Raw genomic sequence first — 232,938 nt, forward strand, 5'->3', positions numbered from 1 at the left:
TTCTCTGCGTTTTGTGTGTGTGTGTGTGTGTGTGTGTGTGTGTGTGTGTGTGTGTGTGTGTGTGTGTGTGTGTGTAGAGCAGCAAAGACAAGTGTCACCTGAATGCCCCAGGACTCTTCTAACACCTTTATTCATCAAAGTGTGTGTGTATCAGGTGCTTGGCCATGGGTTTCGCTGAGGGATACAAATGTTTGCCTTGCAGCAGCTTTTGATCTATCTATCAAGCTATATCTATCTATCTATGAAGAAAAATCTTAATGCTACAAACAAAGCTTTAACGTATATATATATATATATATATATATATATATACTATACATACATATACTGGTTGTCACCGCTTTAATGTCAGAATAAAATGTCCTCTTTATCTTCTGCTCTAAATCAGTAATGTTAGTCAGTTTAACATTTTTAGACCACAAATATCTCAGCAAGTTTCGGATATGTGACTATGAAATTCTGTAGAGACATTCGTGATCCCCAGAGGATAAAACCCTCTGAGATTCAGGATATTTTTGACTTTTTCTCTAGTGCCACCAGCGGGTCAAAGTTCTCCTGTAAAATATGTCACCACTTACCGACTGGATTTGCAGATTTTTTTTGGTGTTCCCAGACATCAAACTCTGGCGATCATCTGACTTTATCCTCTATAGTGCCACCATGAGGTTTATGGTTTTAATTGAAATCTCTCCACAAGTATTTAATGGGCTGCCCTTTAGAGATACAGACATTCATGACTTTCTCAGGATGAACTATACTGTAGTGATCCCCTTTCTTTAATTGTGATACCATTATCTGGTTACAGCTTGAAATCTGGGCATGTTAGCACTGGCGCTGAGAAATTGTTAACGCATTGACGATAGCATTTAGTTGAACTGTTGAACCTACGTACCGCCTGACAGAGCTACTTGTGTGTCCGCAGACTGTGACTCTTGTTTTCAGATCAGATCCCCTGAGGGAAATTTGGACATGGACACATCATAGCTGCTGTTGTACTGTATATATGCATGGAAATTAGAGGAGAACAGAAATAGAAAATCATAAGTAGTAAGCCTGTGCATTATGCTACAATATATACCAGCATTGTCAATGACTGTCAATACTGTAAAAACCAAAAATAGCCTATGAAATGTTAAAATTCTGTTAATAATACACATATAATAATATTGTGTAAATTATCTTCTCTCTTTCCAGTTTTGCGTTACGTCATTCCCCCAGTGGTTGCCTTTTCATTATCCTTTCAGTGCTTTTTTAAATGTTTTTTATGCAGTTACAGACTCTTTTTGAATGTAATTTTGTTTGCCAAAAAACACACAATAAACAAAGTTTTATATATATCACACTGAAATGCTAATCCTGAACTCTTTCAGCCATGACAATCTTGTATTTAAAATCTGACAAAATGCATATGCTTGCCCTAAGATATATAAGAAGTGAGTAAAAATATGTGCATAGTACTATCAAGAATACAATATGTAAGAAAAGACAGAGTATTGCACAGTTGATTTACTACACACATCATGTACAGTTTATTCAGTATTGCACAGTTAAAAGTAAAACTACATAAATTATAGATAAATAAATAAATAGAGAATGAGGCTTGAAAACATACATTAACTAAACAAAAGTAGATAGTAGAGGAAAGTCTGAAAAAGAAAACCTCTTGCAACACCCTTTTGAGGGTCTAGGACATGATTAGCTTCCAACAGTTGTGCCAACAGTCTGGGGAGGCCCACTTCCTGTTTTAACAAAACATTTCCCTCGTGCTGAAAATGAGGTCAGTAAATAAACAGTTTTCCCAATTGGATGTGATGAACCTGACTGGCCTGCACTGAGCCTTAATGTCAGCTCTATCCAACACCTTTAGGATGAGCTGGCCAGCACCCAAAATCAGCGACTAACCTGACTGATGCTCCTGTGGCTGAATGTTGAGAAGCTGTTCAGTGTCCCCAATGATCTCTCATTTTTCCCTGCAGGTTTGTCATGGGGGAATTACTAAGAACAGTGAGCCTACAACCAGACTCTGATGGGCAGACCAGTTTTGGGGGGCGAAAGGTAACAGTAACGCTTGGGAAAACACCATAACGATGCCATATCACTCACACAGCATACTTCCTCTTATTTTTTTCTTTACCGTGGCTTTCCCTAACCGCAACACCACCCATCTACCAAGTTGTTCCTTTTTCCAAAGTAACAAATTGTAGTTTCAGGTCCGTAGGCAGTTTTTTTTTTTTTTTTTTTTTTTTTTTGCTGCCAGTCTAATATATGAAAATATACACTTTGTGAAAACTGATTTTTCAGGTTCATGTATCTGAGGTTTTGAGACAAACCCCTTATCCTAAGCATGATAATTATGCGGGAAAAAAAAACAACCGTGACAACAAATGGGTCTAAAATCTACTCACAATCCCCAGTTTGTTTTTGATCATATAAAGAGAATTTCAAAATTAAACCAATAAACTGAACTGTTACCCTGTCATCACTGTTGAAAATGGTAAGAGAGGGTGACAAATTAAAGGAAAAACTAGCAATGTCCCAATCAACAGCCCAAAAGTGTTGTAATAAACAAAATAAATAACTCTCAGACAAATAATGAGCTTAACTAATCAAAATATGTTCCAATTCTATTTCACTGCATTGAATTTCTTATTAAAAAGCTTTATGATACTGTGTTCTTTGTGCCCCCTTGTATAACTGTGCAGTAATCTGTGCAACTGCTGATTAATTGTATAATTGTAGTTTCAGTCTTTGAGTGTAGGCGTGTGGTTCTCAAGCCAAGAGACTAATTTAGTGTGAAGATGTTGCCTTCAGTGGCTCCTCGTAAACTCCAAAATCCCAAAGTTGTATAACAAGGCATAGCTCAAACTTAAGTTAAAAATGTATATGTGAGAACCAGAAAATGAGCTCTGATGAGAGGGAAATAATCCATGATTATTCTGATTATGTATGACAACCTCAGACTAGGCTATTTATGTTTATACATTTATTGTATAACAGAAAAGTTGTCTCCAAGTGAGAGGTTATAAAATCATAACCCAGTTTGTAGCCTGAATACTTTTTTTTTTTTACCACTGGCTTTTAAAACTGCTGTGAAGACTTCAAACCCCATTTTGCCTGGATTTCCCTGCATATAAGTTTAAAAAATTAGCATGACTACATTTTTTTGTGTGTGTATATTGTCAAATATAGAAAGAGTCAAAAATATCATCTTTGCTCTGTCATCTCACGTATTTGGGCATTTTCCTCGTAATATAAAATACTAATAATAATGATAGTATCCTGGATATACCAATGAAAGTACTACTCCAATGATTATGTACCTCACAATGAATTTTGCACACGAACACACACACACACACACACACACACACACACACACATACATGCATACATACACATACATGACCACATGGGTAAAAAAGCAAGACTTTATAATTAATTATAGCACTAATGTAAGTACTCATTAAAACCGGTAACTGAGGAAACACTGCCATAAGTGAGAAAACACCAGAGGCAGGATAAAACCTATAATGTGTATTTGTGTGCTATGTTATTATACTTTAGCTGCATTACCCTCTGTACAATGTCTTTGAGTTCCTTTAAAAGCGCTTCATGAATAATGTGTTATATTATTATTATTATTATTATAAATACAAAGATAACATAAATATATATATTATTAATAAGTTAAATGAATGAAGTACTATAAAATGTAGAGTAAATAAAAGGATAATAGCACAAATAATAATAGATAAAAGTATTAAAAAATAATATACCATCTAGTTAAACGGTCTAAAATGTATGAATCAACAGTCAATAGATAAATAGGTAAAGTTTAGTCAAAAGCCAAACTAAAAAGGTAGATTTTAAGTCTTCTTTTAAAAATTTCTCTTGAGAACAGCACTTGAGTAAATGCTCTTAGTGATACTGTAACACTGGTCACGTATTATTTCACTGTTGATATTTGGATCACTTACACAATCAGCATTTTTTCGGTTGGTGTGTGGGAGACGGTGACATTTCCGCTGGCCCCTGAACGCAGCATCAGTATGGTGGGAGAGGCTGGTTTGTTGACTGACTCGGGGCTTCGGCTCGAGCTGCCACTGGCACACAAGCCGCCGTGTCCGAGTTAAAGCCGTTCAGATGTCAATAAATGTAACTGTCGCTGTACAGCTGAAGCCACCGTTTCTGGCACAAGACGATGATTGACTGCAGATGAATCCCGTGTCACCGGACCAGTAACTGACGCGGTTTCAGCTAGCTTTAGCTTAAGTTGTAAGATTGACAAGATAGACGGCTGAAGTTCCTCCGGAGTGAGATGGGTAACGTCGGGCTAACGAGAGGGAGTTTATGTAGCAGGTTAGCCAGCTGAGCTCGACATGGAAGGGTGATTGTTTCCAGATGGAGCGCTGCCATAAAATAATTTGTTTATTTTGGGCTGTAGTCTGATTTTAAAGAGCTGAAGCAGCAGGGTCTGGTCATAGGTGTCAAACTCTCGTCCTGGCTGCAGCGCTGGCCTAGAAGCTAGCAGCAAGCTAGCCAGCTGCACGCCTGGCTCTTCTACCAAAGTAAGTGTTTACACTCTTTAATAAGTCAACGACAGTTTTATCTGGTTTATTTAAGCGCACTAAGATGGACCTGAAACGCTGGGTGGTTAAGTTGCTGAAAATGTGCATAATGTTTGTTGGTAGCTAACTCACACAGAGGTGGCTCTAGCGTTAAGTTAATCTATTGAAGCTATAACGTTAGCTAACATAGCACGCAGTGGCCTTAATGAGTTTGTTTTGCAGCTAAGTTTCTGATATTTGACTGAATATGTCTATTTTTGCCGTAGATGTATAATGTGCTACTTAAATAGCAATCCTTAGGTAAACACTGAACTTGCTATAACAACAAACATCGTCCAGAAACTGTTGCGTGTTTTTTTTTTTAAATTTTTTGATGTGACACTTATTCACAGTCTTGTAAATGCCCTGGTTTGAAACAGTATTATGCACCTATTTGTGCTCCTGAAAGTCTAAAGAAAATGCATTGTAAACGTAATTGGAGACATTTATTGTAAAATGACATAAGGCATATTGTCAGACACCCTTTGTTTGTTTTGTAGAAGTTGGGAGAATATACCAATTCCACTTATGTCAAAGGGGCCATACCCTTTTTCTCCGTCGTTGTGGGAAATGTCATCAAACAGATGGCTGCATATTTAAGTGTAATATTTCTCTGATCACCAGTGCACCTGTAAGTTCTGAAACACTACTATTATTGACAGAAAATTGACAACCATTTTGATGATCAGTTTTATAGTTTCAGTCACTTAACAAGCTGACCTTTCAGTATTTTCATTTACTTAAAATGTGAAAATTGCAGCTTTTCTTTGTTTTATTTTGTTGTCAATTGAATCTCTTTTTTGCATCTTTTGGAAGCTGTGATTAGTGTTTGTTAAATTTGTCCTGACATTTTAGAGACTGCACAATTAATGAAATGATCAAATTGAAATCAGAATAATCATATTCACTCTTGGCACTTGTGTTTACATGTTTTACAAGTTGGAATTAAGGTGGATGGTATTCATAAATGTCAAAAGGAAAACAAATCTGCAAATAGAGAGAAATTTAGTCATGAATATGAAATGGAGTTCAGTTAATGGCATGAGTATTTATCATCCACTCATGTAAATATTTGGAGAAGGTACCTTTCACAATGATTATGGCCACAGCTTTGCACATCAGGGTGCAGCAATTTCTTTTTTTTACCTTTCTGCCTTAAAGGTGCAATTGGTGAAGCAATTATTTTTATTTGCACAGTGTCTCCCATATCAGCCATTGAAACATGTACTTCTTCAGAGTCCCTCACAGTGTTTACAATTAATCAATTTTGAGGACAGCTTGCTTTATGCAGATTTATTGTTGTGCTGTATTTTTATGTGACTTACTTATGTATATACTAATTGCTTTGGAAAATTTTCTTTTATTTCTCTCTTAATTTATACTCTTCAGTAACCTTGTCAGAGTCATGCTCCTTTTTCTACATTATGTTTTTTTTTTCATTTGCAGTAGAATTTTTTCTGTTCAAACAAGCCTAATTTTACCAACTTTGATTCACTGATGCAACATGAAAAAATTGAGCAAAGATGGTTTTCTTCTACAGCATAATATATGAAAGTTTTTTTAAATGTTGTGTTATTTTTTTTATGCAAAAAAGTTAGTTGCATATAAAAATGAGGATGGGACCCCAGCAGTAATGTAGCCGATGTGTTTAAGATGTGAGAGAAATACAACAGCCACAATTCAACCCTTAGTTGGATATAATACTGTCTTTTAGAGAAGGGAAATAGCAGTGTCTAAATAGCAGCTGTTTGGACAAGCCGATTTAAATTACTCTGCTTTGCCTCTGTTGAGTAGAAAATGTTTATATCTCCCTGAAAGACTTGTATGCAGATCCATGTCCATTTAAACCTTTGTTAGGAACGACAAAGTTAAACATTTGAAACTTGATAAGCTGCATTCCTAAATGTGATGCAACAGGGCTAAATTCTTAATACTCAATTTACAGTAAAACATCTCTGGTTATATTTTATAACTCTTAGAGTTGCCCTATTTCCGAATTAGATTTACAGATTTTATAACCCTTTTGCAGACAATGGTTCCTTTGCAATGCAGCTTTATGTAATGATGGAATTCGATAACAGTTTATGCAACAGTGGACACCATGTAACTTCACTGATCACGATGTTAAATTCATAACACTTTTCCCCAAAAAGAGGCCAGTGTTCCTTCTGCTGACATTTTGCATTTATCTTATTAAAGGTTGCATGTTGTCGATGGCCTCCTTTACAGCCATGGACACTGTGACTGAGACATGCCCTGCGGTGCACCAAAATGGGACCGCCCATCGGGGATCTGCAGACACAAGGCCGGCTGCTGCTGCTGTCCTGAAGCTTCATTTCTACCACAGTAGCCAAGGGACGGCCGACTGCAGCTTCCTCAGCTACCCTCCTGGAGAATATGTGGCTGAGGAGCTGTGTATAGATGCAGCCAAGGCGTGCAGTGAGTACTCCAACCGTGCAAGTCTGCATAATGCATCCCCATTCACGTGTTTTGCTATAACTCGGGGCATAGGTCCCGAGATAAGGTTATCAAGAGGCCACAGTTAAACCTATCAGCAGAAAAATCGTTGGCCTGTTCAGTATTCTCAATGCCTTATTTACAACTTGTGTATCTTCATTTATTCTCTTTAAGGATAGAAATATAGTAGCTTTGCTTGGTGGTTTTTTTTTTTTTTTGTTTGTTTTTTCCAGAGGTAAAATTTTAGAGTCAAAAAGTATGATGCAACTAATAGGCAGAGCAGGGCCGTGCAGGGGGAGGCCAGACGAACCTGCATGTTGTTGGAATCGCATGTGTTTGATGATAAACCAAACACAACTGACATTTTAGTCAATCTTTATTGACCTTTCAGTCACCTGTGTTTGTAATGGAAACAGATAGTTGTCAAGTGTGTGTCCTAAAGTAGGCTATAATCTGTAATGTACTCCTCTTGAGTTTACCCTAAATTTACAGTTTTTACTGTAAACTGTTGTCCATAATATCTGTTGTCAATACATATTGATTCTGAGTATTTGGAACTTTTTTTCACTATCAATTCACCAGTACCAGCTGCCTTTTTATCATTTTTATGATTGCTATTCTATTGTTCTCTGCTCTTAACCAAGAAAAGAAAAGCAGTTGTTGTCAAGTTATAGCCTTACTATATTTATCATTTAATACAAATGATTATGCCATCAATGTCAATTTTCCCCTTGGTATCAAAAACTGTATTGAATATTAATATTTTTGAGGTATTTTATTAAAGTTAGAAATGCCAGTATTGTGACAACATTAAGTTATACTTAGTTTATATAAATGAACACAAAGCAATAGTTTGGATTAAGCTAAAAACACAGGATGGCTAACCTGTGCTGTTTTACAGAACATGTTATGTGTGAGTTAGTGCACGTTTACAGAACATAATGTGTTTTCTCATTCTCGGCTTTAGGTATATCACCTTTGTACTGCAACCTCTTTGGTCTCTTTCGAGAACGCGACCGCCTGTGGTTTTCACCCAACCACATCTTCCAGCTTGACGAAGTTGCTTCTGAAGATGTGTTTTTCAGAATAAGGTTGCTTCTGCATTGCCTCTTTAAATCTTTTCCAGATTGCAATTTAAATATCCTCACTTCTTGACTCACTTATTCTTCTTTGTTACCGTTGACCACAGGTACTACTTCCCTGGCTGGTACAGTGGTGGGGCATCTCGTGCATATCGATATGGGGTTGCCAAGGGGTCAGAAAGCCCGGTCCTTGATGACTTTGTAATGTCTTACCTCTTCTCTCAGGTGAGCACTTCAGCATGCAGCGACCATCTTTATTACATAAACTGGTTTGAAATGATACTTTTTAAATGTACTTTGGGTTATCAAAGATATTTCAGAGTCTGTTTTAATTATCCGGTATTGCAGATGAGACATTAGAGGACAATCAGCCCATATCCTCAACAAGTGGATTGACATAAGTTTTGTTTTAGTTTGGTCACTTCTTCAGATTTCTTCTTTTTTTAAAAAAATATTTATTACTGATAAAGATGGAGAAGTAAACTATGAAACAGGTTCTTTATGTGTGTTTGCTCATGACTGAAACATTTCAGTCAGTTTGAGACACTGTAGTCTGTGCTGTCAAAACAAAGGCTGCCAGCGCAAAGAAGTGGCACCAACATTTGAGCAGACTATACAGTTAAAACAGTCATGTGAGAGTTTTTGTCCTTGTCTGAAACATTTAAGGCAGCCACAGAAAAAGGGGGTTAATACATATTAAAAGGTTAAAGTCAGGCTGCCTCTAAGGATTGATCACTTATGTTACAAATCAGAAAGCTGCTCCAGAGCCTCATGAGTTTGGCAATTCTCAGGTCTAGTGTCATAATTTGATCCAACTGTCATTTTTGGGAGGAATACCCCAACCAAGAATATGTTTGTCTGTTCTGTCTGCCTTCCTTAAGCCCATTATCTCCTACAGAAGAGGTAAAATTAAAAATTAAAAATCGGCCACATTTTGTCCTGCCTTTTTTTTTTTATAATGACAAAAGTAATTTCTTAAAATAGCTGGGCATCGTAAGCAGATCTGTATGATACATATATTTTTTAATTGTCATTGCAATGTCCACTTGTGTGAGAAAGATGTTGCAAAAGACTACGTTATTGCATTAGGGTAATAATTTGCAAGAGAATATCAGAAGAAAGTTGCACTTTAAAATCTTTTTTCCACTTTATAAAATTCAACAAGCAATTTGTTGTATGTTTTATGATTATACTGAAAGCAGCAGAAAGGCAGAACTGAGTGCACTTAACATATTATTTATCATAATATTGTTACTGTGAATTTTTTAGTCATGGCTAGAGATGTGACTATTTACTGGGTTCACAATACGATTTTCTCACGATTATTTTTTACATACAAAATGAGATTACAGATAAAATAATGACTGAAAAATATGTTATTAATTATTTTGAACAAAAAATATACAGAATACTTTTCTATATCAAATTAAAGAATCCCTTAATATTTCTGAGGTAGGGTATAAATACAAAACAAAAACTATGCAATGAATGCATTTCTGGACATTCACAATGTCCCCCAAAAAAAAAAAACCTTTCACTTTGGACCCTCAGTCAAGACAGGATTTGTACAAACCACACTGAAATAGCAAGGAGGTGTGTATACTGTAGGTGAATCCAGGTAACTGGAGCCAGTATTGTGAGTGGAGCTGAACCCTGAGTGAACTAAAGGATTATGTGGAATTATGCTTGTGGAAATCTGCCCTGGTGGCACGGGACAAGCCTGAAAGAGAGAAGGGAAGCACAGCTACGGCGGGTCATCTGAGGGTGTCGCATGCTGTGTGTATGCAGCCATTAAGCCATGAGACATACTTATATTAACTCTGGACAGATGTTGTGTTTTGCTGTGTGAAGGATATGTTGAATTCCTCACAGTCTAATCTACAGCTATGTTTGTGATAAAGTGAGGCTGTTATGACTTCAGAGGGGAAACGTGTCTCAACAGTAAAACAAACTACTCTCTGTGTGCAGTGGAGGAACGACTTTGTCAACGGCTTTGTGAAGATCCCTGACTCCCATGAGACTCAAGAAGAGTGCCTCGGTATGGCTGTGCTCGATATGACAAGAACAGCCAAAGAGAGACAGACGTCACCGCTGGACATCTACCACACGATAAGGTACAAGTGAAAAACAAAAGCTGCTTTTGATTCTTGGGGAGTTCTATGAAATAATCAACAACTAAGCACTAATTGATTTGTTGGTGCAACTGGTGCCAAAACAAAATCTAATTTTCATCACTGTTAACAAGAAATTGCTTTTTAGACAGCTTACTTTGAGGAAAATTTGGGCTTACCCCTGATAGATTCGAATCATCAGTCGTAGAACCGTTAGTCGACAGGGATTCGTCAACTTAGGCGTTTGTTTTTTGTTTGATTTGGGTCAGTGATTGTGCAGGTTTCTTTTTCCTGGATTTAGCTGCAGAGTGAGCGTTACTTGCTTTCACACTGTTCTCCGGCAGCTGCTGATACAGGGTAAGGAGTAAGTCCAGGAGGAAGAAAAGCTTCGCCCGCTCAGGCCTCGAGATAACATTGTTTTTTGTTTTCTGCCTAGAAGTGGTGAATTCACAGTTCACACTAACTCAGTACGACACAGGTTCTGGCTTTTGTTTGATATGTAGTGATGGCAAAAAATGTTGCTGCTCATTTGTGATCCATAGTTAGCTCACGTTAGCTCAGAGGGCTACCTTGGCTGGTTTACTATATTGCATGACCATCACTGTCAGCCAGAACATCCCGTTAACCCTGCTCAGACTCCCAAATTTTGTATAGAAAAAAAGGAACAAAAAGTCGAATATTGGGATTATACCGCCAAATCCGGTTTGACTGACATAATTCTTAGTTGGAATTAATTCCAGCATAGTGATTTCAAAATTTCTTTACAAACAGTAACCGACAATTCCTGCAAAATGTTCCTTTAATATTATAATAATTACATATTTCAAAGAAAAATCACTGTCTCCAGCCAAAATACGAAGTGCATGAGTGATACAAAAATTTAAAACAATAGAATTTATGCTGATACATAAAAAATTTGATTTACCGGTCGATCTTCGTTCCTACCCTCACCTATGATCACGAGCTTTGGGTAGTGACCGAAAAAACCCTCACCCTTCTCACCCTTAGAGATAGGGTGAGAAGCTCGGTCATCCGGGAGGAGCTCGGAGTAGAGCCGCTGCTCCTCCGTGTTGAGAAGAGCCAGATTAGTTGGCTTCCCTGGTGAGGTGTTCAGGGCACGTCCCAATGGTAAGAGGCCCCGGGGAAGACCCAGGACACGCTGGAGAGACTATGTCTCTCAGCTGGCCTGGAAACGCCTCGGGATCCCCCGGGAATAGCAGGACGAAGTGGCCGGGGAGAGGGAAGTCTGGGCTTCCCTGCTTAGTCTGCTGCCCCCGCGACCCGACTCCAGATAAGTGGAAGAAAATGGATGGATGTATGGACTTAAAAAAATAATGTTTTCCTCTTGCTTACTTCTAGCTACAAGTCCTTCTTGCCAAAGGACATGAGAGCTCAGATACAGGACTGCAACTTCTTGACACGCAAGCGAATCCGCTTCCGCTTCAAGCACTTCATCCAGCAGTTCAGTCAGTGTCGGACCACAGCGCGCGACCTCAAGCTCAAGTACCTCATCAGCATGGAGTCCCTGGAGAGGGCTTTCTACACAGAGACCTTCCAGGTCAGAGAACCATCCAGCGGACAGCTCGTCATCCTGGTGGCAGCGGACAGCGGCATCCAGTGGTGTCGAGAGAAACTAAAAGATTCTGATCAGGTTGGTTTCATGAGTGCTTAATTTTTCTTTTGTCGTGATGTGTATTACATATTGGACATTTAGCTGACTTTCACAGATAGCCTTTGATTTCCAAATTACCAACACAAAAAACAGCAAAGGAACATCAGTGCAAAGGTCATAATGTCTGGAAACCCAAAAATGGCCCTCAAAATTATTTGATTTTAAAATAATCTACACAAACTGTGTTTATTTTAATACAGGAATATGTCCCCTAACTGAATTTTTCGTCTATGTGTGTCTTAAAAAGCGACAATACTTGTTACTGGGATAAATTCATTGCTGGTTTCTTCCCTTTGGAGGCATTACTTATAATATAATCTTTTTTTAATTCTGCTGTTCTCCAAGAAGCTGCAGACCTTGTGTGACTTCCCTGATGTCACTGACATCAGCATCAAACAGGCCAGCAAGGAGGTGGCTGCGGAGAGCCGGGTGGTCACCATCAACAAACAAGATGGCAAAAATCTGGTAATTTCACTTGTTGGACATCTGGTTCTACATTGTTGAAATCAGGCAGATAAACCATTCTTTTGATCACCGTATGAATAAGTACCATATGTAAAAGTAGAAAAACTTGGCGGACATAAGCAAAATTTAGAGTTACATTGATTCCTACCCTACTTTCAAAGCAACGAGAAATATAGCACACAGTTTGGAGGTAGATGGAAAATGGTGGAAGTTTCCGCATCATGTCTGAAAGTGCTCTTTGTGTATCACAGGAGGTGGAGTTCCCCAGCCTGTCCGAGGCTCTCTCCTTTGTGTCTCTTATCGATGGCTACTATCGGCTGACTACAGACGCACATCACTACCTCTGCAAAGAAGTAGCTCCTCCTCGGCTCGTGGAGGCCATCACTTCACATTGCCACGGTCCCATCTCGTAAGTTAACACTAACAAAGCTTCCCCTATATTTTAGCAACAGCTTTAATAAGGGTGGTAAATTTTAATTAATTTAAAGGCAGACAATCAAACTACAGTACATGATAGGAATTACTTGTTTTGCTGATTTTTGTTGCTTGTACTGCCTCAGATTTGTAAACACAAATCAACAGTCCCTCGTGATTAGCCAGACCAAAAAAAAAAGTTTAAATTGGCACAGTAGCAAATTTGCAGTATATTGTACATCATTTATGTGTTTCAAAATTGCTGCCAAAATTTATCAGCATTCCTCAGGTGGTTTGTATCCGTGACATGTCCTAAGAGATATGGCTGTATTCGTCTGCAGAGATGCAGATAAATAACCTGCTGTGACTGTTTTTCATTTTGTTTTTGCAGAATGGAGTTTGCCATCAACCGGCTTCAGAGGTGTGGAAACAAACGAGGACTGTACATTTTGAGATGTAGCCCCAAAGACTTCAACAAATATTTTCTTACTTTCCCTGTTGAGGTAGGTAACTCTCACCTGTGGTAGCATATTTCTATCTTAGAGGAGAGTAGAAACTGAAACACGGTAAAAAAAAAATTTCCTGTTGTGTGTCATCCAAATCCATTATAAAGGCATTTGGCCTGGACTTTTTATTTTATCAGCTGTGTGTGTCTTTGTTCTGTTGAGCTCTTGGTATGTGGGACTTAGACTGGGTATTGTTGGAAATGTGTACTTATTGGTGCCAGTACAGTTCCTCAGTTTCAGAAGCAACACCAAAACATTTTTCAGGACCTCACTTTGTTGTTTTTGCTAATTTAAACACTTTTTTCTTTTTTTTTCTCCCCAAAATCGAACCAAGTTTCTCTTACATCATTGTGACTTATTATTGTTGTGACACACAGAAGAACTTGGCCTAACTAAAATAAAAACAGTCAAAATTATCATTTAAATCATAGAATATCTGATCTAAGAATAAGTAAACAAGACTACAGCCATGCTCAGACTGATAATATCACTGTTCCCAAAAACACAGCCTCCTCATTTAACTGACACCGACAGCCAGCCAAGACAAAAAAAGTCAGCTTTTTGCAACACATATCACCGCTGATTCCCCACCCCGTGTGTTTTCATTACAGAGCCAAATCCACCTGGACTAGTGTCACACTCAGAATCTTACTTGTTGTCATCTAAATGTTGATTCCATGACTGAAACTTATTGTGTGCATCCTCTCTGTGTCTGCTGCTTCAGGTGTATAACGCTGTAGAATACAAACACTGTCAGATCACCAGGTCTGCCAGCGGGGAGTTCAACCTCAGTGGAACCAAAAGAAACTTCAGCAGCTTGCAGGAGCTTCTCAGCTGTTACCAAAAGGAAACTGTGCGCTCTGACAGCGTCATTTTCCAGTTCAGCAAGTGCTGTCCACCGAAATCCAAAGGTAAAACTAGCAGACTGGATTCATTATATTTTAAAAGATCAGTAAACATCAGCAAAGACTGTATGTGCTACTGTCTAATGTGAAATGTAAAAATCAAACTCGTTATGTACTGATAGGTATTAAAATTAAAGTAGGCAATATGTATTAATATAGACAAGTTTCCCAGAGATTACTTTTTGAGGTGTACACACAGATGTGGCAGCAAACAATATTGCAGGTATAGAAGAGTAGAAGACATGATGGATGGAAAATGTTCAGTATTCATAATAAGAAAACACCCCTCATTATCACTGTTTATCCTGTCATTTATAAGCACACAAGTTGTTAGTTTAGCTGACTGGACATCTTTATCACATCTATGCTGAATCACTCAAAAGTGTCTCAGTCCTTCTTTGAAATCAAACCAGAACTTGTCTGAGCTGGAAATGAAATAGTGTCATTTTTCACAGAAATTGTTGATGAAGAAATGCAGAGTTTCAACATGTCACACACTCCATCTCTGACTCACATAATTGTTTCTCAAGTTTTTCTGTCATTTGGTCTTGTAAGTTTTGATCTCTTTCAGTTTAGGAAACTATAAATGTTTTTCTACAACATTTTGTCTTTTCTCCCCACTAACAGAAAAGTCCTGCCTCCTCGTGTGCAGGAACAACAAGGGCTCCGAAGTGCCTCTGTCTCCGTCTCTACATCGACATAACATCAGTCAGATGGTGTTTCACAAGATCAGGAAAGAAGATCTGGAATTTGTAAGCTTAGTTTGCATTTTAGGGACTATCATATATCTGCATTTGCTCATCTAACCAATAATTCTGTGCATGAAATGTATTGAAATTCCCTATTTCTGTTGTGTTACTAAATTACTAAACCACAGTCGTGGATTTTATCTTAATGCTCTCAATTAAATTTAAAAAAAACAATCACTTGTTAAGGGTTAGCACCTAATGTTTGCAATAATGTTCTTCCTGTCAGATGGAGAGTTTAGGTCAAGGAACTTTTACAAAGATCTTCAAAGGGGTCCGAAAGGAGCTGGGAGATTATGGACTCCACCAAACTGAAGTTGTCATGAAAGTCCTGGACCAGGCCCACAGGAACTACTCTGAGGTCTGTGGCTTTTAAAGATGTGCACATCCTTTTGTTCTGTTAATAAAACACAAATAATTTGTTTTTCTATCTTCTCTTGTCCTGCAGTCTTTCTTTGAAGCTGCCAGCATGATGAGCCAGCTGTCCCATAAACATCTGATCCTAAACTATGGCGTTTGTGTCTGTGGAGAAGAGAGTAAGTCAGCTTTGGATATGCGCTCTCAACTTGTTGTGCTATAGGCAACACTGTGTGTCCTCGTTTGTCCTTACAGTGAGAAGGAACAAGAGAGAGCTCTAGTACCCATTCGTGTGACGAACATTGTGAGCTTATGTCGTTACGATCTAATAAGTCAAGAGTCCAGCACACTTTGCTATAATCTTGACTGAAGTCTATGAGCTCGAGGCTCAGAGTAGTGCTTAAACCAAAGGCATGGTGGGCTATTCTTAGGGGGATTACAATACTCTGCCCCAGAAACTTTTAACGGGCTCTGCTCTCTCTTCAACTCAGAGGACCCCTGCTGCTACTCTAGGTGTCTTTTTAGGTTCTCATTCACATGCCTGTGTTGCATTCTGTTTTTATTATCAGAATTAACATTAATTCACTGGAATTTCCAGTATGATTTGTAAAGAAATGACAAATCTCAAAACTTTGAAAAAATGGCCACTTAGAAATGGCCTTGCACCTGTAGAGTTATACACAATTTCCAGTCTAATTACAACAGAGCATTTTACAGCTGTCTGAAACCCCAAGAATACCCCCCCAGTGTTTGTTTTACAGTAAGAAATCTTTCGTAGAGTTTTCAGAGGTGCCACTCTTGAAAATATAATCAACTGAACCGGGTCTGAAATAAACACAGACCAAGCGCCAAATGCGGGTATATTTTCAGTTTGGCAAGTAAATTTTGGAAGGCGTTCTGCCACACTGGTATGTTTTTACCAAAATAGTCACATTGTCAAAAACTGCTGAGAGTCTCTACTGCATTTGGTTTTATTTACAGGTGCAATGCTCCAGTCTTCTGCTATCTGTGTCAAGAGTTTGACATGCACGCGCACACACACACACACACACACACTACCTGATGTGTTTTTATTCAAGTCTAAACAAAGCCATGAAGCTGATCGTCTCTAGCTCTCCTACTTTACATATGTGACATCAGCTACTCTATTAAACTATCCGTTGCCAAAGGTCTGACTCTATCAGGTGCAAAGAAGGGAGTGATTTAGGTAGAGAGTGAGGAGTCTGAGGAGGAGCTTTAAGTTGAATTAAATGATTAAGCATCAGATGACTTTACAAAACATGCAAATTTACTTTTATCTTTGATCCTTAGTTACATTTAATAGCAAATACTTAAGTAGAATTTAGAGATTGTTGAGTTGTATTCAGACTTTAACTGATTAACTGTTGATGAATAAATTAAAATAGTTTTTCTTTTATCTCAATTAAGTGCACTGAAGCAGGGCTAGGGTTAGTGTGACACAGAAAGGTAATTCATTATTTTGGCTGGTGAATTTCCATCTACCTGTCCCCTTTGCCTATGAATCAAAAAATTAACTTCAGATAATGTTACCAAGCATACTACAACATTTTTCTCCCTTCACTCGTTTTCTTAACTAAGTGAAAAATACTAAAAACAAGTATGGAATAATGTTGCAATACGTTACCAAAACAAAGTCACCAATATGAATGACAATGGGTGCGCCAAATAGAAGTATAAATACACAAAGTGATGCCTCACATCAGTGGTAGATGATGTGAATGATATTGTCAGATTCTCAGCTGTCCTTGAGAAAGCCCTTTAATTCCTGCTCTCTGTGAATTTGGTTAACACCATTTTCAAAGTGGATCTTAACGGTAATAACATTATGTAGAGTTAAATGGATATGTTTAAGAATTGGGCTCTAACTGCAAAGCCCTGTAATGATTTTTAATCTCAGTTGAAAGAAACTGTTTCTTTTAGACATCATGGTGCAGGAGTATGTGAAGTTTGGTTCGCTGGACATCTACCTGAAGAAGAACAAGAACTCGATAAACATCCTGTGGAAGCTGGAGGTGGCTAAGCAGCTGGCCTGGGCTATGAACTTCCTGGTAGGAGTCTGTGTGTGTCACTAGATTTAAAGCCAAGTTATTGCTCACATCTAATTTGGTGTTCATATCATTGTAAAATAAACTAACAGCAAATCGTGAAAAGAAACTGTAGATGATGTTCTCCGTGTTGGTAAAAAACTGATTAATCTCTCATTTTCTGCCCCTGCAGGAAGAAAAGCATCTTGTCCACGGGAATATCTGTGCTAAAAATGTTCTTCTGATCAGAGAGGAAGACCGGCGGGCTGGAAACCCCCCCTTCATCAAACTGAGTGACCCTGGCATCAGCATCACCGTCCTGCCCAAAGAAAGTGAGTTTATGTCCATCCTCAGCTTAATTGTAATATACCTCTTTAATCAGCAGGGGGCAACTGTCTGACACGGTTGTGATGGTACCTTCTTAAATCCACATTGCATATGGTTGCTTAATTTTGGTGCTTACTTTATTACAGAGAATACAGGTCAAATAAGGTAAGACACTAGCTGCTAAAATAAAGAAAACAATTTGTAATGCAGGAATGGTTTCTGCAATGTATTTAATCATTGCATAAAATCAAACAGAATCAACTGAAGTTTTGCCTGAAAATGTCAGTAAACCCTTCCTTTACTATTAAAGCACTAACAGTCTGTGTCTTAAATGTACTTGTGTGTGATCAGTCCTGATCGAGAGGATCCCCTGGGTGCCCCCTGAGTGCGTTGAGGACCCTGCCAACCTGAGCCTGGCTGCAGACAAGTGGAGTTTTGGCACCACACTGTGGGAGATCTGCAGCGGTGGGGAGAAACCTTTAGCAACACTGGACAACTCTAAGGTAGGGCTGGCTGCTGTGAACTGAAATATAGACTCTTTCTAAGTATGTCACGGTATGTGATTTTCTTTTCTTTTTTTCCACCTGTCAGTAATTTCAGTTTCAATAAACAGTGCATTCAGACTAAATGCAAGAAGCATTCAGACAAACTTGCTTCTGTCATTAAATTTCGCAGAACAAGTTCAATTGTCTGCATTTTTTTGCATCCTTAATAAGCTTTTAAAGAGAGTTTGGATCAAGAAACAGTGAAGAAAATACAGAAAGACCTGCAGGACACATACTGTATATCTGCAACAAGAGAGCAATGGAGCACACAGTATCACTTCAGAACTCAGATAGCTCACTTTCAGCAGTTCAGACAGTAATATTCAGGTGGATGATGATGACGAGGAGGAGGATGTGACAGGATGAAGATCGAACGCAGACAGAGAGAGCGACAGTGTGGAGGCAAATGAGAGACATAGGGAGACAAAAGAGAGACACACGGAGACAGTGAGAGCCAGGGAGGTAACTCCAGTGGAGACAAGTAAGGCAGTAAAAGTGTCTGCATATTGCAAGTATTTACAATGACAAAAACTATACAATGCATTGGACTCTGTGTGCCAGGTGTCTGTATGACAGGGCTTTTTTCAATGGACTCAGTGTGCAAAGGCCTTTAGTCTGGACAGGCAGAAAATGATAAAACAGGCATTCATGTGTGTGTGATGATTTGGTCTCATTCAGCACAATGTGTAAAGCCAAAATGTTACTGATACTTGTGTTTGTTTCTGCAACAGGTATGCGCATGCGTGTAAAGTGTAAAAAGTACATTTAAACAAATGCAACTCCAAAATCATTACAAAATCATTAAAAAATAATCAAAATATAATGGTTATGTGATTTGCATTCTCAGGCGTGTTTGAATGGATGGAGATTATTTCTGAAACAGATAACTAGATTGTGTACGGAGACTGTTCACGACTGTTTTACTGAATTTCTCCATCTGGGATTAATAAAGGTTCATCTTTAACGCCATTTCAAAAAAGGACAACAAATAAGAGATAGCCCAAAATGCAGTAGGTGGTAGTACTAGTAGTCAGTTTCTAAGCGTCAAACATTTCTGTGCACTGAAGCCCTGATTTTTTTGTACCAAAAATAGACTGTATTGTATTTAGACTTTATATCATGACCCAACTCTACATGCTAACTCTTAATGTCGTCTGACAGAAAACCCTGTTCTACGAAGACCACCACCAACTTCCTGCACCAAAGTGGACTGAGCTGGCTAATCTGATAACCAGCTGCATGGACTACGAGCCCACGTTCAGGCCCTCATTTCGTGCTGTTATCCGTGACCTCCACAGCCTCTTCACACCAGGTTGGTCTATATGCAGCTAATGGCATCAATGAGGCATCAAATCTAGGTGACACCAGTGAGGAATCTCATATTTATCATCGTGTATTCAGAAGCATGTCTGTTGGGATGGTGTTCAAGGAAATCTTCAGCATTTAGGGAATGTTTTCCTACTGAAAGTTAGATGAGAAAATCAGTATCAATTTAATTTCTGTGATTATTGCAGATATTGGTCCAAAACACTATTAGCTTAGCTTGTAGATGTTGATTAACTTGATTTCTGTCCATTTATCTGTTGAATGTACCTGATTTTTGTCTTTTTGTCCTCAGACTATGAGCTGATCGTGGACAGTGACATCCTGCCAAACAGGACGGTGGGCTCTGGATGGTCGACAGGCGGTTTTGAGAGCCAGGAGCCAGCTCAGTTTGAAGAAAGACACCTCATATTCCTACAGCAGCTTGGCAAGGTATGAAGAAGTGTGGAAACTGTGCTTTTTGTGAGGAAATCAATGCATATTAATATGCTCCAACTTGTGGCCCCTTTTCCTCTTGCAGTAAGTTTTTGTTTGACATATGTTTTCATGACTTGTACTCTTGAATCAGACCTACATGGTCCTGGAAGAGCTAAAAAATACTTTGTTTTGACACTTTGAAGTGAGATTTTCTAACAGAAACACATTGCAGTATATAACTTGCCATGAAATGTAGTGTTTTTCAAAATGTCACTTCCATTGCAAGATGCTTTATATCAGAAATTCTTGAGTTTAATATATTTTTAACATGCAATTTTGGGAATGAACCCTAAACCCAGGCTGAGTTTGTGCCAGATTGTGATGATGTATCTTTTAAGGTCAATCCGATTTCAGTGAAGTCAGGTTGATCATTTTCTTTATTAAAGTGGTATTATGGTTTCTTTACTTATATATTTTGAGTGGATTATCATATTTTATAGTGCACAGTGTAGATTTTTGTCTCTCTTTTGTGTCTAATGTTATGTCATTTTATTGCTAGTAATGTAGCAGTTTGTCAGCCTTTTACAAATTTGCAGATATAGTAACTTTAGTCCATCAAAAGACAAAGCACTCTTCTCCTCTTCTCCTCTACACCATGCTTTGTTCACCAGACATTTTCGGCTGATACACTGGAAAAGAGTTGTGTGATGCGCTTTAATTTTGATTAACTTGCATTGAAGCTCACACTGGTCTTTACCTCGCTGTTTGTTCTCTCTTAAAGTAAGAAACAAAGTATAAAATCAAACTATAAGTAAAAAAATGACATCTTATTTATGTTGGTCTTCTTTTCAAGGGAAATTTTGGCAGCGTGGAGATGTGTCGATATGACCCTCTTCAAGACAACACCGGAGAAGTCGTGGCTGTGAAGAAACTCCAGCACAGCACCGCAGAGCACATACGAGACTTTGAGCGAGAGATAGAGATCCTGAAATCTCTACAGCATGAAAACATCGTCAAGTACAAAGGCGTTTGCTACAGTGCAGGTACAGCTGACCTTCGTTCTTCTGATGATCCAGAACTGAAAACGTTTCCTGATTTGGGAGGAGAAAATTAAGAATTTACAAACAAAAAAAAACTTGCACATGTCCCCCTTCAACTACATTACGATGTCTGTATACTGTAAGATACTGCATGTTTATTTGTATTTTTTTACCACTTCTCGTAACAAGCAGAACAAGACTTTGGTTTTTGGTGCATTTAGTGTAGCTATACTTACTATAAAGGGGAAGTATTGAACATAAAAATCCATGCCTATTTAATGATAAACAAGCTACATATATCAAGTATAATTTTATAATTTCTTTAGGACGACGAAATCTCCGCCTCATCATGGAATATCTGCCCTTTGGAAGTCTGCGAGATTACCTCATGAAAAACAAGGAGAGGATCGACCACAAGAAGCTCGTGCATTACACTTCTCAGATCTGCAAGGTACCTCTGTTTGTCCAGGTTCGTCACCGCTGATCACCGGTGCCACAGATCCAAAAGTATGTTGTTTTTCGTACGTGTGTTTACAGGGAATGGAGTACCTATCTAGTAAGCGGTATATCCACAGAGACCTGGCAACACGGAATATCCTCGTGGAGAGTGAGCTGAGGGTCAAGATCGGAGATTTCGGCCTCACGAAAGTTTTGCCTCAGGACAAAGAGTACTACATGGTCAAAGAGCCAGGAGAGAGTCCCATATTCTGGTCAGACTTAACACTGTTATTTTTTATCCTTTTTGGTAATTTTGTTTCTTCCTTAGCAGAGGTCTCCTCACGAGGCTCCTGCTAAACAGGTGTGATTTTATTTAAGAAATCAATTTTTAAGGTTTGATACATTTCCCGTTGTAGCTAAAGTAATCAAAATGAGGAATACTTGTACTATTATTCTCATTTTGAATTGTTTATCCCGTGATACTTTCTTTCCTCAGAGGAGCACAACAGGACAGACAGTCACAGTATGTGCTATTTTGTAGGTACGCTCCTGAGTCGTTGACGGAGAGTAAATTCTCAGTGGCGTCAGATGTCTGGAGTTTTGGGGTGGTGCTCTATGAACTCTTCACCCACAGTGACAAGAACTCCAGCCCTCCTGCAGTAAGTGATAACACTCACAAGAAGTCCAGTGTGATTTGTGCACAGTGATAACAACGAAACATCATTTCATTTTGAGAGATCTTTAACTGTTTATGCTACACCTGACAAAGTAGATCCTCTGACTCAGTTAATAAGGTCGTACTGTAGGTTGCCGTGTTGACACTAATAACATTTCCCTGCTCAGTTTGCTCCACATTTGTAACATTTATTGCCCAAGTTGTTCAGACATCATGTGCTGTACATTTATCTGTTCACATTTGGAGGAATCTATATTATATTGTCCTTCTCCTTATTTTCTGTAAATCAAATGGATTTCAAATCTGTTTTTGTCTTGGCTGTGACTATTTTCAGGTTTTTATGTCCATGATGGGGAATGACAAACAGGGACAGCTGATTGTTTATCACCTCATCGAGCTCCTCAAATCAGGCAGCAGGCTGCCTCAACCTCTCGGGTGTCCCGCTGAGGTAGGAGCATACACTGCTGTTTCCTCTCTGACTGACTGGATCCTCTTGTCTCATATACGTATATACACTTACACACTGTATACATGATATACTTACACACACAAACACACACCTGATCATGTTCAATACATAGACACATGCACATGCAATCTATTTTATCTGTTCTGTTTTATTTAACTGTTTAGTTGTTTTATGAAGAGAAAGTAATGCCCGCGCACTTATTTAATGCCACAAAAGTTGAATATGGGCCACATTTCGATAGGATTGTAGGATCGAAACATTGTGTTTATTAAACTTTTGTGGCATGGAGATAATTTGTAGGTTTTATTTTGTCTTCATGAACACTGTTTTTTTTTTTTTGTTGTTTTTTTTAAGCTTTGCACCTATGTGATATTTATAAAATTACTTTTCTTCACCCTTTATGTTTGTTGTTTTATAACCTAAATTTCCTAAACCTAAAAAGTCTTAACAGGGACAGGGGGCTAAATAAGCTTAAGTTACATACCCTGTTTACATGATATTTGTTGCATTACTCCCTATGTAAAACATGATGTGCATGGTCGCTGATAAATAACCTGACACCTAATTAAATATAAATTAGTAGGCTAAGTTTTTACAGTATTTTATTAGCCAACATAGGGCCTCGACCGATGACATTGTGTTGCAGCACACACTGAACCACTTCAATCGGGTTGAACTTTTCTGCCAGCTAATGTTCTATTTGTTGCAAAATTTCCCAAAACAAGACAAAATGGAAAGACGTGTTTGCTTCTTTGCGTCTCTCCCTGGCTGTCAGCACTCTCCGCTCCTTCCTTGCATTTGGCACAGTAGCTACCTGAGTTGTTAAATAATACTGTGTGGCTATTAAACTGCACTCTGCTGTAGGTCTCACCATTGCTGTTGTGTATCTTTGTTAACGTTACCTTCTCTATGTCATGGAACATTGCTCCCGTATATTTCCACTTTTTTTTTTTTTTTTGCATTACTACATTTTCTTTGCTGCTTCTTAGTGAAATAACTCTCTAAACATTTTGGACAAAAAAAGAAGACTGGGTTGCAATTCAAGCAACTGCAGCTCAACCTGTTTGACAATTATTTTGCAAGAAATTCTCAGACTGTCTGCCCCAGTAGACAAATGGTTAAGGCAATAACTGCAAAAAAAACAGGGTTTTCACTCCCAATAAGGGGGCACTTGTTGCATGTCATTCCTTCTTTGTCCCATGTTTTGTATGTTTTTTAAAAAAAGACTTCTATTTTCTGTTGCCTCCTGCTCTTTCTCTCAGATACACGAGATCATGGAGGAGTGCTGGGACAACGACCCCGGCTTGCGTCCGTCTTTCAAGGAACTCTCCCTGCGCATTGACCTGTTCAGGGACAGTAAGGAATTTTAGACAGAAAAAAATAACCCAAAGTGCCCTGCTCCTCTGCAACGGAGTCGCTCTTAACATTGTTGCCCCGTTTGCGGTAAAGGCCAAAACGAGGTCCTGCTCCTGCTGAGTGCCAGCGTGTGGTGAAGCAGCGTGTGATTGGAATAGTGGTGGGTCCAAACTAGGACCAGCTCAGAAACTACTGCCAAGGTGCCTTTAAGCAAGGCATTTGTATGGTGGAGCAGAATAGCAGCCGAGTGGAAGTGAAGACTTGGATGCAAAGACCTGTTAATGGTGATGCTGGTTTGGTCAAACATCCTGGATAAAGTTTTAAAAGAAGAGTTCAGGAGTTTGTGGAGACTGTGAGTAGAATATTGCCAGGCCTAAAGCTAGAGACGCTTGTGTCAAACAAGTTGTGTGTGTGTGTGTGTGTGTGTGTGTGTGTGTGTGTGTGTGTGTGTGTGTGTGTGTGTGTGTGCGCGCGCGCGCGTGCGTGCGTGCGCGCGCGCGCGAGAGAGAGAGAGAGCGAGAGAGAGTGAGAGAGAGTGTGTGTTGTGTCCATACAAACAGCTAGCAGGACTAGCCTTTGCCATTAACCTCACCTGAAGAGAAATGGTCTAATAGAGGCGAGTGTTTTCTATGTATGTGTGTATATACCTACAGTATATTTGTGTACATATGTCCAGAAAAATTTTATAATTTTTTAAAATGAAAATATAGTAAATACTATATTTCAACTGCCAGCAAGATGTCAGTATAAATGAAGTACATACAAAGGTGATTTAAAAATCTGTTATTGTATTATGTTTTCATTGTGAGAGGTGGTGTGAAAATTAAAGAACAGTTTAATTCAGTTTTTAGCTCTAAGAAAACTTGTTTTTGCTTTGAAACTCATATCCACATTGTAAATTAAAGTGCTATTAAAACAGCACATTGTGACACCAAAACCAGCTATAAGGCTTGAAAAGAAAATAGCAGAAAGGACAAAGTAATCAAAAAGATCACAATATAAAGAATTTACTAAATTTGAAACATATTTTTAAAAGTTTCTCAATTCACATTAAAATAAAAAGCATATTGCACATTTACATTTTGCTGACTTAGATAGGAGAAGGTAGTCGAGTGTTAAAACCGCTTCTTACAAAGGTCAAGGAAGTTGATCATTAAGATGATACATTGACCTAACCAACTCAAGGTTGAACACACGCTTGTTAACATCCACCCTTCTTAAATGTCTTTACTCATTTCAAACATGTTGTCTAGTAAGTTGAGTCTGGTGTCCTTGCAATCAGCACAACTTCAGGCCATTGCCAAAATATTCAAGCATTTAAGCCATAGTCCACATACCACTGTAGTTCAGGGGAAAGTATTTTAAATATATTCAAGGACTGAAAGTGGAATATGAAGTGATCTAGACCTTATTGGGACAATTTGTTTCAAAGACACTTTAAAAGTCAATTGCCTAAAATTATGATTTAAAGTATGTAGAATAAATAGCAATGACTACTAAAAATATTATCTGTAACCAGCAAAAGTGGTGCATTGTAAATACCAGCCCACTAAGTTAGAGCTACAATGATTGATTTTTTTTTTCTAGTAAATTAGTTGGCTACTAATTTAATACTCAGTCAGATTGAGTAATAATTGAAGGGAAAATAATTCAAAATTCTCTCATTTAAGATTTTTAAACGTGAATATTATCTGGTTTATTAACTCCTCTATCTTTGGGTTATTGACAAAGCAGGACATTTGATGACGTCTCTGTCTTTACGAAACCCTTTCTATTGACATTTTTCACAGTTTTCAGACCGAAAAACTAATCAATTACTAGAGAAAATAATAAACAGATTAATTGACAATAAAAGTAATCAATATTTGCGGCCCTTTATTTTTTTGAGTACAAAATAGAATCTCTTGGTACTTGTACTTTATTTAATGTTACTTTGTATTTCCACTCCACTGTTTTTGTGCAATTCATTTTATTTTTACAGTCTGAGAGGCCTTTATCCACCAAAGAAAATAAAAGTAACTATGTAAGTAAGTAACAAATCAGTTAAAAAAAATACTGTGAAAACAAAATGATGTGATATGTCCAAGTTTTCATTTTCTAAATAAAAATTGTCAGATAGTAAATCAGTAAAAAAAATTATACAATCTAATTTGTATGATTTGTAGTAAGTCACAATTAAGACGTTTCGAATGTTTTCTTACTTTTTTTATTTTGTTTTGTTTTTTTCGCTTTAAAAAATATATGTATTATATATTTTTTTAACCTAGTACAAATGGGCTTCCCAAAGCTTTGCAAAGTCAAGCTACCAAAAACATTCAGTCAAACTTTTATGAAGTTATTGTCATTCTTAATTATGGGGACCTTTTATGAGCTATATACACCATCATTTTGGACACTGACCAACTGTTTTGTTTTTTTAATTATTTTAAAACACTCGGTAACTAGAAACAACATCGAGTTAGATACTTTATTTTGAAATCCGGATGTTGCATACGCTGCGGACGTGCTGCAGCTTCGTACCGGACGTTTCGCCCGTGCACGTCGGGTCTAATTATGGTGTTATTGTTCTCTGCTGTGACTTTTGTTTGTCCGTCGTGGGGAAAAAAGGGTTTAAATATTGTCGCAGACGGTATGAATTATATTATAGATGCAAATATTTTTACAGCGTTTTTTGTTTTTAATTGCGTTACCTTAAACTTCTGAGTGAGCGCGCACTGTAATTTTACACCCAGGCGTTGTTGAGGACTTCACTGCAGCGCTGAAGGAAACGTCTGAAGTAGCACATATGTCGAGGACGCCGGGAGGTGGGTGGTAGCTGGAAGAAACGTAAGCTTGACATTTCATATTTCTTATTTGAAAAGAGATTGATGTATTTGTTTGTTGTATAGTTGTGTTTGCTAATTATATTTTTAATTTCAGAAAAACCGTTGTACATTTAAAGCCTTGTATAGAAAGTGACCAGAAATATCAGTAATGCAATCTAGGATGTCACACCTTATCGCCTATTAATCTAAAGAAGCCCTTAACTGGTATTAAGAAATCATATAAAAATAATGTCTTAAAGTCTTTAAAAAGCTCGGATACTTTTCTGATCTTGCATTTTAAATTTACAAATCAGTAACATCTTATTTTATTAGTAGTATTTTTAAAATACTTAAAATTTGCCAAATTCCTCATTCAGGAAAGTCAAGAAAAAAAGCAATGTTTTATATTACAATTAATATTTTGGCAAGTGTTAAGGTTTTTTGGTTTTTTTTTAGTTATTTTGCTTATGATACAAAGAATGTAGGATTTTAAATCTCGGACGTTTACTGAAAAAGCTATACAAATGAAATCATTTATCTAAAGTCAACAGAAGTTGTTAAACACGATGATGTTCACCAGATCCAGTATTCTCACAGCTGCTGTTTCATGTGTTTGTGTGTTTTGCACGCTCATTTTTGTGAACTCTGCCTGCTCTGCTTAAGCTTTATCAGTTTGTTCATTCTGTGGCGATCTCACAGCACAGGCAGGAGAGCAGCCAGCGGAGGAGCGGTGGACATGAAGTCCAGGAGACCTCCTGATGGGGGTTACGGCTGGGTGGTGGTCACGTCAGCGTTTTTCGTCATGGGCCTCACTGGTGCCGTCCTCAAGAACTTCGGTCTTTTCTTCAAGGACATCCAGAGTCACTATGGAGTCTTGACCAGCACCACCTCGTTGGTCACCTCCACCACCATCGCCTTGTTTCACCTTGGAGGTAATGATGTTCAAGTTGTTTTAATTCCAATTTTTTTTTTTTTTTTTTTTTATAAGTTTGTTTTCATTTTCTTCTCAGCTCCAGTGGCCAGCGTGCTGACCCTACAGTTTTCTCAGAGAGTGGTCATCATAGTCGGCGGTCTGCTGTCTGCCTCGGGGATGTTGTTGGCGTCTCTGGACCTCAGTCTGCCATGTCTCTATTTCAGCATGGGCATCCTGCAAGGTAGCACACTCAGGACATTTTGTGAACACCAGGAAAAATTGCAGTTTTTTTCTTTTTTTACTTCACATACTTTGTTTGGTCAGTTTTAGCGCGAAGAAAATTAATTTTACCACCTATTAAGACACTTGTTAGACCATCTGATCATGTTTCTCTTTATTCTGACTTTTATGTCAGACCTCTTAACAGTTATTCAAATAAGTAGTCTGAGGAGTGTAGAGGAGATTGCAAGCAGACACTGCTGTTTCATATCTTATTACATTTGGACATCAAGTGTTTTCCATATATACAAAAATACAAAACAACAAATACGAAATAGCATTTTATCCAACAAAAACATACCACAAACGCTAAAACTGGATGCAAGGCTACAAATTAACCCTTTGAAACCTGAGCAAATTGTTTTGATGTCTTTAAAAAACATGGGAAGAAGTTAACAACTTAACAACAAATAATTCAAAAAATAGCAAGAAAGTTACAAGAAAATTATCTAGAAATGAGCACAAAAAGAGAAAGGAAGAAAGGGAAAAAAAGAAAACAAGAAATGACTTGAGAAAAGTGCTTAAAAATTCTAATAATTTGGTTACACAATATAACATATATAATAATAATTATAGCTTTCTGGACATTTTTCCCTTGCCATGTTTTAAAATCTAAGTCTCCTAATTCCTAGCAATTTGCCAAAAAAATCTTGCAAAGTGGCTTATTGCCCTGCTTTTTCAAAAGAAAGCAACCAGTTTGCTCAGGTTTCAGAGGGTTAAATACTTTGAAAGGCGTCTGAATGCAGCACAAAAGTGACATCAACACAGGTTTCATAGGGTTAATGATTCCTACTCAATGCAGTGTACTACTCAGATACTTTGACAATACTTGGATACTCAGATTTTGACAGACATCAGATATTTTAAGGAGCATTTTTTGACCCATATAGCACAAAAATATCTTGGCAGGTGGGTGATCTAAAGGTTACTACTTTGTTTGATTAAAACAAAGTCAAAAAATGCATACTTCTCCTCTCAGCGGGTGCTGTTCATTAATCTATAATGTTTTGATGTGAATTGCTGAGTGGTGGAGATATCATTCGTAGAGATGTCTTTCTTCTCCTGAATATAATGGAACTAGATGGTTCTCGACTTGTGGAGCTTAAAGCACCAAAGAAAACATTTGAAAAACTCAACAGTGACAGTGTTTCCCTTACCATTATATTAACTTATTAAACAAACTAAATAGCCTTATGTTATTTAACTTATTTACACGGCAGCATGTCATTTCTGTCTCTACATGGTCACACATTTACAGTTCTTCTCTGCTCTCTGTATCACGCATGGTGGAGTTACGCCAGACACGTGGAGGACACAGGTGAGCCCCCCCCCACAAAACTATAAACCTAGGGGAAACACAGTAATATCTCTCTCCAGATATCATGACCTCTCTACTCAAGATAACATACAGACCTTGCTGTGAGCTTTTCCACGTAGGATCTATTCTCTTCTGAACTACCTCCGTCAGCTTTATCACCGTGCAGAATGAAGTGTGCATCTACTCATGAAAAAGAGGATCGAGCTCATGTCAGCACAAGATGTAAACATTAACGGTGTGCTCCTCGGCTGAGCTGTAGTGTAAGCCAGCTCAGTGGTGCTCGGTGAGGTAGATTCACGGTTGGCAGATGTAGTTTACAACGAGGTCTGTGGATTATCTTTAGAAACCGGGTCATGATTTCTGGAAAGACACGTTGTTGAGTTTTTTTTCCAAAACAGAAGAAAAATTGCACCGTGCCATATATTTCCATTATATAAGAGAAAACGCCACAGCTGATATCTCCAACGCCAAAACAGTCGACACTGATAAATAGCACTACAGGTGAGAGGAAAATATATGATTTCGATTTTGGGATGAACTGTCTGTTTGACAGAGGACCTCTGTCTTCCAAAAAGAAATGACAAGGTTAAAGTTTTCCCATCTTCTGTTTCCAGGAATGGGCATGTGCTTCTCGTGGATCCCTGCCAACAGCATGGTGAGCCACTACTTTGTCCGCTTGCGTCCCATCGCCTACGCCATCGCCAGCTCCGGGGAGTGTGTCTTCGCCTTCTTGTTCAGTCCCTTCTTCCAGTGGCTGATTGAGAGCTACAGCTGGCAGGGTTCCCTGCTCATCATCGGAGGCCTTCAGCTCAACCTGTGTGTCTGCGGCGCTCTCATGAGACCTCTGCCTGCAGCCCAGAGCCCGATACAGGAAACCAGAGATGATCTAGAAGTCGATGCCGCTGTGCTCCCACCAAAGAGGAAGACTATCTTCCAGTTCTCCCTGATGAGAAAACCTGAACTACTCCTCTACATCCTGTTTGCCATCTTTGCAGCAGCAGGGTTTTTCATCCCACCTCTCTTTCTCGTGCCTTTCGCTACCAGTTTGGGGATGAATGAATACTGGCCAGCCTTCATCCTCTCTGTTCTGGCATTTGCAGACCTGACGGGAAGGCTGATCTGCGGGTGGATCGCCAACATGAGGCTGCTGAGGAACCTGCAGCTGCTCACCATCGTGGCCACTCTGCTCGGGGTGGTTCTTCTGCTGCTGCCCATCAGCCACAACTTCTGGGTCATCCTGGTCTTTGTGTCACTCTATGGCTTCCTGTTCGGCTGCGTGGTGGCCATTCACGTCACCTCCATCATTGACATTGTAACCCTGGAGGGATTCGACAGCGGACTGGGGCTGTTTATGCTTTTCAGGAGCACTGGCGGTTTCATCGGTCCACCTGCTGCAGGTGAGCAGTCTGTTTAGATTGTCAAAATGTACCAGATTTTAAACAAAAGTTTATTCATATAGCAGCTTTAAAGCCTCTGCTAACCAAAATTACTTTATTAATATGTAATTTAGGGTCTTACATGCATAATAAAAAGCATCAAAAATTCTCAGACATTAACCTCAATCCAAATTTGAAATGCTGTCATCTTAGTTTTTCCTGAAGCTGGGTTGATTTGGGCGTGGTTATCCCTGATCCATATCACATATTATGGATAAAGCCAAACAACAATTCAAAGTCAGGCGTAAGTTGCAGGTTTTTCGGCCCTGCTTGTGGTGTGAAACCATGCTGGGCGGTGTCGTCCTGTCGGCCCAGACTGGAACATCTCAAGAACTACTGGACGGGTTGTCATTGAATTTCATACGCACATTCACGCCCCACTCAGAATGAACTGTAGTAACCTTGGTGGTTATTTAAAGGCTACTTGTTATAAGCTTGCTGACTGGCTCTGACCTTGGCTTTATAACACAGAAAAACTTTTGATCGGCGAGAGTTGTTGTGTTTTTTTTAATAATTTTTTAAATATGTATCCAGTCCTGGGGGGACAATCTGAGTTCTTAGCAACACACTATGATTTTGCAAAGATTTCTCAGGGTCACTATTTGCAAAACTACAACTTACTTCTCTTTAAGATAATTCCCCATCATGCTCCTGGTGAAAAATATTACACCAAACTCCCTCTCAGAAGTCTGACTTATTAACTATCACTTACATGCTAGCAAAGACATGCAAGTCTAGAAAACACAAGATAAAAGGCATCGTATGTTGACAGTATTTGGATTTTGATTTTGTCACCTCAACTCATTACCGGTCTCCACTGCTCTATTTTAGTGGGAGAAAACTGTAGGACGCTAAAAATTTAAAAAAGTTAAGTTTTCTCACACAAAGGTGATGATTGGTTTTTGTCATTCATATCATATATCCCTCAATTTTCGTTTTTAAGTATATCAGAATCTCTTTTATGTTATGGATTTATTCTTTTTTTTCCACAAACATAAACAGTGCATAAAAATCCACATTAGTAAAACATAAGAAATGTCTCAAGAGAGGTCAAGAAGCAAGAGGCTAATAAAAAAGGGACCTGTCCTATAAAAACAACTATGTTGACATTATGCAGAAAAATTCTACAAAAGAAAAATGGCAAAAACATCATCAAACATCATAAATTAAATGTACTTCTACCTTTTAAAATTTTAACAAGGTCTTGATAACGTGTGCTATCTATCTTTGTTTTCAATCAATGAAATTGATCACAGCTTATTGTGTTCCAAAAAGAAACAGTTACCACTTATAAAAGTGATTTCTGGTTTTATAAATGACTGCAGCACAACATAAAGGCATCCCATGTGCTAGAGTAATGGGCCACTTATAACAGACTCAGATTTCTTCTTATAAAAATATGATAATGTATATTGGTGTGTGTTTTTACAGGTAACACTAAGTTGGCACAAACTGTAAGTCTTCACTCTCCTGAGGGAATATTTACGTGTTTATTTCTTGTCAGCACTGGCACACTGTCATTATTATGTGACTGTTTCTTCTGTATTTCTTGTGCAGGCTGGCTGGTGGACCACACAAACGACTACAGCTCTGCCTTCTACCTCTCAGGCCTTTGCCTCGTCTCGTCAGCGGTGTTTGTCGTTGTGGTCGACCGTCTCATTCAAAGGAGAAACCAGCAGAGGCTGAAGTTCATTAGACGAGAGGAGACGTGAGGATTTTTTTTTTTTATCTGATCTTTAGCCGGAGGTGCCTGAAAAACTTGTTCATGGTTTGAACAACTGCTGTATGCTGAGTGGTTTGATCTAATTTGTTTTGGGATGCAGGTTTAGGTCTTTAACCCTTTCAGGGTCTTGCGACTGAAAGGGTGCAGGCAGATTTTTTTCATCTCTGCCTGACATTTTTTAAAATTGTACTGTTTTTATTGGCAGCCAATAGAATTTTAACAAAAAAAAAGAAAAGAAAAAGGTTTTAACCAAAAAATTAATCTAGTGAGAATTAATTTCTTGTCTATCACGTAAAATATAACACGCCCAGTTTTTTTAATGCCCTGGGTTAACCTTTCGAATACCTCTTGCCTGACTCATTGACTGTCAAACTCTGTTCTCTCCAGTTTTGGTTTTTTTTTGACATCTTTAACAACATATCTGTAAAAGAGACACTCCAAGGACAAACAGAAATGGGATCCTGCACAGTTTCTAAAGCACGTATTTATACATTTTATTCTGGAATTGTGATCATAACTATGTCAGTGACAGATGCAAGCTGTTAACAGTTAGCAGGATCCAAGTGCTCCTTTTAGGCCTGGAGGCCCACAGCGCCTGAGCAAATACACAGGCTGAAAGCTGTACTTATGTAATACAGACAGGCTCCGACTCATATTACAGTTGTGTCCTTAAAAGACACTCCAAAGCATACATATTTTTCTTCTTAGCTGTAGTGCTAAGAAGTGTATTCAAGAAGTGAAGTGTATGTATCGACATAGATTGCTTTGTTGTGAGTTGCTGAGTGTCGGAGATATCAGACGTAGAGATGTCTGCCTTCTCTCCAATATAATGGAACTAGATGGCTCTCGGCTTGTGATTCCTGAAGTGCAAAAAATTGTATTTGAAAAACTTAACAGCAATGTCTCTTTCCAGAAAACATGACCTCGTTACTCAAGGTAATCTGCACACCTTGCTGTTAGCAGTTTTATGTTGGACCTATTTTCTTTCTTCATAACTGCACCCACCAATAATATCACCACTCAGTAGAAACTTTTATCCACTCATGGACAATGTGAATAATTTTTTAAGAATTTTAATAATTTTATTTTTGCATGTTGAGCTCCATCTAGTTCCATTATATTGAAAGGAAGGCAGATTTTGGGTGAACTGTCTTTAAATAGCACATGTGCAGCAGGTTCTCATGTTTGGCACCGATCATCACATTCTTTCTATGTAAAAATAAACAGCAGAGAAACACTGACAGTAATCGCTGTATTACAAGAAAAAAAAGGCAGATATTTATATTTAATTGACAGTAAGACAGTAAAATCCATGATAAAAAAACAAAAAACCTCTGCCATCCCCTCTCTGTATGTTATGGTACTTTAACAGGTGGAAATAGAGCACTCTTTGAGACTTTTTTCATGTGCTGAAATAATTTGCTTGTGAGTATTTATGGCAGCAGGAAAATGTTTTTGGGATAGCTTTAAAGTGGACCTCAATGTCTAAAGTAATGGCAGAGCGATCTTAGCTGATGTAACAGGGTGGCTCATTTATGTCTTAATATTTTTAGGGGAAAACAGTGGAGCTTTATGGCACAGAAAAACAAGATATCAGGTAATGCTTGTTATGTTATTGTTGATTCTGGTCTTTTCATGGGACTTTGAAGATAAACACAGAATATTACCAGAATTTCCTTCAACAGTTTGAACAGTATCAGAAACAGATACGTTGTGAAAGAATTGTTGAGGGATATTAACCTTTTTGCTCTGTAAATAGAGCCTCCTGACTTTCTGATAAGTTTGCCTTATAGCATATTTATTTAAAAAAAGATCATTTTTTTTAAAGAAAAAGCAAAAGTATTATTGTTAGGTTTCTTTGAAGCTATAAGGTTCCAGTATCTCATCAGAGCAGTAAACCAACTGTAAGTCAGGCTGCAGTGGGGAGCCTTGGTAACTCTTAAGCTGTAAATAACTCTGGTGTGACTGGTTTTCTGTGGTACTGGTATGTTGGGAGTATGAATGGCTCAGGGACTGGCTGGGACATATTTTGCCTTCACGGGTCATAGTAAAGATTTTATGTCTTTTTAAATACAAATTTTGTCCAATTAAATCAGATGTTCCTATGCAATAGAATCTAAAGATGAGTTTTTAAAAGGAAATAAAGTTTTGTAACTTTAAACCACCTAAATGATTTTTTAAGATAACTTGAAATCCACATAACTGTAGTTGTCACTACAAGTAAAACTATAGGCTACTTGGGGTGATTATGTGCCTTTTTTATGTTTTAAGCAAGTTAGTTTCTTCAAATTTTGTCCCAGTACATGTAATCCTTTTCACGTTACAAGTTGTTGTTGTTGCAGTCATAAATGCAACATTTTTAGAAATAAATCACTGTACTTATTCAAGGCATGCCTCGCATATCTTGACTTTGTTCTGATCTATATTGTGTATCTTATCTGCTTTTAACTCTACCATAACTAAATGCAGATCTCAACCAGCCAGGTCAAACTTTCAGGTGCTGTCGACCACAAATACGAAACTGATACCAGGATGAGGATATTTGTAGTGTATTTGAGGAATCTGAGATATGTGCTTTACAAATAGATCAGTGATTAAAGAACAGTTTTGCAACCTAATCATATCAATTCAGCCCTCACTGAGCTTGAGGGGTCATTGTAAAGTATGTAAAAGAAAGTCAAAGACAAATATTTCAAATATATCTTTAAAAAAAGTATGTTAAAAGATTGTCAGGGTAGTACGTTAAAAAGTGTCAGTAAAAAAAGTCAAGGTATATTATGTGAAAAAGTCATAGTATGGTATGTTAAAAAAGGGAGGTAATATAATATGTTTTGGGGTTTTTTAAAAGTCAGAAAGGTTTGTCAGATTTTTTCTTTTTAACTGCATCCAACTGCAAGGTCGCAGCACAAGAGGGTCAATGGCATTTAATCTGATGTCCTGTTTTCCTCGCCGGGTGTGTTGTATAAAATAGCATAAAAATGTTATACCATAGTTTGTCATCCAAAATAGCATAAAAAAGTCATATTATAGTATTTAATGAATATATAAAAAAGTCATACTATGTCGCCCAAAATAGCATTCAAAATTCTCACTATATTATGTCAGAAAATGCCATAAAAATGTTATACTATAGTATGTCATCCAAAATCCCATAAAAATGTCATTCTCTAGTATGTCGTCCAAAATAGTATGAAAAAGTCATACTATACTATGTTGTCCAAAATACCATAATAAAGTCATAATTCAGTATATTGTCCAAAATAATATTAAAAAGTCAAAATATAGTATATCATCTAAATAAGCATTAAAAACACATGCTACACTATGTCATCCAAAATAGCATAAAAATGTCATGCAAAAGTATCCATCCATTGATTCATTTTCGTTCGCTTATCCAAGGCCGGGTTACGAGGCAACAGGCTAAGCAGAGCACTCCAGACGTCCCTCTCCCCAGCAACGCTTTCCATTTCCTCCTGGGGGACTCCAAGGTGTTCGAGATATGTAATCCCTCCAGCGTGTTCTGGGTCTGCCCCGGGGCCTCCTACCAATAGGGCGTGCTCCAGCAGGAGGCATCCTGATCAGATGCCCGAACCACCTCAACTGGCCACTTTCAACGCAAAGGAGCAGCGGCTCTACTCCAAGCTCCTCCCAGATGTCTGAGATCCTCACTCTGTCTCTAAGTCTGAGCCCAGCCACCCTCCGGAGGAAGCTCATTTCGGCCGCTTGTATCCGCAAACTCATTCTTTCGGTCACTACCCAGAGCTCATGACCATCGGTGAGGGTTGGATCATAGATGCACTGGTAAATGGAGAGCTTTGCGTCCGATGCAACTCCACCACGTCTGTCCATCTCACGCCCTGTTCTACCCTCACTCGTGGACAAGACTCCGAGATACTTGAACTTCTTTGCTTATGGCAGCACCTCACTCCCCACCCAGAGCGAACAGTCCACCGTTTTCTGGCAGAGAACCATGGCCTCTGATTTGGAGGTGCTGACTCTCATCGCGACCACTTCACACTTGGCTTCAAACCGCTCCGGTGCATGCTGGAGGTCACTGTGTGATGAGACCAAAAGAACCACATCATCTGCAAAAAGCAGCGATGCAATTCTGAGGTCCCCAAACCGGACCCCTTCCTCCCCCCGGGAGGCCAACACCAACTGGGAACATGTTTGACTTTAGGCGGAGTATGGGGACAGAGCTCTCAATTCGCTTATAGGGACCGGATGGTTTGCACTATTGACCCCGGCACCCCCTATTCCTGCAGAACCACCCACAGGACTCCCCGAGGGAAGCGGTCCTAGCCCTTCTCCAAGTCCACAAAACACATGTAGACCGGATGAGCTAACTCCGGTGACCCCTCCAGCAGCCTCGCTAGGGTAAAGACTTGATCCACTGTTCCACGGTTAATCCAGAACCTGCACTGTTTCTCCTGAGTCAGAGGTTCAGCAATCGATCCTCCTTTCCATACAACAGTATGTCATCAAAAAAAGCATGTCGTCCAAAATGGCATAAAAATGTTGTTCCATAGCATGTTGTACAAAATAACCTAAAAATGTCATCCTATAACGTGGAAGAAGTAGTAGTTCTAGTTTATCTTCTCAGCAAATGAAATACATTGAGGGATTAAAGGGATTAAAAGGTGTAGGCTGAAGCTCAGGCTCACGGTGCCTGCTCTTTTTACAGAACAAATTCAGCTCAGAAACTCTCCAACTACATGGTTCAGGTCACATTGTAACACTTCAAACAAACAAACTTTGTACAATTTACAGAAATAAAACAAAAAGTTTAATAACCGTAATCCATGCAAATACAACCAGTTTCAATGTTTTCATAATTACTGCTCTTATTTTGAAGCATTTTTTTAAAGGAGGAGAGTGAACACGTTTTTAATTTATTGTCACAGCTGTTACAAAATTTAACCCTCTGACAGAAACTCATCTCTGCTTCGAATTTGTCCTTGTTTTAGTTCTTTTGAATAAACCTATTTCCGTCAGATCATACAGACTCTCTCTAATGTCAAACTTATTTCAGATTTTTTTTCAGACCTATAAAAACCCCAACAGGAAGTCTCTTATAATCTATTGCAGTAGATATCTCCTTCACCAGTTACATCACTGCGATCGAGATGGACCTGTTCTGAAGCCATACTGACAATCCCTCAATATAGTGTTAAATAGCTATAAATTGATCATTTATGGACAAAAATAATTTTCGTAAGATTTTTGAGAACTGAGGAAGCAGTGATATTGGTCTGTAGTTGGTGAATAGATGTCACTCCACTTTTTTTTAATATATATTTTTTGGGCTTTTTAATGCTTTTATTTGATAGGACAGATATAGTGTGAAAGGGGGAGAGAGAGAAGGGATGACATGCAGCAAAGGGCCGAAGCTGGACTCGATCCCGCAGCTGCTGTGGCGAGGACACTGCTTCTGTACGTGGGGCGCCCACTTTACCAACTGAGCCACAATGCGCCATGTCTCTCCTTTTATAGACAGGAATAACTTTTACTGTTTTAATTTTTTTAAGGAAATATACTAGTTTGAACAGATAGGTTGCAGATGTATGTAACAGGTTTCATAATGTAATCTTTTATGTTTTTTTACAAATATGTCAAGAACAATCAGTGGACTTTTTATTCTTAAATGTTGTCCAAAATAGCATGAAAAAGTCGAAATAACCATAAAGTGTCATACTATAGTATGTCATTCAAAATATCATAAAATAGTCATCCTAAAATATTTTGTCCAAAATGGCATGAAAAAGTATTGCTCTTGTCTTTCGTCCAATATTTATGATCTTTTTGGCCATTTTTTCAACATGCTATACTATGACGTGTCTCCACTTATATGTTGTTTTCAGCCCTTTTTTTGACATGTTACATTTGACATTTTTCAACATACTACACCATGTCGTTTGTGGACTTTTTTTTCGATGTGCTTTATAACAATGTTTTTGGCCATTATTTCAACATGCTATCACGTGTCTTGACATGCTCTGTTGTTTTTCAGCCCTTTTTTTGACATGTCATATTTTGACATTTTTCAACGTACTATACTATGTCATTTTGAGATGTAATTTTGATGTGCTTTATAATGATGTTTTCTTCAAGGTAGATAGATTGATAGGTAGATAGATAGATCTTTATTTCAACATGTCAATTGAAATCAGACAACAAATGAAAGTAAAATAAAAAAAACGTGCCATAAAAAAATCTACATAAGTAGCTCACAATACATATTCATTAAACAAATATGAGTATTTCACATGGTATTTCATGTCCGAAAGGAGGAAGAGGAAGTAAATACTGAACAAGTCCTACCCCCTTTTTTTCCCAATTTTTATACATACATATATAAATATATACATATACATATAGAAACATATGCATTCATATACACATAAAGATATGTATATACAAAAACACATACATACATACACTTGCATGCTCACATGCACCATACACACCTTGATCAAATCAAACAGGAATAAATTCAAAAAGAAAAACAAATCAATATGGACAAATACACAAACACACACATCACAGGACAAACAACATTGAATAGAAAAAAACAACATGCACAGCGTGCTGGACAATGACGTGACTCTACATGCTATTTTATATTTTTTTCAATACTTTTTTTGACATTTTTCTGTCATATTGTACTATGTCATTTTTGGCATTTTTCCCTAAATGCTTTAGCATGATGTTTTTGACTGATTTTTTCAACATGCTATACAATAACATTTCTCGACATGCTATTCTGTGTCGTTTTTCAGCCATTTTTTACAAACGTCATATTTTGACATTTTTCTCCATACTAGTGTGGCATTTTCAGGTCGTTTTTCGGGCATGCTATATTGTGTTGGTTTTGGCCATTTTTGCAACATTCTATGTTATGGCAAGTCTTGGCACGCCATTTGATGCTGTTTTCAGCTGTTTTTGGGACATGTCATTTTCTGACATTTTTTGCCAATCTATAGTATTGTTTTTTGGGTCATTTCTTCAACATGTCATACTATGATGGTTTCAGCAGTTTTACAACATACCGTGCCATGGTGTGTGTTGGCACGCTATTTTATTCAGTTTTCAGCTGTTTTAGGGACGTCAAATTTTTGAAATTTATTGCCATGCTATAGTATCGTTTTTGGAACATTTTTGCGACATGCCATGTTATGGTGTTTTGGCGTTTTATTACATGGGTTTTGGGTCCATTTTTGGATATGTTTTCAACATTGTATACTATAACATGCCTCTACATCCTACATAAAGTGGTTTTCATCAGATTTTTGGACATGTAAGATTGTGACATTATCGACATACTAAACCCTTGTTTTTCGTCATTATTTCTACATGGTATATTATGGCTTTTTAGGTCGTTTTTTGATATATTTTTTTTTTAAACACTGAATACAAGAACCAGCCTCCATGTTATGCCTCCAAGTAATTTCAACTATTTTTAGGATATGTCAAATGTTGACATTTTTGCCTTACTATAGCCTTGCTTTTCGGTCATTTTTTCAACATGCTATTTTGTGACTTTTTAGGCCGTTTTTGGATGTTTTTTCAAATCTTTATGCTGTAACACGCCTCTACGTGCTATACTAAGTGGTTTTCAGCTGTTTTTAGGATATGTCAAATTTTGACATGTTTGCCTTACTATAGCCTTGCTTTTTTTTTTGTCATTTTTCCAACGTGTTGTTTTGTGGCTTTTTAGTCTGTTTTTGGATGTTCTTTCAACTTTATACGCTATAACACGCCTCTACGTGCTATACTATTGCTATACTATTGCTATTGCCTTGCTTTTTTTTTCGTCATTCTTCCAACGTGTTGTTTTGTGGCTTTTTAGGCCGTTTTTGGATGTTCTTTCAACACTGTATGCTATAACACGCCTCTACATGCTATACTAAGTGGTTTTCAGCTGCTTTTAGGATATGTCAAATTTTGACATTTTTGCCTTACTATAGCCTTGCTTTTTTTTTTTTGTCATTTTTCTAACGTGTTGTTTTATGGCTTTTTAGACCGTTTTTGGATGTTCTTTCAACATTATACACTATAACACGCCTCTACGTGCTATACTAAGTGGTTTTCAGCTGTTTTTAGGATATGTCAAATTTTGACATTTTTGCCTTACTATAGCCTTGCTTTTTTTTTTCGTCATTCTTCCAACGTGTTGTTTTGTGGCTTTTTAGTCTGTTTTTGGATGTTCTTTCAACACTGTATGCTATAACATGCCTCTACGTGCTATACTAAGTGGTATTCAGCTGTTTTTCGGATATGTCAAATTTTGACATTTTTGGCTTTTTGACTTACTATAGCCTTGCTTTTTTTCGTCATTTTTCCAACGTGTTGTTTTGTGGCTTTTTACACCGTTTTCTGATGTTCTTTCAACACTGTACGCTATGACTTGCCCCTACGTGCTATACTAAGTTGTTTTCAGCTGTTTTTAGGATATGTCAAATTTTGACATTTTTGCCTTACTATAGCCTTGCTTTTTCCAACATGTTGTTTTGTCGGTTTTTAGACCGTTTTTGGATGTTTTTTCAACACTATACGCTATAACACACCTCTACGTGCTATACTAAGAGGTTTTCAGCTCTTTTTAGGACATGTCAAATTTTGAAATTTTTTGCAGTTTTTGCAACATTGCCATGCCATTGTCATGCTATTTCATGCAGTTTTCAGCGTTGTTTGGGACATGTCAAATTTTGACATTTTTCGCCATACTAATGTGCTTTTTGGGTAATTTTTTCCACCTTCCATGTGATGGTATTTTTGGTCGTTTTTTTTAAGATACTATGCCATGGAATGTGTTGGCGCATTATTTTATGTAGTTTTCAGCTGTTTTTGTCCTTTTTTGACAGTATTCGCCATACTATAGTCTTACTCTTTGGGTTATTATTTCAACATGCCATATTATGGTATTTTTGGACGTTTTGCCATGGCGTGTCTCAGCACTCTATTTTATGCAGTCTTCAGCAGTTTTATGGACATTTTTGTTTTTGTTTTTGTGTTTTAAAATTTTTTGCCATACTATAGTATTGCTTTTTGGGTCTTTTTTTTTTTTACATACTATTTTATGGTGTTTTTGGTCATTTTTGCAACATGCTATGCTATGGCATGTCTCAGCAGGCTATTTTATGTGGTTTTCAGCTGTGTTTTGGATATGCCATAATTTGACATAGAAAAGAATGTTGCAAAAACAGTGCGTAACAGCATAGAACAGCATCTAAAAAAAACTATACTATTTTACTATAGTAAAATCTAATGACATGTCCAGATTACACCTGAAAACCACACAAAATAGCATGCAGAGACATGCCATAGCATAGGCTGTTGCAAAAATGGCCAAAAACACCATAATATAGCATATCCAAAAAACGATCAAAAATGCCATTCTATATAGTATGGCGAAAAATGTCAAAAATATGACATGTCCAAATAACAGCTGAAAATCACATAAACTTGCATGCAGAGACAGGCAACAGCACAGGATGTTGTAAAAATGGCCAAAAACAACATTATATAGCACATTGCCAAAACAATCAAAAACACCAAAATATGACATTTCCAGAAAACAGCTGAAAACTACATTAAATAGCATGCAGAGTCTCGCCATAGCATTGAATGATGCAAAAAATACCATACTAAAGCATGTCGAAAAAATGATCGAAAATGCCATACTATAGTATGGTAGAAAAATGTCAAAATATGATATGTGACATTTCCATAGTCTCGACAAACTATTCTCACAAAATTTGGAATATAAGATTTCAAGAAGCTTTGCCACCACCAGGTCACAGTGTTTACTCATGAAAAACTTCACCTCAAAATGTTTCTATAGTGAATCTAACACCCACACCAAGTTGAAGAGAAATACACTGAAATTTTCCTTTGGGTTTAATACATACATTTCTTTTCTACAGAAAAAACAGTTAAGATTAGAAAATAATTAATTTAAAATTAAGACTATCCTTATCTACCTGATCAAACATGTCACAGAACACATTAAACCATTTTCGTACAAGAGATGCATATTAACAAAAGCCTACAATAAACTACTCCTACGTTTGTCATAGTATTTGGGAAAAAGGGAGAGTCATAGCAACTATTTTACACAACAGTATTGAGGCACCAGGGGCATTTTTGTGGGAGTCTAGAAATTATCTGCACTCAACTTAAAATACAGTTTTCAGAGGTGTGTTATAAAGCGGCCTCAGTTTAGAAGGGTGCACCTATTTGTGACCTGGAAAAGGAAATGTTGCACCTTTGGTCCATTGGAACAGTTCGAGTAGGGGACAACCCCGTGACCCCCGTAAGGGTGAGATCAGAGACAAAGCCCAATCCTAATGTCCACCTCACAGACTTGACACTCATTCGTAATAAGTTGGCTGTGAAATTGACGAGTGCTCAGAAGCTCTCTTACAGACTTTTGGAGCCCCAACCTAACACATTTCTTTCCCTGCTACAGTCTCTGCGTGAGGGAATAAAACAATCTATAAGTTTGACAGTCTTTGATGCTATTGTTTTCCTCCAGCTCTATCTATTTTGTGGAGGTTGTATGGAGAGCCTGACAGTATTGATTTACCTTAACCCAATCTGATCAGACATGCTGTGATAAACCCTCCATTTCTCATATTTTTCACTAAGTAAACTTGTGTTAAAAGTCTGTGAGGTTTAAGAGCTCAAGCTGGACATTGTGACTGGACCACAGGAAGAACCTATGAGGAGGCTCTCTTCTCCTCATATGGAGACTCGTATGCCTCCATAGGTGGGCAGGTGCACACAAGGTTCTGGTCACCGTAGATGTCATCGATCCTGGAGATGCTCGGCCAGAATTTTGTCTCTGGCCTAATGAAGGGCTGAAAGACAAGAGGATAAATGTCAAAATTAAGTGTCTTTATGCTTTTTATGAGCTTGTGCTTATTACGCCACACAGACATAATAAAGTAATTTGCAGTAAGACTCTAAAATAGGATATCAGAAGTGACCAAATCCAAAACTGTTCATTTTTTTTTAATAGAGCCTGTTATCACAAATCATAATTTGCCTCAGAGGGCTTTACAGCATATGACATCCCTCTGTCCTTAGAGTCTTTTATATAAAGTAAGACTTTTTCATGTTATTTTGGACAACATAATAAAGTATGAATTTTAATGCTATTTTGGACATTTTACTACAGTATGGCTTTTTAATGCTTTTTCAGACAACACGCTTTAGTATGACTTTTGTACAGGTTCGTTTGAGCCTACCCACCTCTGTGCAGAACCGATCCAAGAGCAATGCATGCTGGTTAGATTTGTGTCCGGCTCTAGCCCGACTTGCTCTGACATCATGCAAAAGTGGACAGCGGTAATCTCGCGATTTCGAGGTGGCCACAGATTTTAGAATCAGGCGATGCAGTTGCTCTCCGCCGACTGCTAACGCCTGGCTCTCAGCTGATCGAACAGCTTATTGGTCAGATAAACTTTTTATTTTTTTTCAGTTTCAAATATTTTGAATTTATTTGTCTTATTTGAAGGATTTTCTGTTTACAGATTACATGCTGTGACTGATTGTGATGTTTTGCAGTCACAATGATTGAATACATTCATAATTAATTATACAGTCTATTGTATAGTATTTTAACTATTTTGAAGAAGGAATTAAGGATTAAACAGCACAACTTGTGGTCAGTTGTCTATGATGACTATGATTTTTTATCCTATCTTGGAAGTCAGAGTGCACAAGACTTTTTTATTTTATTTTGAATAACATACTATCGAATGTATATAAAACATTTAAATATTCTAAAAAAAAAAAAAAAAAGTTAAAATTACATGTACAGATCATGTACAGATGATCCATTGGGTGGTTAACTGTTCCTTTAATACTGACGGGTCTGATTCGTCGTCTGTCTCTAATTTGAATATATTACTATAGGCTATAAGGAATTAGAAAGGACATTTTTTTAATGATTTTCATAAAAACAAGCTGATAATAATCATTAGTTGCAGCTTTAACAACTTTTAATAAGTGATGTGAGGCCCACAAACAAATCTATTTACCACGACTGTAGTGACATGGAGGCAGAAATGTGATGGATATCTCAAAGCTTGTACAAAAAAATCAAGTGTCTACGCTGCAGTTTAGTGTGAAAATATTTTTCACAGTTTTCAAAATGGTTTTAGTGTAGATGGAACCGATGCAGCTATATGGACTAAATTATGTTAAAGGCATTTCCTCTTCCTCCAGAGAAATTAATATCAATTCTAATTTTTGACCACTAGAGGGCGAAACAAACAACAAATTTCTTATTTTCAGCACATTTACCACTACTAAAAACTTGTTAGGTAGTGTGTAATGAAGTCGGAAAGATGTCGACACTTACCAGGGGGAAAGCGGCGTGCTCCCTGGAGTAGGGTCTGTCCCAGTTGGAGGATGCGATGCAGGCCAGAGAGTGAGGAGCCATCTGCAAAGAAACACGAGAGAAGCTTCTTCAGCATCATTTCACCTCATACAAATCAGACAGATATAGCCAGTATAGCCAACCTTGAGTGGGTTGATGCGGGAGTCCATCCTTCCCTCTTCAATGTCTGCGATCTCCTGTCGGATACCAAGCAGGGCGTCGCAGAACCGATCCATCTCGGCCTTGTCCTCCGACTCTGTGGGCTCGATCATGAGGGTGCCAGCCACTGGCCATGACATGGTGGGAGCATGGAAACCTGCACACCAGCACAAAGAAAAAGAATCAGAAAACAACTTCTACTAGTTACAATAAACCATTTGCCGTTGCCAGGCAGCCAGCTTTGCATGTGTATGTATGAAATGTACATTTTATTGATGGCCCGCCTGTGTATAGTGCATGCAAACATATTGTAAGACTAGCACATTTACATAAATGTTAAATAATGTCTGTTGTCGTTATGAATGAAATAAAATGAAAAAAAGGTTAGATTTCTCTTTCTTTTGGTTTTGAACTGCTTTGTATTAGTTTTTTACAAAGACGTATTATTCTGTACATTTAATAGCCATATTTTCACTAGAGTACAAATTTTAAGCAAACTTTTGAATTGTTGCAAAAAAAATTTGCAAATTAGATGCTTTCTGTCAACTGGTTTGGAGCGAATAAATGATCCATAAAGTGTAGTTTGGTCAAAAGTCTGCAGTAAAGGCTATTATTTATGTGTAGCTGTAGTCTGCCAGTAAAAATAATAGAGTAGAGCAGCAAAACGTCAACAAAACAAGTCACCTCATCTCACTTATCTACAAAAGAAACACTGAGGTTTTCAGAGATCTGTTTCAACTGGAACTGAAGATGCCTCTTTGTGAGGTGCTCTGAATAAATAAGTACAGGTGCAACTTGTGAGTCTGAAACCCTCCTAAAAGAGCTTTTTTATGCAAAATGATATATAATTATATTATAGTATCTATAAGTTTTATTACATTTTGCTATTTCAATATAACTTTTCTAATGTAATACATAAAAAATATGTGTAATAATGGCAACATGGCTTAAGTCTAGAACAAGGCCCCAAAGCGCTTTAACCAAAATACAGCAGCAACTACAGCATTTTTTGTATAACAGTTAAGGAGTAATGTGTATAATGATTTGGCCAACCGTAATCTTGCAGCCTCTTAGCCACATCCACAGCCTCAATGTTAGCTGTCTTCTTGAATGGCCTCACATCCAGAATAAACTCGTGGGCTACAAAACCTGTTCAGACCAACACAATAACATCAACATCTTTGAAACATCAAGTAAGCTTTTTTTTTTAACATTGATAGAATATAAAGCTTTCACTGCGGTTACCTTTCGTGCCTCTGAAGAGGACCTTATAGTGACCTTCCAGCCTCTTGGCCATGTAATTGGCGTTGAGAATGGCGACCTCTGTAGCGTGAACCAGTCCTTTGGATCCCATCATCTAACCAGAAAACAAGAATGATGATAGAAAGAAAAATGGCAGGAAATTCCACAAGATATATTGATAGAAATTATAATTATTTATTTACGGAAAATTTAGAATTAACTTGCATTCAGGTCAAATAATATCAAAAAATTTTAAAAATCTGAATTTGACCATTTTAGTCTTGAAAACTAGTTGTGACAATGAGAAAAGGCCAGCTGCTCTGCTTCTCTTTGCAAGAAGTTAAAAATGTGCACATTGATAAACACCTGGTAAAATGTCATGACAACACTTGAGCTATGGGCATCACCATCCTCGCATCGCTTCTCAGGGAGTTTGTAACATTCAGACATTATTTCATGTGACTCTGACATGAAACTCACATGACAGCCAGCTGACTTTAACAAAACGTATAGTTTCATAGCAACAGGTGAAGAAATAGAGGTTTAAATGTCAAAATCGTCTCACCAGTTACACTAGATAAATAGTGTTTTTAAAACCACCTATCTGGCCCAACAATGATAAAAAAAAGTCCCCTTGTAGTTATTCTTAAGGGAATTTTAGAGTTTCCAGGGAAATTATACCAAATGTTGATGGCTTATTGCTCTCGGGGTTGTATACTAATCCTGCATCCAAATAAATAATTTTCAAAATGTTTAAATTGTTATGGCTCTCCACCATGACCATAAATTCTGCTAGTTAACACAACCCACAAACTAGCTTGCAGTATTGGATTGGAGTCGTGTTTTTTGTTGTGCCAACACCTGGGGTAACTACTGATAATGCAGCACCAACCTGTGGTGAAGGGATTACGTTGTTAGCCGCCGGCATTTTAACTAAGCCACCTCCACATATGCACGTAATTTCAGACTGGCTACTGCTCCTCTATTGGATACCGCAACAAGTTCTTCCCTATTTTCCTGTTTTTACAGGAACCATGTTAATATGAGGAATCACATAGCACCGTGCAAGCAGTCATGGAAATAAGATAGAGAGGAGTTGCCATCAACTCAGTGCATTTATAGAATAAACTGTTTCAAAAATATTTTTACAAATTGGCATGGGTTACTTAGTTACAAATAATATTTCTCCACCCTGCTGTCAGTGGTTTTTTTTTCTTCAAACATTTGCTACCGCATGCTTCAGGTGCTTTTCATTATACTAATAAAACATGTCTTTTTGCTCGTGTCTCTTTCCTTGCTTAAAAATAAACATAGTCATGTTCGGATAAAACATCAACACAACAAGAACATCACTGATTTTCTGTGCTGACCTTGATGTAAGCCCAGGAGATTGGCAGGATGGCGCTGGAGCCCCAGGGGGCGGCGCTGATGGTGCCCAGCGAGCTGCTGGTGTTGACTGAATGCATGGGGACGACCGGGTGGCTCGGCAGGAAGGGGGCGAGGTGGGCCTTCCTGATGAAGAGCACATTGATGTCATCAGAACAATGTGATTTTTTAAAAAAAGTGTTGCTGGTTAACTGTGATTATCTGCTTACACACTAGTATCAACATGCAGGCGTGTGCACACACTCTAAACTGATACTGTCACCTTCAGGGTTACATTCAGATATTTAGCCGACAGGCATCATATTTCCAGTGAATCCAGTGAGTCTACATGAATATATGATCTGTCTTACACTCCAATTGGCCCCATGCCAGGTCCTCCTCCACCATGAGGGATGCAGAAGGTTTTGTGCAGGTTGAGATGAGACACATCAGAGCCGTAATCTCCAGGACGACACAGACCCACCTGGAAAACAGCACAATATAGACTGATCATTTGGAGTACAGAATACCTAACCTTAAATTTAAAGCTGTCTTCTAATGAAGTTCACCATATTTCACAAGAATTTACAGTGACGCACAAAAAAACCCCCAATAAATCAGGGCCAGGGCGTCTATGACCCAGCTCTCATTCACTGTTTGTAAAGTGCCAGCATGGCGGCTAGGTCACAACGAGCAGTGACTGACATGATTGACGGCTGCATTAGAGACTCCGAGGCTCTGGTGGTTGTGATCGTTCTCGCGCGGCAGATTCTTGCAAATTCTATCAGAGGCACCGTGAGGAGGCAGAGGACCATGATGTTTTTTTAACAGTTTATCTGTCTCGCACCACAGTCAGGCTGTAATAAGTGTTTCAGCAAATATGACAATAATGTATTTTTTTAAAAAGTTACCAACTAAGGCTTCAAGTTCTTGCAGGAAAATGAGTACAATAATCTAATAATTTTATCAAGATTAGGGCTTTACTTAGTTTAAGGTCTCTGACATGAAAGCTGGTTGGAATTATTTTAGTTGTAATTCTACTAAACAGTTAGACATTTTAATTAACACTTATTTGCATGTATAGCATCCCTGTTAAGTGCCAATATCTTGCACAACTTATTGTTCTGGCCCTTGAGAAGTAATAACACATTTGCAAAAATCTTAATATTGTTGAAAATAATTTGAATATCTGAATACATATATAAAGTAATTATAATAAGCTTTCATTGTAGAAGTCAGAGTGGGCAGGGTGTGTATGTCTGTCAAGGATTGGTGGTGATATTGGCGTTAAAACCGCCACCTGCATATTACAGAGACCAAAGGTTATCCATTTACAGCATGATAACACACATCTATAGACCTTTATCCTATTATCACAAGTAAAAGTTTACTTTCTTTTTCTTACATCACAGAGCAGAAACATTGAGTTGTCACGTTATGCTGCTGTTTCTTCTCCCACCTGTGCGTTCATGTTGGCGCCGTCCAGGTACACCTGTCCTCCATTTTCGTGAATAAGATCACATACGTCTCCGATCTGCTCCTCAAACACACCAAAGGTGGAAGGATAGGTGATCATCATGGCTGCTAGACTCGCCTTGTGCTTGTCGACCTGGAGGAGAGGACAGGATTTAGGACATCAGCATCAGCATCATTATTAAAACTGTACTTATCAAGTCCCAACACCCCATAATATAAGTAACATCACATCAGTACCTCCTAATAAATGTATTATTTTTAATTCAATTTAAAGCTGCCATGGTCTTTTATAAACTTTATTAAGTCTTAATGATCTGCAGATGTAGTGAGCAGTCCATCACTAATGACTGAGTAATTATAACAATGGATTTAAAATTTTGGCCAGATACCACCAAGTGTGACAAGTGAGCCTTACTGCTTTACAAAAAAAGTTCAGATTTCATGACTTTCATCACTATTCCTGAGGCAGTATTCCAGAAATTTTGCCCTACACTATTAAAGTTACAGCCAGCCTGAGCTTTTCGGAAAGGCGTAGGTGTCATCACTGCCACAAGTTTAGCAACTGTCAGTCTGTCGGTCACAAACTATCATAACAAATACAGAAAAGCATGTTTTGGGAGCAGATCGGCCAGACGCTCAGTGTAACTGGTGAGTGTTGTGCTTTTATCACTGTGCGTGTTGTAAACCTTTTGACTGTGCAGTAAACTCCTTTTAATCTAAAGTTACATCAGCTGACTAACCAAATATCGTTATAAAAAACAATAACAACATGCTAACATGACAGTAAAAACAATGCATTTTTATGAAGCAATCGCAAGCCACTATGTTTCTGCCAAACAAAACACTGTGAGTACACAATGCCCTTATACAGCTGCTCTCTCTTCTTGAAACCTGCCTATTCTGATGTGCAAATCCTCATGCGTAAACCCAGTGGAATGCAAACAATCCGGCTCTCACCAGTGCCTTGAGGTGTGCCAGGTCGATGTTGCCATCCTTATCCACCTCCACCACCTGAACCTTCATGCCAGCCATCTGAGCGCTGGCTGGGTTGGTGCCGTGGGCTGACTTAGGGATCAGACAGACCTGGAGGTGAAAGGAAAAAGCTATGAATGCAGCAGGACAGAGTGTTGTAGCCTGGATAAAAATTATGCTTTTATTCAGTGTGTGAAAAACAACTTTTTGACTACTGTTGTCCCTATGATATTCAAGAATCCCTTCAGGCTATTACTGCAGAATAAACGATCATTATCCAAGAGCAGCAGAGAAAACAAAAACAGAATCCAGCTCACTGCCAAGACGGTTTTCACATACAAGGAATTAGCTTTGAATGAGTATCAATCTAAAAATGCCGCTTTGTACAAAAAGTACACCTAACGAAAATCATGCACATTTTTTTTAAAGCCAAAATATATTAAGCTAAAGGTCATGGACAGTAAACATGTAGTGCCTTGGGCCTTTATATTATCAATAAAACTAGAATTACTGCCACATGGTTGTATGCCCCCAGGCACCAATGGTGGTCCAAGGTGGTTCTTGAGGGTTCTTGAATTATGGCCAAAAGCATGTGGTATGAGGTCATCAGGACCCTTGACCTTTGACCACCAGATTAAAATCAGTTCATTCTTGAGTCCAAATGGATGTTTGTGCCAAATTTGAGAAAACTCACTCATGGCCATCCTAAGATATTGCATTCACGAAAATGAGACGGATGCATGTCACTGTGACCTTGAGCTTTTAACACCAAATTCGAAACTCATGAAGAAATTCCATCACAGTGGTCTTAAGATATCATTTCCAAAAGAATGAGACAGATGAGGTCAAAGGCCAAGGTGGTTTTGACCTATGAGTACCAAAATCTAATCAGCTTATCATTGAGTCCAAGTGAATGTTGAAGACATTCACTAGAGGCAATGGTCAAATATCGTGTTGAAGAACGCGCCAGACAAACCCAAAAACATAACACCTCTGGCCGGTGCAGAGACATAAAAATGGCTGTACTGTAGAATAGATATTAAATATAAATTCTTTCCATTCTTTATACAACCAGAGCAGTGCTACTGAGGGTTTAGTCTGTGAGAGGAAATGCTGAAATTTTGTTCTTGGCCAACACCCACCACTGGCACTAATGTGTAACCTGCCTTCAGATCATTAATTGATTTTATTCCTTATTAGGGAGAGGCAGTTTTTTTTTTTACACGGCAACTTGTGCAAGGACACTGGGCCGCTTAGACCTGTGGGTTGGGTAACATTTACAAATGACTGACTGGGAAAACACTGCAGAGTGTCACACCACTGACTTGCAGATCTCAAAGTCTTAAAACCTCCAAATATGGAATCTTGGAAGCAGGTGGCCTATAGTTGGATTGCAGTGTTTTCAGCCCCTTTGTTTGCACAAACGGTTGTTAGTTTGGACCTTGACTGTTTCAAGAGATCAGGCCACTATCTAAGATATACGTATGAGGGAGCCATTAAAAAACAAAGGCCGATTTAAAGTACAGGAAAAATACTTTAGTCAGCCAGTCTTTAATCTGAGGGGGCGTCTTATCTTGTGCTGTCCTCGAGCTGCTGCCAATCAGCATGTCAGGATACTGAAGGAATTTTTAACCAGAATCGCTTAAACATGTTAATCTGCGGTGTCAAAGTGACCTGTTGTAACCCAGGAACAATAAAAGTGTCAGGACATCTAAGGCTGATAGGGCTCACACACTGTGTGTACTCATGCTCTTTATTGACCTCAGTCAGCATAATGAAAGGAAATACTGGCTATAAATCATTCTTAGATATCAACGCTATAACTGTGCTCATAATGATGGAACATACGTCTTCCAATAGCAATGTCATCATTGCTTTATTGCTATTAAATGTACTTTGATCTTCTAGAAAAACATGCAAGTTTTTTATTTTGACTTTAACTTTTTTAGTTTAATCTGCACAAAAAAACAACGGCAGGTTGTTGTTTTTACGGCGGGTTATGAGTGAGGTCTGACCTGCTGCTTGCTGTATTTCATAATTAATGTACATATAAAAGTGCTATCTATTTCTCAACCTTTGGCACGAAAGCAAATAAATGTATTAGTCTCTAAATTGCTGTGGGGCTCTGAATATGGATCTTATTGTAAATTCCTTTGTATCTTTGGCTTGTAGTGCATATAAAGAAATACCTAATCCACAAAGTTTTCATTTGCATATCAATTACTCAGCTCCTGTTATGTTAAAATTCATGAAGAAAACTTAGTTTTTCTCATATGGCTATACAGTGAGCAAAGAAAGATCCATGAATTTAAGTTTCAGGTGTCCATGTTTAACAATAGCAAAACTATATCAAGAAATCATTAACCGTGACACAACTTGTATAGTTCGATCCCCATCTAGTTAATCCCGTCTGTGCTCAGTTCTTTCAAAACACATCTATTTTCACAAAAATGTGAATAAAGGACATCTGCATAGGATTGGCACACAAGGAGTTCACAGAGTCCAAACGCATGCGTTCACTAAGACACGCTACTTGTTCGTGCATGAGATTAATGCAGAAGTGTTTTTATTATTGCAGTTTTGGTGAAACGAATGTTTGGGAAGTTTTGAGCGTAAGACTGAATAAATGAGACTTTTCTCAGTTTTTGAATTCTTTGTTCACTGTTAAGGCATGCGGAAATAGGGTTTTTTCACAAAATTTTACTGAGTAAGTGACATAACGTATTCACTTAAGTGTCATTAAATCCTATTAAGTGCCACATAACACTAATTCACACTGACTTTCAGTATGACTGCAGTCCAATTAGACAGCACACTTACACTTCTGGAGCTCTCTCCCTTTGAGTTCAGGTACGCTTTTATGGCAGCCAGGCCAGCGTATTCTCCCTGAGCACCACTGGAAGACAAGGAAAATACACAATGGTCATGCACCACGTACACACGCATGCATACACGCACGCACGCCCCATTACCGAAGGACAGTTCAAAGACCAGTCTGCAGACATTACCAAAAGGGGAGAGACAGATGGGATGAAAGCGAGCTGCATGATAACTCTCCAGGCCAATGTAGCATGGTTTGGCATTCATAAACCCTCTGCTGCTGATAAAGTGGTGATAGACAGCAGAGGTTGCCGTGTGCTTTATCAGCTGAAACCTGAATTACTGAAGCAAGCAGCTCCTAACATTTGACTACTGCATACTGATTGAAGTCTGAAACTAACTACAAAGTCCCAGACAACAAAGGGAAACTCCTGGTTTATCACTTCACATATAAAGGTCTCATTTCCACTTTTTCATTTCCAGTCAGTTCAATTAACTGCTCAAGATTATAACGCATGCATAATTATAGACAGTAAGATCATTTTATTATCAAGGAATGATATTAGGATGTTAAAATATTGACTTAATGGTGAAAAATGTGTAAATCCTTGTAATCTAACACAGGTTATTCAACCAGAGTTTTTGACTGAATCCATTAAAAACAGTTATTTTTATCAGAGGTTAAAATCATATACGGAAGAGGGAAATTTACATTTTTAACGCAACATTTTTGGCAGGAAATGCCTTAAATTTGTTAACTTTTGGACTGCCAATAAGGGTTCAATTCAAAATAAGCATTGCTTAAATTTTTGTGGGCTATCAAAGAATTAGGCATCAAGGACTAATGCTTGATGAGCTGGTGTTGGTGGAGATTTGTGCTTCCACTAAAAGATGGGTGTTACCTGTTTGGCTGGAAGGAGATGCTGTCATAGCCCGTCACCTCACAGAGGTCCTTCTCCAGCTGTCTGAAGAGCTTCTGGTACCCGTCGGCCTGATCCAGAGGCACGAAGGGGTGGATGTTGGCAAATTCCCTCCAGGTGATTGGCTGAGGAAGAGAGAGGGTTCAGATTGAAGATTCCCTCTTGAGCATAAAAAAAGTGGCCATCCTCAGTGGGAGGAGTTTCTCAGATGTTGTGGAGATCATTTTGTTGTTTACATAACAACAAATAGACTATCTTCATCACAACTGAGCAGCTCCATCCACAGAGGAAGGCCATGACATGTTGTTTAGGCTACATTCAGACTGCAGGTTAACTAGATGTCTTTCTCAAATCAGATCTTCAGGACAAACTGTCTGAAATATTTTTTGCAAGCGATCAAATCGGATTTGCTTGTCCTGACAGCACCAACCGATCTGCATGGGTTGCTGTGGTAACAATGTAGGCGTCAGTGCCTATGTAACTAAGCTGGTGAAACGACTTTCCAATGTAAAAGCATGGGAAATGGAGGCTAATGACAGCGACTGTTTTCAACATGTAAAAATGGATAAACAATTTCAGAAGACATTCAGTGTCAGATTAATCATTATGAATTAATTTTACAAAGTCTCCAAAAAGACACAGCAGTTCAGGACCAGATCACAAAGCCTCTGAAAAGGAATACCATCGCACCGGAGCCCTCTTCAGAGCGGTGCGATGGTTAACACCTGGGCAAAAAACACCAACTCTCTCACATGCAGCATTCCAGAGATATTTAGCGTTAATGTCTTATTTGACATCATCAACCCCAGAGTTAACTTCTACAGTGTCCGGTATGTCAGTTTTTGTCCATCAGTCTTGTTCAACATCTGGTGGTGATACAAATTTGTGCGCGCAGCTCAGTAAAAGACAATCTGATTTGAGCATTTCTAATTTCTAATCGGATTTCTACAGATACACCTTATTATGGAGGCTCAGGACTGAGATCCATCTGGAGAAATGTAGTTCAAGATGCCTTTCAAACCACCTCCAAATATGGAGGTTTGGATCTGCTTTGCAAAAATCACATTTTGCGTGTTTTTGTTTTTTTGTAAAGTAAAAGTACCTTGCAATGAGAATGTCCAGACAAACTACCTCAGATGCAGCTTGAATTACTCACCATGAGCTCTGAAGAGCTGTTGAGCTTCATGGTGCAGGAGCCCTAAAGAGGAGAACAACATTTTGCCATCATATATGTCATGATATGTATTTAAATCGTCTGTAGATCTGAGTAACTAGTTTGTCGTCATGTAGCACTAACCAGTGGAATCATGCTGTGCACCAGGGAGATGTCCTTGTTTTCCAGGCGCTTCATGTATCGCACAATGTTGGTCTCAGAGTGATAACTGAGGGTTAACCAGAAAAGCAAACATAGCATGAGCCGAGGGCAAATTGCTGCTAATAGCGTGCTTCAAAATTATTAAGCAGTTTGCCTACTCGGTGCATTAGCAGGAAGTCTGACCAAGCATTTTTTTCAAGTGTCACAATCATTTCATCAGAGAGTAAACAGAGGACTTAAGACATTCAAAGCACTGATACCAGACTGTCTCTATGGCACTAATAAAGATAATATGCTCCACTTTTAGCCACCAAAAGAGATGCCTGTGTTGCGACTGAGGCTCTCACTGTCCAAACCCATGTCCACTGCAGAATTAACGTGTTAAATTCTTGCTTACACTTAACTATATGACTTTTGGCTGAAAATTAACATATTTTTGGATTGTTGCAGTCATACTGAAAAAAACAAAACATTTAACACAAGTAGCAGGTGCAGCAGGCCTTCATATCAGAAAATTGGTACTGAAAAGTCACCACATTTTCATCTGTCATGTAATGTGGTGATTTAACATCAGTGGCCAGTGCAGCTGTATTTATTACCACACAATCAATACGGAAAATCTGAGTCTAGCCTAACGTGTCATAAAGACATAAAAGTGTTTGTGCAGTTTGTTATCATTTGTTTTCTGCTACAGTGTGTACTACAGGGCTGCAGTTTAACCGAGAGTACCAACCTGTTAAAGACCTGGTGTGTGAGGTACTTGCTCGTCCTCTTGAAGGGACTTCCCATGATCCCCTTCACCCGCTCACCCATCTTCTCAGCGATCAGCTCCTGAAAATTTAGCATTTCAAAAGTAAAGCAGGTGGCGTTTTAAGTCAAAGCAACTCAGATAAAATAACAATCAGTATGCAACCCTGCAGCAAATACACACATTAAACTGAAATGTTAATGACAACAGATGAAACATAAATGAGTAAATAACAATCACGTACAGCTGAAGATTCACAGCCAAAGACCCAGAGCAAGTCGTCCAAGTCCCTCTCAGTCACCGTCTCATCCAGGGAGACTCCCAACTGTTGGCGGAGGGAAGGAGAGATGAACACAATTTTAAAAACGTTTTGACGAACAGCACACCTCTGATATTCAAGCCTCTGTCTTAAATTGTATGTTAATCTGGCAGTGTGCATAATTTCCGACTGAGAGAAGTAAAACATCAAAACAAAATTTTGTTTCGACAGCTTGGAGATGTGTAAGTGTAGAGAAACGGGTTTGACTACTCATGGATTATTAACGGTAGGCTTGTTGAATGTTAGGATTTTTTTTTTTTTTTAAGTTACCAAACAGATGACAGCTCAAGTTTCTGGTAGAAATGAATGGACTAACATTTTTAAAAATGAGGACCATACCAATTATTTCTGCTACTTTTTGTCATTTATCTGGAACTCATGGACGTAACAACTATTTGTTAAAAAAACAAGAGATTATTTTGGCAATGTGGGAGATTGAGCCGTTTCCTGGTTAGCAATGTACCACTTGTTTATTTCACTGTACTCTGTGTTTGCTGGGGTTGGTGATTCACTGTGTAACGCTGCTGTTTTGGAAGTTGGTAATTTTCTGGCGATTTTGATCGTGTCATCATGTAGTACTTGGCTGTGGCGTTTCATTTAGTTGCATTACTTTATGGCTGTGTGGTGTTACAGGTATGGCAAAGCATTGCCTCGAAAAAGAAAAAGCTCCACCCCGGTCATTGTACACCTGTCAACTGTACACTCAACATTTGAAAAAAAATCAATGCGGTGCTTTCCAAAAATCTGATAGTCTCACCACTCCCTCTGTGTAGACTCTCAGGTTTATCTGCCTCTGCGCAGCTCTCTCAAAGATGTCTTTGGCTGCAACGCTGCAGTTGATCTTTAGAGTGTCAAAGAACATCTCACTGTGCAGCCGATGTCCCGCTCGCTTCAGACCTGAAACACAGTGTGCAAAGTTGTGTGTGCAAACAGTTGTATTCAGTGCATGCTTTAGATATATTTAAGATATATTTTAAAAAAACAAACAGAATAAATGTGTTTCTTTTCATGGAGGATGGAATTGAATGAGAAAATGGGAAGAATGTATTAGGTTGTTTTTTTTTGCGTTTTCCCCATTTTGCATAAGGTAGCAATGATGACATATCAGTTTCTGTCCAGTTTTTAAATGGATTATCAATCCTCAATGTGCCAGATGCACTCATTGAAGTCTGACAAGACTTAAAATGACAAAAATCATGCATGTGTTACAAATGAATGTCTCAAATTGTAAGGTTACTACATCCGTAAAATAATAGCGATGCTGCATAAATAAAAGCTAAATTCAAGCTCAAAATACAACAAATATACCTTCAGCAAGGATCAGGGCAGCATTGTGTGTCCTCTCAGCGATGTGTTTAAGTCCCTGGGGACCATGATACAGTGCGTACATAGCAGCCATGTTGGCCAGCAGAGCCTATGAGTCAGATGTTGAACAACAGGCATGAAAATGCAAAGAAAATAATACATAGTTAACATCAAGACAAAAAAGAAAGTTCATTACAAAAATTAAAAAACATTCTTCCACTTCAGCTAATTGATTGACAGTAACTAACAATAATAACAACACAGATTTTTTCATAATGGTTGTTCCAAATTATGTTACTTCTTATTTCACTTTATTTATTTATATGTGAAAATGATAAAAAAAATACAATGTGACCCTTGTCGTACCTGTGCGGTGCAGATGTTGCTGGTTGCTTTGTCTCTGCGAATGTGCTGCTCTCTGGTCTGCAAAGCAAGCCGATACACCTCCTTACCAGCCGCGTCCCTGAAATATAAATGTGTGTTTTTTGTAAACTGTTCCAAAATAAAGCTTTTGAATTTCATCCTTTGGTTTGAATGCAAAGCACTGTCATTTACATAAAGCGTACACCAAACTTCCTTCCAAGTTTTCCTGACCGATGAGTGTCGTGTCTCACCTGGTGACTCCAACCATTCTGCCAGGCATCATCCGGATCAGGTTGTCTTTAACAGCGAAGAAAGCAGCGTGGGGACCACCATAGCAGAGAGGGACCCCAAACCTCTGGGAGCTACCTAATGCGATATCAACGCCAAACTCCCCAGGAGGACGCAACACACAGAGGGCTAAAAGGTCTGTGGCACAGCAAGCCAGGGCCTGGACAGGGAAAGAACCAAGTCAATGGACATAACTCCTCTTAATTATGAAAGGTCACATATTCTGGCCAATCTGTAGCTGTTGGTTTGCAGTTATGCCACATGCATGCATGAGATGAGCACTTCCTGTAACAGAATGGTTGAACCAAATTTTGATAGTGGTTTATGCACATCCCATCCCGAAATCAAAGCATCATTGGGCACAAATCTTACAATAAACTTTGAGCATATCTTAATTCAAATGGACTGAGAGAACACTACACTTCTGCAGCTCCTCTTGGCTCTGTTTTCACGCTTCAGAAAATCTAGCCTGTGACAGGAGACTTTGGCCAATCAAAGGTCATTTCAGAAAGAGGATGCTACTATTAGTTATTCTACAAATGCAGATGTGCATGCACGTTCCTTCAGTAGGTGAAAGTCGGATTTATTGGCAGAGAATCCTGCAGGGAAAGTTGCTACTCAAGCATTGGCAACAACTGCCTACACTGTAAAGCAACCTAAAACACAGAAGACGGACTTTTCTAAATGAGAGTCTAAAAGAGAGCTGACAAAAAATGAAATAAAACGTGGTGGCTGAATTTGAGCCACTACAGCTGCTGTACAAAGTTTTGGAGCTGCTGTCCACTGTCCTTCTTGCAAAGAAGTCCACAGCAGCATGAGTGAGGTAGAGGCATAGTGGGATGCGCTTGTTAGTAAATTCTTGTCTCATTTTTGGTCTGATAAACAGAGAGAGAGAGAGTGGGGCAAGGAGGGGCTGAGCGAACGCGCTGCATGCAACTCTACAATGAAATAGTATTAGATATATGAATGTACAGGAAACACTAGATTATTGTATTTGCATTTGCTCGTGGTCGTCTGGTGGAAGGGGGAGAGTGTATTTTTCCCCTTTTCCAGATTTTTGCCTACCCCAGATATAAAGATGTAAAAAAAAAAAAAAAAAAACAGGTCTTAAATATACTACAGTGTCATCAGCATAAAACTTTAGGTCAATCCAGACAGAGGGAAAACTGCAGTAGCAAATCTAAGATTTTGTGTTGTGTCTTCCTTTGATATAAAGTAATCGACAACTTGCAGAATAATCTCCAAGTAGATCTTTTTCTTGTTTTTGTGGCTGAAGCTCTCTTACCCCTCCCTTGTGCGCCCGGTCAACGAGGGCTGTGAAGTCTTCCACCCTGCCATCAGTGTCTGGGTACTGAAACAGCACACCGCTCACATCCTTCCCACTGAAGTCCATCTCATGAGGCAGCTTCAGCACGGTTTTCACCCCGATGTAGCTGCAACACGACAGGGAAAACTTAGAGGTAGCTTATATTATGTTATGTAAATAATGCAATAAAAAAAATTATATTTCCTTTTCTTTTCTTCATGCAGAGTTCATACACTAATTTTGCACATGTAATACATACTTGGCTCTGGTCTGCACTACAGCGATGGTCTGCGGATGGCAGCGTGGGTCAATGTAGAAGGTTCTTCTTTTGTTTTGTCTGTGAGGAGTTAACACAAATAATTTCTCAGATATACCCATTCATGTATCAAGGCTGTATGTATTTGCTTCGTTTCTTCCTCTGTATTTTGCTAAGTGTTTCATCCTATGTAGCAACTTGTTCCCAAAGTGTAACAGTAATTTTCTTCTTAAATACCTGTGGCAGAGCTGCATGGCCTCAGCAGCAGCCGTGCCCTCATCAAGCAGCGAGGCGTTGGCCATTGGCATGCCTGTAATGTCACAGATCATGGTCTGGTAATTGAGGAGCGACTCCAGGCGACCTTGAGAGACCTCAGGCTGGTAGGGCGTGTACTGAGTCACCCTGAGACCAACATGGACACAATGAAACAACAGAGCGAGTTCAGACATGAGCACAAAAGCAAAAACTGGTGGTATTCAAGGAAGCGAGACGGGACAGTGGAGTGCATTGTTTGTCTCCCCCGATCCTGGGATTTTGAAGAAAACGTGGGCAAGGATGGCTGATTTGGATTTGGGTGAAAGAAAATCTTGCTCAGCAGAAAGTAGGACAGAAGCACATCATCAGATCTCATGAGTCACAAGGCTTACTATCAGAGTCACATTACTCTGCAGCAGAGCAATTTAACTTTAAATGAGTAACCCTACCTTAGGGATAAACATCATTCATTATCTGTAAGTGGAAACAAACTCCTTCCTCTTTCAAAAAGGGAGGGCCACTTGAGGAGACTCACCAGCCTGAATTCTCCAGGAGATTACGCTGGATGGGCGGTGGTACGGAGCAGTTGTAGTAGCCCATGCCGATGTAAGACCTCCACACTTTGTTCTTTGATGCAATCTTCTGTAAGGTGTCCAGAACTTCATTCTCACCTGAAAAATATTTAATTTGTGATCAGAACTTGATCTCTTGGTCAAAAACTCCCCAGAATCCAATCTGATTGGGCATCCATCGGACATGCCAATGAGCCCAGAAAATTGTATTCAAGACAGCCCTACAATCAAGACATGCCAAAAGATCTAATGAACAGCATCTCGTCTCATGTGAGGAACTGACTGTATTACTAATAAGACCAGTTAGAGCCGCCACATGCAGCTATCAAACCTCCTTCCTACCCACAAAATTGAGTATATACTGTAAACAAAATATCACAAGAAACAAAACTTATTTTTGAACAAAAAGAAAAACAATGCATGTACAAGATATTTCTGTCCATATCACAAGTAAACATCAAGAGACGGACTACAGCCATGGTTTCTTGCAGTTATTTAGCCTCATTCCCCGGCGCTGTAAGGAAGCTCTGCCAGTGCACAACCAGCCTCTGAGATTCCTCTGGCCTTCCTGGCTGCCTAGCAACTCCAAGGAATGGACAATACCGCCCGTCTGAACCGAGAGCCCTAACTAGAAAAAGACACCTCTGAGTCTTTGGTGGTGAGAGGGACTGTAGCCAGTATACAAGTGGTTATTTACAGCTTCTTGTAAAGGCTAAACGGTGCACATTCACAGTCTGGAGGTGGTGAATCGGCCAAATTCAGCTCAGAAAATAAAAATGCAGCGATTATCAACAGGTTCAGGGTGAGTTGTTAGTGTGTATTTTTGTGTGTGAGTTTGTTTCAGTAGGGAGGACTGCTTTCCCATGGTCCCGGAGTTCTACAGGGCAGCAAAAAAGCCTGATTCAGAACCATCCAGGAGGTCTATTGTTGAAGAGAGAATCCCTCACTGGCTTTGCAAACTGAAGCCCTCTAAAGCTGAACAAGCAGAAAACCAGCACTGCCTCCAGTTTGTTCCTTCAGCATGGCTTGTTGCATTATGAAACCTGACAGAGTCACAGGAGGGGCTGACACAAGGGTGGATCAGAGAGACTAGGTAGCGATATAGTACCTGATGATTTTTAACTCCTGTGTTTTTAACAACAATCTTCTCTATATGTTGGATTTTCCAGAGGACCTCTGGTGTTAAAGCTGACTGTCTCCGGTGAATGATCTCTGTTGAATCAATGACTCGAGTTTATGGTTGCACAATCATACAAAAGAGTCATGCCAGCATTTATTTATCATCACAGCAAGTCTCGGCACAGCTCACAAACAGAATACATAAAGGGCCGATCGCACCAAGACGCATCGCTAGAAAAGAGTCGTCAGCAAAACCATTGTTTCCCTCTGATAAAGCGCACTTGTTGGGTTTGCTGCTGCTTGATGTTGCTTGTGGCTGGTGCATGATGGGTTTTTCTGGCCATTTTTGGGTGCACATGGGTGCAATATTTTCAACTTTTGGGCTCATGGTGTGGAGTTGTACAACTTGTCAGTGTCACTTTTGGCCAAATGCACGCTTCACAGGTGCTCCCAGCTGTTTTTCCAGATGCTCTTCCAATGAGTGTTAATAATACACATACAAATAATTAATTTACCAATCTGACTCATAGCATTATAATTTTAAATGTTCTATAATTGGCGCAATAATGTTGTAATTGTGAACTCTTTTGGCCTCAATAATCATGGAGTGAAAATCTGATGTCATGGCAGCCCTGAATACAATCATAGTTTATCGACATTCAGAGGTATCATATTGTGACATGATAATATAGACCCGAGATGTTCATTTGTCCATAATAATAAAATTAACTATCATTTATTACTATTTTGGGCTTTAAAAAATTGTGCCAGGCATTTTTCATTGTTTTCCTACATTTTGATTAAGTAATAATGAAAATAATGGTTAGTTGCAACACTAATTATTATGCTGTCTTGAATAATTCTGCCAAATTAAATCAAACTGTCATTACAACTCAATAAACATACTTATTAAAGGCTTTGTTTTCTATATTTGTAGTGATGCCAGAAATGATAATATTATTCAGATGTTTATTTCATCCATTGTGTAACTAACGATTATTATCGATGCCGATTAATCTGTTGATTACTTTCTTGATTAATCAATTAGTTGTTTGCTCTATAAAATGACAGAAAATAGCTGAACATATTGATCAGTATTTCCCAAAGCCCAAAACAATATCCTCAGATGAAGATATTCAGTTTGTTGTACTAGATGAGTCAGTAAAGCAGAAAAAAATCACATTTAAGAAACTGGAATCAGAACATTTTTTAAAAATTACGCACATGATTAATTGATTTCCAAAATAGTATGCAATTAATTTAATAGTTGAAAACTACTCACTTAATAATAGCAGCTCTAGTTTACTATTTTCATTTTGCACATATAACAACAGCCCCAGATTAACAAATTAACAGAAGCCACTCTCTAAGCAGAAGCCTTTTTGGCTTTGGAAACACAAATTGTTCATGTAGTCAGTTATCATTTTTTATCTTTTACTTGGGCTTACCGCTGACAGAGACGCACCTGCTCTTACAGAGGGGTTTCATCTGCTGCTCAAGCCAATTCACTGAATTCACTGCCTGAATTCAATGATCATAATCTCAACATTATTTACAGGAAACACCTTCTGATAAAACCGCATCATTTCTCCGCCTCCGGCTTGTGAAAAAAAAAAGCTAAAACAAACTCGATTAACGGGAAGACTGTGTATCTGGGGCTGACACATATTGCATCGGAGAAAAACACACATCCAGTCAAATCCCCATGCAAAAGTCACCTTATTAGGAACCCCCTCGGCTGTGATGTAATGTGAACGCTGTAACCAGATTGAACTGGACTTGGGACCGGAGCTCAAGGCTAAACTTTACACTCCAGTTGCCATCCTATGAGCATCGGCGGCTTCCCAACAGGAGATTGGTGCCGCTCGCCGAGTTTCGCAAAAACAACTCCAAATATGTTCAAAGGAAGACTTAACAGGGGAGAGCGCTCCACGGCACACAATAGAGGTGCAACCTACATTCCAGCCACTCACTTGGCTTCATTTAACTGCCCGTTTAATGTGGGAAAAACCTCACCGTGCAAAATAGATGGAGACGACTGACATAAACACACTGTTTTTACGTGCATTTTGATGATTTTGAGCATTTTAAATCAGGTTTGGCACAATGGCATCGATGCAGAATTTCGCCATGAGGATGTCACATGAAGATGTTATTGTATCAATCATAAATATACTCAAATGAAGGTAAACTTACAGATTGGATCATCCATTTTCATACTCCGCTGCATACGGATGGAGGCTGGAACTGTGTTTTCGATCAACTGGTCGATCGACTGCGAGAAAAAAAAGAATTTTAATCAATAAAAGCACTCAAATCATGGGTGTGAACATTGAGTAATATCAATATGCTGCTCGAACACTTGTTTCTTTGGTGAAATTTGGTTTAATCAGAAAGAAAGGATGTTTTGCGCCCAATTTTGGTGGGGGGGATGAGTAACAAATCTTACCTCGAGTCCCAGAGCATCCAGCATTTCTCTCTTCTCCCTCTCACCTGGACCAATGTGCCTCTCTGCAAAATCATCATGTTTGGGTAATATTCTCTCTATCTGTCTGGAGGAGACGGCTGCAGAGGTCCTCAGACCCCGGGCTGCTGTCGGCAGGGATGCCCCGCTATTTCGGATCCTGCACTGAAGTTTCCAAACCACGCGGCTCTTGTCACTCAGACGCCTGCACGGTGCGCTGGGATTCACCGACTTGGCCAAGAAGATCCCCCAGGACTTGGCGCAGCTCTGCATCTCTAAATCACTTTGCAAGACAAGTCCGCAGAAACTGGTAAAGCCTTTTTCCTCCCCTCGCGCGGCAGAGTTTCCCCCCACTGAGAGTGATGCGATCCCTGCAGGAGACTCTGCCAACTCCTTCAAACTGCAGAGTTTATACAACTGCACAGTTGCACAAGAGCGGGCCAATCAGCGAGGAGACGCTCTGTGACGCAGCGACGAGCCCCGGTCAAACAGCTGCTTAACTTTCTCACGTGCCCACCGTGCACTGACCAGGAGGAGGGAAAAAAGAAATAAGTATCACTGCAGGGAAATTTCAGGAGCATGCAACTATTTCAAAGTCCAATCAGGGCGCCTTGGTGTGCTCAGTGATCTTGTGTGAGGGCGAGAGGGTAATATGGTACAGTAGGCAACACTTAGACCTTCTTGCATTTAACCAACAAAGTGGTATAGATAGATTGATTTATAGAGCTTATTCATTCCTATTTTACAAATCAAACTGTGATGGGTCAGATGAAAACATTACATCTAGGACTGTGTATTGGCAAGAATCTAGCCATACGATGCGTATCGCGATACAGGGGTTACGATTCTATATATTGCAATTTACGTAATTTCAGTTTAGGGAAAACTGTCATGGTGTAAAGAACACGCCACCATATGATTTTTTTTTTTAAAAAAGTTTTCTTTTGCTACACTTTATGTAATCTAAGCAAGTAAATTCACATTTGCTGATATCAGTAAAAAAATAAATAAATAAACAGTGATTTGGGGATTCTTTAGGTCAGGGGTCAGCAACCTCAGGTCTAAATGAGGAGTCATCATTATGTTTTGTCACAAAGTGGTTACTCTGCAGGTAGGTTATTTAATGTGACTTTTTTTTTTTGTCAAAGCCACAAGGAGCCACTGACCAAGGGTTAAGGGCCACATGTGGCTCCAGAGCCACAGATTGCCTACCCCCTGCTTTTGGTAAACAAATAAAATAAAATATAATGTCACCATTAGGCCAAACTACACAAAAAGTACTTGCTAGCGAGTCACCCAAACTAGTTTTTAACACTTTTTTCCATCCTTAATTTCCATTTTGAAACATGCAGTGCTATGAATTGTGTTTAATTGGTTCATAAGTGTGTATAAAGGGAAACAGTCCTCCAAAAAGCCCTAAAACTCCTGCTTTCATAGGGGACCAGCCCCTAATATATTTACCTATAAGCCTACCCAAACATATTTAGTCTAATATCATAAAGAAACAAAAAGACATTCTCATCTATGGAACTTTTTATTCCTCCTTTTTAAATTGCTAACGCTGATTAATCAATTATCAAATTAGTTGGTTATTAATTTAATCGTTAATAAAAAAATCGATTCATCATTGTAAATTTATTTCACATATGACTAAACACCACAGTGGTGTTTAATCCATCTAATAAACTTAAAAAGTCTGCTGTTAACGTCCAGCTGTATTATAAATTAAGAAATGATGCAGTGTTAGTGTCTAATCACTGATTAAAGAACGCTGAATGACTCAAAGGCACAAAACCAAACAGGTGAGCTGAGACAAAGAAAGTCGTTATATTGTTGACACCCTCTTTCGTCTAAGAATTAGATGCAGCGAATTTTCGGACGTAAACGACTCATTCTGACCCACAGTTGGTGATTATTGTGTTGCAGCAATACTAAAACATGAGTCAGACAGTAGGACTGGAGCCAAGCATTTTACAGGAACATCAGACACGCTTTAGTGAGTCACAGTGCGTGTGCACACGCGCACACAAAAACACACACACACACACACACACACACACAAAACACACTTTTACTCCTTTTTTGACTTATGTGAAATCACTTGTTCTATAATGCGTTTTCCAAAAAATATCAGGTTTATGCAGCACTTCTCACAACAAAGTAACACATGTAAAACAGGTCAGACCTGCTTACATCTGGCATTTCCCTTTAATTAGGACATCTCACACCATCCAACCGCGCCCTATATAAACATCACAAAACTGTCAACAGCAGTCTTGCTTTGACGCAACAGACAACATTGTTCAGCTTGAGATACAATTGCAGGTTAGTATGAAAGTGCTTCCTCAAGAGCTTTTTAAATCTTCAACGTTTTTCAAGGTTAGATTAAACGAGGTCAGAGATTCAGCAGAGCACGCGTATAATTTAGCTACAGACAGTTTTACACTAGAAAATATGTTTTACTGTAAATATTCGGCAGCAGACTGTTTAGGAAGTTGTGATGTTATCAAGTAAAAGAAGTAGATATAAAGCAGAAATAAATTATATAAACTGGTATATATTTCTAAAACTTTCTAAAAAAAAACTTTTTCCTTAATTCTTCTTCACCAACAAAAAATAAATAAATTCTCTTTTTTGGTAATCTGGAATTACCAAAATTATATTTTTATTATTAATCAATTACATTACTAATCCAATCTTTTTTTAAAGTTTGCCATCACTTTTATGTTGCCATATTATTTTCTGTATATCAAGTTATGTGTTATTTATAAAGATGTGAAATTTTAACGTTTTTTAGGTGTAGGCTTCAATAAGGCCACTCGTTTTTCTTCCTCCCCCCTTAATTGTATATTATTTGTTATCCATTGTCATCATTATTCATTGTTGAAGAGCCTAAGATTCAAGACTTGTCAACGACTGCTTCTGTAATAATTGTGCATATGATAATAAAGGACTTGAAACTAAGTATTGCCTCACAAAGCTGCTAGTATGACTGAAGACGTGCAGTCATTTTTACAAGATTTACAAGATTTATCTCATACATGACAAACCAGCACAGCGGTGTTAAAGCCATCTGATTAATTTAAAAAGTCTGCTGTCTAACTTCTATTATTATTACGCTGAAATATAAGATAAGAAATTCTGCCAGTCAATTGGGTCAGTTCTGGGTCAGTTTGTAAGAAATTTTAACCAAAAGCAAACTGAGTGAAAACAGACTTCCTGAGTTGCTATTTGTTTGATTTGGGGAAATCTTATAGACACCTTTTAGTCGCTACAGTTGCTTAAATATGAAATAATAAAAATCTTCTGTAATCCACAATACTGATAATGCTAAAGAAAATGAGTAACTATTATCAGTACTGCGTGATAACGGTGAACAAAAAGGATTGCTTTAATGCAGGTCACAGGTGGAATGGCAAACACAGTCAGTCCAGGTAAAATAAGTATTTCACCTCTTTGAGAGGACAATCAACAGAAACGTCTATCAGCATCGTCGTTCTTCTGTCAGCGACACTCAGACTCAGATATGGGTTTGATGAACTGGTTTTGGGAACGCCATCAGTTTTTATTGCACCAGTGTTTTTCACTTCCATTCGCATTTTTATTTTATTTTCTTGCTAAACGGGGATATCTGTCCTTGACGTACAGGTGTGTAATGACAAATCCATAGATTTTTATTTTATACTAAACTAAGCGATATTCAGTGTAACTACAGAGCACTATTACTACAGGAGCCTTAAATTGATATATTTTTACTGAAGCCATATATAATTTCTATTTAGATTCAAATTTTATTAGCTTCAGTAGGTTTGATTTGTAAATCAAATATATGGTAGAAAAAAATCAGTCCAACTGAAACATAGGACAGTAGCAGAATCATTATGTATGAACGTATGTATACTGTTTTTTATACTTATTTGTTAGTATTTTATTTCTCTAACTGTATTTTAATCTTCTCTGTTAAAGCAATTTGGTAAATATTTGTTTTTTTAATGTATTCATTAAATGAATTGACTAGATAAATCTTTAACAAGTCAGCACCAAACTAAGTTGTCAATTTCTGTGCAACTAAGTTATTTTAAATTCAAGAGGTTGTTCTTTTATTGGTATTCAATCTATTATATATGACATCATCTCCTTTATTAGTCTTATCTGCTTACATATATTGTTATTTCTTTTACTCTTAATTTAATCTGCTTATATGAGCTTAATTCTCTTCTCCACATTTTACTTACTTATCTGTGAAATTGTATTTTTGAGCTTGCACCCTCACGTGTTCTTGTATGCGCTGCTGTTTTATCATTTGTGCTTTATTGTCATTAATGTTCTTAATTTTGGTTATGTCATAACGGGGGGACTACATGGGTTTCTGACATCGTATTTTCTTCTCTAGACTGTTTTATCTGGGAAGCACTTGAAAAGTGTTACATAAATAGATTATTATCATCATCATTATTATTATTGTTACTACTGTCAATTAATTTGCACATAATTTCTAATTGTTTGGCCTATGAAATGTCAAATAGTAAAATAATAATAATAATAATAGTGAAAAATGTCTTGTCATCATAAAGTGTATTGTTTTGTCAGACCAACAGTCCAGAACCAAAGGATTTGTATGTATTATGTATGCATTATGCATCATTCTCTGTTTTATGAATTACTATTTCATAAAACAGAGGGGAAAAACAGGAAATCGTACTACTGGAGAAGCTGCAGCCAGAGATTTTTTTTTTACTTAAATAACATCCTAAATGTTAAAATAGAAGCTGATTAATTTGCCAGTCGACAGACTAATCACCTGATTGTTGCAGCTCTATTTGTGAACATGAATCTCTATCTTCAGGTACCTGTTTCTTTCTCTTGGAGGATGCTTCCTGGCAGTCGTCACGATGGGCATCTACAGCTTGCTTCTGTTCACCTCCACTTTTGTCTTTGTCCTGATTGTGTGCTCTGTGGATCCCAGCAGTGTCCACGTCTGGGTGTTCGGTATCCAGATGTTTTGGCAAACCCTCTGGCACCTGCTTATACAGTACAGGGAATACTACATGCATGAGCCAGTCAACATCAGGTACTGAGCTTAAAACACTTCATCTGATGTAAACTGACACCTTGATGCTTTTTCAGAGCATCCGATATAAATAAAATTAATAATCAAGTCAGCTGTTAGGGTAATGCATTCAAAGAGTAAGCCTGGTGACGTTCTATATTTTGATTTTTGTCAACTAATCCCACAAAAAGACCAAAATCCGCAATTTATTCTATTAGAACAATTAAAAGCAAGTGGACCCACACCAGGTGGTATTTTCCTGTGTTGTAATGAACATGGGCATTGTAGTTTATTTTCATCAATCACTGCAAACATCATCCTGATGCTATAAATACCCAGCAATGTACCAAACCTGCATTATACCTCCTCCTTTTTGGGTAACGTTTATTATAAATTTTTGGCATATATTCAAAAAATGAAGTCGTCAGAGTACACAGACAAGCTCAGGGAGTCTAGGTTGTGTTGGTTTGGGACTTTTTCCTGGGATTTGTCAATAATAACAAACAGAATACCTTCTGACTTTTTCTTTAAAATGTCTATCGTAAAAAGTCTTAGTATATTTGTCTTATTAATATACTTGATGAGTGGAGGTCCTAAAAGATGGATACTCATCTTCCAGACAGCCACGACACTGAATATAACATGAACACAGAATGTTAAAAAATAAATAGATAAAAACAACATTATCAATTATTTGAAGTCCAGTGCACACCAAAAATAACAATTTCTATGGATATAATCCAGAGCAAAAACATTCACTGAACTTCGTTTTCAAGCAAATGGAAAACAGCTTTTGAATTTAACAAAATAATATCCCCTCAAGGTCCACAGTGGCTGTTCTGGAGCTTTTGACCACATCACACTGTCCTCATCGGCAGAGTACGTTTGCTTATTAAACAGAGTTGTAGATGTTTTGTTATTCCAAGCACCTCTGAGACTTCTGCTCCATGTCGGCTCTTTGTCAGATATTTTCAGCCGATATTTCCAAGGATCAGCTTTGTGTGATATTATCTACAGAACAGCTACTGAATGGACTACAGGTATGATCTTTACAGAAGATCGTACATGGCAGCAGACATCACTGCAGAGCGAGAGCTGAGCTTATAGGCAACCTATCTAAACACTGATGGTGTCATTATTCCACAGCCATTACATTGTGCAACCAGCATTTACTGAAAAATGATGAGGTTAAGCAAAAGCAAGTGTTTTGTCAAGAGCTGTTTCCACAAGCATAACAACATCCAACCCAAATTGTTGGATGTTGTTATGCTCTGGATAAAAACATAAAATGCATACAGATATTTAAACATTTATTCCTCTCCTCTTTTTTATTTTTAAAAAAGCTCTTCTGTATAATCTTGCACTTTCAGGTTGTTTTCGGCAGTTTCCTCTTTGATGCTGCTCACTCAGAGAATCACCTCGGTGTCCATGGACCTCCAGGAGAAACGAGCTACTTTAACATTTGACGCTTCATCCAAAAAGAAGACTTGTGTGATGCTTCTCCCTCTTATCAGCTACATCCTAAATTTCACCACACTGCTCGGTGGGCCTTTGTGCTCCTACAGCCGATTTGTGTCCTCAGTGAAGAGAATCAGCCTCAACCCTCCACCTAATCCTCTGGGTGTCGTCTTCTTCAAGTTGATGCAGGTGTTATTGCTGGAGCTGGTGAGGTATTGTCTTGTCCATTTTCTGAAACATAACACCCATGATCTCTCCGATTCCACCATTCTCTATGGTATCCTGTGGGTTTGGGGTCTGGCGGTGGTTTTGAGGATCCAGTATTATTCTCATTGGAGGATCAGTGAATGCTTCAATAATGCAGCTGGGTTTGGCTTTTGGGAAAATTCACCAGGAGATACCCCAGACTGGAGCAGACTATCCGACGGAGACATCTGGACCACAGAGGCGTCGAGCCGTATGTCAGAGTTTGCTCGTCGATGGAACGCCACGACAGCATCATGGCTGCGTAGGCTGGTTTACATACGGTGCAAAGTTTTCCCGTTGTTCATGACTTTTAGTTTTTCTGCGTGGTGGCACGGCTGGCATTTAGGTCACTGTGTGGGAATGTTGACCTGGGCAGCAACAGTGAAGGCAGATTATCACATACACAAGCACCTGTGCCCAAAACTGTCATCAGCCTGGAAGAAAATGTACACTTGTTTCAGCTGGATAAACACTCAAATGATTGTTGCTTGTGTTGTTATAGTGGTAGAATTGAGAAATATATCTGGTTTGAGGCTTTTGTCTGTGACATACATAGGTCTGTTTCCACTTTTAAATATAATTCTGCTTTTAATCTTATTAAAATTTAACACAGTTCATTAATATAATCATCTGAACACACAGACCAATACTTAAATATTTGTAATATAAAGGGTCCCCTCCAGTGTGACAGGATATTAAGAAAGGACTTTATTACTCTCAACTTGGGCTGGACAATACACTTACACTATAATGATATCTTGATATGTGACTAGACATCGTCTTAGATTTTAGATATGAGAATAATGTAAGAGTGAGCGTCTTTTCCTGGTTTTAAAGGCTGCATTAGACTAAAATTATGGCGTTTTCTTAACTTATCAGACTGTTATTGCTGTTCTATTGTTTGCCTTTACCTACTTAGCCATTATGTCCATATTACTGATGATTATTTATCAGAAATCACATTGTGTAAATATTTTGTCAAAGCATCCATTTTTAACCCTGAAATTTAATTGCAGTTTCATGATTTTCAACATATGTGGTCAAAAATGTCAGCTGGTGTTTGTAGAGTTAATACTACAGTTACAGTTAATAGTACAGTTCTTGAATTCATACAAAATTAATCTAAACAAGTCTTAGAAGAAGATAGCTAGAGATGCACCATACTGGATTTTTTGCCGATATGCCGATATATAAAAACCAATTTGGCTGATACTGGCTACCAATATCAATATATCCACTGTTTTCCCCCATCTAATATTAGTCACAATCAAGTATCTTCTGTAGTAGAATTAACATCATATTATGCATACTCTTAACACGATGGCCTATGAGCAGATGGAGACATGAAATATAATGCTTTTCACTGTATGTAATATTTATTCATCGTGAAAAAACAAGAAAAAGCACTTTGGCTGATTCCAAAAGTCCATTTTAAAGCCGCTACTGACAACTTGCTGATATCATAGTCCAGCTAAAATGTATATTTTATTTCCATGTTTCAGCCACTACTAATAAATGAACTGGACTTCAGGGGTAAAAGCTAAAATATTTCTATAATATTATTTTAAGTGTTCAAACTTTAAAATATTAAATTTAATGCATTCAAGGTCATTTTTTCCAGTGGTATCTAAAGTAATATCAAATATAGTTATTTTTCAAATTCCAGTACAACACAACTTCAAACTAAAATAACACCAGGATCACATTCAATCTTAAAACAGTCGGAAATGTTTTGCTATGGTTTCCTCAGACAGTGTGAAACAATGTGCAACAGGCTTTGAGGTATGTTTTCTCCCGTTTGGTGGGTGTCAGAGGAGTATTCAATCAGCAGCATCATGTATATTCACCAATTTCTTCTAGATCTTGTCACTTATTTTACATACATTTTGTTTTTATTTCACTCTTGTTTTGGAAATGTAGAGTTTTCCACACCAATAAAAGCCCTTTTAATTAAACTGAATTAAATTAATCACATCAGGTTAGTTGTGAAACCTGCTCATATCCTATATTGTTGGGTGTGACTACTTCCACGCAGACAATAATAAGCTGTCAAGAAAAAAGATAATAAGGACATTGATTGATATCATCTCGTATCAATCACTGCCCCCTAAATAGAATTGAAATTGTATTGTATAGACTTGGGATATCAGCAAATATCTCACTGTTATCAGAGGAATCAATATAATATTGTATTGTGATAAAACTTGATTTACATTCCTATTGAATGTCTGATAAAATTTTAACATCCACTTGCCATTTGGCTGGTGAACATAGAGAGTTTATTTCGCACCCTGTGTGTAGTGTTGTATCAGTGGAAATGTAGAGTTTTGAATTAAACTGAATGAACCCCACAGAATTAAAAAGCAGGGTGTTCAAATGCACCACTGTTTCTGTTTAAAGAAAACGTTTTGTTAAATGTTGTCAGGGCCGAGTGCAGCCCAGGTCATAAAAGCTGTCAGCGCCAAATTTCGAAATACCACAGAACTCTGCCCATCTCTTCAGTTCTTAATCTCTTTCATCACATCAGGTTAGTTGCGAAATCTGATCATATGCTATATCGTTGGGTGTGACTACTCCCACAAAAATGTCTTACATAAAGCAAGTCACAGCACTCTCTCTCAAACAAGCTTAGGCACGGTGAGTCCGATTACTGCCTCTCATGAAAAAGTTGGATACAAAAAGAGAGCTGAAGAAAAAACAGTGACTCATGTAGAAAGTGAAGCTAAAGACCCACTTCTTTTTCTCAACAGCTGGTGGAAAAAAATGAACTAAATACCCGGTAAATACGTTCAGTGGTGCCCATTGTTTGTCTGCTCCCTAGTGATAAAAACTGCTCAGTGCAGCTTTAAGGTGTATTTAGCAAGAATAACAACATGTTACAATTTCCCAAATTATGCTTTTTTATTGTGACTAATTTCATGTGTATGTAGGCAGCAACTAGAGGTCCACTTAGCAGTACTTGAAAACAGAAGTAAATTATATTTATATGTACCAGAAGGAATTTATTTATCAGTTTACAACACCACTGAAAAGTATTTTTTTAAATAAGCATCTGCAAAATACTTTTTTTAAGTAAAGAAATGCACTTAATAATTGCATAGTGTGTGTTAAAACCACCCATCTTATAATATACCTTTCTGCTCTTTCACTGAGCTTTGATTTGAATGAAAATCCCAAAAGATTCTGTTTAACCATGGTACAAAATCAGCATAATCCCCTAACCAAATGCTAATAAACTATGCAAGTGGCTGGTCGATTTGCTTCACTCACCAGCCAAAAAAACAATGGTAATCCTTTGAGCAGCAGGGGTGTAACGATACATTGATCTGGATTATCAATTCAGTGATTAAAAATGCAATATCATTGATGCTAAGTGAAAACATTAATACTTATCACCATCTTCAAGATACACCTTTATTTTTAAATTCTATTGCACTTTGGTGTCACTATTTCCATCCAAGCAAACCTCTTTTCTTATGCCACGCAGACAATAATAAGCTGTCAAGAAAAAAGATAATAAGGACATTGATTGATATCATCTCGTATCAATCACTGGCCCCTAAATAGAATTGAAATTGTATTGTATAGACTTGGGATATCAGCAAATATCTCACTGTTATCAGAGGAATCAATATAATATTGCATTGTGATAAAACCTGATTTACATTCCTATTGAATGTCTGATAAAATTTTTAACATCCACTAGCCATTTGGCTAGTGAATATAAAGAGTTAATTTTGCACCGTGTGTGCAGTGTTGTATCAGTGATGTACTGTGGATATAATAAATAAAAATGTTTGTTCTGAGAATCTCACTTATCTGACTTCTTCCTCACTCTGAAGTAAAGTCTCTCTTCTTTCCTTCCACAAATTGCCGGCAACGATGCCTAAAAATAACAGCAGTCCAAGGTTTCTGTTGGAGACAAATTTCTTCCAGCAGTCCTCCGGTCTGTTAATGTCCAATGTGTAAATCTAAAAGAGCGGAGAGTAAATATCATGCTTGAGATAAAGGTTTGGTTAAAATAATAACTAAGAAGATCTGTTACTAACCTGAAAGATAAAAGGTGTTAGTTTACATATTTGCAGCACCAATTCACTTAGTTGCATTTTATCTTACTTCAAACTGAAACTCTGAACTGTAACAATTAACTCTTTGGCAGCAAGTATTCAGACTACACTGCACCTACAGCTTAACAAAAATAGGATTTAATACTTCTAAAGACTTTTTAATGCCACTCAGGATGAAATTTAAGACGATTTTTACAAAAAAACAAAATAAAACAAAACAAAATAAATAAATAAATAAAATGAACAATGAACATTTTTTACAAAGTTATGGAAAATTGTGCCCAAAGGTTTACTGTATCATAAAATATTATTTTTGGTCCAGTGAAAAGCCAGATCTGTTAGAACTGGGAAACACCTAACATTTACTTGTGAGTTTTATTATCGATTTTGTGTTTCTCACTCTGCATGTGGGATTCCACTGATTTAATTCCCATTATGAAGACTGTAAGAAGAGGGATTCTGTAAATTATGTGGAAAAAAAATAAATAAAAATTACCAATTATTTTGAGATTTTAAAATGCAATGTCAGAAAAAAGAAAAAAAAGTAACTTGTCACTGCATTTTTAAGACTTCTGAAAGGTTGATTTAAGACATTTTAATACAAATTAAGGCCTTATTTTTAGATTAATGAATTCAATGCCTTTTAAGATTCATGGGAACCCTGCACTGTGCAACACCATGTTCCTCACCTGGTGCATTAGGTGAATGGCCACTGTGGACAGCACAGCATAGTACGGGAGAGTCTGTTCAGCGTTGACTCCGGCTACGACCAGTCCTGACATCATGGCCACTGTGAAGCCACTCAGCCACGGTTTGGTTTGCTCCTGGAACCTCAGTGCAGTCGATTTGACTCCTACCTTGACGTCGTCATCTTTATCCTAGTTATCAAAGAAAGAGCAGAGAGAGCCCAGTATCAATCATATCGCCCTATTTTAAAATGTGAGGCGTTAAAACGTATGTCCCTCTCCACAGAGACCATGATAAATATGAGTGAACCTACTGTTTAACTATTTCTTTACTGAATATGAGCGTCTGAGAATGTTCATGTCAGTGTTAAGTGCTATAATGGGAACCTAAATATAAACTGTGGAGTCCCCTACACCACCTGATGGGCATATATAGTGTCATATATCAGCGTCCACATCACTCCTGAGAAATACAGTGGGAGGCACACGGACCAATCACAGGAGCCCTTTACAGCGGCCCAGCCGAGCAGCGCTCCCCAGTTGAAAGTGAGGCCTAAAAAGATGGAAAGGAAGGAACATGAGCCTGACTCTAGCTTTGCTAACGGGAAGAAGTATTAATTTAAGATGTTTAACAAACGGGAAATCTTACACGGTACGTACCAAGCACAAACTGTGGCCAATAAGTGATCCTCTTCATCAGTGGGTACGTGATGACAAGGGATAATGAGGCTGCACCCAAGGCAATGCTGAGAGAAGCATTAAGAGTCAAACAGTCTCAAGACAATATATATACACAACTTTGCATTTGGGAATTTCTTTTGTCTGTATTCTAACACACATTCCTGGCTTTTCTATATGAAAACATTGCAAGTAACACATGTATAAAAGGAAACTGGTGAACAGTTTTACCCAGTGTTTGTTTAAAGCATAGGCTCACAATTTTTCGTCTGTTTTAAGACAATAGTGAGATGCAAACATAAACATGAGTTCTGAGAGAGGTTTTGCTTGCTGTTTATACTAGACATTTTATGTGCTTACAATGTGAATGATGTGGGACAAAATCCACAATCCCTTGTTTATTTCAGGTTAGAGTTAGGCTTCATCAGTCTGAATTAGTCTGAGAGTGTCAAACAAAGTTACAGTCTTTTAAATACAATATTTTGTGCACTAAAAAGACTGAAACTTAAGAAGATGTTCTTACCTGATTTGTGATACTAATACTAGCTCCAGATTAAACACAAAAAATGAAGCCCAAAGACAGTGGCTTTTGTCTGACCTACACACTAATTCATTTGCTCACTGTCCTCTATTTTTTATTATGAATTATTATTGTTTTTAACACTATACAAATCTTTTGAAAATATGAGAATAACTGGGTACCTGTAATAGTTGAGACACAAGAGAACCCCTAGTGCCAGAGATAGCTGCCCTCCAAGAAAGACAAGTGCTTGCATCCGAGAAACCTCTCCTGATGCGATGGGTCGAGTGGCCGTCCTGGACACCTGCACAAAAACATCACTTTCAATCACTGAGTACAGAAATCAGATCAAAAATATAAATACTTCTTGTTGTAATATAGCAGTAAGGAGGATGTTTTTGCCTGTGAATATGTGAGTGATGGTGATGCAGGTGTGAATAAGACACAGCAACACGCCATTAACAACATTTTATTGGGTGTATTTGCTTTGTAAATAGTGTATATTCTTACAGTCATCAATGATCAGAAATAATTTCTACAAAACAGAAATCATTATTAAAATTGGCAGGAAACTTGATTCTTATGGAAATATCTAGCTGATTAAAAATTGAGCTGACAGAGCAAAGCATCAAATAAGAGCTTAGCTGTGTGGGAGTTATCATATTAGACATATGATGAGCCGCCTGTTACTCTCAGCTAATGAGTGAATGACAAATAATTAGTTTCATATACCTTTTTGTCAAAGTCTTTATCCCACATGTCATTGATGGTGCAGCCCGCTCCTCTCATCAGCAGAGCACCTGTACCGAACAGGGTTAGCATGCCTAGATGCGGGAGGCATCCGGGGTCGGCAGCCAGAGCAATGCTCCACGTACACGGGAGGTAAAGCAGCCATGTCCCTACAACACATAGACACAAAATCACTTAAGTGATCTACACGAGATTAGCACCTTAAAGTCTAAGTGGGAAAACCACTTACTGACTTATGTTGAGGATCCATTAAACAAAGCAATTTACTCACTGCAACGTGCATGCCAAAACAGACAGCGTGTGTCTGCGAGTCTCAGTGAGCATGTCTATGTGACTGGGAAGCAGCTCGCGTTTTGAAAGAGTATGTGAGCTCTTCTGTCTTTCTAAAAACATTTATATTCAAACCCAACAACTAACTTTCCTGTTTTCTTGGAGAATCTCTCGCTATCACGTTCATTAATGCACATGCTTTGTGTTCAAGCTTTTAATAATACTAGCAGTACTATTCTAAATAAAGAGTGGACACTTGTGGTTGTTGTATTCTTGACTTTTTTTTAGAGTTACCTAGACCAAGGGCGTCCAAAATTTTTAGGATGGGGGCCAGATCAGATCATGTGAAAAAACTTGAGGGCCAGCTGCTTCTTGCATTACATGGGTTACTTAAAAAAAACAATTAAACAAAACATACAAATTAAACAAAATACAAAAGTTTCATCTTCAGTTGAAAAAGTATTAAACGATCCATCGCCCCTGACAGCAATGACTCTCTCTGTCTATGCTGTTACTCTTCTTTCTTTATTTGTTTGCTTGTTTATTAAACTTTCAAAATTCTTAGTCTTGCTTAATTAAACAATATAATGCAGCAAGCTACATATTGCATATTTTAAAAGACAAGACACAGGCCTTTAAAATCTGTCCAAGGGCCATGGTTGACCCCCAGGTCAATCTTTGGACATGCCAGACTTTTTGTTTTCAATTCAAAGCTGCAGACACTGAGAGTGATGCACAGGACATTATATATTATATATTATTTTATATTTTCTATATTAAGGTCATTGCATACTTCCAATACACCATCATATTCTTCTAAGTTTGTTCATTGCACAACTATATGAATAACTTTTTAAAAATCCTGAAAATGCTACAATATTTCAACATCTGCGCTTAAAATAATATTGAGCCACACCCAGTAACGCTTGAAAAAAATAATGTTTATATTAAGTCCATACATAGTTTCAGTCTCTCTATAAAATACTTTCATAAACATACGCAGAAAGAAGTCATTTGCATTAAAAATGAACGTATTTACCGATAGGTTTGTCCAGCCTCATCAGTCGGAGGTATGGCTGGACAGACGCTGGTGCTGAGTTCACAATCGTTGCAGCAGATAAACTAAATGATCTTCTCCCACCCTGCTGTGTTTCACGCAGTCTGACTGATGGGCGGATTGCACTCTGGCTGTAAAACACTCTTCTCAACACGCTGGAGTCGGAGTGAAGACTCACATCTCTTAACCTCTTTCCATCTGTGTGAAGGAAGCCGTTACTCGGGGAGCACAGACAGAAGTAAGCTGCTCCATGGGGAATCCGCCTCGGGACATTCAGAGTTAACAGGCTGGTCAGCTTAGCTGGGAGCATGGTGCTGCTCAGGTCAGACCCACATTCTCCCTTTCCCCTTTGAAAAGGTCACCTCTCTGAACGCACAAATAAAACACACACACACACACACACACACACACACACAAAGGTTTGTCAATGGCGTTTTCACAGAGGACGACACAGTTGCTGCAACAGGCAATCCTTTTGTGTTAGAGTGAATCAGCTGCACAAAGACTGAGGTCTTCCTGTGTCAAACATTTGTGTCCATTTTAGCTGATAGTGTGCGTGTAGCTGCAGCATTAACTATTACAAAAATAATTATACCGTAAGAGCTGTTGCTGAATGAAAGTATGCATAAAAGTAAACTAAATATTATAAAAACGGCACACATAAATAGTATTGTATTGTCTAAAGAATACTACACTAGTTAAAATGACTGCTAGCCAAAACTGCACTCTGATGCTAACTCTAGCTAAAGTTAGCGTTTTCGAGCGATTTATCAACGTAAACTTTTCGTAACACGGATAACGTTAGCGTTATAATGTGAGATGACGGTAAAACAAACTTACACTGTGGGTTATAGTCGATAAAATGTTAATCTAGCCACTTCAAAGGTGGTTATCAGGTCACGCTGCTGAAGCTCTGAACAGTTGTGGCGCTTTCCTGTTATGGTCCGCCCGATATTGTTCCGGAGGAAACAAGGCCAGTGATCGGAACCAACGACTGCTGAAAAAAACCGCAAACGTTTTTCATTTTCAGACAGCGTGACCGCAAGAGAAAAACACAATAAACACGGCCACGATGATAAATAGCTGGTAATGTATTTTACAATTAAAAAAAAATACACATACGTACAGAGGCACAAGCTGTGCAAAATGAAATGGTTGTCACAAGATCTAATGCATCAATGTCTTTATTCAGTTTTCTTGCATTGTTAGGCTGCTGAAAACAGTACTGTCCCGACTCTATTTAAGGTTTAAGGCACTACTGATATTTTGGCAGATCTAAAACAAACAAAAGACAGTGTTTTTAACCCCTTGGGTAGCTCGAGAGAAATCATAACATTGTCAATAACTGGGCAACGGGCTGCAACAGAAACGAGGATAAAATACATTTTTAATTTTCTTGGAAGTTTGTCTGGGCTATCTAAAATTTCTCAAACAAAGGTGCCGCATATTTGCCACTAGGGGTGTTGTAATCAGTCTCAAAGTAGCATGAAAGAAAGGATATTGGATCTATTTATGAGTTCTTAATCAATACATTGTGTCGTCTGTAGGAATGTGAAACACAATCAGACATCTCACAACTGAAGACGATTTTAAGACGATTTTTTTAAGGTTATGGTGTTGCTTTAAACTAGCAAATTAGCAACAAAGCAAAATCTAAGTACTTCCGGTCAGAGCTGTCTGTGATTTTAAAAATAAAGCACGAGTGCTTGGTGGGTTTTTTCCCCAAATACCTAATATAAAATAAAAAATATGAGATGCCTGGTGAAAATCAATTAAATTTTTTTTAGTATTTCTTTTAGTAATATAGAGGATACCTGTGCCCTGGATTTGTCCTTTGTGCTTTCTATGCAAATATAAAAAAAAACAAATACATCAAAAATGCATTATGGAGTTTGTCATTTGATACTTTTGATTATAATTACACACAAAAAAATGCATGGTTGGATGATGTTTTGTGTTTTAATGGAAAGGAATTTCGACTTTTTGCTCTGCAAAAAAATTTGTGTTCACCAAGTTCATATTTCTTTTTCTTCTTTGACTTATAATAATTCTAATATTCATCATTATTATTAGTAGTAGTATTAATAATAACAAGATTTCGAAATTAAAAATATACAGAACAATTATGAAAACATTCACATCAATGAAGTGCAGGGAAGTACAAAGACAATGCCATAACAATCAGTATTATATTATTAAAAAAGAAAAGGTGCAAACATCTTAGAATACATGAGGGAAATTATACTTTCATCTTTTTGTTTTGCCATAAGAGCCCGACAGAGCTGTGGATGATGAAACACTATCCGGAGGCTAATATGTAGACGAATAAATTCATAGGACGTAAATTAATTTATGTTTCATTATTCATTTGCGTTTTTCAAGGGCATTCAATAAAATGGGGCGTCTTTTTTGTGCACAGCTCTGATTATTAATTTTATTTTACAGGTCACGGGAAGTGAAGTAAAATCCATTGATGTGTTTGTTGCTGGAGCGGAAGCACAAGCCAGAGAGAGTTGTACTCGCGGGAAAAATGGCGGAAACTTGTGTCCTCCTCACGTTATCAATATCAGCGCTTCAAAACACGGCATCATAAGCCTCATTCCTAGTTTTGTCGACATACGTGAGTATATCATTTGCATGCATTGTGTATTTTAGTAAGTTGCGTTTATCGACTTTATCGCTCGATCGTGTTTTTGGTAGACTTCGCGTTAGTTTTGTCTCCAGAGGGGCTGCACTCGATTTACGACTCCTTCCTGTTGAACATACCGATGTCCTAAGTTGTTTCTACTGCTATTGTTGTAATGCCGATCAATTGATTTTCCTTTTCGTGCTTTAGAAGCGCAGTGTACCTTGTACGCTGTTTTTAAAATTCCCGTTGAAATCCTCGGTAATGCACTAAACTTTCACGATGATAAAGTAGTGATCAAATACATGTTGTTGGTTTTGCACAATATACAATGCAGTAATAAATACTCTCCATCCTCTAGATTTATTACTGCTGTGTCATCAAATGTAAAGCTCTGGATTTAGAGAGGGATGCAAGATGCAAGAAGGTATTTATTACAGTTGATTTTCTAAAAATATATTGCATGAATTTAAAATAAGTATTTGAAATTATTCTTTTTTTACTCCCTCAGATTCAATGAGCCTTTCCACCTCTGGCCCCATTACACAGAGTCAAGTTATTACAAAAGAATCACCAGTCAAGTCTTTACAGTGTAGCTGCTGTGCACTGCTTTTCAAATCCAAGGTCTACCTTTTTGAACACCTCAACAAGGTGCATGACTTTGATGTAGACGCTGCTCTCAGAGAAGCTGGTTTAAAATGCACTGGCACTTTCAGAGCCAACACTGACAACCACAGCAACAACGCAGATGATTATGAATGCAAGCACTGCAATTTTAAAGCTTGTGGTCCGGACGATTTAAGCATCCATGAGAAACAATGTCAGAAAAAATCAGAAGATCAGAGCGTATTAGGAAAAATAATCACTGCTGAAAACCCGGACAATAACACTCCTGTCATTTCAACAGAGCAGCACAGTGAAGCTGCTGGAGCAAAAGAGATTCCCATCGTTATTTCAGTTACACCTACCTCAAAGACTAAGTGCACACCTAATTCATCTAAGGATCTGAAGACATACAAGAGGCCATTGCAAACCATTACCAAGTACTTTGTGGCATCATCTGGATCAAATAGCAAACCCCCAGTGAAGTTAGCTGATAGCCAAAAGCTCCTAGATAGCACCAAAGGGACCTTATTTTTGCAAGAATCTCCCTCAAGCTCCCACCCAAACAGCAGTGGCGTGTTTAAAGTTACTGCGAAGTCCATGATTGATATCACCAGTGTTTCTCATAAGTTTTTGCTAAATGATCACATTTTAAATACCGACTCAAGAACACCAAAGCCCAAGGAACTATTCAGAGAAACAGTTTCTGACAACGGTGGCAAGAGGACCAACACTGAAAGCTCAAATGGCCCTCCAGTTAAAAAAGCAAAGTCGGACAAAGAAGAGACAAAGCTACCAGAGATGACAAATGAAAGTAAACAACAATTGTCATCAAGCAATTCACAGTTTGCATTTGAAGTTAGTGAGGATGAAGGAGAAAAGAAGCTGCATCTTGTCAATGGAGACATGGAAAGCTCAAAGGTGTATTTTTGTAAGCACTGTGACTACAGTGATTTAGGCATCAGGCGTGTGTCTACTCATTATGAGCACGACCACCCTTACATACGATATAATGCTGCTTACATTCAGGATCCAAATGATGTAAGTGCTACCTTTCGCTGCCTACACTGTCCAATTGAGTTTATAGGTGTAGCTGGTGTCAAGAGACATTATGCTGAGAATCATCCAGAGGCCCCAAATATATTCACGAAGCAATCGAGTGAACTGCATTTGGTTTACAAGTGTTTTGTATGTCAATTTACTACCAACGTACTGAAGGCTTTGGAAAACCATTACAAGGAAAACCACCCAAAACATAAAATGGATAATGCCTTGATGTACTGCAGATATATGACAACTGGAAGCCAGGAGGGATCAGAAAGACAAATTGAGATTTCTGCTGAGAGTGGCTGCACACCACGTAAGGATGTCAAAAATGCACCCTTGGCCCAACATCCCACCTCCACGGGAGCAGACGCATCCTTGTATCATTGCAACAGTTGCAAGTTTAGTCATAAGTCAGTTGTTGTTATGCATGTCCACTACCAAAAAAGCCACCCAGGTGAGGCAGTCACAATAGACAAAATCAAACAGTCAGTTTGTGTCACATCACATACAGCATCACAGATGACACCACATAAGTCTTTAAACTCTGTGACTATAACGGAAAAATCTGCACTTGAAAGCAAAATCTCAGATTCTTCCAAGAAAACAAAAGACAAAGCTGAGCTGTCAAAGCATACGTGCACATCAGAAGCTTCTGAGACACATTCAGAGTTTCCCAAAACTAAGAAAGCGGAATCTGCAGAGGACAGAAATGAAGGGACAAAGCCACCGACCAAACATAGTAGGGAAACACCCGTTGGAAAGTACAGTATATCGAGCAGTTCACCAGATAAATTGTTTTACTGCCAATTTTGCAGTTATTCAAGTACCAACATTAGAAGCGTTATTGGTCATCATAACGCAAAACATTCTCTGCATGCACTAACAGGTACTGAAGAGATCCTTTTGTACAGTGCCAAAGTGCAAAAAAAGAAACTTCAACGTGAAGCTAAGGCCTTAGCAAATTCTACATCGTCTGCTTCTCAAACAAGTAATAAAGTTGAGGTATCTAGTGAAAAAGGACATGAAGAGGATGAAGCAGCAGATTCTTCGCTGAAGGAATTGAATGCTTACGCACGTCCAGAATGCTTGTTTTACTGCCAAAAGTGCAACTTTGCAAATCCATCTGCAAAAGGAGTAGCGAACCATCAAAACAAAGTTCACCCAGGCCTTCATTCCAGCAAGGAATCTATTATTGCACATACAGCTTTGGTGCATGATGAAATTGAAAAATCCAAATCTCAAGTGAAGGAGTTATCCTTTTCTACGCGTCTTCCTCTCCCTCTTATGAATAAGGGCGATGACAATAAGTTTTTCTGCCACTTTTGCAACTATAGACATGGTTCTTTGGAATTGGTTATGAAGCATTACATCAAAAAGCATCGTGGATTTGGGGTTACGGTTGAACAAGTCCACCTGTATACCTCTATTGTTCTTGAAAAGACGCAGAAATGCTGGGAAAAAACTGCAAACCAAGAAGCCAATCATACACCCCGAGAGAGAAAAGAAAAGAAAAAGAAAAAGAAAAAAACAAAGAAGCTTGGTAAATCCCTCTTTGTCTCAGCTCCACCTTCAGTGACAGCCTCAGAAACACAGAGGACCCTTAAGTGCTCTAGATGTTCATACAGCACTCAACATGTGTATCTTTTGAGGAGGCATCTATGGAAAGTCCACGAAGAAAGTCACTCAGTCGCAGATGTTTTAAGAATATGTTTCAAACAAGGAAGTTTACAGACAGGGTACCACTGTGACATGTGCGTTTTCTCTCACAAAAAAGCAGCAGCAGTCTATAAACATTACCAGGAACAGCACCAAGGACGTACACCAAGCCTGGACTACGTGAATACTCGGTTGTATGTTGGTCCGGAAATTCATCTCCCTAAAAAGAAGAAACCCAAAATAAAGCAAAATGATGATAATAGTGGTAGTGATGGCACTGATGGCAGCTTACTATCTAAAAGACCCGGACAAATTGAAATCAAGACATATTCATGCAGAGCATGTTCATTTAAAGGTAGCTCAAGGTCAGGCCTCACACGCCACTACCGTGCTGTTCATCCGTGGTCTGTGAAAGAAGACGGCTCAGTCCTGGATGTGGTCACCAGCAAGAGATCAACTGCAAATCGGCAGCTGGAAGAATACAGTGACATACCTGGGTCTTTCGAATCCTACCAAGTGCCTCTTGATTTTGAGTCACTTGATTCACCTCCTGAAGAAACAGCATCTTCCACATATATCTGGTGCCCTTACTGCCCTGCAAGTTTTAATAGTCTCCGCGGTCTCAGTACTCACTGTGGAATGAAACATCGTGAAGCTGTAACTGAAAATTCAGATAAACCGCAAGAGCATATTGGATCACGCATGCATGTCTTTAAATGTCCACATTGTACTTATGTGAATACCAGTTATCAAGGAGTTCTCACTCACTGCCAGATGAAGCATCCTGACCTCGCATCCAGGGCGGACAGTCATTTCGTGGATAAAGGAAAGTCATACTACTGGGGTAGCTGTGTGAAAAGTAAAGGTTCTGGTGTCACTTTGAGATTGCGTGGTTACATGTGTAAAACCTGCCCAAAAATGTGTGCAACGATAGAGAAGCTGAACAGGCACAGCAAGAGGGAGCATTTTACAACTGTTGGAAAAACAGTTCGAAGCACAGTGAAAGCGGAGCCTGAACCATCGGCTGTGAGTAAAATAACACAATTTAAGACCCAAAGCAATCGGGGATCAGTACCGCAAGCTTCCTTTTTAAAGAAGAAAATATATGCGGTGGTGAAATGCCAGCTCTGCACTTATCAGTGCAGCACAAAAATTGGGCTCGATCGCCATGTGCGTGTCCACCACAAGAATGCACCTGATTCAATGGTTAAGGATTGTGTATACACGTGCAGCTTATGTCCCGCTTCCTATTTCACCAAAATACGACTAGGAAGCCATTATATTAAGAAACACGGAAGGGACAGCTTCTTAAAGCACTATGCACCAGTGTACAAGCAGGCCCATGAGAAGCCAGCACCAGCATCTCCTGACCCCCCTTCAACTCAGCATCCAGAAAACACACACGGGGCTTGTGAATCTAGCACAACAACAGATGCAAACAAAAAATTAGTCTTCAGGTGTCCACGTTGTCCCTATGTGAATGCAAGCTACCATGGCACGCTTACTCACTGCCAAATGAGGCATCCAGAAGTCATCGCCAGAGCAGATGAACTTCAAACACAGGAAATACTTGTGGCCAACATGGTGAGATGTTCAATTGGAAAAGGTTCTAATGAAAGAGGATACATGTGTAAAATTTGTCCTCTCATTTATGCATCCATGAAAAAGCTGAAAATCCACTATGAGAGGGACCACAATCAGGCTTACGTATCAGCCTCTGAACATTCAGCTGACCATGAAACTGAAAAACAGCCTGATCAAGACTCTCAGGGCTCTGCATTGGAGGCAGTGAGTAGCACGGAAACCAGCATCAGTCACCAGATGGGAGCTTCTGAAACACATCAGTCCAACACACTGTCAGTACAGAACAAGACGACTGTATACAAGTGCCACTTGTGTATCTACAAAGGATTCTTCAGAAGATACCTGCATAGTCATTACAAAAAGTCTCACAAATTGGATCCACCTACCATCCACAACCTGCTCGAGAAGTACAATAAACGCAGGATCAGAAAACTGACAGAAGCTGAATCTAAGGAAAGTGACATGAAATGTAAGAAGTGTCCAGAGTTGACGTTTAACTCATCTCAGCTGCTTGTTGCCCACTACAGTACGTTTCATAGCTCAGATTGCATATTGGACTTCACTGTAATATCACAAGGAAAGAAAAAGGGTAGTACAGGTCTTTACAGGTGCATCCACTGCAGCAAACAAATGAATGGGATTAGAAAGCTGTGGTATCACCTGGATTGCCACAGAGAGAGGGCGAAGGCTGCGAAAACAACAGCTTCACTTGACACGACAACACCAGAGCCCAAATCCATCGAAGTAAGTTGACTCTGCCAATATGGTCATTTAAACTCGTGATCCATTAGCTACACTGACTGTTGATGTGTTTAATTTTCAGTTCAAGCAAGATGAAGTTCTCACCGTAGAAACTGTGCAGGACTCGGGCCAGAGGAATGTGCCACCAGCAGAGACCTTCACTTTCCCACCAAGTCCTCTGCCATCACCCTCAGCACCCACCGACCGGGAGCAACCAGAGCTGGAACCAAGCAGAGAGAATCACACTTGCAAGCAGTGTAAGCGGACTTTCATGTCGCTGAAAGGTTTGCGTTCACATGAGCGCAGCCATGCAGCCATGGCGGCCATCAAGAAGACGCGGGACATTCTGCCTACCTCAGCAAAAGGACGCAAGTAAGAAGCAACATTTGTGATTTGGAGTTAGGTATTGGGGCCAAAATAAAGAATGACGAGTCAGTCAGCATATATTGATGTAAAAATCCCTCTAAATCATCACTTATGACCCACTAGAAATGTGCGGCAATTAATTTTTCCTGCAGAGACTCACCCCTCTGCCCAAGTTTTCTTATTTTCTGTGTTAAGGAGGTTTCTGGGCATGCACCCCCACAGTGCTCAGGTGAGTTTGCTTTGTAAAAAGGTAGCACCAAGTAACAGACCATAAGTAACAGGCATCTGAGGGATGGCACAGATAAAAAGAAATGCAAAAATAGCAAGACAAAACTCCATCAAGTGTAAATCTGGGGTTGGTTTTTACTTTCACTTTTGCTGGTGATTGTGTTTACAAACCATAATCGACAATCCCGCGTAGTATACCTTTAATTCTGTCCTTTACAATACAAGCCATTCAAAACAAAAGCCACAGATTTAAAGTTTATACTTTCTGTGGCCGTACACTTACATATATGAAATAATGATTTAGACTATCAAAGTTTCTTTTAAATCACATACATATTCAGGTCTTAAATGAAACCTACATTAATTTGATATTCTTTTTTGTCCAGAAACCTTAACATGAATTTAGTTATAGATGAGCTAACTGTGATAATAATAAAAACTGATTTTTTTCTTAATCTCAACAGCATCAAAAACTTTGTCATTTTCAAAAGTGGAACTTTAAAGCCCTTCCTGTGTAGTTTGTGTTCCTATCGGACGACCGTCATGGGCCTCTGGAGGAGTCATTTTATGAAATCACATAAGGGTGAGTAGCCTGTATAACGCAGCAATGTTGGCATACGTGATGTTTTTAAAATAAGCTCTAACAGGTGTCTTAAATACACTCTCCACAATATTTCTATCAATGATGGTAGACTAAATAGTATAAACACTTCACCTTACAATCAAAAACACCACAAACTATATCCTCCAAAATGACCACGCAATAAAAACAGATTTCTTTACAAACTTTAAGTTTAAGTGATTTGACTATGTTTTAGTGCCAATTTAAGATTTTTATGCATATTTTTATTATGATCATGATAATGTTGTGAACTGTGATTATTTTAGCCAGAATTAACCTCACACTAAATGTTCATATCATTCAGTGCCTTATCTGGATGGTTTACAAACAGTGACATCCAGCCAAATATTGTTAACTATGGGCTGTCAGGCATATTTTTTAATAGCCACTTCTGTCAAGCTAACTAGTCCCAATCTGATTGGTTTTTTTAATTTGGTAAAAATGCCAGTGCACAAGATAAAAAGGAGACGTTTTTTGGTACTATAAATTCTCTGGTCAAAAAATGATACCATCAATTTTGCACCTAAATCTTTTTCATTTACCAAATAGTGCAGCCCATGTGCTCATAATCACCTTTACTACAGATTGTATAGCATTGAAATTGTGATATTGCAAATTTATCTGTCTTTCATTTTTTCATTTTCAAAATTTTTTTTCATTTTTCATCATGTTTGTACCGCTGCTGAATACCCAGATGAGATTACGGATTATGCTGAGACTGACCAGCAAGATGAGAGCATTCAGACAGCCGACGAGGAGTCCTATCATTCATCAGAGGAATCGACAAATTGGACTGAACTTGATGAAGAACCTGAAATTACGGAAAGCAAGTTATCCCTCTTTTGCTTCTTATATCATATCTCTCAATATATATATATATATATATATATATATATATATATATATATATATATATAATAAAAAAAGACATGTTCTTTTGCATTAGTTGCTATACAGTGTCTGTGATTTATTTTGTTTGACAGATTCGCTGTACTCGGAGCCCCCGAATGTGCAGAGGCAGCTGAGCCACTATAACTTAATGGCACAGGCTGACGCCACATCTAAAACAAATGGGCAAGACTCAAAGTTTCCTGATGACATTCTTCTTCACTGTGAGTTCTGCAATTTCAACACTGAGCATCTGTCTAGTATACGAAGACACTACCTAAATCGGCATGGAAAGAAGTTCCTCAAGTGTAAGGACTGCGAATTTTTCACTGCTTCAAGGTAAGTCACAACCACCATTAGTATTTTTTTAATTGAAAAGGAGCTGTTTTCGACAACTACTGTAATGTATTTTGTTTAATGTACTTGTCACTTTTTTCTCTTGCTTTTTTAGGAAAACCCTGGAAATGCACATAGAGAGGGGTCACTCTACTTGCCAGTCAGAACCTACTCATCATAAAGATCTCCGCTGCCCTTTCTGCCTCTACCAGACCAAGAACAAGAATAACTTGATCGATCACATCGTCTTGCATCGCGGTAGGTCAAATGTTGGATAGAATTTGATGGTCCCACCTACTTATATCTTCATCTGTCACAATCCGCAATTGTTTTTGTTTCTTTTGTTTTCAGAGGAACGTGTTGTGCCAATAGAAGTGCGTCGTTCGAAGCTGTCACGATACCTTCGAGGCATTGTCTTCCGCTGTCACAAGTGCACCTTCACTTGCGGAAGTGATGAAAACCTACGTTTGCACATGAGGAAGCACGATGACATCAAACCCTACAAGTGTCGGCTTTGCTACTTCGACTGCACTCAGCTGAGCGATTTGGAGGCACACCTGAGTGATAAGCATCAGGTGAGGATTTGTTGCAAAACCTCTCAATGCATCACTGGAATTCCTTCGTGTCTGAAGGAATTATACACTAACTGCATTCAGTGCATTGGAAAGAAAAGTAAAAGGAATCAGAGACCCTTTTTTGTTTCTCATTTTCACAAACCTGTGTGATAATGCATTACAGTAAAATAAAATTATTCCCTGAATACTTCAGCCTTGTTTCCACCGAGCAGTCCGGTTTAGTTCAGTTCAGTTCGTTTTACATTTGAGCTATTATTTTTGCATTGTCAAAAGTTGTGGATGGTACCAACAGAACCACTCCATCAGTCCAGCTTTTTTATTACCCCCGTGTTGAAGCACCTCACACACTGATCCAATACCAAAACGTGGCGCTAGAGACACTAGAGTCTGTTCAGTGATCAAGAGAGAATCATCAATCTTGCTGACAAGAACTCAATACACAAACTATCTGTTAAACCACTGAACTGCTACTTTAAAATATTCCATGGAGTGCAACAGGCTGTAAACAGTCCAGGCTGCTAGTTTCTAAAGAGCCAGCGTGCAACCCTGTTACATGAGCAGAAAGTGAGGTGCAGATGTTCCTTTGCGAGAGCTCGACAGAGCTGTGACGCAGCTATTAGTGGTAACAACCCTGCCCACATACGAGTATTGACTGCGGTGAAAACACTTAACAGATTGAAGGATAAGGTACACATCTATGTGGGTTACGTTTCAGTTCTACGGGAACTATACTGAAAGCGCTTGGTGGAAATGTGGCTTTTAAGGATCTGGTGGGTTTATTGGGAACACTGGAACTTTCTTTGACTCATTTTTTATTTTTGCAAGTACGGACGTTAACAACATAAAATAACTTTGCGTTTAATTCCAATAACACCGACATCAACATTCTAATATCTGATGGTTTCAATGAGCTACAGTCAGCTCTGCAAATTTCCCCCAAAAGTTTCTGGTTCATTGGGAAAGTGCTACCATCAGGGCAGGGGAGTGGTACACTGGGAACTATGGGCAAGAAACTGAATTTAAACTTTGGTTTCTCCAATTGAAACACATATTTTTTGTTTTGTTTGCAGGTTGTGAGGAATCATGAGCTTGTGGGTCAGGTCAGCCTTGATCAGCTTCAAGCGAAGGTTGATAAGATGCCTGAAGAGGAAGAGGAACCTTCGTCTAACTTGGGGCACCAAAACAATGACAGTGAGGATGCAGAAACAGAGGACTCTGTTACTGACTGTTATGAAGTTCATGAGACACAAACTAAGAACCTGGTAGAAAATAGCACGAGGGAAAAAATTACACTTCAGACTGAGGAAGAATGTCAGGAGCAAGAGCTGGAGGGCAAAGATGAAGAGAGCCCTGCCAGGAGCTCTGTGTTAGACCTTCAGTTTCATGATGCAAAACCAAACACTGATGTTCAAGAGAACCGTGAGCAAGATCCACAAGAACAAGCAGTTGTGTTTTCGCCAGCCGAACCCAAACGCAGAGGTAGTGAGGACGGCAGCACAACGTTCACAGAACAAGAAGAGGAAACAACAGAAAAATCACAGGTCCATAAGATGCATAATAAGGTGCTTCAGCAAAGAACGTTGGACATTGAGGCTAAGGTAGAAGACAATATACTGCGCCATATCCTGCTGCTGGATGAGGATGGCAGCATCAGCAAGACACACAAGAAGGATGATAGAACGGTTAGAACAGAAAAGAACATTAAGACTGAGGTTGGAGATAATGTTCAAAATGAGATGATGTTGCTGGATGCAAAAGGCAGCATCCCTTTGGCCCACAAACCAAAAAATCAAACTAATACAGAGGCAATCTCGGCCCTTGAAAAGAAAAATCAGGTGCAGGCAAATAACAGAATGGCTCAGTTAAGTGTAACGGTTCAAAGGCCTTTGCTTTCTCCTCCGCTGAAGTGTGCAGAACTGAAGATAAGCCATGAGGAAAGTTTTTCAGTAACAAACTGCAAAATGGAACAGGACCAATACAGTGAGGAGGTAAGAGACCCTTATGGAGAAATGCCAGTACTTGAGAATGAATATCTCAAAGAAGAAATGCAGCCTCTTGATCGCTGCAAAGAAGATGAGAACGATCCTGTTGAGCAAAATCAGGACAAAGAAGATGAGGTGATTACTGAAGACGATGAGAACCGATACACAAATCAGAAACATGAGGAGAGTGACGAGATTAAGGAAGTTGATAATCCACATGTGCCCAAAGGTGAGAAACTAAATTGATCACAGTGAAGACTAACACATCAAACTATGTCTTGACACAAGTCTGCGTTGATACAATCTTAAATTCCACTGGCTATTATCTAGCTATGATAAAGCCTCTGGGGGCACGAGCCAGTATTTCAGAAGAGCCGGTGTAGCCAGAGGATATCTGGACGAAGACCTCCTCTTGCTTGCACCTCTCATTGTATATGGTTCAATTAGCAACTTGAAACAAGTCCAGACAACATTTCAGCCAATCTGTTCAAATATATCTGCAAATGAATGCAGATAAATCAGGAAAAAAGCTTGTAAAAGCACAGTCTTTGCCAGGCGATAGCCCATGGTTTCCAAGATTGCTGATACTGTTTCCTCCAGATTCTGCATGCACGTACAGATATCTGTTAACAGAGTTTAGCATTGATTTAAATTATGTCAATATTTTACAGCATCAACAATAGGGCTCCAAATAACAATTATTTTAACTGTTGATTTATTAATCAATCTAATATGTTCTCAACTACTCATGAACAAACAAAATGTAAAAATAAAATTTAAAAAAAGCAAAATGAAGAAATCATAATTTCAAGATGGCTTCTTCAAAAATTTCTGAATGCTGGATTTTTAAAATAGAGCAGATTATTTTTTGTGTCACTTGACTAATCTTCACCTGCTCAAAGCAGTATGCTTCAGCAAGCATCAACTGCCCACAAACGCAGCAATTTTACCACATTTGCTCCCTTCATCACCCTGGCTACCATGTTATTAACTGACGTGTTATGAAACTGATCTTGTGTGGTATTTATCCTTTTTATAATGTGTCCAGACATAATAAACAGTAGACTGCATTCCTACATAAGGGTACGAGCCAAATGCATTGACAGTCAAAGTATTAATAATTTCATAAAGTGGACACCCTCTGGCCATGACTTTAGGGAATACAAGTCCTTCAAATTCTTAAAAACGGATACCGTCTAAGGGATTTGGCTATTAACTTCTAACGTCAGCTAATTGGATTTTACTGGAATCTACACAACTAAAATATGTCGAAAGTATGAAGTACAGTATGGGTGAACAAACTTGATCTCGAAACCCTTTTTTGGTCATTTTTAAAATAAGTCATTCAAGCTTCTAAGCAAAAAAATTAAACATTTGCAAGGTCCAGTGTTTTCAAATGTTGAGATTTTCTGCTTTAATCTGTTTGGGGATTTTGCAATTAAACACCAACAACAAGCAGTTTGAAGATGTCATCACAGCGTCCTGTAAATTGTAATGGGGATTTTTCACTGTTTTGACATTTTATAGATTAATGATTAATTGCTGAGATTGTAGCCCTAGTTAGGTTTGGGGAAACTGCAGCTGACACCAGCTTAAGTTCTTTTGTCTTTGTATTCCAGGTACACTCACAGTCACAGTCACAGATGGCGCTGCTGAAGTCCTCTGTGAAGCACCTGCGGAGGAGAAACCATTTACCTGTGAGTTGTGTGGACGAAGTCTCCTGAACAGCTTTGAACTGAAGCGTCACATCATGAGACATGGAATATAACGATTATTCTGTGTTATAGACGGAGGCAAAGGATCCCACTGTTCTTTTTTTATGTGTATCTAGATTTTGTTTTTATAAACCGTCCTTTATTCTCTTGCCGTACAGTGTATTTCTGAGAAAACTGGTTACAAATTAATTTTTTATGTTTTGTACATTTTAAACCTTTTCTAATAAAAACGTTTTTATGGTACAACTACGTGTAGGATTTCATTTGTGCAATTCAGTATAAAACACAGAGCCAAGAGGCTGGCTGTAAAGATGTTATTTAGATTTTTTTTTTTGTAAATTACACTAATAGCGTGTTCAGTTTATGTGAAGAGAGATATTAATCGCCAGTACTGTAAAATATGAAAAAATCACTGTGAACTATAATTATTACATGTAAACTTGTTTCATAACATCTGTTTTCAATACCAGAACAAACCTCAGTACCACAGGTTGTGTAAATGCTTCTGCTGCATATAAGTGTTGTTGGGTATCTGAACACATGTTGGGTACCTTGCCAGTGAGCCACTGAGTCATTTTTAACGGTACTAAAATGACAGTATTTTGTTTTTGGTATTCCATGTAAAAAAAAATTCTGTTTACTTTCTAACTGCTTTGTCACACGATATAATGTACTTTTGTTGTTAATAAACTGAATGTGTTATGGCCGTACCTGATGTGTCTTTTGCTGTGTCACGGTCATCGGATGCCACCAAGGGTTAACACAAGCGCTGGCTCCACCTGGCAACAAAATAATGACATTACTGTCTCTAAGAGGCTGTGGCGTGCTCATTACAAACCTATACCAAAAGTATTTGTATCTTCTGAAACTTGACAACCTAAGGCATCCATGTGTACAAACCATGTCAGCAGAGCTTGTCTGAGAGGGGGCTAAATAATCCTCCGGATTTAGGCACAATTTTGGCAAGAGACTGGCATGGATTTTAAGAGGGGTACCTTGAACTCTGAAACTCAGTGTTTTTCATTTGTTTGTTTGTTTGTTTGTTTTTTAACAGACCCCATAGTTTTTTTTTTTAACATAAGCCTCTAACAAACAGTTAAGGTGAATGTTCATGGTAATGGTAAAACTGGAAAAATATTAAAATTATCATAATTTACTGTTATAATGCTTGTAATATGTTAGTATACCAACATATATCAATTTGTTACTTGTACTAGTATTATTTCCATGTTTGTATTCTATATGTTTACCATTACAGTGCTTTGAATGCATCTCAGAAATGGTTAAAAAAAAAAATCAATAAATTCAATTTTTAAATTCAATATTTAATGAAATGACATTAAATATATATTAGCAACAGTGAATATTGAACTTTTTTTATTTTATAAAGATTCTCTGTGTGTGTATGTAAATATATAAAATGGATAAAATGTATCATTTCACAACAATGAATGATCATAAGTTAATTTATTATAACTTAATTTATAGTTCATTTACAAATTCTATAAAGACATTGATGAAAAAGAAACAATAAAAAGGAGAAAAAAGAAAATACTTTTTATAATTACCAACATTTTGATAAATAACTCATTTAATTATATATGTTTTTCTCAGTAACTGTAACTGATGCGAATTACATTTATTTTGTGATTTAATAACTAACTAGTTACATGTCTCTGGTCACTCCCCAAACGGTTGAGTAGGACGTTAAAGGGTTTTTAATTGGCTTTTTCAAAATATTCCCACTATTATGATGTTGATAAAACTAATATTTTTGCTATTTAATTACTATTTCAGGGTAAGGTCGTTAAATGAATGTGAGCTCGTAACATTGGGTTAACTAAAAGTTACCCTTGATTTGATCACATTCCTAACATTTGGTTTTAAAAAATCAGTTTTACCTGTTCTCTGTTGTTAGGTTGTATATTTAAATATATTTTTTTTTATGATTTTACAGATATCTGTCATCTACCCGAAACGTTAAAAGGACTTCTTGTGGCGACATCAGTGTTTGTATTTAATATTTCCGCAGGCTAACGGGCTAATGTTAATTTAGCACAGCTGCATAGTATTTGGAGTTGCGTTCGTGTTCGCAACGGGGAAATAATTAACAGTTCTGTACAGATTACAGATATGGGAACACAAAATACATTTAAAGGGGGGAAAAACATTCATTCCTGGTGTGGAAAGGCAGTGCTTTTTGCGGTCAAACTGACTCAAAGCTGAGGTCACAAATGGGGGCAATAAACCCAGAAAGAGTGTGGAGCCAACGTGAAGACCGCGGAAATACGAGCTTTGAGGAAGCATTTGAAGGCAGCACCGTGGTCTATGGTTACGACACATTCCTGTCATCCAAATGTAAGAGGACACCGCTTCCTGGTGTGGACTTATAATAATGGACCGATGAGTGAGACAGGAGGTAGACCTGCGTAAGACGGGTAAGTTTTCTATGTGATCGGTTGTGATTCATGCTGCGAGTCTGTAAACGGTGTTAAAAAAGGTATCTTCGCTTGGTTAGATACAGTGTAAAAGAGGAGGTGATGCTGATATAGATATACTGGTCAGTCTCATTGGATCGATACCATACAGCCCCTTTTTATAAATGTGATTTATTATTTAATATAGCGACAGTTTTTGGTCTAATAACAGTCAAACATGTTTGCATGTCAGAGCGATAAATTGAGGATTTCATATTGACTGGTCAAGCATTTACAGTTTTGTTTCCTTCTTCCTCCTTCAGTTTTTTTTCTGTCTTTCCTGATGACTTATTGTAAAAACTATGTGTAAGACGTTGTTAAAGGAGAGCGTAGTTGATTGCAGCTTCACTGGCCTACCTTTGTAAACATCTAATCTATTTGATTACATAAAACATGTGCTAATATCAATAACTTTCATTTTTTGTGCTCTGACACACATGGGATTTAACTACTCACGCTGTTAGTGTTTTTAATCTACTGATTATTAATTCTCTGTATTAATGTTTTACTTTTTTTTGTGTGTGTGTTTAATGTTTAGTTAAAAGAGACACAACATACTAATTAACATCAGTATAAAATACAAATGTAAATATGCCAGAATTAGCAGGACTGTATATATACATCTGTAGTCCTTTGGCAGCTAATAGATAATGGAAAGAAAGAAAAAAAACAATACATCATTTCATAAAGAGGACAAAAGTGCATTAACAGTAGCAATGTAAACTGTATTATGACATAAAGTGCTTTATCTATGTGCATCATGTATGTTGGTTGCACACGTATATCATGGATCACTGGACAAAAGAAAATGAGCTATATTGGAGATCCAGGTCTCTAGTTTTCTAGAGAGTAAATAACATGTAGCCTCACTGTAAAATATAGGAAGTTTCATTTGAAAAGTTATAAAATGTGGTACTAGTTACAGAGAAAATTGAGACATGTTATAGTTGAGACACTTCCAGTTGATTCCAAATAGTTAGAAGTATAATTTGCGGTGTGTAGCAAGCCGATGAACTTGCACACATGTCAAAATCTGTCTACAACCCAGCATGAAATTCAACACGGAGAATAATTTCCAATAATAAGTTAAAGGAGGGCGAGTTGGAATTTAGGATTGGTTTTTGAGGAAATGTACAAATACTAGCTAGACTCTAATATCTGTCTGAATTCTCTGTAACTGGTTCCAAATAACATTTTTCTTAACAGGATCTCTCAAGGAAAAATTAACGAGACAGTTCAGTCTGAAATCAATAATACATATTTTCCTCTCACCTGTAGTGCTATTTATCAGTCTAGTTTGTTTAGGTGTAAGTTGCTGAGTGTTTGTGATATCGGCCGTAGAGATGTCTGCCTTCTCTCTAATATAATGGAACTAGATGGCACTCAAAGTGCCAAGAAAACAAACAAAAGTTTTGACAAACTCAACAGCAATGTCTCTTTCCAGAAATCATGACTTGGTTACTCAAGATAATCCACAGACCTTGTTGTCAGCAGTTTCACGTAGGAACTTTTTTCTTTCCACCGGATTACACCCGCAGCTTATATTGCTTTGAGCAGAACATGAAAAGTGCCATGTTGTTCCACTGTATTGGAGGGAAGGCAGACATCTCTGCGGCCGATATCCCCAACACTCGACAACTCACACCAAAACAAACTAGATTAATGAATAGCACAGTAGGTAAGAGGAAAAAATATGTATTTTTGATTTTGGGGTGAACTGTCCCTTTAAGCTGTTTGTTATAACTGTGGTGCTTCTCAAATTGTTTACTTGTACCTGTCTTCTTCTAATATACACTGTTATGTGTTTTTACTCACCAACAGGAACAGAAGAGGCATCGTATACAGTCGGAGGAATGTCAGACGTAAACAAATCTGCAGAGGATGGAGGCTCCTTCTCGTCCAAGGTCATCAACATTGTGTTTATCACTCTGCTGTTGGACCTGCTGGGATTTACACTGATTCTGCCTCTGCTGCCTTCGATTTTGGACCATTATGCACAAACAGGGGTTAGTTTTGTTTATAAATACATCTTTAAAAGAAAGATGGTTCAAATAGCCTTATTTCCACATATAAGTTACACTTGTTTGCCTGTAAAATTAAGAGAAATATTTACCACTCATCACAATATTTTTACCAGTTTGTATCACCAGACTGGTTTGGAAAATACTGCTTTCAGACTTGAGCTCCGTTACCTCAACAATTTGCCAGTGGAACCAGTGTTTATGGTCTCTAACTGCAGAAACCAGTTTTACTGTGGTTAGAAAAAGGATTTTAATTGGTATGTTTTGGTCAGACGATGTGCAGGTTCTGATGCCCTGTTGTACAAAGGAGGCTTTGTGTGAAGAATATGTCCCATAAAGACCATAACTAACTCTGCGGTCATGAGCTGTGACTGTGTGTGTGTGTGTGTGTGTGTGTGTGTGTGTGCTGACTCACGCTGAGTGGTCCTCCTCTCTCACTAGTGCTTGTATTTCCTCTGTCTGATGTTTCTGCGTTTCGTCTCGTTGGACAGGATGGCGTGTATCAGTCTCTGCAGAGTGTTGTGGACTGGTTCAGGGAAGTCGTCGGGATCCCCATGGAAAAGAAATACAACAGCGTCCTGTTTGGAGGTAAATTGGATTGATTTCAGATTCAGTGTAGTTTATGTGGAGCTCTACATTTCATAACACTATGAATGATTAAGATTTTAAACATGCAAAGAAATTGCATTCAGTTTTGTGCTCCTTGACTTGCCTTTTAGGTCTGATCGGGTCGCTGTTTTCTCTGCTGCAGTTCCTGTCATCACCTGTCACCGGCGCTCTGTCAGACCGCCATGGCAGACGACCCTTGCTCATTCTTACTACAGTGAGTAAAATGCCACACTTCTTCGTCATATAACTTTACAATATAAACCTCAGAATGCGTTCACATTGGGAGCCAATTGAGTCATTCGCTTGGGACAGTTTGTACTCCACTTGTGTAACAAACCATGCAGCTTTGACCATCAGCACTGATTCATTCTGGTCTGATTGGCTGCCTTGTGTTCCAGTTAGGGCTGATGTCCTCCTATGCGGTCTGGGCTGTTTCCCGGAGCTTCAGCACGTTCCTTTTGTTTCGAGTAATTGGGGGCATTTGCAAGGGCAACGTCAGCCTCTGCACTGCTATTGTGGCGGACTTGCCTTGCCCGAAAGCACGGAACCGAGGGATGGTAGGTAGAGACTTTCTTTGACAATTCATGTCATGTCGAGGGCAATACATTCATGACAGGGAACGTATTGTTGAGCTATAGCATCTAAAAGCACCATAATGTGATTGGATCCATGCTTCATCTTTTGCTAGAGGTTCATATGTGAAATCGGGCTCGACTAGATTTTTTATTTTATTTTTTTATCAAAGCTCAGACCGTCACGTTTCTTTGTTGCACATGTTGCTGATTAACCTTGAGAAACCTGGATCAACATCACTTTTCTTGTACTGCTTTCAGATGCCTTTCACAAGTATTTAATTAATTTGATTTCTTTCAAATACTTACTTAATAATTGTTTAAAAAAGGCAATTAGCAACTTGGTAAGACATGTATTATAAATAACAAGAAATTAGTAGATATAGATTTTTTTTAAAAAGCAAGGGAAAATGTCTAGAGAAAGAAACTTATTGTATTAAAAAATATTGTAACTTTATTTATAATTACCATAACGGCATATTCTAAATTATGTTACAGAAAATTATAATTTTCAAGCACTTTTATTTTCAGGTAATTTCCTTGTTTGTCTGCTTGTTTTACTTTCTTTTTCTTGATTCTTTAAAAAAAGTTTTTTGTATTATTATTATTATTTTTTTTTTTTTTTTTTTTTACAAATTTCTGGTTAATTTTGGGTTAATTTCTTAAGTTGCTTATTGCCATCTTCCCATATTAAAAAATGTTGAGGCTTCAAAGGGTTAACCAGTGAATGCATTTTGTAAGACCTTCAGGTAAATGTCCCAAATATAACGAAATCTCACTTTAATTTTATCACTGCCAGGCTATGATCGGCGTCGCCTTCTCCTTGGGCTTCACTGTGGGCCCTCTGATGGGCGCCTACTTTGCCCTCAGCTCCAGAACAGCAGGAAATGTCTTTTACCAAACTCCAGCTCTGCTCGCTTTGGCCTTCAGTGTCGCTGATCTGCTCTTCATTTGGGTCATGCTGCCAGAGACGCTCACAAAGGATGTCAAGGTTGGTTATGGAAACATTCACTCTGCCGACTGAGTCACAAACCGCTCAAAGACCCAGTGAGACCAAACCCACATCAAAGAACTTGTGGTGACGAACGCTGACGGATGTGTTGCCTTTCGGCACGTGTCTTGGTCAAAAGTTGCACTCGAACCACCGCAAAGACTACAGCCATCTAGCAAATATGCTTTGCGCCACTCTATAGCAGCAGGCGGTGGGAGTTTATATTTTTCACTAAAAAAGAGAAACCAAAAGACCGACAGGACAAATACAAGATTTTACTCAGCTAGTTAGCACATTTGAAAACACAACTAGGTGTCAAAAGGGATATTTACCGTACGTTGACTGACAGCTGCCCGTCAGCTTGGTGTGTCAGGGCCCCTACTCAAGGTGCAGATGTTTTCGTGCAGCATGTCGTGCGATTAAGATGAAGTGAAATGATACCACCATCATGTCTGTGTGGTAAATGTAAAGAAACAGACAGTTAGCTTAGCATAAAGAGCGGACACAAAGCAGCTTGTCTGGCTCTGTCCTTAAGTAACACAATCCACCTGTAGGCAACTCTAAAGCTCCCTAATTAACATATTGTTTCATTCAACACTGTGTTTAAAACAACACGTTAATGTTGGGTAATGTGCCAGTGTGCTTCTTAGCCAAGAGCAGAAACTTCCTCACAAGACTCCAGGAAGTAATTATTAGTAAATAGACCTCCTGTCGGGCTTAAGCTGGGTGGAGCTATGCCGAGAATTACCTGAGGTCGCTAAACTCTTTGAGCTCAGAACAATAACAGCGTACTTTGTCCTGCACTAACAAGTGCTATTAGGCTAAGAGAAGAGTGAGGAAGCTGTCAATCAAGTGTGGTCTATACACACGGCACAGAAGAAGTCTTACCAGGTAACATATGTGAAAATACCTGTGTGGGTGGATTACAGGCGTGTAGGGGCTTTAAAACATAAAACACAATTATTTATTTAAAAAAAAAGTCTCTCTAGGTACACATATTAGTAACTGTATGCATTGTCCTAGTCTATTTAATTTTATTCTCCTCTAATATATTTTTTGTTTATGCTCTTGAGACCCAGCAGACAAAAAGCTTAATATTTTAATATTTTACACAATAAATTAGGATGAAACATATCACAAAGATTTTTTCTCAAACAGTGCTAATCGGTAATGTTGTATAATCTGACCCTGGTCGTGGACATCGGGTCACTCTTTTTTGCAAAATGCACATTTACATCATATAATAAATTCAGTTTCAAGCAATGTAATATTAAAGGTACTGTGCAGGCATTTAACTGGTTATACATGGTGAGTGTGAGTATGTGTGTGTGTAACAGACGAATAATCTCTGTTGACTATGGATGTTAAAAATTAACTGACAATCTATTAATCGATCGTTAGGAATTTAATCGAACGTGAAATTTAATTAATTTATCTATAGGCTTTTACTAGGCTGTTATTGTGAGCTTTGACTGAGGAAAAAAATGCATTTGGCATTGATATAAGCAAAGCCTTTATGGGTTGTTTTTTTTTTTCAAATAACGATAATTTCATTTCTTACTTTACTGTTAAATCAATAAATGAAAGTGCTAACAGTTTTCAACCCTGCATCTCACCCTTCCTTGAATGTGTCAAATAATGAAAACTTCAGAAATTATGAAAAAATGAACCTTGAAACTTCGTAAAACACATCCAAAAATCCAGCATGCAAGCTCATATAAAATAAAAGTCACATCAAGTCATCAATCAAACAGTGATGAATGATTAAAACATCTCTCCCACTAACCGGTAAAATAAGACCCATCATGGTTATGGTTCTAACATAAGTGGCAAAGTTAATTGGTTTTTCTTACTGGCTGATAACTTTTTTCTGATTGCGCTGTTACTCTATTTGACATATCATGATAATGTTTCTTGTGTTATCCTAGGCCTCATCTTCAGGTTTTGGGGACTCCAGGGATCTCCTGAACCCGCTATCATTGTTCCATTTTTCAGCTGTTACCAGGACAAAAGATCCACCTCCAAAGGAGAGTGAGTACTGCACATACTGGATTCCTCTGTGAGGCAGAAGCTTACACCCATTTGACCTATTTATAAAGCAGCAATAAACTTCGGCACACTGATAGACCGAAGGTGGAAATGTCTTAACAGGAATGCAGAAGCTTCAGGCGTTGGGTTTGGTTTATTTCTGCTACCTCTTCCTGTTCTCTGGTCTGGAGTTCACGCTGAGTTTCCTGACTCACCAACGATTCCACTTCACAAGGTGTGAACTCAAAGAAAAACTGTGTACAGGACATGAGCTGCAACCATGTGATTTTTACAAGCATTTTTTTTCTCTCACTAGTATGCAGCAGGGAAAGATGTTCTTCTTCATTGGTGTGATAATGGCGTTGATCCAGGGCGGCTACGCTCGCAGGATCAAACCTGGGCAGCACGTCATGGCTGTTCAAGTGGTAGGAGCACCTTCAGTTTACGTGACTAATAGCTTCATAATAAAATACTCTTTATACTGTTGAAAAGACACGATGCACCACTCAACACTTACTTACTTACTGAACTATGTTTCTTTTTGTTTTAGGCAATCATAACTTTAATCCCAGCGTTCATTGTCATCGGACTCTCGTGGAATATACCGATGCTTTACGTCGGCTTGGCGTTATACTCATTCGGTGAGTTCATTTTATATTGTATGTTAAGTTAAGACACCCTAAATTGTTCCCAGAAGTGTGCAGAATTATTTCTAAAAGTATTATGGATAAACAATGACTTAATGCATATAGGTCCAGATAGGAAATATTGATTAAAAAGAGTTAAAATTATACTGATTACAGTTTGTGTGCAGCAGGAGCATATCAACAGACAATGCATGGCATGAAAACATCTACATCTTAAGGATTAACATTTTCTGTTTTTTTTTTTTTTATTTCTTTTTTTTAAATTCTTGTATTTATTTTTATTTATTTTACCTTTTTAATTAATGTTTTAACAGTTTTATGTCATTTTATTTCTGGTTTGATTGCTTTTATTGTTTCTGTTGTTGTTTTGGGTCTATTTCTTTGTATTATTTTATATTAAAATTATGCGTCTGCATCTTGTATTATTTGTCCTCTGGTTTTAATGTTATCTCAGCTCAGCCAAAGTTTCTTCTCACTTGAGTTCAACAGGACTGTTTGGCTTTCTGTTTTTGTATCGCTGTCTATGTATCCCATTTCTGCTTTGCTTTGTTTGTTAAAGCACTTTGTGAACTCTGATTTTAAAGGTGCTCTATAATTTAAGTTATTATTATTATTCATTTATTTGTTGGTGTTCAATGCAATGTATCGTGTGGTAACATTTTATGTATTTTTTGTTACAGCGGCTGCAGTAGTAGTTCCTTGCCTGTCGACGCTTGTTTCTGACCACGGTGAGCCTCTTTATGAATTCATGTTTATCGAAACTATTTAGTTTTTTTCTATAATGTGCACGCTGTTGCTGATTATCTGCCGTGAATGTTACCCCAGGCTCAGCCAATCAGAAGGGCACAGTGATGGGGATCCTGCGTAGTCTGGGCGCTCTGGCCAGAGCACTGGGACCAGTTGTTTCATCCTCTGGTAAGGAAGACAGACAGCAGTGAAGCGTCTAAATACTGCTGAAATTTGTCTACAATTTTTTATTCTATTTTATTCTGTTCTGAACATGCATGAGCATGTAAACTGGGCATGCTGACTTATATTATAAAATGTGTACAAATAATTTTTCATGTAAAAAAATGCTCTTCGCAGTGTTCTCATTTAAAGGGTTGTGTTTTCTTCACAGTTTACTGGATAGCTGGAGCTCAGATCTGTTTTCTCCTCACATCAGCGTCTTTCGTTATCCCTCTGATTCTCCTGAGAACAGCGAGGAGGATAAAGGAGGAGTAGGGCCTCAAATACTTGACAGAGACTCTGATTGCAGAGAAATTTTGTAGCGTAAATGAATGTTATGATGTTTACATCTGCGGGGAAGACAAGCATTGACGTCTGTCTTTGACACGAACAAATATAATGAGATGTGTACTTTCTGCACTGTTTGCCAAGGATCAACACGTGAGACAGAATAATGCAAGAGGACGATGCACACGCCAAAACTGAGGGATGTTATAATACATGAGTGGATATAATGCTTTTTAACGTGCACGTGTAGACCTGTACATACTGTGAAATGTATGGGTTACAAGTAACATTTATGCTCAGTCATTATTTTATAATGCAGTATTTTCAGTCACTCAGATTTTATATTTTAAACAGAAGCATTTTATTTTAGCTGACTTAAAAAAGGGGATATTCTATTTTCTTGTTATTAAAAAAAACAATAAACAAGTAAGTCAACATCTGTCTCTGGATAGTAATTATTTCATCTTACATAAAGATTGTGCAAAATGTTTTCAATAACCTGTTTCACAGGGGTGGAAAATAACCATGTACAACTACTGAAATACAACTTTGAGGTACTTTCATTTTGTATTTCCATTTGATGCTACTTTATACTGTCAGCACAAATCAATTATTCCACAACATGTATCTGACTGCTGAAGTTGGTTTTTGCAGATTAAGATTAAGCACATACAATTTGATCCAACTATAAAATACGGTGCATTTTTAAGGATTATTTCACTGAATAGTATAAAAATGAGTTTAAAAAATTGCTCCACCTCAATCAGCTGCAACATAAAAATACAGCGTTCATGGAATATGCCAAAAATATCAATATGCAATACTCTGAAAGGGCATATTCTGCACAGAGGATATTTTGCTTGACACTTTGAATGTAATTTGGTTATAATGTTTCTCCTTTTACTTTGAGTAAAAACCTGAATGTAAAATTTTTACTAGTAACACAGAATTTTAAAAACTTAAAGCTAGATTTATTTAGAAATATCCATCAAGGATGCACAAAATCTAAAATACATAACTGAAGGTATTCTATCCACTCAACAAGACATGGCCGCCACATAAAGTCAATCATACAAACAATAATACATTGAAATTGTGCATCAAATGTTCAAATTTAGGGACTGTTCAGGATTTATGAGAGGGGATACTTGGAACATAACCACATGGGAGGAAGTTTTGTTTTTTTATTTTAATTAGTGGAGGAACATTCAACTTTAAATTATCACATTTTGTATTTATTACAATACCTTCTGAACCCTCAAAGCCACAAGTGAGTTTGAAAGGCATGATTTCTTCAAAAATCTCCAAAATCATACTATTTAACACTTTAAAATTCCTTTTAAATATTTATAAAAACTTATTTTTTATGAGGAATCAACTAAATGTTGTGTAATCATAAATATGATAATTAAATACTTAATTATCATTATTATGAACACAAGTTTTTAAGTTGATTACAAAACCCACAGCAGATAATTACAAGTTAATTTGTTCCAACCAAATTTCCCACATTATCTAAAAGACACTCTTAAGTGTTATATTCCTTATCTTATTTTACATGCAGGTTCTGTTATGTCCTTATTTCTTCGAAGTCTTTTCATTTGAAGCACTTGGTGAATGTAATTTCTTTGTTGTAAAGCACGTTGGGCTGCATTTCTTGAATGAAAGGTGCTATACAAATAAATTATTATATTATTATTATTTTATTTATTATTATTATTATTATTATTATTATACACTTAATTACCATATTTATGAACACACGTTTTAAGTTACTTACTCATAAAATAAGGAATTTTTAAGTGTTTTAATGTTTTGTGGTAGGCCAAAAGATGTCGCTGTAAGCTCTCTCTGCACACAGTAAACATCAGCTGTTTGACTCAGGCTCAGCTAACAGCTAACAGCTAACAGCTAGCTGCTAATGCTATCGAACAGGTTGCTTAGCTTGGTTAGCCAACACACTGTTGCTGTATGAAGATAAATGTATTATCGCTGTAACGGGAAGTTTGACAACACGTGGAGGATCGAGTGAACATGAGGACATGTGACTACGTATAGGAAAACCTAAAGATGGACAAGGTAGTTCACGAAAACTAACATAACGATTGTTTTTTTTTTTAGCTAGCAGGCTAGCTAGTAATGCTAACGAACGATAATGAAAGTAGCTGCCAACTTTTAACTGTTGTGAATGTTTAGATAATAATTTAACAGCTGTTTTGATCACACTAATAATAAGTGTTTATGTATTTTTGTTAACCATAAAGCTATATCTGTTCGTCCAAAAGTGTAACGTTTGCTATTTTTAAGTTAACGTTAGATGCTAATTTCAGCCAACGGCTAACAAGCTCCATAGTTAACTGTACTAGAGGAGAAAAAGTTGAGCTGACTACGTTACTTTTGGGTCAAGTATGAGCTTAAAACGTGGCTAAAGGGATCAGGTAGGTTGTTAAATCTGTCAGTACTTGGCTTCAGAGGTTATTTTTTACAGCAGATTGATGATGACAAACAATTTTTACTTTTCCCAGGAGAGCAAACTGTCATCTGCTGTCCAGTCTCATGACCACAAACAGCAGAGACGGAGAGAGGAGCCTGCTGAGACACACAGGAGGATGTTACCAAACCCTCATGTGTCAGACCAGAGTCTGAGAGGGTAGGAGGATGATCACATATCTTGATTTTTATCTTGAATCAAAGTAATCAATCACTTGACCTAAAGTAAATATCATGGATATAATCATATATAATCATAAATAATCATATTATGTAACTCTTGCATTCTTAAATCAACTACCTCACGTCTGACACTAATGAAAAATTATCATCATATTATTATTATCATTTATACTGTTAACACTGATATGGTCACTATATATTGCATATTGGATCCAGGAAGAGAGATCTCTCCTCAGTCGCTCTTCCTGAGGTTTCTACCATTTTTCCCCCGTTACAGGGTTTTTTGGGGGAGTTTTTCCTTAGATTATGTGAGGGTCTAAGGACAGATGGATGTGCTGTAAAGCTCTCTGAGGCAAACTGTGTTTTGTGATAATGGGCTTTATACATAAAATTGACTTGACTTGATATATTGGTTGCACCTTACTGTTAGGTATTTTTGTTGTAATTTTGAACCTTATTGTTAGCTACCTTTAATACTTTGAACCTTACTGTGATCCAGTTTTTTATATTTACACCTTACTGTAAATTATTTTTACACTTTCTATCTACTGAAAGCTAGGTTTATATTTTATCAGGTTTACCGCGGACCCTAAAAAAGTCTTAAAAAGCATTCATAAATCTAAAATGAAGGCCTTAATTGGTATTAAAATGTCTTAAATTAACCTCTCAAACCTCTCATTTCTCAAAGAAATGGAAAACTTTTTTTCTGACACTGCATTGTAAAATCTCCAAATAATTTGATTTTTTTTTAAAGAATTTACTGAATCCGTCTTCTTAAACTCTTCAAAGTGGGACTTAAAGCAGTGGAATCCAACACACAGAGTGAAAAACACAAAAATCACTAATAAATTTCACCAATATATGCTGTTGGTGTTTCCCAATTCAAACCAGATCTAACTGTTTCACTTGGTGGAAATGTAATGTTTTATGTTACAGTAAACATTTGGGTAACTCTATGTAAAAAATATTGGTTTGGTTTTCTTATTTTTTGTTTTATTTTGTTTGTTTCTTCCAGTTTTGGTTTTTGAAGAAGTGGTCTTAAATTTCATCCTGAGTGGCATTAAAAAAAGTCTTAAATATAATATTGCTTTAGTTGTAGGAACACTTTTTATGTTTTGAACCTTATTGTGAGCCAGTTCTTATATTTGAACATTACTGTTAGTTACTCTTATACTTTTATGTAAGTCCTTTATGCATGCTTTTACCTGCCCACATGTTTATATTGCATTATATTGCATTGCATTTTCTCAGGGATATATAAAGTTATATTTTATATTATCTTACCTTATCTTGAAAGTCTTGTTTCTGTGATTTTCTGAACTTTGTGAAGGAGTCGGTCATCAGGTCTGAGCCCAAAGCAGAATCCACCAAATTCAAGTGGAGTTTCAGCAGGAAAAGGAGGAGATGTGTCAAGGAGTCACGGCTACAGCAGCAGCCGGCGTGTCAGAGACACCAGCGGTGATTTCCTGCACAGAGACAGGACCACAAGGGACCCACAGGCAAAGGTTAGTTTCATTTTGAAACCCTAGAAACATAGTTAACCCTTTAAAATGTGAGCAAAATTGGTTTGTTTTCTTTCAAAAACATGGTAAGAAGACAATGAGAAACAAATGACAAAATGACCCCAAATTACTTGAAAATGAGTAAAAGACAAACAACAAAAACAATAAAGTTAAAAAGTAACAAGGAAATATCCTAAGAAAGTGCCTAATTGTATAATAATTCTGTAACATAATGTATTTATGATAATTATATTTTTTTGTTTTTTTCCCTCTCCTTCACAGACATTAAGAGGAAACCATGGCTCCCCCGCTCAAGATAGATTTATGGGCAAGAACTCACTGGATGCACAGAAAAAAGGTAGATATCATTTATCTGAACACATCTGATCAGTGTTTACCTCTTATCCTTCACTTTCAGTCATCAGCTTTTGCTTGTAATTGGGCCACAGGTTTTAGAGGTGCCAGATCTGCCCCGAACTCTGCAGGGAAGTCAAAACCGACACAGGCAGACTTGATCCCATTTGAAGTGAAGATGACTGATTTCCCAGAGTTAGCTGGTGGCTCTGCAGACAAAGCAGGTCCTCCTGTTGCTCAGAGAGAGTGCTGGGGGCCAACTCAGAGTCAGACATCCTCCTGGAAGGTGAGCTCACAGAAATATCAGATATTGTGCAGTTTGTACTGAATGTTTCACTGATGAAGAGTTCTCCCCATAAATTTCTCTGTCATTTTTTATTATAGTCTGTAAGAAGAGGATCCCCAACACAGCCTGAACCCCAACAATCTGCCACTATCGCTAGGTCAGATTCCTCTGCTGCTTCACCAGGTAAGTAAAAGTCCCTGAAATCAGCCTGTAAATGACTATAAGGTGGTGTCATAAAAATTTTAGAGTATTGGTTTATTTATTTTTGTGAATAGGTCAGCCTTTGGTGACCTCCTGGGCTAATGTTGCCTCTCAGCCTCCAAAGAAACCTGCTCCTAAAGAGAAGACAATCAGCAGCAACGACATGCAGGTGAGAGGACGTGTGTTTTCTCAGCATAAAACCATCATTTTTTCAGGGCAGGTCTTGAAAAATGTTTAAAAAAAAACATATGTCATCCTCTCAAAAAAGTAGGTATCAGAAAGTATCGAGCAGTCATGTTTTCATGCCTGTTTTTGGTTAGTTTGTAGGTAATAACATGCATTTTCAGGCTATCTGCAGGTCCTTATGAGTTATTAAATTATCTTAAATTTGAATTTATGGGGTCTTAATTGCCACAGACATTTTATCTAATTGAATTTATCGATCTTTTAATTACTTTTTGTCAAAATGAGTTCAGGTTTTCTGCGTAAAGATTTCTGATGCTACAAATCTTTAAACTTATCAGTGAACCCAATACTGTCTTTTTACTTGAATACTGCTTTACCAGTTAGCAAAATGTAGATAAACCCAACTAATTTTGATAACCATATTCTTAAATAAAACCTATCTCTGCGCAGGACAACATACTACTGACCTTTATACTTGAGATGCTTGAATAAGAAAAAGATAATTTGTCCAAACATTTTTTTCTTAAATCTGGTTAAAAATTGTCTTGAGAAAGCATTAAATATCAATCTGATACCTTCACACATCCTGAGGATTTCTGTGCAGCCATGAATTTAAACTTTGTTGACTGTCCCTTCGATGTTGCGTCTCTTCAGACGGAGGAAATGGATGCACAGCAGGAAGAGGGAGCACAAGGGAAGAAAAAACGCAAGAAAAAGAAGAAGAAGGCTAAAGGTGTCGGTGAGGATGCAGAGGCTGAGTCAGAAGAGCCGGCAATGTATCAGGAGCCTCCAAAATTTGAGGTGAATAACAATTTAGTTCAAATTCAGTCATGGGCATTTTTAAATTTATGTTTTTTTTGTAAGTGTTTTGTTGCCATTTTGTCTCCTCAGGATGAAGAGGAGTTTCCGGGGTTGATTCCTGCTCTGACTGTGACTGACAGATTGGTATCAAGCAGCTATGCAGCAAAACTATGCAATGGGGTACATATCGTTACTATTCATCCAGTATGGTATTTCTCCTGCCAGATGTTTTCACATAATATAGTACATTTACTAAAATGCACATGCCATGGATGGAAAATACTAATACTACTAATATTTCAACATGTGGTGCCAGGAAATTGTCATTAAAATAACGTGGTATATAATTTGCAAAACTACGGGTTTCATTTCTTTAGGAAAACCAAAGAGAAGGTGTTCAGCATCAGTCTGCCGACCAAACCAAGGAAAAATCCCCTGCAGCAAAACCTCAGCTCACAGAGACAGCTAAGAAAGGACAGGTTTGTATTTTTCTCTTATCGTCAAACAGACTGTGTTTTGGTATTATTCTGGAGAAAACAGCAGAGATTGTTTTGGTGTCATGATTTCTAGAAAGCTGAAAAAGTGTCTGGGAAGAAAAGCAAAGTTCCCGTTCAGCTGGACATCGGAAACATGCTGGCTGCTCTGGAGAAGAAGCAATCCCAAAAAGCTAAGCAGGACGCCAAGCCAGTCATTCTCTCAGGTGGGTTAAAGTCTGCATGACGGGCTCAGATACAACAGCTTTGTCTCATTTGTCTCTTTTTCTTTGATAAAGATTATATAAAGGCAGGGTTCCCGCAGATCCTGAAAGAGTCTTAAAAGGCATTAAATTCATTTATCTATAAATAAGACCTTAACTGGTATCAAAATGTCTTAATCAATCTTTTAGAAATCTTTAAAATGCTAAGACATTGGTAAAACTATATTATGAATCCCTTTATTTCTAACATTGCAGTGTAAAATCTTGGTGATTTTGATTTTTTGGATAATTTACAGAATTTAACATCACAAGCTCAAATATATACATTTACCACATCCAATCACATGAAAAATAAACAAGCTTTTTAAGGCAAACCAAATTAATGGGTTTTTTTTACAACATAAGATGTTAATTGTTTTCCACATTTTTAACTCAGTAAAGTTTCAGAATTTGAAGCAAATCATCTAACTTTTAACTTGGCCAAAAAAGTCATGTTTTGTGTTGTATTGAACATTTGGGCAAAATTTTCTGGAGCCCTTTATTGATCTTGGTTCATGTTTTTCTTTTTTCAGTAAAAATTTAATACAGTAATGCAGTAAATAGTATTAAATTTCATTCTGACGGGCATTTAAAAAGGCTTAAATTTAAACCCTGTAAAAGTAGATTTTTGCTGCGTTCTTGGTGCTGTGGTTATTGATACAGATCTGTTGGTGCAGGGTATGAAAATATACCCCTGGAAAAGTCTAAACGATTTCTTTGCAGTTGGTGGAGGATTACCTGTCGTCCAGAAGCAAGCATTAGTCCAGAAGAAGCCGCCCTGGCAGCAGGATAAAATCGCACACAATCCGCTGGACTCCACCAGCCCTCTGGTGAAGAAAGGCAAGCAGAGAGAAGTGCCCAAAGCCAAGAAACCCACTCCTCTAAAGAAGGTAAAGCCACCTTCTCACTCTGGAACAAACACAGGTGCACCACATTTTGTACGACTGTATTTAAGCAGAGCAGCATTTGTTAGTTTGTTTCTGTCTGATCTTCAGGTCATTCTGAAAGAGAGAGAGGAGAGGAAACAGAGACGATTGCTGGAGGAGAGAGGGCTGCTGCCTGAAGATGAGCTCAAACCTGCTAATGATGCAGCACAAGAAGTAGAGCAGAGTGACACGAATGTCACAGGTCAGAGCAAGCAAACGATTTGAGTCCTGCTGTAAGAAAGACATTTTTAATCATGGTTAATATTTGATCTGTATTTTCTACGTCTGTAGCATCAGATGAGGTTGGGAGTCCTCCAGAGGAACTTGATGATCTGTCAGAGTTAAGTGAAACAGTTCAGCTGGTGAAAGAAGCTGAAGAAGAAGCCGACAAAGACAAGATCATAGAGCAACAAACCACCTCTCCTGTGCCCTGCCCAGCCAGTCGACCCAAAATCCACAGCAGAAAGTTCAGAGAGTAAGACTGTAAACTGTATACAACCCGTCACTAGTTGTTATCTTTGCTGGTTTTCTGTCCAGAAACAAGAAAACATTTAATCTCACAGAATTTAATTCCTGTTTTTGCTCATGACAAATGTTTGTATCATTGTACATGTCAGCTATTGCAGCCAGATGCTGAGCAAAGACGTGGACGAGTGTGTGACGACTCTGCTGAAGGAGCTGGTTCGTTTCCAGGACCGCCTGTACCAGAAGGACCCCATGAAGGCTCGCATGAAGAGACGCATTGTGATGGGGCTCAGAGAGGTCCTGAAGCACCTCAAACTCAGGAAGGTCAAATGTGTCGTCATCTCACCCAACTGTGAACGCATCCAGTCCAAAGGTAACGCTGTGTCCATGTGAGAGCGTCACTGTGTGTGATATAAGGACGTTTTCAGGGAGATCCTCTATGGAAAGTTAGAGTTGTCTTCATTTTCTCCTAATTTGTGCCAATTTAAAAGAAAAGTCAGGTTCTCATTAACAGTCTTGTCCTCTCGCTCTGTGGAAATAAGGTGTCCACTGTGGTTACAGTCGAGTTTAATTAGGACAAACTTTGGTTTAAGGGTTAAGGTAGTTTTATGAGGATGTTCAGATGTCCAGTCATCATATTGTCATACAGAGATGAATCCATAACAGACAATTTTGTGCTATCCTTTGTACAGGTTACTTTGGGTTTTGTTTTGTTTTGGTTTTTGCTTAAAAAAATAACAGCTTTTACGTTTCATCTTTCATGTTTTTATGAGAACAGATGACTGAGGTGTGTCTATTTTAAGCCAACTAAATTTGAAAATCAGGGCTGCTACTGAGGATTACTCTGATCATTTTCTCAATCAGTCGATTAAGTTGATAAAATGTCAAACATAATTGATAGAAAATGTCCTTCATAATTTCGTACACCCCACGGTGACGTCTTCACATGGCTGGTTTAGTCTAAGCCACAGTCCAAAGCAAACATTTCAAGCGTTTGTAATATATAACAAAGAAAACATTTGACGCACCTGAAATAGTAAATGTATTTTTGTTTGACAAATGACTGAAATGATTATCAAAAAAGAACGTACTGATTAAGTTTCTGTCAATCCCTGAATTGTTTCAGCTCTACAGAAAAGGCCTTTTTCATTTTCAGGTTATTTTTTTTGCAAAGATCCCCACCTAAACAGAAGTGCCAACATAGAACTGAATCTCTTCATCTCCTTTTTTGGCAAAGAAACACTGACACATGATGAGTGATGAGTGGTCACAGTGATGAGTAATCGCAGTGTGGGCTGAATGTGACAGAAAGTTGCTCTCTTAGTTTTAGACAAAGCCAGTGTTTTCACATTTTCCCACCCACGTTAAATTTAGAACAGTTCCATTTTGGTGTGAAAATGGCAGCTCAGTCTGGACAAAAGGCCAAAACAAAAAGAAAAAAAAACCTTCAGATTTATCCAGCTACATGTGTACATAGTCTGCCCGTGACAGTTTTTGCAAGACCTTGCATCATGTCAATTTACCAATTAAATCCTGGGAACAACAAGTACAGATGGGCCCAAGGTAAAAACTGTGATACTGACGTTCATAGAAAGCTGTCACCTTTCACAGGAGGCCTGGATGAGGCTCTTTACACCATCATCGACACTTGTCGTGAGCAGGGGGTACCGTTCGTGTTTGCCCTCTCCAGGAAAGCTTTGGGTCGCTGCGTCAACAAGGCGGTGCCCGTCAGTCTGGTGGGCATCTTCAACTATGACGGTGCACAGGTGAGAATTTTGTTAAACAATAGTAATCACTAACAAGACTGTTCATGTTGACATGATCTTAAATGTTTTTATAAAAAGAAAAACACTAAAAAATAATTCAAACAAGGGGGGAACTTTGTCTTTCTCACCTGCAGGACTTCTATCATAAGATGATCGAGTTGTCGTCTGAGGCCAGGAGAGCGTACGAGGTGATGGTGTTAAGTCTTGAGCAGACAGGACAGGCAGAGACAGAGGAGGAGAGGAACACGGAGGAGGAGAGGAACACGGAGGAGGAGAGGAACACGGAGGAGGAGCTGCAGATCGGCAGCCTGGCTGAGGACGCTGATCCGTCTCCTGACACCACACAGCAAGAGGAACCAGAGTACAGTGAGTTACTGTCATGACCTAATAAGCTGCTCTTTATATGAATTGTTCTGATGAGCTAAAGCCAAGTGAAAGCTGGAACGGTGCATGCCCACTATACACGACCAATTCGTCTTAATTCGTGTCCGTCCTGCCCCACGAGTCGCTAGCATGGTGCGCATCCCAAGTATCCCAGCATGCTTGGTACTGGGAATCAGTTGCCTTCAATACACAATGAATGATCGGTATTTCTGGTTGTTTGTAGTCGCGTCAGGGTTCTGCGGATATTAAAAAGTCTTTCATTAATCTTAAAGTAAGATCTCAATTGGTGTTAAATTTACTTCAATTAATCTTTCAAAAGTCTTAAAAATGCAGGTCATGGGAAGTAGGATTTTATGAATATTTTTTTTCTGATGTTACATAGTTGCTTGTCAATTTTTTGGTTAAATAATTTAATAAATTCCTCTTCTTAAACTCAACATGATGGTTATCCAAGCAGTGGAATGTCACATGAAGAGTAAAAAACACAAAATCTCCAGGAAAAAAACGGCTACAAATTCCCACTTCTGTTGGGAAACGAAATCGATACTTTTATAATAATGTAATATTTTCATTGTCTTTCATGTGTTTCACTCTGAAAAGGGCTGTTGTTTTGTTTTGTTATTTCAACATTTGACATAGATAATCTAAAATTTTCATGGGACAAAAATAGTCATGTTTTATGTAAAAATAAAAATTGGGGTAAAAACAAAATTATCCTTCAATTTTGGCTATGAGAAAATTGGTCTTAAGCCTAATTCCAAGTGGCATTAAAGAAACCTCTTAAAAAGTCTTAAATCTCACTTGCCTTAAGCTGCAGGAACCCTGAGTCACATGTACTGGACATGCACCATCGATTTCACTCGACTTTTTTTGTATTCCTTCCTCTAGTGAAAATTTGGAAGAAAATGTTGGAGAAAGACTACAATCACAAGTTTTTGAACTTTGAGGAGCAGCTGAGCTCCATGCACCTGGACAGTGAATGTACTGAAAACACTGACGAAGATGAGAAGAGTTGACAGTGGTGAATCCCTCTGTGCCTAAAAAAAAACAAAAACAAAACCTGTGCTCATTACGTGTTTAGAAGACACTAGGATGGACCCACATGCAGGAAAAGAGGAATACACGGTGCTCTGCTGCAGTGGCCGTAAACCTGAGCATTTTGTCAGGAAATTAATCATGTTGCTATATTTGCAATGAATTGTGAATTTCTTTATTTTCTGTATGAAAAGTAATATTTTTGTGGATAAAGCTGTGTATTTTTAGAGTGTGTGTTGGTTATAAACTGGAGAGTTTAATCACTGATTTATTTGGACCAAACCACTCGCTTGAACAAATCCCACAATATGAACTTTGAATCGTGAGAAATGTGAACGTGAGAGAATGTGTCAGGGTTTATGTGCTGAATGTGTGTAGAATATCCACCAGTGATCAGCAGTGAGTTCAGTCCTAGAGTCATTATGGTGCATTTTGATTTTCTCTTTGTCAATTCAGGTCAGTGTTGAGTATTTTTCTGGCTTTTTTGCCTTTTGTCTGACAGGGACTTTTAGAGAGATGACAGGAAATTTAGGGAGAGAGAAGTTGAATGAGAAGTCCCCAGCCGAACTCAGGCTGCAGGTGTTGCAGTTAACATGGTCAGTGTCTTATTTGGGCTCAAATGAGGGCCAAAACAGATTTCAAGCTTTTGAAGTTATGGTTGTATATCACCCCTTTTAAAACTGTTGTTGTGTGTTTACACATGCACACAAACACCCTGCTTTTGGCTGTTAAAGCAAAGCCAAAATATGGTGCGTTTAATTTAGGCTGTGTCCCAATTCGATTCCCAGTCCCTACACCAAGTATATATACTGTACACAGGGTTCCCACAGTCCTGGAAAACCTGGAAAGTCATGGAACTTTAGAATCTTTAGAAGTAAAAATTATTTTTGGAATAAGTTTTGGAAAAGTTGTGAAATATTTTTGTGCGTATTGCAATTGTTAATGTGAATGTAAACATAATTTAGCAGAACAGCAAGCCTATTCTTGGTAGTTGATGATGTAATGTAACTAAAATGAGTCGACGTGATGTTTTGTCAACCATCACATCCCATTCTTAATTTTCTCCCCACATTTCGTCTCTCCTTACATGTGTTCCAGATTGTGTAAATTATTTCTGAATAGAGTTTGAATCTGATGTTTGAATAATGCTGGGCATGTGGGGCAAGCAAAAAGAAGATATTGGTCATGAAAAGTCATATTTAATTTTAAAATTTTGCCCATTAATATTTGTGGGAACCCTGTGTATATGATCTGTATTTCTTTCTATTAGTATAAAAACATACTAAATTTACACAGACACAAAATTATATAATAGCTGCACCATTAATCAAAATGCAACTCTAGACACACCACTATTTAAGATTTCTTTAGTTACTCTCATCGCATAGTGGGAAAACAGCAAACATCAACATGGGTTTGTAACTTCAGTGTTACACATTTTAAGAAGTTTGAGTGCTGGATTATTACACAGAGTTTGCTTCAGTTCTGCTTTGAATTTGTCCTTAGATCAATTCACTAAACAAGCGATATTTTTGTTGGTGTTTGTGAACCATACTGTTGATGTAATTTGTGCACAAATGTATTTGCTTACAAAACATTTTTCTATCTTCCCTAAACATTCACAAACTGTGTACCACATGCTTATGAAGGGTGATATACAAGCAGAGAAATCAGTTATTTCTGAACATAATTTCCAAACTCAAAATCGTGTTTTTTTTTTACCCTGTAGTCTTAAACCTCTTTAATTTAGAGTTAAAAATGAAGCTCCGCTCTTTCTTTGCATAAGATATGAAATCCTTTTTTTCTATAAGTATGTTGTTTTAATCCTGATTGCACTACATACTACAGCTTGTGTTTTTTATTTGTATGAGACAGCACTGCACCTGTGATAAGGTGTAAATGATTGCATTTGATTTTATTTCAATAGGAACGACAGTAAAATAATATTAGGTTCTTTACCTGCTGTTGACTTGAATTGATTAAAAGTTTATGTTGAAAAATGAATTATAAAGTGGCATAATGATAAAACAGGAAACAATATATGAATCTTGTGTGTCAATCCTGCTTTAAATGAAGCAATAAATGACAGAATTTGAAATGGGAAAAATTCATTAACAGAGCCTAGATTGTAAAGCAGAGAAGACCTTTGATTGTTACCTGTAAAGACTGGAGACATTGCTGATAAAAACATTTCAGTTGTCGAAAGCTGTAGTGTAAGATGTGGTGGTGGATCTTACCGTTGTAGGACGTTGGAACGGGACTGGGTCCATGCACGGTGGACCTGAGAGTGTGCCTACGTCTTGCTGAATTATGTCTTGGTACTATTATACGAGAGGAGGAGGAAGATGGTTGTTAGAAAGTTGATGATACATTTTGACATGTTAGGAAAAGCACAAGTGTAACTAAAAGCATTAATTATTTCCTGCGATGACAAGTCACAATGTTTCTCCACAGTTTAAAATGTCTTATGAATTTTACAGAAAAAAGTTTGTCATTTTGGGTCACTATAGCCAGCAAATGCTAAGCTTAGCCTCAAGACTGACACACCATATCTCTTTTTATTAACAGTGCAAAAACTGCTGTATAAATACCACTATTTGCAAGTTCAAGGGGCATTTATGTGCAAGAGTGCAGTATCTTGTCTCAGCAGAGCAGTTGTCAGGCATTGCTGATACAAATTACTGTTTGCAGCCAAGAAATAGTCCCAATAAGCATACTCCCTGTAAAACAGCAATTCCCTTAAACAAAACAAACAAGATATAACATTGTTGAAACCAGAGAAAAATTACCAATAAGAACATAAGAAAGCAATGAGTAATTTTAGAAGAAATGACCAAAAATATTGCCAAGAAATTGCCTAAAAACATAGGGAAAAATAAAGAGAAAAAAATGACCTGACCCCTAAAGAAGTACTAAAAATAGATTTTGTAATAATTAAAAATAATAATTATGAATACTGTTTTGAGTGATGTTTTTTTTCCTTTTTTTAATTTTCTAATAATTTTCTCTCTCTTCTTCATGTCATTTTTCTTGTCACTTTTTACTAATTTCTTGCAATTGGTGGGACACTTCTTGCCAAGTTGCTTATTGCCTTTTTGCCATGATTACAAATGAAATCAAACAATCTGCTTGGGTTTCAAAGGTTTAAATGCTTATGAACGATGCTGAGCGCAATGCTAGAAAAGTATTGACGATGATGATGTCTTAGCTAAACTAAGCTAACTTAACCAATTATTGGCTTTGGTCTTACATTTATCATCCTAAACTGAGATAGGTATCAATTTTCTTATCTAATTCTCCACCTGAAGAAGCATATTTCCCTGATTGTCTTCCAGTTCCTTAAAATGCTCTGTAAATTGGTTTGAGAGACCAAACTGTGAAAAGATTTAAAACTGCATTAAGATTAGAAAAAAAGAAGTAAAATGAACTCTAATGTGAAACTATTTTTTATGCATTAACAGTCACATGGTTCTGTTGCTGCATGTTAAAAAGGAATTAAAATCAGAGGACTTTTTTTAAGCTTAATAAATGTAAAGTATCATTTTCATACAGAGGACAAATGCAGTGTTTACTTTGAGTGTGAACCATTAATAAATGAGAGAAGTGGACCAAGTACATTTCCCTGAGGCATCCCATTATCACATAATGTCGCTCAAGGGGAAGTCGTGTCCTGAAATCTCCTAAGATGTGACTTGTTGCGGGAAGACAACGGTGGAAACGTGAGTTAGAGTGAATGGTGTGTTGTGTTTGAGTACAGAAAGCTTTGCTAAGCGTTATCCAAAAGATTTTCAACATCATGGATGATTATTTAGCTGATTTTGACAATGTGAATGAGGCCCTTAAACTCGATGGCCTGTAAAGATTTTGTGGGATTTGAGAGAGAGACATCTCCTTTAGTAAGATTTAAATACAATAACCAGACAAAAACTGCTGTATAAATACCACTATTTGCAAGTTCAAGGGGCATTTATGTGCAAGAGTGCAGTATCTTGTCTCAGCAGAGCAGCTGTCAGGCATTACTGATACAAATTACTGTTTGCAGCCAAGAAATAGTCCCAATAAGCATACTCCCTGTAAAACAGCAATTCCCTTAAACAAAACAAACAAGATATAACATTGTTGAAACCGGAGAAAAATTACCAATAAGAACATAAGAAAGCAATGAGTAATTTTAGAAGAAATGACCCAAAATTTTGCCAAGAAATTGCCTAAAAACATAGGGAAAAATAAAGAGAAAAAAATGATCATTTAGTAAGACTTAAACACAATAACCAGACAGGATCAAGTCAAAGGAAACGAGACATTTAAGACACTTAAAATAACAATCTGAGCATTTTTGTGGAAAAAACAACTACTTTAAATGGACGGTCAGTCACTGTGTACAATTATATATATACATATATAAATAAACAATCTATAAATGAACTACACTACTGTCACAAAACTTAAGGCTGCCACCACAAGAAGACCACTTTAACAAAAGGCTAAAGTCTCATTTAGCCATTTGTTAGCAACTGCCTTTTTTAAGACAAAACCTCCAAAGTTGGCATATTTTATGTCGTAAGGAAAAATGTGAAAGTCTCTTAATCTTGTTAACCACAGACCTCATTTCAGGCATCTAACCAAAAACCCACTGACTTCAAGACAAGGAAACTGGAGATGCAGAAATGAAACTTCATTTCCAGGTTTTAGGACTCATTTCTGGGGTTCTCTATACTGGACCATGTAAAAAAAATTATTGCGCACATCAATTAGACAAAAAAAAATAACATGGGAAAATAGGGTCCATGTGGAAAAATGCCAAAGTTACCCTTTTAAAATACCTTGCACATATGTAAAAATCTGCAGCAAATCCATCAAATGTTTGTCAAGATATTTCACTCCGAACCAGAAATGTCAGTCTCATGGTGCTGCTGCTGGAAAAGGTCAGGGGCTCCCCAAAGTCATGCAGATTCATCCTGTGGTAACCATGAATGCAAGGAACCATGAGGTGACCAATCCTGGTGACAATCCTGTGGTGACCATGAATGCCGGGGCCAAATTTCATGGCAATCTATCAAATAATAATGACTGAGAACCTATCTTGGTCATCACACACCACCGCCCAGGTTAAAAAAGCACAGAAAAGGCTCTACTTCCTACGGAAACTTACGAAGGCTGAATTCCAGAGCAAGATCCTTGTTAACGTCGACAGAGGAGCAATAGAAAGCATACTGACTGGAAACATCACAAACTGGCACGGTTCGTGCACGGCCCAGGACAGGAAGGCTCTACAGCGGGTGATTAAAACCGCCAAGAACGACATCCGCTGGAGGTGTGAAAGAGGAGCTGGAAATCTAGAGCATATGTTGTTTTCCTGTGAAAAGAACATGTTTCTTTGGGAGACTATTATAACTTTCATGAATCAATTGTTGCCAGACAACATCAGGTTAAATGAAGGGAAGAGATTATGGTTTCGTATGGCTACAACAACAGGGGGTAGAATAACACTGAGACATTGGAAATCCACCAGCCCATGTTGTGTTAGGAAGTGGACTGAACTAATGAATGAATGGCTACATTTGAAAGAGTGACACAGAGTAAGGGGAAGAGAAGATATTTTTGAGGAAGTGTGGAGCCCCTTTCTGGAATTGATGGAGAGAACTAACTTCTGGTGGTGTTTTAGGGTTTTTTTTTTCTTCCTTTCGTGATTGTGCTTTTGTTATTATGTTATTGCTGTGTATCATTTGAGTACAGGGTATAACTATTTTGTAATTAGAGGATGCAGCTCGTTTGTCCCTTTTTGTTTTGTCTTATTCAGTGCGTTATTTTGTTCTCAGAAAATAGAAGAGCAATGTCTTTTGAATATGGAGCTGCGATATCTGTTTTGTACTCTTGAAAAATATCAATAAATAAAAAAATTAAAAATAAAAAACACCCAGAACATCGGTGGTTCCCATCTACAGAGCACCAGTGACCTCGGTGAAGTGAGGTGTCTGCACAGAGCCCAAAGGATACTGAAAGACAGCAGCCACAGTCTGTTCACCCTGCTGCCATCTGAGAAAAGACACAGAAGTATCTGCTGCCGAACCACCAGACTACGGAGCAGCTTCTCGCCCCAGGCTGTGAAACTCATAAACTCCTCCTTTGACGCCAAAAAAAAAAAAGACAAATCTACCTTTTACCTACAAAATCCTAAAATATCTGCAGCCTTTTTCTAAAACTCTCACTGTGGATATCTGGGATTTGTATGAAACGCTGCATATAAAACAAAGCATTACATTAAAAATGTGTAGGGATAGTATCAACATATCCGGCGTCGGTGATTTCTGTGCACACATGAGGTTTTCTTGGCTTCTGAGCGCCACAGTCTGCGTGGTGGTTTTCCTTCTCTTCACAGGAGGTGTCAGCTGACGCACTTTGTTTCTGCAGCAGGACCATATTGTCACGGTCTACCTCTCTCACCCTGCTGTAGTCTTCTGACATGTTCTCCTCTTGACTCTGAACATCAATGTAGTCAGAGCTCTTAAGTGGAGCATTTTCTTTCTTGAGGACGAGAATATTGTCACCGTTCACCTCCGTCACTTTTCTGTAGTCCGCCTGTTCCACATCCACGCCCTGCACATTTTCTACATGTCTCTGAATATCCACATAACCGCTGTTTATGAAGGGGTTAACTGCGTTTTCCATTTCATTCTTTCCTTCCCCAGCCAGAGTCGACTCCTTACAATAGATTTCCGCGTCCAACTGGAATCCAGCAGGAATAATCAGGCTTTTCTTACTTTTTTGAGGATTGAAGGGGAGTCCATCATCATTGTCAGTCACAATCAGGTACTCCTCCATCTGGTCTTTCCCGGACACCATCAGAGGAAAGCTCTGGTTGATGATCAGGGCGCTGTCAACATCTTCAGATCCCCTGCCCTGAAAGTTAATGTTAATTCAGCACATTATGTAAGACCTCAAAACTGGTGTCCAAAACAACTTTATGGATATGATAGAGATACAATGCAGACTCAGAGTTACCTTCAGAAGTTGAGCATCAATTCCTCTTATCTTCGGACCAGGAACAGGAGGCAGAACACACTGCTTCACACTGGGATCAAAAAAAAAAGCCATGAGTCAGATTATCCTTGTCATCTTGATTTTATATGAAGTTATATATGGAGAAGGAAAAATGACATAAGTATTAATAAATAAATACAGAAATAAAAAAAAAAAAAATTGTTAAAGAATTGGAAAAAATGCTGAAATAAATACAAAATAGACAAATAAATGCAGAGGTCATGATCTTACCATGGAGACAGAAATACCAAAATAAAGTCAAAATAGTGTTTTTTTAATAGTTCATTTTTAGATGCACATTTATTTGTGTCCTGTTTAATCATCCGTTTGATGTATATATTTATCCATCCATTAGTCTACTTATGTATTTATTCTTTTTTGATTCATGAATTTGTTTTAGCATTTATTCTTTTATTTACATATTTATTTATACATACAATTATCTATTCCTGTATTCCTTTACACATTTATTTATTTTGGTATTCACAGATACATTTATTTATTTATTCCTGTATTTATATATACACATTGATTTATTTCAGCGTTAATTATTGTTTTTTGTATTTATTTCCTCCTTGGTTTTATTTTAACATTAATTAATTTACTAATACTTAATTCATTTTTATGCTCCATAGTTGTACATCTTTTTTGCAGTAGATACATACTGTTTTCTCTTCACGGCCAAAATACACACTGCTGTTATAAATGGAACTGCAGAGAGGACAGAAACCAATATCCAAAATGGTCTGTCATTCTGAAGATCTAAAAATACAAAACAAATCGGTGATTATTTGCACTTATAACAGGCGTTACCCCATCGTAAAACCAAAGATCTTCTGCAAAGAGTTTCGGAGGCTTACGGTTGGGGATTTTCACGTAGGTAGTGTTGCTCCACTCGCTCCAGGCGCCATGGTCCAGTCTACAGTGCACCTGAACCGTGTACACCACCCCCGGACTGACGCTGTACAGGCTGAAATGAGTCTGTGTACCTGACCTGTACTCCTGCAAAAAAAACAAATTCTGTATTATGGAACTGGGTCAAAGCAGTTTCCGCTCCTGCTGACGGTCCTGAAGGCAGCTGCTCCTTTATTGCCCTCCACTGGCTGACCACACAACAATTTAAAGGTTAGCTTGACCTCAAGAGAAGTTATGGGTAGTTTATCAGCCTCCAAACGCCCACCACCAGTTAGACTTTACAATCTGTTTTTGAAATCCTGCTGATTACCTTCAAATACAAATATGTCTGGCACAAAGCCTGCAAGGAATTCAGAAGTCCCTCTTAAGTCATTTCAGTTTTTTAAATAGGTACTTTTATGCTAATATTATACTTAATTACATCTATAACCTCTAGTCTGTTACCAGCCTGTTCCTTTTAAATGTATGTTTTTTTTTCTAGTGAAGAGTAGATAAAGAGTACCAAATTTCAAACCACCACTGTTTTTTTTAAACTTTCAATACAAAGATACAGTATGTACATGATTTTTTGAGCATGTATGCAAATGTGTGTTTACAAAGTAACATGCAGTTATACTTTTTACAGGCAATTCCCAGTAGTCCCTGTTGGACTGAAATCATTACAATTGAAAATACAGGTCTATGTTAATGTTTATACAAACATATCTGATTTTTTTTTTTTTAAACTAGAGCTGCAATGAACTTTTATTTTTATGAATCAGTTTTTTTATCACACTAATTGATGTCTGCATAAAATGGTGAAAAATGACAAAAACAACTCCCCAGGGGCCAAGGTGAAGCCTCTAAATGCTTTTTTTTTAAGAAATGGCCTGAAATTGAAAGCTATTCAGTTTATCATTCATGAAAACCGACCAATACCTTCATTTGAGGAGCTGGAACCCATTAATTTATGGCTTTTTACTGACTACGAGAAAACATCAAAATTGATGCCAATTATCTGTTGTCCAGTTGTGACTCAATGGCCTTATCCACTTAATGTTTCAGCTCTAAAACAAAACAATAACAGAGTCAGAAAACATTTAAATATAGTTTTGATGCCTGTAGTCAAAGACCTGTCATTCAATTTGTGACTGATAACAGATTTCAATCCTGTATTTTACATTTTTATTTTAATTAAGTTCTAAGCAGATCGCAGACTGTACTTTTTAAAGGCACTTAATATTCAGTTCTGCACAACAAAGACAATGTGCAGCAGTCATCCAATGAGAACAGCTTTTGTTTTGGGAACTGAAAAGGGTAAAACAATGCTGTAATACTGTATTCGAGGAAGATACTCAATTAACATTTAAAACTCACCTTCCACTTGTTGTGGTTTTCTTGTTTGACTCTTAGTTCATATTTAATAGTGACCCAGCCAGACTTGGTGTCTGTGTTATGGGGAGGCTCCCATCTGACATGGAGACATGGACTGTCCTCTCTTTCCTCCACCTGCAGCGTCACATTCTCAGGAGCATAAGGCTTCACTGTCGGGAGACAGAACAAGACTCAGACTCAAGACTTTAATGTTGACATACTCACCATGAATGTCACAATGCTCGTATGCCAATGCTCAGCAGGTGTTTGCAATGTTTGTCATATTTTCCATCTTTGTTTGGTGTATTAGCATGCTAAAATCAGCACTGCACTTTGAGTAAAGCTAAGGCTGGTGGTCACTAGTTTTGCAGGTATCTGTGTAGAAACCAAAGTACTGGACAAATTAAAACTTTGACTGCAACAGCTGAGTATCATGGGATCACCAAAGGGATTACAATACCTCCTGATGGGGGACATGAATGTGAGTAACAATTTCATAGCAATCCATTCAATAGTTGTTGAGATAATTCGGCGGACAAGTAAAAACTGACCTGCTGGTGGTTTGAGAGGAAAAGTCTGGGGATCACGTGAGTCGTCATGTTTCATATCTGTGCAAAAATGACTGTCAATCTACTCAATGGTCATTGGGATATTTCAGTCTGGGACACAGCAGTGGACCAACAAACATTGCAATGGGGAATCATGAAGTAGGTCCCTAGACCCCAAATTTATTTAACCTTTATTTATACAGGTAATCTCAGGAGAGACCTGTTTCGGACAACATATAATAGAACAGCAATTAGTCATAGACAGAGAGATGTATCAGTACAGTGCTTCTTTTTTTTTAAAAAATCCCCCTAGTGGGATCAAGCTGGGCAGCTTCAGATCCCACTGCAGCGTGTTCCAGGTTGAAGGGGCAGAGTAGTAAAATGCCTTCTTGCTAAGCTCTGTATGTACTGAGTGAACGCTGAAGGTAAATATGTTGGCAGCAGCCCAAGGATGGATTTGTAAATGAATATTATACAAAATGTTATACAAATGCAAAAGTCTACGTGTGGATTATGATGGGTTTACAGCCAGTTATGAATCTTAGTGTTTACTGATAGATAGCGGCTAACATCTGTAGAGAGCTGGCAGAGCCGTTCATGTAAACGTCACCGTAGTCAAGAAGAGGCAAGAAGGTGGCAGCAACAAGCCATTTCCTGGCGTTAAATGAAAAGCATGATTTGTTTTGATTTCAGTTTCTTTAAAAGATGTTTGACATGGGACTTAAAAGAAAAAAATTCATCAACTGAGATGCCTAGGTATTTATAAGAGGCCACAAACTAAATAGGGCCTTGTGAGGATGTGATAGGGAGAGAGAACTGCTGGCACCTTCTTCTTGTTTGAAAACAGCATACCTATATGTCTTGAGAGGGTCACCGGAGAAAATAAGTTATCTAGGTTTAGATCCCTTGGACAAAATCTAAAGCAGTGGAGTTACTATTTTCTTACAAGGCAGAGGACTCTGCTCTAAATGTATTTAAAGTGCAGTGCACAGAGATCACGTGCACGACTGCCCACATAACCAAACAAAAGCTGTGAAATTTGATCTGAGACTGTACACAAGTTTTACATTGGGCACAAACCAGTTCCGCCTCATTCTGTTTGCATTCGTGCCTCCTGTCTGCCTCTCTCAACTTTTCCATTTCTTACTGGTGCCAATCATTAGCTATATCAATACAGATAATTCCCTGCTCTGTGCCATCATCTGGTCTTATGAGTACACAGATGGAGTGGTTGTCAGTAGTTCGAAGTGTATCACTCCCAGTGCAACACAATTTACAATTTGTGTAACATTTCTTACCAAGTTGCTTAATGCCTTTTTTCCCATGTTTTGGAGAGAAATTGGACCAATTTATTTAGGGTTCAAAGGTTGATATACTTATGAGGGGCATCTGACAGAGGCACAAGAAGAGTGTTCCAGGTTCAAAGGGTTAAATACAGATGGAAATGTGTTGTTTGTATTTTTATTTTTACTCTTATTTCAGAAGTTGTTCGTGATCAGCCTCTCTCTCCTGAGGTTTGATAAATTAATCTAGTCCTTTTTGGGGAGAAGGGGGAACATAACTTACCGATTTCCATCACATCCATCTTAAAGGGGTCTGAAGTGGCGTTCCCGAGGGCATTGGAGGCCACCACTGTCAGGTAGTAGTCGACCCAGATGGAGGTGTGATTCTTGTCAAAGAAACAGGAGTTTCTCCCTGCTGACCGATAGTCTGGACACTCGTACGTTCCCTCTAATCTGTAAGTACACAAAAGACCTGCAGTGACCAGTAAACGCTGCTCAGGGTATTTCGTTTACATACGACAGAGTCAGCAGTGGTAAACTGTGCTGTGGGCAGAGTACACATGTTTACATTCAATAAACAAATACAGGGCTTGACTGATAACCAGATAAGAGTCAGGGTTTCCTCACTGACTACTGCAACGTGATCCCAAATGTCATCATCACATTCTCTATTTTGTGACGTCAAGGAGTTTAACAGTTTTGTCAGGCCCCAGGGTTCCTGCAGGTAAAGGCTGGTTAAAGTTAAGACTTTTCCAGACTTTTTTAAATGCCACTCAGAATCAACTTTAAAGTCATTTTTTCAAAAACCAAAACTGAAGGGAAAAAAACATGAGCCAAAATTAATTATTAAGGGTTAGGTATTATTTAGCCTAAATGTTTACTGTAACACAAAACAAGACTTTTGTTTAGCAAGTTTTCTTGGCTGTTGATTTTACTGCCTTGATTTCTATCATGCTGAATTTCAACATTTTTTTATAAAATATATTTAGTCCCATAAACATTGCCCTGTACTGGTCTCAGCCATACTGTGACAGCTTGGTTAAATAGCCAATTATCATTGAATCTGGACTTCCCCATGTCGTCCAGCATACAACAACAGCGGTTATTTTTAGTGGTAATTTTGCCCTGACCATCGTGACCAGAAACAAAATGTGAGCGCTGTTGGTTTCACTATCCTGATCTGTGTGACATTTATGCAGTAAATTATTCTTATAAAAAATGATGTCACCAATTATTTTGAGATTTTTGAATGCATCATCAGAAATAAATCATAAAATCCTACTTTCATATTGTAGCATTGTAAGGCTTTTGAAAGATTGTAGTCAGGCATTTTAATACTAATTAAAGACTTATTTTTTAATAAATTTGAATGCCTTTTAAGACTTTTTAAGGATCAGTGGGAACCCTGAGCCATATAGAAGCATCTAATCATTAAAAAATGAATTTTCAAAAAGTAAGAATGTTACCAAACTTAACATTTTAAAAATATTGAGGGTCTGTGAGGCTGTGCTTGATCACAGATCGATGCTAACATCAGCTTGCTGACATGCTAAAATAACATGGGAATGACGATGATAGCACTAAACACAAGCCACAGCTGAGGCTGATGGGAATGCCATTAGCTTGTGGGTATTTGGACATAAACCAAAGTACTGGTAAACATCAGCAGTAAGGTCAGAGGATCATCAGTTAGGATTCAACCTCTGGGGATCATTAATGTCTGTAAAACGTTTTAGGGGTCGACCGATATTGATTTTTCAGGGTCAATACCGATACCTATTATTAATAGTTAATAATGAGACCCATAACCGATACTTAGAACCAATATGCATTTACTGTACATTTAGAATTTGGAAAATGGAAACACATTTGGAAAAACTATAACACAAAACTTGCCTTCAGCAATTTTTAAGACCAGATGGAGATAAACAGTTGAGTGGAGCCAAAGTAGCACACTTTTTCATTTATTCATTTCACCGGCAATCATTAAAATAAAACGCCAACACAGACAATTGTCAAAATGCCAAATAATCCCCAATAATCTGTCAACCTCTCCTCCTTTATTGCAATCCATCTTGCAGTTGTTGGGATATTTTGTTTTTAAATGATCATATTTGGCATTTTTCCCTCAGGTCAGGGAGAGTTAGGGGTCACACAGGCGAAGCATTTGAAGTCTGCAGGTTTTCTTGCACAGCAACAAAGATTTGTTTGCAGCTGAATGAACACAGATGTGTGAACAAGAGAGCCAGTAATTTTCCACTCGCCTGTCTACAACACTGGCAACTCAACAAAAAGAAGCTTTACTTCCACTTGCTCTCAGTGTGGGTAGCAAACTTATCCGAAAATTAACGAGGCATCTGGACGGAAACCCTGCTTCAATTCTTTGTTGTGTGTCATTCCTCTACCCCTCTCCCTCACTTTTTCTGCGTGTCCACTGTAGAGTGAAGGCAAAATACAAAACAAAAATCTAAAAATGTACTTGGTCTGACCTTTCTCTCTCGTAATACATGCGGTGTGTGGTCGGCAGCCCTCCGTCGGAGCCCGGCTCCCACCAGCAGGTGAACGTCTCCTTCTCAGGGGACCTGCAGCCGAGCAGGACTGGTTTCCCTGGTGGAGACATGCCTGGAAACACATGGGACAAACTTACATACATCAGCCCCTAGTTGCCATTTTAGCACTAAAACAATGAAGTAAAAGAAACTGTCAGACTCTGGTTTGTATAACAAATTAAAGGGCTGGTTCACCCAAATTACATTAATGGTTTCCAGCCATGATAGATTAGTTTTAATTGCCCAGGTTCAGTTTTTAAGATTACTTGATCTATCTTCTGAATATCCTAGACAGTCCAAAGACAATTCTGTCAAAATAATAATAAAACCTTGATCACGGTATTTAAGTGTGTTTCTTTTGCACTTTGTATGCAAAGCACTTTTGATTGCCCTGTTGTTAAAATGTGCTGCCTTTTTTGTGAACTGGCCCTTTAACACTTTAAAATTGTTTTTAGATAATGTGGAAAAATTCATTTTTACTAGTGATCAACTTCAAATCATGTGTTCATAATTATGGTAACAGTCAATAACACTTCAAAATCCTTTTAAACAATCTGAAAAATTTAATTTTAAAATGAATTTTAAAGTGTTAAAAAAAAGTTGTTATTAGGCCAAACACAATGTCAGTGAAGCCTTTCAACTTACTGTTGGACTCTACAGCCGCAGACAGCAGCAACAAAAGCACAAACCCAAGATCTCTCGTCATCCTGGCATAAACGGTCACTGTGTGCCCTAAAAAGGGAAGTGACATCACCAGCTTGAGGTTAATGAGGTGATATAAACCCATGGTTTGGCTGCGTGTCTTGTTTTTACCTAAAACAAGGAGAAATGAGGGGGAAACAATGAGCACAACCAATAACTGTTTGTACATGTTGTAGCTGGACACATACGGGCCATCTGCACTTACTCTAAGACTAAAAATATGTGAGAGTTAACATGAAAGTTTGAATTTGACTGCCAGCAAAACCTTTTAATTACATCTGCACCATTACACCAAAAAGAGGAAACTTGATGGTTATAAATTAACAAACACAGATCAAAGGTGAGGCTGGTTTCACCAATAAAGTGGGTTTACTGGCATTAATTGTGAAAAGGATAGGGCTACGCCCTGGTGTTATTGTGTTAAATCTGGAAAAACAAACCTTGAATGTTCAGCTCAGAAACATAATTTAGTCATAAATGTCAACTATTGGGATAAATAGGCTACTTCAACACATCTTTTAACTCATCTTATTCAGTATTGTTGCTCTCTGACTTTTCCCAAATAGACTCTGGAGCATTTTATATATTCCCTTTTTCAGAGAGCTTGTTTTCATTCACGCCCGCTGACTCAGATAAAGATCAAACACACACACAAAGACTTCTGAATGGCTGGCATGCATGTGACAACACACTCAGCCTTAATGCACATATTTGCCACACAGACCTGCATTGATTTTCTGCAGGTTTTTGGACTTCCTGCTTTTTGTAGCAGTGCTGAAATGCCTAATGCACTCAGTCACCTAAAGAGGTGAAAGGATGCCACAAAAGATGGTTACATCTTTTCAGAAGTTTTTTTTTACAGAAACAAGCTCAAATTCATGCTGGCGATACCTGCTGCTACAAGTTTTAACAGGATCACCTGAGCTGGGCAGGATCTGGATTAGAAGACAAGCAGAATGTGATGTTAAAAATAAAACTTTTAGCTAAATATTAAATTTTAAACTGTACAGTACTATTTCATATATACTATAATATTATTTAATATTTTGTTTGCATCTGAAATTCTTTTTAATTCTTATCAAAACCTTACAGCCACTCTTATAATGAAGTAAATCAGAATCTTAAAGAGTAAATGCAGTCTCAAAGAAAAAAAGCTAAACTGTAAATCTTACATATTATGATTTGTGCCAAAACAGCAAAAACAGTGTTCCTTCTGTCTAAAGAAAGTGGGATTTCAGACTTTTTATGGCCTTTTTAATGCCACTTGTAATGAAATTTAAGACCAATGTTACAGTAGCCAAAATTAAAGGAAAATAAATCATGAATGGACATCAATTATTTAAGATACAGGAGAATTTTGCCTAATATCTGTTGAAACATACATGAGACATATTGAGCAAGACTTTTTGGTGATTTTAATACATTCTGTAATTTATTTTATTTTTTTTTTTACAGTTACCAATTATTTTCAATGCAACGTCAGAAAAACGTTTCCTAAAAATTTGTACTTACCATGTCTTAGCATTTTTAAGCCCTTTGAAAGACTGATTTAAGACATTTTAATTCAATTTAAGGCCTTATTTTAAGATAGGTTTGATATCTTTTAAGACTTTTTAAGGATCAGTGGGAACCCTGGGGGGATAAAAAAAAAAAATCATTGTAAAGACACAAGCTGAAATTCAATACTGTTTTTTGTGTTACTAAATGCTGTCCATCTATTTTACATGTTACATTAATAAAGTTCAGGAAAGTACACAACATACATTATGAAATTTTATAATAAAATCATAGTCATACTTTCTTTAAACTGCAATTCTTGGTGAATATAATAGTAATCTCCATTTAATTAAGAAAGAAAAAAAAACAATTTCCCTTTATGTTGTTCCCTTTTAGGGTTTTCTGCTATGGTGGGCAAAGAAAAGGGATAAATATAACACCAATCTCAATTTTTGATCAGTAATCATAAGTTACATTACCTAACCTTGCTGCTTAATAAGCATTATTACATGTTATTGCATTTCATTGCACACCTAGAGGTTCATGTTGGACCTACCTGTGATCACACACAGTACACAAAACCACCATCACTTATTGCTGACCATGAATAGTTTGAAACGAACTTATACCAACAGCTACAAGTACATTAAAAAAGATACAAACAGTGCGAAACAAACAAAGGTAATTACAGCTCTGTTGTTCACTCACGTGATCAGGACGGTGTCAACCTGCGCTACATTTAACTGACGGTGAAACAGCGACGGAGGAGAAAGACGCCTTCTTCAGTCATGTTACTAAGCACGATCTTTTCACACCTGCCAACCGGTGTTTTTTGACACCTCAGGTATGATATGACGTGAAGAAGAGGTGTCCTCGGAGTCATGAGGAAGGGGAGGGGCTTGTTGTCATGACGGCTTGCCCACCTGAGTACAGCCAAAGACCGCAGCACGAGATGTCTCACTCCTGCCTGATTTTACTTTCACAAATGCAGACTTTTAAGATCTTTCTTTCTCAAAGTTTTTATAAATTGATTTAAGCCGTTAGAATCCTTTTCATCCTATCCTTTTTATTATATGATTATTATTAGTATTTTTTAAAATTACTTTTCTTCCTAATATAAATTCCTAATTTATCTTCGTTTTCAGCTGCGCTGTAATCCTCAAATGCAATATTCTACAAATGTATTTGTATTCAATATAAAATAAATAACACAGGTCTTGGGTTTGAAAATATCAGTAGAAAAATATAGTGAAAAATAAATTATTTTAGATTATTTAAAATGTATTTTATTCTATAATCCGTTCGGATCATTTGTTTCTCTCTTTATTGAGCAATAAATTTACAAACAAGGCAGATTAATCAAAGTATTAAAATCTTTATGAGTAGTAAAACAATAAAATAGATATCTAGAATAAAACAATAACAAGATAATAAACATATCTTTGTTAAACTACAAATAATAATATAGATAATAAGTTATTATGAGTTTAAAATCTGCAAAAGAACTGCTAGTTTTCAGATAGTACAAATTAACAGAGTAAAGCATCGCCCATTATCATGTATCTGTTTCTATTGTTTATGTTCATACTTTTTACTATTATGCATTGTTTTTTTACGTTACTATATTTTTTTTCAATTTTATTCTTACAACTCAGACACAAGGATTTTCATACTGTGTCCCCTCAGACTTGTTTGTTCGTGGTTCAGTGAACACGGGAAATGATTTCAGGAGATGAAAACAAACTTGCTGTGCGTCCCGCTTCGGCGCTGCGCGCGCCCATAGATGAAGAGGCGCGCGCCAAAAGTGACGTAATCGCGCCTCTTGCGCGCTCTCGCGTCTAGCGCGTACGCTCCGCAAATTATCAAAGCAGTTTTTGGGCCCACGACACGCGTTGTGTTTTTCGTGTCAATATGAACGAGTTCGAGAGCAGACTGGCCGAACAGGTCCGCCAGTACAAACACCTGTACGACCCCGCGTACAGAGACCGCAGCTACATCCAGATGGCCTCAAACTCCTGGAAAGAGATCGCAGCAACTCTGGGGAAAGACGAGGCAGCATGTCGGAGGGTGTGGAAGAGCACGAGAGACTGCTTCGTCAAAGTCAAAAGGAAGAGGAGCCGTTCAAGGATCGACGGAACCACGATGGTGCCGCGGATCCTGGTGGAGCTCGACTGGCTGTCCCAGTTCGTCAAACATCGAGAGACGGAAAATGATCTCGACCTGGAGGTGAGCGACAGGGGGCCAAGACTTGTTGTTGTTTACTACTTTTACCATGAATGCAGCTACTTTCCCTTACTTCCTCCCTAAATTTGAGTTCATTTCGTGTGTTTTTGGAGCATATTCACTCGCTTTCACTAAAAGAAGGCATCAAACAGGAGAAAAGGACTTGTTTTTCTTTTGTTGTCTGCTGTCTGCGTGAGCAGCGCTGGTGCGTCGCGGAATATTGTCATCCCGCGCGCATGTTAAGAAGCGTGAGCGGTGGCGCTCGGACGCGGCTCGGCTGCGGAACAGCATGAGATCGCCGATTATCCGCGTGGCGCGCTGTTTCAGTAGAAACCGACATTAAAAAACGCTCTTTTCACTGTAAAGTTTGAATGCTCGTCAGTGTATCAGAAAGGAAAAGGTATAAAAATGTATTTTTAACCAAAAAGTTCCTCTTTCCGTTTCAAAAACAATAGCCCTGTAACCATATTTCTGTGGAGAGAATCCCTTCATTTGTAAACACAAGGATGATTGGAAGACGGTGTTGCTGACATGCCCTGGCTTGCACGCTTTTATAAATAACTGCAGTATCAGCGTTACATTGCGGAAACACAGAAGACAGCAGCAGGCAATCTGCTGCAGCGCCGCGGCAGCAACGTAATCTGTGGCAGCTGCAGCAACTCAGAGTGCATTACCGCCACCGTCTGCTATATAGTGTGGACTACAGGCTCATTTACCTTTATATATCAATACCATGAATTCCAGCCTTCTTACGATCTTGTAAATGGGAGAAGTTTCTCTCACGAATATACTAATTTTAACATAAACCACAAATTAGAAAGTCTTCTAGGCAAACTTTTGCACAACAGACTCCTCAACCTGACACCAGTTGGATACTTCTCTGTGTGCCATTTAATTGTAATTCCTAAGTGTTATTCTGTTGTCTTGACCTATCTGTGTTTCTTAATTTTTATTGGACTTTTTAAATTTTTTTTTTACAAAAATCTTCCACCTATTTCAGCATCCCACAACTCCTGCAACTCTTGCACTGCTTTATTCCAAACTTTTGCCTTTATCTTTAATGGATAGTTTGTTTTTATATCCAGATTACCTCATTTCCCTTCAGACCTATGTGTGCATGAATCCGCATAAACTGGATTAATGTACCTCAATACCTGATCCTGAAATGTACATGTGATATTTTGAGAAGAAATCTTGACAGCTGTAATGCAAGTACATCAGGCTATGGAGAACTGAAACAGTATTGAGCCTCAGACAGTCACAACAAAACATGAAAGACTTTTGAAAGATTAATTTAAGTCAATTTAATACCAACTAAGGCCTTACTTTTTTCATAAAGGATTTTAATGCCTTTTAAGACTTTTTAAGGATCCACAGGAATCCTCATCATATGGTTACTTGTATATAGTATTACATCTACTGCTTAGAATTAGAATAGGTACCATTTCACAAACATGCCGTCTTCACTGTTTAATATCAGTTATTATTCCCGATTGTTTTGGTTTGTTTTGCAGAACTTGTTACCTACCAGAGTAACTAAATGCAAGTGTGTTTTGTTTTCCTTGTCATTTGCATTTGGTGGTGTAATAATCACATTTTTTCTTTCTTAAAGGATAAGATGGAAATGGACAGTGACGTCCAGAAGCCAACATCAAAGCTCTGCACCTTAGACGACACAAGAATCGAGCCACCCATATCTTCATCAACCCCGGGTAACTTTTCTCCATCACCATACTTAGCTCCACTCTCTGGACCCTCTTCAGTCGAGACGGCGTCCTGCAGCAGCCCCTCACCTAGGCGTGACTCACCACCTTCCTCAGGAGTCAATGATGTCCACGCTCTAAAACTGGAGCTCCTGGAACAAGAGAGACATAAAATGATGCAACAGGACAATGCAGACTCACGGTTTGCTGAAGTTATTAAGGACATGTTGGCCAACATCCACCCAAAGCATAAACCGGATGTTAAATTTAAAGTATACCAGCTGCTGTTTGAGGCAGAGAGGGATTTCCCAAAGCATTCATGAATAAAAGATGGCTGCATTTTTGTTTATAGTTTCATTTTTTACATTTTTTTAACATGTCAACAACACAAAAAATGGTTAAAGAGTAGTTGTATTCAAAATGTTTGTGCATGTGTAGCTTGTTCTCACTAAATTAAAAAACACATGCAAGTTGCCTCTGACACCTCAGGTAATACGTGTCACAAGAGATGACAACATTCATGACTCACCTGAATACAGCCAAAGAGTGCAGATGCTGCAAGATGTCTCACTCCAGCCTTCCCGACGACGTTGAGGTCTTGTTAACGGTTTATTACTCTTTAAGGTGCCTGGATGTTGTTTTATTTTCATAACATAAATAAAATGTCATTTCTGCTCCAATAGAAATATCATCACCCATCTGCAAAATACAGACACGAATGGCACAGAAATAACGGTCATTAGTATCTGGCGCTAGTTGGTTAGCTAGCATTAGCAGCTAACAGACAAAACAATTAAGTGATTTGTGGTGCATTTTAATGAACACCACAGCTAGTTAATAATATAAATCAATCAAATACATGTAAAATTAACTAACTTTGTGATTTTAAAGTTATTTTGTCACAGTCTTGAAAGACTACGCTCGCTATTCCGCCTACACCGAGCTAGCTAATATTTAACAACAGCTAGCCCTGCTAATAAAGATATCAACAAATATCAGCCTAAACTACAGCTTACACAAATATAGTAATTCGCAGGTAATATTAGTGGAAACTTACAATTATTAGCCTACCTGGCAATGGGACAGAAGTTAACGCTAAGAGGGATAAATCAACATTTGTAGCCCACTTCCGGTCTTAGTTCAGTTCACGCACCTGCGTTTAATTAGGGAGTGTACTGTATTTATCAGAGGACGGAAGTGGCTGGAGTGTTTGTTTTACTTTATTTTTTTATTCAGACACCACAGATAAAGGAAGTATTGGAGCCAATGTAACAAACAAAAATTTAAAAATAAACAGCTTAGCAAAACAGAAATCCTCTTCAAATATGTGTTGAAGGGACATCAGAAATTTGAAAAGTCATCAATTCTGGCTTTGACACTTGTGATTTTATGTTTTAATCAAAATTAATTTTTAATTTATATGCCTTACAACCTGCCACATGAATTTGGGGATTAGTGTGTATTTACGATAAATGCAAAATACATCCATTCAAAGTTCAATGTCCCTTCCCTCAGCTATATTTTTTTTAAAAAGTCCCTCCCCGGTGCTTCGAAAATTGTTTGATATGCGTCCCCAGTTTTGCACAACCTCCCCTCTCATAAATAACAAACAGTCCTAAAGTAAAAACGACCCTCTCTTGAGGAGCACTTTAGCCAACCGAAAGACTTATTGTACAAGTCAATTCTCATTACTGCAGAGATCCATTTCTGCCGGTGTAATGAAATAAATAATAAAGATCCTTTGAGTCATTATTATCAGAAAGTTTCTTAAAATAATGTCCGATTTATATCAAAATAATGAGAAACAAAGAAAAGAAAATATAATTTTGTTTGTGTTAGAAACTTCCACAAAACAATGAATTAATACATTATTTTGAGAAAGTTTGTCATTATTTTGAGATACAAAGTCACTAATTTTTAGAAAGACTAAGTCATTATTTCGGGCCATATATTTTGAGATACTTTGTCATTATTTTGAAATTTAAATAAATATTTTGAGATGTAATTTTGATAAACTTTCTCATTATTTTGATATACTAATAAATTTCTTATTTTTAGAAAGTTGCTTGTCTTGCCTTAAAATATTTCTTAATAACAATAATAATGCATTTCATTTATTGGAGCTATCAAAGGCACCCGCGGAACCTTACAAGACATAAGTTTTTAAGCAGCAAGCGTAAAATATCCAGTCATCATAACATTTCCGCCCTCTGTATGAATTGTTGTACTGCGTTATTTTGTCTTTTTCTTTCTTGATATTTATGTGAGCTGTTACCTGCCAAGGGACTATGGGTGTGAATTAGCAGTCCTGCTAACTCCAGCATATTTACATTTGTATTTTATACTAATGTTCATTATTATACTATGTCCCTTTTAAGTTAAATTACAAAACATAAACCAAGCAGAGCAACAGGCTGATATGCAATAATAAATTCATAAATCAGATAAAAATAATAAACACAAAAACTAGGCATAAAATCATCCCCATAAAGTGATAATAATAATTAGCTGCTGAATTCAGTTTCCATCACACTGCCTGAAATAGGCCTCCAAACTTCTGGTCGCCTTAAAAAGAAATTAAAATCTAATCGTTTACCTGCGGTGCATTATCTTGGTGCGCACACGATCTTTGGCAGGAGCAGCCCGCAGCTGAACGGGGGAAACCCAAGACAATGCAGCGGGAGGCGTGACTGTATCACTTTTACCATTTCTTCCAGGAAGTAAACTTGTTTTGTCTTGAAGTGTTTGTCAGGTGCAGCACTGTGTCTTCTGTCTGATAGAAACGTGTCGATGGTAAACTTTTCCTGCTGGCCGCCATGTCGGATTGTTTAGACCGGTCCACGAAGATCAGCTTGTTGAAGGAGCCGGTAGTGAAGAAGCTCTGCGAGGAGTTGGACAAATCCAGCAGCAAAGGATGGCGAAAACTGGGAGAGATAGTCGGCGGTGAGAGACGGTTTAAAGTCAGGTAGGTTGAAACTGGATATTCAGACAGTAAAGTGGATAAAATCACAATGAAATGCATATTAAAACAGTCCTGCAGCGACTCTGACTGCCCACACTTGAGGCTATTTTATGTTATTACATATGAAATGCTTATTATTTCTTTTGATTGATGGATATTTAGAGCTCTATCCACAGGCTGCCTACAGCTTTCATGTTATAATTTTTGAAGACTTTTTAAATGAAAATCTGGATCAAAATTAAGACTACTTTTACAAAAAACAAAACTGTAAGAAGAAAAACAAACAGAAAAATCTTAACAAAAATTGGCGTTATATTTTGGGTCCAGTGAAAGTGAGATCTGGTTAGAATTAGTTAACACCTTGCATTTATTGGTTGGTTTTATTATTGATTTTGGGTTTCTCACTCTGTTTGGGATTCCACTGCTTTAATTCACAGTATGAAGAATTTAAGACAGGGATTTTGTAAATTATTTAAAATAATAATAATAGTTTAAAAAAAGATTTAACCAATTATTTTGAGATTTTACAGTGCAACGTCAGAAAAAAGAAGATTGAAGACATCTTAATACAAGTTAAGGCCTTATTTTTAGATCTGTAGGATCCCTGTGCACAAAGACCATACTCTACACTATGTGTTAAATGTGCAGTGCATTTTAGAAAAAAAGTTCACAGTAATTACTGTACTTTATTTTTTGCAAGTCAGTTTAACATTGTTATGCATTGTACAGCAAGGTGCTGAATTGTGTTTGCAGGCTTGAAAATTAAATAACTATATTAAAAGCATATATTCACAAGAAGTATTGTGTTATAATACAGGATTAAGGGATAACAAAAGAAACAGGACATCGTGATGACAATAAGAATACTTTTATGAGATTAATTAGTAATATAGTAGAATAAATTATTCTAATAAAACATACAAGTGATGCTGTGCTCTCAGGGTCATGCAGCTCAATTACACAGAAATTAAAGGACCAATCTGTTTTTTTTTTTTGTTTGTTTTTGTTTTTTTGGACTATATGCATTACAGATTTATTATAACAAAATATAATTGAGATAGAAAGTTTTCACAGAACAAACAAAAAGACTTGTATGAATACTTTGTGCCAACCCTGGTGGTGCATAGTAGGTAGAAGAAAATAAAAAACTAAATTTAGGTTTTGTAACTAAATGGGCTTTCATGCCAGTTATCGCTTTGACTGGAGGAACTATGTTTTCTGGTTGTCCAACTGTCTCATTCTCGTGAACACGATATCTTAAGATCACATTGAGAATTTCTTAAAATTTGGCACAAACATCCTTTACTCAACGATGAACTTATTAGAATTTGGTGGTCAAAGGTCTGTGTGATATGGTTTGTCTTATTCTTATGAGCGCAGTATATCAAGAGTGTTTTGAGGTGATTTTTTAAAACACTTTTGGCACATACATCCACTTAGATTCATTGATGAACTTGTTAGAATTTGGTGTTCAAAGGTCAAAGTCACCATGACCTTGCGTCCTTCTCATTCTCGTAAACGTGATATCTCAAGAACACCTTGAGGGAATTTCTTCAAATTTGGTGCAAACATCTACATTTAGTCAAGGATAAACTGATTCGCATTTTGTGGTCAAAGGTCAAGGTCACTGTGACCTTACAAGACATGTTTTTGGCCATAACTCAGGAATTCCTTTGCTAATTATGACAAAAAAATTCACAGTGTAATAGGAAAAAACGTCAATGTCAATGTAACATTAGCAAAACACTTTTCTGGCTATTACTCAACATCATAACTCAGGAAGGGAGGGGAAGACATTTGATCAGATACTGAATTTGTGACACTGATCTTGGTTGTACACCTTAAAACTAATGCATAGATACTGTTTAATTGCTGTGATGCTTTTCTCAGTACAGTCATGTTTATATGTGATTATCTTTTATAAAGATGGAAATATATTAAGAGCTACTTACAGCAAGAGTCCTTGTTTCTGTCGATATACTTGACCAATAAAGTTGATGCTGATATCTGAAATATGTAACGTGCTGTCGCTCAACAGCTCAGACGACATGGAGATGTGCTCTCTGAAGGTGTTGGAGCTGGAGGGGAGCCCGAGCCGCATGCTGCTGAGGCTGATGGGAGAGCGAGGCTGCACCACGGGTCACCTGGTCGACTACCTCCAAACTCTGGGAAACTCGGAGGCTCTTCAGTGCCTGAAACCACCAGGTACAGTAAAAATAAGCTTGTTATCATGTTGTATATTCAAAGCAGGTCCATCTTTGATCTCTGTGTTGTATGTTTAGCTCATATGACTGACTCCAAGGTGCTGACACTTACCTGATGTTGCCAGCCAGTTTACAGTCAGTATAACACGAAACAAGCATCAGTTTGGGTTTTTAAAAGACGAAATGCTGTGGTATTGGTAGGGTGGTAAGCACAGTGAAACTGCAATTACACGTTTAGGAAACCTACAGCTTAAGGAGAATTAAATTTAATACTATTTACCACTTTTTACTTTTTCCACTCAGGATTAAGTTTAAGATTAATTTTACAAAAAAAAAAGTGTTTCTCACTCTGTATGTTGGATTCCACTGATTTGATTCCCATTATTAAGAATTTAATAAGAGGGATTTGGTAAAATATTATTTAACAAATACATGAATTATAATTATTTTGAGATTTTCCAATGCAATGTCAGAAAAAAAGTCCATTAGACTTTTCAGAGTTTTGAACAGTTAATTTAAGGTATTTTAATATCAATTCAGGCCTTATTTTTAGATTAACAAATTCAATGCCTTTTAAGACTTTAAGGATCTGCGGAAAACCTGGAAACCACACCGCCCTTCAAACTGTTTTGGGTGCTTTTGACATGTAACATTAAATGTCATTTTTGGTACAGACACATGTGACCCATTAAGAATTAATGGAATTGAATTTAAGTGTGAATTAAAAGCGAAAATGTCCAAATTGCTCAGCCCTACAGATCCTCATTCAGCCCCAGTCGGTGGCTCTCATATCTGGACACAATCTCCGTCTGAGCTGTCACGCTGTGGGAAAATCTCCAGTTCAGTACCAGTGGTTCAAGACCAAGGAAGAGGTGAGCATTTATCACTGTACATCAGTGTTGTCTGAACAGAACTTGAAGGATAATCGAAGGTAAAACAATGAGTCACAAATAGCTGTTAAAGTGCAAAACTAACAGGCCTGGGCTTGAAATCTTCTCCATCTCGACTGCTCTATTCTCCTGGCTCAAATACTGAAACAATCATACCTCGCTGCTGCAGCTCTTATTACTGTATCTGAATGAACTTTATGATCCCCTTTTTCTGTTTTACTTGAGCACTAAAATAACCTTCCTTCCTCCTCTTAAGACTTTTTAAGGATCCTCGGGGACCCTGAAGTACTGAGGGTTTGTATTGTGCGTATGAGTGCTATCCACTACTGGAATTTCTAATTTCCAAACAATACCTTGGTTACACGTTTATGAATGATGCAACACCCACTGTTATTTCCTGTAGGAAACATAAAAGTACAGTTCAGATCTGGAGTGCTCTCGATGACTAACACACTTCAACACGCTCATCACGTACTGACCACTACTTCTGCTCTACTGACTCCTATACCTTAAAATGATATCTCATAAAACGTCAACTCACGTACACCATTGACATGTTCCTCCTGGTACCGTAAACAATCCTCTTCCACAGGTTACCTTGTCAAAATATTCCTGTTCAGTACTCAAATACATTTCTACCTTAGAAAAAGAGATGACTGGTTGCTCTGTAGACTATAAACAAATGTAGGTCAAAAACTTGTGACGGGTGCTCATGGAAAACAGGAACCGACAGTAATAAACAGGAAGTAAATCCAGGCGCTTCGAAAGTATGGAAAAACAAGGAGGAATTGCATTAAAAAGCCGTTATTGTAGTGGTGAAATCATTAAAAAAAGACATGTTTCGACCAATACAGGTCTTTATCAGGACATTAAAAACAACGTGGGCTTTTAAAAAAATGCATGTTTTTAAAGCCCTGATGAAGATCGATAGTGGTCGAAACATGGTGGGGTTTTTAATGAGTTAGCCGCTACAATTAAGGCTTTTTAATACAATCCCTCCTTCACACATTTTGAGTGCCTAGATTTCCTCTCAAATTTCTACCTTACTTTAACAGGGTTTAAGTAATGGCATGTAACATGAGCTATGAAAATACTTTAAAAGTGTCAAATTATTCCTTTAACAAATGAGTAGGTGAGTAATGCATAAACTCAATTTACATGAAAACCATGAAACTAATATTTCAATATATCCACAGTACTCCAGCATAAGTGACTGTACGAACTTATCTTATTACCCTTTTATTCACTGTTTCTAAATACATATGGATTATGCTTATAAACTGACTTTATCTAACTTAACTTGTTTTTAGCCCGTAATCAATTACTGTATTTATACAAGGTAGATGTATTTGTCATTTTTAAACATAGTTTTAAAAAAATGAAATTAAAATGTGTCCTTGATCCTGCTGCATGTTTGGAGTTGAAGGATGAGTTGATCAAAATCAGAAGCTGCTCTCTTGCTTGGGCATGCAGCTGCTTATCATACAATTCCTAGAGTGCATTTTTTAATTTGCATAGTCTTGTGTCCTGTCGGCTCTGAACAAGGTTCGCCCATCCAGTGCAATAACCTGATATGGGAAAGTTAGGTGTTAACCATGTTTCTAGGAAGATGTGCGCAGTCTCTGATTTCCCGTTCCCCAGCTCTCGGTCTAAGTCGTGTCAGCCTCGCCCTGATGCGGGCTCTCCTCCCTCTCTTCATTCGGCACTTTGGGTTTCGTTTCTCCCCTCTGGTCTGACTGGCTGCTCGGCGTATGCTCTTGGTGGGGAACCTCCTGCAGTCTGTTGCATTTCGTCCAAACCCCACCAACCTTTCCGATGTTGATATGTGCTTCTCTATCCTAAAAAAGTCGTAGTACTTCAGCAGAAGAGGCCATGAAGTTGAAAAAATTAAAAAATATAGCAAAAACATTGCAAGGATTTGAGGAGCTACTGGCTGCTGCATCCACACATGCTGCCATCATCAGAACAATATAATGTTTATATTTTATTAGTATTTATATATTATATTTGTTATAATATATATATATTATTAATATATTATTTCTTTATTTATTAAATTAATTTCACACTATTCTCACAGAATGGGAATTAAAGTATTTTATCACGGAGTCTGGTACAAACTCTTACTTTCCAAATCCCATTAAAAGCTTCTTTAAACTCAATGACAGGGAGAGATAAACAGGAGCACTGGCGTTAGCATATTAGCGGGAATTAGCATGTCGAGGCATATATACGTTAGCATTACACACGGCTAATCCACGTTCGTAAAAAAAATACTCGGTTCGTCATGTCCCACACAGTTTGTTCCCACATTTGTCTGCGACACTCATTTCACTCAGTTTAGCTCACACAGAAAGTCACTACCTTTGTATTTATTTAGCTACCGAAGTTGTTTACATCGGCGCCCGCCATCTTTAGTACAAAGGCGAGGCCACACGCACTTAACCAAACTCAGAGTCTCACTGTCACAGGTACAAACTGAGGCTCTACCAAAACACACTGCAGGTGTCTGCTGCTGTGCGTGTTTATTATAGTCAGCTTACCTGTAGGAAACATTAAAGTACAGTCCAGATCCGGAGTGGTCTGTGCAGCGTACACACACTTCACTGTACTACATCTACGGTACACACCTGAGCGCGCTCACCACCTCTGACCTCTACTTCTACTCTACTGACGTCAGCGGCGGGACAGCTTAGCGCGCCCCTCTACTGACGAAGCTGAGCCGAGCAGGATTAACATCACTATACCTATCTGTCTGTCTATCTATCTATCTATTTATCTATCTGTCTATATCTATCTGTCTGTCTATGTATCTATCTATCTATCTATATTTATCTATATCTATAGATAGATAGATAGATACATATATATGTATGTGTGTGTATATATATATATATATATATATATACACACACACACACACACACACACACACACACATATATATATATATATATATATGTGTGTGCGTGTGTGTGTGTGTGTGCGCGTGTGTGTGTGTGTGTGTGTATTTACATATATAGTATATGTATGAACACTGAAGGGGGAGATGGTCAGCTACTCAGGTCATGTGACATCATGCCAACATTCAAAAACAGACTCATCATAGGCAGCAAAATCCAACAGTGTTGATGGCCATATCGTACATGTTGTTGTTGTTTGTTTGTTTTTTATGTTTATTATGTTTTAGGAGGAATTTTGCTTTATTTTTTTGTAATTAAAGAATGATTTTCTATTTTCTTGTTAAAAAATAATGATTTGCATTATTACAACTTTGATAATTAGGCATTCAATGTATGCGTCATGGAGGATACATTGGCCAGATAAGAGCATAAAATTAGCAATAATCACTCACAGATATGCTAATGTTTTTAGGGCTACTCTCTACAGATAATCAATAGTATAAAGGTGTGAAACATTGCCATTTATTTTTGTATTCTTATTGTTTTGCTACCTGATGGTTCATCAGAATTAGAGGCCGCTACAACAATTTGCTTCACTTCGCCACACAAAGTCTTCACTTTACTAACCAAGACTATCCATAATAGAATATTGATAGTGTAAATATCAAAAATATTAATAAAATATAAATATTTAAAATGCTCTTTGCTACAAAATATTTCTGATTCTAGTCCATCCTTATCTACCTGTAGGGGTCTAAACAGACTCTTAACTTCTGCATGCAAAATACTCTACAATAACAACTTTTAATGGTGGTGTTTCATATAGAAATATTGTGTCACTAAAAGTGAACTGGACACGATAGAGTTACTCACCCAACAACTGAAACCAGTTAACCTCAGAGCTGGTCATCCAAAACTCCAAAGGGAAAGTTACATATACAGTATTTATAACCATCTATATACTTTTACTGTTTATTTGTCTGAAATTAGAGTTTGGCTGTTATGTTTCTTTTTTGTTGTTGTTTTCGATGGATGGTGTTTTGTTTATCCAGCATTCTTTGTCTTTAAATTTGATCATTTTCATGCACAAAAACTAGACAGGGGTTGTTTGCTCCTGCACTGTGTTCACGCAGCTTAGCTAAAAACCTAAAATTAATGTTTTGTATTCAGTAAGATACACTCAGATACACATACTTTGACAACATATCATTTAAATAAGTTATGAAGTCAGCAAAAGAGAGCTAATATGAATTCGGGGTTGAGGAGATGAGTCTGAAAATGGGACCACTGTTTGTCATATTGTTACACTTTGCATTTAAGTGATTCACATTTTCCAAACTTCAGGTGCCGAACAGCTCCTCTCCAGACCTGGTGATAAGTCCAGTCCACCTGAAGGATGCTGGCTTTTACATCTGCAGGGTCAACTGTGGAGACACGTTTGAATTCAGCCAGTGGGCTCAGGTGGACGTCCTGAATGTCACCTCATCCTGTGGTAAGATATAACAGGTGTTTAAAATGACAGATCATCCTAAAATCAAAAGTTCATATTTTTTGTTTTACCTGTAGCACTGTTTATTAGTCTAGATTGTTTTGGTGTGAGTTGCAGAGTGTCGAAGATTTTGGTTGTAGAAATTTCTGCCGTCTCGCAAATATAATGGAACTAGATAGCACTCAGCTTGTGGTGCTCAAAGCGCCAAATTATACATTTTAAAAGCGCAACAGCAATGTATCTTTCCAGAAATCATGACTCGGTTACTCAAGATAATCCACAGACCTTGTTGTGGGCAGTTTCATGTAGGAACTATTTTCTTTGTATCAGACTACGTCACCAACTGCATCTACTGCCAGCTCATAAAGCACCACTAAGGTCGCTAACATTACAGCTTAGCTGAGGAGGTTGCATTAATGTTTACATCTCGTGTGGTCACGAACACGAGCCTCTTGTCCATGAGTAGATGCACCCTTCCTTCTGCTCAGTGATGCGGTCGGTACAGAGGAAATAGTTCCTGCATGAAACTGCTCACAACAGTTACCATGATTTCTGTAAAGAGACGATACTGCTGAGTTTTAGAATAGCAAGTAGCAGGGAATGTTTCCACAACACTGGCTAATGTTACCAACATGTTGCAATAATGTTTTAAAGAAAACATTTTTATCTAACGTTCAAAGAACGTTTTAAAGATGTTAATAATTTCAAATAAAGTTCCTATAAGGTTAAATGCTGACTAAGACGTAACGATTTAACTGCAACATTCTGGGGATGTTTTGGTGATGTTGAGAGGTGACAGATCATGTCGTGATCTTTTATAAAACGTTCCCACAATGTTACATGTGAACGAAGGAAGAACATTTTTAATGCAACATTCAGAAAATGTTATTGAGGCCTGAGATTACACAACATTTTTTGATGAAAATGTTATCTAATGTGATTTGTTACCAAAAAAAAGAGGATGTTACCCTAACTTTGAGAAGAACGTTCTGAGAACTACAAGAGTACTTGCAGCTGAAAACATTACTAAAACATTGCATTAGTTGCACTGTTTAATTCTCAGAACATTTTTAGAACCAGAAATTTCTAGCTGGGTTTGGGCACTTTGAGCACCACAAGCCGGGTGCCATCTAGTACCATTATGTTTCAGAGAGGGCAGACATCTGCAGCTTTCTCCAACACTCGGCAGCTAACACCAACACAATCTATACAGATAAACAGCACTAAAGGTAGGAGGGAAAACAAGTGACTCCTAAATTAAACTTCTAGCGTTTGTGTTTTACCAAGCAGATTTACCAGCTCAAACAGGAGTCTTTTAGCTGGATGCAGGAGATAATTTACTAATGTATCCTCTCCTCCTGCCACCAGGGCAGAGATATCACTCCTTAGAGGGTCGGATGAAGTTGGTGATCCAGCCTCAGTCCCACCGGCTTCATGTTAGGGAAACCCTGCAGCTCGAGTGTGGAGCCGTGGGACGGCCGATCCCTCGGTACCAGTGGCACAGAAATGGAGTCCCAATCCCCAGCGCCACGAAGCGGAAACTCACGGTGAGGAGGGATTGTTGGAGATGTTTATAATGTTACTGTCATAAAAATCGACTTTTTTGCTTCTTCAAGGTTCCTACAGCTTAAGGAAAATTTAATTAAATACTTTTAAAATGCCACTCAGGATTAAACTTGAGATATTTTTTTCAAAAACCAAAACTGGAAGAAAAAAAAACCAAAACAAAGGACAATAAATCAACATTAGGGGAAAAGTTAGGGGAAAATTTGCCCAAACATTTACTGTAACATAAAACATAACATTTTTGGTCCAGTGAAAAAGTTAAATCTGGTTAGAAATGGAAAACATCTGGAATTTATTGCTGATATTTGTGACTTTATGTTTCTCACTCTGTATGTGGGACTCCACGGCTTTAATTCTCATTGTAAAGAGTTTAAGAAGAGAGATTCTGCAAAATATAAGAAAAGATTTTACCAGTTATTTGGAGATGTTACAATTTAATGTCAGAAAAAAATAATTCAATTTCCCATGTCTTTACATTTTTAAGGACTCAGGTCCTCCTTTAAAAAAATCACATTCGTGCTCTTAAGACCCTTTTAGGTCACTGTATCATATTTAAGACATTTTAGTACCAATTAAGGCCTTATTTTCAGATGAATAAATTCAATGATTTTTGAAGGATCCGCAGAAACCCCGCTTCTTATTTGGAAGCCATTTTCTCCATTCAAAATTCTCAGATGTTACAAAGGCACGAGTCTAACTTTTTTTTCAGAAAATAATTTTAAAAATCATCTGTACATTTCAGATTCCTCATGCGATGCAGGATCACCACGGCAGGTATCGCTGTGAGATCAGCAGCAGCAGCGAGAGAATGTGGACCAATGAAGTAGACGTTGTTATAGGTACGTCACATTTTGGTACATTTTTTGACACTTTAATTACAGTGCAGTGAAACCATTTCTGTTGTTGTTATGTCTGAGTGATTATTTGCTCTGCTCTTGACTGAAAGAACCAGGGATATCTGTGCAGATTTCAGAGGCAATGGAGTGCTCTGAAGGTAGAGTTGGAAGCGCTGGTGGCAGCAGGGTGACAGTCAGCAGCAATTAACTGCATGCAAACTTTCATCATAATTTTAACGTTAACTGCATGTGGGTCAAGATCAGCATATTATCACATTAGCACTAACCAGCACACTACTCACAGGGTTTGATCCCCGGGTTTCACATGCATGAATTATTTATTTCACTAATGTAATTGCTTTCAATTAATTGTACGTTAAAGGATGGCTGCGTTTTATATTTGTCTTATTGTTGAAAAATCTCATGAAAAGACCAAAATCAAAGGAATCAATCCCACTAACCCGATCCTGTATTATTAATTGTGTATTAAAAATAGGTATACCCTAAAACTTCTATTAATAGCCCAGGCTATTATTTGCTTAAACTACTGAACTCAACAATTTACCTGAAAATTTTCCCCCCAAAAAAGAGAAAGTAAAGAAAACAACAACAAAAAAAACAGAAATGACCCAGAAAAAATGCTTAAAATAATATAATCATTTTGTAAAATAATTTTAAATATATAATTTTGATAATTACGAGTATAGTTCATTGGATAGTTTTACCTGGCTTTTTTAAAACAGTCTGCTACATCTACAAATGTCTTTTACAGTTTAAAGCTTTATTTTACAAAGTTGTTTTTGTCATACATGTTGCGCCAAAACATCCCCTAAAACTATTACCTGACTAATGCTAATAAATAACTTTTCTAAATAATCTACTCTGCATGGACAGCATCTAATGTTTACAACATAATATCATATCAAAACTTTCATGTGAGAGATATTGACCTGCAGGAATAAAATGTTGACCATCAACCAAACATTTACTTTCATCTGCTGTGTTTCTGCATATATGTTGTCAAAGTGGCAACTTGTTTGCTAGAAATTTCCCTGAATTTGCAAGTTGTTGTTCTGATTTCAGAGGGAGTTTATGTTCATTTTCCCAGTCAGGACCTATTTTTTCCAATTACTCAGACAACACACAAACACAGGGCAATTGCTCCTGTGATTAATATTTACTAAAAACTACATCGGCTTACTCAACTTAAAAAAAAAAAGAAACCATATTTTAGTTACCTGAAGATAAATGTGTTTAACAGGAAACCATGAATTTTGAGGGAAGTTGGAAATGATTGAGAGACAGACCTAAACCCTTTGGTTTCATACTTTTTATGGGATTCACTGACAGCAAGAAAAACATAAAATACACCTGCCTTAATCTCTGATTTTAATTATAATCAGTTGATTTGATTGCATGAAGATTAGACGAGTACTCTACTGTTACTGTACTAATAATTTTTCCTGAATCAAAACAATATTTTTATAACACCAGCCTAATAAAATCTAATTTTATATGATGATAATGTGTTTGTATGTTTGATTTCTAGATGACATTTACGCCATTGGAGGAGGTAAGATTATTCATACCCACTAAGTTTTTATACACACCTATTTGTACTTATATTTTCTTCACACAGATCTTTATAAATGATCCTTTTGTTGTGACACTCAAATTTCAGACTCCAGTGATTTATTTCTAAAGAGTATTCCAGAGCAACTTTATGGTAAGTGTCTCTCACACATTTCTGTAAGTATTGTTCTGAATTATTTAAATGTGATCATCCAGTTTTTTTTTGTTTTTTGTTTTGTTTTTTACAGTATTTTAGTGAATAATCTGACCGATGCACAGTTCCTCTATATGTAAACTGTGTTGCTGTTGTATTTGACACAATCTGGGTCTTTGTCTTGATCTGCCGTCAGTTCCTCTCTCAGTATTCACAACAAAATAACAATGTGAAACTTGCAGCCTTTTGCAACAGATAACATCAGCAGCTACTCAGGGGGACAAAAATAACTCTTTACATCTAAATGAAGTTCAACAAAACCTCTAAAAATACCACCAGAGTTTAATCTCTTTCACATCACAGCACATCACATCAGAGAGCTAGTAGCATCATGGTATTCAAAGAAATATGACTCACCTACTTCCTGCCTGCATTTCTTTGAAATTGTGATTTTATCACCACTACCTGCATTACCGGTGTAAAGTTGATATTGATAAGAATATACATTGAGCCACACTAAGATCTTGCAACACCTTACGGCATAAATGATTACGGCAAATGAAAAATGACTGAGACCTTCACATGAATGAGTATAAAAAGGCCATAGTTAATTAAAAATTAGATGCAAAATAACTTGGTAATAATAGCATTGTCACATGCATAGAGTGCTTCACATGAAAATAGATGTAGAAATAACATAAAACAGGATGATAAAGCATTTTGGTATAAAAGGACTGAGACTTCTTATGAGTTTTAAGTTTAAATTTTAGTGGTGAAACCAATGACTGTGGAAAACTGCGGGTTCTCACACATTATCTCCTCTGTTCAGTCTCTTTATCAGACTGCCCTTCTGTGTCAAAAAATCACTAACATACCAGAAACGTATTTAATGAATTTTTAAGCTCTCAAATATTGACACTAGTTGCTACCTCAAAAATCCTGTAATAGTCAGACTGTAGTTTCGGTTATTTTGTCCATCTCCTAGATTTAGAAGGATTTATTAAACAGGCAGCAAAAAGAAAATCAAACAAGCAAATGAGTGGCTTTTTTCGCAATACCTGTATTTTCTATTTTATTTTGAAATCTGTGTTTTTATTTAGAGAAAAAGCCCTAAAATAAGCAGCACAGTAGAGAAGATTACATTAAAGCCACTAGCGCAGTAAAAACTGTCATCTATAGGCTTATTTTATATTTTTTAGTTTCATGGTTTTCCCTACCATATTTGTTTTCTTTTCTTTTTTGGGCTTTTTGCCTTCATTTGAGAGGACAGCTTAAGGGTGAAAGAGAGGGGGGACGTCATGCAGCAAAGGGCCGAGGTTGGAACCGAACCTGCGGCAAGGATGTAGCCTCTGTACATGGGGCGCCCGCTCTACCGACTGAGCTAGTTTAACAGTGTGGTTTTTACCGTCTCCTGCGTCTCCTCCTCACAGCGACTGACAAAGTGGCCCTGCTGATCGGCAACCTGTCCTACAAAAACCACCCGCAGCTCAAAGCTCCCATGGTGGACGTGTACGACCTCACTAACCTCCTGCGGCAGCTGAACTTCCAGGTGGTGTCACTGCTGGACCTCACAGAGTCGGAGATGAGAAACGCTGTCGATCAGTTCCTGCTGCTGCTTCACAAAGGAGTCTACGGTCAGTTTACAAACCTGCGGATACAGATATGATCATTAATCCAGAAATACTCACTTCCCAAAACACGAATTCAATAAATTGTGTGTTTAGTTGACTGAAATCCAAACTTCTCCATTTAGGTCTGCTGTACTACGCTGGTCACGGATATGAGAACTATGGCAACAGTTTCATGGTGCCGGTAGACGCACCAAACCCGTACCGCTCAGCCAACTGCCTCTGTGTGCAGAGCATCCTGAAACTGATGCAGGAGAAAGAGACGGGCCTCAATGTCTTTCTGCTGGACATGTGCAGGAAGAGGTGAGTCCGTGGCTCATTGCTCCAAGTTTATCACTTTTAATTGACACTCTTACAAAGAGCCGTTTAACCCTTTAACACCTGGATCAACATAATAATTTTTGTGCTGCGTTCAGATGCCTTTCACTGGTGTATAAAGTTCTGAAATGTCAGAAAATTGGAGTGATTTCTTTCAAAAATACAGGAAAAAAACAAAATGAGCAACTTGGTAAGAAATGTCCCGCAAACTGCAAAAACAAAAGTAAAAGGTGACAAGGAAATTATCTGAAAATTAGCTGGGGGGAGGGGCAAGAGAAAATGTACAGAATTATGCATCTTAATTATGTAGACCTATTTGAAATTTTAGATATTTTTTGGGGCTTTTTATTTTATTGGACAGAGTGTACATGTGAAAGGGGAGAGAGAGGGGATGCATGCAGCAAAGGGCTGAGGCCGAAGTTGAATCCGTAACCGCTGTGGCGAGGACTCAGCCTCTGTACATGGGGCGCCCACTCTATCCACTGATCCACTGACGCCCCGATTATTTGAAATTTTGATACATTTTGATACAATTTTGGTCCTTAGACTTTTATCAGGTTAAATACATGTAGGTAAAATATGCTAATTACTGCTGTCTATCACCAACATTAAAGGCAACACGAGTACTGAGAGTAAGGTTCAAAACCATACTACACTGAGAAAGTATTACTAAATATATCACTACCACAAGAATGGACAGCACCTTTTTTTAAATATTCAGACCTATTCAACATAATAATGTATTTTGTTGCATGTGTGCATCCTGTGTATCATTGTGCATCCCTCCGGTTCCCCCTTGGTTAAAACATTAACTCTGTCAGCACTGTATTATTTACCACTTTTTGTGGAAGTAGCACTGTGAGCTGCAAACTAACAATGAAATAAAACAATTGAACAGAACACTGAAACATAAAAAATGGCTGAGCTGGTCCTGCAATGGACCAGCTCAGCCATGTTGACAACTGTGTGCAGACAACTGTCACACAATAAATTCTGCACAGAGCTCTGTTTAACGGTTTTGAGGGGCAGCAAACTTTTTTTTCTGAATAACTGAGTAATTGTTTGGTCAATAAAATATCAGAAACTAGTTCAAGTAAAATGTTCATTACAGGTTCCAAAGGCCAAGTTTTCAAACTTCTTTTGCAACGAGTCCAAAAATACAATTTACCCCCCAAATTTTCATTTTATTATCTTGGAAGAGAAAGAAAACCAGCAAATACTTAACAAATCAACTGTTCACAATTAATTTTTAGTGAGTCATCTGAACAGTTAATCAACTAATCAGACAAGCTTTAGTTTTGTAAACTAGATGAAGTTAACCTGTGATTCTCTGTATAGTTTTTATCTTTTGTGATGTTTCATGTTAGTTTAAACCATTTTCATGACATCTTAAAAGTTTTTTGGGGCATTTTTGCTGTCATAGATAGATGATAATAAGCAGAATAGGAATAAAGAATGAGGGGAGAGAGGCGACCAAGGTCGTCAGCCACATTGAATCAGGGATGTTGTTGATGTGCCTCTAAGCATTAAGCTGCCAGAGCACCACTTTTTAAACTTTTCATAAACATGTTCATAGATTGTTTTTCAGCGTAATTCAATGACAGGAATTATTTTCTCTCCAGCATGGGGATGTTTGGGATTTACCACCTTGACTGACATCTTTTTAAAATCATTTTCCAGGAATATCCATGATGACAGCGCTCCAAACATTGTCCTCAGAGTTACAGCCAACATTGTCTTTGGATACGCTACGTAAGTTTTAAATATTGAATTATTCAAAAATAAATTTACCTATTTGTTGTTTTCAAAATATTGCATTCTTCATGTTTTGGCTGTTCAGGTGTCAAGACGCGGAGGCCTTCGAGCTGAGCTCCAGCGGCTTCACCAACGGCGTGTTTGTCAAGTTTTTGAAGAAGCGGCTGCTGGACGACGAGAAGATCACTGTGGTGCTGGACAGAGTGGCTGAGGGTGAGACGAGAACACAAAATGTAACAACATCCACATATGATGTTACTGTACTTTTGTATTGCGATTATCTGTATTATTTACTCTGAAGGAAATACTGATACAAATAATGTCATACATGTAAAAGTCATATTATTGACTGTAGTCTTGATTTCTTGTGACTGAGGTCTCCACGAAGAATAAAAAGACACTTTTTAAGCATTTGCTCATGAAGTCGAATGTTTAACAGTTTCTGTGTTTCCCAGAAGAAGTGTTTCAGTTTATCTTTTTTAATAGAAGCATAAAAAAAGTAAATTAAATGGAGTTTGCTTTGCATTATTAATCAGCTTTCTTGTGGGCTAATGGGATTTCCCTTTTAAATGCACTGGTAATGAAATAAAATGGCTTGAGGTTGCTGTAAAATGCATTTACCATTAAACAACATCAAGAATATGCACGCGTCTTTAACAGGAGCTCAGGGTGGATTAATTAAATATGCTAACATACTGTGAGTCTCAGTGTGCTTCCCCGTGTGGTCGGATCCAGTTTCAGCTTATGTAAAGGATTTTTTTATATGTTTTGAGGAGTTATAGTCAACCTGTTGTTGAACATGTGATTTATAACTTTTGTGTCCAGACATGGGTCAGTTTGATGCTACAAAGGGGAAGCAGGCTCTGGAGATCCGCAGCAGTCTGTCAGAGAGGAGAGCTCTGACCGATCCTATCCTGCCCGGCGACAGCGCTGACCTCGCTCACGCTCGCAGCCTCCAGTGGGCAAAGGCTCACGGTGAGTTTCAGCCACAAACTTTATTTTTTTACCTCCAACAAGGTAATGTTTTTGGTTTGTTTGTCAAAAGGATTATAAACAAACTTCAGGTCTGTTTTTTTCAGGTTTAGAAAAGTATGTCATCCAAAATAACATCACAGTATAATGTGTCGCCCTAAATAGCATAAAAGTCATACTATAGTATGTTGTCCAAAGTAGCACAAAAAGTCATAGTTTAGTCTGGTGTCTAAAATAGCATCAAAAAGTCATACTATAGTACATTGTCCAATCCAAAATGGCATAAAAAAAGTCATAGTATGTCATCCAAAATAAGTTCAACAGTTACAATTAACTGCAGAAAAACAATGACTCCTTATAACAATCCACATTCACTGGTACCAGTTATCCTCTGGGGCAGCCTACACATGCTCACACTTCATACAGGAAGAAGCAGTTTGGCATCATTTTAAAAGTTTAGGAAATATATCCAGACATATAGTGGCGGACGGCTTGCAGTTTGCATATGGTAGATAACTGGACTATTGGCCGAGCTCTGCGCTCGCCGAGTGCCCCTCTGGTTAAATATTTGTTTAGCACTTATTATCACAGCGTTGGGAATCTCCCTTTTACTTACAGCGGCTGAGCACTGCCAGTTCAGTCAGATGATGACTGTGGTTATTGCTCACACTGTTGTACGCACACCTGCTCTCATGGGGGCCTCCCATGGTAACCACCAAACTGCTGCTGGAAAAAAGGCTGGAATGACATCATAAACTCCTCCTTCATCAGCTAATGAATATTTACTGAAACAACAAAGAAGCCACATAGGAAAATATTATAATTTCTGCTTTCCGCTTGTCGTGATTATTCCAGCCTGGTACAACCATCACACTAACAGTGAACGGGCTGCTTGCTCATGGACAAATCATAATCACGTTTATTTTGATCAATACTCAGATCAAGATTGTTTAACATGATTTCTCACTGACTTTTGAAACATTGTGCATTCATTGCACTTTTTTTCTTTCTTTTTAAAAGTTTTTTAACAGAGGATTTTCTTTAACATTAATTCGCTGTACAAACACAAAACGCTGAAATTAAACAAACATACACAAAGTGGATGTGTGGATGTAATGACAAATAAATAAAAATAAGTTAATCACCAAGAAATTGTTACAAAAAAAAAACATATTAGTGAAAAATTTCTTTTTCAACATTTGTGTTTTTGTAGTGGTCTATTGTTTGATATTGATTTTGTGTCGTTAATGAAATGCTATGTATGTGCCATTTAAAATGAGGGTCTCCCTTAATGACTCCTGAGTATATATAAAGTATAAATACAATTTTAAAAAATAAAATAAAGTAAAAAAAATTTAAGTGACTTTACATGAGAACTTGTAAATTGAATATGAACACCAGGTGTAGTTTTTTTTTTAAAAAAACTCTTTTTGTTTTTTGTTTTTTTCTGCAGAGCTTCCTGAGAGTATGTGTCTCAACTTTGACTGCGGGGCTCAGATTAAGTTGGGCTTTGCTGCAGAGTTCTCCAACGTGCTCGTCATTTACACTCACATCGTTAAGAAGCCCGAAGACATGTCGTTCTGTCAGGCTCACGTCACCGACTTCTCACAGGTCAGCACATCAGCATGAACTCTGGATATCGAGAGAGAATAGAGACGTTCTCATCTTACCAGAAGATGTTGGAAAAATTGATGAGAATTCAGTTTTTCCCTCCTGATTTCACATGAACATCAAATCTTTAGAGGTGGGTGTGTGTAAATGTGTTTTTGCATAATGAGCGTTTTCACCCATTTCCCCTCCTCACTGCAGGACCTCGACGTGGACCCTAAAGAGATGAACCGAGAGACTCCAGAGGAGACGGGAATCTACCTTCTGTCCAGCAGCCTGCCGCAGCACTGTCTCTACACCAGGGTCAGCTCACTGCAGAAGCTCAGGGTAAAAACATTAGATATTTTTGCATCTTACACTGTGTGAAAACATGAGATCTTTAAAAAAAGAAAAACAGCTATTGTGAAATTTGTCTTCATTTTTATGTGCATAAGTGTTACAGAGTGTTTCTTTCTATGAAGATGATCAGATTAATTAACAAGAGCCACACTGTGGTTCGTATTTATACTGACTATTTTAAGTGCATTCACACTGAAAATGTGCACCATGAGTACCCAGACGGTTTATTAACATGATCAAAAAGTTAAGACTCGACATTTCTTACCCTCAATGGTCACCATCTTGGCGATGCAGCAGAAGGGGACCATCAAACCTGTGAATATGGCAGCCAAAGATGCTGCAGTGAACAAGCAAACAAGCCAACAGATATTGTGGCAGGCGACAATCACAGTAAAATATTTGCCGTAATGCTCTATCCAGTTGCAATTTGCAATAAAAGAAGAAGAAGCAGACAAATGTTGCAAGAAAGTACATCGTGGACATAGGTGGAGGTACACTCAATAAAGTGTCCAGATTGAGAAAGCATAATAGTTATTAGTGTTGCAGATATTTGCATGAAACATTTTTTTCAGTAGTTGTTGACATATTTTAGTCAAACAGAGAGACCAACATTACTAGAACGAAACTGACTTCTTTTTTTTTTAAACAAAGTTTGTTCGCAATAAACTACTTCTTATTCTTTCACCTATATTCTGTAATCCCGTGTCAGTCCTAGTAAGTATTTTTTGGTTAAAGTTAGCTTAATAAAGTGATCCTGAACCATAAAAACTGAATAATAATAATAAAATATTATTTAATATATATTTAATATTTGTTTGCAAAGTGCTTTCACAAACAGGAAAGCAGATGCAATAAACCCAGAGATAATAAAACAACTGAAATTAGTAAATAATGCTAAAGAAAGGCCAGACAAGAGTTAAAGCAGAATTAAACAGGCGATTAGAGGCAGAAATGTGTTAGAAAAATGCAATAATAGAATAAAGGCAGTAAACACTGAACATTAATAATAATAATGCAGGATCAAGACAGAATTAAAGGATAAATTAAGAGATGAAATTAAAAGACAAACTAAAAAAAAAAAGAGAGAAATTAAAAGACTAAAGAATCCCATCGTGTTTCTTGTTTCTCCTTTCCCCCATCATGCAACAGGAGGAGCTGGTCTTCACCGTGTGCCTTCAGGGCCGCTTCACCGCCATGGATGACGAATCCGTCCACTGGACCAAAAGTATTAACATTGGTAAGCCGCTGATCGCCCGTCTGGACCTGCACCGAGCCGTGCGGCGCAACAGCTGCCTGCAGACGTGCATGATGCCCCACAGCCCGTCCCACAGCCCCTGTCACAGCCCCGGGCCCGAGCACCGCCTCCACCTCCATCACGGCTCGCACCAGGCCCAGGACTACAGCCGCCTGTCACCACAGCACCTCTACCTGGACGCGTACGAGCATCTTCAGGGTGCGGTGGGAGGCTGCGACTCCTACTACGACAACCTCAGCCAGTCTCGCGATGGAGCTGCGTACGACTCAGCAGGTGGGCTTTCGTGCTCGCCGGGGAGACACAGCATCCCTATAGAGGCCACTGATGACATCAACGAGCTGCAGACGGTGTTCATCAACAGTCTGCAGCTGCAGCAGCAGTGAAGAGAAGCTTTAAACGTCCTAACTGAAATATTGCTGCTCTTTCTGTTACATGTTGTGACTTAGGGACTGTTGGTTATCTATGAGAGGGGAGGAGGTGGTGCAACAAGGAGGGGGCATTTCAAATGTTTTTTTTCAAGTACTGAGAAAGGACTTTTTAAAAATTTTATTTTGGCTTTAAGGAGGGGCATGCCACTTTAAATGGATTTATTTTGTATTTAATTTACTGCCAATTTTTAGAAAGAAAACATGCCATTTCCAAGGGTTATTACTGTTTATCACAGCCAGGAACTGCAAAACTGAAATTATTTCCAACAAATTTCTGGGACAAACGCTTTCTCACGGACAAAAATAAAAACAAATTTAAGCTTAAAATATTGATTTATCCAATCAAAATCACTGCTTTCACTAACTAACCAGCATGCAAGACAATATGGAAAACCTTCTCAACTGCAGGACTTTTTCTTCAACTTTTAAAATCTTTTAAAATATAAACTAATTTATAGTGGATGGAGGGTCATGCATCTTTCCCAAGGAAAAATATTTGTGGCTTCTGGGAGGGTAAAAAAAGTCACTCCTCCACTCCTCTGATAAATAAAGAACAATCCCTCGATAACATTTTTTTAGATTATATTATTCCAGTTATAAGCATTATTTGTCACAACAAGCTGTAAACTGACTTTTGTAGTTTAAAGAGTTTTGTAAATAAATTTTTAGAAGACTGAAAGATGTATTTCAGTATCCTGAGATAACTGTTTCAATCATGTTTATAAAGGTGTCAATTTTGTGACAATTCACTAAAGAAAAGCAAAGATACCGGATGGTAAATGGTAGGTATGTCTTTTCTGAGCTGTACCTCTTACAAATGTTTGTTTGAAAATATGAGCTACATGTGCACAAATGAAGAGCGGGGAATTCAAATTGAGAAGATAAGGAGTGAAGCAATCTGTCACTCCAAGTCCAGCATCCTAAACATTTGTTCATGTAATAAAAGAAAGTTTACAGCCAGAGGAAAGTGAGGCTGGAGGAGCTCCCTCTGCTGTACGGTCAGAACAAATATTTAAGACCATCAGCGGCCATTTTTAAGACCATCTGGATTCAACATCAACGTCCACTCTTTGAGCCAGGTTGACGCCAGTGAACCGTGAAACTTTCCAAAACAGCTCCACTCAGTGACTTTCCTACGGCTCTGTTCGCTTTATAATCCTCCACAAGTTCATGTTGCTACTTTTGGATCGTCCAGCGCACACTTAATGGTGAGTTGTACTAGATATATATAAAATCATATATACATGTGATATTGTGGCACATGCATAATTAATCAGCTAACATAAGAAAGCATGTCTGTATTAGGATGTCCCACACAGTGACAGAAACACCGTCAAATCCTGCAGAAAACAGCAGAAAACTAGTGCGACTATTTTTTGTTTTTCACACAGTATTCATTCACATCAGGTCAAATTTATTTTCTGAAGCAAGAACTCATTAAAAAACAGGAGGAAAGAGATGAAAAGGTGAAAGACAGCATAGAAATAAATAATAAAATGTGCTGATGTGGAAAGAATGACGCAAAATCAATATGAGCATTTGAATACAAATAACCTTAACCCTTGAAACCTCTCAAAAATTTCTCTCAAAAACAGGAAGGGAAGGCAGTGAGTGGCTTAATAAGACATGGACCAAAAAATGTGCAAGAAATCAGTAAGAAGTTAAAAGAAAATCACCTCAAAATAAACAAAAGTTTAAGAAAAAAATTAAAAAGAAAAAAAAAGATACGACAAAGTGGTGAAAATTGTAGAAAAAATTCTATTTTTTCCCTGTAACATAATTTAAAAAATATAATTAATAATTAATATCATATATATATATATGTGTGTGTGTGTGTGTGTGTGTGTGTGTGTGTGTGTGATGTATATATATATATATATATATATATTATATATATATATATATATATATATATATAATTAATATAATTTTAAAAATAGTCCTAATTTTCAGCACCTTTTCTTGTGATGTTATACTAATTTCTTGCAATTTGTGGAACATTTTTTGCAAAGTTGCTCATTGCCATTTTTCCCCCATGTATTTGAATGAAACCATTTTGCACAGCTTTCAAAGGGTTGAATAGCTTGTGAAAGTCATCTGACCACAGGTTTCAAAGGCTTAAAGGGACAGTTCACCCCAAATCCATAATTTCCTTTTACCTGTAGTGCTATTTATCATTCAGATTATTTTGGTATGAGTTGCAGAGAGTTGGAGATATTGAATGGAGAGATGTCTGCCGTCTCTAATATAATGAAACTAGAGGACGCATATCTTGTGGTCCTCAAAGCGCCAAATATATAAATATATATATATATATATATATATATATTTGAAAAGCTCAACAGCAATGTCTCTTTCCAGTGGTGTCCAACTCACACCAAAACAATACAGATTAACAAACTGCACAACGGTGAGGAAAAAAATATGGTTTGAATTTTGGGGCGAACTGTCCCTTTAATTGAAGGAGCACATGAACTGTGTTTGTGCTTGAGGGTGAGGATGTTCATCTCAGTGTAATTATAAATATTGCATATGGGGGTTGTTTCCAGGGGTTGAAAAAGGGCAGGAGTATCCTACATAAGCTGGAGCACTCAGCAATTACTCAAGTAGAAAAACTGGCTCTTTTTTGGGTCATTTTACTTTCACAAAAGTCGAGTATGGTACCTAAAATCTACTGAAAAGGGAGGTGTGATTTTGTTTTAAAAAAAACTGGTTGTTTTTATGATGGCCAGCAGGTCACGTCCTCTCACATGAAATGAAAGGGCACCTTGCAGGAAGCTGCAGTGACAATATTTTTTAACACACAGATCAGCATTTAGCTTTAAAGTACCTGAGTTTTTCTGCAAACATGTTATTCCATGCACAGCCCTGCAGGACGGACCACTGCAGCACAGCGTCGTGATATGAACCCCGTCTGATTAAATAATGGATGGAGTTGGCCACCCACAGGCTGCAGGGTGATATCATGGCTGCGTCACTTGCGCAGCTGAGGGAGGAGGGGTGGGTGGTGCTGCTGCTGGTGGTTTTAGACGATGCAGCAGAGACCAGAAAGGACGAGTGAGAGACCTGCATGCAGAGAGAGGACAGAGGGATAATAATTATGTCAGCGTCCTGGAAGCAGCTCTTTTTACAGATCCTCCTGCTTCTCGTCTCCTGCAGACACATCAACACAAGTAAATGACTGTTTGGGTTTAATTGTGACTGTGTGTATTTGTGTTACAGTCTTGTTCTGCCTTCTCTTTTGCCCCTCTCAATGGTCTGTCACCTTGTGGGGAGTAGAAGAAAATGTCATTGGATTTCCACACCGTCATGTTCTGCTGCATCCACAGTATTTTGGTTCGAGGTTGCCGATTGTTATTGTTTATTGTCCTTTATTATTATGCTATATTTCACTCTGAGACAGCATTTACATCACAGAACACTTATTTAGGGATTAAATAATAATAATAATATTAAATGATAATAATAATAATAATAATAATAATAATAATAATAACTAGTAAAAAATAAAAAATCAAAAAATCTTTTTTTCTATTTAAAAACTGAATAAAATACTGTGAAGATCACAGGCTTTTATCATTTGGTCATTCAATTTAATGCATCATATTTTATGCTCGCTATACAAAACCACTGGTGGTGGCTGTACTCTTAGGAAGCCCTGAGAGGCAAGTGAGGAAAAAAATCTGATGATCTGTTTTCTAAGTCTGATTTCATTTTCTCTCCCTTGAAAAAGGCAAAAGGTTGCCAAGTTCTTTAAAATTTTTATCTGTAAACCAGGTGTAAAAAAAAAATAAAATAAAAATGCAAGCATAATTTTTCTAAGTTTTGTTTTAATCTGTGAAACAGGTGAGAAACCGTTTTGACAGGGCTTCTGTTGTACCCAGCTGCATTTGATGTAATATCCAAGGAGCATTTTTATCTTTTTATGGAGTATGAGTTTATTTTTTTTAAGATTTATTGAATTCATTGTTAGGTGCCTTGTCCACTAACGCATTTTTTCCTGAGGCAAGCATATATTTTTTAATTCTTCTGCAGAGGGAGCGCTTTGAATTTATGCTACTTTACAGACACCAGCAGTGTGATGAGGCGCTGAACAGGAAATCTGCTCCGAGTGCTGCCTTTGGGCATTTTCTTCCAAGTTGAAAAATGTTCCAACTTTGGGTAAAAACTCTAAAAAATGACAGAGGAGAATGGCCATCCTAATGGTGATACGATCTGCTGCTGGGCTGCTTCGGTTTATAAGACTGCCGGACAACAATGGAACTTAAGGAGCATGAAAGTCCCCCTTGGATGGGTGGGACGGGCAGTAAATGGGTCCAACAAACCCCGGACCTTCACCCGGGAGCCCGCTGTTAACTTTCCATATGACGTAATGCCAGACCACGATGTTTTTTCTAAAACTAGTCACGTATGTTTGTTGCACAAAAAGGACTCAATGTGTTTTACTGATGTTGTACTTTAATTACGAAAAGGATTATATGCATCTAACCAGAGCTGTTGAATCGTCTCATTTCTAATAGATTTTTTTCGACAGATTTGAATTTTGTGGTCAAAGGTCACTTAGTCCTCACAAAACATGTTTTTAGTCATAACTCCAGAATTCTTACGCTAATTATGACAAAATTTTATACAAATGTCTACGAGGATAAAAACACCAAGACATTTTATATCCAAAAGGTCAAAGGTCAACTTCACTGTGACATCATAAACGTTCTCTGTCCATTACTTAACGTTATAATTTAGGAACAGATGGGGAGACATTTGGTCTGGCACTGAATTGGTGACACTAATCTTGGGTGTCCATCTGGAAACCGAACTGATCTTACAAATCTTGTGTGCTGCCAGGATGTGTGTGAAGCCTCCATGTTTTGGAATTTGCAGCTCCTTTGCCGAAACATTCATATCTAAAGCATAGTTTGCTGTCATGGTTACATATGATCTGGACCGACAGGGATGTAAACTGTAACTTGGTGGAGGCATACAACCACGAGGCGGTTACTGTTGTCATTCTTACTCGAAATACTGTCGGCTAATGTTACATTTTAAATTTGTGTTTTCCTGTCAGAGACACCTGGTCCAACGCACTCGCCACTGGCTCCCGTCAGTTCCCTGCAAACAGTTCACAGGAGCTTTGCTGTGAAAGGTCAACTTCAAACATTTGTTGTAAAATTAAATATTATAGCAGAGATGGTTGTTTAGTCTGGTCATGATGTGTGCTATTAAACTCTGATTTTCCATCGCGTCTGTGCTTCAACTCTCCACGCAGGTGAAAATCAAACGGAGAAAATTGAGCTGCTGGACCCGGTCAGTCTGGCACTGAGTTGCATCTGGACAGGTAATGAGATTAAACTACCAAACATTACCGGGTCCTGGAGAAAAGACGGGGATGAAGTTGAGAACAGCCGCTTCACGGTGCAGTTGGAGAACGAGCAGTATAATCTCACACACGTGTAAGTACGTCACATGTTCATTATTCATTCCATTAGTCAAAAAAAATGCATTTCATTTTGATTTGTCTGTCCTGATAGGTAAACGCCCACATCCGCAGTGTGCCGAGTTGTCTGATGATTCAAATTCATGCATGTGAACATCATGATTTTTGAAAAAGTCCTGAATTTGCATATTTTCTTATGTTTTGTACAAATTTAATTGCTATTTTTTAATGTAGAGCAGTTTTTAAACATAGGTTGGATGAATAGGTTTTATCAGTCTGCACTGCCAGTCCACATCTGCAATTTTAAATAACATTTTTTTCCCTGGAAGTAACATTTAATTTCAAATGATTTAATACTTTATGCGATACTGTTAATTTAATTGTTATTTAATTTTTTGATTTTGTTTTTCATTGTTTGTTTTATATTTTTTGTAACTTTGTTTTGAAAAGCACTACATACAGTAAATCATTATCATTATTAATTTATATGAAAGAAAAACACATTAAGTTGCTACGACTTCTATTTTTGTTAAATTATAAATCACATTTAACACATTTTTTTTGAAAAAGTTTTTTTTCAAAAAAAACATTTGTTTTAAATTTAACATGATATAATTTGGTGTAAAATCTCTAAAATCTATCTTTGCTTCACAGATTCAGCATCGTCAGTGAAAAAGATCTCGGGAATTACTCATGCGTGTTTGGGAATGAAGCAAAAATAGAGTTTATTTTGGCAGGTACAGACTCTTTTTACATTTCCCAGCTAACATTTGTATTGTTATCAGCGTACTAAGTCTCTGCTGCTTTTCCATCATGAATATCAATATTTACACCATGTTGGATGTGTACAAAAGCAGGATATATTTTGCCATTTTATCATTTTTGTGTTTTTTTTTTGTCCTTATTGCCTATCAGCTCCAAAGATCAGTGAGGTGAGAGGTAAGCCGGTAGTCGGCTATTTTGGGGACTTTACTGTGATGACATGTAAAATGGAAGAAACCAAACCGAAGCCAAAAACCTGGACCTGGTTTAAAGCAAATGGCACAGACAAGGTGTGTGAGCTGCTAAGAGCTTCTTTAGTGTGTGATTTGTGTCGCTGGTTACGTCTGAATTTAAACTTTCTTTTAACATTTGTTGTGTTTTGGAATCAGGGGAATATAGATGGATGGTTGGTTTAAGATCCCACACACTTAGTACATAAAAACAATATGCCTAATTACACCTCTTCTCTACCTCTGAGCAATGGTGGTCTAACCAACCCAAATACCTGAAAACACCTCTACAGGTGTGCAGAGCCTTTAAATTTAAAGACCCAAAACCCTCCCTACGTAAACCTGAACCAAACCATTTCCCAATATGTCAAAAAAATCCTGGAGAAATCACTTTAAAACACATATGGAAATTAAGTTACGTATGGATGTATTAATATTCAAATTCTTTATGTTAATGTAATACCTCCAACGTTATGCTTTTTACTGTGAAAGATTTTGAAAGACATTTTTTAAAAAAAAAACCGTACATTTCATATAGACATACAAATGGACTCTGACATATTTGATATTTGATACTTGCTCCAGGAGCAGATCTTCGCGACTGCAGAACCGGACCGATATGAAATCAAAAACAAAGTGTGGGAAACCAGACTGGTGGTGCGCAACCTGACGAAGACTGATGGAGGTGTTTATTACTGCGGCGCGGTGTACACCATCAGCACGTCAATGAGCCACGTGGAGCTGAAGGTCAGATGTGGATAAAGTACTCAAATTCAGTTTTAAGTCAAATTTTTAGGTTCTTTTCTTGATTTGAGTGTTTCCAGTGCATGTTCATTTTGGCGATACTTTTACTTATTTGTCCAACAGTGATGATGAATTGTTGCCTTCAGATTTGACACAAACGAGACTAAAATTACAAATTAAAAAACACTGTCAAAGATTAAAACATTTTTGGTTTTTGACTTACAACTAAAACCCAAAAGAATATTCAGATGTCTGTCACACTGCTTCATTTGAACAAGCGATCAGTCTAAAAAATAATCATACAAATTTGTGCAGCCTAAGTTTTTTCTTCTACACAATTCAACGTTTTCCAACAACTGATCTTGTGACCCTCTGGAGGGGCCTGACCTTTAGGTCGACAGCCACCAGACCAAAAAAAAAACAAAGTAAACTGAGCAAAAATATAAATCCAACACTTGTTTTTGCTCCCATTTTTCCAGATTTGACTGCTGCGTGTACATTTACTCTGATTATCTGGAGATTATCGGCACTACTTGCACAAAATCTGAGAGGAATTCATCCTGTTGTGTCATATCTTTAATTTTACCTCTTTAGAAAATTTGGGGCAAAAACAAAAGCAGAGCATTTTTCAAGTGTACATTTGCTGACAATACTCCTGCAGGACTTGTACTGATTTTCATTTTTGTACTGTTTTTGAGTAAAAAATTGGAATGCTTTTCCACGGTTGCTGAAGGTTATCAACTTCTATGAGCCTCTGAAGCCTTTCATAGCCATTGTGATCGAAGTGATCGTCCTGGTCGCCGCAATTCTGCTCTACGAGAGAAGTCAGGCCAAGAAAAACCACACAGCAGGTATTCAGACAGCCTGAGCGTACTCTTCAGTGCATGTGTGTACTGTATGTTGTATTTTAACTATATTTTATCTGCCTTATTCAAAGAAAATGGGACGACTGAGCAAACAAACACACTGTGAGTACTACGAAAATGGAACTAAAGATAGATATTTTGGGGTTTGATGCATATATTTCTGGTTTTTATAATGTACATTTTTTATGCCTTCATCAGGACTCAGGGAGAAAATAACGGACCGGAGGAAGGCTCCTCAATGAGACAGCGGAAAGTTTAAAGACTGCAAATCCAAGCTTCTCTCAAAATATTGACGTGTTTTTCGTATATTCAAATGTGAATGACTGAGCTTTAAAGCAATTTCTCAGCAACTATTTTATGAACATGTTCACCAAACAAAGTGCAATAAACACCACTTAATAACGACTCCTTTAATTAGTACACAAGTAGCCTTTTGTAGGTTTAAATTTTCACTCTTGGTCTCTGGAAGATTTTTTTCATTTTCAGTGTGTTGAGACAGCGGAAAGAGCAAAGCATTTACATCCTCTGTGGGTTTTTTTTTGTCTTGTGGGCCCTCACTTCCTGTATAATAACTCACACATCCTCTATGCCTTTGACACATCTCTCCAAAAGGAAGCGTTTACTTGTTTTTGACAAAAACTTGAACCTCAGCTCCTCTGTACTTCTATTCTTTTTGCACCATGGTTTGTGAGCAGTGCCTTACACTCTTTAACAGCACTTATCCAACCAGTCATATCGTGCTTGCAACGACTTTTTGGCACTTTTTTGTCTTTGCAGTAATGTGTGCCTACCATGCTGTATTTTGAGGTGTATCATTATCTGTGCAGATGCTTGTGTGTCTTCCTCATGTTAAACGTGTAAGTAGATGGTCAGAAAGGTCATATTTTCTCGTAATTATGATTTCAAAACTGTGTCTTTAGTCATTAAAAGGTTTCTCACTTTATGTAAACAAGTAAGTTAAAACGACACAAGTCACAGTCACTGCCTGGAATAACTGTAAAAGCCGTTGTATTTGCTGATATGGAGATAGAGATGACTTAAAAGTGGAAACGGATTTTACTCATCACAATGTATTTACGGGTGTTTGTGAAAGTTGTGTAAGTGCTTCTGTGGTTTCACAAAGTAAAGGAAGAAGAGTATGTAGAATAAAACACTTTATCTCTGGTTCCGCTGCATTGACTTTTAGCGTTTTTCTTAAAGCTGTAGCTGCGATTTTATTTAAAATTTACCTGTCATATTTTCTGAAAATGTCACTGTATAAACACAGAATACATGAGACAGATAATCTGTTTAAGAAATATTATTCCTTTACCTTTTCTATTGCCTTGTATTGTTACGCCTCTAAGGGCGCAGTAACACTTCAGCGAAATTCACACTGGCGAATATTCGTCTCCTGTTGATTTATATTCAGCGTGACCGAAGGGGTGAATGATATAATCTCTTCTGGTGGCAAAACAAATTCTCATTGCCACGTCCCAATCACTATCACAGCTCCTAAAATGAGTTTTATTGTCAAACTAGGCAGCACTGATCAAATGTAAATCATGATTCTGTTACTGCATTGCCTATTTATCACCTCAAATGTTCAGAAACACATTTAACTGTACTGTTTAGCTGTATAATGAGAAAGACTGCTACATGCTGAAAGCAGTCGAGCCAAAACGAAGCATGGCCCACTGGCCTACGGGAATGGAAACTGATCAGATTTTATCGATTCCACAGCCATTATCAATTCTGCTTATCAGTTTGATTCTTTATCAATTTCCTTATTGAATCCTGATCAATTTTCAGTGTGGGAAAAAAAGTAGGCCTAAACAGGTTTTTACCATCAACGCATCTGTTTTATTAAATCTGAGACTGAGCACAGAACAGGCATGCAGGTGACTCAGGTGTGCTAAAGCTCCACTGTGGAGGCGCGAATGCTGTAATGTTATTATAGGAGGTTTACGCTCAGTAACAGATGTGCTGCTCAGCTGGGAAGTAATGGCACTCATGCGTAAAATAACTTTATTTTAAGCATATGCTGCAGATTTTGTGGAGATGTTTTGCATATTGCTGGTGTTTTCACTCATTGAAATTATTATTTTACAGACATTAAATGCAGCACTGTTGTCATCTTTCTTCATGAAATGAAGTCACACTTTGGTAAGTTTCTTCACTCCTTGCTGCAAGTATCCCGCAGTGTAGATACATGAGGTCAACGTCATTATTTCGTAACTGTCTTAAAAACCAGCCGGCATCAACAAAAGGAACTGATGAGCTCAGAGTCAAACACTTCTGATGGATCAGACAACTTGAAACCGGCTCTCAATTCCCACTCCTACCTGCCAGAGCCGTCTTTCTCATTTTACAGCTAAACGGTACACTAAAATATAACATTTTATGAAAAATTTGATCAGTGCTACGTAGTTTGACAGTTTGACTGCAGTTCACAAGCAGTAATTGGCAGCTGTGTTGGAGGCTCCTCAGCTCTCAATGGTTATTTTCGGTGTACACTGATTCTTGTAAATTACATTAGAAGTAATTAGTTTCGTTTTTTTACAGATCATCTGTCTCATGTACTACTCTGTGGACGTAGCTAGTTTAAACAAATCCGACAAAAGGTTGTTTTTATAAAAGCCACTAACAGTAGCTTATGTACCGCCTTCACATGCTCCTCAGAAATATCATGCTTCCCAGTTCTGCAGTTGTAATTATGACACGCATTCAAGTGATCAGGTGAGAAAAAAGCAACAAACCTGGACTAGAAGTAAAAAGGTTGTGTTTTTTGTGGCTGATGTTTTACCAAAAGCAAGTAGTGCAGAGTGCGTTTGTGCTTCAGCGGCAGAACGAAGCACACAAATGCGCATCAGGTATGTAGTTGACATTTTAATTTGTTTATAAGCTTAAATAACATTATAATTAGCAATTATATGCTAAGATAGCTTTATGTTCTTGTTTGTTCAGTGAATAAGGGTTTAAGGTGTTGCAGAGGTGACTGCAATGGAAATCGGCGGATGACAGTTTCCATGCTTTCCTTCATTTCTGCTGTCCTCAAAACGACATGTAAACCTTGTGACTCAGGTATCAAAATTTCCCAGTTTCCCTTTCGTAATTACAACTTTGGAGTGCCGTTCATGTGCTCGTAACTCGTAAATACGGCACACACAATATTTCCGAGGAGCACATGAAAGCAGCAATACTGAGTTAAATGATGTCTTATAAATGTTGACATTTTGGTAATAAGTGCCAACGAGCATCACTTTGAAAAGCATGATTTTAATTTTGCATAAATACAGTCTGCACAATAATAATACTCACCGATGTGTGTGCAGTATTTTTTCCGACTTTAAGTTTTCGTACTGTTAAGCCAGTATAACACAGCTGCTTTTTTGAACATTACATTTTATACAATCTGACAAACTTCCTCATGTCCGCCATGTGTTTCTTTTGATTTTTTTTTTTCATCTTTCAATGCCTCAGACCGCAAACATTTAAAGGAATCTCCCCGGAGACACCTGTCAACGACACAAACCTGAAGAACGTCTACGGCTGGTTCATGAGGAATTGAACCAGCAGCCTGATGACTCCGTCGTTCAGACCCACCACCTCTCCGTCCTGCACGCTCTCGTACAGTCGCAGGCTCTCGGTGCCCCACAGCAGGTTCTTCCTCGGGTTGTTGGCGTCCGTCTCCACTGAGAGGGCCACTGTGTTGAGCTGGTAGCAGAAGAAGGAGAAGAAATGGCCGTCTGTGATCACAGCCTGGGACACGAACGGCCTGGTGACGTCCTCATGGTTCCAGAAACCTGCAGAGGTGAGAGGGAAGTATTCTTATTTGATGGCTCTCCTTTATTCCAGCAGTCGTCATAATCTGTGAAATCGAGTCCGCAGTAGTAAGAGATGTTTTCTGTGCTGGCGACTCACCCTGGTACATGGCCTGAGCTCCTGTCCAGGCGAAGAGGCTGGCGAGTCCATTGGCTCTAAGAAAGACCTCCACCTGGTCAGACTGCTGCCGCTGAGCCATCCGGTCTCTGTGGTAACGATCTGGCACCATGTGGAACTGAGTGTGCCCGTAACAAGCCGGATCAGGTAGCTTAGCACCTGTTGATGAGAACAAGAGGACAGGGTTAATGTTAACGAAGCACGGCTCAAAAAGGAGGAATTGATGAAAAAAAGTGTAAATGCTGTGAGAAAAATTCAACTGTAATGTTTTTTTTGATTGATAGTGTCTCTAAAAGCAAGAAAAACTTGTAGAAAATGAGATGAGACTATTTTTACATTTGACTGGCTGAACAGCTGCTTGTTGGCGCCCCCATGAGGCAGAAAGGGGTAACTGAATAATGAGGATTTAACCCTTTGAAACCTGAAATTGGCATGATTTCTTTCAAAAACATTGAAATCAGGCAATGAGCATCTTAAAAAAATGACAAAAAAATAGCAAGAAAATTACCCCAAATTAGCCAAACAAAAATGAAAAGAAAGTAAAAGAAACAAAAAATGAAACGACCTGAGAGGTGCCACAATGAACAATAAATAATGTATACATAAATAACAATAATTTCTGATACTTATAATAGTTAAAAATTTTGTTGAAAATTTTCCTCTGACTCTCTCTCTCCCCTTTTTTTGCTAATTTTTAAGATAATTTTCTTGTCACCTTTTACATTTTTTTTGCATTTTGTGAGACTTTTTATGCAAATTTGAAAATTGCTTTTCCCCATGTTTCTGAAAGAAATCACACAAATTTGCTTAATCTTTCAGAGGTTTATATGTTTGGGGAAAAGACAAGAAAACTGATGACAATCCAGAAAGGGTTAACATACCCCAATATGTAAGCAGCATGCACCATGCTTGATTTCGGTGCCTTTGGCTTCACTAAAATCAAGTAATCTGGATGCAGTCAGACACAGGGGACCGTGTGACTGCTCTCTTGTGTTACCTGTGAAGATATGGTTGTCATACTGTCTTCTGAACAGAGGCATCAGGTTGGGACACTGTGTGATCACCGGAACTTCAGCTGCATACGAAGCCTCCAGCGGGGCGAACTACGAGAAATTAACACGACAGACTGTGATCAAAACCAAAACAAAAACACAGAAATGCTTAAAATTTACCAGAAACGGTAATTTTTAATCTCTGATGTGTCGCATCCAAGTTAAGTAACATTTTATACCATCTTTCAGCGTCTGTATGTTCTGTAAATGATTTGTGTCCTTCAGTGGTGCGATGATTTGCTTTGAGATATTTTTGCTCCAGTTTGGCAGGTTTGTCATGTATGAAAAATCCAACAGAGAAATAAAACATGTAGAGTATTGTTGGTGTTGATGTCTACCTGTGGCAGCTGTTGAGTAATTCTGATCTGACTGTGCGGGTGGTCATCGATCTGGAACCTGATTGGCTCTTGGTGGCCTCTCCGGTGGCCCTTTGGGATATTTCTTTGTCCTCTCCTCCAGTAAAAGTTCACCTGTGGGTCAATGTCTGAGAGAAAATATATGACTTTAAGAGGTCAAAAAGCCGTGTCTGTGGAATAATCATTTATGAACATATAGTAAGACTGCTAACGTGATCTGAAAGATAATACTGTCTAGGCTTTTGGTTTTTATGTTTTGGTGCTTTTTGGAATCTAAAAGCTGGCTCTTATTGACTTATCAGAGTTGTATTGTTTTGAACTTATTTGATGGGCAGACAGTTGGTTTTTTTTAAATCAGAAATTTGGCACCTTTAGACTATTTTATTTGAACTTGATTCTCAGCTGCTTATATTTAAACAACTTTTAAAACATAAGAAGTTTGTCTTTATCATTGTATGAAAAAACAAAATTGTTTTTTTCTCAAAGTAGGACCGAGGACTGTGATTGCCATGAAGGCTGCCTGTTTTCTTACAGTTTCCTTGCAATATGTTTTTTTCCTTGATAAAACATCCCGTTTCTGACAAAAATACGACTTAATTTAAATTTAAGACTTTGCTTATTGTAAAATTACAGTTTTATTCTGCTCATATTTCGACTTTATTCTAAAAAAAATCTGACTTCCCGTAAAACTACGATTTTATTCCCGTACTTTTACGAGTTTATTCTCATAAAATTACAACTTTTTTCTCAGCCTTCATTTTCGTAATATTATGAAACGTCTTTATAACCAAAGTCTCAAAAAAACCCTCAATGTGGCCTTAAAACTGTCGTATACTCTATTCTATTTGACGTGCCCCTGACATGCACCATCCCTCCCCCTCATAAATAACGAACAGTCCCTAAACTGACCACAGTTTTAACGGTGCCAAATCAATAACCCGTACCCAGACTGGAGAGGCGGAGCAGCGGGTTGTATTTGACCAAACTGTGGCTGAGTTCAGTCACCAGGCTCCTCAGAAAAGGTCCGACTGTCTGCTCCTGCTGTCTGTACACGTAGGGTCTGCGTTTCTTCAGATGCCAGTGCTCCATTAAAATCACCCGGGTCACCAGGGAGCGGATCTCCGAGAAACCCTCATCATCAACCCCGGGTACTGAGGTCTGAGCCGCGGCTGCCGGCGAGCTCTCCTCCGCCTCCTCTCCGCCGGGTATCCTCTCCGGAGCTGGGGTGAATTTCTCGGGTAGACCCGGGATGTATGCGGTCTTGGTGAGGTGCTGGTACCATCTGTCCGCGTTTCGGGCGAAGGTCTGCGGGTAAACCACAAATTTCTTCCGCTGGATGCGGGTGATGAGGGAGATCTTCTCCTGCAGCGGGGAGCCGCGGATCTTCCTCACCTGCTCCTGAGCCTGTCGAGCCCGAGCAGATTTACTTTTAGCCGTCAGAGAGGGGACGATGGGCGGATACGCGGGCACCTTGACTTCGGCCTCTGTGTGGGCAAACTTTTGGTTTCTGAGCGGAGGAAGGTTTTTAGGGAACAGCAAGGGCAGCCGTGTGCGGACGGCCGCCATGTTTCTTGTTTGACCTCAAGTTCTTCTTCCGGTGACATTTGAGCTAACGGTCTCCCACAACAGCGCCACCTAAAGCACAAAAAATGAGTTAAAAAAAGTTAATTCCTAAATTCGACAGTGTTTTTGGTGTCTCAAGATCGACCCCCACATTTAAACTGAGAAATGTGAAACGAATATTCTAGTTAATTTACTTATAATGTAAAATAAGATGATTTACGAGTATGAAGCTAATGTTGCTACCATAGTTAGCATCAGAGACGAACGTTGACGCTCTTGAAGCGACCCTTGTACGTACGAAACATGGCGCCTTCAGGGGCACGCAAAAATGTCGTACGTTTGAGTTTAAGACGACATTGTCGTATAAATGATAAATTTTAGGAGCCGTAATGTACACAGCAAATTATAAAAACTGGAGGCAGTGATAAATTATCTTATGGCCATCGTTCAGTGGGTTGAAAATCAACTTTTTGTCCAGTAAAAGACGTTATCCGTGAATTTTGCACCCCGGTGGCATTTTTACGCATGATACTAGCAATATAAATACATTTTCTCAACAGTTTATACCCCAGTAATGCTATATAAGTAAATTCCTGTTTTTGAAAAAACCCAATATACTGCTACCGGCGTCTTGTTTCTAAGTAGTGTACCGTTAACTAAGACAGTAATGTAGAAGACATAACTCAGATCAGGTACGTGAAGGCAACACCGTTGTACTGCACAAAGTCGTCTGTGAGCAAGACTTTTGGGATATGCAGAGTCAAAAACTCAGATAAACCCTGAAATATTTATTTAGGAAGCTACAGTCATACTAAATATACAACTGTAACTATAACAGCGAGTTATCTGACGATGTATTTCCGTCAGATTTTGCGGACACAGTTCGTCAGGACTCGATCTGCTCACGTCAACCGTTTTCTCCGTGTGTGTGGAGCCGAGGTATCTGCTGCAAAAATAATATTTCTCAGCTACACTTTATTTTCGTTAACTTCGGCTGAGCATTTTGACAACAACTGTCCTACCAGGCCTGGTGGTGGCTGCGGGGAACCTGCAGAGTCCCACCACCAACAGGTTTGGGTTAATAAATTGTTTTGGTTGTAAGTCAGCAGCCGTTATCAGCTGATAGCTTTTATTATTGTCCTCCTCTGTGTCCTCCTGTGTTTGTCTGTGGTCCACAGAGACCGCTGTGCACCAAAAGTGACGAGGTGAGGCTGGCAGAGGAGGCCAGTAAGAAGTATGGGTCCCCAGCTCCAACCATCTTCTCCAAAGTGATTGACAAAAGCATCCCTGCTGATATCATCTATGAGGATGAGAAGGTAAACAACCTCTTAAAAACATGATATCTCATTGACCTTTTACACGTGGGGTCAGAGATAAATTCACATTTGATTGCTGAAGTACTGTTATGCAATTTGATGTTGTTTTTGTGTTTATCAGTGTTTGGCATTCAGGGATATCAGCCCGCAGGCTCCTGTTCACTTCCTGGTTATTCCAAGAGTCCCTATTCCCAGAATAAGTGAGGCCAAAGATGATGATGCAGAGGTCAGTTTTTCCATCTTTGTTTTTTATATACTCACTTATCATCATCCCAAAACCTCTGGCAATAAAGATCCAGTGTGTAGGATTCAGTGGCATCTAGCGGTGAAGTTGCAAAGCTAAAACTTTACGCTTGTGCCCAAGCATGTATGAGAAATACAGCAGCCAAAGCGAAAACGTGAACGGCCCCAGCTAGAGACACTTTACAAAGAGATCATATCATAGGGCTGCTACGAAATCCCCTCTTCATGCCTCCTTTGCATTTTTAAATAGAACCAAACTATCATGCGCGCCCATGTGTGATTTTAGACAGCATGCTGGTATCGTGGAATCAGAAGAGCCGTGACGGACATGATGTTTAAAGGCTCAGACACACCAAACCAACATTAGAGGACTGGCAGCGATTAAAACCTCCTGTTGTGTCGCTTCTTGTCACAGTGTCTCAGCAAAAAAGTTGCACTTTTTATAACTATGTTGTTTTCTCTCATTTATAGGCCCTTTTTAAAAGTTATTTTAGATACAAATCCTATGTATGAAGTTTTTTTTGATTTTATTTATTTAAAAACATGGTGGACTCTGAGCAAGGGGACCTGCTTCATATGGAGATATAAACGGATCATTTTAAGGTAACAAAAACAAAAGTCTTATTTTCAGATGAAAACAGATCAAATTAAGCACAGTTTAATCTATGATATTAAACACTGTCAAAAAAGGGCTATCTGAAATTGTTAATCATATTTCACAGTCAAAATTGTATTTTAAATGCCACTGAAATTTGTGGCACTTTGCACCGTGCATTATGACCATCGCACATCAACCTACAAAACATGACAAAAACTAAAAAAAACAAAAAATAAAAGTTAAATAATATTCTTTAGAAAATGTGCCTGATAATTACAGCATTTTCATCGGGTGAACACAATTGTATTTTTTTTTAAGTTTAAATGTATAGTATTTATTGTGCCAATTAGCAAGGTTAGCAATGTTTAAGCAACATGACATGATTTTATTTTATTTATTGTATGTGATGTTTTGTCTTTTAATTTTTATTTATTTTTTTTTTTTTATGGACCCTGAGTCTGGAATAAAGGATTGATTGATTGATAGTCAACTAATCACACACATCCTAAGACCGCAGTCATAATTCTAAAATTAGAGCAAGACTTTTTTTTGTATGCAACACATTTAATTAGAGGTAAATTCAATATGCCTTAATACATACAGCAAGAAACAATAAAGATTAAAACCAGTAGAAAGACAGAATATAACCCCAACACTTTAGCTGCAACCAATGGGGCTCAGGGTCCAACATGAACTTTTTCCACAAAATGGTCTTTGTGTCTTGTCAAACTCTTAATTTTAATCTTTGAAAAGACAATTATCATTAAATAATGTGCACACATGCAATTAAAAGCGTGCCTTCTGCTCTCTTTTTCCAACTTTCAGCTCCTAGGACATTTGCTGGTTGTTGCCAAAAATGTGGCGAAGCAAGAATCTCTCAGTGAGGGATACAGAGTGGGTGAGTAACAGAAATGGGTTTTTAGTCAAATATGTGAAGATACAGGCTGTAAAATGCCTGTCACATCAAATTCTGGGTGTTTCTGCCTTTTCTGCAGTGATCAATGATGGAAAGCACGGTGCTCAGTCAGTTTACCATCTTCACATCCACGTCCTGGGAGGAAGACAGATGTCCTGGCCACCAGGATAATAGTTTCATCTGTCTTTTAATGTGTCTGTTTGTCTTCTCAGGCGACTTTTTTGTGTTTAACCCCAACAGGCATGACATGATAATATAATGGGTGTAGTTAATTTTCTCATCCAGTCACTCTGTGCAAAAACTCACTTCAACTTGCAAAAAATATGACGTGTAAATAATGCTGATCTTGACAAATGTAAAAAATTAAATGTGAAAAATTGAGATATTATGTATCATAAGGCTTCAAATAAAGACATTATTTATAATATGGAAACTTTAAACTCAGCTTGGTTCTTTAATGTGACATTGTGTAGCATCTGCAGTGAGAACAGATACAATAGTCAAAGAATATCAGAGATTCTTTATCGGGGAAACAGATTTAACATCTTATTTTTAAGCATGTGCTGCATTAGATTTTTTAGTCAAACTATCGCGAGAAAAGAAAGAATAAATTAACGCACACAGTTAACACTGAGTTTACATCACACATCTTTTTGTTGTGGACCATAAGGCATCAAATTCAAAAAGTAAAACAACACGTCTTCATAAAACAAAGCTACAGGTTGTAACAAACGATTAAAACGTGACACTGAATTTTAAAACACCAGGTCTGATAGTTTCCTCATTATTTAAAAAATATATAAATGGCCATAATTCTCCCTTACACACTGTGGACCCTGTTTAAAGGCACATTATATAATATTTGTTCCCTACAGCACATTTCAAATGTTGTTGTGCGTCATCTGGTTTCCTGCTCCCTCTTTTGAACATTTCTGGCACTCATTAATCCCCTCACTGTTCATTCACAACCTCCACAGATGGCACATGCCCAGATAGCAGCCGTGAGGGTGGGAGTCTGCACAGATGTGGTGTGACTGGGTGGTACGATTCAGTGACCTCGGTGCCCGTGAGCAAGGTAACTGTGGGTCGTTCGAGAGCTCGGGGGAGGGAGAGTTGAACTTTCCTCTATATTTACTCATAAAACAATGTTCAGCTCCTTGAACGCAGACAGACAGAAACACACAGCTCAGCAGAAAAGAGGAAATACGGGATAGGGATTGTTTGATTTTTGGACATTTTAAACTGCTTGATGCTGATTTCATTTATGCAATTTTTGTAGCAAACACAAGTAGTCAGATGAAGATAGAGACATGGAAGTATTGAAGATGTTTTTAGGAAAATCAAGACTCAAATAAATGGAAAATATCCCTAAAATTTCATGTATTTGGCCAACATTTATTTCTTAATGTGTCAATGTGGCACAAAAAAGTCCAGAGTTGCACAATTTTTGTTAAACTGTTGGATAACTGTTAATGGTTCAAAGTCTCGTCCATCCTCATAAACCTGAGGGAACTTATCTGGTTGTATCACTATCGCATCTCTGGGCAGGTTTCCTCATGCCTATCTGATAATGACTTATCTACATTCAGTCAATGTGGGATGATAAAAGTCTCAATAACACCCCTGCATATGCTCAAGCTTTACTGTTTTGGACCGTCACCAATACCAGCAGCTATTATTAATACAAACACAGCCGGTTTAGCTGCAGACTGTTTGTGTATCAGGTCTTCTTCACCTCGAGAAGCCGTAACCTTTGGTCAAGTTTGTTGGTGGATCTTTAACTGGTCCAACACGACCTCACGATTGCGAAAGTCTCAGAAGCTCAGGATGTACGCAAGTCTCCTATAGGCTGGTCTTTTCTCCAGGGGGCAACAGTCGAGCACCTGCGCGGGGGCGAAGGTTGATCCAGGTCTTTGCTGCACCTGACAGATACTATCAATCAGCTCTGCCACAGAACAAGGTAGGAAAACGTTTCTGCTTTTTTTGAGTGTGTGAAAAGACTTGCGCGCGGTGTCTTTTGTCTTAAGTTGCTATGGGGACTGCGGGAGGATTCACACATCAAGGTGCGCGAAGAAAATCTTTGTTACGGCTCTTTTTCTGCTTCATTTTTTCTAATTTGCAGAAGAAAATAAGTGAACATCACAGTTTAATTTTAAGATTATAGAGAAAATGACACCACAGCACACATTTATGATATTGTTTATAAAAGCAAACTGAACCGTCCAGCCTTTCGGGGATGAATGTTTGAGACAAACACTTGACTCAAGGATGGAAATAGCTCCCATCTGATGTGAGAAGACCCCTTCACCTTTTTATTGTTCGGTCAACAGTGACAGAGTCTTTCTTTAACCCCCTCCACTCCACAACGATTGGCCCTAAATACACAGCTACAAGCATGAGTCGTCTCCTGGATGTCACTTTTACACACTCAGATTCACACACTCTGGACTCTCTGTTTTCCTGTGGCACTGTAGGATTCCTGCTGCTCATTTTTTAATCAGAGGGTCAATTTAACAGTTTTCTTCAAAAGTAACATCTGCTTTCTGGGTAATGTAGAAGTCTTGAATCTACTTTTTCTGCATCAAAGGGCACTTTCATTGATATTTGCATAATCCAGAGCAAAGACTTCATATTGCCTCATTGTAGTTTTGTAAGTCACATGAACTTTGGTCCAGAAAATTTTTGACCAAAGTTATCTTAAAAACTGGAGGTCAGACTGAGAGTCTGCTGGGTTGACAGATCTTTATCGGACTGCATTTTATTACAAATGCGTCCTGAGATATGTCAGTGAACGTGTCACTAACTTGCAGTGGTGGAAGTAACTAGAAGGTACTGTAATTAAATACAGTTTTAAGGTACTTTTACTTAAATACCTCAATTTTATACTACTTTATGTTTACTCAACTTACATTTCAGAGGGAAATAATGTAGTTTTTTTACTTCACTATATTTAACAATAATAATAATAAACTTTATTTAGAGAGCACTTTTCATACAGTGGATGCAGCTCAAAGTGCTCCAACATAAAACTGCAACACTAAAATAAAAAAGACAACAAAATTAGAGAATTATAAGACTGTCGATGAAAAACAAACTATAAAAGAGAAGTAAAAAAATATTAAGAGATATTAGAAGAAATCTAATAAATAAAAACCACACTAAATAAATAAAAAAAATTAATTTTCAGCCATCATATAAACATGTTTACCCATCTCTTATAGCTTTTGGATTCAGGATTTAGTATTTCATAATTTTAGAGAACAGTTAAAAAAAGCTGTGCTGCCTATTTATGTGTATTTAAAAACCCTGCAGTAAAACCAGGGTAATATGCTCTCTCTTTTTTGTTTTGATTAGTCTCGCTGCACAATTCTGGATGAGTTAAAATGTTTCAGGCATCTGGTGAAGTCAGGTTCAAAATTCATGTTACACTTTGTTGTAATATTAGAGTCAAAGTTTGTTTTTGTTTTTTTTTACAGAGGGAACTTTGGATGTTTTTTTTAATCACTCCATAAATCAGAAAATACTGTTAACAAGCCTTAATAAAATCCATTTTTGCCATGTTTTTAGAAATAAAATGTTATATAAATCAGGCTATGAATGATAAATCAACAAGTATATATATAAAATAGATATCACCCTGAAAATTCCCAACCTGATTACTTACCAAACCAATTTGTATTACAAGCTTTCTGAAATTATCTTTAAATATGCAAATGACGCACAGTTTAATTAAATATGGACTTTTTGCATACATTTCCAGAACAGTCATATGAACGAAGAAATGACAATAACTGACAAAAAAATCATCTAGCAAAACAATAACAATGCTTTCGCCTGTAGCGTCTCTCTTTTAGTTAAAGGTATAAGTGCTTCTTCCATAACTGCTAATTTGTTGTTAACATTTATCGTATCTCTTCAGATATGTTGAATTGGTTGATTACTTCAGATATTTTATTTATTTAAAGGTACAAACTGTGACCAGAAAACACAGACGTTGAATCCGTTACACACTAGATGGCATTATTTCACTGTCGACAGTAGATACTGTACACAAGAGGGTGGAGGAGGCCCTCAGGACATGCTCTCTAGGATAATATTTACATTTCATCTTACATCTGAAACATTGCTTACTCTCTTTGCTAGCTTTGATTAACCAGCATTGACTAAGTTGGAGTGAATTGTGCTCCTAAGTGTGATTATTTGGGCCAATTGTACGAAGGTGAATGCTGATGTCCTGCAATGCTGTCTGGCACAATATTCAAAGTTTCGACACTCAGCGATTGCAGTGGCTCTGACCTGTTGCAATGACTTTGGTGAATGTCAGTCTAGTATAAATGACCAGAGCGCTGCGGTTTCATAACAGATAATCTTATCTGTGTACGGGGTCGTCAGTGGAAGAGGAGGTGATTTTACTGCACCTCCATAAGATAGCTTTCTCTGTTATTGCAGCAAATTCAGGATGAGTGACCAAGAGAGTGCGGTTGAAAGCAATGGTGTTGCGATCATGGAAGTTAAAGATGAGAGGTATGTGACATGATGCATGCCCGACACATCTTAATTATCATGTAGATTTCGATCCACTTAGAAGCATTTAATTTTAAACTATTTATCTTGAAATGACTTTTTTTCCACAGCATCTCACAGACTCTGTCAGACTCGACAAACCTAAAAACTCACTCTACTCTCATCCTCAACGGAGACACCACCAAAGCTGAGCTCAGCTCCAGCTCCGGGCTGGAAGATGCCACTGAGCGACTTTCACTAGGTAAGAGTCAAAGTGGAATATTCGGAGAGAGGAACTCATTTTGAAAATATGCTTCACAAGGGAAAAATGATGAAAACAAAATTATTTTAGACTTTCTGTATAGTAGAGCACAGTGGATCTTAAAGGGTCCAAAACAAATTTGAGTGTTTGTCAGATTAACAAGGTAAAAAACAAACATATACTCCCATGTTCTGTTCATTGGTTCTGACTCTAGTGAAATTTTGAAATTAGTTTCAACTTTCAGGCCTCTAAAAACAATTCAGATGATACAATCTAAAAAGGCAGCATCACTCTTCAGTTGAACATGTAGAAACACGTGCAACTGGGGTGAAACCAGTCAATTTAAACATTCGGGGCTCAGCCCAAAACTGAGGGGCTTCAGGGACATGCTCCCTTACAGAGATTTTTTTCAGATTTATCAGATATTTTTTGTTTCAATTGTTTTCAACTATTTTTATCATTCTGAAACCATAACACAACACATGTTGAGGATGACTGATTTTCACTTCTGCCACCTAAGAATAAATAATATTGGCAGGGTAGGAATGAGGGCTGGCACAATGTCAGATTTTCACGACGTGATTTTGTGTCCAAAAGAGTTTACAGTAATGCTATTATTGTGTTATATATAGAAAAGAAAGAAATAATTCTATCAGTATATTCAACTTTAACTTTGTTTGAGATTTGTGTCGTTTTTCCACAAATAATTTACACTCAAAATCGAGTAAACAAGTGTAGGTAGGTGAAGGGAGATTATAACTGAAGTTATTACCGAGTAATTATAACAGTAAAAAGTAACAAATTCACTTCAGTGGATAGTGAAAAAGCAGCAACACAGCGTGAAGAAAGGGAGACAAATCGAAAACAGAGGGAAATGGAAATGATTTAGCATGCCCTGTATTATTTATATGATATTATTATATGTGTATTGTTAAAATAATATCAATATTTAATTAGTAAATGTCGAGGTTATCATCAATACCTGTATATCGCAACACTCCACGTAGTAATTTCGTGTAAACAGCATTACTAGTATTGAAACCTATTTTTGTACGCTACAGTAAAGTTACAGAACGAATGTTTAGCTCACAAATTTGTCTTATTTATTTTTTTAAGGATTACTTTTAGGCTTTTTTGCCTCTGATGGATAGGACAGCTGTGGCTTGAAAGGGGGGAGAGAGGAGATGTGGGACATAGCTCTACCAGGTGAGCTCCTGAGTGCCCCAAATCTGCCACATTTAAACCCATGCAATAATAATCTGAGGTGCCAGGTGTGAGACCCCTTCAAATGATTTCCAAAACCAGCACGACGTAACTTTTCTATCCTCGAGTTGAAATCAGAGAGAGCCACTGCAGGTTTGGCACTCAGATACAGATTGTTATTTTTCCACATTGTCAAGGTATTCTTTTTTTTTTTTTTTGGTTTGAGAGGCTCTCAAACAGTCGCAGCATTTTCAATGACTAGAATTTAAAAGGAAGTATTTCTGTGTCATACAAGCAAGTATATGCCTGTGGATAAATGAAAAAAAGGGATTTATAATGGGTTTTACAGTGAAGGAAACATCTGGTGGTACTTCTGATTTATAAAAGAAAACAGCTCACGTTATGTTAAGTTGTTTAAAACAGACTGAGGTTCAGAGATTTAACCTTTACCTTTTATTAAAATAAAGACACATGCCCCAGGAAGAAAACTGCATCTGAGGTCAAAGGTGCTGAAACAATAGATAAAAATGTGCCTCGACAAACATATTTTGTCTGAAGCTGACAGCAAAATAAAACAGATTTTTATTTTTTTTGCAGAAGAAGCACACAAAAATTGAGAAAAAGAAGGAAACAAAAGAATAAATCTATACTGGTTTTGGTGAAACTCAGATGTAAGAAGACAAGAGTGATGGCAGGAAAAGAAAATAACGTAAAGAATGATTAAGAGAATAATATAAAAGCAAATAGCAGGAAGGTTTTGGCAGAGCACTGTGCAAAACAAATACAGCATTATTATATGTGTCCTCTGATGCTCCCCATCTGGCAGCTGAGGCCAGGTTTGCATTGAAACTAAATTATTTCCTCTGACCAAACCTGATTGGTAGGTAGACACAGACATACCTGTTTTGTCTCAGGTAACAGTGTTGCCTCCCCCCACCTGCTCACTGCACAACCTGCAAATCATGTTGCTCTGACACATCAGGCGCAACTAACACACACACAGGGAGAGTTAAGAGATCTCTGCCGTCCTCTCACTCACCTGAGTCTTCCTCTGAAGCTTGCTGTGTCTCTGTGTGGAGCTGGTGTCTTCTGAATTTCATCAATGGCGGGTGCACGCGGCTGTCCCTGTTGTCCCTTTATAGAAGAGCCCAAGGCAGTTCCCCTGACGTCCAATGCACCGGCAACTCTGGCACCAGCTGACCAGCTATGGAGCAGCAGCAGAGACAAGGCGGTCCGGCTGAAGATGGAGGGCTCGGGTCCGGCCTCGGAGACTCCAGTCACCGTCCATCAGAGGTTCCTGGAGACAGCAGAAAAGTACGGGGATCATCCAGCCTTGGCTTTCAAGAAGGAGGGTCAGTGGGAGACCCTGACGTGGAGGCAGTACTATGAGCAGTGCCGGGCAGCAGCGAAAAGTTTCCTCAAGGTTTGTCTGTTTGCATTTTGACTTGTTCTGCACAGTGATGAAATAATTACTCAGATATTCTACTTACTAAAAGTGACAATATCACAATCTAAAGATACTCAGTTATGTTAAAAAGTTCATTGCCCCTTTTTCAAAAGAAAGCAAACAAATTTGCTCAGAATTTGAAGGTGTAAATACTTGCAAAGGTGTCTGAATGAAACACAAGAAAAATTATGTCGATCCAGATTTCAAAGGGTTAAGTAAAAACATAAAAATACTAAGTACCTATTATGCAGAATGCCCGTTTCAGTATAACGTATGCTACATTATTGGATTATAATTATTGATGCATTAATGTTGCGGCTGGTAAAGATGGAGATAATTTTACTTTGTATACTTCTGGGTAGACTAATGTTATAATATGTCATTATTTGTTATTGGAGTTTTTTATATCAGGTTGCGGGGGCAACAGGCTAAGCAGGGCACTCCAGGCGTCCCTCTCCCCAGCAACACTCTCTGGCTCCTCCTGGGGGACCCGAGACGTTCCCAGGCCAGACCACATGTTGTCCCTCTAGCATGTTCTGGGTCTCTTGTGTTAATACTCTGAATCTGCAAAGTCATTAAAGCTTTAAAACAAATGCACAGGATTAAAAAGTACAACATTTGTCTCTAAGTGTAGAATAGTAGAAGTATCAAGAAGCATAAAGTAGAAATACTCATGTATAGTAAAAATACTGCAAAATTGCACTTAAGTATAGCACTTGAGTACATGTACTTTGTTACACTGGAACACTGGTTTTGCATATATTGTACAAAAAACTATTCCAGCAGTGCAATCAGGAAACATTTGGTTTGTTTTCTTTTGACACCAGCACATTGATTTTGAATGAAACATTAACTGTGTTACGTTGTCTTTAGCGTTGTGGAATGAAGGAAATATATCCTTTTTTAAAATATAAACAGTAGGAACAGAAGCCAGGCAAGCAAATTCAATCATTGTTTGTAACACATTTATAGACTTAAACTTTAAAAGGAACTAAGTGAACACGTTGCCATTACGTCTTTGTGTTTAATGATAAACACACTAAAAAACACTGCACGTGTGACAGTGATGCTCCCGCAGACGTTTACAGTAGCCATCTTTAGTCGTTCTCGCTTCAGGGGCTTTCTGGTTTTAGTGTGGTCTCAGGTGAACACATAACCTGTTTGCCAGTAAAAAAGGTCTCGTTAAAGTGGAGGACTGAAATTACACACAATACAGATAAACCCTCACATAACCTTAAATCTATAAGTCAGCACTTGATTCAAAAGAGAAATTTCTTCGCACGTGAACTTTATATCAGCATCACAAAACCTCAAATTCCTGCTGGCACCTGTTTTGTAAACAGCATCTCAGAGCGTCTTTACGTCTCATTGTATTTTCTGTGGTGTGAGAACAGGCTGCTGAAAATCAACACCGGGGTGTGTGAAATTCTCAGCTTGTGTTACCGCTCCTGTTTCATGGACATGTTCGTGTCTCATGAGCTGGAGTGGCTCTTGAATTGAGATGTAGGTCAAGAGTAATGGAGGCTCTGCATCTCTGTGCCATTAAAAATACATGATTTAAAAAAACAACAACTATGAACTTGTCTTCTTGTAGTTGGGGCTGGAGCGATACCGTGGTGTGGGGATTCTGGGATTTAACTCCCCCGAGTGGTTCATCTCAGACATCGGCTGCATCTTTGCCGGGTAAGATCACATTTCAGGAGCTGAGGTTGGTGAAACCCAGCGTAGACTATGGGGAGATGCCTCAGCATTGTTCCAGCTGACTCTGTATGTTAATCTCTGTCTGAGCTTATCTCACATCTCTCTGTCTCTGCACACAACCTGTTTGGGCTGTACCCCTTTAAAGGAAACCTGATGTATGTGTTAGACTTGCAGACTCCTCACTGCTTTTTTAGAGATCAAATCAACAGCAGAAAGTATCGTCAGTATTTAGTATCCAGCTGTCGTCTAATGATAAATCAGTTACATTGAACTTGGTTAGTTTGTTCACCTTATACCATGGGCTGAATGAATACTTCATTCTGATTGGCTGCAGGGTTTCTGTTAAATTCAAGAGTGGGCTACCTGAGGGAAAATACCTGAACAGGTGTACATTATCAGGCTGACGTGAAGACGTGAAATGTCCGATGCCCAACTTATCAGAATCGAGTCAACTGTAGCGTAAATAATAGCGTCAGCCCATTCACGCCTCCACATCGGCATAATTTCCTGACAATGGGCATAATTCCTTAAAATAAAGGCTTGAATTTATTGTGCAACACGGATGCAAGTTTAATTTTTGCATCTAGTAAATTAAAGTATAAAATAAAAATCATTAACACAGTGTTTTGTCTTGAGGCTGTTGATGTTTTGGGGCATTTTAAATTCCAGATGGGTTGTTTTAGATTGGTTGACAGCTTTTTTTGTGATTTTAAAATGCCATTTAGGTTGGTTTTTTTTAGGATAAATTCATTTGTATAACTGCATAAGAAACCTTGATTATCACATTTTTGTTTAATGTTGTCAGCTGTCTTATGTTTGTAACTTATTATTAATTCTGCCTAATTTGGCCTTGACACGCTTAATACTTTTTTCATCTTAATGAAGCCTTCCTGTTTAAAATTAGGTTAAAAATACTGCAAGTTGCAATTCACGGTTCAGGCTGACGCGGATCGCTAGAGTTGAAAGACAGTCTACGTCACCTTTATTAAAATAACAAACAGGTTTTATGATTGGTCGGACGCTCTTTCATTTATGATTAAATCTGTGCCGTGCCAGGCCCTCCTTTAGCAATGGCGTCACCTCCTACTGGTCAATTTTAAAAACATTTTTGGGATATGTTTTGAACAGTTTTAACAGCTTATAACATCACATATTAATATTAATATTATTATTATTATTATTATTAATAACAATATTAATATTAATATTATTATTATTATTATTATTATTATTATTATTATTATTATTATTAATATACCTCATCTGAAAGCCGTGATGACTAATGATAATAATAATAATAATAATAAACCAGCAAAAGTATTGAGCAATTAAGGCTTAAAAAATTTAATAAATAAATAAATCACTAATGTCTTTCTGAAAAACTTGTGTTATTATTTGTACAAATTGTGGTGTGAAATTTTTGTATTGACAAGCGTTTTTTTTTTAATATCCCATTTGTGCCACAGGGGTCTGGCAACCGGTATTTACACCACCAACTCGCCTGAAGCTTGTCGTTATGTGGCCGACAGCTGTGAGGCCAACGTCATGGTGGTGGAGGACAAGAAACAGCTCGATAAAATCCTGCAGGTCTGGAGGTTTAATATTAAGAGTGCCTGTAAAAACTGTTTGCAGAATTAGAAAAAAAATACATCCTCACACGACTTTAATTTGTCTTTTCCAACAGGTTAAAGATCAGCTACCTCATCTGAAAGCCATTGTCCAGTACAAAGGCGAGGTGCAGCAGAAAGCGCCCTTCCTGTATTCAGTACGTTCAATCAGCAAACATACTTATGAAGCAGATAAGTCACGATTATAAAGAATACAATAGCATCCTGTTTGTGATGCCTTGTGCAACATAATCTTTCTTACTAGTGGAATAAGTATTGTAATTAGATAAATGTGACTGACGTCGTGTTAATTCACACAGCTGCAGTTCAGCAAAGTTCAAGCGGGATAGAGAGGCATTTTTTAATCATATCTGTTTGTTTTTACGTATTTCTTGGCCAATGAGGGGCACATATCTCTGACTGAAAGGCAGATGTTAAAATAAAAGCATTGATCCTGCCGGTTTTTTTTTTTTTATCTTATTTTATTTTATTACTTTGATGATTGTTATTATTACTGTTATGATACTGATAGTACTTACATACCATTCTATTTTTTATATCTATTTCATTATCAATTTGTTTGTTTATTATTTCTAATCTGGTTCATTTATGTATTTCAGTCCATTTGTAATCTGTTATTATATTAGAATTATTTTTGTAATTGTTTATTTAAATCTATTTTTCTGTGGGAGTGGATTATGATATTGATTTCTTTTTTTTTATGTGCAGTTGAAACTTTATCAAAAAATATTGTTGAAAAAAACATAATCTCTACATTTGTGTAGTGGGCAGAGTTCATGAAGCTGGGGGAGGACGTCCCCGACGCGCAGCTGAATGCTGTGATCGACAGTCTTCGGGCCAACGAGTGCTGTACTCTCATCTTTACCTCTGGAACCACCGGCAACCCTAAAGGAGTCATGTTGAGCCACGACAATGTGAGTTATCGAAACAAGATACTTTCCTTTTCCTAGCTTTTATTGTTTTGACACAATGTCTAAATGTTATTCCTTTAAAATACAAGAGAAATATTTAAATAAGAAACCTCTGATGTCCCATTTCTGTAATGTGCAGCTGACATGGACGAGCCGTACAGCAGCTACCCCTCTAGATATAAGATACGCTGAGGAGGTTGTGGTCAGTTACCTGCCGCTCAGCCACGTGGCAGCCCAGCTATGTGACATGTGGATGGGCGTTAGTTATGCCATGACCACCTACTTTGCAGATCCAGACGCCCTCAAGGTAAGAAAGATGCCTCCTGTTGTTGACGCACAGAATTAATAATAAAGTCTTCCTGTTTTTTACTATATCATTCTTCTCTCCAGGGCTCCTTAGTAAACACAATGAAAGAGGCTCGTCCAACTTGTTTCCTTGGAGTTCCTCGTGTGTGGGAGAAGATGCAGGAAAAAATGAAAGCCATTGGTGAAAAGGCTTCCCCAATGAGGAGATCAGTGGCAAACTGGGCTAAGTCCATAGGCCTGCAGTACAACTACAGTATCATGAACGGGTGAGACAGCAGCAAAGACCCTCTGACAGGATTAACAAAGAGCACGTCAGGTTCATAACAGTGCTCTATTTGTCTTGTATAGCATCTCTTTCTTTCCTCTGACCACGTGCTTTTACACTTGTCACCAATTCACACACACATTCACACACTGTTGGCCGAGGCTAACAAGCAACGTGCCACCGTGCTGCTCAGTAAATCATTCAGATGCATTCACACACTGATGGCACAGCTATCGAGGGCAATTTAGGCTTTAGTACCATGCCAAAGAATACTCCGACTTCTGGAACGGCGGATGATAGATAGAAGATACTTTATTGATCCCTGCAGGGAAATTCATGATGAGATGTGGATCAAACTGCTGATCTTAGGATTTCATAAAGAAACTCAGTGTTTCCATCACACTGATTTACCCCTCTTTTTGCCTCCCCCTCTCTCTATTTTTTCTTCATCATACCACAGTATGATAAAGACAGTAATTAGCTAGCCAGCCACATCATGTGGCCTCCACCTCGCTCCCAGACGCTGTGGGCTGCGTCACTTGGAGGATAGTGGGCGCAGCAGCTTGGGACGCAGACCCAAGTGTCACGAGCTGGTGGCTAGCTGCAGCGCTGGGTTTAACCCGTGTAACAGCAACAACAACAAAAGTTTGCTGACAAGGTGGGGAGTGTGGGCTGTACTGTCCCTCAGGTTTGTGCTGGCTGGATTTGGAGCGCTGCTGCTCTCTCCCCGTGTTGGAGGACACAATGTGATTACAGTTTCTCGCTAACCCTGGCTGCATAAACACGAGCTTGAAACTGCAGCAGAAAGCCTTTAGCTCCATTTAAAAGGAGGTTAAACTATTAGCAACATTTTCTCTCCACCTCTGAAATGCTTTGAGATGGGCTGCTTTGCAGTGTAGGTGGTTGTTGCCACAGCTGAAATAGCAACTTTCTCTGCAGGATCCCTGCCAATGACTGGCCAATAGGAACTTCCTCTAAAACGACCTTCCTCTAAAACGACCTGTGATTGTTTCTCCTCTCACAGGCTAGATTTTCCAAAGACTGAAAACAGAGCAAAGAGGAGGCGCAGAAGTCGAGTGCCCTCAGTCTACTTCAATTACAATATGCTCAGTTTATGAGATTTTTGCAGATGACCTCACTTTTAAAAACCAAATACTCTGTTTTAAGTAACAACCAAACATTCAAGATTTCACCTAAGCAATGGTACAAAAGTGTTAAACAGCAAAATGTGCTAATATCATGTCATTGGAATATTACTACTGGATTAGTTTTAACGCGCAAGCAATATTTAAATATTATGTTGAAATGCGGAGCATGTTTAATTTGCTTTAAGTCCTATCAAAGAGTAAAGAGTACAATATTTCTCTCTGGAGCCCAATCTTAACAACAAATTTTAACCTTTTTTTTGGATTACAGGGAGAATCAGGTGCCGTGGGGCTACACGCTGGCTAATAATCTGGTTTTAAGGAGGGTCCGTGAAGCACTGGGCTTGGACCGCTGCAAGCTTTGCTTCACAGGAGCTGCCCCCATCACCAAAGAGACTTTGGAGTACTTCATGAGCCTGAACATCCCATTGTTGGAGTTATACGGCATGAGTGAAAGCACAGGCCCACACACCATCTCCCAACCCAACAACTTCCGCATCACAAGGTCAGCAGCAAAGCATCATGGGGCGTGTGTTTAAACTGTGTTGTTGATATGGATGTGAAAAAAAGCTGTCCACATATTTTACACATTTGTGTTTACGAGTGATGTCACTTGTGTCAGCGATGTTTGTGGTTCAAGATTACACGTTTGAAAATGAAAATAATCTGGCATGAGCTCGTTATTGACCTTTGATTCGTTTTTCCAGCTGTGGAAAGTTGATGGCCGGCTGCAAGACGAAGCTGGAGAACCCAGATAACGACGGCAGTGGAGAGATATGTTTTTGGGGTCGACACGTCTTCATGGGCTACCTGAACATGCCTGACAAAACAGCCGAGGCTCTCGACCAGGACGGCTGGCTGCACTCTGGAGATCTGGGAAGACACGACCAGCACGACTTCCTGTACATCACAGGAAGGATCAAGGGTAAGCTGTAGTCACGACTACACCGCCTCACTGTTTATATCCACGTAGGGTGTTGGTCCTCGTTCATAGAGTCTGCCATGCTTCTACAGTAGCCAACAAAGGACAAACCAAGCACTGGCTCTCGACAGGACTATTCATGTTATTGCGTTGGCCACTTCAGTTAGTGGCCCCTCTGTGATGAGAGTGCCAGAAAAACACAGATTTTTAATGTGAAACTCCTGTATTCTGTGTTTTTACCGGTCAAAATACATGTTTGTTTTGAAGAGAGAGAAATTTCTTTACTGAAGGATCTCTGTTCGTTAAAGAGATCTAAGAACTCTACAATGGCACATGCAAGTGCATTTTTTAAAATTTTTATTTATATAATCTGATGCTAAAACACAAATTTGCAACAAATTCTCTGCAGTCTTGTGACCTTTATGCTGTATTCACACCACAAGCAACAAAGCAACAGATCAGCCAGCTACATTAGACCTGCCTTTAAAGTGTTGCTCTAGCACACGATGTAGTAACATCATCCTGGGTTTTTGTGTTTGCTACTTGCATCAAAACATCTCAATGCTAAGAACTAACAAAAAAAGGTTGCTTTTGATTGATGTTGCTGTGCGAACAGCATTTCATTGTTTAGATGACTTTTTCATTAGTTTGTGGTTAAAGGAAGTTGGCCTTCAGACTTGTTGGTATTAACTAAATATTTTTCCATTGTATTCTTAAAAAACAAAATTCTACATAAAATCTGCAAATTTGCACAGAACTGATCATCACGGCCGGTGGAGAGAACATCCCTCCTGTGCCCATCGAGGACGCACTGAAGGCTGAGGTGCCCATCATTAGCAACGCCATGCTGCTCGGAGACAAACTCAAGTTCCTCTCCATGCTGCTCACGTTTAAGGTAACATCTATTCCTGCGCACAGTTAAAGCTGCTGAATGAATAAAATAAAACAAGCACGACAATGATCCTTCTCTGCGTTTCCACAGTGCGTCGTGGACGACAACGGTGAGCCCACAGATGAGCTGAGCCCCGAGGCTTTGGCCTTCTGCAAGCAGCACAACGTCAAGGCGACCAGGGTGTCAGAGATTATAGCCAATAAGGAGCCAGCCATCTACAGAGCCATTCAGGAGGGCATGGAGCGCGTTAACGCCAGAGCGACATCTAACGCCCAGAAGGTCCAGAAGTGGGTCCCGCTGGAGCGAGACTTCTCCATCAGTGGAGGAGAACTGGGTGGGTTATTTTGTTTTCTTTCTGTTGGTATTAAAACTGGAGCAGAGGTTGTGATTCAACACTATTATTAAGGAAGTATTCACTATTGATGTCAGTCAAGTTTAATATCCAGGTCATGTTAGGTCTTGTCGCAGACAACATTCCAGTAGTTTGTTGTGGTTGCGGTTGAATCTCTCCCTCAAAAACACTTTTAAAAGGCAAAGTGGATCAAATGTTGTCGTATGGTTGCCTCTCAGCTGAAGTTGAAGCTTTGACTTGAGATTTATATCAAATTAACCTGCTTTTCTTGTTTTTGCAGGACCCACAATGAAACTGAGAAGGCCCATTGTGGTGAAGATGTACCAGGAGAAAATAGACAAACTGTATGCAGAGGCCACAAAAAAACAGTAGATTGCACCGCACAGAGAGGAGATAATACTGAAGACAGACTTGTGGCATGTTTATGAACTTCGTATTGTCTCCATGCGTCATGTTTGGAAATGTATAAGTCTAACCCTTCATCTACGGTGCAGTTTGATCTGAAAAGTTTTAGAAAATCTAACACAATTTAAGAAAAAGATATGTTATATTTCTCCATTTTCACTTCTTTGCACCTGAATGTTAAAAGTGCAAAAGAGACTTATAATTTATAGAGGATTAGAAGAAAAAAATCTCGATTGTGTTCTATTTAATGGAATTGAAGTTTGTGCTGCTGTGTTTTAATATGTTTCTGTTGACTGTCCCAAGTCCATATTTAAGCTTTTAAATGTACATACAGTTTCACAGCAGCTGTGTAGGTTTTGTAAATAAAACATCCAAATCAGAGCCAAAATCTTGCCATGTATTACATGGCACATACAAGTGAATTATACGCTATTATATATATATATATATATATATTATACGCTGGGAAACACTGGATTGTTTGTAATCATTTTTACAGTTTATGAAGGAAATTTTGTTAACCTACTGTGGCCTAAAAGATGACACTTTCTTGTCTTGTCATAAGCATACCAGTATGTATTTTATTTTTGAAGCAGCAGTATGTATTTAAGATTTTACAGCCTTAATTGCCAGCCGGTCTCATCTTGTGAGATAATCCCCATCTGGCAAAGCTGCAGACATTCCCTCTGAAGACTAGAGGTGATGTTTTAATAAGTATTTTTGCAATAATGTAAGAATATCAATGGTGTAATAATCTAATCACAAATTGTAAAGCATTTATCTTAATTTGTGCTTCTCCATGTACAGTTTGACAAATATTGAAATGTTTATTTTGTGATAGATGTTTCATGATTATCAATAAAAAGTGAGTGATTTGGACAAATTAAATACACCTAGTTTAAGAATGTGAGCATTTCTATTTTTTTTATGTTTGACTCATCACTTTTTCTGAAGTGAATAAAGAGTACGTCAGAGGATTCTGATGTAGGACTACTACTATTCTACATTTTAATTTTAAAATATGATGCAGCATTGTGTGAAACAGAGAAAAGCAGGTTAAATTAACATTTTAGTAGCTGGAATAAGCAAATGTTTGACTTTAATCGTCTATTTTTACCACATTTTTAAAAAATTTGCCCAATACTTTAGTTTATTAGTAAAATACCTGCAAAACTGTCATAATTCTTGGCATTACTTCTTTTTTGGGCTAGCAAATGTTAGCATGCTGATACGTTAGGTGGTGAACATAGCTAGCATCTTAGCATGATAGCGCACATCTTCGCTTAAAAGTAATTTAGTTTTGAGCACTTATATACCATTACCACATGTTAAATTTGTTCAATACTTTAGTTAGAAAGTAAAATATCGCCAAAATAATGGCCTCAAACTATACCTTCTTTTTAGTGCTAGCAAATGTTAGCATGCTTGATGGTGATATAGCAGCATCTTAGCATGCTAATGTTAGCAGTTTATGCTTCTCTTAAAAGTCATTGTCAAGTTTTTGCCAACTTCTAACCAATTTTTTTTTTAAACATTTTTGGGAACTTGTGACTTCTTTTATTTCTTTATTTACATTACATTTAGTTCACTTTTCAATTAGGCCTACTACAATGGTTTATGATTAAAATCCATTGAAACTACCTAGTTTGGTTATTAACCTCAGCTGTACTTTGTCTTTAGTGCAACTGTAGCATTGTTAGCCATGTTGTTAGTATGCTAACATGCTAAGCTACGATAGCAAACATGACATTATGTCTGCTAAACATCAGCATGTTAGCATGCTAATGTTAGCAGTTAGCTCAAATCACCAAAGTAAGTTAAAGCTTCAGAGCTGCTAGCATAACTGTATATCATTTTTTTTTTAATTACTCAAAATAAAAATCTAGTCAGATCTAGTTGATCTCAAGTATCCAAATTGTATGCAATTATTTTTTGTCAGTTGTGCAACTTCCTGTTTCAGCACCTTAAAGATAACAAACTTATTTATTTTGAAAAGAATAACAAAATGTAAAATCATCGCAAACGTCTATGCTGAAATATTAGGCCTGCTCAGAAAATACTAGCACACAACTCAGACTCTATATTTAAATGTGTGAAAAGTCACAACTTTCTATTATTTTCTATAATTGTGTTTTATGTCATTGTATTTTCATCATAAGAGTTAAGGGGGTTGGCAACTGGTGTTGATGATGATGATGAATTTTATTTACTCAAGCTTCAGTTAATTTTTTAATCACTGAAAACCAATTACCCGAAAGATCGCGTCAGACAGGGGTCAAATTAGGACTGCATATTTACAGTAACAGTGCCAAAGCACACATGGTAAAAAAAAAAAGTATATACTACATCATTGACTAGGGCTTAATGTACAGTATGTATTTGCAGTTTCTCTGTCTGCACTCTCATTATCGATTTCCAATTTTCTAAACTTTAATTGCAGGTCCTGCCGATTTGTTTGGCATGCATCTCTTTTGCAATTATATTTTGTCACCAAAGTCATGTGACTGTGTTGCACGCCACACAATATTCCAGTGAATTTTGTTTGAAAGTGACTGATTCTCTCCCTCTGAGACATTTTTAAAGCTGTAGTGGATCAAAGGTCCTTTAGGATGTCGCTCAGCAGGAATATTATCTTTAGCTTGAGATTTAAATCAAATTAACCTGCTTTGCATGCAGGAGCCACCATGAAAGTTAGGCGGCCCAGTGTTGTTAAGATGAGCCAGATTGTGCCCAGACGTCATGTTGAGATGTAAATGTAAAGACCTTGTTTAACCTCAATTTGAAAAGTGCAAAGGAGGCTTTTAGGGATTTTAGTTGTGGAATAGAGGTTTGTGCTGATGCGTCTTAAAGTGTTTCTACTGACTGTTCAAAGTGGATATCTAAGCTAATGTTAAATGTACATGCCGTTTCGTAAATAAAACATCCAAATAAGAGCCAAGATCTACTGTATGCATACAGGTGACTTATTGTACAAAAGCTTCGCATGGGGGCCAATTTTCAAAACGACAGGAGGCCAGGGGCCAGTCGCAGTCGCATGTTTCTAGAATTTTAGGACACTTCTAGAATTTCAGGACGTTTCTAGAACTTTACAATGTTTCTAGGATTTTAGATTTTTTTGGGATTTTAGGTTATTTTGCAGCTTTTAGTATGCTTCTGGGAATTCAAGACATTTTAGGACATTTCAAAGATTTTAGGACATTTCAAAGATTTTAGGAAATTTCTAGGATTTCAAATACTTAAAGGATTTGAGGACATTTCTATGATTTTAGGATGCTTCAAGGATTTTTTTTTTATATGAAAAAAGCTCTATTTTGATGCTGTTTTATGCACTCTGGCAACTTATATATACCAAAAGTACAAAATCAACTCCAATTTATTTTTCTTGTGAATTAGAAAATGGTTTGGAGGTCTACTGGCATCCTATTTAGGGCCAGATTTGGCACACGGCTCAATCTTTGAGTATTTCTGTTGTCTCACACGGAAACACTAGATGTTGTCAGTCATCATTCTTAAAGTTTTTTCCAAGGACATTTTGTGAACACACTGTGACCTAAAAAATGAGACTCTCGTCAAATCACATGAGAAACATCCAGAAAGTTTCCTGTCTGATTACTGTCTTGGACTTCTGGTTGTTTTGTTCCAGCAATGTTTGAGATAAAGTTAAGATGGCATTTTACGGAAAACTGTCTCAAGTTCAGCCAGAGGTAATGAGATTATATCTGAACCTACTATCCCTCAGCGTTGTTTGAATGTTTTCACTGTATGTGCAGGGTTGGGCTAATGGCTATGCATTCATTTCAGGCTCGTTGACATTTGACAAAGTGTTCTAGTGATGAAAATATCAGGTCTAACACATCAAGTACATCAACACGTTATCACTCATAACTATGTCTCTGATCACAGGAAGACAGGAGCATAACTGTCCTTGTTTGACATGACCTCTGACACACTTTTTATTATTTCATCATTTTCTACCTGTCACACTACCTTAAAATAATGAAAGGACATTAGACTTTTCTTGACCTATAACCAACCAACTTTTTACAGTAGATGTTTCACAAATTCAATCATGCATACTGGAAGTGCAAGTATGAATCATAATTTCCTCTGCAAGCAGAAATAATCAAGGTAAAAACACATGAATCTTTGAATGACTTAAGACTCTAACTTTAATGCAGCAGCTACGGTTTAAAGCATGTAGGACCAATAAAGCAACAATACATCAGGACTTTCTCTGAACTCTTTACATACTTCTAAGCATGTGTCACTGCTGATCACACCCTGGTCACCTGATTCAAAGCCAGCACTTTATTTACATTTGACAGATGATACAAGCATCTACTTTAACATAAGCATGTCGGGTGTGGCCTTAAGTGCTGTGTACTTGACCTAGAATTACTGCCTCACTGTTGTATGCCTCCACCAACCAGTCAAGTTAAAGTTTACATGCATGTCTGTCCAGACTCATGTATACATGACAGCTGACAATGTGTCAAATATCAATGTTACTGCAAACAATAAATTAAATATCTAAATTTACAGGCCATATATATGGTCCTAAAATGAGAATAAGCCTAAAAATCAAAGCCTTGGATGTAATAATCTGTAATGCTGCTAACACTTGTACTTGAGCAAATGTACTTAGTTACTTTCTACCAACATAAACACATACATTAACCTATTTTTCAACTCAATCAATACATTTTTAATGACAGCAGTTGTAAAGTATTCTGTTTCTACTGAATACTACTACCAATACCTACGACTAGGGGTCAACAGATTATCAGCCTAGCTGATTATTGGGGCCATTATTTGGCATTTTGACCATTAGCTTGTTTAACAAAAAAATAAATGATCACAGGGGAGGATCCCCAAGGACCGCCCTACCGAGGTCCAAGCTTTGCCTCCAATGTCCTCAAATCCTAGAAGCGCTCCTGCAATCAGCCCAGTCTCAAGGTGGACACCGAAGACTAGTGGCACAAATTCAGAATCTGATCAAATGTCTCCCCTTTTGTTTCTGAATTATGATGTGGACTAATGGCCAGAAAAGTGTTTTTGCAGAACATTACGATGTCACAGCATAGTTCAGCTTTCGACCTTTTGGATGTAAAATCCAACAGAGGGTTACACGGATGACATATATCTGTAGGTCAACACGAAGGTAAATATTGCCCTGGTTCCCTCGACAAAGGCTACTGGGATTTTCCATTTGGATTTCAGTCTCCTCGGCCTGTGATAACTAAAGACCTCATTTTAGGCTTCTAACCAAAAACGTACTGGAAAAAAAACAATTCACGTCAAGACGAGGAAAGCAGGAGTGCAAAAATGTTCACTTATTTCCAGGTTTCAGGGCTCATTCCTAGACATTTGTGTCAAAGTGTGTCACAATAAATGCCACAAAGCATGTTTTGTGAAGAGATAATGACCTTTGACCAACAAAATCTATTCAGTTCATTCTTGAGTCCAGGTGGACGTTTGTGCCATATTTAAGGAAATTCCCCAACGTGTTCCTGAAGTATTGCCACCACGATACTGGGACAGACAGATGTACAGCTATATGGACGGACAGACAAGACGGATGAACAACTTAAAAACATAAAGCTAAGGCAGTCGCCAGCGCAGAGACTTATAAATGTATCTCTACATGTTTAGACCTGGAATTAAATAAAAACAAAGAAACACAACAGGCGTACAAGCTGACAAGGACTATTTGGTATTTACCGATCTTCTTGTGAGCATAAATCAGGAGTCGAACTTTCAAAACCAAATTATCTCACATGAGGATTTAATAATGCATCAGTCAATGCATAAAAGTCCTCATTCTTCATTTAAAGCACAAATTATCCTTCATCATTTTCATCATCGCATGTTTATTTTACAGAAATGATACAGTACTTCTTTGCATTTTAGTACTCCTGTGAACACATGGTTCAACAGTAGCTGTAAGTAAAAAGCGACATGGATGTGTTGTTAATGCAACGCTGCCCTCATGTGACTGAAATCATGTATTTCAATCACATGTGAGTGCACTGAACCCTCGTGGATAAATATTAAGTGGTTCCCTCTGATGGTCAAAACACCCACATGATTAAATGGTAAAACTTATTAATGAAGGTTTTCAGACATATAAAAACAAGAAATTGTCAAACAAGAGTAAATAAAGGACATTCATTAGACAGATAAGGCTACATAAGGCAGTCACATATAGAAAGTACGGGTAGTGAGTAGACTTTTTGGCTGGACCGCAGTATGTGAGACCAGCCCTACAAACGTGAAACATGTGAGTGAGTTAATGAGCAACTAAGTAATGAAGTTGCATCATTGGCCAGCGTGACTGATGGTGTGACGTTGCTGTTTCTCCAATGGCCATTGCTTTTTCAAAGTAAATGGGCGCAGACACGGTGGACACGCTGACAGACACTGACAGTCCTGCTTTACTGTAAAGTTATTCCTCATTCTCTGTAATCAGTGTAACACGGCAGCATGGTGGAAATGGTAAACTAGACAGCTCACTAGCCATCTGGGGTCGTTGTGTCAGTTTTGGACGGAGGAGAGACAGCATCACCTCATCAGTTTGTTTGAGGAGCAGCTGTGTCTGTAAGACACGAGCTTACATTTATTTAAACGTTATTAACTGATACGTGTCACGGTGTCAGAACGGATGGCCCTGCCGTTATAAAGAGAAAAATTAAATTGCACACTGATTGAAACTGAAGTGAATATTACGAGTTGGTGTCAGACCGGGTGCTGCCACAATGACAGAACTCTCTGTTTGGTAATCAGCAGCCATAGCACGATTTACAAAATACCGTTATTAGCGGAGGCTCCGCCGGTCACACTGCGACATTCGTCCTTGGGTCCAACCGGAGCTGAAGAGGGAGGATGTAGCAGCTCCCCTCTGCTGTGTGTCCAACATTAAGTGTACTGTTCTCCATTTTGACATAAGGCGACCAGAATTTTGGGCTGGACCGCACCAACGTGTTTCATACACTACCGGTTACCAATCTAGGGGTCCCGACCCCACTGTGGGTCAGCAAAGCTTCCCAGGGGGTTGTAAGGCCTTGTAGATTTTAAGAGTTTTGAAAAACATAAAATCAAACAAAATGAACAACAGGCCTATCTCAGCATTTCATTAATTATTGCAGCCATTTACAAGGTTTTTACCAAAGCTTGTTTGTTAAAGGACCAGTTCACCCAAATTAAAAAAGAGCACATATTCTTCCAAAGCGCTGTCGGTATCTTAACATGAAGATAGTTTTGGCACTAATTTCCCAGGAACACATAACTGATTATGTTTAGTCAATTAAGCTGTAAATGCAACATTTACATATTATCATACAAAGAGTTGCTTATTTACACATTAAGTAGATAAAAATAAACATTAACATTTATTTGGAGTTTTTTTTTTGTTTTTGGAAAAAATATGAATGTGAGTCTAATATTCAATTGCAATAAGAGTGCATAAAAACAGTAAAGTTGTTGACTGTTAATTAAAAACAGAGAAAAACTATATCTATGTTGTATTGTGAGTGGAGGCAAACATCTCAAATCCTCAAAAACAAAAAAAAATATGGCTAGATATCAATGAAGTCTGGTGTTTTGTGGATGAACTAACCCTTCATTAATACCAACTTTGGCTTTTCCTCTCTTATTTGGTCGTGATGGCGACTCCCTTCTTGACCCAGGCGTTGCTGTTGAGCAGAGAGAGCATGAAGCGAGCCACATCTCCTCTTCCCACTGTGCTGCCTGCAGGTTGACCGTTGCTATCGGGCACAAAGTATCCTTCATGAGTCAGAAACTCCTGAGCTGTAGAGGACGCAAAGAAATAAAACTGGGGGTCAGAGGTCATTACAACAACAGCATTTTAATGTGTTCTTTAAAGGGATAGATTAGATCTTTTTAAGTTGGGTTGTATGAGGTACTTATCAATAGTCAGTGTATTACAGGCAGTAAATGCGGTTGGCCCACCCCCAGTTTGGAGAAGCAGGCAGGCGCACCGCCACTGAAGCTAATCAATGTGCTGTTGTGGATGGAGCCAGCAGCAAAATCTATTTTTAAGATTTTTACGGGGGCTTTTTTTGCCTTTTTTGGTGATAGAACAGCTATGGTATTAAAAGGGGAGAGAGAGAGGAAGACATGCAGCAATGGGCCTAGGCCAACCCCACGTAAAAAAAAATAACGAAAGGCAGCGTTGGAAGAAGTATTCCAAGAAAAATATAATACAAAGTTGTAAAAAAAAATACTCCTTTACCCGTAAAAGTCCTGTGTTGAGCATTGTACTTTTATACTGTAGTTGGTCAAGGTGGAGCTGATTTGAACTATTTTATGCACTGTTGGGTAGTTTCATATATTACATCCGTTACTACAGACAAAACATACTAACTGACGGAGGCAGTGGTAGAGCAGCAGAAGCTCCCATGTTCAGCGAGGTAAAATTACTGTTTATGTCAACGCAGTCTGGCTTTGGAGAGAGCATAAATTAAGTTTTACTCTCTGTGCAGTTCCCTGTCTGAGACGGCTGTTGGGGAAGTACTGAGCATATGACTGGATAAATGAGGCTTGGATTTTACTGCACAAGTTGTGTGAGAGTTTATAAATGGTTACTTTGGGGGTAATTCCATTGAATATACTTGTACAGCAAATGTACTTAGTTACAGTATATTGATGCACTGGTGAAAGGCACAGTGTACCCTTCATGGATACACGCTGAAACCTTAAGGGAAGGAATGACATTAACAAAAAATGAGGTCCATTCATTCACATAAATGCATTAGGTAGTGAGAGCACATGCTTAAAAGCTTGAACAGTGTTGAAATGGATCATGAGGCAGAAAGGCTTATTCAACACTTCACTGATTGAAGCCCAGCTGATCTTGGCAGCATCACACTCACACACACAGCGTCCTATGTTTGTTAAAAAAAACTCAATTCTTCACTCTGGTCATTCATTTGTTTCTGCCCCTTTTGCCCACTGCTTGTCTGCGTTTACCTGAGGCTGGCAGGTTCTTCAAACCAGGTGGACGAACTACAGTCCAGTTAACGTCGTCGGTTTTCTGCAGAAACTGCTCCATCTCGTTCATGTTGGTGAGGATGCTTCGGATCATCGGCAGCAGGAGGAACCGGATGAGATACGATGACTGCGTTCCAGAGTTAGCTAACAACATAAGAGAAAAAAAAGAAAAAAGAAATTATTCTCTGTAATCACTCACATTTCACCACGAATGTGCATGCACAAAACTATTCATTACAATAAGCATCCTTTAATAGTGTTTTTTTTCTTTATTTATATGATTTTCAGTAAATGTGCTAAAAAAATCAAGCACATACACCTCATCCTATCATAACGTCCAGCAAATAATGAAATAAATAATAATGCAGAGATATAATATTACTAACAATAATGACAACAGTTTAAAGTAAATACATAATATAAAAATTTATTAAAAATCATACGACCCATTAAACAGATTTCCTATTGTACAGAGTTCCATTTGTGCCATTAAATGAGACAAAGTGTGCACAAAATTGGTCTTCTGATAAACTCCAGTAAAAACAGTTAAAATTCCTGGAAAAAATACAAATTAGTAAATGAAATTTGTTGGATAAGTAGCTGTAAATGTTTGATTCAAAGTCACATACTCACACTTGACATCGGCAGCAGATGGCTCACAGAGAGTAAATTATAAAAAAACAGAACGACTCCTAGGACACCGCAAATTAAAATGTAAGAGTATATGAACAAAGACTTTCTCCATGATTAAATCACAGAAAGCATCATCATGTGTGCTGCACTCACGCTCAGTGTACCAGGAGGTCATGGTGATGATTCTGTTGACCCGAGCCTCTCGCATGGCGCTGATCACAGCGTTCATGGACTGAGTGTAGCCTGTCACCGCCGAAAAGAAGGAGACCGGGAAGCCGAGGCAGGACATGATCACATCCTGTCCTTTTAAGTGCGGCTTCAGACTATTTGCAGAGAAAATATCAGCTTCCACCACCTGAAAGATGAGGGAAATACCAATAAATGAAATCAATTTATTTTTATATATATATATAGCAGGATTTATAATATGAAGAATAAATGGTCTGTTTTCCAATATTTTCTGACTTCCCTACCCATCTATGGCATTAAGCTTAGTGCTCATTGGTTTCTACTGAAGACTTAATAAAAAAAAAATCTTTAAAATGGATAATGGATAATGGATTTATGTGTATACGTGACTGCTTTTCACTTTGGCTGTTGGCACTGAAGTTTTTAGCAAACTTTACTCAAACAGAAGGAAATAGTGCATTTGTTGGGTACTGTTTTAAGCTGGTGATTAATACATATTTTGTGGTCTGGAGATTTTGCACAGCAGCAGGACGGCGTGTGTGGGGTTGACTCAAACAGTACAGTGTCTGTTCATTGTACCGAAGGACAGTTTCAGCCAGTGAAACAGTGTGTCTCATTTAAAAGTTTTTAATAGTTTTGATATACAGCAGAGCTTTATGGAACACAGGAATAAGACATATCAGCTGATACTTGTTAATATAGTAAATTACATGTTGTTTTCGGTCTTTTCATGGGATTTCAATATGTCCTGTGCTCTCACAGTATTTTCTTTATATCCTCAAGGTTCACACAGAACTTGGCAAAAAAGCTTTTAAATTTGCCGCCGCTTCTACTTACAGAAGGACCTAAAGCTGTCTGAGCTGATCACTTTAGGGGATTTTAAGTCACTTTTAAGAGATCAAGAAAATAGCACGACTGGTCAATGTGACTGCTACTCTAATGTTAACTGAAATAGACAATTGCACATTTTTTATGTATCTGATTGTTTTGTTTTGCATTTTAACTGTGCTCGCTCTTTGTATTGTGTGATAGTTGTATTTGTTTGTCTGTATTTATTGTTGTAACCGTGTTTTAAGCTGCCCTCTTGACCAGGTCACTCTTGGAAAAGAGATTTTGAATCTCAATGAGTCTTTTACCTGGTTAAATTAAGGATATATATTAATTGATAACATGCAATATATTAAATAACACCAGGCTTCTCTTTGTTGTATTTAAGTCCACATTGTTATCTGCACTGCTGTGTGCACAACATCACACCCAGATGTTAAACCTCTGAGGCTTCTGCTCTCTTTTACCTCATTTAACCTCCATTTGGACATAATAAAACCTTTATCATATGACTGAACTTTGAACCCACCATGCAGAGAGCAGCGACACAACACGACTAACACTAACTCAATGTCACATTACCTTTAGATTATCATGATGCACGGTGAGTTTTCCCGGGTTCCTGACGATGGCGGTGACCATGTGACCCTGCTGCAGCGCCTGGCTGACCAGATACTGTCCAGTCTGCCCAGTGGCTCCCAGTACGGCGATCTTCATCCTCAGACTCTGAAACACACACACACATATAGAGAGAGAGCTCAGTCGGGACTGCAGCTTATCAATGGACAACGTGTTGAATGCTCTGACCTCTCAAACTAACTGCAGGGAGCTCCCTCCCTGTTTTGCAACTCCAAGTGTGAAAAAAAAGATTATGGTGCAATTAAGAAGCTGGCTCTAAAGAATTGAGGTTTGTCATATGATGGAGTTTGTGTTTGTGAAGAAGACAATCTGTGGAGGTTTTGTAACAAGTTTGGGTTTAAGCAGCAACTAATAATTGTTATCATTATCAGTTATTGTACTCTTTAAAGTAAAATTTAGAGGGTGCTGGGGAATACATACTTAAATTATTAAAGCACATACAATCAATTATGGGAGTAGTACATGTTTATAAAAGATAAAAGAAATTAACATGTAAGTTAAAGCTAAAAGGTGTATATATTAAATTATGTTTTGCAGGACATTTTGGCTACAAATTATATATATTTGAATGTTATGCATGTATATATGTATATATCTATTTCATATCTATCTATTAATGTATTCATAAGTTGCACTTAAATAAGGAAGCATATGCAGAATGATTAGCTAATGATTGATGGAGAGGGGGCACGATTAGAAAAGTTCACACTTCTACCCTCTCTTCTTCAAACATGTAATAAGAATTGACTGTTTTCTTAAGCACTGTTGTTTTGTTGATTTTTGTTTATGCTCTTAAAAAATGTACATGTTCAAAATTAAGATTTCAATCAATCCATCAATCACATTGTTTAAGTTGCTTAGTCCATACAATGCCAGAAAATAATGAAAAGTGCCTACATGACTAATGGGAACAACAGTTTTTGAAACTGGTCCAGTACTGAGCGAGAGCGCTGCAGCCAGAAGCTTTCAAACAGGCTGCAATGTAACCACTTGGGTCATATTTGCACTGTTGAACTGTCCACTTTAAGTGCTTGTTATTGCCACTGACAGGCTAATATTATTATTTCAAGTTTCTGACAACATTATGGAAATGATCCCTGCAGAAATACACATTTTTGTTAAAGAGTAAGATCTCTTTTTTGTTTAACCAGAAACAGTCAAAACCACCAGACTACATACAATAAACAGGAATTTCATCATCATAAGACACGCTAAAACTCACAAAACCTGTCTTGGTTTGTCTTTCCAGAGTTACAACAATCACAAACATACAGAATACAGAAGTATCCTCTGCAGAACCACCCAGGCTGTGAGGCTCCTCCTTTGATGCCAAAAGATGTAGCAGGATTTAGGGACTCATTTTTTCTTAAACTACGTTTGACAATTAAATCTACGTTGTACCTCGTAGATGTGAAAATATGCTTGTTCTGTACAAACTAAAAATGAGTTTACTTAAATGGAGTCTAGTGAGTTTGGTCATTGCAATTATGAGGGGAAAAAGGGACCTTTTACAAAAAGGTTTCTCTCTGTAGGGATCTGATTTGATAATCCGAGCCTATCGGTGGGAAAAACAAGCACTTTTAGTGGTGCTAACTGACAGTGCGATCATGCACCAAGTGTTAACACTAAAGACCAGAGCCGAAAAAAACACCAAGCAGCAGTGTAGTGTGGCTTGCTGGAATAATTACATTTTTCTGCAGCCTGGGGGCATGGTCATGTGTTTCAGGCAGGAAGAAGTTCTTTGTAACATAGCTCATCATGTCATAGGAGTCACAAGACTGTTGATTATCTGCAGGTTTTCTCTGACCACAATTTGCCACCCAAAGTTAAACTATCTCTCACTTAATTTTGGCCACACCTGGACGCAGAAACCAACAACAACTGCTTGCTGAGCTCTGAGTCAGCTTTCCATTGACACTGCATGGTACTGCACCTCTGCGTGGTGTAAATTTCAGCGTTATATTGCACCTGTTTTGCAGCTGCAGCTCTCTATAGTTCAATACTGGACCAGTTTTAAATATTTGTTTCCATTAGTCACTTACACATATAAATGTGTACCTTTTAAAACAGCAAAACCCCACACTGGAGAGTTAGAACCACAAAATGTTTCATCATTTTGCTTAATAAAATCACTTAGGCAATTATTAGATTTCCAAATTTGTAGCAATTTTTTTGTCACTTAACTAGAGGTGCGGGATTCAGACCTGATGTCCATCTAAAAATGAATGACGAGTCTTTCAAGATGTGTGCACAGATTACAGAAGAAATATTATATCAGAAACTGTCCAAGTTCAGTAACAGGGAGATGAAAACCTCCATTTGATGAGGTAAGAGGAACAAACACTGTGTGTCTTTGTTGAATCAAAAGTGGGCTAAATTGATTATTTCCACAGAAATGGAGAATGACTCGTTGGTCAGATGCTGTCTGAAGATAATAATCAGATAATGTTGAATTAATTGCAAGTGATGCTGGTGAGCAAATCTTTCTCAGAATGTATTTCTCGGTAAGGAAGCTGCTTTTTAAGCTAATTAAGGTTAATATGAAGCCACGTGCTGCACTGTAACAGCAGCTGTGAAAACACGTGCAGGATTTCACTTTTTTTTTAAATTTATATATATATATTTTTTAGCATATCTTTATCTTCGATTTATAGGTGTCCGGGGTTCTGGTCCCATGTTGCTGTATAACAAAACTGTAGGCTAAACCTTTCGCAACCTTCAATCTAGCAAAGTGTCAAAGGTCACTTTATACTAATAATCTAATGCTTTTGCTGGCACTTAAAACACAACAGATCCAACGAAAACTGAGAAAAAAACCCACACAATTCCATATGGTCGAGAATTATTCCCATTTTATGTTTGATTCCTGTTATAATGTCCCTGAGGCACTTCCTAAGCTGTAAAATTCTTCAAATTAATTTAGAAGTGGTTTGCTTGAATGATGACATAAGGCTGACAGTGACGCCAACGTGAAATTAGCAACATAGAACACAAAGAAAAGCCGTGACACTGTTATAAAAGCTGAACAGTCTGAGGCAAATTTAATTAAAAAAGGTGCCACCCCTATTACATCACATCTCAGTTTCGCTGTACATTATGAAAGCTTACATACGTAATTCAATATCGGTCCACAAAACCTCTTGACATTTTGAAAAATAATAAGCAACCAGCATGGAAAATTAATTAATAGGCTAAGTACTGAAAAACTTTCTTTGATGATAAGGTTGATTTCAGTTTGGTCCTGCACTAACAAAACTAACCCTACTGTTAGAACATTTTTATGTCTTTAAAAACAAGCACTGAATCAAAGTTGAATGTTTTGACATGACGGAAATTTTTTGTTTAGCCTACTTGTTTAAATGCGTGTGGATGCTGGCCCACAATTTGTGTCATGATCAGTTGAGAAACTCAACTATATAAACTTTATAATTACAAAAATTCACATTTGTCCTATAAATCTGTGGTTATGCCCAGTTTTATATTGTGAAGTTTATGTTCCCGGGGATCCTATGTTCCCCAGCTCAATTTGACTCATTAGAGACTTTTCCAAGGGCTTTATGTTCCCAGTAATGATTTCCCCTTGGTCAGCTGTTCTGTATGTTTCTCTGGGTCTATATGTCTTTGAAACCTACACCCTCTTATTTTTGGGGAAATTTATTGATTTTAGACATTGATTTCTCCACAGTAGCTGAACGGATTTTTACCATTCAACTGTATTTGAAACATTCACGCCTCTTTACTCTTTTACACTTTGAACAGTGATGTCAGCACTTATCAATTTCTTAAAATATCATTTTATATCAAGAGACATGGGCACCCTGGAAACATGTTAATGGCCCGAGTTGTATCAACATCTCTCTTTAACTGTTTCGACAAAAACTGAAGATTCACTGCAACATCCATAAAACTGGGATTTATAAATGGGCTGCAGCACTAAACAGCATTCATATTAAGTGTCCAATAAATTTGCAACCGAGAGTTTTAACTACCACACCCAACCTTACACGCCCCCGTCTAACCAGGGTTAACTTGTGTTTTCGCACTGCTCAAACACACACCTTCCGTAAAAATGTTTATGTGATCCGACAAGTGGTGAAACATACATCTATCCAACATTTCTCCAAAGTTTGACAGTTCGGCGTTAATTATTATCGAAATAAAAGCGAGGACAACACGTTTCAGTCGTTGAAGTTGACAGCTAACAAACAAACAAACAAACATTAGCTAACTCACCTCTGCCATACGTTGTCCACTGAGGGAGGCGTTCAAGAGCGGTAACGTTCAGGTGTGTTTGTAAAGCAGCTTTTTTCAACGGTTATGAGTTTTTAAAAAATTGGGTTAGATACGGAGTTAATGTTTTAATACTATACGGGGTGACATGATATGGTGTTTTATGTCGTAGCGACTGAAAATATCATTCAAAAATGTATATTTAAGATTAAATTAGCACCAGGCTAATGCGTTAGCTTAGCGAACATTAATGTAGCTGTTAACTGATTAGCTTTTGGTCAAAATATCAACTGCAAATCAGTGATAATTGATTTGCTCATTGATAAAAAAATTTTAAAAAAAATTCCCCAATTTTATCGGTTACTGCATCACAAATGTAATATAATTTTAATTTACTTTTTTTTTTTTTTTTTTACTTTTTGATGACTTTTATATTTATCTATTGATATTGATTAAATGACTAATGTTAGTAGTGATCAAGTAACATACATTGAGGAAAACATTTGAGGGGTAACAAGAAATGACAAATAGAAAAATTAAAGTTAACAGGTTCTCACGGGCATGGAAAACCTGGAATGGTCATGGAAATTCCCAGTCTCATATTCCAGGCTTCAAAAATTCATAAAACTTGTAAAAAAGTATTAAAAGTTTTGTAATGAAATTAATTATTACATTACTCTTCTGTGGATAACCTACCACAAAGTTTAACAAACACAACCAACTGTAAGAGATTGGAAAAGTTTGCTGTTTAATTACTACAGCCAACAATAATTAACATTTGGAGTTAAGTAAACACTTCTGTTTATGTTACATGCTGTGAATGATCATCCAGTTTTATTATGTGTCCTTCAAAAGCCGTGGAAAAGTTTTTACATTTTTTGTCCATGAAACTGTTCAGGAACCCGGAGTTAAATAAATGAACATGAATTACATGAATGATATCGACCTATATAGCTGCTTTTCTTTTAGCCTGCCATATGCAGACCTGTAACATCAGACCATTTCAACTTTCAAATTGCACTTTCGCGCTCATCATTAGGTGAGAATTAGTAAAAAAAAAAACCCAAAAAAACAACACAATCACAAAATCCTGTTGGCAAATGTGCTTCAGTATCGGTCCAACATAAACACACCTGACCAGACACGCAAACACAATCCTGGGCTCCAAAAAAAGCACCTGTAATCAAAAACACAACCAAAAACAGGTGCAGGGCTCCCTCTTGTCACCCATGCTTCCCTTTGCTCTTCGCCATCTCCCTATATAAAGACCAGTCTAGTCGCATCAAGTCGTTAGCTCAAGTAATCCACTTTTGGCTTGGTGCCTTGATTATGCGATCACACCGAGGGACTAAAGACTAAACCAGCTTCAGCACAGACCGAGACAGCGACACACATGAGGCCTGTGTGGTGAGTTACTGCTGGACGTGCTGCTGTCATTCACCCACCTACAGTATGATGACCAGTTTGATCGACATCCTGAAGCACTTGACCTGATCCTGGTGGACTGGTGGAGGATGAAACACAGTAAATGGCTGCTTAAATACTTATTGAAGCCGAAAGCCAAGCAACTTGGGAGCTGGTGACTGTACAGAGGAGGGGACCACGTAAGTAAACAGGGGAGAGTTTTTAGATTTTTACAGCTGTTGATGAATGGAGTAAAACCTAAACGGAGCAGAAAAAGAAATTTAATGTCATAAATCTCAGTTTTGGTCTGAAATATCATCATGCTCTAGAAGTGCTGCGTGTTCTTCTTATCGTATATTTTAGTCCACTTTAAAAGCCAGGATTTAAATTTAACCAGATTGGGTTGACTTACGTCTACATATCTTTACATGTGATGAAAGTCACCCATCTGTGCCTTTAAAATGACCAAAACCAGCTCTGCAAAGCAAAACCTTATTTTCAATATGTTCAGATATAAAAGCTCAAAAATCCTTCATTACATTTTTTTTAAAATTTTAAACAGTCATTTTGGCACGATTTGCTTAACTTAAAACAACAGATGGACATTTAATAATAATTTAATTTGGCTGTTACATTAAAATAACTTAAGGCTGTTAAAATTTTTATTTCTGCCTCCTCAGTTTGTTAGATTCCTTAATTTTAAGCCTTCGTAGAATTCAGATAAAACAGTCCTGTGTTTCAGGATTGAGGCTAATCACAGGGGTCAGGGGTGAACCAGCAGGTAATAAGATTAAAAGGTTAAACGTCCTCCTGCTGCAGCTCCCCCGCTGCTGACGGGACACGCTCAACTTTCCGTTCTGTGAATGAACCTGTTTCCTAGAGAGAACAGCTATTTTTAAAATCTGTGCTGAGTCTAAAAATGTTCATAAAGTCAGCTTTTTGACATCAAAAAAGTCATGTATCTCTTTTAGAGAGCAGTTTTGGATTCCTGTGCTGGTTGCTGATGTGATGATTGTTTGGTGCTCTGTGCAGGAACAGTCATGGGATGTGGCGTTACAAAGTCCGACCATTTCCACAAAACCTCTGGAAAAGGTAACCGTGATCCTTCAGATGCAGACTGATACACTTGTTTAGCACTTTTAACCCTCTCAGATTTACATAAATCGTCACCACAACGTCCCTCTTGTTGTCTACCTTGTTTTTGCAACAAAGTTGCCAGAAAAAAACTGTTGGAAGATTTCTGCAAACCACATTTCATGTGCAACAACTTAAGATTTCTTTATTTTTGAATTTCATGTCGGGACAACGCTGTGGTTAATGAGCGGTTACATTTAGGCCACTTGGTTATGGTTAGAAAACATGTTTTGGTCGAAAATATCCAGCTTAGTCGCTACAAACACGGCTGGAAATATCACAGCCTGGCGTTAAGAATACCTGCTATTGTTGGTCTTGAACTTGATGTCTTGGCAGTCATCCCGCCCAGGTGTTACGCCATCCACCATGGCCTCCTCCTCCTGATGAGAAACACAGCTCATCAACAATAAAATCTCAACCATGTCATACGTATGAAACATACAAGTGTAAAGTGTCCATGTTTTGCATTAATGTATAATACCAACATTTTATTCTGGAGCCTGGGATGTTTTTGTGCACTTTTGCAGTATAGATGCAACCTTCCTGTTATATTTGTTGTATTAATGTGCCTGTATTTCTTTTTGATTTTCTGTTTTGCTGCATGCAGCTGTCACAAGTAAGCTACACCTGTCTTACCTTGCTGTTTGTGTTGTTCTTGTTGTTGATCTTTGCCAGGTGTTGGATGTGAGCTCAAACCACACATATCTCGGTCGGTTAGGGCAGATAGAGGAGAAGTCGACTGTCCACCTTAAGCAGAAAAGGTTATATTTTACTCAGGTAGAAGTGAAATAAACACAATATTTACTAAAAGGTACTGCCAAATACAGTAAACAGAACATCTCTCTCATGCAACTTCTGAATGAAACTGAATACAAACTACGTTCATTTGCTTGAAAAAGTTTGAAAACGATGAGAACAAAGTTTGCAAACAAAATTAATGTTTCCAAAATTGGTCAATTTATGATTCTTCACAAGATATGAACTTTCTGTGATGGAGGAAATTTCAAATTTGAAATAATACTCATATGAACAATAACTGATTTAAACAGATAAACCAATATTCAAAAACTACAGTAAAAAGCTCACAGTCACAAAGATGGAAATATGATGTCCTTCCTTACTTATTTTGTCTGTTGAGACAGTTTCTAATCTGAATATTGCAGAGGACCCTGCAAATATTACAATACTGTTAGTGATATTGCTCTGGTGATAACATGTAATAAGATAAAAAAATATCACAGTTCTCTTTTGTCAAAACAATTGATTTTGCTATTTTTATTCACATTTTTCTTTCAATGATTAGTTTTTGAAAAACGATGGCGTTACATGTCATTGTTGTATGATTGAGCTGAATGTTTATATTTCCACTGAGGAAGAATCCTGTAAAGCTGCAGAGAAAATATGAAGAATTAGATGCTCTGATTCACCTGCGTCTCTGCAGTGTTTGATATTTTCTGTTTGTGTTACAGCTATAAAATCTGCCATCCTGATTCAGCGATGGTACCGTCAATATGTAGCCCGCACAGAGATGAGACGGCGATACACCTGGCACATTTTCCAGTCCATCGAGTACTCTGGAGAACAGGCTCAGATAAAAGTGAGAAACCACCAGGAGAAATTCAGTACATGTTCTGTATATCTGCTGTAATAAGAAAAATAACAGCTCAACTTTCACGTCTCCCCCCGCGCAGCTTTACAACTTTCTCGGCTACCTCATGGACAATTTCACACCTGCGAGCAATGAGCGTAAGACTTTTCCCTGACAAACTATACTGCTCAGTATTTTCCTTCTGTGATCTCTGAACTGTCGTCCTGGTCTTCCTTTTAGGGAATTTGATCTCACACATCTTCAGAGAGAACGAGGTCTGTCGGGACGCAGAGTGGGAGAGGTATTTCTGCTACAAGAACATCGAAGTGCCAGAGATTTACTCAGGACCTCACCTCACCTTCCCTCTGACGGTGGAGCAGGCGGTCGGACTGGTCGAGGCCTTCAGGAACAAGAAAGTAGGTGCACACTACAAACTTTCACCCTCCGTCCCAGCTTATGTTCAGACCCTAAATCACTAAAACATAAATCCCTGTTCATGTGTCTGAAACCTTGCTGATGAGTCTCTCTCCCAGTAGCAGCTGCACTCACGTTACGTCCTCCAGCTGCTGCTTGAAACGTGGAAACAGCTCCGGATGTTTCCAAATATCAACCGTGTCTCCACCTGCCAAAGCAGAGAAATCACTATTTGTGGTGAGTGAAAAGAAATCCTTGATTTGATCAATTCATCATAACTTTTTCTGGTTAAATTCCTAAAATAGCATGTTTCCAGCTTCCAGACTGAATATCTGCTGGTTTGGTGGTTTATACATCAAATTGTGGTTGATTAATAATAAACCAACATTTTTTGAAAACATAAAATATCCAATATTTTATTATTCAAACTTAAGAAAACATTTTAGAAACACAACTCTCTCTGCTGTAAAACTTCAAGCACTTCTATTTGTTATTTTCAATGACGTGTCTTGTTCATTACAGGTGATTTGCACGGACAACTAGAAGACCTGTTGCTGATTTTCTACAAGGTCGAGTCTTTAATCTTCTAAAATCTTAAAATCTCACAAATGCTGAAAATGAAGATGCTCTTTTTTTCAAACAACAATTATTGACTTCAAAAAGTCATTTACATAGAGACACTTAAATTGTAACTTTATTTTAACAAAACTAATCTCTTCCTGCACTTTGGGGCCCTAAAATCAATCTGTAGAGCTAAAATTCAAGTAATTCATCTGTCGATTTTTTAAAAACTTTGATTGTTTAGTCAGTGAAATGTCAAAAAATGGTCAAAAACACTATAATGACGTCTTCAGATGTCTTGTTTCATCCAACCAAAACTTGGATGAAACAAGACAAAAATATTACATTTTAAATAACTTGAAATACAGAAAAGCAGCAAATTTTTATATTTGAGTTGCTAAAATCAGTTTATTTTTCTCTTGCTAAAACAACTTGAATGATTAATCGATTATCAAAATTGTTGCTGATTAATTACATAATGATAACCTAATCGATAAATCAGCTAATTGGATTTTTTTAGGTTTTAAAACAAAGATCATTAGCTGCAACATGCGTAACTTTTTTTTACTTTGTAAATCAATTTGCGAGTGAGACAGGATTTGTCTTTCACACCGTCTGTGCTGTGTCCTCTCAGCTGTTTACATTCAGATTACTGAATGACCCCTTAACACGGCTTTCATTGTTGACATTACAGAATGGGATGCCGTCCTTAGAGACGCCTTATGTGTTTAACGGAGACTATGTAGACCGGGGAAAAGACTCCATCGAGATCCTCATCATCCTGTTTGCATTCCTGCTCGTTTATCCGAGTGACGTCTACCTCAACAGAGGAAACCACGAGGACCACATAGTTAACCTGAGGTAACACTAGATCTAACAGGAGGACAGTGAAGCTAAATAAAACCCTCAGGCTCTAACTGTTATCTTGTGTTTCTGTGACTGATGTAGGTATGGCTTCACAAAGGAGGTGCTGACAAAATACAAGGTAGGCTTATACCACTAAACAATCCTTTGCCATTTTGTTTAGTCAGCGCAGCCAACTTGTGTCTTTATCTCTTCTGTCTTTGGAGCAGCAAATTTAAACTGGTTTCAGTCACTTTGCCTACATATTTCCAGTAAAGCTTGATATAGGAAAACTTGCATCCCAATACAACACTGGTCACTCCTCCTTGAAACTAAGAGGGATAAATACATACCTCAAAAAAAGGAAAGAAAAGAGTACAAACCTAAATATACCTTTAAATTTAACTTACGTCTCACTTAAATGTTGACAACAAACTTCCATGAATGAGAAAAAAGACGTGGAGGATGAAGAATCTCACTTCCTGTTTGCTCTCAGATGCACGGCAAACGGATCCTGAAGCTGCTGCAGAAGATTTTTAGCTGGTTGCCGTTAGCGACAGTGATCGATCAGAAGGTGTTGGTACTCCACGGAGGGATCTCCGACACCACAGACCTCGGGGTCCTCACCAGAGTGGACAGACACAATGTGAGCTTTGATCAATTGTGTCATTGTTACAGGATCAGACTTTTTATTCGGACAGTCGCTGACATCCCTGACCTCGTCTGTTTTTCACAGTACGTCTCAGCCCTGAGGCCTCCGAAGAAGAGATACCATAGCTCAGCAGGGCTGAGCATCGACTCCGATATGGACGAGGATGTTTGGGGCCCCCACCGGCCCTTCCAGCGTCGGATCTCCCTCACGTTTCCCAAACCCCTCGGAACCCGCGAAAGCTTCCAAAACCGCTCGCTACAGGACTTCTCCGACCGGATCAAAGTGAACACGGTGGACGAGGTGGAGATCCACAGGAGGAGACAGTCCATTTTCAACACCACAATCAACAAACAAGAAAACGAGACGACTCCATCTGCGTCCACTGAGTCTATCAACAGTGAGAGCTCCAAGGACGAGTGGAAACAGGTGATGAAGGGGAAAGTCGAAAAGTTTTTACTCTGTGAGTGAGTTCGTTGATCTTAAAGTGCCCCACGTGGGCTATTTACTTGGTGACTTTGTCAAGCAGAAAAACAAGGTTAATTTGATTCAGAAGTCGTGGCGTTTGTGCCTCGGCTCTGTTCCAGTGGACTAAATCAGTCCTGAGTCACAGTCTGATAAACTCTCCATCAGTGATCAACACTCACCTGCTGTTGGCTGTTGGCTGTGCAGAGCTTTAACATGCTGTAATCCACCGCGTCATTAATCCCTCTGCCCTGAGTTCACCATGGTCACCACCTTAAGAGCGGGCTGCAGAGTCAATGGTCGTTGTTTGTTGGTGCTGGTTCAGGTCCAAACATACTGAATCATTACTATCCATTCAGGGTGAAGTGATGCTTTCAAGCGTTCGTATACCACTGTAAACATAAATAATAGCAAATCCTGAAAAAACATCTAAACTTACAAATTTATATTTCAACAATACATGATGTTTTTAAATTCAAAAGCCTGTAGTGGAAGCACTTTAAGATTGACATTCAGAATCGGAGATTACAGAAATCTGTCGTTGTTTCCAGAAGAATTAGTGTGTGTTTCCATTTTCTTTCTTCTTTCAATACCTGTGTGTTCCTTTGTATCGTTCTGTGTCCCCTCTCTCAATTCGGAGGTTTTTGCAGGTCCGTGAACGCAGTGCAGGCAGAGCTCTCCATGAGTTATTTTATTCTTCCTTAGCAGGACATGACAACTTCTGAGATGGACATCCATCTGTCAATCACCTCATAACTGATCAGATCAGATCTATGGATGAGAGGAGCAGCTCAGAGTGAATACAAAGTTTTAGATCCAACAGAATGAACTGTTAAGTTTCACTTTCACTGTGCCTGACGTTCTGCTGCACCCTCTTTTCCCCGAGTACGCTCTGCGCTCTGACAGTGTGGTGTTATAAATAACTGAACATTATATATACATCCCAGTAGCACTCATAATGAACGGTCCAGCTCCAAAAATGGCGCAGATGTTTTGATTGTGGCAGGCTGCCTCCAGGAAAAATTCAATCATATAACCACAGGGTCCATTAGTAGGTGTTCTGGAGCTTTCGATCACTTCCTCAGCAGATTTAGTTTGCTAATCCAGATGTTCATATTTCGATTTTTCTGAGTACTTTTAAGGACTTCCTCTCCATATTGTTTACAGGTTGAGATTATAAATTGATTCTTGGCTTGGAAAGAAGCTTTTTTCCTCATCAAAAAGGTTACGCCATTGAGTAAAATCTTCAGAACAGCTACTAATGGACCTTGAGATGGGATTGTTTTGCTAACTGCTATTTCCAAGAAGTTTTTTGTGCCCAATCTTTTTTTTAAAGTTTTGTTTTATGTTAAATTGTTTTTCAATCTCAGATTTATTTTGTGCACTGCAAAAATCTCAGGTTAAAAGTTAAATATCTCCCTCCCATCCCTACTTTGTGTCCACAGATCCTGGACCTGCTGTGGAGCGACCCGATGAACCAGGACGGCTGCATACCAAATGAGGTGCGGGGCGGAGGCTGCTACTGGGGCCCCGACGTCACTGAGGACTTCCTGAACAGACACAACCTGCAGCTCATCATCCGCTCCCACGAGTGTAAACAGGATGGTTACGAGTTCTGCCACAACCGCAAGGTGAGCTCCGACACCGAGGGGCCACACATGCTCTACAGTTTTCCTGACTTCACTATAACTTTTTCTGTAATTTCACTCAGGTCCTTACTTTGTTCTCCGCCTCCAATTACTACGATGTGGGAAGCAACAGGGGGGCCTACGTGAAGTTGGGTCCAGACCTTGTGCCTTATTTAATTCAGTACCAGGCCAGCAGCATGATCAGAGAGCTCACCGTGAGACAAAGGTGCAAACAAAACTACCTGAAAATATTCATCTCAACAAAGCGAATTCTCATATGAGGGCTGCAAAATATTTCAGCTGTTGATTATTTTTTCTGATTTATCAGTTGATTGTCCATAAAATGTAAACAAAAAACAGTGGAAACAGAAAGTTAGCAAATATTTGTACTTGAGAAACTGGAACCAAAACAAACTCCTACTCTTTTTTGACATAGAGTTTGATGATAAAATGAATATCTAATATTTGTTAAGCATGCTGCTGCAGCCAGTTTATCTTATCTTAGCACAAAGACTGAAAACAGGGGTAAACAGCAAGCCTGGCTTTGTCAAAAGGTAACAATATCCATCCTCACACAGCTTTTAATATAATCAATTAACACTTTATGTTCTGTTTGTTTACCTGTTTTTTTTTATCTTGGGACAAAACCAGTCTTTGTGCAAAGCTAAGCTAACTTTCTGCTGGCTTTACTGTCTTGTTTGACGTACAGACGTGAAAGAGGTGTTGATCTTCTTGAGTAACTCTTGACAAGACAGCGATAATTTCCATAAAATGTCAATTTTTTAAAAAGATAAACAAGTTTTCAAAACTGTTGTCACATTAGCTTCCTGCCAGTTGGCTGATTCAGCCAGTGTTAATTTAATTAAAAACTATGTTCATCCAAAACCTTTTTTTATGGCTGGGACAAGAAAAGATGAAATGATGTTGTTAAAGAAGCTTGATACAATATTCAGAGCTTATTTTGCTTAACTAGATTGACTGAAATGTTTAAGATAATCTGATGATTAAAATAAAACAGTTGTCATTTACTGAAACAAAAATAGTTGGTTTCAGTTTAGTTCTCTGTACACTGAATTCGAATAATATTAAAAATTTGTTTTAAAGAACAAAGAATTATTTTTCTGCTTTAGAAATGTAGACTAGAATTAAGAAATTCCTACAATATAATTCTCAAATTGAAAGTTTATTAGTCTATTAAATTTGTTTTCTTGTCTGCAGTGTCGGGCGAACCGAGCGCTCAGCCCTCAAAGTCCTGCGGGAGCAGCTGTTTTCGCACAAATCTGACCTCATCTGTGCCTTCAAAAGGTTCGACAGCAAGAACACAGGTGTGTAGTGTGACTTTCATGAGCCACTTCTGTCCGCACAGGATCAGGTGTTACTTAATTATATCACAGGTCTCCTGTGTACTTCCCCTTTTAGTCCTCAGAGTACAATGTCAGGCTAAAGAGAAATGTGAGCTCATTCCTTTTATAATCCCCATTCAGAAAAAAAAACACAAAACTTGCGGGCCGACCAAACATCTATCCAGGAACAGTTGACAGTTTCACAGAAACTGTTGTTGATGTTTAGATTTACTCCCGTTTGCTTGCAGGAAAACTGAAGGGTCGCTCTACAAATCATCTCAAAAACACGTTTCTGATGTGCTTTAATATGTAGTTTAGAAATAGTAGTTAAAATCTTATAAGAGGACTCAAGGTTGTTTTATCAAGAGAAAGAAAGCAGTCTTGAAGAAACTGAGAGATGTTGGTCAAAAGATTCAAATCAAAATGTTTTTCTTGTTTACTTTTCACATTTGCCTATATATTCACGCTTTAATATGTAGTTTAGAAATAGTAGTTAAAATCATATATATATATATATATATATATATATATATATATATATATATATTATATATTTATATATATATATGTATGTATGTATGTGTATATATATATATATATATATGTGTGTGTGTGTATGTATATATATATATATATAATATATATATATATATATATATGTGTATATAATAAAAAAAAAATTAAAAATGTTCTGTATTTTTTTAGCCACAGGAAGATTCAAAATAAACGTGTCTGCTGTGTTTTAGAGTGAAGATTAATTCATTGAAAAAGAAAGAAAAAGGATAAATAAATGATAAATGTTACAGAAAAATGGGATGCTTTGGATCAGACGGGGGGTGATTTTGGTGTTTTGTAAGGTTAATACTCATCATTTAAGATTTTTAAAATTGAAACGCTATATTGGACAATATAGAGCTTTTCTTAAACATTTTGATAAGCTCCCCTTAAATTTGCTTACAGTTGAAAAATGACCTTGGCTAAACTTGACTTCCTCGTTAACGTGTAACATTTCCCACCTCCATCAGGTCATGTGAGTCTGAACGACTGGGCGTCTGCCGTGGAGAGTGTGATGCACCTCAGTCTGCCCTGGAGGATGCTGCGCCATCAGCTGATCACCAGTAAGACCAGTGACGGCATGATAGACTACCACGAGTGGTTCAATGAGCTCGCCATCAAAGGACCCAAACACCGATGTGAGTTATCGAACGGGAGATTGATGGTCACCACAGAATTACTGGTGTCTGATTAAATGATGTTATAAATTGATATCTTTTGCTGACTGTGAAGGACTATTTTTTTAAAAAAGCTAAGGAAAAATGTCCAGTGCACTACATTCATGATTATCATAATTATATATTTAGAATTATTATATTTTTAAGCTTTTTTTTAGGTGATTTCGTGCTTTGTTCTTTTTTGTTTGTTTTTTTTTGGCAAGTTTTCAGGTAATTTTTTTGTACTTTTCACAGAGGGGGGTCATTTCTTTTGTTGCTCATTACCTTCTTCCCATGTTTTTGTATAGAATAAAGCCCAATTGCCGCATTCTCAAAAGGTTAAATAAAAAATTGATCGCGTTTCCATTTTTGCTGAGCAAGTATTGTGTGAAAGGAATTAGAAACCTGTCCCATATATAAGCCTGTTAAGTTCAACGATCTAAGCAAATAATAGCCTGGGCTGTTAACTGAAGTTTTATGGTAAATACTGTTTACATAAAAATGAAAGAATCTTGCTTTTTCTTGCAGCACATTGATCAGAGTCTACTGGAGACTTTGTATCGCCACCGCTCCACCTTGGAGACCATCTTCAGGATCGTAGACACTGACAACTCAGGTAAAAACAATGATTTCACCACAGAAACAATTTGCATATATTGGTCCGTCATGATCGTGAAATTTTAGTTGATGATGTTGGTTCTGCAACAACACCTAAATCAATGTTCATGTCAATGGCTGCTCGCTAAAATGATGCAATGGCTGGAAAAGGAGTATCAATTAATCCGCACGTATTTTGCGGGATCAGTCTTCTCTCACCCTGCTGCACATTTCTATGTTAAATAGCTTGTTCTAAAACTGTGTGGGCCGACCTGATGTAAGTGCAAGGTGGTTTAAGGTGGTTCAAGGTGGTTCAAGGTGGTTACAAGCAGGTATTCATTGATCTGCGGATCTGTTGTGCAATTTTATGTGTCTCATGGGTGTAAATGCTGTTTTTTTTCGTGTTTGAGCCTCTAACAAAAGGTAATTTTCTGTCACTATATGAGAAAGTTTTTTGAATCTTGGTTATTATTGTGTGAGGTTTTATATTTTTTAATATGTAACATGGAAAAACAAAGTCGGTGTAGTCCAATCCTGTTTCAACTTCCAGACCGTGAGTGACAGTCATAGGACAGACTTTGTTTAGCCTCCAGGGCTGAAGTTGATGCTCACTTTGGGGTTAACTTTGCCTCACTTTACCCAGCGATTGGGATGCAAGACACAGAAACTCAACTTGGTCTTGATGAGCTGCAGCATTTATCCTGAGACAAACTAAACCGCCACTGTGCGCTTACTCGACAACTTGTTTTGCTAATTTCTCTGCTCTGATAGCCAGCACCTGTCTGCTCTGGTCTCAGCCACCATATCTCTTACTCGCTTCACTACACTCTCACTACGCACTCAGCTATTTCTCATATGACCCATCTACACATTTTCATGGAAATTACCTCAACAGAAAAGCTGAATGAAAGCGATAACTCCAGTATAACTCTCCCCAAAACTGTGGAAACACATGGCTGCACCCGTAGTGGAGACTTCACACTATAAATCAAAGAGCTGTTATGAGCACCTCTCTGTTGTAATCTTTTTTTTCAGAGAGCAACAAATATGGTCTCATATGAGCTGAAAGCTGAGGGGCCTGTATGACAGCAGTAAGGTCAAAATCAGTGGTTCCCAACTGGTGGGTTGCAGTCCAAAAGTGGGTCGCAGATCCATTCTGAATGGATCACAAAAGACTCCTATATATATGTTATATATATTTTGAAATACTGAGAATTTTTCAGAACATGACTTTTATTTTGAAGTATCATTTCTGTTTATTCTTGCAATATATTTAATTTCTTTGTGTTCTGAGCCAAAGTGTCTGTATTTGGGAAATAAATATGTGAAATGATGACAATGGAGAAATCTGGACCTGTTGGATGGAAACACACCTAAATTAATTTCCTATTTGTTGCCATCTTTGTAACATCGGCTGTGAATTTTCTTAATTTTGGAAACCAACAGTAACATAAAATTATTGGGGTCAGTTCAAGTAGTTGCAATCAGGCAATTATGTAATAACTGTGAGAGGCAAAGTTACATATATATAATGTTAACGTACAGACACTGCTGGTTTCTCTCTGTTTTTAATGGGATGCTGTATCTTTTTTGTTATTCACTTGCCTCTTAGAGTAAAAATCCACCCTAAAATGTCGCTCTACTTTGTGTTTCCACAATTTAGTTATGCTCTTGAAAAGATGTTTTGGTGAACACAGTGACAAAATGACCGTACTGTCTCCCAGAGACAGTCCAATGAGAGACAGTCTGCTTCAGCGGAGGTGTTAAGTGTGTCAAGGCTCGCTGGTGTCCAGATAGAGACGTTTACTGAGTTCAGCCTCCGTTAATCCACCTGTATCGTGCAAAAGAGGCCACATGAGGTTAGAGCCTCCTGAATCCCCCCAGTTAAGACGAAGATTAACCCACTGATCTACTGGCCTCTCCCTCCCCCCTTCTATGACCACACGGCGCACTTTTTACTTTATCAGCATTTGCCTCTGACACTTCATCTCTAATCTCCTCTTTTCCACACTGAATATTTAACCTTCGACCTCCTCCTCCTCCTCCTCTCAGGCTTCATCACCATCGAGGACTTCCGGCAGACCTGGAAGCTGCTGAGCGTCTACCTAAAGATGGAGATCACCGATGACGCCATCTCCGACCTGGCCGTCACTATTGACCAAAACCAGGACGGCAGCATCGACATCGACGAGTTCATGGAGGCCTTTCGCCTCACGGACAAGAAGAGCCGGCTGGAGCGAGGGCGCAGCATGTTCATGGGGACGGCCACCGACCTCACCAAGCTGGAGGGAGACCCCAACATTTGAGCGGAGCGACTGAAATCAGACGGCGACCTCAGCTCAGACTCAGAGGGGAGGGGGGACGAAGCCAACGCAAGCTGCTTTAATGACGCACATTGAGACGTAGGATGCTGCCGAGCAACAGTAGGTCACGGGGGATTAGAGGGAGGATAGAGTTCAGGGTATGTGACAGCGAATGTTCATTTCACGTTTTGATGCTGTTTTATCCATCGAGAAAGTGTGGGTGAATCACAACTGCATTTTTTATGAAGTAAGAACCATTAAAAACTGTTGCAAAGCAAAATCCACAAACACACAAACAAAAAGATTTCATATTAGAGCTGCATGATTATTAAAATAATAGTATTAGATGTTGCATTTAATGTCGATATCTATCATTAGTTTTAACAAAAGCAAATGTTTTGACTCATGAAAGACTTAAAAGAAGATAAGAGTAAACCCTGCACATTAACTTTAAATAAACGACACAGATCGATTTTAAATATGTCAAAACTCTGATATATCAACAGGTGCAGTACAGAGACAGTTACACAGTAAATCAAAGAAGAAATTTCCCCTCTCTAAAAACATTTTAACACAGCACACAACTAAAAAAAGAATTTGAAACATATTTCACCAAAACAACTCCAGTCATATTAGAGCTGCAACTAACTAATGATTATTTTCATGAAAAATCACATCACATCTTCCCAGATGCCTCTTTAAATAACATTATTCAATCAGTGACCCAAAGCCCAAAACACTCAATTTCCAATGATTTTTTAAATAAAAGAATCAGCAACTTTTGGTCTTTTTTATCCGCGAGGAAGTCAAACCACAAGCAAAACCCTCTGCTTATGTGAGTAGTTTCCCAAAAGAACACACAGGTATTGTGAGAGAGAGAGTGTTATGGTGTCATTTTGTCTTTCTAATTATGTATTTTCACAGTCGTATACTTTATTTTCTTAATAGTTTTATGACAAACTGTGACTTTCTTGACTTACAAAACGATCTTTTAAAATTGAAATAATCCATGGCACAATACCAAAGAAATTTAAAAAAATTATTTGTCCCTTGCCATTCACATATTTTTTTCTCATGGACTTCGCCTCACGAATTAAACGCTGATTCCTTTTCTGTTGACTCTGTTTAGTCAACTAATTATCTCAGTGTGCAGGTGTTACTCTGTTCATTAATGCTAATTTCGATTAGCCATGCATCTACATGTGATGTGTGAATAATTACACTCCTTCTGAAGACCTTGTAGATACCAGAAACCTAACAAAAATAATAATAATAATAATAATAATAATAATAATAATAATAATAATAATAATAATAATAACTGTGCAGCTCTAAATCAGTTGCATTAATTCAATTGCAATTTCAATGTTGCTGGTGCCTTAGCAGGAGAAGCGTTTTAACTTGTAGAGATGCACTGATGATGTTTTGTATCGGTGCCAACTGCCAACGATGTACTGAGGTCTCTTCTTGTCTCAGGTGGGATTTGACGCCTCACCTTGTCCAGAACAGAAAACTTATGCTTTTATTCATTTCAGTTTTAGGATGTCTACCTCCAGATTGTTGCTTTGAAGCCCAGAACAGTTGCTGTGGTGTAAAGGGATAGTTTAATATTTTGGGAAATACATTTTTTCGCTTTCATGCAGAGATTTAGGTGAGAGGATCATTATGAAGCTGGAGCCACAAGATGCTTAGCTTAGCTTAGCCGAGAGAAAACTGGCTTTGTCATTATATTCAACCAGGTATCAGTCTTCTGATCCATCAGGAAGGAAGTGAATAAAACCCAAAATGTTGAACTATTCCTCTAAGTTATGGAGACAACAAGGCGTAGTTTTCTTTTTGTTTGTTTGTTTTTTCTTGTTAAATCTTCTTCTGTTTCCATTGTTAGACAAAGATTGTTTAATATTCTCATAACGCAAACAAAAGAGACAAAAAGAAGCTGTGTGCACATTTCTAAAACCGTGATGTATGTAAGATGTACATTTTTTAGTGTGACTTTTTTTTTAGCATGATGACCATGTACAACATTTACTGTAAATACAACTCACTGTCAAATATGAAGCATTCATTGTGTGTCTGTGTGTTTCAGGTCAGTGATGTTTATGAAGTACAATTTAAAGAATTACAAATGACTGAAAAGTGGTTAATTGAGGAGATTTAAATTACATTACATTTCATTTTCCAACAGGCCTATAAAATATTTCCAATACTGTACAAAAAGCATTTATAGTCAACCCTTATATAAAAATATATATATATATATATATATATATATATATATATATATATATATATTTTTTTTTTTTTTACCCTTTTTAAAAGTATTTTTTTCCTTAGTAACACTTGTGTATATATGGTGACACAGAATTTTAAAGGTCTAAAATTACTTTGGAAGTATTCTGGAAAAAATTATTTTTATTATTTTTATTTTTATATTTATTTTAATTTGTTCATCCTTTTGGATCTATGTGGTTTTGTTAAGGCTACCTTTGCATACAGTTAGCACCTATTTATTCATTTATTATTTATTTTTCTATTACCTAAATGATTTAGATAACCACATCAAACATCAATATTCCACACTGTAATATACTGTGGGACTGTGACAAAGAATTATTTTTTATTCTCGATTAATCGGCTAATTCGGCTAACACATTAAAATACATAACATATGTCACAAATTTAATTTAATTCAGATCACCTGTTCATTTTATAAACAACCTCCTGCATAATTCAGGCTTTATTTATTCTGCCCATATAAATAATTATCTATATTGTGTTGCTTTTTCTCCCTCCTGGATGGTCACATTAGTTTTCAGAAACACCAGCAGGGGGGCATTAAAGACCATTTATTTGTTAGTCAATGCAACTTGTTATAAACCGGGGAGCCCTCATTTGACCTGATGACTCAGAGTAAAGTCCTTATTCTACTGGCAGTTTAGATTGCTTATCAAGTAAACACCAGAATCCAAATGATAATATTTATCCAGGGAAAATAGCTAGTAAGAGTATTAGCTATTAAAGATTAATACAAAGAAGGCGAATCGAAGACACTACATGATGAATTGGAGCTGCATCAGCACTTAATAGAAAACTTGAGGTTTTAACTGAATTATATCCATATAAGCCTCTGTGGCCGGGACATTAGTTTTCCTTTCAAATGATAATCTTTGAAGTGGGTGGATATTAAAACATGCCTAGAGCTGCCTGTAGTTTAAACAAGGTTGGATTAAAAAGCTTTAACACACCCAGTCATCATTTACCTGGAGAGGAAAGTTTTACCTTTTCAGGCAAATCTTGTCTCTATCTGACATTAACAAAATCCACCTATTGTCATAACCTCTAAATCTTTGTTAACACTCTTATCTGATTTGTTTAGGGACGGTTCGTTAAGGTGCCAAATCATTTTTTTAAGCACTTGGGTTGAACATATGTTTTTATTTTGGCCTGGGGCGGGTTTATAAAACTTTAGACTTTTGTATATATATATATATATATTTAAAGAAAAGAAAGTTTGGTAGTCATGCCTGCTATAGAAATTGACAAAGTTACAACATTTACCACAGCCAAAAACTATGAAAACAGAAATTTTTGTTAGATTTTCAGATTTCTGATGATCCTTGAACACATTATGTGTGACCAATGCTTCTGTCAGAAAAAAACCCAAAACATAACCAAACTTCAGCTTAAAGTTGTGATATTTGAGCAAAATCACTTTATTCTGCATGTCTCATTTAAAACGTTGCTAAAAATAAACTGTTTGCACTAACTAACAGTGGATGTTTGTTGTTACAGACATAATGATCATGTGTTTTGTTTGCTAAATCATAACCTGCAAAGTGATTTATAAGGACAGTTTTCAGACAAACGCATGGGAGTTAAATTATAAATTGCATAAATAAGTGCCTATTTTCTCCTGCCTTTCACACTCAGTCACCACCTCGCACCACCCCCAGTGACAGAAACTCGCACCATGGTGACAAGTGGGACAAAAGAAAAAGGCAGTTAGACCTATTTTTTCCAGTGTGTCGGAGGAGGGGAGGTATCCATTGTTCACTGTCTGCAGGTGGTCTTACAGTTATAAAGCTGCTGCAGCATTGTCTTCATGGAGACAAGACAGATTCTCAGTCAACTGGAGCGTCTCTAACTGCCCGCTGTGATAGTTTAGGCCTCCGTTAAAGGCCTAACTGCACTTTTAAATAACATTAAACTGCTGCACAGGTCTTAAAGGAGTAATAAGTCTATAGATACTGTTAACTATTATGAATTCTTGGAGCTCTGTGTTGGTTTTTGGTCATTTTGAGTTTGCACATTGCATTTGTCCTCACCGTTATAACCTTTATACAACGGTATTTCACAGACATTTCTCCTCAGTTAGCTTCAAAGGTACATTATAGGAAAAATTAAGGCTTGTGAACTGACAAAAAGACAAGTGAAAAAAGATCAAATTTCGTACGTAAAAAAAAAAAAAAATCATCATAATAATGTCTTTGGCACTAATTGGTTAGGATTTATTTATATTTCAGTTTGCATGTTTTTGCCTGCTCACTAAAGGACCCTTACACAAGCAATTATTTGGAATTAATTCCTGATTAATGTTCCTTACTGAACGCTGTGTCTGCAGTATTTTGGTAATAATTAAACCCAAATAAGTTCTAGTAAAGAATGATTAAACTGTTCAAAGTTTAAACAACAGTTTAAACCTTAAACCATTAAAAAACACTCAATCAGTCATGATTCAGGAGAAAAGTAAAGGCAGGAGGTGCCTCATATGAACTCCACAACTCTTTTGGGTGAAAATGCCTTCACGGGTGAAGCTTTTCTACAGAAAAATAATCTGCAATCATTTTGAGAACTGATTCATTATTTTTAGTCATTTTTCATGCAGAAACAGTGATAATGCAAAACTATGTGAGGTTTTAGCTTCTGAAATTAGAGGACCTGCTACTTTTTTTTCAAGCATTTACACTGAAAATGTGTTTGTTTTTGTTGAAGACATCTCGTGTTCGGGGAAGTCTAACTTTTCATATATAAATTGATTATTTGAAAAGCATCACAGCATAAATCTAAGGGGTCCTTAAATGATTAACGAGATGGGTGTCTGCTACACAAATTATGTTTTGTGTTTTCTTTGAGTTTTACGAAGCTTTGCTTTTATGGTGAAATACTGGACAGTTTTACCTCTTCAGCCCCCTAAAAACAAAGAAACACTCCGAAAAACTGAAAAGGGAATAATACATTTAGATACATACAACTGGTATCAAGGGCTGAAACATATTAGCTATCTGTTTAGCCTACTTCACTTAAAAATAAGTTCAGCCTTTTCTGCTGCCCTGAAATGTAACGCAAACATCACTATTCGGCGACTCGGGTATCACTGATATTTTCCAATTTCCCACACATGATTAACTTTACAGAGCTGTTCATGTGCTCGTAACTTGTAAATACTATATTTCCGAGGAGCATGTGAAAGCAGCATGAGTGCTAGTTTTTGGTTCAGTCTTTGTTGGGTCCTTTTTTTGTTTGTGTGATGTTCAGTTACTGTGTCCTTGGAGTAAAGAGCTTTTTGAGCTCCTGCTGCCTGCTTTCTCCTGCATTTGGGTCGACCTGCTAAGCATTACATGATATGAGCTGAGTTCTCAAAAAAAAATCAAAAAAGAAACTATTCATGTGTGGTAAGAAGTTCAAAAGGTGCTAAATAAAAGACAAAAATGAACTTCAACTCCAGCAACTTGCACCTGAATTTATTAAGCAATCATTGGAGAAGAGTCGCTGTGTCAGCAAACAAAGAGCGTCGACTCTACTGAAGGTCGATCAAGTCCCCAAAAAAGTGATTATTGTACACTTAATAAAAACACTGAATGAAAAAGTAGTGCGTACGCGCTGACGCCTGCAGACCCTGAAACGTAAATCTCAAGGGCAGAAACACATGATGATGTGAGTCCTCGGAAAAGTTCAAACCAGGAGAACAAAACTTCCCCCCGAGGAGACAAGTTTGAATAGAGCTGCAGCTATGTACACGCTAAACGCCGTGTGGATCAGAGACTAATGACAGAAACATGTGACCTCCTGTTCTCCCTAAATACCTGCCTGAGCTCGTCACGGTTCAGCTGAAGGTTTCACATGAGGGAGAGGAGTTTGAAAAGAGTGGGAAGCAAAACATTTCTCGTTACTGTCTTAAAGGCGGGTTTTACCTAAATTTATTGAATGTTTATTCATAAAAGTGCATCAAGTAAAAGTCCTCGCTCTTTAATCTTTGTGTGTTTGGCCAGTTATTCACAGGAAAAAGAAATAAACTTTATCCGACACATTTGGCCGTGGAGTAAGGTCACTACTGTCATCGTCAGAGGGTTTGAGTTGTAGCTGACGAACTGAGTAAAGATATGTTTGAAGATCAATAACAAGGAAAATGAACGCGCACATTTAGATAAAAAACGTGACTCAGCATCACGTTAAGTGTGTTTTTTAATGTTGTGGAAGGATCTTTTAGTTGAAGGTGAAACAACAAAGATATGATGTGTCACCGTGTGATTTGCCGTGGTGCTCCTCTGACTTCAGAGTGGCACCAATGCAAAATTCAAACTATGTCAGTGACGTCATGACCTTTCCTTGTTTTGTACTTTTCTTGTCAGCTACTGCAAAAATAATAAACACTACAGGAAATACAGAGGGAACAATGTTTATGTTTTCTTTAAGTTTCCTTGGTTAATGACAGGAAGTAAAAAGGGACCAAAACTGTTACCCAGCAACAGAACAGCAATGAAATGGTCTATGGGAGCAAGGAAAGCACATATGACTGAATTCACATTATTGAAATTAAGAGCATTTATTATCGTTTTCGGTCAGTGATTTAGTTGAGAAGATCAATAGGCGCTGTCAAGTATGTAAAATAATATAGCCACCGAGAGACTGGAGGGCAAGAGGAAACTGCTAACCATCAGCCACACTAACTAACAAGTTTGACTTCTGTTTAATCTGAACAAAAACTGAAACAACTGGAAACATGTCACATTGAGCCCCAACGCCATGAGGAACCACACCTCCAGAGCCCAGTCGACCCATTCAAAGCTTTTTATGACTCTACCAAAACCGTACCTTTTCCTCCACTACAAATATCTGACAATTGTACAATTTATTTTTCATATATATATATAACATATTTTAATGCTGCATTTTGTCATTTATTTTTTTATTAATATATTGCACTTAAGTCTCGCACTGCTGTTTTGATTTTAAATTCAACCATTGTTTTTAAACTTTTCTTTTGTGTTGTATTCTTTGCTTCTTAAATGTTTTTCCTGTGTGTTGTTCTTATAGTTTTCTTTTGTGTTGTGTTTTAATTTTTTTCCTGCGTGTGTCTTTTGTGATTTAAGTTGTAAAGCACTTTGTAACGTTGGTCTTGATGAGGGCTATATAAAACAAACTTTATTATTATTATTATAGTCATTACTATTCTTATCGTCATTTTAAGTCTCTGGAAACTGTGCCCTGTGTAGTTCTTTTTTTTTCGTCCTGGTCATTTCAGTGCAGGTAGTCTATTCATTCAATACATTTCAATGGTTTGTCCTCGCTATTATAGGTTATGAGGGATGTTGTAAATGCACATCCATGCCTCTGTGTTACTCGCTTTTCAGCACATGGATTGTCCTCTTTTTATATACTTTTGTATTCGTTATTGCTGCTAAAATGAAAAAAAAAAAACGCCATAACATGTCACATTGTGTTTGAATATATATATGTATTATCATGAAAACCGTTTTACTCACCTCATTCTCTTTGTCTCCTAGCCCTATTATACTTCTAATCTACCCAAATTACACAAAATATCTAAAATTTGCTCCACATTGACAAATTACAACATTAACATGCAAACAGGATCATACGGTAATCTATCACAACCTAAGGAGCTCATGTCAGGATCATAGAAATAACATTTGTGTCGTTATGATACTTACATAATGAGTACTTTTGACACTTTAGGTACATTTTGGTGATACTACTGTGATGTGAATCAGTGGCAAGGCAGCAGGACTAACTAATTAAGAGACAACAGGTGAGCCTGATTATGAGTGGCCTATGAGTTGTACTCAAGCAACATTAAATCCAGGACTTTTTACTGTTATTGAGTATTTTTACACTATTATCTCTACTTTTACTTAGGTTTCAATAGAAAGGCCAGTGCACGCCTTCAAAACTTTTTTGGACAGGTGCATAGGAGAAAAAACACTTGTAGGTAAAAGAAGAGGGTCCTGTACTTGCGAGAGAAAAAAAACCCAGTTTTATTAAAACTCAGGACCGAAACGTTTGTACTGAGTATTTAATTCTTTTGCTTTAACTTTAGTAACAAAAAATCTAAGTAACTCTGCCACCACTAGAAATAACATGATAATAGCAAAAGTTTCAGTGACTATCAGCTGACATATTATTAGACAGACTGTTGCTCACCTTTTTCAGGTGGGCTGGTTCACTGGTGGGGAGGTCAGGGGGACTCAGGGCCGCTGCATGAAGCTGCACCTGTAGTTTATTAGTCAAAATGACGGTTAAAAGGGGCGCAAAATGTCGACATCATTTTCTGTAACCATATTAGCTAACATTAGTGGAGCAAACGTAGCCTGTTTCGCTATGTAGCAGGACGTAACGGGTTAATTTCCAGGACTCACGGTGACTCACCTGTCTTTAAGAAGACTTGGTTGACATACAGTCACTCTTTCTTTTCTTTTCTTCTCCCATGTCTTTATTTTGTTTTGTTTTTTTGGGGTAAACAGGAAGCACTTAGTTAAGGCTCAGTTCCACCTACACTTCTGCGCGTTAGCATGTTAGCTAGCACCGTATGCGCGCGCCAACAGACTTCAACAGGTGTTTCCTTGAAATGTGTCCCCCTGCCCTGTCAGATGGGGCGCGCGAGGACTGGGCCAGTAAAAAATACTTAATAAGTTTTCATATATATATATATATATATATATATATATAAATCTTCAAATCAAACTCTGCAAAAAAAACAAATATAAGTACAATATCCCGAAAATACTCCTAAAAATACATTACAATTATTGTATTGAAATATCTTACTAGTAAAATCTACTTGAATGAATGAATGTGGGTTGAGAACCGTGTAGTTTGTTAAATGTTGGATACTTTAATTTTTTTAATCTGTGAAGCTAAAAAAATAAAAACTTTAAATTAGGCTTAGTTTTGTTTTTGCTTTTTTAATCATATAATAGAAGTACTCAACATTCACTTTCAAAGTCGATGATTCAGACCACACAAACTCATCTGGTTTTCAGAGTTAAATATTAACATGCTATAAATTCATCAGTATCCTATTTAACCTTCAACAGAAAGTATTTAGTAGAGATTAAACTCCACAATGAGGATTTAGGGTTTCTTGCTACAACTTTACACAGGGCTTGATGATGTAATATAATATAATATAATATAATATAATATATATATAATGTCATTACATTTATACTGTAATGAGACTTATCTTAGATTTGGAATATCGTAATATCATTAATGATGATTTTGATCAAAAATAGCACTAATAATCAATCCTTGAATATTGACACAATATTGATAGAGGTATTTGGTCAAATATGGCCTGATATTTGATTTTCTTCGTATTTCTCATCCCTTACCACACATACAGCTACCAGTTTGCCTAACCCTAACAGTTATCACACATTGATTCATTATTTTGTTTTAGACAGTTAGACAAAAGACAAACAACCATGTGAACTTTGCACTTGACTGCAACTTTTATTTTTTTGCAAATACACTATAAATGTTTACAAAAGCACTGTAGAAACATCTGTGCAGTGTAAATTATCAAAACTAAAAATGGATATTACTTTGAATTCATTTTGCACCTCACATGACAAGAAGGATTGTCATTTTCAGCAGCAAAACAAATTAGTATATCTCAGGAGAAATGTCTGTTAGTGACATCGAAACGGGGGGAGGTGGCTGTTACACCGAAGAGCAAATCAAGGAGAAATAATAATAATAATAATAAAGGATGGTATGGCACTAGTGCTCATCCCTGAAGGAGGGCTTCATTCATCAAGACAGGTTACACAGCATCAACGCTTTACTTTACTCGGTCATCAAGATAATCAGCCTTCCAGTAAAAAAAAAAAACAAAAATCACTCCAGTTTGACAGAAATCGGCTCCACGAACACAAATTTACTCACACAAGTTCTCAAACACCGAATCTTAAACCATTCATGAACACTCTCACAGACATTTTACATATCTCTGACAGCTCCAGTGTCACATACTGGTCCATTTTTTACACTTTTTTTAACAAATTGAAATAATCAAAATTGAAATGAATATTTAAAAAAAATAATTCACTCTACAGAAAAAAATACTTCTACACAACTAACAAAAATCACAAACTCGGGGGAAAAAAACATAAATATTGTGTGGCCTCTTACAAAACAATTTATTTTACACAACGCTGTATTGCTTTGTCTTACATAATACTGAGATCTGCTCACTAAGAGCATTGATTACTTCTGTTTGCTCTTGCACCAGGTGACAAAAAAGCAATACCCATTAAACTACTAACTTGTGAAATTACTCTCTTTTTTTCTTGCCTTGATGTAAAAAGGCACATACGCAACACTGCTGCAAATACTTCACGTAAGTGGTGGCACAATTTAAAAAAAGAAATGTAGGCGGTGGGTTTTTGTGGCACGACCGTTATCACAAAGGAGAGTAAACACGGCGCCGGGGCAGATCTATGTGGGTTATCTTTGGTCAAGCAGGGACGAGCCAATAGGCTTGAAGGATTGGACTCAAAGGTCGGAGTAGTAGAAGTCAGACAGCGGAGGAGTGATGGCTCAGGTGTGTGTTTGAACAGACACGAATACACGACTCTCAGGATTAAGGTCTCTAAGGT

General features: G+C 37.9%; 17 protein-coding genes and 1 long non-coding RNA gene across 35 annotated transcripts; 12 read left to right on the top strand and 6 right to left on the bottom strand.

The window, feature by feature from the left end:
* The first annotated feature begins 4,068 nt into the window (after positions 1 to 4,068).
* jak2b (Janus kinase 2b) lies at positions 4,069 to 24,419 on the top strand. 3 transcript variants are annotated; one of them, XM_042487582.1, is made up of 24 exons: positions 4,069 to 4,568; positions 6,807 to 7,046; positions 8,032 to 8,155; positions 8,254 to 8,371; positions 10,115 to 10,260; positions 11,617 to 11,908; positions 12,275 to 12,394; positions 12,646 to 12,803; positions 13,200 to 13,311; positions 14,039 to 14,225; positions 14,847 to 14,971; positions 15,195 to 15,326; positions 15,414 to 15,501; positions 17,264 to 17,391; positions 17,561 to 17,699; positions 18,046 to 18,197; positions 19,401 to 19,551; positions 19,858 to 19,994; positions 20,833 to 21,022; positions 21,346 to 21,470; positions 21,557 to 21,729; positions 21,999 to 22,116; positions 22,468 to 22,581; positions 23,865 to 24,419. In XM_042487582.1, the coding sequence occupies exons 2-24, from the start codon at positions 6,812 to 6,814 to the stop codon at positions 23,970 to 23,972; spliced, it is 3,372 nt and encodes a 1,123-aa protein (XP_042343516.1). In that variant the 5' UTR covers positions 4,069 to 4,568; positions 6,807 to 6,811; the 3' UTR covers positions 23,973 to 24,419. The 3 variants fall into 3 exon arrangements, with proteins under 3 accessions (XP_042343516.1, XP_042343517.1, XP_042343518.1); XM_042487583.1 differs by having other exon boundaries at positions 12,278 to 12,394; XM_042487584.1 differs by having other exon boundaries at positions 6,837 to 7,046.
* A 2,083-nt stretch (positions 24,420 to 26,502) lies between these two features.
* zgc:114041 (uncharacterized protein LOC574425 homolog) lies at positions 26,503 to 35,998 on the top strand. Of its 3 annotated transcripts, none has more exons than XM_042487587.1 (7): positions 26,503 to 26,784; positions 27,462 to 27,694; positions 27,773 to 27,916; positions 29,887 to 30,669; positions 32,140 to 32,162; positions 32,266 to 32,416; positions 35,831 to 35,998. In XM_042487587.1, exons 2-6 carry the CDS (start codon positions 27,499 to 27,501, stop codon positions 32,392 to 32,394), a joined length of 1,275 nt encoding a protein of 424 aa, XP_042343521.1. In that variant the 5' UTR covers positions 26,503 to 26,784; positions 27,462 to 27,498; the 3' UTR covers positions 32,395 to 32,416; positions 35,831 to 35,998. The 3 variants fall into 3 exon arrangements, with proteins under 3 accessions (XP_042343521.1, XP_042343519.1, XP_042343520.1); XM_042487586.1 differs by lacking the exon at positions 32,140 to 32,162 and having other exon boundaries at positions 26,504 to 26,587; positions 26,691 to 26,784; XM_042487585.1 differs by lacking the exon at positions 32,140 to 32,162.
* Positions 35,999 to 42,313: 6,315 nt separating this feature from the next.
* gldc (glycine dehydrogenase (decarboxylating)) lies at positions 42,314 to 64,470 on the bottom strand. The gene is made up of 25 exons (XM_042488776.1): positions 64,069 to 64,470; positions 63,816 to 63,894; positions 60,464 to 60,599; positions 59,911 to 60,075; positions 59,677 to 59,754; positions 59,397 to 59,544; positions 58,075 to 58,271; positions 57,827 to 57,923; positions 57,464 to 57,569; positions 56,913 to 57,052; positions 56,081 to 56,161; positions 55,822 to 55,919; positions 55,071 to 55,155; positions 54,930 to 54,971; positions 53,756 to 53,898; positions 52,854 to 52,929; positions 50,019 to 50,144; positions 49,045 to 49,194; positions 47,957 to 48,069; positions 47,591 to 47,732; positions 46,224 to 46,335; positions 46,032 to 46,127; positions 44,963 to 45,135; positions 44,802 to 44,882; positions 42,314 to 43,293 (listed from the first exon to the last, which is right to left on the bottom strand). The coding sequence occupies exons 1-25, from the start codon at positions 64,354 to 64,356 to the stop codon at positions 43,153 to 43,155; spliced, it is 3,093 nt and encodes a 1,030-aa protein (XP_042344710.1). The 5' UTR covers positions 64,357 to 64,470; the 3' UTR covers positions 42,314 to 43,152.
* A 6,026-nt stretch (positions 64,471 to 70,496) lies between these two features.
* On the top strand, positions 70,497 to 71,684 carry mboat4 (membrane bound O-acyltransferase domain containing 4). Its single transcript, XM_042488593.1, has 2 exons — positions 70,497 to 71,283; positions 71,675 to 71,684. The coding sequence occupies exons 1-2, from the start codon at positions 70,529 to 70,531 to the stop codon at positions 71,682 to 71,684; spliced, it is 765 nt and encodes a 254-aa protein (XP_042344527.1). The 5' UTR covers positions 70,497 to 70,528.
* coq2 (coenzyme Q2 4-hydroxybenzoate polyprenyltransferase) lies at positions 71,131 to 79,805 on the bottom strand. 3 transcript variants are annotated; one of them, XM_042488999.1, is made up of 9 exons: positions 79,706 to 79,805; positions 78,848 to 79,231; positions 77,521 to 77,687; positions 76,971 to 77,092; positions 76,251 to 76,336; positions 76,010 to 76,143; positions 75,594 to 75,782; positions 74,653 to 74,808; positions 71,131 to 71,205 (listed from the first exon to the last, which is right to left on the bottom strand). In XM_042488999.1, the coding sequence occupies exons 2-8, from the start codon at positions 79,173 to 79,175 to the stop codon at positions 74,653 to 74,655; spliced, it is 1,182 nt and encodes a 393-aa protein (XP_042344933.1). In that variant the 5' UTR covers positions 79,176 to 79,231; positions 79,706 to 79,805; the 3' UTR covers positions 71,131 to 71,205. The 3 variants fall into 3 exon arrangements, with proteins under 3 accessions (XP_042344933.1, XP_042344932.1, XP_042344931.1); XM_042488998.1 differs by having other exon boundaries at positions 71,185 to 71,271; XM_042488997.1 differs by lacking the exon at positions 71,131 to 71,205 and having other exon boundaries at positions 74,230 to 74,808.
* A 1,433-nt stretch (positions 79,806 to 81,238) lies between these two features.
* Positions 81,239 to 94,538, top strand: LOC121944050 (zinc finger protein 462-like). Its single transcript, XM_042487720.1, has 11 exons — positions 81,239 to 81,485; positions 81,853 to 81,918; positions 82,003 to 87,125; positions 87,205 to 87,494; positions 88,181 to 88,299; positions 89,033 to 89,164; positions 89,322 to 89,565; positions 89,678 to 89,820; positions 89,914 to 90,137; positions 91,208 to 92,348; positions 93,739 to 94,538. Exons 2-11 carry the CDS (start codon positions 81,909 to 81,911, stop codon positions 93,885 to 93,887), a joined length of 7,575 nt encoding a protein of 2,524 aa, XP_042343654.1. The 5' UTR covers positions 81,239 to 81,485; positions 81,853 to 81,908; the 3' UTR covers positions 93,888 to 94,538.
* Positions 94,539 to 96,186: 1,648 nt separating this feature from the next.
* mfsd10 (major facilitator superfamily domain containing 10) lies at positions 96,187 to 104,833 on the top strand. Its single transcript, XM_042488157.1, has 13 exons — positions 96,187 to 96,272; positions 98,133 to 98,317; positions 98,824 to 98,920; positions 99,052 to 99,155; positions 99,340 to 99,498; positions 100,313 to 100,504; positions 102,433 to 102,535; positions 102,656 to 102,767; positions 102,849 to 102,957; positions 103,083 to 103,173; positions 103,860 to 103,907; positions 104,005 to 104,094; positions 104,300 to 104,833. Exons 2-13 carry the CDS (start codon positions 98,165 to 98,167, stop codon positions 104,401 to 104,403), a joined length of 1,362 nt encoding a protein of 453 aa, XP_042344091.1. The 5' UTR covers positions 96,187 to 96,272; positions 98,133 to 98,164; the 3' UTR covers positions 104,404 to 104,833.
* A 1,511-nt stretch (positions 104,834 to 106,344) lies between these two features.
* Positions 106,345 to 116,591, top strand: LOC121944667 (selenocysteine insertion sequence-binding protein 2-like). Of its 2 annotated transcripts, none has more exons than XM_042488540.1 (18): positions 106,345 to 106,494; positions 106,941 to 107,065; positions 108,419 to 108,593; positions 108,873 to 108,948; positions 109,040 to 109,230; positions 109,329 to 109,413; positions 109,506 to 109,600; positions 110,272 to 110,418; positions 110,509 to 110,598; positions 110,796 to 110,897; positions 110,989 to 111,118; positions 111,878 to 112,044; positions 112,150 to 112,282; positions 112,372 to 112,555; positions 112,698 to 112,918; positions 114,157 to 114,311; positions 114,446 to 114,677; positions 115,584 to 116,591. In XM_042488540.1, exons 1-18 carry the CDS (start codon positions 106,486 to 106,488, stop codon positions 115,709 to 115,711), a joined length of 2,445 nt encoding a protein of 814 aa, XP_042344474.1. In that variant the 5' UTR covers positions 106,345 to 106,485; the 3' UTR covers positions 115,712 to 116,591. The 2 variants fall into 2 exon arrangements, with proteins under 2 accessions (XP_042344474.1, XP_042344475.1); XM_042488541.1 differs by having other exon boundaries at positions 112,378 to 112,555.
* A 5,176-nt stretch (positions 116,592 to 121,767) lies between these two features.
* On the bottom strand, positions 121,768 to 132,449 carry prlrb (prolactin receptor b). 2 transcript variants are annotated; one of them, XM_042488562.1, is made up of 9 exons: positions 132,327 to 132,449; positions 130,065 to 130,232; positions 129,360 to 129,492; positions 127,154 to 127,323; positions 125,043 to 125,209; positions 123,632 to 123,773; positions 123,437 to 123,533; positions 122,733 to 122,802; positions 121,768 to 122,630 (listed from the first exon to the last, which is right to left on the bottom strand). In XM_042488562.1, exons 2-9 carry the CDS (start codon positions 130,204 to 130,206, stop codon positions 121,992 to 121,994), a joined length of 1,560 nt encoding a protein of 519 aa, XP_042344496.1. In that variant the 5' UTR covers positions 130,207 to 130,232; positions 132,327 to 132,449; the 3' UTR covers positions 121,768 to 121,991. The 2 variants fall into 2 exon arrangements, with proteins under 2 accessions (XP_042344496.1, XP_042344495.1); XM_042488561.1 differs by lacking the exon at positions 132,327 to 132,449 and having other exon boundaries at positions 130,065 to 130,934.
* A 978-nt stretch (positions 132,450 to 133,427) lies between these two features.
* On the top strand, positions 133,428 to 135,948 carry LOC121944399 (transcription factor Adf-1-like). The gene is made up of 2 exons (XM_042488177.1): positions 133,428 to 133,844; positions 135,454 to 135,948. The coding sequence occupies exons 1-2, from the start codon at positions 133,530 to 133,532 to the stop codon at positions 135,865 to 135,867; spliced, it is 729 nt and encodes a 242-aa protein (XP_042344111.1). The 5' UTR covers positions 133,428 to 133,529; the 3' UTR covers positions 135,868 to 135,948.
* Positions 135,949 to 138,215: 2,267 nt separating this feature from the next.
* Positions 138,216 to 158,632, top strand: malt1 (MALT paracaspase 1). 2 transcript variants are annotated; one of them, XM_042488178.1, is made up of 17 exons: positions 138,216 to 138,509; positions 140,545 to 140,711; positions 141,461 to 141,582; positions 145,848 to 145,995; positions 147,361 to 147,539; positions 148,301 to 148,397; positions 148,505 to 148,552; positions 149,944 to 149,967; positions 150,076 to 150,120; positions 151,551 to 151,754; positions 151,874 to 152,051; positions 153,747 to 153,818; positions 153,907 to 154,034; positions 154,647 to 154,796; positions 156,247 to 156,404; positions 156,603 to 156,728; positions 157,890 to 158,632. In XM_042488178.1, the coding sequence occupies exons 1-17, from the start codon at positions 138,361 to 138,363 to the stop codon at positions 158,376 to 158,378; spliced, it is 2,484 nt and encodes an 827-aa protein (XP_042344112.1). In that variant the 5' UTR covers positions 138,216 to 138,360; the 3' UTR covers positions 158,379 to 158,632. The 2 variants fall into 2 exon arrangements, with proteins under 2 accessions (XP_042344112.1, XP_042344113.1); XM_042488179.1 differs by lacking the exon at positions 148,505 to 148,552.
* LOC121944401 lies at positions 153,948 to 156,631 on the bottom strand. Its single transcript, XR_006105901.1, has 3 exons — positions 156,581 to 156,631; positions 156,345 to 156,425; positions 153,948 to 154,028 (listed from the first exon to the last, which is right to left on the bottom strand). It is a non-coding gene; the product is annotated as an uncharacterized LOC121944401 (long non-coding RNA).
* Positions 158,633 to 161,320: 2,688 nt separating the features above from the next.
* Positions 161,321 to 173,428, bottom strand: mrps30 (mitochondrial ribosomal protein S30). 3 transcript variants are annotated; one of them, XM_042488184.1, is made up of 6 exons: positions 172,733 to 173,428; positions 171,771 to 171,916; positions 171,378 to 171,483; positions 170,363 to 170,539; positions 169,974 to 170,244; positions 161,321 to 161,489 (listed from the first exon to the last, which is right to left on the bottom strand). In XM_042488184.1, exons 1-5 carry the CDS (start codon positions 173,352 to 173,354, stop codon positions 169,985 to 169,987), a joined length of 1,311 nt encoding a protein of 436 aa, XP_042344118.1. In that variant the 5' UTR covers positions 173,355 to 173,428; the 3' UTR covers positions 161,321 to 161,489; positions 169,974 to 169,984. The 3 variants fall into 3 exon arrangements, with proteins under 3 accessions (XP_042344118.1, XP_042344119.1, XP_042344117.1); XM_042488185.1 differs by lacking the exon at positions 161,321 to 161,489 and adding an exon at positions 167,780 to 169,491; XM_042488183.1 differs by lacking the exon at positions 161,321 to 161,489 and having other exon boundaries at positions 169,698 to 170,244; positions 172,733 to 173,427.
* emb (embigin) lies at positions 161,486 to 167,683 on the top strand. The gene is made up of 9 exons (XM_042488186.1): positions 161,486 to 161,596; positions 163,489 to 163,566; positions 163,690 to 163,873; positions 164,512 to 164,594; positions 164,773 to 164,909; positions 165,435 to 165,596; positions 166,327 to 166,444; positions 166,531 to 166,561; positions 166,658 to 167,683. The coding sequence occupies exons 1-9, from the start codon at positions 161,494 to 161,496 to the stop codon at positions 166,716 to 166,718; spliced, it is 957 nt and encodes a 318-aa protein (XP_042344120.1). The 5' UTR covers positions 161,486 to 161,493; the 3' UTR covers positions 166,719 to 167,683.
* A 638-nt stretch (positions 173,429 to 174,066) lies between the features above and the next one.
* On the top strand, positions 174,067 to 176,860 carry hint2 (histidine triad nucleotide binding protein 2). 2 transcript variants are annotated; one of them, XM_042488577.1, is made up of 5 exons: positions 174,067 to 174,422; positions 174,530 to 174,667; positions 174,789 to 174,893; positions 176,334 to 176,406; positions 176,504 to 176,860. In XM_042488577.1, the coding sequence occupies exons 1-5, from the start codon at positions 174,204 to 174,206 to the stop codon at positions 176,593 to 176,595; spliced, it is 627 nt and encodes a 208-aa protein (XP_042344511.1). In that variant the 5' UTR covers positions 174,067 to 174,203; the 3' UTR covers positions 176,596 to 176,860. The 2 variants fall into 2 exon arrangements, with proteins under 2 accessions (XP_042344511.1, XP_042344512.1); XM_042488578.1 differs by having other exon boundaries at positions 174,067 to 174,290.
* Positions 176,861 to 177,945: 1,085 nt separating this feature from the next.
* Positions 177,946 to 193,248, top strand: LOC121944967 (long-chain-fatty-acid--CoA ligase ACSBG2-like). 2 transcript variants are annotated; one of them, XM_042488948.1, is made up of 15 exons: positions 177,946 to 178,384; positions 180,874 to 180,948; positions 181,059 to 181,189; positions 183,535 to 183,815; positions 185,434 to 185,522; positions 187,007 to 187,127; positions 187,225 to 187,305; positions 187,933 to 188,082; positions 188,219 to 188,386; positions 188,470 to 188,651; positions 190,067 to 190,300; positions 190,503 to 190,720; positions 191,473 to 191,612; positions 191,700 to 191,943; positions 192,242 to 193,248. In XM_042488948.1, the coding sequence occupies exons 2-15, from the start codon at positions 180,884 to 180,886 to the stop codon at positions 192,331 to 192,333; spliced, it is 2,196 nt and encodes a 731-aa protein (XP_042344882.1). In that variant the 5' UTR covers positions 177,946 to 178,384; positions 180,874 to 180,883; the 3' UTR covers positions 192,334 to 193,248. The 2 variants fall into 2 exon arrangements, with proteins under 2 accessions (XP_042344882.1, XP_042344883.1); XM_042488949.1 differs by lacking the exon at positions 177,946 to 178,384 and adding an exon at positions 178,953 to 178,971.
* Positions 193,249 to 198,216: 4,968 nt separating this feature from the next.
* Positions 198,217 to 211,929, bottom strand: LOC121944684 (flavin reductase (NADPH)-like). 5 transcript variants are annotated; one of them, XM_042488566.1, is made up of 7 exons: positions 211,860 to 211,929; positions 211,069 to 211,179; positions 210,733 to 210,809; positions 203,608 to 203,751; positions 202,162 to 202,363; positions 201,355 to 201,519; positions 198,217 to 200,172 (listed from the first exon to the last, which is right to left on the bottom strand). In XM_042488566.1, exons 4-7 carry the CDS (start codon positions 203,740 to 203,742, stop codon positions 200,015 to 200,017), a joined length of 660 nt encoding a protein of 219 aa, XP_042344500.1. In that variant the 5' UTR covers positions 203,743 to 203,751; positions 210,733 to 210,809; positions 211,069 to 211,179; positions 211,860 to 211,929; the 3' UTR covers positions 198,217 to 200,014. The 5 variants fall into 5 exon arrangements, with proteins under 5 accessions (XP_042344500.1, XP_042344501.1, XP_042344499.1 ...); XM_042488567.1 differs by having other exon boundaries at positions 210,733 to 210,812; XM_042488565.1 differs by lacking the exons at positions 210,733 to 210,809; positions 211,069 to 211,179; positions 211,860 to 211,929 and adding an exon at positions 207,898 to 207,906.
* Positions 210,339 to 222,037, top strand: LOC121944683 (serine/threonine-protein phosphatase with EF-hands 2). Its single transcript, XM_042488564.1, is given in 18 exon segments — positions 210,339 to 210,390; positions 211,040 to 211,048; positions 211,902 to 212,029; positions 212,124 to 212,178; positions 212,261 to 212,436; positions 212,557 to 212,671; positions 212,957 to 213,003; positions 213,690 to 213,856; positions 213,944 to 213,980; positions 214,335 to 214,484; positions 214,575 to 214,916; positions 216,398 to 216,583; positions 216,664 to 216,806; positions 217,799 to 217,905; positions 218,949 to 219,103; positions 219,105 to 219,116; positions 219,663 to 219,750; positions 221,784 to 222,037. Coding segments are annotated over 18 exon segments (2,223 nt in total).
* The last annotated feature ends 10,901 nt before the right edge of the window (positions 222,038 to 232,938 follow it).

Source organism: Plectropomus leopardus, chromosome 6, assembly GCF_008729295.1.
Source record: "Plectropomus leopardus isolate mb chromosome 6, YSFRI_Pleo_2.0, whole genome shotgun sequence".
NCBI classification, from domain to species: Eukaryota; Metazoa; Chordata; class Actinopteri; order Perciformes; family Serranidae; genus Plectropomus; species Plectropomus leopardus.

What these genes read in the sequence shown, in the direction of transcription:
- jak2b (XM_042487582.1), top strand. Translation starts at nt 6,812, where the DNA reads ATGTTGTCGATGGCCTCCTTTACAGCCATGGACACTGTGACTGAGACA. An exon ending in TTGTGTCTGTGGAGAAGAGA is followed by an intron (nt 15,502 to 17,263) that starts GTAAGTCAGCTT and finishes TGTTTCTTTTAG; the next exon opens with ACATCATGGTGCAGGAGTAT. An exon ending in AGGCGTTTGCTACAGTGCAG is followed by an intron (nt 21,023 to 21,345) that starts GTACAGCTGACC and finishes TAATTTCTTTAG; the next exon opens with GACGACGAAATCTCCGCCTC.
- zgc:114041 (XM_042487585.1), top strand. Translation starts at nt 27,499, where the DNA reads ATGAAGTCCAGGAGACCTCCTGATGGGGGTTACGGCTGGGTGGTGGTC. An exon ending in CAGCATGGGCATCCTGCAAG is followed by an intron (nt 27,917 to 29,886) that starts GTAGCACACTCA and finishes TTCTGTTTCCAG; the next exon opens with GAATGGGCATGTGCTTCTCG. An exon ending in CATCGGTCCACCTGCTGCAG is followed by an intron (nt 30,670 to 32,265) that starts GTGAGCAGTCTG and finishes TTTCTTGTGCAG; the next exon opens with GCTGGCTGGTGGACCACACA.
- gldc (XM_042488776.1), bottom strand. Translation starts at nt 64,356, where the DNA reads ATGCAGAGCTGCGCCAAGTCCTGGGGGATCTTCTTGGCCAAGTCGGTG. An exon ending in TGGCACACCTCAAGGCACTG is followed by an intron (nt 49,195 to 50,018) that starts GTGAGAGCCGGA and finishes CCTCTCCTCCAG; the next exon opens with GTCGACAAGCACAAGGCGAG. An exon ending in TCTCCTGGGCTTACATCAAG is followed by an intron (nt 46,336 to 47,590) that starts GTCAGCACAGAA and finishes TTTTCTGGTTAG; the next exon opens with ATGATGGGATCCAAAGGACT.
- mboat4 (XM_042488593.1), top strand. Translation starts at nt 70,529, where the DNA reads ATGCTGCTCACTCAGAGAATCACCTCGGTGTCCATGGACCTCCAGGAG.
- coq2 (XM_042488999.1), bottom strand. Translation starts at nt 79,175, where the DNA reads ATGCTCCCAGCTAAGCTGACCAGCCTGTTAACTCTGAATGTCCCGAGG. An exon ending in ATAAAGACTTTGACAAAAAG is followed by an intron (nt 77,093 to 77,520) that starts GTATATGAAACT and finishes GTTTTTGTGCAG; the next exon opens with GTGTCCAGGACGGCCACTCG. An exon ending in TTGGCCACAGTTTGTGCTTG is followed by an intron (nt 76,144 to 76,250) that starts GTACGTACCGTG and finishes CCATCTTTTTAG; the next exon opens with GCCTCACTTTCAACTGGGGA.
- LOC121944050 (XM_042487720.1), top strand. An exon ending in AGAACCTGAAATTACGGAAA is followed by an intron (nt 89,165 to 89,321) that starts GCAAGTTATCCC and finishes TTTGTTTGACAG; the next exon opens with ATTCGCTGTACTCGGAGCCC. An exon ending in ACCTGAGTGATAAGCATCAG is followed by an intron (nt 90,138 to 91,207) that starts GTGAGGATTTGT and finishes TTTTGTTTGCAG; the next exon opens with GTTGTGAGGAATCATGAGCT.
- mfsd10 (XM_042488157.1), top strand. Translation starts at nt 98,165, where the DNA reads ATGTCAGACGTAAACAAATCTGCAGAGGATGGAGGCTCCTTCTCGTCC. An exon ending in AGATCCACCTCCAAAGGAGA is followed by an intron (nt 102,536 to 102,655) that starts GTGAGTACTGCA and finishes ATGTCTTAACAG; the next exon opens with GAATGCAGAAGCTTCAGGCG. An exon ending in ACCAGTTGTTTCATCCTCTG is followed by an intron (nt 104,095 to 104,299) that starts GTAAGGAAGACA and finishes TTTTCTTCACAG; the next exon opens with TTTACTGGATAGCTGGAGCT.
- LOC121944667 (XM_042488540.1), top strand. An exon ending in AACCCACTCCTCTAAAGAAG is followed by an intron (nt 112,045 to 112,149) that starts GTAAAGCCACCT and finishes TCTGATCTTCAG; the next exon opens with GTCATTCTGAAAGAGAGAGA. An exon ending in CACAGCAGAAAGTTCAGAGA is followed by an intron (nt 112,556 to 112,697) that starts GTAAGACTGTAA and finishes TGTACATGTCAG; the next exon opens with CTATTGCAGCCAGATGCTGA.
- prlrb (XM_042488561.1), bottom strand. Translation starts at nt 130,290, where the DNA reads ATGTACAAACAGTTATTGGTTGTGCTCATTGTTTCCCCCTCATTTCTC. An exon ending in ATGTATTACGAGAGAGAAAG is followed by an intron (nt 127,324 to 129,359) that starts GTCAGACCAAGT and finishes GTGTACTTACAG; the next exon opens with ATTAGAGGGAACGTACGAGT. An exon ending in TTGGCCGTGAAGAGAAAACA is followed by an intron (nt 122,803 to 123,436) that starts GTATGTATCTAC and finishes TTTTGATCCCAG; the next exon opens with TGTGAAGCAGTGTGTTCTGC.
- LOC121944399 (XM_042488177.1), top strand. Translation starts at nt 133,530, where the DNA reads ATGAACGAGTTCGAGAGCAGACTGGCCGAACAGGTCCGCCAGTACAAA. An exon ending in AAAATGATCTCGACCTGGAG is followed by an intron (nt 133,845 to 135,453) that starts GTGAGCGACAGG and finishes TCTTTCTTAAAG; the next exon opens with GATAAGATGGAAATGGACAG.
- malt1 (XM_042488178.1), top strand. Translation starts at nt 138,361, where the DNA reads ATGTCGGATTGTTTAGACCGGTCCACGAAGATCAGCTTGTTGAAGGAG. An exon ending in CCACGAAGCGGAAACTCACG is followed by an intron (nt 147,540 to 148,300) that starts GTGAGGAGGGAT and finishes TGTACATTTCAG; the next exon opens with ATTCCTCATGCGATGCAGGA. An exon ending in CATTTACGCCATTGGAGGAG is followed by an intron (nt 149,968 to 150,075) that starts GTAAGATTATTC and finishes CTCAAATTTCAG; the next exon opens with ACTCCAGTGATTTATTTCTA.
- emb (XM_042488186.1), top strand. Translation starts at nt 161,494, where the DNA reads ATGCAGAGAGAGGACAGAGGGATAATAATTATGTCAGCGTCCTGGAAG. An exon ending in TGAGCCACGTGGAGCTGAAG is followed by an intron (nt 165,597 to 166,326) that starts GTCAGATGTGGA and finishes CGGTTGCTGAAG; the next exon opens with GTTATCAACTTCTATGAGCC. An exon ending in CAAGAAAAACCACACAGCAG is followed by an intron (nt 166,445 to 166,530) that starts GTATTCAGACAG and finishes CCTTATTCAAAG; the next exon opens with AAAATGGGACGACTGAGCAA.
- mrps30 (XM_042488184.1), bottom strand. Translation starts at nt 173,354, where the DNA reads ATGGCGGCCGTCCGCACACGGCTGCCCTTGCTGTTCCCTAAAAACCTT. An exon ending in TTACTCAACAGCTGCCACAG is followed by an intron (nt 171,484 to 171,770) that starts GTAGACATCAAC and finishes AATTTCTCGTAG; the next exon opens with TTCGCCCCGCTGGAGGCTTC. An exon ending in AGCTCAGGCCATGTACCAGG is followed by an intron (nt 170,245 to 170,362) that starts GTGAGTCGCCAG and finishes TCACCTCTGCAG; the next exon opens with GTTTCTGGAACCATGAGGAC.
- hint2 (XM_042488577.1), top strand. Translation starts at nt 174,204, where the DNA reads ATGTATTTCCGTCAGATTTTGCGGACACAGTTCGTCAGGACTCGATCT. An exon ending in CAGAGTCCCACCACCAACAG is followed by an intron (nt 174,423 to 174,529) that starts GTTTGGGTTAAT and finishes TGTGGTCCACAG; the next exon opens with AGACCGCTGTGCACCAAAAG. An exon ending in CCAAAGATGATGATGCAGAG is followed by an intron (nt 174,894 to 176,333) that starts GTCAGTTTTTCC and finishes TCCAACTTTCAG; the next exon opens with CTCCTAGGACATTTGCTGGT.
- LOC121944967 (XM_042488948.1), top strand. Translation starts at nt 180,884, where the DNA reads ATGAGTGACCAAGAGAGTGCGGTTGAAAGCAATGGTGTTGCGATCATG. An exon ending in ATGGAAGTTAAAGATGAGAG is followed by an intron (nt 180,949 to 181,058) that starts GTATGTGACATG and finishes TTTTTTCCACAG; the next exon opens with CATCTCACAGACTCTGTCAG. An exon ending in CATCAGTGGAGGAGAACTGG is followed by an intron (nt 191,944 to 192,241) that starts GTGGGTTATTTT and finishes TTGTTTTTGCAG; the next exon opens with GACCCACAATGAAACTGAGA.
- LOC121944684 (XM_042488565.1), bottom strand. An exon ending in TGCATCATGATAATCTAAAG is followed by an intron (nt 202,364 to 203,607) that starts GTAATGTGACAT and finishes CTCATCTTTCAG; the next exon opens with GTGGTGGAAGCTGATATTTT. An exon ending in GAAGAACCTGCCAGCCTCAG is followed by an intron (nt 200,173 to 201,354) that starts GTAAACGCAGAC and finishes CGTCCTCTACAG; the next exon opens with CTCAGGAGTTTCTGACTCAT.